The sequence below is a fragment of the Mauremys reevesii genome, linkage group 7 (assembly GCF_016161935.1).
Source record: "Mauremys reevesii isolate NIE-2019 linkage group 7, ASM1616193v1, whole genome shotgun sequence".
NCBI lineage: Eukaryota > Metazoa > Chordata > Testudines > Geoemydidae > Mauremys > Mauremys reevesii.
In genome coordinates, this window is record NC_052629.1 from 95,132,826 (window position 1) to 95,404,097 (window position 271,272).

At 45.8% G+C, this 271,272-nt stretch overlaps 5 protein-coding genes and 1 long non-coding RNA gene across 21 annotated transcripts; 4 read left to right on the plus strand and 2 right to left on the minus strand.

Annotated features, from left to right (window-relative positions):
• The first annotated feature begins 295 nt into the window (after positions 1-295).
• Positions 296-57,095, plus strand: CAPN1 (calpain 1). 3 transcript variants are annotated; one of them, XM_039482711.1, is made up of 22 exons: positions 296-757; positions 8,903-9,200; positions 10,442-10,511; positions 16,467-16,585; positions 28,692-28,825; positions 28,974-29,142; positions 31,928-32,011; positions 33,515-33,600; positions 34,858-34,932; positions 37,297-37,457; positions 39,891-40,066; positions 40,576-40,587; positions 41,595-41,806; positions 42,529-42,568; positions 43,382-43,447; positions 52,061-52,118; positions 52,563-52,627; positions 52,866-52,934; positions 53,213-53,291; positions 54,102-54,218; positions 54,988-55,046; positions 55,904-57,095. In XM_039482711.1, the coding sequence occupies exons 2-22, from the start codon at positions 8,934-8,936 to the stop codon at positions 55,928-55,930; spliced, it is 2,145 nt and encodes a 714-aa protein (XP_039338645.1). In that variant the 5' UTR covers positions 296-757; positions 8,903-8,933; the 3' UTR covers positions 55,931-57,095. The 3 variants fall into 3 exon arrangements, with proteins under 3 accessions (XP_039338645.1, XP_039338643.1, XP_039338646.1); XM_039482709.1 differs by having other exon boundaries at positions 297-720; XM_039482712.1 differs by lacking the exon at positions 296-757 and adding an exon at positions 8,743-8,762.
• LOC120369430 lies at positions 50,311-65,771 on the minus strand. Of its 4 annotated transcripts, none has more exons than XR_005583156.1 (5): positions 65,630-65,771; positions 63,771-63,899; positions 62,451-62,493; positions 55,055-55,163; positions 50,311-52,857 (listed from the first exon to the last, which is right to left on the minus strand). It is a non-coding gene; the product is annotated as an uncharacterized LOC120369430 (long non-coding RNA). The 4 variants fall into 4 exon arrangements; XR_005583158.1 differs by lacking the exon at positions 65,630-65,771 and adding an exon at positions 65,435-65,531 and having other exon boundaries at positions 63,771-63,895; XR_005583159.1 differs by lacking the exon at positions 65,630-65,771 and adding an exon at positions 65,435-65,512.
• A 38-nt stretch (positions 65,772-65,809) lies between these two features.
• POLA2 (DNA polymerase alpha 2, accessory subunit) lies at positions 65,810-116,724 on the plus strand. Of its 2 annotated transcripts, none has more exons than XM_039482714.1 (18): positions 65,810-65,828; positions 66,695-66,822; positions 67,773-67,858; positions 69,014-69,071; positions 70,495-70,601; positions 72,825-73,018; positions 74,857-74,945; positions 76,263-76,418; positions 77,062-77,124; positions 78,835-78,877; positions 80,448-80,572; positions 90,912-90,950; positions 91,506-91,579; positions 105,209-105,314; positions 107,774-107,880; positions 111,598-111,657; positions 112,387-112,513; positions 115,608-116,160. In XM_039482714.1, exons 2-18 carry the CDS (start codon positions 66,709-66,711, stop codon positions 115,752-115,754), a joined length of 1,695 nt encoding a protein of 564 aa, XP_039338648.1. In that variant the 5' UTR covers positions 65,810-65,828; positions 66,695-66,708; the 3' UTR covers positions 115,755-116,160. The 2 variants fall into 2 exon arrangements, with proteins under 2 accessions (XP_039338648.1, XP_039338647.1); XM_039482713.1 differs by lacking the exon at positions 65,810-65,828 and adding an exon at positions 65,870-66,002 and having other exon boundaries at positions 115,608-116,724.
• Positions 116,725-132,382: 15,658 nt separating this feature from the next.
• Positions 132,383-158,321, plus strand: CDC42EP2 (CDC42 effector protein 2). 3 transcript variants are annotated; one of them, XM_039482718.1, is made up of 2 exons: positions 132,383-132,535; positions 154,342-158,321. In XM_039482718.1, exon 2 carries the CDS (start codon positions 154,961-154,963, stop codon positions 155,678-155,680), a length of 720 nt encoding a protein of 239 aa, XP_039338652.1. In that variant the 5' UTR covers positions 132,383-132,535; positions 154,342-154,960; the 3' UTR covers positions 155,681-158,321. The 3 variants fall into 3 exon arrangements, with proteins under 3 accessions (XP_039338652.1, XP_039338655.1, XP_039338654.1); XM_039482721.1 differs by lacking the exon at positions 132,383-132,535 and adding an exon at positions 137,588-137,603; XM_039482720.1 differs by lacking the exon at positions 132,383-132,535 and adding an exon at positions 154,021-154,035.
• A 10,939-nt stretch (positions 158,322-169,260) lies between these two features.
• DPF2 (double PHD fingers 2) lies at positions 169,261-210,799 on the plus strand. Of its 6 annotated transcripts, none has more exons than XM_039481813.1 (12): positions 169,261-169,415; positions 179,051-179,211; positions 181,405-181,512; positions 182,771-182,934; positions 190,116-190,208; positions 192,969-193,047; positions 194,507-194,548; positions 199,848-199,985; positions 201,364-201,492; positions 202,330-202,442; positions 203,503-203,584; positions 207,049-210,799. In XM_039481813.1, the coding sequence occupies exons 1-12, from the start codon at positions 169,384-169,386 to the stop codon at positions 207,123-207,125; spliced, it is 1,218 nt and encodes a 405-aa protein (XP_039337747.1). In that variant the 5' UTR covers positions 169,261-169,383; the 3' UTR covers positions 207,126-210,799. The 6 variants fall into 6 exon arrangements, with proteins under 6 accessions (XP_039337747.1, XP_039337749.1, XP_039337748.1 ...); XM_039481815.1 differs by having other exon boundaries at positions 207,314-210,799; XM_039481814.1 differs by having other exon boundaries at positions 203,509-203,584.
• Positions 210,800-222,640: 11,841 nt separating this feature from the next.
• CHRM1 (cholinergic receptor muscarinic 1) lies at positions 222,641-270,030 on the minus strand. Of its 3 annotated transcripts, XM_039481810.1 has the most exons (4): positions 269,399-270,030; positions 228,076-228,189; positions 225,498-227,230; positions 222,641-223,906 (listed from the first exon to the last, which is right to left on the minus strand). In XM_039481810.1, the coding sequence occupies exon 3, from the start codon at positions 227,153-227,155 to the stop codon at positions 225,524-225,526; it is 1,632 nt and encodes a 543-aa protein (XP_039337744.1). In that variant the 5' UTR covers positions 227,156-227,230; positions 228,076-228,189; positions 269,399-270,030; the 3' UTR covers positions 222,641-223,906; positions 225,498-225,523. The 3 variants fall into 3 exon arrangements, 1 of the variants encoding a protein (XP_039337744.1); XR_005582876.1 differs by lacking the exons at positions 222,641-223,906; positions 225,498-227,230; positions 228,076-228,189 and adding exons at positions 246,137-246,380; positions 261,181-261,330; XR_005582875.1 differs by lacking the exons at positions 222,641-223,906; positions 225,498-227,230; positions 228,076-228,189 and adding an exon at positions 246,137-246,380.
• Between the last annotated feature and the right edge of the window lie 1,242 nt (positions 270,031-271,272).

Below are 271,272 nucleotides of genomic sequence, written 5' to 3' on the forward strand. Positions count from 1 at the left end.
TGGGGAGCAGGGATTAATGGCACTGGGATGCTCAGGTGTGGGTAGGAGCTTAGAAATGAGGGTTAGGGTACCAGGATTTGGGATGGCAGGAGGCTAAGCGTTCGTGTCTAGGAGCAGAGATCTAAGGGGACTGGAAGCTCAGGCGAGGAGGCTGAAAACCGTCTGTGACCATTTCCCCCTATTCCGTTTCCTCTGCTGTAGTTTTTTGAGAGCTACGCATTTAGTCGTTATTAAGGAGGCCCCTGTAGGGTCGGTTCACCTCTGCCCACCCCTGGGCTCTCCCTTCCTCCGGGGAGTGAGTTCTCACTGCAGCTCTGCAGGGAGGCTGTTGCAATGCGGAGAAGAAACGGAGGTGGGGAGAGCGTGACCGGAGCTGCGTTAGTGCAGCAACATCGGGGTTATAAACAAACTCTCCTCTGCCCCCGCCAACCTTCTCCCGCTCAAGCGCCGTTTGCCAAGCGCGCGGAGCTCCTGGGAGAAGGGGGCTAACGCTGGGAGCTGCCTGCACCAAAATGTCTCTTCTTTCCTGTTTTCGTTTTGCCCCAGGCCCTCGTATTCGCAAGCAGCGGTTTGTGTGTGTGGGCAGGGGCACGAAGGAGGAGCCTGCAAGGGAGGAGTCGCCGCGAAGAGGCAGGGGGTAAATTCACGATCTCGCTGCTTAGGAAAAATTTGTTTGGCTGAGTGTAAAGGGATCAGGACCTTGTCGGCGACTCCCGAGAGGTATGTTGCTTTTCTTCGGATGCGAGCTGCCTTCGAGGTGCGTGCGGGCGTCTGGAGGGGTTTACAAACCGCTGAATTGCGGTGGTGAAGGGCTGGGGAGGAATTTCCTTTTTGCCAAGTTTCAGTTTTGGCAGACACGGTCTCTTACACAACCCTACTGCCTGTTTTGCAGATTTCCCAGCACTGGAGGGTTTACAGATCAAAATTATTTGGGTTTATTTTTCTCTCCATCTTAATATTTCCTGCTTTAAACGCTAAGGGGGTGGGGACCTGTACTCCCCGTAGTTATTGATTTGATTGCCGAAAACTTGAGCATGATGCCAACCTATTGACCCTGCTCTAAACTGACAGTAAAATCTTCCATGGTTTGGGAAGAGAGATCTGAATTTTTGCTGGAAGTCCGAAGTTTCTCTGCTAGTCTTTACCCTGTTTCTTCTTGTGGGAGTGGGGTTTTCACTAGCCCCAATAGGCCTGCCCCAGGCCCCATCAGGGAAAGGTTAAGAAAGGGGTGGGAGGAAAGGGGTGGAGCTTTCTATTTTACAATTAACTTATTAATGCTGACAGCACCTTGGTGAGGTAGGTGCATTTATTTCCTTGCACGTAAAGTGGGATGAAGGCAGTAGAGAGGATAAGGCCTACATCCCCCCAGGGAGAGACAGCAATGCACAGTCTGGCCTGTCCTCTACTAGACCATCTCTCTTCAGATGTTGTTATCATAGACTGATCCCAATGGATCATTGGCATGCCAGTTATCATAGACTGATCCCAATGGAAAGCCATGGAGCTTTCATCCACTTCTTTGTTCTGGGATGTTGTTCTTAAATCCAGTCCCATCTATACATAATTGCAGCTGTGAAGTATATGTTCCTTGCAGTAGGATGTGCTTTGAGACTGTAATGTGGCTCAGCATGGGCTTGGTGTTTGGCAGCAATGTGCATGGCTGAAATAGTCAAACCTGCCTAAAGGAGTTGAGTGGTGAAATCAATGGGATTTGGGAACATAATTCCACTTGGCTCCTTTGAAAACCCCCAGAAGATGTTCTTTTCTCTCCCAACTGAGGACACTGTCTCTTTCATCCTTCAAAGCTAGTTGCCAATAATCTGCTCCAGACCTTTGGTGAGTTTTGGTCAGTCAGATAAGAAATGTAAAAGGAAAGAATTCTTGAGCAGTACTGTCATCTGGGTTGCATGGTGGTGAGACAGGCTTAGCTAATGGTGTCAAGTATCAGAGGGGTAGCCGTGTTAGTCTGGATCTGTAAAAGCAGCAAAGAATCCTGTGGCACCTTATAGACTAAAAGACGTTTTGCAGCATGAGCTTTCGTGGATGAATACCCACTTCGTCGGATGTGAGAGTGTGAATTGGTGAATTATGGTGAGGTCTCAGCCAAACCCTGGCAGGAGCAGGACTGAAGAGGCCTTTGCCTTACGGGCACTGAAAATGGCCACTCATCTCTTTTATGGTGCTGATGTCCTGATTTGATCACTGGTTATTCAGCTAGTATGCTATGCTGTCGAGCAGGATATTTGATATTCCTCCCTGCTCTGGGTTTGTTTTGTGTTTGCTCCAAGTCTCCCCACAGTCCCTGACTGAAGACCCACCACCAGCCATTGTTACCAGGGTCTGGATGGTGACTCCATCGTTTCTGTATTTGCTATTGAGCAGTTCAAGAGGCTCTCTCCTCTCAAGGCCCAGGTGTGAATCCTGCATTATTCTCTATGTTGGTGTTTCTAATAAGCCATCAGGGTACCAATGTAAAGAGCTGACATTTGAACCCAACTATATTAAAAGGATCAAGACCCTCTGAACTGGATTGTTCTTGCAATAAAGATGAAGGATGAGAGAACAGATTGTCTTCTAGTTAGCGGTCAGGAAATATGTGTTCAATCCCCAGATCATCCACAGATTCCCTGAATGACCTGGGGCAAATCACTTTACAGGTAAAGAAAAATTAAATGGGGATAATTCTGCCCTTTATCTGTCTTGCTTATTTAGCTTGTAAGCTCTCTTAGGAAGGGACTGCCTCTTGCTGTGTGTCTGGACAGTGCCTGGCACCATGGGGCTCTGATCTTGGTTGATATTACAGGAACAAATAATAACTCTAAAGGATAGAATATGTAAATTGTAAACGTTTTTAGGCTGTTGTGCAAATTCTCAGGGAGGATCTGGCATTGTTCTGCTCAACTCAGCTGGAGGCTCTCAAGGTTAATTTGTTTAACAAAGATCTCTTGCACAGCGGAAGTGGATTGTTCAGTCATTAATCCCTGCACCTTCCTAGCTCTTGTGGACTTCTGGCTTGGGTTAAAAATTCACCTTTTCAGTACTGAACCTGAGGGCTGGAAAGTTGCTTCTCATCCTCAAAAGGCAAAGAGTAATTTTGGGAGTTCCCAGACAATAAATCAGCAGATAGGAAATCAGTAGTTGTGCCAATTAAAAAAGACTAAATTTTACTGATAATCTGATGTTAATAACCTAGATCCACTGTACATGAGTGAAAACCTCTTTCCATTTAATGTATATGTTGTCTAAATTTCTATCTAGTCTATTTACTGTAAGGAGCAGGGAATATCTCTTGCTGTGTGTTTATATGAGCCCTAGCACAATGAGGCCCTAGTCTTGGTTGGGGCTTTGGGGCAGTATTGTAATAAAAATGCAACAGTAGAAAGCAACAATCAACCCCCACCATAAAATTAATATAAGCCAAGCAATCTTCTTTCTGGCTACCAGCTGAATGTAAATGCTTTCCAAGGCACCAGAGGGGAGATTGGTGCTCTGATTTTTTTTGTCACTTGCAATCAAACATACTTTAGGTGTGAATCAATCTCACCTGGGCCTGTAGAAGTTAAGTGAGCCTAAATATGCTCTTGGCTGAACTGAGGTCCATTGATTGGTTCCTCCTGATAAACACTTGCAAAGTTTGATCCTGAGTTATGCCAGCCTCCCCAGGGCCAAGGTGTGTCAGTCTATTTCAGAGAGCACAAATGTTTTGTGGTGACTCATGAGTTATCCCTCTTCCTTCAGGCACAGTATTACTTGAAAGACCTGTCCTAACGTTAATGCAAATACTTCAGAAGGCTGAGGGGGGGAGGTGGCGTGGTTTGTGTGGAATCAGGACACCTGGGATCAATTCCCACCTCTGCCTCTGTTGCAGTTTGTTTGTTGTTTGTATTGTGGTAGCACCTAAGAGCCCCAGTCGTGGTCCAGGACTCCACTGTGCTAGGTGCTGTGCAAACACAGAACAAAAAGATGGTCCCTGCCCCTTGCAATCTAAGTATAAGATAAGAAACAACAGCTGGATAGAGACATGCAGGAAACAATGAGACGCTGTTGGTCAGCAGGATAGGCAGCGGTCTGAGCACATAACTTGACAACACTAAGCAAGTGATCTGACTTGATGTGTGACCTTGGGCAAGACCCTTTCCCTCTCTGTGCCTGTTTTCCCTGCCAGCCTCGGTTTCTTTCTTTTTTTTTTTTGTATTTCAACTGTACAATCTGCAGCAGGGGCGGGTTTTTACTCTGCGTGTCTAGCACAGTAGGGCCCAGATGTCAGTTGGAACCTCTAGGTGCTACCATAATACAAATAATGTGTAATCAGAAAGGCCCCACTTTGCAGCTGTTTCACTGCATTAAGAGGAATAGCGTAGTTTAAAAATGGCTGACAGTGGGGTCCATCATGTGACTTTTATACCCTACGTTAAGGAAGAATGTTTGAACACTGGAACAGAGCTAGTCTAGATCCTGGCTCTGTTGAATGTGGTCAAGGCCTAACAAGAACATAGACCGGAGTTAGTACTTCTTCCCAGGCAGTTCCTCAATACACAGCATGACGTCAGGAACAGAAGTACTTGCAGAATGCTGCCTGCTTATTGTTTAGATTGCACTAGTGCCTAGAGCAGGGGTGGCCAACCTGTGGCTCCGGAGCCGCATGCGGCTCTTCAGAGGTTAATATGCAGCTCCTTACCTAGGCACTGATTCTGGGGCTGGAGCTATAGATGCTAACTTTCCAGTGTGCTGGGGGGTACTCACTGCCCAACCCCAAGCCCTGCCCTCACTCCACCCCTTTCCCTAAGGCCCCTTCCCCTAAGTCTGCCATGCCCTGGCTCCTCCCCCTCTCCCCATAGTCTCGTGCATACATTAAACAGCTGATTGTGGTGGGATGGGGGAGTAGGTGCTAATTGTTAGGGGCTGCCGGCAGGCGGGAGGTTCTGGGGGCTGGGGAGCAGATTGCGGGCTGCTGACATATGACTGTGGCTCTTTGGCAATGTACATTGGTAAATTCTGGCTCCTTCTCAGGCTCAGGTTTGCCACCCCTTCAACTAATGTCAGGGCCCTATTGAGCTGGGTGTGGTGTTTCCAACTCTCCAGGATTGTCCTGGAGTCTCCAGGAATTAAAGATCAATCTTTAATCAAAGTTTGTCATGTGATGAAACCTCCAGGAATATGTCCAACCAAAACTGGCAACCCTAGCTTGGTGCTTTACATATACTTACTGAGAGACAGTCCCTGCCCCGAAGAGCTTACAGTCTAAACCAGGGATCAGCAACTTTTGGCCCACGTCCCGCCAGGGAAAGCTGCTGGCGGGCTGGGACAGTTCGTTTACCTGCTGCGTCTGCAGGTTTGGCCGATCATGCCTCCCACTGGCTGCAGTTCGCTGTCCTAGGCCAACGGGGACTGTGGGAAGGGCGGCCAGCACATCCCTCGGCCTGCGCCGCTTCCAGCAGCCCCCATTGTCCTGGGACGGCGAACCGTGGCCAGTGGGAGCTGCGATTGGCCAAATGTGCAGACGCGACAGGTAAACAAACCAGCCCGGCCTGCCAGAGGCTTTTCCTGGCAGGGCGCGGGCCAAAGGTTGCCAATCCCTGGTCTAAACAGACGACAGCTGGGAGAAAGGAACTAGTAGTATCTCCAGGGTGTACACTGCTAAAAATAGTCTCTTTAAACAATAGTCCCTCGTCTTTTCCATTGCATTTGGCAAAGGTATTGATCCCTGTTGTGCCTTTGTCCACTAAACCAGGTTTGAAAACACCTTTGTCAGCAGCTTACTGCATCCATGTTACCTCTCTGGGAAACATGGTTACCAATGCAGGAGTTGCAAACAGTATTTAGGCCAAGTACAGTCAAACCTCGCAATAACGCGCCCCGCCATAACGCGAAATCGCATATAACGCGATCACAGGTTGGCTCCCCCCAACACCATGGCAGGGGAGAGAAGCTGCAGCCCCGCACCTGCTGGGGACAGAGATTTCTGAGGCTGCTGGCGCCGGTGCTCTCAGTCCCCAGCAGGCGCGGGGCCCCAGCTTTTCTCCGGTGCTCTCAGTCCCCAGCAGGCGCGGGGCCCCAGCTTTTCTCCGGTGCTCTCAGTCCCCAGCAGGCGCGGGGCCCAAGCTTTTCTCCGGTGCTCTCTGTCCACGGCAGGGGCGGGGCCGCGGCTTCTCTCCTGCTTCAAGACAGGGCCTCAGAGTTCTCTGTCCCCGGCAGACGGGGAGCCACGGCTCCTCTTGAAGCCGGAAAGAAGCTGCGGCCCCACACCTGCCGGGGACAGAGAGCACTGGCGCCTGCAGCCCAGGAGTTCTTTGTCCCCGGCAGGTGGGGGGCCTCAGCTCCTCTCCCCTGCTGGGCACTAGGCACCAGGGGCAGTAGGCGGTGCACCTCAATGCACCGCTTTGGAGGCCACTGAAAAACTGACTGGTTTCAAACCCCACTATACTGCGTCGCCGCATTTAGCGCGATGGAATTTTTGGACCCCAAAGGTCGCATTATAGCGGGGTTTCACTGTACCTCAGTGTGCAGAGGCTGACTGTGCTATCGTTTTCTAACATGGTTTAAAACTGGTAGTGAAGACCAGGCTGAAGACGTGTTGGGCCAGATCCTCAGCTGCTACTGTATGTTGTCATAAAAACAACGAGTCCGGTGGCACCTTAAAGACTATATACAGTATATAGTCATAACTCCATTGGCTTCAGTGGAGTTATACTGACTGACACCAGTTGAAGATCTGGTTAATTGTGTGATAGAAATACTCCACAGCCTGGAAGTGCTGGGTTCTGGAGAGACCTCCAGGAGTTCAGGTCCACGCTCTTGGTCTGAGTCCACAGGAGGTTGCCAGCTGTGGGGTTGTGGTTCCTGTTTGTTCCCTCCTTTTTCCTTGAATCTTCTTGAATCACATTCCTTTCACAGCCAGTAACCAGAAAAGGAGCTAATTGTGGGTGTGGGGATTGCTGTTTATCTGGGTGGCTTGCTAATGCTGCAGGTATGGTATTTTATCATGTAATTAGTTCTGCACCTGCAGGACTTGGTGGTGTTGGGCAGCATAACAGTCAATGATTTTATCCCCTGTGGAGTTTTTCTGCATGCTAGTTCTATGAACAACTCTATCACACTAATTGGAATTGTATGGACGGGTTATTCTGTGTGTGAACAAATTCTCAAGTACCTGAAGAATGTTCAGTCACTCCAGAGTGCTATGTTCCTCTTCTGTCTTTAAAGATCTTCCCAGGGTAAAGCTTTTTGTCTGCTAGAACCTTTTTGTCTCTTCTTGGGAAACTTTGGAAATTGCACTGCATTTGTTACCAGGCTGAAATAAAACAAACACACACGTGATAATAAATCAACTCATGAAATTCTGCCAATGCAATGGGCAGGCTCCATTGGTTTGTATAATCCAAAGGTTGTTACCTCATTTTACATTGTGTTCTAAATCCTGTTGGCCAGCCATTCAGTTGTTGGGGCTGTTCAGAATATTACTCCACAGTCTTGAGGCTCTCAAACTCCCATTGAAAGCCTCTGCTCCCTTTGGCCCCTTTGACTGTATCCCTTTGAAAATGCCAGCCTTACTTCTGGGGGAGTCAATTTAAAAACCACACTCCTGTCAACTGTTTGAAATGGGCCACCTAGGGTGACCAGATAGCAAGTGTGAAAATTCGGGACGGGGGTGGGGGGTAATAGGATCCTATATAAGAAAAAGACCCACAAATCAGGACTGTCCCTATAAAATCGGGACATCTGGTCACCCTAGGGCCACCCTGATTACCACTACAAAAGTAATTTTTTTTCCTCCTGCTGATAATAGCCCACTTTAATTGAATTGTCCCATTAGAATTGGTGAGGCAACCCCCATCTTTTCATGTACTCTGTGTGTATATATATATTCCTACTGTATTTTCCACTCCATGCATCTGATGAAGTAGGTTTTAGCCCACGAAAGCATATGCCCAAATACATTTATTAGTCTCCAAGGTGCCACAAGTACTCCATGTTGTTTTTGCTGATACAGACTAACATGGCTACCACTCTGAAATTTGACTCCTGTCTTGAGTCCATCACCCCACAATTTCCTGAGATGCATGGAGGCATCCTAGAATACGCAGCATCCACCGCACAATACACAGCATCAACTTCACACAAGGTAGTTTGCCTGAAAGTGGCATCGAGGACACTGGGATGCTTACCCACAGTACAACATTATTTTGCTGATACAACTTGATGCTGCATATACACAGGACACTGGCACAAATGGCCAGATGTGAACAAGCTCTGCCTAAATAGTTTTGTTAGGCCATGTCTACACTAGCACTTATGTCAGCAAAACTTGTCTCTCAGGAATGTAAAAAACCACACCCCTGAGCGATATAAGTTTTGTCAGCATAGTGCTGTGCATGTGAGCGTTTGTCGGTGGGAAACACTCTCTCCTGCTGATCATTGAGCTGGTTTTGTTATGTCGATGGGAGAGCTCTCTCCCATTGGCATAACACGGCTACACAAGTGATCTTACAGCAGCACAGCTGTATCGGTACAGCTGTGCTGCTGTAAGCTTGTAAAGTGTTCATATGGCCTTAGCCGCACTATGCAAACCGACCATTTCTTGGTACAGATCGCTAGCATAGATAAGGCCTTACTGTTGTTACAGATAGCGTAAGAGAACTGTCTCTGTTTTGGCTGGGTCCTTCACACAGCAGGGGAGAGAACACTTATAAAGTTAAGTGTTGTTGGAAGATATCTATGCAGGTGAGAACTACATGCAGCTGAGAGCAGGTCCATCTGGGGAGGTGAGGACTTAGTACAGCTATGTATGCTCAGCAGGTTACACGCTATGCTTTGCTATTCGGTCGTTTGGCTAAAGATATGTAAGGGGTTGTGAGGTTCAGTTCTCCACTTATGCTGTTTATTCTTGTCTTCTCTGTTCCAGTGGGGCTTGCCTAGACCAATAGTTGCCAAAGATGGCAGAAGAAATCATCACCCCAGTGTATTGCACAGGCGTCTCTGCTCAGGTCCAGAAGCAGAGGGCTAAGGATCTGGGCCTGGGGCAGCATGAAAATGCAGTGAAGTACTTGGGCCAGGACTTTGAGAAGCTTCGGAATGCATGCTTACAGAGTGGAGCCCTCTTCCGAGATGACTCCTTCCCTCCTGCAGCCGCCTCCTTGGGCTTCAAAGAATTGGGTCCAAACTCCTCCAAAACCTATGGAATCAAGTGGAAGAGACCCACGGTGAGGCAAGAATTAATTCCTCCCACGTACCACTTATGGGATGTATTTGTTTGTGTCCTATGTAGAGAATTGTTCCTAAATCTTTTTCTTTGGGCAATCAATGAAACAAGGAAAGTTGGTTTTGTTTTTGTTTTTTTTGTTTGCCTCCCTAAATTCTGTCATGGTGGAATTTTCAAACCCATACAGGCAGTATTGTCTGGTGATTAGAGCCAAAGAATTGGCAACTATTCCTGTTTCTGCCATTGATTTAGCTGATTTAACTGGCAATTCACCCTGATTCCAATGATTAATAAGCACAACTGCTTAATTAGAACCCAGGGTTTGCCATGTTGTTTCAGATCAATGCTACTAGCTTAGTAACCTGGCTCCTGCTGTTTCAAATCAGAGCAATCAGCCATCTACTTTGGTATCCAGCTTCTTGCTGTACTAGATTGGACCATTTGTAAGATAAGTCTGGAATCCCACTTGTAGCAGAGGCCGATATCTGGTGCTTCAGAGGAATACGCTTAGCGAATTGTGCAGGTTTTATTGCTGCATGCCTGTCTAGTCATTAAATCATCCAGCTCTCTTTAAAATCCATAAACAGCCTATCTGTTTATTTATATGGCCTTACCACTGTAGTATCTGAGTGCATATAGTGGCGAACTCTCTGACCTCCTGCAATGGGATTTTCCACTGACTGCATGCTTTGCGAAGATGTTTGTCTTTGTATTCCTTCTACATGTGGAGCACCTGTTATTAAATGTGAGTGACTCCCCTGTGCTTGTATTATGAGACACAGCATGGAGGAGGAGTTTTTGTTGTTTGTATTGTAGTACTGTCCAGAGGCCCCAGTGGGAATCAGGGCCCCATAGCACTAGGTATTGTACAACCATGTAACAAAAGGACTGCTCCAAAGAATTTACAATAAAAATATTGTATTACGCAGCACCTAAAGAGTCCTAGTCATAGGACAGGACCTCACTGTTGGGTGTTTGTACAGAGCCTAGCACAATAATTGTCTTTTGTCCTTCTTTCAAAAACTGTCTCTAACCAGGATGATTAAGAGTCTTTGGATACTTACCATGCACATAATCCTAAATGTTCACTGGGCTGCCATTGTGAAAAAGTGGCCACATACTTAAGGGTTAACAAATGTAGCTCAAAGGTGATGGCTTTGCCTAGCTGGGCTGTGCATAGCATTGTAAGAACTGATATCCCAGTCACTGAAACTTTAAAAACCAAACTATGTTTTATTGCAGGAAATGTGTTCCAACCCGCAGTTCATTGTTGATGGAGCAACCCGCACAGACATCTGCCAGGGAGCCCTCGGTAGGGATGCTGCTGGCTTCCCCTTGGGGGGGGTCTCACTTATTATTAGTGCTGGTGTTGAGAGACTGGGAAGAAGGGAATCTGGATTATTGCTGCTGGAGAAATGTTGCTCCTAAGTTCTTGCTTGCTTATGCTTAGTGGTTTCACATGAATGCTGGAATAGGTACATCTTTGAAGGACTCTTAAACATGATTAGCCTCTCCTGCTTCCTTCTTTTATAAAGCCTTTAGAGATTATATGCTTTAATCTGTATGTCCAACTCCTCCTCCCCCCAATTCCATGTTTGAGGAATGATGGCCCAGTGGTTAGGGTGTTAGCCTGTGATTCAAGAAACCAGTCTCCAATTCCATATTCTGTGATGAACTTCCTGTGCGACCGTAGCCATATCGCTTAGTTTCTGAGTGCCTCAGTTTTCACATCAGTAAAATGGGGATAATGGCATTTCCCTCCATCACAGGGCTGTTGGTAGGATAAATAAGCTAATGATGCACTCGGATACTACAAAAGTGGAAGCCTGAAAGTAACATAAGAATAAGATAGAGGGACAAATATAACATTCAAACATCACTGTTCTAGCAGAGAATCCTTGTCCTGTGTATTCTTAGGTTGGGTATTAGGTCCATACAAATTAATGAAATAATTAAATTGTATTGTGCAAGTACCTAGGAGCCCCAGTCACAGACCAGGATCCGCTTGTGATATGCACTGTATCAACCTAGAACAAAACAATGGTCCTTTCCCCCAAAAGCTTACAATGACATCTCCTTTATGCCCCAATCCTACAATGAGATCCTTCTGGGCAGACTCCTGTATGGAGCTCCCGATAACTTCATTGGGGCTCTCGGAAGGATCCATCCATGTGGAGCTTGATGCAGGACCTGGATCTTGGGCAGGGACTTGGCATATGAGTGCACAAAGGGGCTTGAATAGTCCATGATTTTCCCCTTCTCCCTCATTATAGGCTGCCATGAGGCCTGCTGTGCAAATCCCAGTAATTCCAAGCTTCCTTTGCAGCATATTCCTGCAGTTATTAGCTGTTCCCAGCCCTGCAAGACTGCATGTTCCCAATTCTTCTCTCCCCACAAGCTCTGGTTTCTAGTGGGCTAGTCCAAACCATCAGATCACCAGATATAACTTTAAATAGTACAGTAGATTGGATTTAATGTGACACACAGCATCTTTCTCCCTTCTGTGAAATATCACAGTTCCCTGAGCACAGAGAAATGTGGGGGGAATAAGAAGGGGAAACTGTACTTTTTTTCTTGCAACTACACAATGAATGGCCACTGCCCCAATACCATTTTTACAAAGAAATTCGATCTATTTGGGACTGACACTGACTTCTAACCCTCTGAATTTCCCCTGGATAAAAGGGCGTTAGTGATATGGTCAAGCTAAATTGCTTTCCAAGTGATTTTAAGCCTTCTCTGCAATTCGTCTAGCAAGAATGTGTCTGACTCAATAACAATCTCCCTTTTTGCAACTCAAGGCCAGGTCACTGTTGGCACATTACACATAATAGAGAAGGAAAAAATGCCACAGAGATATGATCCTCCCCCCCCCCCCGCCCCAATGAGATTTTTAAAACAGGAAGAAAGGAAAGACTGGTCCTGCTGTTTGCTGAGATGAAATGGTGATATTCGGTGTCTGGTTTCCTTTACTGTAGTTTCTATTTAGTTTTATCGTTGGGTGCGGTATGTGCTCTCTTCTCTCATGTTCTCTAAGTTCCTCAGCCTTAAATTACAAAAAATGGATTAGAGAGAAAGTTGCTGAGCTCGAGAAACCTAGGGCTGGAAATGTACAAATTATATTATAATTATTTAAGCTATACCTATCTCTTAGAACTGGAAGGGACCTCGAAAGGTCATTGAGTCCAGCCCCCTGCCTTCACTAGCAGGACCAAGTACTGATTTTTGCCCCAGATCCCTAAGTGGCCCCCTCAAGGATTGAACTCACAACCCTGGGTTTAGCAGGCCAATGCTCAAACCACTGAGCTATCCCTCCCCACCCAATCTGTGCCTTTGGCTGGATTATCCTGACTACTGCAGGTTGGAGGCTAAATTTGGATTAATTTAAACCAGAGGGGATAGTGCTCTGAGACAGATGGACTCACCTACACACACAAGCTGTACTGCTCAAACTATATCGGTATAGTTAAAGCTGTACAACCCCCTCTGCCTTCCCTCCTGCCCCCAATGTGGCGAGAGGTTGTACAGCTTTATACAGTTAGACTGGTGTAAAGGGGTTTAGATCAATATAGTTTATTCCTCTTCCATTCAGGAGTAGTTATATCCGTATAAGGCACCTTTATGCCAGTATAATTGCATTCACACTAGGGATAGTACTGCTCTAACTATATTGGTTTAAAATATATATGTACAAAACGTGTATGTAAATCAAGAGTGAAATTTTCTAAAGTGCCTAAGTGACATAGATCTTAAGAGCCCAAGTCTCTCTGTCAGTGGGATTTAGGATTCTAAGTGCCTAAATCCCATTTGAAGATGAATTTAGGGTTATGGGCTACTCCTGTAAGCGGCAACCCCTTCTGCAGAGTCCAGTCTATAGCCTGTTTGAATCACGCCTACTGCACGCCTACTCTATTGCTATTAAAGGCAAGATTAGGGCCATCAAAGCGGAGGATGGGAGGGGATGGGAGGGTGGAGGAATCATCTGTATAATAATAATTCTGTGCACTTATATGGCGCCTTCTATCTGAGGATCTCGGTGTGCTTTACGAGCACTAATGCTTAACTTTAGCTCTGAACTTTGGCCAGAAGAGGGGTGCCTTAAGATTAACATGCAATGTTCCTAACCCAGGCACAAACCTAGTTTAGTAGAGTTCCCACCCCAGGAGAATACTGCACTCTTTCCAGGTATTGGACGCTGCCTCTGCATTGCTCCCAGACCCATTAGTCACATTTTAAATCAATACACAATGCAAAGATGCAATCAGTTAAACACAAAGAAGACATTTTCCTCCCATGATGCACATTTTTTAAGTGTGTCTCAATGGGAGGAGAGTCTCTGAATTTGGAAGGGATAACAGCAGCTGCATTGGAGTGATGCAAACTTTGGAGTCATACCAGCTGGCTATTTAGTACGCTGCAATGAGCTGTGTTCACCAGTAAGTTTGGCAGCAGCAGTCCTTCTGCCTGTGTTTTTTCTAGCCTGGGATGAGTGCTGCCCTGGATGAGGGAAGCCCCCTGACAGCTGCAGTCCAGCTCCTCCCAGAGTCAGCATGGGGGCATGTATGTCGGGCTGTATGCCCCTCCCTACAGCATATTGGCAGTTGGAGCAGGAATGGAGTCTAGCTCTGTGCAAGTTCCATGAAACTTTAAATATCCCAGGAACACACTGGGGGGGGGGGGAGAGGCGTGTGGGGAATTAAACAATGCAGTTCTGATGTCCACTGGGGGTGTGTGTGGGAGGAAAATGGCATCAACAGCACCTGGCTGGTTGCCAGCTGCCACAGCTGTTTCTGAAAGTGGGTCCCAATACAGCATTCTTTGGACTTAAAAAGCCTCATCTGCTTGTCCACTCCTTCCCATCTGCTGCCAGCCTTCATCCATCTGCTCCTTTGCCACTGCACTGAAGCAGTCTTTAAACTGTCCCCCTGAGACTGTGCAGAAGCAGAAGAGGCAGCAAGTGTGGGCCAGCAGAGACCACTGAAAGAGCTTTGTAAGGAGCTGGCAGACAAGGTGGGCAGCCCCACATCTGGCTCTTTCTACTCTGGTACTAAGTAGTTTTCTGGTCCCCAGTAAAGGTGAACAGCAAAGCGACAAGTTAAGCCCAAATTGCTATGGGGGCCTTGGACTCGTCAAGGGGTGGGAACACAGAAATTGCCAAACTGGATTAGACTAAGGGTCCACCTAGCCCATTCTCTGACAGCAGCCAGCACCAGCTGCTTCAGAGGAAGGTGCAAGAAATCCCATAATGATCAGAGATCCTACCCCTCAGGAAACTGCCTTCCTAACCCTGTTTGAGATTGGCTGATGCTCTGATGCAGGAGGATTGATAATATCCCATCTTCATTTTTTTTAATTACTATTGTAACTTTGGAGAGTCTCATTATCCATATAGTGTCAGAGGAGTAGCTGCGTTAGTCTGGATCTGTAAAAGCAGCAGAGAGTCCTGTGGCACCTTATAGACTAACAGATATAAATATCCAATCCTTTTTTAAATTCTGCTAAGCTCTTAGCCTCATGGATATCTTGTGGCAGGGATTTTTTTTTTTTTTTGGCACAAAAATAAGTTGTAAGTTATCTTTAATATATATTTGTTCACACACCGTGTAAATATCTTCCCAAGCTTCACTTTGACCACGCTTTGTGGCACTGACACGCTGGGGTCTTGTTCTTTAGCTAAGGCAGTGCTCTAATGGTTAGAGCAAAGAGCAGCGAGATAGGACTCCTGGGTTCTGTTCCTGGCTTGGCTATTGATTTGCAGCTCAACCCTGGGGCAAGTTGTTTCACTGCTTCATGACGCTCTTTTTCCACGAGGACTGACTGCACGGACGTACAGGGATTTATTGATGTTTTCAAAAGCACTTTGAGATGAAGGGTGCTATGGACGTGCCAAGAGTCACTATTTTTATACCCTTTCCCTACAGTCTCCTTGGCTGTGCAGAGTGGCCTTGAGCTCTGTGGCCTGCTGATGGTACTAGTCATCTGATACTTTGTCTTCCACAGCAGGTCCTGAATAAGCGTAACCAATTGTAGTGGCATAGCTTAAAGTAAAACCTACCCTGGCTGAGATCTTCACCCCCATTCTGGCCCCTTTATGTTGCATAAAAGGGGCTCTAAAAGCTCCATATCTGGCCAGGGGAGGAACCTGCAAGCCCTGGCATGGGGGATTAAGACTGTGGGCACTGGGCAGGGTGTGTGTGTGGGGGGGCACTGGGCAGGGTGTGTGTGTGTTAGGTGTGGGGCTGCAGTACATAACGCTCCATAGATTCTGAGCTGAACTGCGGCCCATAGGGCACCCCCAGGAGGCTGCCATATGTTAGACTCTTGGGACTGTCTCAGTTATGCCAAGGGCTGCTCCAGCTTCTGGAGCAGCCTAGGATCACGAGGGTTTTTTAAAGCTCCCCTCTCCCTGGGCGGTGAGTTCTGGCCCAGCACAGGATCTCACCTCCCCCAACACCCAAGCAAAAACACTGCAAAGTGCACAGAGAACTGGATAAACTTGCTTGGGGACTGCAACTTATGAGGTACCTGGTCAAACTGTGAGGGGGCAGAAGCTTCAGTGGAAGGAAACTTCTCCTCTCATCTGCATTGAACTATGAGTTTTAGGCAACTTGTACATTTGAGGACCAAAATGGTGGTTTCCCTTATGCCCTTCACCTTGGATGTTCGTATCTCTGCTGAGTAACAGCCACAGTGCAAAAATCCAAGGGGGCTTCCATCACTTTTGATCTAAAAACCAAGTGGATATCAGACTTTTGTTGAGTCAGACTAAAGCCCAGAGTATTCCATTCATCATCAGCATTGCCATATTTTTGGTGCCACATAAATGAGAAGAGCAAATCAGCAGCAAAACTTAGAATGATCAGCCTTGGAAAACAAGGGTGAGGATGTGTGAGAACTTGCAGCAGGAGGCTTAGGAGAATGTCTACACGGGAGCCCCGGGCTGCTCTGACTCATGTGGGGAATTGTACAGCTAGTTTTGGTTAGCTGCAAGAACTGGTGTGTGGTTTATGCAAATATCTTTCTCCCCAGTGGGTGCCTGAGTTGCCAAATGGCTCCGGTAACTTACAAGCCTGAAATCTTGCACTCCATTATGTTTGCTGCTTGGCACCTTTTTATTTTTCTCCTGAGAATAAAATGTAACTGCCACATACCCTGCAGTTATTTGATCCAATGCAGCTAGGTTCTGCTGAATAAACGGTCATGTTATTTCCCATCCTTGGTGCAAATTGAACTTTCTTGACTAACTTTTCCTTCTGCCTTCATTCAGGTGACTGCTGGCTCCTAGCTGCAATTGCTTCTCTCACCTTGAATGAAACCATCCTCCATCGAGTGGTCCCCCATGGGCAGAGCTTCCAGACTGGATATGCCGGCATCTTCCACTTCCAGGTGAGATGCTGGGATGTAAGAAAGTCTCGCCTCATCTGGTGTTGGACCCTGCTGCTCCCTCAGTTTACCTCCTTCCCCAGTAAAACTGCCACAACTGGTGCTTTTGAATTACTCTCCCCTCCTGGAGTCTGGTTTATTGAATACAAAATAACCGTTTAACTCATAGCTAGACTCTCCCAGCCTTCTTCTCCAAACGCAGCAGTTAAATTCACCCTTCCTGAGCTCCCAGTTCCTTCTTAAGGGCTTTGCTACCTGCCATGGCAGCAGGCAACTCCCAGCAGGTTCTTTCCCTGTCCCACTTTGACCCCATACCCCCTGAAGGTCTCTCTCCCTCTTGATCTTTGCATCAGGGCCCAGATCTCTCTCCAGGCTTACTCTGGGCTTCTTCAGAAAGGTCTCCCTCTCTTTGAAGCAGGAAAATCTCTTAGAGGAAGCCCCAGCCCTTCGATTATCATCACATGATGCCTTGTCATGATGCCTGGGCAACCACTTGGCCAAACCCATCACAAATGCGGCAGATAACTAGGTACAGATAGAGCTGAGGCCAACTCCCTTTAAAGGGCCAGGCCACTCTATAACACTTGACTATTGGTATATTTCCCAAAGATGCCCAAGTGAAAAGTGTGTGTATGCGTGAAAATAATGTGTGGACCAAAAAAAGGTTCCTATCAGGCTGTGATATACCCATTTTGTATCATGTTCATTGGCACCTTTTAACAGTTGTAACCTTTAAAAAACATTGGATCATGTGTAGGACCATGGGCGCTCTAGACATTTCGCCGCCACAAGCACGGCGGCATGCTGCGGGGGGTGCTCTGCAGGTCGCCAGTGGTGCCGCGGGACCAGCGGACCCTCCACGGGCATGCTGCCGAAGGCTGCCTGCCTGCCGCCCTCCTGGCGACTGGCAGAGCGCCCCCCGCGGCATGCCACCCCAAGCAAGAGCTTGGCGTGCTGGGGCCTGGAGCCGCCCCTGTGTAGGACCAGCTTCCCCTGGGGTTTTGCAGGCAGGGGTGGAACATTAAACCTTGGTGGAAAGGTGTTGGCCTTATTTTGTTAAGAGATATTGGAAAGAGAGAAATCAGTAGCAACTTGTTACCTGCTAGAAACAGGGCGGTCTCTGGCAGCCTGAAGAGCTCAGTTACCGATGAGAAATGCATGTCTTGAAGCTGGTAGGAAGCAAGAAAGCATGTCACCATCAGTAAGCAAAGACCTTAGAACAACTTGTATAGGGCACTTGTATTAGGACTTTGTCTACACAGTTTTTGTACCACTTTTTCTGTATTAGTTTTAAACTGAGGCTATGGCTACATTAGCACTTCAAAGCGCTGCTGCGGCAGGCGCGGCAGCGCTTTGAAGCGCTAAGTGTAGTCAAAGCGCCAGCGCTGGGAGAGAGCTCTCCCAGCGCTGTCCGTACTCCACCTCCCTGTGGGGAATAACCGACAGCGCTGGGAGCCGCGCTCCCAGCGCTGGGGCTTTGACTACACTGGCGCTTTGTAGCGCCGCAATTTGCAGCGCTGGAGAGGGTGTTTTTTCACACCCTGCTGCAGCGCTGCAAATTTGCAAGTGTAGCCATACCCTGATATAGCTAAAGCAGACATGGATACGGTTATACAGGTATAAAGCTGCTTATACTGGTTTAGTTATTCTCTCTTTCTCACCTGTTAGATTGTTGGCTTTTTAAGAAGATACTTCTTTTTCTTTTCTTTTTTTTTCTTTGGCCTTTGTTCAGCACTGAGCACATTTTCAGTGCTAAACGCCACCCGTAATTGTACCTTGTTGGTGCAATGCCAGTGGCTGTTGGGACAATGGTCCTAGTGGTTACCTTTGTGCTGCAGTTCCAGCTCTCCACCCTCAGCAGGAATTCAAAGTTAACACTAATGTCATTATTTATTTATTTTTGCTTTACCTGCACTGTTGTTTATTTTGGGCGTAGTGCTGTGCATGTGTATTTAGCAGGAAGAAAATTGCTCTGATATCTATCTAAACCAAGAAAGATTTGTTTGGCTAGTAAACCAGTCGGTTTAATCACCATTGAGCAATGGCCGTGGGGTGAAGCCCAAGGCCTAGTGAATTTCACTGCCGTAGCAAAGCTGATTCATTATTCATCACGGTTACTCCCATTCTGGGCAGGGAGTGCCAGGCTGGGAAAGGAGGGAAGCCTGATGCTAGGGGCAAGATGGACCAAATAAAGAGAAATTACAAACATTAGCAGCATTTAGGTTTGGCCCATGTAGGCAGAAGCACAGTCTGAACACAGGTCCACAAGTGGCAGTGGGAATCACCGGGTAGGGCCCTGGACTGGGACTTTGAAACTTGGATTCTGTTCTTGGCTCTGCCTCTGACTTGCCATGTGACCTTGGGCAAGTCACTTCCTCTATATCTTTGTGTCTGTACAACATCTAGCACAATGGGTCCCTGTTCTCAGTTGAAGCCAGGAGCTGCTATTGTAATAATAAAGGACTGGGAGCCAGGAATGCTTTTACCAGTTCTGACAAGAATTTCAGTAAGAGATTTAAAGAGCTCAATCAATTTAGCTGATCAAAAAAAAAAAGATGAAGTGACTTGATCACAGTGTATAAGTATCTTCATGGGGGAAAAAGACTGGGTATTAAAAGGTGCTTTAATCTATCAGAGGAAGGCATAACAAGAACCAATGTCTTGTTAGAAGAAGAAGATCCTAAAGCCAGCCTAATTCCAGTTAGAAATAAGGCAATGCGTTTTCAACAGTAAGGATGATTCACCATTGGAACAAACACGCCAGGGAAATAGCAGATTCTCCATCTTTTGTGGTCTTCAGCTCAAGCTGGGAAAAGATGCTTTAGTCAGACATAAGTCACTGGGCTCAATACAGAGGTGAAGGGGGAAATACTCTGGCCTATCTTCTACAGGAGGTCAGACTAGATCTAATTGTCCCTTCTGGCCTTAAAATCCATTAATTTAAATTCCCTAATTCACTTAATTAACTAATTATGTAAAGTACTTTGCAGCTTTAAAATGCTGAATGTGTTGCTCTAGTTCTTTACCAGATCATCTAACCAGGCTACTTTATAAAATGGCCTATAGTTAATTTAGGTAGAAATTTGGCATGACAATTCTGTGTTGTCGCCTTGGCAAATATCAGCTGTATCGTGATGTGACCGTTACGTATTCTGTGGCATTTCTACTTGGAAAACTGGAATTTAAAACTCTTTATCAGCTATTTTAATATAAACTTTAATTGGAGGGTTAGCACCTTCTCTGCACCTTCATATTACCTAAGTGTTGAATGACGTCATTGGAGGCTGGAATTTAAGATACCATGTGTTAGGCAGCTTAGAAATCCCTAAACTTGACTGACTAATTTCAGGATCATGATATTTCCTGGGCACTTGAATAAAATAAAAAGCATAAAATCTTGATCTGAGGTCTTACTGCATAGGAGAGGAACTGCAAATGCACTGATGCCTTTCTAGGTACCTCCTAGTCTACTGATGCTCTTACCAATGAGGAATGATGTTATACCAATATAATAAAAACCAGCAGGATCTTATTAAGAGGGATAAGGCAAAGATACCACATTTATTGTAAATATAAAGCAAAAGATAAAAGCAAACAACGTTGTTTTACTACTTATTTCTATCACTACTTATTTCTTACACACACACACATACATTATATATATATATATATATATTCATTCACACAATCATTCATTCAGGTTCTGTATAGGTGTTATAGTTACCAGCCTAGACGTTGCTCATGCCAAGTTACTGGCCAGGTATCTTGGTCATGAGGATGGAGCCAAGTCTGTGTCAGATGCACCTGATGCTCCTGGAGGCTGGCAGCAGAACCATAGACTCAAAGTCCTTAGTCTTCAGAGTCCAGTTTTATAGGAATTTATTCCTATGTCAGTCCATGAGAGTTGCTTCATTCTGCTGTTGCTAAATCAATCAGCAGGTGGCTGGCTCCATGTTGTCAGATGTTTGTTTTTCCTTCCTTTGAGGTGGTGAGGTGGATTCCAGTTTGCCCTCCAGGGTTTATCTGGTTGATCCCACTTGACACCTTCTTTGGCCGACACTGAATTCTTCAGGCTGGTAACTCCCTAACCATTCATTCATTATTTAAAGTAGGCACTCATTCACATACATTCTTTATCTTAATCACATCAATTTCACGGTCTCTTTACCTTTTGGGGTGTTACCAATTTATGTGAGATTCCCTGTCTTTTAACAATCAAAAATAAAGTGAGATGAAAATTTACAGAGGGTGGGGGTCTCTATCTATATACTATAACAGCTACTGTTTTGGCTTACTTAGAGTTTAATTAATGTTTAACAAGTTTTATACAAAGTATTTCTTTGAGCAGGCTTCACACAGACACAGCTGGTGGCTTGCAGGTTAGAGGCTAAATCTTGGGAATCACATTTACTTCTAATGTAAACCTTCAGTTATAAAGTATTCATTCATCATTCATTCATGCCCGTCACCCCAACCGGGGTATGGGCCGCCAACCACAGATCTCCATAGTCTTCTATCCTGGGCCATTCGCTCTAGCTGGTTCCAGGTATAGCCCATTTTTTTTGCTATCAACCTGAAGGTCGCGTCGCCAGGTATTTCTTGGGCGGCCTCTTTTCCGCTTGCCTTGGGGGTTCCTAGTAGGGTCAGGTTGTTGCTCCTCATCTCTGCTGCAACCTGCGCCGTCTTTCCTGACTCGTACATGGTCCTCACATTCCATGTGCCGATGGTAATCCTCCTGGCTGCAAGAAGGGTGATCGGCTTAGTGGCTTCCTCGCGGCTTTCACCACCCAGCGTCATGCATCTTCGAGTTGAAGACCCTTCTTTTTCCAGGCTAAAAGTCTCTGTTAACTCTATTGTTGGCGTTTCTGTAGCAAGCTGATTTCTACAGGGTGGAGTTGCTAGCCCCACGCCCAACCCTCCTCCTTTACCCTGACTTGGGACAGGCAGATGGCCCCAAAGGACCTCTCTGGTGGAGTTTTATAAAGTATTAATTAACAATAAATTATTTTTAACAATAAATCATTTTTCATATAAACCATGTCTAATATAAACCTTCTTTAACATCCCTACAATGAAACCAGGCTGATTATCAAGAATTTGTGCTTGCTCTCTGGGCAGCCGTGAACTGAACTATCATGTTTTTGTCCTGACAGTTAAACTGATCTGGACAGAGGCCAGTTTCTGTGAGCTGAGTTGCTGCAATGACTAAGCAGTGTAGAAACCCTGAAGAGTGAAGTAGTTATTCCGAATTTCATTAAAACAAATTGAAAATTCAGTTTTTGACAATTGAAACACGTGAAGGGAGGAGGTGCTTCCCACAGAGGGAGACCAATAGTTCTGGTGAGAGCAATGCTCACTTGTACAGTGTACATTCCCTCCCTAGCTTTGCCAATGCACCTCAGTGCTGATCTGCACCAGTCTGTTCTATGCCAGCCAGCCGGCACCTCAGCTGCATTTCAGAATACAGGGCCATTGGCAATCTACCCTTGAACTACCATTTCTGGCTCTCTTCTGAGCACAGACTTGGGTGTGTTTTCTCATCTGGACAATATGTTGACTAGGGCCTAAGTTAAAACCAACAAATGCATTTAAACTTCCCCAGTCTCTCCTGGTTAAAGACTGGTGCATTAACACACAGGGTCACCCATTCCCTTCCCCTACCCCAAGCCTATTCTGTATTAGCCCATAGCTACAGAACCTGCCTTGTTAGCACAAACGCTAGAGACTCATGCTTTTAGTTGTGGTGGTCCCCAGTTCAATCACCCGTTGTTGGCCAAGATGAGGTCTTCACAACAGGACTGTGAGAGGAAGGATGGTCAGGTAGTTAGGGCATGAACACAGCATCTAGGAGATCTGGGTTCAAGACCATGTTCTGCCCTAGATTTTGTGTGATCTTGGGCAAGCCACTTAGCTTCTCTGTGCCTCAATTCTCCCTCTCTAAAATGAGGAGAATAGTTCTTGCCTACCTCAAGGGCTGAGGATAAATATATTGAGTGTGATGTGTGCAGACACCATCTAACCACCAAAAAAAAAAAAAAATGGGCCTGACTCTCCATCTTTTTCCTTACTCATGTGCAAAATGATACTAAATATGCTGTAAAATGCTGCTAAATAAGCGTAGGAGCTAAATAAGCGTGTTAATGATTGCACAATGTTCAAGGCATGTGGGTCTGATTCTCTACTGTTTTTTAAATTGTACCTTCCTTGTGCAGTGTGACCGAACCACACCCAGCTGTGTTAGTAATCACATGTCCAAAAGTAACTGGATATCTACAGAACCTTATTTCCCAGTCCCACGTGCTGTGTATTTAACACTTCATGCAGAGGATGACAGTGCAGTGTTTTGATTCAACCTGTACCTGCCGGCTGTGAGCAGATGTCACACTCCATTACATCAGATAATGGAAGATCTCATTATCACACCAGCCTCCATTCAAAGTTTGCTACAGTTCTAGCAGCAGAAACAAGCAGGAGATTTTTTTGGAAGCATGTATATCAAATACTGTTAAATCCTTCTACTCCAGTGAGGAGTGGCATTCCCATTGACTTTCAATGGGACTTATTCTAGTCACTTAGAAGAGTGACTCTGAAAAGGACTTAGGGGTAACAAAATAACATGAGCTCCCAGTGTGATGCTGTAGCTAAGATGATGAACATAATCCTTCAATGTATAAGATGGGGACTACAGAGTGGGAGTAGGTATTGTCACAATTCAGGGCAACTGCACCTGTATTCCCCATCTGTGATCCAGCAATGGCACCCACTTTAGGCTTATAGCTCCTTATCCATAGGGAGTGAAGAAATGTCTCTCTTCCTCCTCCCTCTGACCAGGATATTTCCATGCTGCATAGTCCCTTGACCATAGAATCATAGGGTTGGAAGGGACCTCAGAAGGTCATCTAGTCCAACCCCTTGTGCAAAGCACGACCAATCCCCAGATTTTTACCCCAGTTCTCCAAATGGCCCCCTCAAGGATTGAACTCACAAGCCTGGGTTCAGCAGGCCAATGCTCAAACCACTGAGCTATTCCCCCCCTTCTGTGATAGCCCCAGCAAAAGACAGGCTGCCTAAGCAGGTTTCTTCTTCCTTCTCTTCAGAGATGTTTAACAGTGTAGTTACCACAGTTAAGCTACCACACGCTTCTCCTAAGCAAGCACATTTTATCCTTAAGGTAAAAGCAATACAGAGAAAGCACAATAAAAGAAAACAATAAAAGAACCTATATACCTGCTAATAAGCTTACCAGAGATCGTCCCAACTGCAGCACCAACTCTAGGTGGAGCAATCCTTCAGCCTCCACCCAGCAGTTTTCCTGTGATTTTTCAAGTTCATCACACCCTTTGCTCTGAACAAGAACTCCCAAGAGACTCACTCATTTATCCAGTTTGGGTCTTTGAAAAGACTAATCAGTAATCAGCCAAACAATGGGTCTCGGCTCAAAATGTAGCTTAAAAAAAGTCAGATTTGAGATGGGTCATTTGCATTCCCTTCACCCCCATGTATTTCCTAGGAAATCCTCTGCATGCACATTGTCCTCAAAAGTCCTTTGATGTTCTTAGTATCTCCCAGAAATTGCATTAATCCTGCCTTCCTCCTAAAGAAGTTCTATGCAATTCCACCATCGTGCGCAAACATTTGCATTTTCAGTACAATGGACTCCAAAGGTATTAAAACTTTTTATTCCATAAGGTTTAACTTAGTTCAGTAAGGTTGAATTTAATTCCATAAGGTTTGTCCAGGATATTGCATATGTGTCACAGGCATTACTTCTGGATGAGACCATTACTGGATACTGTGTCCAGTTCTTGTGTCCATACTTCAAAAAGGATGTTGGAAAAATTGGAAAGGGTTCAGAGAAAAGCTACAAGAATTATTCAAAGTCTGGAAAACAGACCTTATACTGAGACTAAGGAAGTTACAAATATTTTGTTTATCTAAGATAGGGGTCTCAAAGTTCCAGCCCGCGGGCCATCTGCGGCCCGAGAACCTCCTCAATATGGCCTGCAGGGCTGCAGCAATTTTGGGGCCAGATCTCTCCCTTGGCCCTGCCTGCTGCCCCTGGATGCTCCACCCACCCCCACACGTCCCCTGGGAGATTTAAAATGGCCCTGGGCCCCACCCACCACCAGCAGCACCGTGGAGCAGAGCGGCTTTCTGCACACTCGCTCCATGTGGCTGCTGGCCCCTCCCTGCAGCCCTAGGGCAGGATGGGGCGGGGCTGTGCCTCTGCACACTGTCAGAACCCTGAGCACCCCTGTGGCCAATGGGAAGCTGCGGGGGTGGTGCCTGACGGCAGCAGCACATGGAGGCCCCCCAGCCCGCCCCACCTTGGAGCCCCAGGTAAGCGCCGCACCTTCTAACCCCCTCCCAGAACCTGCATTCTGTCCCCACACACCTCCAGCTCCCAAACTCTCTCCAAGAGCCTGCACCCAGTGATGAGCTGCCAAAATCTTAACAACTGGTTCCCTACCTGGTCTTTGGCAGCAGGTCCTTCATTCGCTCCGGGTCTTCAGCAGCACTTCGGCGGCGGGTCCTTCAGTGCCACCGAAGACTCAGAGCAAGTGAATGACCCGCCGCCAAAGTGCCGCTGAAGACTTGGAGCGCCGCCCGGTGAGTAAGCCCCACGTGTTTTTTTACGTGTGTTTTTTTTTAAGTTCATCCCTGCCGGGGCCCTGTCAAAACTGTTCAAATCGGGCCCCACACTTCCTAAAGCTGGCCCCGCACATCGGGGTTGCAAAATTGTATCAGGGGCCAGGTAGGGAAGGCTGTGCCCCCCAAAACAGCCTGTCCTCCCCATCAAACACCCCCCAACGTCCTGCCCCCGATTACCGCGCTCAGAGCCTGCAATCTATCAACCCCACCCTTGCTCCTTGTCCCCTGCCCACCGACTCCCAAGATCCCCCCACCCTAACTAGCCCCCCCCCCCAGGTCCCCACACCCTACCCAACTCGCTCCGCTCCCTGTCCCCTGACTGCCCCGACCCTCCACACCCCTGCCCCCTGACAGCCACCCCCCGAAACTCACTGTTGAATAATAGCCGACTGCATCTCCAAATATAATACGTATGTAGCCAATAAGTCAGATTTAATAGTTTTTATTGGATTCTGATATTTATTGCAAAATTGAACTAAGTGCTTTGATGAAGCAGTTTTTACAAGCACTAGTATGAATTGAAGCTAGCAGTTACATTAATTTTATCTCTGTTCTGTGGATATGATGAAAAGCTTGGCAAGAATTTAGACAGTAGCCATGGCAAATGTTACAGAACATCATTGTAGGGTAAGGGATTATATAGCTACTGCCAGTGGCTGTAAACAAAAGAAATGATGTTTTAACAGTTAGCCAGTGAGAAACTATAGTATTTCCATTATTATACAAACAGGTCTTAAAGTCATTGCCTTTCTTCCTGATGTGTTAAAAGCAATTACATTGGTTAATAAAATTCAAAGACAAGTTTTGTTTTTCCTAGTCACAAAGTGTAAAGGACAGAGCCTCTTTAGAATGCTGGGTGATATAGTCTTACCATTATCTCTCCAGCTATTTTTCTATGTAAAACAAGTTACATATTTAACCCTGTCTGAAACAAAGAGACAGAATAACGTGAATAGATAATATAGACTTTAAAAACAGAAATGTAGACTGGAGAAAGTGAGGGAAAAATAGAAAGGAAATGTAGAGGAGAGGATTTTGCTAGGGGAACATCTGCTATTATTTAGAACATACAGACAGGGAACTCACTGCCACCCTGGGATCCCATCCCTCTCCCCCACCAGCCTCGTCACCCCACAATTCCTCCCCCCACGAGCCTCGTCATCCCCCGATTCCTCCCCCCCCAGCCCCGTCACTGTCTGATTCCTCCCCTCCCCTTCTTACCTTGGGCTCCGCAGGCTGCCAGCTGCAGTCTGATTCCCGCTGCTGCGGGGAGACAAGACACCTCGGCTCTGTGCAGCTGAAGAGCCAAGAGTCCTTTGCTCGAGGGCTACCTTCCCCCGGTCTGCCTCGCAGCTCCCCGATTTCTCCCACCCCCGAGCCTCGTCACCCCCGGATTCCTCCCCTCCAAGTCTCCTCTTACCTTGGGCTCCCACAGAGTGATTGAATCAGCTCGGGCAGGAGAGCTGCAGTTTGATTCAATCAGCCTGCCTGAGCCCAAGGTAAGACGAGACTTGGAGGGGAGGAATCCGGGGGTGATGAGGCTCAGGGGGGAGAGGAATTGGGGGTGACGAGGTTCGGGGGGGAGGTGCGGGGCAAACAGGGGAAGGTAACGATCGGGCAAAAGATGCTCTAGCTGCACAGAGGGAGGTGTCTTGTCTCCCAGCAGCAGCGCTAACCGGCTTCTAAATTTAGCAACCGGTTCGTGGGAACTGGTGCGAACCGTCTCCAGCTCACCACTGCCTGCACCCCTAGCCTGCATCCTCTCCCTGCACACTCCCAGCCCCCAAACTCCCTCCCAGAGCCTGCACCCCTTCCCACACACCCTCAGCCCCCAAACTCCCTCCTAGAGCCTGCACCCCCTTCCCACATGCCCACTCCTGCCCCAAACTCCCTCCTGGAGCCTGCACCCCGCCCCCCTCCTCCTGCACCCCAATCCTCTTCCCCACCCAAACTCCCTCCCAGAGCCTTAGGCAGATGGGGAGTGGAGTTGGGGGGGCAGGTTCTGGTGCCATGAGTGACATTATTGGCCTGCTGGGAAGATTTGAGGACTGGCACTGGTCCTAAGGTAAATTGAGTTTGAGACCCCCTGCTCTAAGAGATGGTTTAGAGGTGACTATACTATGGTCTACATACAAGTATGTTTCTACATGGAAGAGATTTCTAATAGTAGACAGTTGTTTTATCTAGGAGAAAAAAGCATAATGAGATCCAATGTTTGGGAGTTGATTCTACATCCAAACAGAAATGCCATCAAGTGTAATGCCTCACGAGCTCGGCCAATTAATGAAACATTCATTTCTGGTTCACATTCACAGGGTATTTGGGCAATAATTCATCAAGATACTTAAGAACATGGCTAACTTTCAGTATGGGAGTAGTCCTGCTGAAGTCAGATACATTAGACACATGCTTAAAGTTAGGCACTTGCAAAAGTACTTTGCTGAAGTGAGGCTTCAGACAACTACGTGACCTTTTTGCCCATTAACTGTAAGGACTGAATGGAATCTTAGTGCCCCATCACTTGACTTGCAAAGTTTTGGGGGTTTAATTACCACACAGTTGTTTGGGCATCAGCAGTAACAAATAGCCTGGGCCCTTTGCCAGACCTCTGCAAAGAACATGACCTTCTCATTTTCATAGCCTTTGCATCCTGCAGTACCAGTGTGAGTAGCATGAGGTACAGCAAAATTAGCCATGCAAACATTTTTATCAGTTGATTAGTGTCCACGTTTACACACTGGTATTATAAAAATTAATTCGTCTCTCAAAATGGGTTTGTCTACACTAGAATTGAAACTGTGTTTGACAAGAACTGCTAAACACACACTAAACAACCTAGCTCATCAGACATTGACCACACAATTCTTTCTCTGGGCAGATGAGATAGAGAATGAACCACATGTACCAGATATTAACTATGCATTAATGCATTTCTGGAAGGCGTTTGGATAATATGGTGATGAGGGTGACGTTAGAACCTATAAAAGATCATTATGGGATTTCTTGCTGCAGGCCTTAGCAAAAAAACTTCAGGACCAGACTTCAAAGAAACTGCTGAGCTTCATTTCAACTGCAAATTTGACACCATCAGCTCAGGATTAAACAAAGACTGTGAATGGCTTGCCAACTACAAAAGCAGTTTCTCCTCCATTGGTTTTCACACCTCAACTGCTAGAAGAGGGCCTCATCCTCCCTGATTGAAGTAACCTCGTTATCTCTAGCCTGATTCTTGCTTGCATATATATACCTGCCTCTGGAAATTTCCACTATGTGCATCCGACGAAGTGGGTATTCACCCACAAAAGCTCATGCTCCAATATGCCTGATAGTCTGTTAGGTGCCACAGGACTCTTCGCTGCTTTTACAGATCCAGACTAACACGGCTACCCCTCTGATACTTAGAACCTATCGTTATTTTCACCATCAATTTGCATATATCTGTCTCTCCTCTGTGCAGATCTGGCAGTTTGGGGAGTGGGTGGACGTTGTAGTGGACGATCTTCTCCCGACAAAGGATGGGAAGCTGGCTTTTGTACACTCGGCACAAGGCAATGAGTTCTGGAGTGCCCTACTCGAGAAAGCTTATGCCAAGTAAGTGCCAGCGTCTGGGCTTGCCTAGCTCTGTGTTGGAAATGGCCATGATGTACCAAGCACTTGGCTGGTGGATATTTCCTGACTAATGTGGCCCAGAGTGTGTCAGCAAAAATTCTAACTATCTGCCTTCTTCATTCTCACTCAGGGTGAATGGCTGCTATGAAGCTCTCTCTGGAGGAAGCACCTCAGAGGGCTTTGAAGACTTCACTGGAGGGGTCACCGAATGGTACGAACTTCGGAAACCCCCCAGTGACCTTTATCAAATTATTCTGAAAGCTCTGGAAAGGGGATCTCTGCTTGGCTGCTCCATTGATGTGAGTTCTTGTTTTGTAGGGTATCCTGCACCTTTTTATTATTGGTTGTGGTGATGGGTGAGTGGGTCTTGGACCATTTTAATAGGCTGGGGATTTGGGGCTGCTCATTCTCAAAACAAGGCAGTGGCTCAAGGATCCCTTGGCTCCTGGTCATCTAGCTGGGCATGTTGAGTTCCTTTGGCAACCATTCAGTGTGGGCACTCACACAAAAGCAAACTCCTCTTGGTGTCTGCTGGACTCAAGCTAGCAATGCAGTAGGGATGCAGCAGCTTGATTTACAATAAACCAGATGCCAGTCCAATTTCACTCAGCTAATCCAGTCACTCTTTGTAGTTCAAGTGTTGTTTTGCAGTGTGGTTGCTCTCACTCGAGCTAACCTAGCTTGACTTGAGTGTACTCACCCAAGCTAACTGCTGCAGTGAAAATGAACCATCAGGCTCACATTGTAGCCCCCTCCCTAGGCAGGCTCTCAAGCCCAAATTCATTAACAAAAGCAGAGCTTTGTTCCAAAATGGATACGTTTTGGAGACAAATGGAGCACTCATCATGGCTGCTGAGATATGTGCATCTCCTATCAATATTTACAGCAAATCCCCAAGTCCTACGTTAGAAGAAATGTTTTATAATAGCAACAAAGCCTTCCAGTGTCCAATGATTCACTGACCATCAGGAGGTTAAAGTCACTTAACCTTTGGCTTCATGTACTGCCTGCAGTGTGCACATACACGCACTGCCATACATTGCAAAGCCCGTCTTTTCTCAAGGCTGAGATTCATGCACTGAGGGTTGGGACCATGGCTCTTTTCATCTCCATCTTGTTTTCTGGAAAATTGTTGTATTCCGTTTTGTTTGTTGTTTAGCCTGTATGGGTGCATAGAGCCCTGGGTACGTGTGCTTTTTCATTTTGCACCAATCCAATAAATGTGTGTGGTGGTGATGGTTGCATATATACTGTAGGAAACTGCACTTAATCTAAATTTGCTTCAGAAAGTAACTCCTCTGGAATTCCCTCAGGTGACTTCCTGGAGCTCACGGATGCATGTGCCAATCTCATGTTAACCTGTGTACCATCTCTTCTAACAGCAAGCTTCACTTCTTCCTTAGCTCAGATACACACACAAAGTGCAGAGAGTTCTTAACCATTGCCTGTTTGTTTGCTGTTTCCATACCCATGATAGCCATCCTGTGGTCCCCCCTCTCGCTGGGCCGCCAGTGGTCCTTTTCCTAGTGGAGTTATTGCCTGTATACCATGGGCCTGTTCAATAACACGGTGGTCTCTGCTATTTGTGATAGTAACATGATGGCAATGGGTTCTACATATTTGATGACAACTGGATGCGCTCCAGCACTATTGCTGAAATAACCTCTTTTGTTAATCTAGAATTCTCAATTCAAACAAAAAAGGCTGAGATGAAGTTGTTTTTTTTTCCCTTGACCTGATCTGTGTATGGGAATTAAATAGCAGGAAACACCTTCTTTTGCTCACAGCACCAAGAGCACTCATTAGCCTGCACTCCTAATTCAAAATGTTCCCCCCAGGGTCAGCCACCATGTTTTCAGCTGCTCCATTAGACAGAGAGAGGAAGACAGTCTTTCTTGTCTGTTGCACCTTCTCCCCCATACACCAAACGGCAAGTCTACCCTACAAAATTAAATTGATCTCCATTACATCAGCATACAGCCATTGCGGTAATTAAATAGCTTTTGCATATGCACACTACCCTCTGTGTGTCGGCGGTGTGCATCCTCACCAGGAGTGCTTGCACTGATTTAACTGTCAGTGTGGGGCACTGTAGGTCTGCTTCTGAAAGGCAGCAACAGTCGACGTAAGCAACACAGTGTCTACGCTGACTCTCTGTCAACCTAACTACAATGACTTAGTGCTACACCTCTCATGGACATGGAGTTGTTAAGGTGGTGTCGTGAGCAAGTTACGTTGGTGGGAGCTGCATTTTGGTGTAGATGCTGAGAGTTAGGTCAATGTAAGCTGCCTTACATCAATCTAACTCTGTAGTGTAGACCAGGGCTAAAATGGGGCTTATGTTTATAGTTGTTAATTGAAGGATGAGTTCAGCCTTAATCCCATAACAACACGTCACCCAGCTCATAACACTATAAAGTTTCAAGAGTATCTGCATTCATTTTAAAAGATTTTATAAATGACATAGAAAAGACTAGAGGAATGTTTCTCAACCAGTGGGTCACGACCCCCAAGGGTGTCATGAAAGGCAATCAAGGAGGATTGTGCAGTGTTGAACATTTTATTTCAATCTAAAGCAAAGAAAATCTTGCTCCCTCATTCTCTGCACACTCTTAACCTTCAAGGTCAGTTATTCTGTCAGCCCTGAAAACACACCCACGTCAACTACATGGGCTTCTAATTAATATTTTTTTTACTGTTTTATAGTAAGTATGGGGTGAGGGGAGGGGTTCACATTTTTTTTTATTTTGAATAAAGGGTCACCAGCCTAAAAAAGTTGAGACACACTGCCCTAGAGCAGCTGGGAGAGAGCAAGGCTCCACAGCCAAAAAAAATAAATAATAAAAAAAATGCTGTTGTTTAGGTACCACAGTGATGGTTTCATTGTAAAAACCCGAACAAAATAAAACAGTGGCATGCTGGCTCATTCGTACATGTTCAGCTGTGGTCCTCGCATGAACTGGGGTTTATTCTGTATGTGTGTGTAGAAGCTAAGTTTGAGTTAATATGTCTTTTCTTTTAGGGACAGAGGTGAAGCCAATGACAACTTTTAACATGTATTCTTGTGTACTTTTTTAAATGTAGATTACCAGTGCTTGTGACATGGAGGCTGTAACATTTAAAAAGCTGGTGAAGGGTCATGCCTATTCGGTCACAGGAGCCAAACAGGTACAGTCTTCATTCCCTTGAAGAGTTTGAAGAGAGGGAGTGTCGTACAGTAGTTAGAACAGGGAATCAGGTCTCCTGGTTCTATTCCAAACTCTGCCGCTGTGTGACCTTGCAAAAGTCACTTCACCTGAGCCTGCTCAGCTACACAATAGGAACAATAATATCTCAGACACCCATGTCCTGGGATTTAAATCATGAATGTTTGAGAGTCTCAGGTATAAAGCAGTTTAAAAAGACAAAATATGTTGTGTGTTGTCTGGAGAGATTTGCAAGACCTTTGGAAAGAATCAGAACTGCAGTGTTTATTGTGGGGTTATAGAGCTAGGATTAATAAATAGTAAGTCAAACAGAAGAGGAGTGGGTGCAGTACATTGGCAGATCCGTATTTCATTGCCCACCCCATCCCAAGTGGCTCTGGTATAGCAGGTCTTTGTGGCAGAACCACCTAGCATGTATCTTGTTACAAGTTTACGACTTTGCAGAAAATAAGTGGAGTTCATTTTTTTTTTCTGACTGAGGTAATAGGGTGACCATCAACTATTGCTTAAATCCCATGAGACATGCCAGGATTGGCACATTAACACACACTCTCAAGCTTTGTTTTACCCATGCCCTCTGCAGCAATTAGATGTCCTGGTAGTTTTAAGGGAATGTCAGGTTAAAAATCATAAAGCTGCAATAAAAACCTATACCTTTGAACCAGCAACTAACTTTTTGAAGCTACCACTTTAAAGTCTCTGCACGATTTAGTATTTTGTATTTGAGCATTAAAAATAAGGCAACATTTTTTGTTTGTTTGTTCATTTGTAATTTTGGGTTGTCACTTGTGACAGATTTCCCACAATGTACAAATCACTTTCTATGTGTTACTTAATAACACTTTTGGATTACTAAAGTTGAAAGAATTTTAAAATCTCATATACTTCTTGATGCCTATATGTGATTCACCAAGACTGTGAAACTAGACTGGTCAGTTTTAAAGCACAATGCTACCTGCTATGTATGGTTTCTAAACATCTGCAGAGAAATATATATATACCTGAGGATACCTGAAGATGCCCCTTTAAAACACTGCCTGCAATAGAATCAGAACCTTATTAGCTATAACTATGTTTAAATATGACTGTAGCTAGTAAGGTCCTGATACCATTGTGGCTAGAGCCTTAATTAGTGGAGCACAGAGACATGGATGTACACAGTTTTTGGTCATAAGAAATAATGTTCTCACTATCTGATCTGTTTTAGTTTTTTACTATAGCATTCATCCCGAGAGTATCCCAATTCTGCACAACAGTTTCTGCAGAGTAAAAAAGTTGTTTTCATTTAAAGCTAATCACAGTTTTTCTTCCTCATAGCACTCTCGCATTAAAAGCTAGTTATGTTTTTCTCCTCTCCATCGTAGTCTTTTGCATGACAGTTCTTTGTGCACCTGGCTGTAAGGCATAAATACTACAGAAAGCAAGTATTACTGTATCTCTAAGTGGATATCTGTGGTGATTACAGATTAACTACCGAGGACAGAGTGTTAATCTAATTCGAATGCGAAACCCATGGGGAGAGGTGGAATGGACTGGAGCCTGGAGTGATAAGTAAGGATTAACTCCTTTTTATACAGATTCTGAATATCATATAAGTGCTGGAACTAGGGGTGCTGCGGATGCTGCCACAGCCCCTAGTTTGAAGTGGTCTACAGTTTGGTTCAATGGCTCTCAGCACCCCCACTATACAAATTGTACCAGCCCCCCTGCTGAAGATTGGGGGGGGGAAATAATAAATAATTTTTTCTCTTGGCGGAAGGTGTCAGCTTGACAGGTCTAGACACTGAACTTCCACAGCACATAGGTTAGGTAGCAGTCGAGCTTCCGACACACAACCCTCGCTAGCATGTCTCCACTCTGACTTACAAAGGAGATCTGAAGTTGAGGATAGTTCCAGCCTTGTACACTGCTGCAGCTGGCAAAAAGGGGACCAAATAGTGCTAACTAGGATAATGATTGATGAGCTGTAGGTATCTGCCCACTAGGAATTGGACTGCAGATGTATCAATTCACTTCATATAGGCTCTCCTTGCTTAGATATCAAGGTGATAAGGACCTTGGATAAATGGCAAATAGCTGTCAGAAAGGAACTGCTGCTAGTCATTACCAGTCTGTATCAGAACTAGGGACCTCGAGGTAAAAGGCTCTATCTATTGCAAATTTGTTCAGTCCCCAACATGTACATTTAACAAATAAATAAAAATCCCAAGACAAATCATTCCAGCGCACACACAATTCTCCCCCTGTGGAGAGGACGAGAGACAGGATGAACCATGTGTGACAGATATTAGTCACATTGCTTAATGCACTGCAGAAGGCCCTCAGATATTATGGTGATGAGGATGATATACGAACCTATTACATACACCACACAATAATATTAATGATCAATGAGTTTTGAGTTTTCTAGTGATACATTACATGTCATCCTTTGGGTAAATATCCTAACAACAATGTGCCACCTGGCACTGGGGTGCTCTTAGGGTCACATCTTTATAAAACAGAAGTATTTTGGTTGAATCCTACACCCAGTTTGTGGAACTGGAAATAAACTGCTGAGCCACAGCACAGGAACAGATTGGAATACAGACCACACATGTCTACAGCCAGTAATGATAATATTTGTCTTACTAATGAGCAGTGTGGGATGATAATGTTTCCCACAATGGGCCAAATTCAGCCCTGTTGTAAACTGGCAGAGCTCCGATAAGTCAATGGAGTTGCGCCTCCTTCTTCCAGAATTTAATTTACTGTGAGTTGTTCAAGCTTTAGGACTCATGGCATGTTTGAACTGCTTCACCCCTGCAGCTCTTCTGAGTGGAACACGGTGGACCCATCTGTGGGACAGCAGCTAAGGATTAAAATGGAAGATGGGGAATTCTGGTAAGTGGAAAGTACAATTTGCACTAACCTTTATTTTACACTCGTGTGACCAAGTTAAAAGGGGTTTTAAATATGCACAAATAAACTGAGATGCTGTGTTTTTTTTAATTTGTCGTAAGTGGTGTTTTTACCAGTGAAAACCCATTTTACAGGAAGCAAATGTTTTTGCTGCAAATGGATCTCAGTGCTGCCTGGAGTCAGTTTTGTGCTTTTTTGGAGAGTGGCATTCAGCTGACCATAGAATATCAGGGTTGGAAGGGACCTCAGGAGGTCATCTAGTCCAACCCCCTGCTCAAAGTAGGACCAATCCCCAACTAAATCCCTAAATGGCCCCCTCAAGGATTGAACTCACAAGCCTGGGTTTAGCAGGCCAATGCTCAAACCACTGAGCCATCCCTCTCCCCTGTGAAGTCAGTGACCTGGGAAAAACACCAAAACAGATTGGTCTTTGCAGCTGAAAATAATATTCCCACCTACATGCTCCCCTACCAAAAAAAAAAAAAAAATCCACCATGAACTCAATAGGGTTGATCTTCACCTGGCATAAATCAGGGAAATTCAACTGAAGATAATGAAGTTAGACTGATTTATACCATCTGAGGATCTGGCCCTCTACATTTATTTTATAAATTGCTTAGATGTTATAGAGTATTATTATTTTTTACTTGTATATCCATAAAACCTAGGAGCCCTACTCATGGATCAGGACTCCATTGTACTAGGCACTGTACAAACAGAACAAAAAGATGAGAGTTTAGAATCTAAGTGTAGGACAAGAGACAACACATGGATATCCCACAGAGGTGGTCAAACTACGGCCCGCGGGTCACATCCAGCCTGCAGGACCATCCTACCTGGCCCTTGAGCTCCCAGCCGAGGAGACTACCCCTGGCCCATCCTCACCCTGCAGGAATGCTGCCGCGCGGGGAGCACTCTGGGCGGCAGGGTTGTGCGCTCCTGCTGAGCAGAGCAGCAGCATGTCTGGTTCTGGCTGGGTGGTGCAGCTGCCAGACATGCTGTTCTGAGCAGCATGGTAAGGGGGCCAGAGCTGGGGTGTTGGATAAGGGGCAGGGAGTCCCAGGGGGAAGTCAGGGGACAGGGATCAGGGGGCGGTTGGATGGGGTGGAGGTTCTGGGGGGTGGTCTGGGGTTGGGAGGGGTTGGATAAGTGTGGGAGCCCCGGGGGGCCTGTCAGGGGGCAGGAGTGTGGATAGGGGTCAGGGGAGGGAACAGGGCGGGTTGGATAGGCGTGGGGTCCTGAGGGGCCTGTCAGGGGGCGGGGGTGTGGATAGGGGTCAGAGCAGTCAGGGGACTGAGAGCAGGGGAGTTGGATAGGGGGTGGGGTCCTGGGGGTGGTTAGGGGCGGGGTCCTGGGAGGGGACAGTTGGGGACAAGGAGCAGGGGGGGTTGGATGGGGCAGAGGTTCTGAGGGGGGCAGTCAGGGGGCGGGAAGTGGGAGGGGTCGGATAGGGGATGGGGCCAGGCTGTTTGGGGAGGCAGAGCCTTCCCTACCCGGCCCTCCATACAGTTTTGCAACCCCAATGTGACCCTTGGGCCAAAAAGTTTGCCCACCCCATCAAAGTGGGGGAGGGAAGGTACAAGGAAACAGTGGGTAGTGCTGTTGGTTTTCACCAATCATTATAAAAAAGATTTTGAAAAGGCTTGGACTCCTTTGCTGTGGGGTTTTGAATAAGAAGTACATCAAAAATATAAGATCTTGGATTCACTATAGCCAGGAATTATTACCATACAAGCAAGGAATAAAAGGCATGAATTGGTGAAGGATCAGGGTAGAACAGAAAGATCTTTATTCTTTGTGAGGCTGTGGAAAGCTTTGATATCTACATAAAACATGATCATCAAATGCATCATGGGTCTTAAGGATAAAGCTGATTAGGAATTTTTCAATGAAATGTTTGTTCACCAAAAAATACAGATTTGTTGAAACCGAAGCTGTTTGTGAAACAGGGCAATTTATACAAATTTCCTGACTGTCGAGGAAAAAATTTTGAAATTGTGAAAATGAAACATTTCAACATTTTCAAAAGAAACATCTACTTTTCTGGCCTGAGATGATTTTATTTAGAAATCTAAGCTAATTAGATTTTTTAAAGTTCTAAATAAAAATGTTTTGGAATTATCAAAAAGAAATATTTTGATTGACCTGAGCTGAATTTTGGTTTTTGTTGTTCAGTTTGTGGAAATATGATTGAATTTTGTCCTGATTCAGGATGTAAAAAATTTTTCACTCTCAAAAATGTACATGGGCTAGGAAAACCACTTCACACCCAGCTTGACTTGAGAGAGACCTTTGCAGTAGTTTCTCTGACACCTGTATGAGCTCACTGGATTTCTTTCTTCTTAGGATGTCCTTCCAAGATTTTTTGAGAGAGTTCACACGGCTGGAGATCTGTAACCTTACTCCAGATGCACTGAAAGCGCGCACCTTCCGCAAGTGGAACACAACACTCTATGATGGCACCTGGAGACGGGGGAGCACGGCTGGAGGCTGCAGGAATTTTCCAGGTAAGGTATATGGTCCAGTGCCCTACTCTTAGGGCTTGTCTACACTACCAAATTTTGTTGACAAAACAAAAGTCGTCAAAACAAAAATCGTCAAAGGGTGTTCACACTTGCTCCCTCTGTTGACAGATCATGTCCACATTGGGGACACCATCTTGGGTTTCTCTCCCAAGTTCTCCCACAGCCCCCTCAGCATCATGAACAGCTCTGTGAGCTCTCCCTGCTGAGGAATGGCAAAGCAGCGCAGGAGTCTGTCTGTCCCCCTTCCCCTGCAGCAGCACTGCTGTGTTCCTAGAGCAGCACAGAATAGGAGCATTCCAATGGTTTTCTCTTTGTTTGTTTCCCAAACAGAGCAGCACACAGATACTTCCCAGAGCTTTGAAAGGGGAGGGGCACATGCCTGCAGGGCAGCAGAGATCAAAACACTAAGCAGAGCAATCAGGGCAGGCATTGTGGGATACTGAAGCCAGTTCTGTTGACAAAACAATCAGCAGTGTCTACACTGGCTCTTTGTTGACAATAAAGGGAGGGGAAAAGACAAAAGTCTCTCATAGGGGTGGAAGCTTTTTGTCGACAAAACGGAGTGTTTTTTGGGACAAAAGTCCCATTGTAGTGTGTACGCTCTTGCTGTTTTGTGCCAAAAGGCAGTTTTTGGTGACAAAACTTGCCAGTGTAGACAAGCCCTTAGTGCTAACCCACCCAGAACACCTGATTTTATCAAACTAGCCTGATGCTGGCTGTTTAAACAGTTTTATGCTGAGACGTACCAATTTCACTACTCCCTGAGGAAATGTTTGTAGTTTACTGGAAATACCCTCTGCAGAGACCCATGTTAATGAGGAAAGCTCATTTTGAGGGCTTGGCTACACTTGAGAGTTGCAGCGCTGGGAGTTACAGCGCTGGTCGTACAGCTGTGTAGGGAAAGCACTGGTGTATGGCCACACTCACAGCTACCAGTGCTGCAGTGTGGCCACATTTGCAGCGCTGTTGGGAGTGATGCATTATGGGCAGCTATCCCAGCGTTCAAGTGGCAGCAACGTGCTTTTCAAAAGAGCGGGGTGGGGTATAGTGTGACAGGGAGCGGGGGAGAGAGAGAGAGAGAGTGGATTTTTGGAGCCGACACTGTGTATTAGCTCCCTGCCTTGCAAAATCAGAAAATTTTCCCGACCCCTTACGCTTAACTGCAAACAGCCTGCAGACCAGATAAGCAGCTGCTCCAAGGGACTCCCTTTCTCTGCCCCGCCCCCGCTGTTTCTCTCATCAAGCAAACACTCACTCATCCCCCTGCCTGCCTCATTCACAGGGTTTATCTCATTTGATTGTTCTCTGAGTTACAGATTGATCACAGCAAACAGGAGCTGTGCAGCCCTGCGTTCACAACAAAACAAAGAGAGGCTGCATAACAAAACAAAGAGAGTAATTAGTTAAAAGCATTCTGGGATATCTCCTAATACCCTGGAGGCCAATAACAGCGCTGGTGTGTGGCCACACCCGACGAGCAGCTCTGCATCACCAGCGCTGCACTCGTTACACCCCAAGCAGACCAGGTGTTCAGCCAGCGCTGCAGCCAGGGAGTTGCAGCGCTGGATGGGCCTTGCAGGTGTGGACAGTTACTAAGTTGCAGCTCTGGAAAGCCTCCACCAGTGCTGCAACTATCAAGTGTAGCCAAGCCCTGAGATGTATATTTGATGAATTACCACTTTTGCAATCAATTTAAACTATGAATGAGTGAACACTTTTATAACTGTCTATCTATTCCCAGTGATTGTTTTGTACTGGGGTGGGCAGGTTTTCCTGGCATTCAGGCATTCGTAAGAGACTCTTGGCTCAAAGGGTAAATCTACAGTGCAATAACTGTGTGTGCCTGCAGCTTGTGTAGATAGACCCAACCTAGCTTGGGTACCAATGGTACTGAAGCTGCAGCATCGTGGACTTCAACAAGCTCACCCAGAACCCTAGGTTATTACTTGGGGAGCTAGCCCATGCTGCCATGGCTTATTGCTACCAGTGCCCAAGCTAGCTATGTTAAAGCTATCTAAGGGTGTGTCTACACTGGAAACTTCAAAGCGCTGAAGTGTGGTCGCGCGCGAGTGATGGGAGAGACTTCTCCCAGCGCTCCTGGTAATCCACCTCCACGAGGCGATTAGCTCCGAGGGCTGGGAGTGCGGCTCCCAGCGCTCAGAGCCTGTCTACACTAGCGCTTTAAAGCACTCAGACTTGCTGCGCTCAGGGGGGTGATTTTTCACCTCCCTGAGCCAGCAAGTTAGAGTGCTATAAAATGCAAGTGTAGACAAGCCTTTAGGTATGTCTGTCTACGTGATGATCCACAGTCATGCCCCGTAATTGCAGTGCAGACTTACCCTATACTTAAAACAACCAGGAATATGTAAGGATAGTGTATTGTTTAATTTATTCCTTTCTCTTCCTGCCATTCAGCTACATTCTGGATAAACCCTCAGTTTAAAATCCGACTGGAAGAGGTGGATGATAATGATGATGACTACAGCAGAGAGTCGGGCTGCAGCTTTCTCCTGGCACTCATGCAGAAGCACCGTCGCAAGGAAAGGAGATATGGGAAGGACATGGAGACCATTGGCTTTGCTGTCTATGAGGTAACTATGAGCTCTGTAACAATCCGTGCTCTCAGAGATTCCTAGCTTCTGATTAGCACAACCTCCTTGTCTCTCTCCCCTCTGAGAATAACAGTTCTTTATAAGATTAATAGGCTCACTTGGATATAATTAGCCTTCAAATGTTAGCTCATTGTTGAGCTGCCTCTGTACCTTGGATGAATTAACCTGTCACCCCAGCTTGTTGGGGCAGCAGGGCTTCTTTATAGGAACAGCGATTGCGGGGGTCGGGGACAACCTAGGGCTTCAAAGGTGAGTGCCCCTGAACAACATGTATACTTCATTGCAATGGCACAAGAGAAGTAAGGGATGTGAGGGGAAACCATTGCTTAAACACTGATCCAAGCATAAATACTTGAAATAGTGATTATAGGATTGCAGAAGATGACTGGCCAAGCAACTAACTAAATATAGATGTTATCTTTTTCCTGTTGGCTAACAGAACATTAGTTTCATTGTAACTTACTGACTTCTAATTTGTATCTCTACAGGTTCCTCGTGAGGTACGTATGGAAATTCTTTCATCAGATACCAACCATAGGTAATGCATATTTAAATCAATCCTTTTGGTAGGGATAACTTTGCATGATGATGCATAATGTGGCTTCACTTTGGATTCAGACACTTCTTCCTTTAGAAATGATCAAAGTGGCTCCAAGGCTTTTATTTTGTATCCATCCCAGACAACCTGAAAGTTCTTTGATATTCATCCAGATCAAGGTCTGAACAGCATGTCTTACTTTTATGGAATTTTTCATTCTTCTAATGGCACACCATTAACAGGAACTGATGTACTGTAATGACATTCTGTGTGTGTGTGAGTTTTCTGAGGTCCTATTTTTATTCTAAATATCTCTTAGGTACTTATATTGCCCCTTATCACTGTAATATATGAGCACCTCATAATACCGCTGTGAGGTAGGGAAGTATCCCTGTTTTACAAATGGAGAACTATGGCACAGAGAGTCTAAGTGACTTGCCCCAAGTCATACAGGAAGTCTGGTAGAGCAGGGACTTGAACCCAGGTCTTCTAGGTCCTTAGCTATTACCCTGACCACTGGACCATCCTTTCTCTCTAATGGCAGCCTTTCTGCTTCTCTGGGTTGGGCCATCCTATACTTGTTTTAAGAGGGATGGGTACAGTTCCCTTCAGAGCCCATCAACACTGCTCTTGAGTTAGCCAAAGGAATGTGATGTAGTTCTCAGACCCTGCAGGCTGGGAATATGGGAACCTGAGGTTTGATTCAATGTGTGGCAGCCATTACATTTATTTTCACTTGTTATTTGGGCAGGAAAACTTATGTGGCACAGAGGGAAAAATGCCAATGTCTTGACCACCGTGCTTCCAAAGGACCCTCTGCCCTTTTCCAAGGTTCTTCCTTCTTATCTTTTATTGTGGTACTGTTGAAACATCCTGGTTGGCTAGACCTTTGTACTGGGCCTTTAGCAGCCTGTGTGGAGCAGAAGATTTGCCAGCTCATGGCGGTGACTATATGTCTCTCTCTGGCAGTTTGTAGGCCAGTCTGCAGTTCACTTGAAACGAGAATTCTTCCTGGCGAATGCTTCACGAGCCCGCTCGGAGCAGTTCATAAACCTTCGTGAAGTCAGCACACGCTTCAAGTTGCCTCCAGGGGAGTATATTGTTGTGCCTTCCACCTTCGAACCTAACAAGGAAGGAGATTTTGTCCTCAGGGTCTTCTCAGAGAAAAAAGCTGGAACTGAGTAAGTAAGTTTCAGTCTTTGATTATGGCATGTGTTTTGTGTGAACTAGTAGCTGTTTTCCAGGAATTGGGTCCCAGAAGATAAAGGGATGAATCATATCCAGTACCACTACCACCTCTTGCATCCCCATGCTTTTTCTAACTGATGCTAGCCTATCAGGGCTTCCCAATCAAGGGCCATATAGGGAAAACTTTAATAATATCAAGGCCCTTTCACAGGGCTGCAGTTTGTACACGAGTGTGGGATTTTATTCATTTATCTCTATCATCATGTTTTTGCAATCTTTGGGAATCTTTGTTCCCAAGCATTGTATTGTTCTCTCTCTGGCTGACTGTGAAGAAGGAATGTGACACAAACTTACTTATTCTAGATCAGCCAAGGCCTTTAGTCCGTGTGGCTGTGGAAACCAATATGTAGGAGATGTGATGGTTGGGAAAAAGAGAGGGCTGATACAATGGATAGTATTGTGCCTTGCTATGCCAGAGATCCTGCATTAGAGCCTGTGATCTTTTTGCCTGGGCCCATAAGGGTTTGGGGCTGCCAAACATTACTGAAACATAGGTACCAGCCTCTCTTGCACCCAGAAACTTGTCCCTCTGAGAACTAATGTATAGCATTTATACACGCTCACACAATATTGTGACCACACAGTACCTCTTCTCTTGCCACAATGGTTTTGCTATTTTGATTCCTTCATGGACATTTTGTGTGTGTTTCTGCAGGGAGATGGATGATCCGATCCAGGCTAATCTTCCAGATGAGGTAAGAGCCCCTTATCCCCTAACCTCTGCAAGAGCAGAGACTAAGGATTCCTTTTTGAGGTTTAAGACCACTCAGAGTTCTAGCAGTCACTTGGTTTCAATTCACAGCCTGTGGCTATGTTCAGAGAGCCCTGTTTATGTAGTCATCATAAGAGGCTCCTCCTGTTTCCATACATTCTTCTGACAACTTTTTTAAATTTATTTTCTTTCCATGCTTGCCCTTTCCAGTAGAATAGGCAGCTAGAACTTGGTAGTTACTAAGTGTTGTTTCCTTGCATAAGAAGCCAAAGATCCATCTTTCAGTGCCATATTCCTAACTAGCTACTATGGCTCTATTCATGTAGTACAACTTCTGAGGCTGAGTCAGTCTAGTTGTCATGTAACCAGAGGCCTCAACAGCAGAAGATCTGGGTTGAACACAGATTTTTATCTACTATAGTTCCCCATCCCTATGCAAAATGTCTCTGCTCTCTGGGGAAACAGGACTTGTGTAAGAGTTCTGATTTAGTGGTGCGAAGGTATTGCTTGAGTGACCTAAACCTAACTCCCTCAGGAGCTAAATGCATTATTTTCACTGCACAACCCCTCCCCTACTAGTGAGAAGCTGAATGTGGGATTCAAATATTCAAATGTAGGATTCTACTACTTGGCTAGTGTTGCCATGATATCTTTACTACTTCTGTATTCTCCTGTCCAGCCATGGGCTCTCAACAAATTTCCTGGGATACATATTTCCTTGCTGCATGCCTTTCAGGGGCTGGGTACTTTGCTCTTCTGAGAAGTAGCCAATCAAAAGTTTGTTCTCTTTCCTCAGAAAGTGCTTTCTGAAAGTGAGATTGATGACAGTTTCAAGCAACTTTTCAAGCAGCTCGCTGGAGCGGTAAGTGTGCTGTTCTTACTGAGTTAAGATGAAGGGGCAAGTATATGGAGGAGGTGTGGCTGCAGCTCTTATTCCTTTGGCGGTGGGTGGAAAAGCAACGTCTATAAAGAAAAATGTATGTTCTATATATAGTGATCCCATTGAGGAGTCTCTACCTATTACAATATTACAATTTTGTGAGCAGTTGGAGCAAGTGTAACCTTGATTTATGTGTTCCCAAGTGTCGAAGAAAAACTCAGTTCTCACTTTTTGTTTGGATGCAGCAAAATCAAATACTTTATTATTTCTCCAGTAATTACCATGGAGGGAGAGAGTGCCATAGGACACAGGGTCCTGGACAGGTCTCTCAACTCTCAAACAATCACAGCAAGCCTTTATACCTTTTACAGACAATTTCTAGCAATAATACAGACAGTAAAAAACAACAAATACATATTGTTTATACATCTATCTCACTAGAAAAACAAGACTGCAAGACTGCACATTGCAAGGTCCTCTGTCTTACATTATCTTGCTTGGTCACAGTTAACCTAACTCATGCTAACTAACATTCATTAAGATCTCTTCAAAACCTTGTTAATTATTTACTGGCTTTTGTACTTCTAGTACAACAAACAATTTCAAATCTCAATTCGCATGAAACCATGGACTTCAGATTCTACAGCAAATATGTCAATCTTAGGGTTTTCATGGGATGTAATGACAATGCATGATCAGCACGAACATGAAAGGTATTGCTATTCTTACGTTATTTACAACAACAACAACAACAATATAATCCTAAATAACTAACAACACTACATATAATAACAATCCTATAGGAATAATATAATGGGGCTGTTGTACAATCGTGAACACAAAGCACAAAACATCATACCTAGTACATAAAGTAAACACTCTATAAGCTGTATGAAAGGCATTCCTTCCAGCTTGATATACATTCTAAAACATGGGAATTTGCCCTTGCAATTCAGAGATTCTTTGAACCTTTGGTAACAATGAAAGCAAATTTTGAAACTGATCAGGCATTATTCTAGTCCAATCAAAATATACCTAAAATCCAAGAGCCACTTACAATATTCTATCTGCATTCTATCTGCAGGCCAGTAAATGATATAATTGCCTGCAGCAGTGGTAAGATCAATATGTATATCTTGTAAAGTGGTGGCATTAACGCATACACAGCTATCATTAAAAATGGGTGTGTTCCTTGACCTCCACCCCCTCAACAAATATTGTCATAAACAGTGACAACTTCCCCTAGCTTCAGTTTATAGATACACTGAGCTGTGGTGGTTCTAACGGCCAAAATGTCCATTGACTCTCTATTCTCATCCAAAATGTCAGGTGTCATTCTAGGGGTACTGTCTAGAAATCAGTTGGAGATACCAGGTGGTCTAATTTCCCAGATGTCTCGGTAAACAATTACAGTCCCACAGGCATCCTCCCCATGGACCCAGCAGGATTCCCTAACCGGTCCATATGCTTGGAAGGAGCACTGTGAATGTCCACACTTCCATCCAGAAAGTGTCCAAGTATGTCTTCATGACCACAGATCAGATGGTACTCCTGTCTGTAAGGGCAGTGGGCCAAGTCTAGTCTAGATCCCACTGCAATGCCTTCCCAGCCTCAGTGATATTCAATAACATCTCTGTCAGTAACTTCTGGGTCATAGAACTCAACTCCAGCCTGTACTGAAGATAGCTGAGCTTCAAAAATAAGACTAGTGGCCTTCTTATCACGTTCTTGGCCTGGAAGAACAGTCCAAATGGCTACTACACTATTGGCCAGATGAAATAACCCAGCCCACAGGGATCTGGTCAATTTTTGTCCAGAGGAAATAACCCAGGCCTTTTGTTGTGCTAATCTAATGGTAGTGAGCAATCTGGGTATGTAGAAAACTGGATAAGGGCAATGTCAGGTAAAATCCAATTAATACATACTGAAGGATTTATCCAAAACACAGGGCACAGCCTGTAGAATAAACCCCAAAATCCAAATAATACCACAGTCCCAAGCATGGGTCCCACAAATTTCTTCCTGCCAGTATGTAATTCTTTGTTTCTTCACCAGGATCAGTTCTCAGTGTCCTTTTCAGTCAGGAATTCCTGGACTTTGGCAATGTCAGTGGAGTGAGTGTGTCTTCTTCTTTCCCAAAACAATCGAGGTTTAGCATCCTACAGGGGAGAGGTTTCCAGCACATATCACCCTGTAATAGCTGTGCTCTTTTCTAGAAAAGTCTAAAGGCACAGTTGGTCTGTCAGTGGTCAAGGGAGCTTTTTCCCTGCTGTCCAGAAGTACAGTAGAACTAGAAGAAAGAATAGGCTAATCATCAATAGGAAAATTCTTCTGATGTGGAGGGGTCTTTTGCAGTGAGAATCCTGGGTCCAAGCAGTCAGTTTGTGGCACTTCACAGCGGTGTCGGTAGTCAGCAGGACTGGGAAAGGGCCTTTCCAGCATGGAGCCAAGGCAGTCTTTCGCTGATGGATCTTTATGTAGACCCAGGCTCCTGGTTCCAACGAGTGCAAGGTTGCACAGGATCCTTTGGTAGTGCTTCCATCACCTGTGTATAAAAGACTTAACACATTTCATTAGTGCCTGACAATATTTAAGCATTATGTTATCCAGCAAATGAATGTCCATCTGAGCTTGCAGTTAGTAGTCAACATGGGGTGTCCTGTCAAATTTCATGAGGGCTGAGTCCAGTCGTTCGATTGGGAATGGTTCTCATACACCTCAGTGCCAAAAGAAGGGCATCTGGCCACCTTAAGTTCGTTTCAGCACAAATCTGGGCCAGTTTATTCTTTAAAATCCCGGTCTGGCGTTCCACTGTCCCAGCAGATTCTGGGTGGTGAGGGCAGTGAGTTGCACATAACTCCTGTACAATCTGTCCAGTAAAAATGAATTCCACGATCACTGTTGATCGTCACAGGGATGCCAAATGTCACAACAGTCCTGACACCTGCTTTCCTGCAGGGAAAAGCTTTAACCCAATTGGTAAATACATCAACTAAAACAAATACATATCCATAACCACAACATGTAGACATCGAAATAAAATCAATCTGAATATTTACAAAAGGTCCCCAAGGAGGAGAGTGGGCTGGCAATCTCGTGTAACTGCAACAACCAGTTTGCCATTCTCTACTTGGCTTTTTTTTCTCTTCATTTAACCTACAAAGGAAACTTTTACTCTTCAATTATACACCTTTTTCATACCATGAACACATAAACAGTACTGTTATACAGTACAGAAGTATTATCATTCAATGTATGCCACATATACCCTTTCACTAAAATAATCTTATTACAGAACTTTGGAAGAACAAGCCAGGACAAGCACACCCACTTTGAGAAGTTCACTTAATATAACTTCTAGTCCAATAGCTATCCACCATCCCCAGCCCTCTGGCTAAAAGTCTGAGGTAGCCAGAAGGATCCCGTGTACAATATGGGAGTGGGTTAACTTTTCATGTCCTTGCTTCCAAAGACTGTCAGTATGCAAATTTTAACAACAATTCTCAATTAAAAGATTTGGCCAATGTAGTTTCTTTCTCTTACTTAAGAAAATGTATTAGACTGTAGTATATCACATTTTTCTGATATAACTAAACACTTTGTACTCTAAGTTGAACAAAACAAGTATCTGCATTGCAATGCAACATTTTTGATGTCAAATCAGACCATCTCATGAAAATATTAAACACAACAATTCTTTGGCAAAACACCACAAAACAGAACACAGAACATAATTGTGACTGCCAGTAAATCATAGTATGTTGAATGCTGTGTAGCTGGCATTAATGTTCTTTGATTATCTGAAAGACAAAAACAGAGGTCCAGCAGTTAAATACTTAAAATATACAAATACTCTTGTTGATTCTAGGCAAAACAGAGGAATTACCCCATATTTTCTCGTATGTGCTTCTTAGACAGCCCTGGTTCAGCGGCCTCTACCTTATCAGTTAGTTAATTTGCATTAACACAGATGCTCTCCGGCTTGGTTTTTATTTCTTTTAACTCCTGCTTTTAAACACTGAAAGAAAACATCACCACTTATAGTGCCTGTAGGGCCTAATACAATGTCATTACATAGCACTGTATACATTCTTCAACTGATTTAACAAAATTGTTCATAGCCAAATGATTGCAATCTAATAAGTTCTTTGCCTGAATTCATTCACAAACATTTCATAGACACCAAAAACTGTTCTCTTAAAAATCACTTGCTTTTCCCTTCCAACAGCCACTTTTATCAACTTAAATCACCATTCCAAATATCCTTCTGAGTATGTGAAATCCTCATGCTTATATTCACTTACTCCTTCTTTCCACTACACCCTCAAAAGTTTCCAAATCTCTCTGTCTGTTGCCCTCCCGCTTGGGCCCGATCCTTTTTTCCCCACTGAATCGTCCCGTCCATGGACACGAGCTTGTTCCACAACCAGTTCTTAGCTAGGAGGGTGGGCTACGCAACTAGCCCCCACCCTTCTGGTCTTGTCCCCAAAACATTTCTACTCACAAGACTACCTGAGTCCTTCCTAGTAAGGCTTGCCACCTGGGCAAAAATACATGGCCATTCACTTAACACATAATCCAAACCCCTTTGGGGGCATACCCAGAGACCCACCCATTTGTGTGCTGACACTTAAACAGAAAAGAAAATTACAAAAAAAACAAAGAAAATTACAGTCTAAGCCAAATTTTTCTACTTCTATTATATTGTCTGCAAATTTCAGGACAACCCCAGAGCTTCATCGCACACATGGCTTCCACCCTGAGGAATTACGAGAAGTTCAGTTCCGCCACACACCTAACGCCCAAATGAACAGAGCAGAAAAACATCAGTAACCGGTTAAACAAAACAGAGCCAAAGCTAAATAGTGCACCAAAACCAAATAGTGTTTCCTTATTCTATTAGAGCTCACCTATAATCATGCTATTCTTAACACCTAACACCAACAGTACCAAACAAAGCAAACATAAACTAACAAGGGTAAAACAGATAGATGGTGTAAATTCTGCAATTGCTCACCAAACTGTGACAAATTCCTATTACTAATTTATCCCTCATGTCAGGCGATCAAACTGACAGAGCATATAATCAAATTTTAAAGCTTCATTAAAAATAATAAAACAACAATGGAGAGTGTTGGGAATGCTCCCACATCACTAAAATATGAATGCCCCAAGCCTTAAGCCACTTTAATACTTACACATATCCAGACTGGTATGTCTGTGTATAATGTTCAGAGAAGGGAAATAGGTGGACGGGAGATTATCCTGTATACAGCTTGTCCAGCATTTCCAACATGCTTCCACTCTTGGGATGGCTGTTCCTCTTTCAGTTCAGGTCAGCTGCCTGTCTGGCTTCAGGGTTGCAAAAACTGTTGGATCTCACTGAACCGTTAAGCTTTGCAAATGCAATCTCAGTTTTGTAACTTATACTGCTTTTTGGTTTGCCTTTTTTTTTTCCTCAACCAGTTGGAGCTGAAGCATTTTTACTTAGCACTTAGCATAGTCCACACTAATTCATGACCTTGAAGACAAAACAACTTCTCCCTTATCTCAGGGCTATTTCAAATTAACCCGTTCTAGACAAATTGCTCACACTGTAACAGAGGTTTTTCTTTGTGAATAAAGCTCCACTGAGATATATGATCTTATCTAGATTGAAGGTACCTTCTAATGGGCATTGTTTAAATGAATTTTCAATACAGATTCCAATCATTTAAATACCTGCAGGTTTTAGGACCATAATGTGTGGAATATTTAGACAGTCCCTTACCCATTTTCCACTCACACAGGAGAGACTCACAAGGAAAGGGGAGGGAAGATGGGTTCACACACTCCTAGACCCAGGCAGCTTACTATGCCAGGCTGAGTCAGGGATCTCCTAAAGATCCACTAATTACTCAGCCACTCACACTGGTGTACACACACACACCAAGGCCTCTTTTTCTTCCTTTTTCTTTTTCTTTCTTTTTTTAACCCTTTTTCAACCTTTTTATCTCTCTTTTTTTTTTTTTTTAAACCATGATGCATCTTTACCTGGTCCGACCAATACCATGAGTGCATTCTAATGCATTTACCTATGCATTACCTTATGCATTACCTTATGCATTACCTTATGCATTTCCTTGGCCAACTCAGCAGTCTTACTGCAATAAACTAAATCTGATCCTGCTGCACAGTCAATAAGTTCAGATGGCGTGAGCCCAACAGAGACAGACGTCCTCATGGAAAGTCCTAAATTGTCGAAGAAAACTCAGTTCTCACTTTTGTTTGGATGCAGCAAAATCAAATACTTTATTATTTCTCCAGTAATTACCATGGAGGGAGAGAGTGCCATAGGACACAGGGTCCTGGACAGGTCTCTCAACTCTCAAACAATCACAGCAAGCCTTTATACCTTTTACAGACAATTTCTAGCAATAATACAGACAGTAAAAAACAACAAATACATATTGTTTATACATAAGCTTTCCTCCTATCTCACTAGAAAAACAAGACTGCAAGACTGCACATTGCATACATTATCTTGCTTCAGGGTCACAGTTAACCTAACTCATGCTAACTAACATTCATTAAGATCTCTTCAAAACCTTGTTAATTATTTACTGGCTTCCACACAAGTAAGAGTTAAAACATCAGAAATAGAACCAAACTGCACTCGTTCAATTTGATCCTCCAGAGCAGTGACAGATAGTTTAATTTATTGAAGGACTGTAAGTAATAGAATTAAAGATTTTATTTAAAATAAAATAATTAGTTGAAGCAAACAGGCATTACAATATAACTGTACACTGCCTTTATGCGCACATTCCAAGATGAAATGGTGCATCCAGATATGATTAGTCCCTGGATGAGAAGAAGGGGAAATATAATCCTCTCTCTAATGGTATCCTAATGGTGAATGAGTGCACTAATACAAAATTAGCATACTACTATTTTTATAATCAATTGTAACAACACCCATTAATTAAGTCTACTTTTTACCATATCTATATTTCCACTACCATATTTAATCTTCTGGACACTCAAAGCGAATGTCTTTTACTTATTGCCTATAACTATCAAATATCATTCTAATTATCATTTGCATCAGTGCAATTTCGGCAGTTACCAATATTCCAAACCATCTAAAAATTTCCTTACAACACCTGCTAAAATCAGCTAAAACAAAAACATATTTACTGCTTGACCATAATTTCTCTCTAACTTGCCTCTGAATTGTCTCACTTTGCTTCACTTATATTTTACTAGGCTTTATTATCATCAAGCCCAATTTTAGACTCAAAAACCAGTCCTTTATTTACATTACAATCTAACATATACAAGCATCATCTCTATAGGTTACACAAGATAATATGCTTTCCAATTATTCAGCAAAATCAGCTGGCTGTATTGTTTGTCCTCTTTCGGGTTTAGGACACTTAAGGTGTGAATTGTCTAATTCTAAATCTTTTCTCCCCATACCATCCTTAGTCCAGCCGCTACACTAACATTTTGCTTCACGTGATGTAAGCAGATAAGTATGATTAGGCCTCAGTAGCTGAATGGATTACTTTCAAAGAAAAATGAGGTTCTACGTGAAACGGTGTTGACTATCTTTTTAGGTGGCACTTTTCCCACTGCATCATTACCGAATTAATGCCTCCATGTGGTAGTAGGAGGGAGCACTGCTGCTGAAGGTTTTGCCTTGACAGTTTATGGTAATTAAAGTTGAACATGAGCTCCCTGTGTGATGGTAATTAGCTAAGAGGGCAAACACAGTCTTTCGATGTATAAGCAAGGTAATATAAAGTAGGAGAAAGGAGGTGGTATTACCTCTGTACATGGCATTAGTGAGACCATTCTGGTGTCCACATTTCAGAAAGGTTGTTGAACAATTGGAAAAAAAGGTACAGAAAAGAGCTGCAAAAACGATTCAAGGTCTGGAAAACATACCTTAGTGTCAGAGACTTAAGAAGCTCAGTCTATGTAGTTTACTCAAGAGAAGAATGAAAAGTGACTTTATCCTGTTCCACAAGTAAATATATGGGGAAGAGATTTTTGAAAATAGACAGCTCTTTAATTTAGCACAAAAGACACAATGAGATCCAGTGATTGGAAGCAGAAGGTAGACAAATGGATTCTTCATCACCTGAAGTCTTCAGATCAAGACTGGATACCTTTCTAAAAGATTTGCTATAGCTCAAGTAGAAATTATGGGTTTGATGCAGAAATTATTGGGTGGGACTCTCCATCTTGTGCAATGCAGAAGATCAGACTAGGTCCCTCCTGGCCTTTAAATCTATGAATCTCAAGTCACCGACTTCTCACAGAAATATGGAGGGTTTGGTCCAAGTCATTTTAACCAAATTCAAATTTGAGTAATTACATTCTGCCTCTAAAATGTCTCCAGAAGTTTCGGTTGGATAGCATATTCTTCACTTCCCATCCTAAACTAATGTGTGGTGTTGCTTTGCACTGTTACTGCTGCCACAATTCATCTAATAAATGTGGCTGCATCTTAGCAATGGGTAGTTCTGTACATAATTTGTACATCAGTTTAATCACTTTGGGGTGAGAGACAATAGAAATGCAGTATTATTTCTTTGGTTCTTCTAGGATATGGAAATCAGTGTCTCAGAACTGCAGACTATCCTCAACAAAATCATAAGTAAACGTAAGTAATGGAAAAAACAGCATCACATAATTCAGCTGACCTATTAGTGTTATAGTCTGAATCTGGGTATTTCTTGGTCAGTCTCTGTAATCTAGTGTACCATGTGGTTCTCTTCTTGAAGTAGTACCAGCAGTCTGATGCACCCAGACTGGTAGCTGTAGCTTGGGCACTGGCACTCTTTTTTGAGTATCAGTATAGGAGACGGAATCAATATATTTCTCTCTTCCACTGGTTGGAAGCAGTCTCATTATCTACTAGCAGAGGATGGAAATGAAAATAGTTATTGCCTCACTCCTGCTTTAAGGTTGCATTCTTACATGAAATCTGAAAAGAACACAAAAAAGCTCACGTGTTTGTAATGAGGATGCTAGCTTTTCACACAGTGCATTATAAACAACTCTGCTACGTGCCTTAACTTTGCCCCCTCTTTGCTTTAAATTCCAGATAAAGACCTCCGGACTAAAGGGTTCAGTACTGAGTCATGCCGAAGTATGGTGAACCTCATGGATGTATCCTCCTTCTGCATCTTTGTTACATCCTGGCCCTTTGGGTTGTGTCATGCCTGTAAGATGTAGACCAGTCATGAGGGGATTTTTTTTTTAATTAAGTAAAAATGACATAGCTGCCAGGGTGCTAGTGTTTAGTGGAGACTTTGATTGGTTTCTTCTTGGGGTGTGATGGGAGAGGAAGTTCCTCTTCAGGAAGTCAGCTTGCAAACATTTCTCCTTAACAATTTTTCCTGAATAGAAAGATGGAAATGGGAAATTAGGACTGGTGGAATTCAACATCCTCTGGAACAAAATTAGGAGTTACCTGGTAGGTGAAGTTGCTATTGATCCCCTGCTTCTGCTTCCTTTAGCTTATCCATATCAATGACAGATAATTTCCAATGTCACTTGAAAATGCTCTGGTACCAGCACTGAAAATGTGGTGCTTTTTTTTAATCCAGTCTTTGTTGTTCGTGTACACAGCAATGTGGTATTTTTGCACATTTTCAGTACACTGTGTGACTCTATTACAGTCCATGAGATTTGCTTACCCAACTGCAGGAGTGTCCAGTACCCTCATGTGTCCTTTTTTGTTTTTTTGTTAAGACTGTCTTTAGGAAGTTTGATTTAGACAAGTCTGGATGCATGAGTGCCTATGAAATGCGAATGGCACTGGAGTCTGCAGGTGATGTATCACATACTTTGATGGAGTTAACTTATTACCTTGCATTTAATTAATTTGTCAGTTAATTCATAATCTCTTCCATCAGAAACCAAACTACTACCATTTGTACCCTTTATTCCAACCACGATGGAACCAAGGTTTTGATAGGTTTGTCCAGATAATCCATCTAGGCACTGTAGAAAAATGATCAAACGGTTGTACAATAGGTTAAAATTCTGAGCAAAGCTAAAGAAGAGAGCTCCAGTAAGATCTGTGCAACTTTATTTTAGATGTAGCTGACCTAAGTGCTACTGTGCTCTGCACAAGAAATGATGTGCCCTCTTGTGGTTGCACAGAAAACCTGAGTAGTTGCTTGTTACAATCCAAAATGACAAGATTTGATTGGTAGTAGCAAAGAATAATCATACTGGATCAGATCAGTGGTCCATCTAACAGTCTATCCCATTTCCAACAGTGCCCATACAAGCTGCTTCAGAAAGTTATGGAGTAACCTGCCTACAGAGAAAGTTTCTTCCTAACCCCTCTTGGCTAATGTCCTACAACATAAATATTTATATCCCGTCCAAAACTCTTGGGTTTTTTAATCCTTACTATAACTCAGAATATTCTGGTTATCCATATAAATGGCCAATCCTTTTCTGAATCATGCTAAATTCTTGGCCTCAGTGATGAATAAACAGATCTCTCTATACATACATGACTTTCCAAGACTGGTCTGCTGAGTCCACATAATACCTGTGTGGCCTGAAATCAAGTGATGTAATGCTGTTTTAAATTGCTTGACTTTTTAATATAGTAATGTCTTGACAGGCTTTAAACTGAACAAGAAACTGTATGAATTGATCATCACCCGTTATTCTGAGCCTGACTTGGCTGTTGACTTCGATAACTTTGTGTGCTGTTTAGTGCGACTTGAAACCATGTTCAGTGAGTACAAATTTCTGAGAGTATTTTTATGTTTCTAACTTGTTGTTTCTTACCATGTGGGTATGAATGTCCTGTTATGGTACTATACAGATATTGTTGTGCACAACCCAGCTGGAAATCAGACTCTAACCTACTCAGCTTTAAAATATTCTCTTGATCTGTGCCAGCTCATGAAGTTTGGGTACTAATGCCTATGGTACCAAGTAACCCATTTGGTGCTGACAGTGAGTATTTTCCTAACAGTCAGCATTTTGCATTGGCATTATTCAAACTCTTAACTGTGAGCCACTGGTTGATGGTGCTACTCACAGAATCTTTAATAATTGTTGTAAAGCTAGTTCTTGGGATTAGCAGACTATAAAAGATGGTAGATGGCAGAAGGCAGGGATAGCTCTTTGATGGAGAGATTACTAGTTGAAGTATCTGTTAGTAATTTTATTGCAAATATCCGCACTCCCATTTATTTTTTAACCCCATCTTTAGATTTGAAAGGGCTAGGTCCTACCTTTATTCTGTTGGTAGCAAGAATTGTACGTGTTTCATTCAATGGATTCTGATGCCATGTTGGATTAAAAAGCAGTAAAGGGAAGGTAAACGTTCTCCAGCAAGTTTTCTTGGTGAAGTGGTACCTTCTCCATTTGGAGAGAATTCAGAGGTATACTACTTTCTATAGGAGGTCTGAGAATTACCCATAGGCATAAACGTTTTTAAACGGTGCAATTAAAAAATAATAATTACAAAACATTCCCCTCTTCCCCCATCTCTATAGGGTTTTTTCAATCTCTGGACACAGATAAAGATGGAATTGTCACTTTCGACTTATTTAAGGTACATACTTTTTTTCCTTCCCTGGTTTGTGTGGGTCTCTTACTTCTCATAGCTGGTCCTCTGGAGTAGATATTAACACCTCCCATGTTAGTCTTGCTCCTCCCCTTGCTCATTATTCTAGGAGTCATAAGAACAATAATTACAATTCACTACACATTCAGCCACAAAAGAGGTAGTGATAGTGTTCTCCAGTATTTAGTGCAAATGATAGAGAATTAGGATTTCTTGGTTCTGTCCCAGCCCTCTCACCAATTTTGGGCATATTAGTGTGCCTCAGTTTGCCCATCTCTAGCAAGAATACCTACCTCATACAGATGTTATGAGGCTTTGAATTTATTAATACTTAACTACTGCAACTACTAATTTGTGGTCCTTGATGAAAGTGACTATGGATATGCAAAGAATTATAATTAATTACTAATCTGTAAATTTGTCACAAATACCAGTTTGCCCCCCAAATGTTCCCATAAACTTCCTCAGTTTTTAATACAAACTGGTAGATTTACCAAGTCGTTTTGATTTATTTTATCCCAGCAGAGTAATGATGTCAGCTAGTGGTCTCCTTATCTGGGGCCTGATCCAAAGACCACTTTTTCATAGAAGTCATTCCACTGCTTTCAATGGATTTTGGATCATGCCCTTAGGGTGGATATAAAGTAGAGTCTGAAAGGCTTGGAGCGAGAAGAGGGCATAGATGCACACTTTTATTGTACAAACAAACATGTTATGATATACATGCTTTGGAGTGTTCCTCCCTTTAGATGTAGTACAAAGAAATATACACCGATTCCTGGTTAATATGGTAATGGTTTCAGGTGGAAATGGAGATTCACATTCTCTTTCTTTCTCCTCTGCAGTGGTTACAGCTAACCATGTTTGCTTGAAGAAGACAAGGAGCCACTCCTACCCAGCCATTCAGCTTTCTTCCCCGTGTAATCTCATCTGCAAGTGCCTTTGCCTTGGGATAAGGGGGAGGGGGGTTGTCTCCTCCTCCTTGCTGCCTCTACCCACGCCTACAGAAGCCTCACTTTGGACAAGGGGACCCCACGCCAATGCATGGAGATACTCTTATCAGTTCCTACCCTTATGCCTGGTTGACTTGTCCTTGCAAGCCTTTCTGCACCTTCCCTCAGGCAGCTAAAACCATTCTGTTTTTAATTTTTAGTACAACATTTTGGTGAGAAACTGCAGGACACAATGCCAAAGCCACATATGGGCCTTCTCATTCAATTATGTGCTCATTTTTAAAAAATGGATAAGTACATCTGATGATGCTACCCGCTTGTAGAGCCCGCCATGCACAGTATCCTAGAAAATTTGCTGCTTTCCCAAGGTCACATTTTCTCCGCACTTTGCTTTTTGGATTTGTTCTTGATTGCTTTGTTAGTGAAGATTCTAACTAAAGTGCTAAATATTACAATTTGCCAAGGCAACCTCTTCTCCCCCTTCCTGCCTGTCCCTGTATTACTGGTCTTTACTCTCCCCTCGCCCACCCCCAGAACTTCCATTTCAGCCTCTGGCTTTTTGTTTTTAAATTTCCTGAGACAGACCCCAAAAGGATTAGGGCTGTAGTTGCAGGTCTCCTTCAGTGAGCCCTATCCCATGCTCTCTTTACACCTGAGAATATGCATGAGAGAGGAACAGTGAGAAAGGACCCAGCAAACTGGAATCTATGCATTTCATTCATGGTGCACTGTGAAAAGCCTTCATCTTGAGATGGCTGACCTGGGATTTCTTGTGCCTCAAGACTACAATAGCCAAACACCTTTCACCTATTTCACCTTTGCCTTTCCACACTTCTGGTGTATTTATCCAAGCTTAAAGTGGCATGAATGTTCTCCAAAGCTCTCTCTCCCTGAGGTCAAACTGTTCTTGTCATTTGCTATTTTTTATATTCCTGTATGTGATAAGGGGATTTTGAGGTGATTAGCATGCTTATTTAACATTGCCAGGAGTGTCAATATCAGGGATTAAGTTACACACACATACTGAGTAGTTTTATTTTGTATTGTAGAAACCGAATGTTTTAATTCCAAAAATAAATTTTAAAAGTACTATTAAAACTATTTTCTCTGTGTTTATTCCTTTCTGTTCCTTTTAAAAATGTAGCTATCCTGTCATTTTGGGTTGTTAGATTAGCGCATCTACAGAAAGCTCCAATAAAAAGCAAAACAAATTCTATATCCAAGTTTCTCTGGTTCAGACTGGCAGGGGCGGCTCTAGCTTTTTTGCCGCCCCAAGCACAGCAGGCGGCCTGCCTTCGGCGGCTTGCCTGTGGGAGGTCCCTGGTCCCGCGGCTTCGGCGTACCCGCCTCCGAATTGCTGCCAAGTCCACGGGGACGGCGGACCTCCTGCAGGGAAGCCGTCAAAGGCTGCCTGACTGCCGCCCTTGCGGGGACTGGCAGGGCACCCCCCTGCGGCTTGCCGCCCCAGGCACGCACTTGGAGCGCTGGTGCCTGGAGCTGCCGCTGCAGACTGGACTTAAGTGGTTATGTGCCAAGGTCTGGGCCACAATCAGTCTCCAGAGAGAAATACTAACTGGCACTCTGAATTGTGGAGTTAAAGTTAAGGTGTAAAATATACTGAATCTGAGAAGCCAAATAGTGTGCATTTAAAAAAAAAAAGTGTGCCTACTTACCACTCATGTTGAAAATATAATACTCTTTAAAATCAATTCTAGCATTCTGATTATACTATTGGAAACCCGGGGGCAGATAGTCATCAAGTATAAATTGTTTATAGCTCCAATGAGGTCATGAATTTGGAACTATGACAATTACGACCCTATAAAAAACATATCAGATGAAGCTCTGCCTCAAACAGATTAGTAATAGCATGGGAGACAGAAAATGGGATAATTTGGATTATTGACTACAATAATTTTACCAGTAAGCATCATAGATGAATCCATGTTTGAAGGGTTTAGGGATTTTGAATATTTTAATCAGACTGTTAATTTAGTTTAAATAATTTGTTTTATATGTTAGAAGCATAACTATCCTTGGCATTGGTCACTAAAACAATCATTCAGCAAACTTGGCTCTTTAGCTACAAAACTGTGCAAGTGAGAGAATGTTTGTAAAGTGCTTTGAGATCTTTAGGTAAAAAGTTCTAGGTATAAGAATGAAGCAAAATTCTTTTATATTCAAGATATTGCCTGGCCAGATTCCAAATTGATTAAGGATCAAAAATCCATACTGTTGGCTATTGGTATATAAAGTGAGAGCTGCATGTTACCAGTCTGAATACCTGTCCTCAATTAACCCATGGCTTTTTTTTTTCTTTTGGGCGCTTCGGCAGTTTGAGGGTTTTTTTTTTAATTCATCTGTCTCGCATAATTTTGTATTTTCCCGCATAAAAAACATTTTGCCTACGTCCCCCAGTTCCAACTTTCACACCAGAGGCCGCTGTGGCGCCAGAACAGCCAGCTGCATTCATGCAGCCACAGCGGCCTCTGGTGGGGAAAAGGGGGAACTGCAGAACTAGGCAAAATGTATTTTATGCAGGAAAATACAAAATTCTATGCCAGTGCTGCAGAATTCCCCCAGGAGTAGAAGTTCACATAGCACTCTGCCTGCGGAGCCAGGTTAAAAGAGAGTGGGGCACACAAGACTGGGGGAGTGTCACAGACTGGGGTTCAGAAGGGCTAGTTGGGGGGGGAGAGAGACTGGAGCATGGGCTCAGGAGCTAGTGGGGTTACTGGTTGAGCCTGGGGATGCGGGGATGCAGAGACCTGTGGGGATGAGGGGTGTGGGGACAGGGGCAGATGTGCCTGATTGAATGGGAGAGGTTTGGGGTCAGCCAAGGTCTGTATGGGGGAGGCATCCCAACACCCTAACAATTCCCCCCCGCCCCTCAAGAAAAATCTCCCACCCACACCCAACATCCTCCAGGTTCACTCCTAGGCTCCTTCCCTCTCCCTCAGCTCCTCTGTTACCCCTGACTTCCCCAAGCCTGTGCACTGCTTCTGCTAGGTGCAGAAAATACAGCTGTGTATTGTAATTTAAATGAATTGCACAACATTCTGTATTAACATACCTAGCAAGGAACCTATTTGTCAAAAAAAATCATTTTTTTATCTGTATTGTTAGACATGCTTGCTGACAAATATTTTGAAATACATTACCAAAATAATTGTAAGAGGCAAGATTATATTGTGTTGTTTTGACAAAATATGCAGCGTTTTGCAGAATTTTCAAATATGGGCAGAATTTAATTTTTTGGTGCAGAATTCCCCCAGCAGTACTGCAATGTAGATATTTGGGCTCAGTGAGGTTCCTAGAGTCAAAGCTCACGCTCAAACATCTACACTGCAGTTAAACAGCCCTTTCGCCTGAGCCCTCTAAGCCCGATTCAGCTGCCACAGGCCAGCTGCAGGTATTTAATTGCAGTGCAGACATATCTAAGAGCCAGTGTGACAGAGTGTGAGTAGCCTAAGGCTGACTCACCACTCTGTGCACTTGGTAAGTGTCCCCACATGAGCAAAAGTGACAAGATAATTTAATAAGTACCAACTGATTAACCAGTCAACAAGGGGATTCAGCTCATCAACTGAGGATGTCAGAGAGAGAGAGATGGACAGACAGAAAGCTAGAGGGAAAGGAACATGAGCCCAGCATCTCAGAGAGGTGTGATGTCTCTTCCCCTCCTGCCCTGTGCCTTGGCAGTAGGTAAAGGCTTGGTGAAAAGCCTTATGCTGCAAAGAACATTGTAAATAAAGCACATAGCATAGAACTTGCCAGTGGTGTGCATGAAGACTGTGTGCAGTAAGGAATCCAAGATGAGAGAACCCTGTCACAGACAGTCATGGACATTTTAAAGTGATACCTCACAGCTAGGGTTGCCAACTTTCTAATTCCAGAAAACTGAACACCCCTGCCCTGCCCCACCCCACCCTTTCTGAGGCCCCACCCCCACTCACTCCATCTCTCCTCGCTTGCTCTCCCCCACCCTCACATGCTTATTTTCACTACAAAGCCCAACAGGCACCAGGAAAAGACCAGGAGCTGCAACAGTTCTAATATGGGAGATGGACTATGATTCAGATACCCTTCACCTCACCACAGAGAGATTTTAAACACTACTAGAAAATTAAACTTTTAAAACTTCTTCTGAAGTGTAAAGAAGATACAAACAATATAACCCAAAAGCAGTTGTAAATGAGAGTGCCAATTGAAACTACTTCAATGTATACTTCTGTTTTTTTTTGCCCCATCATACATGTATTAAGTCCAATAACTTGTTAAATAGTTTGTTTGGCTAAAACAGAGGTCAGCAACCTTTCAGAAGTGGTGTGCCAAGTCTTCATTTATTCACTGTAATTTAAGGTTTCATGCACCAGTAATACATTTTACATTTACAGGGGCTGGCGGACGGAACCCCAGACTGGCAGTGGGCTGAGCAGGGCCAGCGGTGGGGACCCAGGCTGGCAGGGCCTGCAGATGGAACTCCAGACCGGCAGCGACCCGCTGCCAGTCTGGAGTTCCATCTAGGGGCCCCTGCCAGCCGAGGTCCCAGCCCCCCGCCCCGCTCAGCCCACTGCCAGTCTGGGGTTCCATCCGCTGGCCCCTGCCAGCCAGGGTCCCGGCCGCCGGCCCTGCTCAGCCTGCTGCTGGCCTGGGTTCCGGGCCGGCAGTGGGCTGAGCAGGACCGGCGGCCGGGACCCCAGGCTGGCAGCAGAGTGCCACTGAAAAATCAGCTCATGTGCTGCCTTTGGTATGCGTGCCATAGGTTGCTGACCCCTGGGCTAAAGCACTTCTGGAAGATATGCATCTAGTCTTGATTTAAAGACCTTATGAGATGGAGAACCCACCACTTCCCATTGTAATTTGTTCCAATTGTTAATCACTCTCACTGATAAAAATGTGTGCCTTATTTCTAATTTAATTTTTTTCTGGCTTCATCTTCCAGACTTTTTTTTATGCCTTTCTCTGCTCAATGAAGGAGCCCTGTAGTATCTGATATTATTTCCCCATGAAGATACTTCTACACCATAATCAAGTCACCTCTCAGTCTTCTTTCTGATAAACTAAACATATTGCACTCTTTAAGCCTCTCACAGTAAAGCATTTTCTCTAGTCCTCAAATTATCTTTGTGGCTCTATTCTACTCCCTTCCCAATTTTTCAACATCCTATTTAATGTAGACACCAGAAACAGATACAGCATTCCAGTATTTGTTTCAAAAATGCCATATACATATACTCCTACATGCTAATATTGCTTTCCAGAATGGATGAATAACAAAAGAGTGAATAGGTCAAAGTGAATTTAAGCTTCAAATGCAGGTGATTAGGACAACAAGGAAGAATATAACTTGTAAAACAGAAATTGGGGATCAATTTTACTTTCTCGGGGGTTAATGGGTAATCCAAAAGGGAAACTAAGAATCTGCTCCATCCTTAGCTCTATTTTCTTAATAACTTGTCAGAGATTGCTCTTGATATGTACAAAACCTGATTTGTTCATGTCACGTCATCTGTATAAATGTTTTCTATAGTTCAACATTGGTGCAACAATTCTGTTCCATCTATGAGAAAATGGACTACAGTTCACATTTGTTAGTGGTGGTAACTTGTGGAAATGATAAACCAATAAATATATTTTATTTCATAAATGCCTATATTGTAATTGTGAGTGGAATTAGGACCATGCATTATCACAGCTGCAATGGGCCCATTAGCAGGGGTGTGACAGATATGGGGGTGGCGGCTCTGGGAGGTGGAGAGGATGGGTGGGAGAACGCTGTAAGGGGTACAGAACTGGATGGGTAGGTGTGGGGGGCAGGATGGGATTGGACGGGGGAGGAATGAGGTTGCAGGGGAGTGGGACAGGGAGGGATGCAATGACAGGGGGATGGAGGTGCAGGGGGTTTGGGACAGGGAGAGATGCAGTGAGGAGGATGGGGGTGCAGCCCCATTCCCAGCACTTGGAGATAGGGATACACATACCTTCAACTCCTGGGTGTCACCACCAGGGCAACAGACTGCGGTTTGCTGCAGCTCAAGCCCAGCCACACTAGGGGAAGAGCGCTGGGCAACAGAGAGAGAGGTACGCGCCATGTGACCCCTCAACTGCCACCCGGTGAGTGCTCGCGAGTGGTACTAATTCCTCCCTGGCCCTGACCCAGCCAATGGGAAATATGTCTGAGGGCGGGGCAACATGCGGCCACCCCCTGGCAGCACCTAAGGCTAGGAGCCGGACATGCTGGCTGCTTCCTGACCTGGGAGCCACATGGTCCACAGCTTGGTGGCTAGCAGGGAGCCTGTCAGCCCCACTGCGGTGCTGCGCAAACCAGACACTCAACGGCCCAGTCAGCGGTGATGACCGGAGCCGCCAGGATCCCTTTGTGTGACCCGAGGGATCTAACATATATTTTTAAAAGTTTTAATTCTTTTATGCATACCGATGGCCCTCTTAGGGAGGTTCTTCAAGATCGTCAGTACCTACTGAGAAATCAAAGGGAAAAATTCGTTGCAAGTCACCTCTAAACTTTAAATTACAGATGTGATGAGTGGTCAGTTCTTATCCTGGTTATTTATTGTATTCACTATTGAATTCTACAAAATTGCTAATATTATTAGCCCAGAAAACCAATTATTACTATTAGTTGTATTGCAATGGTGCCTACCCTAGACCAGGGGTTTTCAAACTGGGGGTCACGACCCAGTACTGTAAGGCACTGGGTCATAGCGGTTCTGGTCAGCATTGCCAACCGTGCCATTAAAGTTCTGTTGTCGGTGCTGCCTGGCTAAGGCAGGCTAGTCCCTACCAGTTCTGACACCGCGCTGTGCCCTGGAAGCGGCCAGCAGCATATCCGGCTCTTAGGCGGGGAGGCCACGGGGCTCTGTGTGCTGCCCCTGCCCCAAGCAGTGCCTACGGGCAAGAGCCGCACAGAGCTGCTTGCGCGCCTCTGCCTAGGAGCCGGACCTGCTGCCAGCTGCTTCTGCGGCACAGTGTGAGCCGCGGTGCCAGGACAGGCAGGAAGCCAGTCTTGGCACCCTGCTGCACTGCTAACCAGGAGCCGCCCAAGGTAACCCCGTGCCCCAGCTCTGAGTCCCCCCCCGCAAACCCAGAGCCCCTTCCTGCACCCCAAACTCATCCCCAGCCCCACGTCAGAGCCTGCACTCCCAGCCCATAGCCCTGACCCCCTCCCACAGCCAAATCCCCTTCCCAGAGCCCCCTCCCACACCCTGAACCCCTCATTCCCAGCCCCACCCCACCACCCTCACCCCAACCCTCTGCCCCAGCTCTGAGCCCTTCCAACACACCAAACCCCTCATCCCCAGCACCATTGGGTCACGGGCATCAATTTTCTTCAACTGGGTCACCAGAAAAAAAGTTTGAAAACCATTGCCCTAGACACCCCACCTGCATTGTGCAAGCAAGTCTACACAACAAAGACAGACAGTCATTGGCCCAAAGGATTTACAATTTAAACGAAATCAGATAAAGATAATTCACACTTTATCTTTAGGAGTATGATCCTAAGAGACAGTGAGGAAAGCCTGACTTATGCACCAGAATTTCCATCTTTGCAAGATCAGGGCCTTAACTGTTGAAGCTAATGGGAATTAAAAGTGCAAAGCAATGCTTAAGATTGGGCCTGGTAACTCCACATACTAACACCACCCTGCTGTTCCCTTCTATGTGGAGCTGTGGGGCATGAGTCAGGGAAATACAATAAAATGTAGGGACATGAAGGAATAAAATAAAATTAACTGACTTTAAAAGTCTGTATTTTTTCTTGCTCTTTCTTCTCTGTTTTTCTTCTTCCACCTACAGCTTCCATTCTCACCCTTCTGTTCCCTGTGTTCATTGGGTATGATCTTGTTTCTATCATTTGTAGTTCTTTCTTTGAAAAAACAATTTTTCTCTTATTCCCGAAGTGCAGCCCTGCTCTCTAATGACTTATCTACACACACAAGTTGTAACAGTTTCACATAAATTGGTTTAAAAGCCAATTCAGTCAAATCAGCACAAACCCATGGGTGGGCACATTTACATTGGTTTAAAACTGGTGATACTGGATTAGCTTATAAGGTGCAAGCTAAACTGCTACAAGTAAAGTTTAAATCTGTTTAAGAGGAACCACATGAAAAGTTGCAGCAGTTTACCTCACTATGTTTAAGGTCCATCTAGCCTAGTTAGGGTGACCAGACAGCAAGCGTGAAAAATCAGGACATGGGGTGTGTGTGTGGGGGGGTGGGGTGGTAATAGGAGCCTATATAAGAAAAAGCCCCAAATATTGGGACTGTCCCTATAAAATTGGGACATCTGGTCACCCTAAGCCCAGCATCCTGTCTTCCAACAGTGGCCAGTGCCAGGTGCCCCAGAGGGAATGAACATAACAGGTAATCATCAAGTGATCCATACCCTGCTGCTCATTCCCAGCTTCTGGCACACAGAGGCTAGGGACACCATTCATTCCCATCCTGCCTAATAGCCATTGATGGACCTATCCTCCATGGATTCGTCTAGTTCTTTTCTTAACCCTGCTATGGTCTTGGCCTTCACAACATCCTCTAGCAAGGAGTTCCACAGGTTGACTGTGCGTTGTGTGAAGAAATACTTCCTTTTGTTTGTTTTAAACCTGCTGCCTATTAATTTCATTTGGTGACCCCTAGTTCTTGTGTTATGAGAAGTAGTAAACAACACTTCCTTATCTACTTTCTCTACACCAGTCATGATTTTATAGACCTCAATCATATCTCCCCTTAGCCATCTCTTTTCCAAGCTGAAAAGTTCCAGTTTTACTAATCTCTCCTCATATGGAAGCCATTCCATACCCCTGATCATTTTTGTTGCCCTTTTCTGAACCTTTTCCAATTCCAATATATCTTTTTTGAGATGCACACAGTATTCAAGATGCGGGCGTGCCTCTATATAAATCCATGGTAACATGATATTGTCAGTCCTATTATCTATCCCTTTCTTAATTATTCCCAGCATTTGGTTTGCTTTTTTGACTGCCACTGCACACTGAGTGAATGTTTTCAGAGAACTCTCCACAATGACTCCAAGATCTCTTTGTTGAGTGATAATTAATTTAGACCCCATCATTTTTTTTATAAACTATAGTTTATAGTTAGTTAGTTTATAGTTTAGTTAGTTAGTTAGGATTAACACCATGCAACACAACATTGTGTGCACACTAAGCCTTTAAGGGGGTTGTTTCTCCCCAATTTCTTCTCTGCTAATCAATGGACCCTTCCCTCCCCTTAAAATATTTCCCCTTCAGAGCTTCCCCAACCCATCCCTGGGGCCTCCTGATTTCTCCCCCTCAGGGAGAGGTTGTATCAGTTCCACCCTTGGGGGAGGAATTGGGAGGCTCAATTTATCTAATCCCGCTCAGGAGGCTCCTGCCCAGCTCGCTCACGCTCCCCTCACCAAGGCTCCTCGTCCTGCACCCTGACTGTCCCGTGCCCCCGCCCGCCTTCTGAGCGCTATCGACAGCGCGAGACCAACCAACGAACCAACCCTCCACCCCCTTCCCGTCTGGGGGGCTCCGCCAGCCTCCCCCTGACACCCCCCGTTCCCAACCTCCCACGCGAGCTGAAAGGGGAGAAACAGCCCCGCCCCTACCAGTCACCAGCCCCGCCTAGGGCTTCGCATAGGCGGCTCGGATGGGTAGCCACGCCCCTCAGCTATATGGTTTTGGTCACAACCGACGCGGTATTTCGGAGGGAGCTACCCCACCTTCTCCCTATTAGCCGCTCAGCGGTAGCTAGCTACGCCCAGTCGGAATAGGCCCCGCCCCTTTGGCTGCTGGAGGCAGGGGCAGGCAAGGCGACAGCGGCCGTAAAGCACGGAAGTGGCGTGAGGGTGGCGGGTTTTTCGCTTGTTTTCTGTCTCGGCAGCCGGGGGTGCCCAATGGGGTCGGTCTGTGTTGAGGAGCTGCTGGAGGATCTCAAGGTCTTCGGGGTGGGCTATGAAGAAGAGGCGGTGCCCGACAAACGTGAGGGAGGCGGCACGCGGCATCAGGGGAGGAGGCGGGCACAGGCGTGGTGTGGGGGGAGGTAGCAGGAACCGAAGCGGGGCTTGAGGGAGAAATTGGGACGGGGGGGGGCTCTGGGGCAGGTGCAGCAGGGGTTGTGGGGGCGCAGGGAGCGGACCAGTGGGGCGGTGTCCTGGGGCTTGTGAGGAGGGGTGGGTAACGCGGGCTGTGGGGTGGCGGCGCTGGCAGGTGTTGCGTGGTGGGAGTAAGGTGATGGGGTAAATTGAAATCCTGGCGGGGAGGGGGATTGCGGGGGGGTCTGGAGGAGGGGTTTGGGGGGTATGAGGCAGAAAAGTGATGAGCAGCAGAATTTGCTCTTTGGACGCTGCTTCCTTCTGCGCTTAATGTCACTTGTTGCTCCGTTTCCTGTGTTTAACATTGGGAAAACTAGTGTTTGGGACTAGATGCTGTTTGTATCAAGGATGCCAGTTGATAAAGTTGTGTTGCTCCCTCCCAGAGGCTGTGAGGGGGGAACAAAGTGCCTCTTTCGTTTGGCGCCGAAAATAGCGAGGGACAACTGTGATTTGACTCTAATCGATCCTCTGCAGTGCTAAACAACTGTAGTTGTGGTGTCTGCCTATTAAAGCAAGAGAGATGACATCTGCAAATTCATCAGTGATTCAGCTCTGTATAAAACATCTGTCCTCTTGCAGTGGTTGAACTATGCATGACGCACAGACTGGCACAGAGTGACTTGGCTAATGAATTAGTTGCCTTCACTACAACTAAAGAAGACGGGTCTCGTCTCACTGTAGAGTTCCTGAATGTCTTTGAATATGAAGTAAGAATGATGTTTAGTAAACAGCTAATAGAGGGTTGGGAGGAGGTGTAGTTTGCTTTGTGTAGACTGGGGGAAAAGGTCATGTTTTTAAGACTGTGTAGCTAGCACTAAATTCCTACACTCTGGTGTAGATGAGGCATGTGTCTATACCAGCAGGCACAGGTCTCAAGTACAACTTGTCTTGTACGTGGTGCAGTTTTAGAACGTGTTGACTAGAAATACTTTCTTTAATATCATTTTATCATAATTAAGACAAATCTACTGAGTGTGAAACAAACTCAAACCATCCCTAGCCCTAAATATAGGAATAATTGAGTATGGTGTTTTGGTTTCTTGCTGCTCTGAAGATTATTTCTTATTTTTTTGTATTATAGTAACACCTAGAGGTCCCCACTGAGAACAGTCCTATGTTGCTGTGTCCTATATATGCACAGTTAGCAAGTCCCTGCTCTGAAAAGCAAACAGTCTAAATAGACAAAACGTTCAAAGAGTGAGAGAAAGGAAAGCTTAATATTTTTGAGAAACTCCATCGCTTTTAAAGCAGAAAAAGAAACTGCTTTATAGGTTGATATTGGATCCCCCAATCTTATACAGGTCCCTATCTATGCCATATTTTTAGCGGCCACTAGACATCTGAGCACATTCTAAAATCCCAAATCGCTTTTGAAATTTTTTTAAACTTATTTTTCAACAGAAGACCGAGGGCTTGAGCACAGGGCTGGGAACTCTCAAGGTCTAATCCTAACTCTGATGCTGTTTCTCTCCGTGGCCTAGGGTGACACTTCATCTCTCTGTGCCTCAGTTTCTCCATCTGTGAAATGGTGGTGAAGATTAATACCCAGGGTGAATTAATTGGTTAACACCCGTAAAGATCTTTAGAGATGTGAAGTGCTATATAATCAGGTGATGTGTGCAGCTTGAAATAGTCATGGGCTTTCATTATTCCTCAGGTACTCAACAAAAGAGTTACTAAAGCTCATCAAAAAAAGGACAACAGATACTCTGGAATCAAGGATATCAACACCATTCAGGGACTGTATCCTTCTCTGCTGTTTGTTTAATATTAAGACTTCTAATTGAAAAGGCAAAAATAAGTCCCTTTTTAGCTGACTTTCTTGATTCAGCCTGTACTTTGGTGTTACTATATAGCATAGCTTACAAGGAGTTAATTACATGTAATCTGTTACTCAAGAGAGGAAGCATGGTTCAGTGATTAGGGTGCTAGCCTGGAATTCTGGACACCGGTTCAATTACCTGCTATGCTGCAGATTTTCTTTGTGACCATGGGCAAGTCACTTAGTTTCTCTGTGCCTCATTTCTCGATCTGTAAATTGAGTACAGTAGCACTGCCCTACCTTGCGGGTGGGTGTATGTTGCATTAAAGATTGTGAGAGTTTCAGATGGTATGATGATAGGAATCATATAAGTACCTAAGATAGGTGGTGAACTTTCTCTAGTAAAGATTTTTAATATTAAAGTTCTAGTCTTAGATCAAAGATAAGTAACAACTTACTCTGCAACACCAGGAGAAACTGCTAAAGAGTCAGTGCTTGTACTAGGCTCCTCAGTGCTTGATTCTGGTCAAAATTTAGGACGATACCCCAAAGAGCCTACAGTGTAATTTAATATAACTGATGTAGTTATGCTGGGACAAAAACTATGTAGACAACATCAGTTGGCAGTCTCCTGTGGTTGTTATGGCAGACTTGGATTTTGAGGAGGCTTCTCCATGCATAAAAGAGCAGGATGGGAGAAAGCTGTTAACTTTAAGGTTGGAAAATGCATTCCTTTTGTGTAATGTTTCTTGTCAATATCTTAAGTTGCTCCCAGAACTGCAAACTTTTGACATACCTTAGGCACCTTGGGATAGTTCCTATTGGAATAAATCAAGAATTAATTTTTAGTGCTTGGCAAAAATCTTGTGACCTCCATTTTACAAGAAGGTCAATGGCCCTCTAAAGAGAGTTTTACTTCTATAATGTCTTTGTTTTTAAGCACTTTAATTGGAATTTATGTACCAGATTCTCCATTGTACTAGTGTAAATGGCTGCACCTGTGTAGGGCAATACGCTTCCAAGACAGAACCATAGGATTTTGCAAATGACTGAGTAAAGGTGCAGGGCAACAAATGATCAAATCTTATATTTCAGTAGACAGTACTCTGTTCTCTTCCATGACTAATATTTTTTAGCATTGACGTAGAGGAGGAAGAGGAGAACCTCTTAGATGCCTACACAACACCGTCAAAAGTAAGTGTATCGTCTTCTGTATGTTTCTATTCCAAAAAGAGCTACCCAGCTCCATTCTCCTCTGAGATGTTGGAAGCTAGGTGGAATATGTGAAAGTGTTACTGTTTGTTTGCTATTTCATCTGTCTTAATGCAAGCAAAGATTTACTCTCTTATCAGGGGTGAGCACAATGTTCTTTCTTTGGATGTGTGATTAAATATTGTTTTCCTTTCATCAGGGTAAGGAAGGGAAGATAGATCTTGTGGCTGGGCTGGACAGTTTTCATGACTCTTGCAGGGCTATTCTTAAGGAATAAGGCCCCAGTCCATCAATGACTTCTGCATACTGCTTTGAATTTGGTGTGGGTGCAGGGGTCCATCTGTGCAAATGTTATTGCAGGATCGGGACCTGTGTCACTTTAAAAGTGATAGGCCTGATACTTTGTTGCCCTACTAATCTGGTTTGGGAGCATTTTACACCCATTTTACATGGTATTGATCTAAATGACTACACAAGGTGCATTGCAATGGAGAATAAGGCCCTCTCATGCGTCTCCTGAGGAGTAGTAGCTGACAGAGAATGGCGTATGTGTAAAACCCTCAATTGCATTTCAAAGTAGTCTAAGGGCTTGGCTACACTTGAAAGTTGCAGTGCTGGGAGTTACAGCGCTGGTCGTGCAGCTGTGTAGGGACAGCGCTGGTGTGTGGCCACACTCACAGCTACCAGCGCTGGTGTGTGGCCACATTTGCAGCGCTGTTGGGAGTGATGCATTATGGGCAGCTATCCTAGCATTCAAGTGGCAGCAACGTGCTTTTCCAAAGAGGGGGTGGGAGGTGGTGTAGTGTGACAGGGAGCGGGGGGAGAGAGAGAGAGAGTGGATTTTTGGAGCCAACACTGTGTGTTTAGCTTCCTGCCTTGAAAAATCAGAAAATGTTCGCGACCCCTTAGTCTTAACTCTTAATTGCAAACAGCCTGCATCCAAATGGACTCCCTGCTGTTTCTCTGTCAAGCAAACACTCACTCCCTGCCTGCCTCATTATCTCATTTGATTGTTCACAGCCAGGTACAGATTGATCAAAACAAACAGGAGCTGTGTTATAAGCAGCTCTGGGATCACAACAAAACAAAGAGAGGCTGCATAACAAAACAGAGTAATTTATAAAAGCATTCTGGGATATCTGCTAATACCCTGGAGGCCAATAACAGCGCTGGTGTGTGTCCACACTTGACGAGCAGCGCTGGATCACCAGCGCTGCAATCGTTACACCCCAACCAGACCAGGTGTACAGCCAGCGCTGCAGCCAGGGAGTTGCAGCGCTGGATGTGCCTTGCAGGTGTGGACGGTTACTAATTGCAGCGCTGGAAAGCCTCCACCAGTGCTGCAACTTTCAAGTGTAGCCAAGCCCTAAGAAAGACTGACACATCTGTTCTTCCTGTATTGTAGGGCTCTCGGAAACGGAACATAACTACACCAGAGAATCCACAGTCTAAAAGGACTTTATCCACCCGTAGCCCCCACCTAGTTTTCTCTCCAAACAGCTTCTCACCAAGGTATGGTACTATTGGTCTCCCACTTGAGTTGGCTCTTCTAGCAGCTCCCTGATTCCTCTTCACACTAACTTTGAATGTGGTTTAAATTGTGGCTGAATCTTGAAGCTAAAGCCTCAAGACATATGAAACTAGAAACTGAATTTCCTCTTGTATAAGCAGGGGAATATCGAGCAGGAGTAGGGAAGTGGTATTACCTCTGTGTATGGCATTATTGAAACCGTTATGGGATCATTACATCCAGTTCGGTGTTCATATTCAAAAAAGATCTTGAAAAATTGGGAAGGATTCAAAAAAAGAGCCACAGTTATTATCTGAGGTCTAGAAAACAGACCTTAAAGTGAGAAACTTAAGTTCAGTCTCTTTATTTTACCCCAAACTCTTGGTCACAGTCCTCAAGTATGTACATGGGGAAGAGATGTTTGTATAGTAGGCAGGTCTTTAATTTAGCAGAATGAGATCCACTTATTGAAAACTGAAGCTAGACAAATTCAGGCTAGAAAAAGGTGCAAATTTTCAACAGTGAGGGTAATTGTTGCAACAATTTAGCTATGGATGTGCTGGATTCTCCATCACTTGAAATCCTTAAATCAAAACTAGATATTTTTTCTAACAAATATGCTGTAGCTCAAGCAGAATTTATGGGTTTGATGCAAAAATTATTGGATGAGGTTCTCTGGCTTGTACTATACAGGAGGTCAGACTAGATGATCATAGTGGTCCCTTCAGGCCTTAAAATATATGAATATTTCCAACTTCTGTCTTCACAACCCTATTGATTATGGACACAGACGTAGGCGCCAACTCTGTGGGTGCTCCATCCCACTCCCCTGCCCCAGCTCACCTCCACCTCCTCCTTGAGCATGCCACGTGGCTGCTTTTTCCCCCTGGCTCCCAGCGCTTTCCCGGCACACAAGCACCCACCGGTGCTGGGAAAAGTTGGCGTCTATGGACACAGATTATTAACAACTATGCAGTAGCACTTAGAGGCTGTACCTGAGGTTGGGACCATATTGTGATAGGCACTCTACAAACATAGTGAGAGAATCCCTGCCCCAAAAAGCTAGTTAAACATGACAGATGATGGCTGAGAGAGAAACAGGCAAAGTGACTTGATCAAGCTCACAAAGTAGGTCAGTGGCAGAATTTGGGAATAAAACCCAGGTCTCCTGAGTCCTGGTTTGGTGCTCTAATCCACACTGCCTTCCCAGTCTCATGGTGTATGCTAATCTGATGACATGGGGGCAAAACTAGAGTAAGTCAGGGAGCAGATCTGTCTGTCTATCTTAACCATGTATTCAGTCCCTATCACTAGTGTCAAAGCACCTCACAACTCCCCTGTGAGGTAAGGCAGTGCTATTATCGCCTATTTAATGATGGGGAACTTAGGTTAAGTGATTTTTTTTTTTAATTATTATTTTTTTCCCCTCAAGATCACACAGGGAGTCTGTGGTGGGGCAGGAATTGAACCATGTCTCCCAAGTCCTAAACTGGTGCCCTACCCACTGGGCAATCCTTCTTCTGAAGTGACTGACCACTGTGGGACGTGATCTGACCAGAAATGTCTCTGCTTTCCTCTCCCAAAGACAGCCAACAGGGTAGAGACAAAGATCTACCACTACTGGGTTTGGGTGGGCAGAAACTACTGACCGGTTAGACTACTGCTACCTAAGAGACATACAGAGTATAGTGGGAAAGACTTCAACAAGCTGCTGGCCCAGAACCATTTCTGGGAGTCCTCTTCTTCTCCTGATACTTGCACGTGCCTTTGGATAGTAGGAAAGGCACAGGTGAAAAGAGAAACTTGCTACCAGTGCCTCAACACTTAGCCATTGAAGAGCCCACTGAGTTATGGTTTGTTTGTGTTGAGGCTTTTTTCTTTGTAAGCATTAGTGACAATAACCCCATCACCTGGTTAAATTTCAACTTGGGTACCTATATTCTTGCCTGCTTAAAACTCCCCCTGCAGTTTCATGTGGATACAGGATTATTCTTGTTCTAAACCATTGTATAGTATTGTTATACCGTGTTAAACAGCTGCCACATCCCACCCAAAAGGTGGCTCCATTTCTGTGGCAGAACAAGTGGTCTCTATGTCTAAGATATTAGATATCAGAATAAATCCATGTTACACAAGGCTTAGTCTAACTTGTACTGGATTTGTTGCTTTTAAAGTCAGATGAGATCAAGTTACTTTTCACAGTTTCATTTCTTCCCTCCATGCAGCGCTACTCCCTCTCAGAAGTATGGCTCCCGGAGCAACCGGGGTGAGGTGGTAACCTCATTCGGCTCTGTACAGGACACGTCCTGGAGTGGAAAAGGAGGCCATGGATCAAGTGTGAAGCTCTTTGGTCCACCAGAACAGTTGCTCACCAAGAGTTACAAATTCATGTTCCAAAAGCTTCGTGACATCCGGGAAGGTACCTTACTTTTTTGTATGTAAGAACCCCTAATGACTTATGGTATCTTACACTTTGGCTCTTAACATCTTTACTAACTAGGGAAGCCAGAAGCTTCTTCCCAATGAAAATTTTGTTCTAGTGAACATTTTGAAGGCTGCTGTGAGCACATCAGGCCTTTGTCCAAGTTCATCCACTGGCTCCCAGTTAACTTCCGATGCCAGTCTGATGCCTGGGTCCTAATTTTCAAAGCAATTAATGGATCAACCCCCAGTGAGATCAAAGAGCAAATTTTGATCTATGAACCACCATGATAGCTGCTCTCCTCTGGGACAATACAGACCACAAAGCACAGGCTGAAGCATGTGAGAACTGGGACAGTGCATTTTTGGATAAGGGGGCCAGCTATGGAGCAAACTTCTAGAGGGGATTAGGCGAGTCCAGGCCCTCGACCACATTTAGAAAATGCTGCAAAACCTTCTTTGAAAATCCTTTCCACCATAAGAACAGCGTGCACAAAACTGACACCCCTTTGTACCCAATAAACCCCAAGCAACCAACCAACAAACAAACAAAAAAAACCCCTACACACAGTTGAGACCTTGAAAAGGGAGCAATGCCGGAGACTCCATGAAGTCTGCTAGGAACTTCACTTTTCCGTTCGATGGTTTTTTGTGTGTGTGTGTGTGTGTGGAAGATGCTCTGATACTGCAGTGATTGACTGAAAATCAGGTCTTGTATTTGGAGGTGCTGGCCATCTACAGCTTCCACTGAATTCAGCATCACTGAAAGTCAAGCCAATAATTTAGTGAAAGGTGAGAGATTTGGTTTGCCCATATAAATAGGAATTCCCATACTGGTTCAGGGCAGCATTTTGTTTAGGAGACAAGATATTGGACAACAGTGGTTGGTGCTAGATACGTCTGTGGAAGCTGCAAGAAACTTGAGGTGGTCAGTTATGGAATAACCTGCCCATAGGAGAGATTGAAAGTTGACTCAAGCTTTGAAGCAAGTGGGTTTATTTTCTTTCTTCTCCCTCTCCCCCCCCCAACCCCCCACCCCAACCCTCTTTAATGGAACTGTGGATAGTCTTGTCCATATAAATGCTGAATCCTACTCAATTCTTGATACCATCTTGTAGCTGTATGTTCCACAGGCTAACTATTTATTTGGTGGGTGGCCAGCCAGTGAAGGAAGATTTTTTTACTTATCAGTTTTAAATTTGTTGCCTTCCAATTTCACTGACTGTCCCTTTGCTTTTGCCATGTGAGAGGGTAATTAGGAGCCCCTCGATTAACATTTTCTATACTGTTCAACATGTTCATCTGAAATGATCTAGGTACTTCATACTATTCAAAGATGGCATTTGACCTCCAGTTAAAGTAGGCAATTAAGTTTGCCTTTCTTGATCTCAAGAAGTCACTATCTATTGGTATAGCTGTTCCCTTACTGGTTAGGCAGAAGTACTTTCTTCTGCTTTAGAGTAGTATCAGACATTGGTGACTGCTGGGTATATGGAGATAGGGGAGTTATGGAATTTTGTTAAGGCAGTAGGATAAAGTGCGATCCTGGGACTTGGGAGACCTGGATTCAATTCCCTGCTCCGTCATTTAGTCTCCCTGTGCCTCAGTTCTGCATCTATAAAATGGAGATAACGGCACTTCCCTACCTTGCATGGGGTAATGTGAGGATAAATGTTAAAAATTTGTGAGACTCTTAGGTTCCCTGCGGGGTGGGGACAGATAAGTACCTTGGATCATGAAAGAGAAACTCTATTTTAAATTGGCTGCTGACTTCATGTTCTGTCTCCTTGTTTTTGCAGAAATCTTAAATGTTCTTACACTGTTTTATGATTTTAGTACTGTCCTGGAAGATAGAAGAACTTGGGGATGCACTGAAGAAACATTACAAGATTGAGGAGTTCATGTCTGTGTTAGTCCCTGCACAGGTAAGCACTGCATCTCAGGAGCTTTTTCATAAGTGTGCGTGTTTGCAAGTCTCTTCTGTTATGTCTTTGTCTGTCACTACATTGCATTGGCAGTGATTTTTCCATTAAATATTGCAGGATATATAGAAGTTGCATCTTTGAGACTGTTGGTCAATGGCATGTTGTGTAGTTACCCTCTGCTTCCTTATTCTCAAGGAAACTTATAAGAATAGAGGATTTGTCAGACTGGATCAGACCAGGGGTCTGTGTAGCCTGATATCCTATCTCTGACAGTGGCCAATACCAGATGCTTTAGAGGAAGGTATAAGAAACATCAAACAGGACAACAATGGAATTACTCCTATAGGGGACCTTCCACATGCCTATTGTTTACGCACCGGCATATGCCTTTAGGCAGGAGGGTTTAAATTCCTTCTAAACTTGTCTTATGTAATAGTGGATGTTAATGTTATCCATATAAATTAGGCTTAGGCAGACTCCAGCTTTTACATATAAGGAGAACCAATAGCCAGAAAGCAGCAAAGAGTCCTGTGGCACCTTATAGACTAACAGACGTTAGCCAGAAGGTCAGCAGTATGTTGGAACTGTCTGAAGAGCCAGAGCCAGAAGACCAGCTGGAGCATGTGAGGATGTCTGTAGGAGGTGGAGAGCAGCAGAGCAGACTTGCACAACCTGAACAGTGAGATAGTCCAAACCGGAGAGGACGGATGGTCTAGAGTTTAGGGCACTGGCCCGAGACCTGGGTTCAATTCCCTGCTTGGCCAACAGATTCCTGTATGACCTTGGGAAGTCACTTAATTTTTACATGCCTTAGTTCCCCATCTGTACAGTGGAATAATAGTGCTTTGTTCACCATACCAGGGTGTAATGAGGATAAATACCTTAAATATTGTGAGCTTCTCAGATACTACAGTATTGAGATACATGTAAGTACTTTAGATACAATTGTGACCATGGATCAATTTGATTGGTTTGCATTATCGCCTCCTTAAGTCAAGTTGGCCCAGCAGAAATGGGCCTGATTTGCAAACTACGGTAAAAATTTGTGTCTGCAAGGAGTTGCACCCACAACTGATTCATTGAGAGAGAGCTTTATTTCTCTCCCAGGAAGTCCATTGTTAGGCTCGTTTATTGCAGGTCAAAAATTGGGCCTGAAAATTAGGCCTGAGGTGTCTCTTCCTTGCCCTTAGTTTTTTAAGGCAAGATCCATACACTGGGAATTTGTGGAGCTTCGGAGACTGCTGTCTTGCATGGGATATGACTTTGTGCTATAGGATTCCTTTTGGCTAAGATCATTCTATGCTTTCTGTTCTGTAGGAACCGGTCACTGTGCTGGGACAGATTGGCTGTGACAGCAATGGAAAACTGAATGCCAAGTCGGTCATTCTAGAAGGGGATCGGGAACACTCTTCAGGAGGGCAAGTTCCTGTGGATTTATCAGAACTGAAAGAATACTCCCTCTTTCCAGGACAGGTGAGGTGTTGGATAGGGCATATTGCTGGGGGCAGAAGGGGCTAGGAAATCTGTCCATTACTTTGAGATGCAGGAATTATATAAGGTAGTTTTCAAGGTTTGAGTCCTGGTTTCTAGAATGCTGGGTGTGGAGGGTTAGAATTGTCAAAGGAGCCTAATCAGTTTCAGTGGAATCTGGGTAACTTTGAAAATCACTTAGTCTCTGTGACTCAGTTTATCCATCTTTAAAATGGGGCTGATGCTTACTTTGTTTTGTAAAGCACTTTGAGATCTGGATATGAAAAATAATAGCCACAGTCTTATTATTACTACTTGAGGGATAGGCAGAAGTAAATTACTTTACTTTGTAATAAAACCATTCTGGTGTAGTAGACACAACACTGGACTGGGGACTTGGATATTATGCCTGGCTCTGCCACTGGCCTATCAGGTGACCTTGGGCAAGTCATGACCCCTCTCAGTGCCTCAGTCTCCCCTCTGTAAAATGGAGCTAATGCTATTGACCTCTTTTGTAAAGTGTTTTGCAATCTACTGAAGAAAATACTAAATAAGAGCTAGGTATTATCAATAGCCTAGCCCTTTCCTGAGTCTGAACAAGCAGTCACCCTGGTGTCATGGTTTCTTCTATTTAATGGTTTTCCAGGTTGTGGTGATGGAGAGTATTAACAGTACGGGTGGAAAACTGGTTGCATCTAAGCTGTATGAGGTGAGTAAACTAAGCACAAATTCTTTTCTACTCTTCCCATGTCTTTGTGCTGTCAATGAAACATCAGGAGCAGGTCTAGAACTTTTCCCAGACACTGGCTTATCTGTTCTTACAAACATAGGTGCCGACTCCAGGGATGCTCCTGGGCTGGAGCACCACGGGGTGGAGGGGAAAAGGTGGGTGCTTAGCACCCACCGGCAGCCCCCCCCATCAGCGCCTCCCACTCCCATCTGCCACAATCAGCTGTTACGCAGTGTGCAGGAGGTGCTGAGGGGAGGAGCAAGGACTGGATGCGCTCAGGGGAGGGGGTGGAAAGGGATGGGGTGGGGATGGGGCCTGGGACAGAGCCAGGGGGAGCACCCCTGGGCACATTAGAAGCTCAGCGAATATGCTTACAAGTGATTTTAGAGTTGGATGATCAAAATAATGTAATTGTGACATAATTCTGAATAATTAACCCTTCTGGTAAAAAAGGAGTTAGTCTTGTCTATCTAAGTAACTTGTACTGTGTACAAGTTAATCTTACCTTTGTGAGGCACATCTGTTAAAACATGGGTCTAAGCTATCAAAAGTAGGTAATGATTTTGGGGTGCCTCTATTTTTGAGTTCCCAATGTGATACGTTTAAAGAAGCCTGGCTTTCAAAATGTGCTGAGCACCCACTTCCTGAAAACTGGGCCCCTTTAGTGTGTCTCAGGTTGGATCCCCCCCAAATTGTCAGGGACTTTTGAAAAATTTAGGCCAAGGTTTGTTTGTTTTTTTCAATGTACGTCTTTTGTGTTAGGTTTATTGCATCTGTGTATCACTAGGTGTTTGATATGGTGACACCCTAGAACATCAGAAAATACAACACTTATTAATGTGGCATCCAGAAATCAAACTGCTAGAGAAACTATATCCACAACTCACTGGGAGTCCCATCACCTTTGATAGTGCCTGAATAAATAGGCTTTGCAAAGTTAATAAAACTAAAGAGTGCAGAAAGGAATACTTTCTGTTGAGTTTCAATGCTGATTCTAATAGATCAATGATATTCCCCCAACTCCACATTCTGATTCGCAAACACCTCCTGTAGTGCTGATGTTCCTTGAAATCTACATACAAAAACCGGGCAATCTAACTTTTACTTCCTTAGCAAGCATCCCTCCGCCTGTTTTGTGCACATGCAGCTGGCGTGGTTACATTGCATCTTTATTCCACAACTTAGACATCTTGCAAAGACCTCTTAAGTAAATGCTTCTTACTAAGTATCACAGGGTTTGTCTGAGGCTATCCAAGTGCCCCTTTGGGGATATATAGTTTTTGGATGGCTGTTGCAGTGATGTCATATCTATCAGTAATGCATGAGGCTGACTTCCCCCCCACCCTCAATTTTTTAATCTCACTAAGCCCCTGTGGGCAGTAGATTTATAGAGCTTAATGCACATCACAGTTGAGGTCACTTGCCCTATGGTCTTGTGCTTCACAGTACCACAGAGGCATGTGTTAATTACCCAGGAATGTATTTGTCCCTATTAGCTGATCAAATCAGACTTTCTCCTCACTCCTTCAGAGGCTGTTACAGTGCAGAGATGGAGTAAATGTCTTTCAGGTAGAGGCTATGGACCAAATCCTACTGTGGGTTTATATTGGTGTTGCTGAGAGTAGAATTTGGCCATGCGCAATTATTCCCTTTGCTTGCAATGATTTTTCAAGTATCCTTTCTCTTCAGGGGGTGCCTCTTCCTTTCTACCAATCTACAGAGCAAGCTGATGGTGAGTTCAGTCTTTAAAAATGATTTTTCCCCCTGCCCCCCAGCTTAGAAAATCAAGGTTAGCTTTTCATACTGGTCCTGTAGAGAATTAGAGACACACACACATATGCGCGCGCGCTTTCTCTCTCTCTCTCTCGCTCTCTCTCCAGCACAAACTGCAGCTAGTGCAGTTTCTCAGATCTGGTGCATATGAAACTGTTTAAAAGCATCATTACTGGGCATAGCTTCTTATTTTTTTTTAATAGGTCCATTGTGGGATTGTTCTTGGATCTGATCCCAGTGATCTATTGTTTAAAGTAATCTCCTGTGCTCTGACTCTGCACTGAGAATGTAATGAAAAGCTGAATTAATTTCAGGGTCTGGCTTCAACCCAACCAAAGGCATTTAATTAGAATTTTTAAGACAGGCCTATATAGATACAGATATAGATAGACTGGAGAGATCAACAGTGACTTCTCAGCATGTGATGAACGGATCATTTTTCCTCTGTTTCCCTCCCGGATTGCCCTTCCGGTAGATGGAAAGCTGCTGAATTTTATTGCTACTGGAAGGGCAATCCGGGAGGGAAACAGAGGAAAAATGATCCGTTCATCACATGCTGAGAAGTCACTGTTGATCTCTCCAGTCTTTCTATATCAGAGTCTCAACCTCCCTTGAACCACGCCTTAGCACTGCCCCCCTTAGCACTTCAAGGCTCCCCCCACTACAAAAATACCCCCCCCCCAAGCACACTAAGTCACAACAGCACCCACTCAAATTTGGCCCAGTCTCTCCTCTATCAGATGGAGGGGTGGCTGAGCCAAACCTGAGAGGTGATGCCACATCTCCCCTCCTGCAGACCAGATGGCAACACCACTCCTTTAAATTTGAGCCATTCCCCTACCCCCTGGCCATGATGGAGGGGTGGATAAGCCAAACCTGAGTGGTGCTGTGACCTAACCACTGAACTGTAAGAAGGCTCATCAGGCCCCCTCAAAGTCTGATGTGCCCTTTCATTGAGAACTTCTGGCTTGATTTATTGTGCAACGAAGATATCAGTACATCTGGCTAAACTTGGAGGTGAGCTGAACAGGGCAGTATGAATCACTCATGATGCTGAATTGTCTCTCTTCCTTCTACTTCTCATCCTCCCCATGCAAATACTTAACACAAGCAATGTCTTGGCTGTAGTCTGGGTTTTTACCCTCCTTCCCTCCATCAGTGATGTGGCACTACATGATTGCCTGTCAGAAGAGAAGTGTTTTTTTAAATAAAATGATAAAGAGAAATATTTTAAGTGGCAGGGTGGGGAATGCTCTTTTGTATTGCACACCGCAGCCAGAAAAATCTTAACAGCTAAGAAATAGCTGTGTGTGTGTGTGTGTGTGTGATCTTAAAAGTCACACCACAGTTCCTCTCTTTCCATATGATGGATGCTTCTGTGTACAACATCTGACAGCAAGATCTTAGAGAGAGAAAACAGCACCCGGCAAAGGGAAATCCCCCACGTGTGTGATGGCAAGATAGAGGATGCCCTATGGGCAGAGGGGGAGCTTAGAAACTTGTGCTGACACTGCTGCAATACATTTTAGATTTGGAGCTGCAAATGGTCTTGGTTGCTTGTGGGCCCTACACAACTTCTGACAGCATCACCTATGACCCTATGTTGGATCTGATTGATATTATCAACAAAGACAAGCCAGATGTTTGCATCCTGGTAAGAGAGACTATTCCTTAATTTTAGATTATTCAGGAGAAGAGTTGCATGTTTGGGTACAAATCCTGCAATGAATTCTTTGCAGATGGACCCCTGCCCACCATGGAGCCCATTGACTTCAGTGGGGTTCCATGCAGGGGTCTTCCCACAGGGAGATCCTGGCAAAACTAGGGCTGCAGTCCCAACTAGGTGTCTCCTGAGAAATGGCTTTTGCCCTAGTAATTATCCTGAAATATTTCTTCTGTTTATGTAGGACCTGTTCTCCTCTACCTCCAACTCTTATTACATCTGGACATAAATTTATATTCTGATCTCTCAAAAAACTTAAGCATTTTTATTATTATTTGTATTACCATAGCATCTAGGAGCTCTAGTCATGGGCCAAGGCTCCCAATTGCACTAGGTGCTGTACAAACACAAACACGGTCCTTGCACTAAGCTGTAAGTATAAGACCAGAGACAACAGATGGAGACAGACAGACAGGACTACAATGAGACAATACTGGCTAGCATGCTAGACTGTGGTCTCAGCACACCAGCGGCCTAACTATTGTCAATTTTTTTTTTTTTTTGAAGGCATCACAGAACAGAAGTCTTGAGAGTTTTGAAGGAGGATAATGAGGTAGCTTTCTAGATGTTTTTGGGGAGCTCCTCTCAGTGTGAGGGGCAGCATGGGAGAAAGCACAAAGGTGCTTAACTCTAGGCATGTGAGTAGTGCCATTGATGTCAAGGGGACTGTTCATATGCTTTAAATTAAGCATGTGCATAACTTTTTGCAGGATTGGGGCTTTAGAATGTAAGCATTGTAGAGCAGTGTCTGTGTCGTTCTGTATGTTTGTACAGTTCTTAGCACAATGAGGTCCTGATTCCAGTTGTGGCCTTGGTCCATAATAATAGGATGCTAAAGCACAAATCCTTTAAGAATCATTGCAGCTGTTTGACTGCATAGTAACACAACTTAACTGTTTAGGACTAGAAAAGATGATGATTCCCATATCTAATTAAAATTGCAGGTGGGGAATTAAAGGAGGCAGAATGGAATTACTCAAAGCTGGAGTTTGGCCAGGCCACTGGGGTTAATGCTCTTACAAAAAGTTCTATGGGATAGTTAATGAACATGGGCTTTCAGGACCTTAGTTTTATTTCCTTTTTTTATGCAGTTGCTTTGTAACTAAATGGTATAACATAAAGCTGAAAACTGTTTCCATTCAAAAATACTAGGCTTAAAAAATGATGTGATTAATTAGGCTACAATCCAAAAAGCAAGATGACCCTTCTTAGTCAAAGCTTATTGCTGCAAGTCCGCTCACAAGGCCCATAATATATGAATGCTTTTTTTCATCTCCATGTGAAGTTTTGAATTCCCTGATGCAAATACCTACCTTGCTGTAATGTGCACATCTTCTTGGTTGACAGGAATAGCCCTAGAGTTAGTGCAACCTAGAGTTAGTACATGCCTTTCTCTGTGCCCGATCCATAAACGATGTGAATCTGTCTCTAGCTGAACTGTAACATGCTCGCATCTTCTCTGGAGTGGGCACGGAGGCAGAGACATTGATTAATGGATTACATACTTCCCTGGGACAGAGGAAGCTCATTCCAAAGTGTGTGAGGCGTACAACAGTTCAGATTCTAGGACCTCTCAAGCTGATCTGTCCAGAGGATGTCTGTGACCTACTGTAAATTGGGTGCAAGGGGCATGGGACACAACCACCCAGGCCAGGGGATTACGTTAGGATTTCTAGTGACTTGAGCATAGGACTGGAAGCCAGGGGCTCTCTCTGCCACTATCTTGTTCTGTGTCTTGGGAAAGTCTGTGTGTCTAAGGCTTCCCCATCTGAAAAAGAAATAACTCAGTAACTTACAGGAGTGAGTGTAAGTGCACAGTAGTATTAAGAGGAAGTTCTGGTATATAGTATAGCCTAGAGCCCCAACTGAGGTCGGGGCCTTGTTGTCCAAGGTGTTGCACAGATACAGTGAGACAGTCCCTGCTCTGAATAGGCAAGACAAATAAAGAGTGGGAGGTGAAACAGGCAGAGAGAGAGGAAGTGACTTGCCCACAGTAGCAGAGCTGGGAATAAACTTGGGTCTCCTGACTGCTAGGCCAGTGCTCTATCCATTAGCCCATGTTGCCTCTTTGTCTTTAAACTGAATTCTAAACAATACTAGCTGTAAACCAAAGAATTTTTAGATTATGTACCACATAAGGGATAGGGTTTATCAGCTAGCCCACTAGAGGTCGTAGTGTGACTTCAAAACCAAGCCGTGTCTGCCCAGAAGAGACTAGTTGCAGTAACATTTTTTTGTTAGATAATCTCATTTTATATATATATATTTTAAGAATGCACAATGAATTTAAACCAAAAATGAAGCCCAATGTCTGTATGTAACTACATAAAGCTACCCATAGCCTCACAATCCCTGTGAGAGTGTCCAACAAATACAGGCAGTTATTAAATACCCTTGGGAGACAGTGATTTACCCTTCTATTCAGAAAAGGTGAAAGGCACCTTGAAAAAAAGAGTTACAAGAAGGTAACTGTTGTTCTTCGAGATGTGGTGTTCATGTCCATTCCAATCAGGCATGTGCGCGCGCACAGTAGCAGGAAGATTTTTCTCCTAGCAGCAATCATAGGGTCAGCCTGGGTGCCCCCTGGAGTCTCACCTTCATGGCATCCAATATAGAGCACTGCTGACCCTACACCACCTCAGTTCCTTCTTGCCAGCTACTCCGACAGAGGGGTACAGGGTGGGTATTGGAATGGACATGAACACCACATCTCAACGAACAACAGTTACAAGAAGGTAAGTAACTGTTTTTAATTCTTCGAGTGCTTGTTCATGTGAATTCCAATCTGGGAGTCACCTAGCCCAAGTTCATGTGGCGGGGTCGGAGTCATCCACTGATTGGAGCGCCATTCTACCAAAGGCTGCATCATCTTAAGCCTGCTGCATAATCACATAGTGCATGGTGAAAGTGTGGGTGGAGGACCACGTTGCTGCTCTGCAGATTTCCTGAGTAGGGAGCAGAGTCAGGATCGCTGTTGTTGAAGCCTGCGCCCTGGTGGAGTGCACAGCGATCGGGGATGCGGGAACCCCTGCCAGGCTGAAGCACTCGCGGATGTAGGATGTGATCCACAACAAAATGTGTTGTGACGACATGGGTAGGCCTTTCATTCTGTCCTGCCACCACCACGAATAACTGGACCGATTTTTCTGAACGGCTTCGTTCTCTCGATGTAAAAGGTTAGCGCCCTGCAGACATCTAGTGAGTGGAGTCTGCTCCCTACCGCTAGAATGCAGCTTAGGGTAGAACACTGGGAGAAAGATGTTCTGTTTAATGTGAAACTGTGACACAACTTTTGGGAGGAAAGCAGGGTGAGGCCTGAGCTGCACCTTGTCCTTATAGAACACAGTATAAGGGGACTCTGAGGTTAGGGCCTTGAGTTCAGACACCCTCCTGGCCAAAGTTATTGCCACCAGGAATGCCATCTTGTAAGAGAGGTAGAGCAGGGAGCACATTGCCAAGGGCTCAAAAGGCGGTCCCATGAGTCTAGAAAGGACCAGGTTGAGGTCCCAGACGGGGACAGGCTGGCTGACATTGGGGTATAGCCAGTCGAGCCCTTTTAAGAACTGGCTGACCATCGGGTTAGCAAACACAGAGCAGCCTTCCTCGCCTGGGTGAAAGGCCGAGATGGCGGCTAAGTGCACCCTTATTGACGATAACGAAACCCTTGCTGCTTCAGATGGGGGAAGTAGTCCAGAATAAGCGGCACTGATGCTAGTGTCAAGGACGAATGGCGCTGCACCAACCAGATTGAAAATCTCTTCCATTTGGCAAGGTATGTGGCTCTCAGAGAGTTTTCTGCTGCCAAGAAGGACCTGTCTAACCTGGCCTGAACAGGAAAGCTCAATCTGGTTCAACCATGGAGCTTCCATACCATGAGGTGAAGCAACTCAAGGTTCGGATGTTGAAGACAACCGTGATCTTGTGTCAGAAGGTCCGGGAAGAGTGGCAGCTTCCACAGACATGTCTAGGAGAGATGTGTACCAGTGCTGACTGGGCCAGGCTGGTGCTATCAATATGACCTGAGCTTGTTCCATCCAGATCTTGAGGAGCACCTTGTGAATGAGCGGTATGGGTGGAAAGGCGTATAGGAGACAACCTCCCCAATGGAGGAGGAAAACATCTGCTGGAGCCCAGGCTGTGATTTTTTTTGGAAGGAGCAGAACTGCTGGCACTTCCTGTTGTATTGCATGGCGAATAGGTCTATCTGGGGAAAGCCCCACCTCTGGAAGATTGAAATCACGACGTCCAGGCGAAGGGACCACTCATGTTCATGAAACGACATGCTGAGGTGATCTGCCAGCTTGTTCTGTACCCCAGGGAGGTACGACACTTGCAGGTGTAGTGAATGTTCTACACAGAAGTCCCACAGCACGAGGGCTTCCTGGCACAGGGGAGAGGAGCGCACACACTCATTTGTTGATCTAGAACATTGTCGTGGTGGTGTCTGTCATGACACCACATTGTCCCGTTAAGTATGCCCGGAAGGTCTGGCATGCCAGGCGCATCGCTCTTAGATCTCTGACATTGATGTGAAGAGCCAGATCCGCCTGAGATCAGAGACCCTGAGTCCTGCGGTCTCCTAGATGTACTCCCCAGCCCAAGTCTGATGCATCCATCACTAGCAACAGAGATGGCTGCAGACTGGCGAAAGGGATCCCTGAGCATACCTCCTGAGGGTCGAGCCCCCTAGGAGGGAGTTGAGGACCAGGCGAGGCAGGGTCCCGATTCTCTCCAAGCTATCCCTGGCCAGGCGGTACACTGACGCGAGCCACGACTGAAGAGATCAAAGCCTTAATCTGGCATGCTGCACCACATAGGTACAGGCAGCCATGTGTCCAAGAAGCTTCAGGCAGTTTCTTGCTGTGGTGGTGGTGGGAAACTATCTGAGGCCTCAAATCATATCAATCAGGGCCTGAAACCTCACTTGTGGCAGGCATGCTCTGGCCTGGGTCGAGTCCAATATTTCCCCTATAAATTCTATCCTCTGGACTGGGGACAGAGTTGATTTTGCTTCATTTAGAAGGAGACTCAGGTTGTCAAAGGTGGTTCTGATGTATCTGACCTGATCTTCTACTTGGGTCTTGGAGTGACCCTTGATCAGCCAGTTGTCAAGGTAAGGAAACACCTGTACCTGATGCCTGCACAGAAATGCAGCTACGACTGCCATGCACTTGGTGAAAACATGAGGTGCTGCTGACAGGCTGAACAGGAGGACTGTAAATTGGTAGTGAGTGGTGTTCACCACAAACCTGAGGTACTTCCTGTGGGGCTGGGTGATCGCGATATGAAAGTGCACATCCTTCAAGTTGAGAGCGACATACCAGTCTGCTGGAGCCAATGATGGAGGCCAGAGAGACCATGCGGAACTTGAGTTTCTTTATAAAGTTGTTGAGTCCTCGCAGGTCCAGGATGGGCCTGAGGCTGCCTTTGGCCTTCGGTATTAGGAAATAGTGGGAATAAAAGCCCTCACCCCTGTGCTCCTAAGGAACCTCCTCCACTGCCCTAAAGATAGGAGCGACTGCATCTCCTGGATAAGGAGTTGCTCATGAAGCGGGACGGGGAGGGGTTTGGAAGGGCAGGAGGTCACAGAATTGGATGGAGTATCCCTAGTCTACCGTGAGGAGCACCCATCAGTCTGAGGTGATCAGGATCAGGCACGGTACAAAGGGGATAGTCAGGACGAGAAGGTAAGGTGGGGTGGATCCATTGTCGGATGTGGTACACCATCATTGACCTCAACGGCTTGGGTTGTCCCGAGCCCTGGCCAGAGGGTTGGTGTGACCTTCTCCTGCCATTCCGATTCCTCCTTCTGGACCCATCTTGGCAGTTCTGATGACCGAACCGCTGCTGGAGCTGCGGACAGAAGTGTTTCTGCTGCGTCGAAGGAGTATAGTGGCCTAGGGACCTGAGGGTGGCTCTGGAATCTTTAAGGCTGTTTAGCTTTTTGTCAATCTTCTCTGAGAAGAGAGTCTCGCCCTCAAAGAGCAGATCTTGGATGGTCTGCTGTACGTCATAGGGGAGGCCAGAAACCTGAAGCTATGAGTCCCTTCTCATGGCCACTCTAGTAGCCATAACTCTGGTTGCTGTATCTGCCCCGTCAAGTGCCACCTGAAGGGATGCTCTGGAGATCAGTTTCCCTTCCTCAACCAAAGCCGAAAATTCAGCACAGGAGTCTGAGGGCAGCAATCCGTAAATGTAGCCATCACTGAGCAGGCATTGTAGGAGTACCTGCTGACAATGGACGGCCTGCTGGTTGGATATGCGGAGTTGCAATCTCCCTGTGGAGTAAACCTTTTGCCTGAAAAGGTCCAATTTTTTGGCGTCCCTATTCATGGGCGAAGGGCCTTAAAATCCTTACATCTCCCGCTGGTTAGCGGCATCCACCACCAGTAAATCAGACTGAGGGTGGGAACAGAGGTGTTCATAGCCCTTGGAGGGCACAAAGTACTAGTGCTCATTGCACTTGGCCATATGTGGCAGTGAGGCTGGGGTCTGCCAAAGGGTCTTGGTCATGTCTGTGATTGTCTTTTTATCAGTGGCAAGGCGATACAGGCAGGGCTAGAGGGAGCCAGGATGTCCACCACAGGGTCCCCATCATCCACAACTTCCTTTACCTTAATGCCTAGACCCTGGGAAACCTAGCGCAGCAGCTGCTGCAACACCCTGGAGTCTTCTAGAGCTGGGGCTACTGAAGTGCCCTCTAGGGCCAGGGTGGGCAAACTATGGCCTGCAAGCTTATGCTGGGGAGTGAGGTCTGGGACTTGCCCTGCTCCGGTGCTCCAGCTGGGGTGCTGGATTGGGGGCTGCACCATGCGGCTTGGCCCCACTCCAATGCTCTAGCCAGGGCGCTGGGTTGGGGGCCGCACCACAAGGCTCCCAGAAACCGCAGCATATGGCCCAGCTCCAGCTGCTGTGTGCTCCAGTGGGAGCTGCAGGGGCAGTGCCTGCGGATGGGGCAGCGTGCAGAACCGCCTGTCTGTGCCTCCGCGTAGGAGCCAGAGGAGGGACATGCCACTGCTTCTGGGAGCTGCTCAAGGTAAGCTCCGCTCGGAGCCTGCACCCCAACCCCATGCCCCAGCCCTGATCTCCCTCCTGCCCTCCGAACCCCTTGGTCCCAGCCCAGCAGGAGCAGCGCCAAAGTTTCTGGCGCCCTAGGCAGAATTTGGGGGGCGGCATTTTGTGCGCTCCCTACGGGGTGTGTGGGAGCTTCCGGTTCCGCTCCTGTCGCGCTGCCGAAGAAGGACCCTCCACTGAAATGCCGCAGGTGACAGGTCCTTCGGCGGTGTGACGGGAGCAGAACCGGAAGCTCCCATGCACCCCGTGGGGAGCGCACAAAATGCCGCCCCCTGAATCCTGGCGCCCATGGCGACCGCCTAGGGTCGCCTAATGGAAGCGCCGGCCCTGCAGCCCAGAGCATCCTCCTGCACCCCAAACTTCTCATCCCCCATTCTCACCCCAGAGCCCTCACCCCCAACCAGAACCCTCACCCCCTTTCACACCCCAACCCCAATTTTGTGAGCATTCATGGCCCGCCATACAATTTCTATTCTCTGCTGAGGCCCTGAGGCCAAAAAGTTTGCCCATCTCTATGCTAGGGCCTCATCTGATGAGAAGGAGGAGACCACCAGGAGAGGTGGTTCCTCCCTTCCATTCTCGCCTGAGGGATCTCTTGACCCTGTGGGAACTGTGGGAGGTTGGCCTGGTCCTGGTGCTGTGAAAGGTGCGGGTGTCTGTGCTGACATCAGGCCCCATTCTGGTGCCAGCAGCTGGTGTAACATGTGTACTGGGGTTCCTGTAGCGTCAGTGCCAAGGGTGTGCCATAGCCGCATTCGGGGCTGCTGATGCCTCCGGTGCTGAAGGTAACTGTGTTAATGACTGAGGTACTGACTTCGGTCTCATGAGAGAATGAACGTCGCGGACACCACTGATGCTGCACCCAAGGGGGACCCCTGGCTCTGACTCAGGACTTGATGGAAAGCCCACAGAGTCCAAAAGGACCACTGCAGTGGATTTTGCCTTTGAGGGGCCAACTGCATCGGGTGGGACTGCCTATGGTGCTATGAGGATGATCTGCTCCTGCTATAGTTGAAGCGGTATGAATCTGACTCAGAGTAGGAGGACCAGAGTGTCACTGCTCTTCTTCAGGTAGAGTGTCGAAGCAGGGGACCAACTGTGCTCCCTGGGTGGTGGTGCTAGAGTAGAAAGGTGCCGAGGTGATGGGGATCAGCGTGCCATCATTGCCAGCTTTCCCTTAGACTGCACAGGGTGCTGGGATGGAAACTGCAGTGCCGGGACACTCTCCTGTCTCGGCAGTGAAAACGGCGCCATGAGCCTCAGTAGGTCCTGCGCCACCTCGAAAGCCTCTGGAGTGTACAAGAGCGGTAGATGCTCCACAGGTGTGGTGAGCAAAATGGGCCCAGTCTCAACTGCCTCACCTATGCAGGAGTCAACGTTGCCCCACACTGAGTCCCCGAGCCATGGCCCGATTGAGCTCTATTTCTTCTGCGCCGGTGATTGGGCCTGGTGCCGAAGGCTGGAATGTCCCCGAGAGGCTCCATGACTGTGCCAAGCTTCCTTGCCAGCATCTTTCTTAGACGCTGGATCCTGCAAAGATGGTGCAGGAGCACTTTGTGCCGAAGACAATGTGCTGGGAGCAGGATCAGCGGTGCCTGGGTCTGACTGAGGTCAGAGAGCTGCCTCCATAAGCAGAATATTGACATACTGCTCCCTCTCCTCAATGGTTCTTGGTTGGAATTCCCAACAGATCTTGCCGTGGTCTTCCTGGTGACCCTCGCCCAAGCACTGTAAGCAGTAAGTGTGGGGGATCGCTTTTTGGCATGCGCGTCACACAAATCTGGCAAGTCTTAAAGCCCAGGGATCACGGCATGTCCCAATAACAAATGTGGGGGGAACCCCCCGTAACTGAAACTTATAAAGACCTACTAAACTATAGTAACTACTGGAAACTAACTATGTACAGCATATAAAGCACTGCTAATCCACTTGCCGAAGCAAGAGAAGAGCAAGGGGAAGTTCCAGCTACTGTCATTGGTGGTAAAGAAGGAACTTGAGGGGGTGTAGGGTCAGCAGGGCTCTATATTGGGCGCCATGAAGGTGTGACTCTAGGGGGTGCCCAGGCCACAGTTGTTGCTAGGGCGGGGGTGCTCAAACTGGGGGTCGTGACCCCTCGGGGTCATGAGGTTCTTACATGGGGGGGGGGGTCACAAGCTGCCAGCCTCCACCCCAAACCCCGCTTTGCCTCGAGCATTTATAATGGCGTTAAATATATTAAAAAGTGGGGGGTGTGTTTTTTTTTTTTTTTTTTTTTTTGTTTTTAATTTATAAGGGGGGTCACACTCAGAGGCTTGCTGTGTGAAAGGGGTCACCAGTACAAAAGTTTGAGAATCACTGTGTTGGGAAAAATCTTCCAGCTACCGTACACATGTGCGTGCGCGCGCACACACACACCTGACTGGAATTGACATGAACAAGCACTTGAAGAACAAGGTGATCCCCATAATTGGCCTCCAAGGGGTCCTCTTTCTAAAGCATCTGGTAATGGCCAGTAGACTGAGCTAAATGGACCATTTGTATCCAATGTTGGGAAAACCTATGTTCAGTGATCACAAAGCACTTTCCCAGTGTATGATCAATCACACAGCTTCCCTTGCTCTGACAGCACTTTTTAGAGTGCTTTACAAAGGAGGCAAGTAACATAATACCCATTTTATAGATGGAGAAACTGAGGCACGGAGAGAGGAAAGTGACTTGCCTTACATCACTCAGAGGCCAGTAGCAGAGGTGGGACTAGAACCCAGGTCTCCAGCCCAGTGCTCTGCCCACTAATCCACATTACATCCCTCAAGTTAGATGTTAGCTCTTGGGTGGGGAAACTGAGGCACAGAGGGGCAAAGTGATGTAGTTGTTCTATGCCCACTTCTGCCCAGTAGACCTGACTCCCAGTCCCCCGCTATCATCCACTAAATTATGTTCCCTCCTTAACTCAGGAATCCTGGCTCTCCTTCCTCTGTTGTCCATTTGACCACACACTTTCCCTGAGCCAGGAGATGGAACCTAAGAGTATTGGCTCCCAGTCTCTGTTCTAGTCTCTAGAAAACTTTCTTTCCAGCTGTCTTGTATATTATCTATGTTTAATGCAGCCTGAGTCACAGTTCAGGGCTGGAGCACGAGTCAGTGAGCAGGCAGGATGCAAGGGATAGATTTTTCTCTCTTTGAATTCCTTTCTTAACTTCTTGTTTTCTTGTTCCAGTTTGGTCCTTTTCTCGATGCTAAACACGAGCAAGTTGAGGTAAGTTGCCCCCCAAGGGAGTTGAGAATCCACAAGCATTTCCCCTCTGTGGTCTAATAAATACCATGAGCTAAAATCTTGGGGCTGCTATGGATCAGGTCCTTAGAAGGCTCTCCTACCCCTCGCTGCATGTCCTTTCAGAGTGACAGCACATCAAAGGCAATGCCGGTGCAACAACCATGGAGAGAGATTCCTTGACTTTGCCCAAGAATTTAGATGAGTCTTGTCAGAAGTATTTACTGTCCATTAGAATCCTTTAATTGCCAGGCAACCCAAATATCCATGGCTTCTTTACACGGATGAATCCTGGCCTCCCTAGGAGGCTATCGCCATGTTACCAAATGAAACCAGGATTTATTAACTTTATGGGCAGCCTTTTAAAGAATGACCTTCAAACTTTAGTTGTCATTGCCTCACTGTTCCTTGTTCACTGTGTGCAGTGGCTACCAGAGTCTTTCACAGTCTGTTTGGCTGAACTCTGCTCTTGGCATGGTCTATGTGACTTTCGTCAGAGAAAACTTGTAACAAATCAAGTTGTTCTTTCTTTGTCTGTAGAACAGTCAGCTCATTGGATCATTTGAGGATATCTTTAAACGTTGTCTGAAGATGATAATTGAAGGGACAAGAAGGTATGTATTAAAGAGCCTTTGTGCTCTTTTGTCAGCTTCCATCCAAGGATTTGAAAGCATTGGGAAATGTGACTGAATTAAGATTTTCCATCCCTTGTGTGTGCTGTATCTCAGGGAGGTGCTGAGAGATGAGATGGTTCATCCATGTTCTCAGAGCGAGTGTATGACAATACTGGGATTAGAACACATGAATCCTGATTCCCAGTCCCTTCCTTAGGTTACTAGAAAATGACTCCTTTCACAATATGGAGCCTAAGCCAATCTGATTCTCTAGTCTGCCTTTGAGAGGAAGGATGGCCTTGTAGTTAGGGCATTAGACTGGGATTGTGGAGATAAGGGGGTCGATTTTGTTGTCTGTCAGAGACTTGCTGTGTGATCTCGAGCAAGTCACTGTGGCCTGTTCTACACTAAAAAGGTAGGTCAATTTAGCTATGTCACTTAGGGGTGTGAAAAATGCACAGCCTTGAGCAGCATAGTTAAGCCAACCTAACCTCCAGTGTTAACAACACTAAGTTGACTGGGAGAATTCTTCTGTCAACCTAGCTGCTGCTTCTCAGGGAGGTGGATTACCTAAAATGATAGGACAACCCTTCCTGTCAGCGTAGGTAGTGTCAGTGCTGCAGTGGTGCACCTGTGCTGCTGTAGAGTTTCAAGTGTAGACAAGCCCTCAATCTCTCTGTTCCTCAATTCCTTGTGTGAAATAAGTGTAATAATCCTTCCTTTCTTGTGTTCATTTAGATTATTTATCACTGTGATGCAGGTAGGTCCTACTACAGTCAGCCAGGTCATGTCTCATTGTACAATAAAATTTTCAAAAGCTCCTAAGTGACTTAAGAGCCTACGCTCCATTGATTTATTTTAATGGGACTTAGGCTTCTAAGGGTATGTCTACACTACCTGCCGGATCGGTGGGCAGCGATCGATCCAGCGGGAGTCGATTTATCGCATCTAGTATAGACGTGATAGATTGACCCCCTCGAGCGCTCTCCTGTCAACTCCCGTACTCCACTGCCGTGAGAGGTGCAGGCGGAGTCAATGGGGAAGCGGCAGCAGTTGACTCACCTCAGTGAAGACACCGCAGTGAGTAGGTCTAAGTATGTCGACTGAAGTTGCATAACTTAGATCAATTTTTTCCCGCACCCTCGCAGTGTAGAACAGGCCTCAGTAACTAAGCGCTTTTGAAAATTTCACCATTAGTTAAGATAAACTCTTTAGGGCAGAGACTCTCTCCCTGTGGGTATAACTTCACTGCAGAATTAGCTGAGGTTTTTACTTGGGTGTTGCCCCATTGCCCTCCCATCCACACATGCAAACTCCTCCCCTGAGTTGAATGGTACTTTCAGCTCAGGCTAGCTGGCTTGACTGGTGTGGGGTGACTTAGAGCCCAGGTTCCACTCCGTGGTGGTAACCCATCCACTGTGCACTGAGGATGTAGTGCTGATAGTCTTCCAATGCCTTCCCACAATTCCCCCCATGTGCCCAGAAGAACATGCAAGTTCTCCCACAAGTCACTGGGAAAGAATCCATAGAGCAGCTCACCTGACTGCAGCACAAAGAATGATAAGATATTCCCCCCCAGAAATCCAGCGAGCCACATCGGAAAATGCAACACTGGTGTGAAGAGAGTAACTCAAGTATGGCTTGCAGTGTGGCTGCTCAGACCTGGGCTAGGCTAACCTGCATGCTCAGACCTAGGTGCCAAACTCTGCTGTGAAACTCTGCTGCCAAACACAGCAAACTCTGCTGTGAAAACCTAGTTTGTGATTGTGCAACATCCAACACAAGGGGGGGCCTTCATCTTGGGGGCCTCTGGTTTCTACTGTGATACAAATAACTTTAATAACAGTCCCTTCACTGCTAGTGTGTGACTGTTGCCATCTTTGCTCACTCGCTCTCTTTTTCTCTCTCTCTTATAAGTCTGAGTAGCCTATCACTTGGAACATTTAAAACTAGACTGTAAAACTGATAAATTGGTGAACAATCCTGCATTGCCAGGGAGGTGAACTAGAGCTGTATTTCTTAACTGGTGGGTTGCAACTGCTGGGACAGGGTCACGAGGCATTGAAATTGTATTACGATCCAAAGACAAGAGAAGAAACTTTTCAGAATAACTCCAGGGCAGCCAAAACTTTTAAAGCTTGTGAGGTTAAATGTAATAGTAGTTTATCATTTAAACAATTTTTACTTTGCGAACCAGAAGAGGTTGAGAAATACTGAATAAAATGACATGATAGTTTTATTTATGTGCTTACAATTAGTCTTCCCAAGGGAAGTGGAAGACTGTTCTTAACACTCCCCTGATATCATACCTTTCCTAAAGTTTATCCTATTTCTCCCCCCACCCCAAAAACAGTTCTTTCCCCTTCCTTAAAGCTGCCAATGCTCAGATAGCTGCAGATCACAAGCACAAAGGATTAAGACCCAGAAATAGTGTTTGAGGAAGTGTAACATATGAGAGGAGTTCCTGACTCTCTTCCAAACAGAGCTGTGAACACAGCATGTCAGCTGTGTGCCTAAAGGACGGGCAGGTACTAATGAGAAAAGGGAGACTTGATTATTCTGGGAGAGCATAGAAGCTAAACATGGCAGAGGTGCTGGAGAGGGGCTGTCTTGATTGACATTTTGGGATTAAGGCCTTGTCTTGGTTTTAGCCACCTATGGCTATAACCTAGTGTACAAATCCCTAGTGTTACACAAGCAAAGCGCTTGTCTACACTTACAGCTCTGTAGCAACTGCGCCACTGTAGAGCTTAGTGAAGACTAGGGCTGTCAAGCAATTTAAAAAAAATTGCGATTAATCGCACTGTTAAATAATAGAATACCACTTATTAAATATTTTTGGGTATTTTCTACATTTTCAAATATATTGATTTCAATTACAACACAGAATACAAAGTGTACAGTGCTCACGTTATATTTATTTTTTATTACAAATAGTTGCACTGTAAAAAACCAAAAGAAATAGTATTTCAATTCACCTAATACAAGTACTGTAGTGCAATCTCTTTATCATGAAAGTTCAACTTACAAATGTAGAATTATGTACAAAAGAATAGCTGTTTTTTTTTTTTAATGCAATGTAAAACTTGAGAGCCTACAAGTCCACCCAGTCCTACTTCAGCCAATCGCTCAGACAGACAAGTTTGATTACAATTGCAGGAGATAATGCCACCTGCTTTTTGTTTACAATGTCACCCAAAAGTGAGAACAGGTGTTCGCATGGCACTTTCGTAGCTGGTGTTGCAACGTATTTTGTAGCCAGCGTTGCAAGGTGACAGATGCGCTAAAGATTCATATATCTCATCATGCTTCAACCACCATTCCAGAGGACATGTGTCCATGCTGATAACAGGTTCTGCTTGATAACCATCCAAAGCAGAGCGGACAGACACATTTTCATTTTAATCATCCGAGTCAGATACCACCAGCAGAAGTTGATTTTCTTTTTTGGTGGTTTGGGTTTTGTAGTTTCTGCATCAGTGTTGCTTTTTTAAGTTCTGAAAGCATGCTCCACACCTTGTCCCTCTCAGATTTTGGAAGGCACTTCAGATTCTTAAACCTTGGATTTCTATTTTTAGAAATCTCACATAGATACCTTCTTTGCGTTTCGTCAAATCAGCTGTGAGTGTTCATAAAATGAACATGTTCTGGGTTATCATCCAAGACTGCTATAACATGAAATATATAGCAGAATGCAGGTAAAACAGAACAGGAGACCTACAATTCTCCCCCAAGGAGTTCAGTCACAAATTTTATTAAGGCACTGTTTTTGTAACGAGCATCATCAGCATGGAAGCATGTCCTCCAGAATGGTGGTTGAAGCATGAAGGGCCATACGAATGTTTAGCATATCTGGCACGTAAATACCTTGCAATGCTGGCTAGAAAAGTGCCATGCGAATGCCTGTTCTCACTTTCAGGTGACACTGTAAATAAGAAGCAGGCAGCAGTATCTCCCGTAAATGTAAACAAACTTGTTTTTCTTAGCAATTGGCTGAACAAGAAGTAGGACTGAGTGAACTTTTTTGTTTTTAGTGCAGTTATGTAACAACAACACAAATCTACATTTGTAAGTCTCTTTCAAGATAGAGATTGCACTACTGTACTTGTATGAGGTGAATTGAAAAATACTATTATTTTTACAGTGCAAATATTTGTAATCAAAATAATATAAAGTGAGCACTATGCACTTTTTTGTATTCCGTGATGTAATAGAAGTTAATATATTTGAAAAATGTAGAAAAACATCCAAAAATGTTTAATAAATTTCAATTGGTATTCTGTTTAACAGTGTGATTAATCACAATTAATTTTTTTGAGTTAATCACGTGAGTTAACTGCAATTAATTGACAGCCCTAGTGAAAACGCTATCTACTGGGATGGAGGAGCTTCTCCTATCGGCATAGGTACTCCACCTCCCTGAGAGGTGGTAGCTATGTCAACAGAAGAAGCCCTTCCATCAACATTGCACTGTCTATAGATTGGTATAACTACGATTTTCCGCACCCCTGAGTAGTGTCGTTATACCAACATACGTTTGTAGTGTAGACTAAGGAAAAGCTGTGATTGGCACAGATACAATGTAGATTGTGGTTCACAACATAGACAGGCCCCATTGCATGTAAAGGCACCCCCAGTGTAGACTATTAGGCAATTTGTTTTGTCATAGTCTCTTTCATGGTAGACTTATAAAGAAATACACACACTGAAACTTCAGATCGAAGTTCGTGCTTCCAGCCTAAATTGTAGAGCGAATTTTGGAGGCATTTGCCTTCCCTGAACAATAGGGGAGAAGTTGTCCCCTACAACTTTAATTTACTCCCAATTAACCATCTGATAAATGCAAAAGGAGGCTGGTTTACCAGTGAGTCAGCATGGCAAGCCCCTCCCTTTGATCATCCCATGACAACAGCCATTTCCTGCCTGCAGTCTGATTTTTAATCAGCATTTGTATCTCATTGGTGCATCTTCAGCAGTGAGATGCTAATCAGTTCATTAAACAGCTGTACTCCAGACTAACACCAGTAAAGCTATACCTTCTGCTTGGAGGAGATGAGCTCGGCCTTTTGATCTCTCTTCAAATTTGAATAGAGGGGAAGCAGGAAGCATAATGTAAAGTAAACTGCTTGCTTTCTTAAATTCCGACCAGCAGCTAAATTATTGGCTAGTTCGACACACATCTGGCTGTTCCCATCTTGTCTGGAAACATAACTAATCTTAACACCAAACAAATTGAAGAACCAGCTAGCTAGTCTTCCAAGTGCCTTTGTACACAAGAGGGAATAGGGATACAGCCGTCCTCTGTCCTGACTCTAATACTGTCCCCCCATTTCATAGGGTGGGCTGCCCTGTTTCTGAAACTGTGTGTTTCAGAGTCAGCCTATGTAATTAGGTCCCTTGACTCAGTTGTGCTGTAACTTGACCTTCAGTTCCAGTCTGTCCCCAGGAGAGGGTGGTGAACTGGGAGTAAGGAAACCTGGGTCCTATTCCCAGCTCTGCCACTGAACTGCTGTATGACCATGGGCAAGTCACTTCACCTCTCTGCTTCTGTTTCCCCACCCACCCTCTGGGCTTGTTTTAACACACACGTTGTACTGCTTAACTGTATCAGTATAGTCAAAGTGGTACAACTCCCCTAGTGTGGATGCAGTTACACCAATATAAATGTATTTATATCTTACTCCTGTACAGGAAGGATAATAAGCTATACCAGTATAACTACACTCACATTGAGGGGAGGTGGGGGTTAGTATCTGCTTTTTTTTTTTTTTAATCACACCCCTAATGAAAACAGGTATAGCTGTATGAATTCTGGGTGTAGAGAAGGCGTCTGTCTGTCTGTCTTGTCCATTTAGATTGTAAGTTCTTTGGACCAGGGACGATCTTGCTGTGTGTCTGCCTAGTGAGGCCCTGATCGTAGTTAGGGCCTTTAGATGTTGCTGTAATAAATTTTAGTGCTGCCATCTCTTGATCTTTTTTTTTCCCTCCTACTTCCCAACCCAGAGACTTTCACATAAGCAGAGTTATACTGTAAGAGGCTGTAAACTGGAATCCCAAGGCCTAGTCTAAGGGTACGTCTACAGTACGAAATTAATTCGAACTTGTTTTGTTTGAATTTTCGGAAGCGATTTTATACATTTGGTGTTGTGTGTCCCCACTAAAGTGCATGAATTTGGCGGAGTGCGTCCACAGTACCGAGGCTAGCATCGAATGTCGCAGCAGTGCACTACGGAAAGCTATCCCACAGTTCCCGCAGTCTCTGCCGCCCATTGGAATTGTGGGTTAAGCTCCCAGTGCATGATGGGGCAAAAAGATTCTTGCGGGTGTTTTTTTGGATGTGTGCCGTCACTTGCTCCTCCGTCCGTGAAAGCTATGGCAGATGCCATACTGCCAGCAGATGGTGCAGTATGGTGCACCACCTGTCTCCTGGTACAATGAATCCACCTCGCATGTCCTCTCGTCTTTCTATCTACTCTTTCATCTAACCATTTCCTGCCATTTTTTGGCCATCATGAACAGAGCCGCACAGCTTCCGCTGCAAACTCTACTCACGTTTCCACCGCAAATTCTGCTCTCCCAGTCTTGCAGCTCTGAGCGTCCCGACTCCGTGAAAGCTACAGAAGACAACCATTTACCGCCTTTTAGCGGCCATCTTGAACTGAACAGCTCGTTTCGCGCCCTTTTTCCAGGATTATCCATGCAGGCGCCATAGCGCGGCAAGCATGGAGCCCGCTCAGATCTCCGATGCAGTTTTGACCATTGTAAATACCTTGCGCATTATCCAGCAGTATGTGCAGTACCTGCAAAACTGGGTGAGGAAGCAACGACCACGCAATTACTATACTGATGAGGACATGGACACAGACATTCTGAGAAGCATGTGGCGATTGGGAGATCATGGTAGCATTGGGCCACGTTCATGCTGTGGAACGCTGATTCTGGGCCTGGGAAACAAGCACAGACTGGTGGGACCACATAGCATTGCAGGTCTGGGATGATTCCCAGTGGCTGCGAAACTTTCATATGCATAAGGCCACTTTCATGGAACTTTGTGACTTGCTGTCCCCTGCCCTGAAGCACAAAGACACCAAAATGAGAGCAGCCCTCACAGTTGAGAAGTGAGTGGCCATAGCATTGTGGAAGCTTGCAATGCCCGACAGCTACCGGTCAGTCGGGAATCAGTTTGGAGTGGGCAAATCTACTGTGGGGGCTGCAGTGCTGCAAGTAGCCAATGCAATCATTGACCAGCTGCTATCAAGGATAGTAACTCTGGGAAATGTGCAGACCATTGTGGATGGCTTTAATGCGCTGGGGTTTCCTAACTGCAGCGGAGTGATAGACGGAACGCATATCCCTATCTTGGACCAGGCACACCAGGGCGGCCAGTACATAAACCGCAAGGGGTACTTTCCATGGTGCTGCAAGCACCGGTGAATCACAAGGGACATTTCACTGACATCAACTGAGATGGCTGGGAAAGGTGCATGACGCTCGCATCTTCAGGAACTCTGGTCTGTTTGAACAGCTGCAGGAAGGGACTTACTTCCCAGACCAGAAAATTACTATTGGAGATGTTGAAATGCCTATAGTTATCCTTGGGGACGCAGCCTACCCCATAATGCCATGGCTCATGACGCAATACACAGGCACCCTGGACAGTAGTAAGGAGCAGTTCAACCATAGGCTGAGCAAGTGCAGAATGGTGGTAGAATGTGCTTTTGGATGTTTGAAAACGCACTGGCGCAGTTTACTGATGTGGTTAGATCTTAGCACAACCAGTAGTCCAATTGTAATTGCTGCTTGTGTGCTCCACAAGATCTGTGAGAGTAAGGGGGAGATGTTTATGGAGGGCCGGGAGGTTGAGGCAACTCGCCTGGTGGCCAGTTTCGCACAGCCAGACAACAGGGCGATTAGAAGAGCGCAGCAGAGAAACTTTGAAAGCCAGTTTCATGACCGGCCAGGGTATGGTGTGACAGTTGTTTTGTTTCTCTTGAAGTTATCTGCCCCCTATACATACATGAAAGGATACAAAGTCAAAATTGCTTAAAAACTGTTCTTTATTTGTTGCACTACACATTGAGAGAAATCAGAAGGCAGACTGGGGGAGGTGGGGGTTGGGTTATGGGGTGGAGGAGGAGGAAAGGACAAGTCGAGAAACCAAATCAAAAGTTTGCATATGCCAACTTTCTGCTGCTTGGGCGATCCTCTGGGGTTGAGTGTGTGGGTCCCCGTAGCCTCCCCCCTCGTGTTCTTGGGCGTCTGGGTGAGGAGGCTGTGGAACTTGGGGAGGAGGGAGGGCGGTTATACAGGGTCTGCAGCAGCAGTCTGTGGTCTTGCTGCCTTTCCCGCATTAGATCCACCAGACAGCGGAGCATGTCAGTTTGCTCCCCCATGAGCTTGACCATAGCGTCCTGCCTGCTCTCATTGCGTGCGTGCGTCCCTCCTCCTCTCTTCGTGTTCCTGTAATGCTTTACGGGACTCCGCAATTGTTTGCCTCCACACATTCAGCTGAGCCCTATCAGTGTGGGAGGACTGCATGAGCTCGGCGAACATGTCGTCCTGAGTTCATTTTTTCCGCCTTCTAATCTGGACCAGCCTCTGGAACGGAGTAGATAGGGGCTGCGTTGAAACATTTGCACCTGCGGGAGGAGAAAAAGGGAGGGTAGTATTTTAAAATATACATTTCAGAGAACAAAGGGGACACTTTGGTATGAGTAAGCCATCACACACAGCCAGGCAACGGAATTAAGCTTGCAGGCAGCCTAGGGGCACGTGGGGTTCTGCTTCTTCTACATTCATTTCAGTATTTTCAAACTGCTGGGACCCCTTTCCCATAGCAAGCAGTGCCTGGTGGGTTTGCCATAAAGGAGGGCCTGCGGGCTCTCTGGGATGACCACGTCACACAACACTCTCTTCACACACCCCCCAAACCACGTGGTTCCGATGAGGCTTTGAGCAGGGATGAGCCCTTTAAACTGTACGTGAACAGCCCCTGTGGCTGAGTTTCCCCCCCCACCGCATGGCTCTGATCAGGCTCTCACTCACCAGAAGTACCTTCTCCAGGGTCATGGTCCGGGAGCCTGCCTTGGGAGAGGAGGGAGGCTATTGGCTCCAGCGTTAAGAATAGTTCCTGGCTAGGGGGGGAAACGGATTCCCCACTTGCCGCCTGTGCACTGTTCTCCTCCTCTTCGTCTTCCAGTGACTCTTCCTCCCCCTTGCAGGTGTCCACGGACAGTGGTGGCGTTGTGGTGGCGTCACCCTCCATAATTGCATGGAGCTCACAGTAGAAGCAGAATGTATGGGTCTGTGACCGAGAGTGCCCGTTTGCCTCCCTGGCTTCTTGGTATGCTTGCCTGAGCTCCTTGATATTTGTACGACACTGTTCTGTGTCCCTGGAGTAGCCTCTTTCCATCATGGCCCTGGAGACTTTAGTGTATGTATTTGCGTTCCTTTTTTCGGAACGTAGTTCTGCCATAAGACTTGTCTCCCCAACATGCGATGAGATCCAGGCCCTCCCGTTCGGACCATGTGGCTCATCTGCGAATCCGGGACTGCGTGATCTCTTGTGATGGTGGACTGTGCATGGTCGCCTCTGATGGTGGACTGTGCTGACCGTCACCTGTGCTGATGGTGACCAAACAGGAAATGAAATTCAGAAGTTCCCAAGGCTTTTCCTGCCCACCTGGCTAGTGCATCGGAGTTGAGAGTGTTTGTCCAGAGCGGACAAGGGAGCATTCTGGGATAGCTCCTGGAGGCCAATAACGTCGAATTGTGTCCACAATACCTTTAACCTGGGATTGCGATCTTGATTTAAGTGCTACTTCACTTGCCGAGGTGGAGTACAGAAATCGGATTAAAGAACCCTTTAAATTTAAAAAGCCGATTTAGTAATGTGGACTGAATTCCCCCCCCCCCCCCCCCGAATTAACTCTGCTAATTCCGAAATAACAGAGTAGTGTAGACCAGGCCTAAGCTAGAAAAGGTTTGCTGATAGCTATACTGGTAAATCCTACGAGAGTATACACAGCTTATGCGGGCAAAAGCGTGCTTTTACTGGTATAGCTTATACCAGTTCCCTGAAAAAAATAAGCTATATTGGCAAAAATACTTTTTTCAAACTAAAAAAAAAAAAAAGTTATTTAAAAATTACACCCCTAACTGACATTATTGTAACTACAAAAGTTTGTGTAGACTCACTTAAGGCTTTCTATAGCAGTGTAGATGTATGGTTAAAGATGACTTGTTGCTTGGCCAGTTTACCTCTAGTGATGGTACTGCCTTTCTTGTCTCTTCCCCAGCTTCCTCCACCCCAGCACCTGCATTAAACCCAGATGACTTGGGATAGGGGCCTCATAGTATCTGCTGTGGGCTTTCATCCTCTCTGATCTCCCTCTCTTGTGGTCCTGGGTGAGGGTGGGGGAAGGAGGAATGGAGAAAACAAAGAACAAACAAGACATTCTTTCCTTGGGGAGTGCTGCGCACCACCAGGTTCTTTCATCTGCTGCCAGAATCTGTCATACATTATCGGGTCAATACCTCTCCTTTTTAAAAAGCACAATACAAATTGTATTTGAATGTGGATTTTAAGAGAGGAATATTTAAGCAGCTACTGACCTGATTCTGTCTGTCAGCATTTACTACAAAAGCTGCTTGGTATATTGAGGTTAATTTAAAAAAAAAAAAAAAATTGCTCAGCTCTTTGCACCTGTGCATATCTTCCAACTGAGCATAGAAATGCCATACAGGAGTGTACCAGTGGCCTATCTAGTCCATTGTCCTCTGATAGCAGCTGTTGCAGATTGCTTCAGAGGAAGGTGTAATTCCACTCCCAGAATGCATCTACGTGTACCATGGAACAGGGGATGTTTTTCATCCTATGCTGGTGATCAGGTAATACACTGAAACATGAAGAGTTTGCTCTTGCTCTGAATGTTTTTTTGCGATTAACACAGAGAGTGGAATTTGTATAGGGGGTACTACAATAGCAATAGATGGTTCGGGGCATGGCCCAACCTCTGATGGGGTTAGGAAGAAACTTTCCCTGGGGGCAGATTATCCCACATCTACCTACTGCAGTGTTTTTGCACCTTTCTCTGAAACAGCTGGGCTCTATTGGAGATGGGATTCTATTCTATATAGGTTCTTATCTTACTTCCCTATCTCACAGGGCTGTTGTGCAGATAAATACATTCAAGACTGAAGTGCTTTGAGATTTAGCACTTTTCATTAGTAGATAAGAACTAGATGGTCTTCCACCCTCATAACTATAGTATCTGAATACATGCATTAAGTGACATGTCTGAATCTATCATATGTGGTTCTCTCCCATCCTTTCCCTAAGGGAAGTATTGTGTGCAGAACACTATTTTGTCTGGGTGGGGTTAGTTTCCATTTTTGGTGTGTGTGTGTGTGTGGTTTTTTTTTTTTAAATGTATTCCCTGGCCTGGGTGTGTTAGAGAAGGCATCTCAGAGCAGCATGCCATGCACTTAGAGCCAGAGATGAAAGTTCTGGATGGTCCTTAATTCCTGGGGTGAATCTGTTCCCAGTCTCAGAGTGGCCTCTGAGAAAGCTCTGTCTCCTGTGCAGATGAGCTCTACCCTAGATGTTAAAGGTTCTGAATACTGAGCTACCTGGATCTCTGACCTGTTCCAGCGTGACAATTCATGTGTTCCTGTGGTTGGGAAGGTAAACATCTGCCAGTGAGGCCCTGAAACCAATCAGTAGCCTCCTAAGAGTGTTGTGCGTCACTTCAGTACACCGTAAAGATATTATTTTTCCTCTTCTGTAGCAATGGCAATTAAACCAGTGCCACCAACAGAATTGCAGCTGGCTGTGCAGTGGCAACCCAAACACCCTGATTTTTAAAGTTCAGGCTTATAACGGGCCATTAAGAACATCAGAATGGCCATACTGAGTCAGACCAAAGGTCCATCTAGCCCAGTATCCTGTCCTCTGACAGTGGCCAATGCCAGGTGCCCCAGAGGGAATGAATAGAACATTCATCCAGAGATCATCCTCTGTTTCCCATTTCCCATTTGCTTCTATTGAGCTTTCTCGTATCCATCACGGAACTCTCTCGTGGCCTTGTTATTACAACAGATTGCTTTGAATGGATGTATCATCTGATGGTTAAAAAACTAACTATAGATCTGGTTCCAAGGTCAGGTTTGTGGCCGCATAGCTGTTTCCAGGAATCATAAGGCAATCTTAACTCTTCACTAGTGAACAGGAGTTTCTCCTTTGTTTACTTATTTCATCTCCTAATGAATGCACAGCAATTGGTGTGATCAGAACTGCTGGAACTTGAAGAGCTCCCTTGTACCTCAGGCTGCAATTTCAGCAGGGATAGCCTATTTACACTAGTTTGCTGGTTGTTTGTATTATGGACCCCAGTCAAGACTGAGCCCCCACTGATGAGCTCTACTTAAACATAGGATACGTTTTCACTGTAAAAAATGTAGCTAGCTAGCTTAGCTGGGGATTTGGGTAGAGCAGGGGTTCTCAAACTGGCAGTCGGGACCCCTCAGGGGGTCTCAAGGTTATTACATTGGGGTCGCGAGCTGTCAGCCTCCACCGCAAACCCCGCTTTGCCTCCAGCATTTATAATGGTGTTATAAAATTAAAAACACTTTTTATATATTTAAGAGGAGTCGCATTCAGAGGCTTGCTATGTGAAAGGGGTCACCAGTAAAAAAGTTTGAGAGCCACTGGGTTAGAGATCAGGTTCCACTCTCACTTGAACTAATGCATCCTCACTGCAAAGTGAGTAGGTTAAGCTAAATCACTGATGTGATTATGGGCCTCCCACAATTCTGCCTGTCTGGCAGACGGACAGACAAGTTCTCTCACAGTTCACTGAGAAAGAATCATAGAGCGGCTCATCTTACAGCAGTACAAAGAACCATGGGACATGCCCCCAGAAATCCTATCAACACTCTCACAAGGTAGTACAGGACCAGTGAGGAGAGAGTGACTTGGGTATGGCTTGCCATTTGACTGTTCACATCAGGCTCAGCTGACCCCCAAGCTAGGCTAACCCAGGTTCCAATCATTTGGGCTAACTGCAGTGAAGACATACGGTAATACAGTCTCTGATCCAAAGAGCTTACAGTCTACGCAAATGAAATGGAAAAAATAAAGACAACTATCCCCATTTTATAGATGGGTAACTGAGTCACCAATTTAAATTGAAGGCTTACAAGCAACTAGTGACTTTTTTTTTTGGGGGGTGCACAGCTGGACTCCTTAAGGGGCCTGGTTTTCAGAAAGTGCTGAACATCCTCTTACTGAAAAAATCAGGCCCCTTTTAAGGTGTTTCAGATTGGGGCAGCCAAAAATCATTAGTCACTTCTGAAAGTCTTGGCCTCGGAGACTTGCCCCAAGCTCACACAAGGAGCCTGTAACAGACTTAGGTATTGTACTCAGGAAACTTGGGTTCTTGTCCAGATCAACTTTTTGAAAGATCTGATCCATTATTGCAATTTCCTATGTAATGAATTTCAAAGGCTTTCCACAGTAAGAGGTGGAGGACTCTAAACTTGTTGTATTGATGTGCTTGGTTTGTCAATTATTGGGTTTTTAGGTTCCTGGTCTCTCTCTTAGAATGCTTCTCTTTCCTCTGCCAACAGTGCTGGTTCCCAGCTTGTGTTTGTACCATCGCTGAGAGACGTGCACCATGACTTCATATATCCTCAGCCGCCTTTCAGCTATGAGCTGTCTAAAGATGACAAACAGGTAACTTCCTATAGCTAACCACCTAATTCGTTTACATTTCCTTTGAGTAGCTCATGAGAGAGAAAGTGACTGGCAGGTCAGGAGCCTGAAAGAAAAGTCTCTCATATTTCAACCCAAACAGGAAAATGGCTAAGAGCAAAGTGGATTTGGTCAGTTGCTACACAGCCTGTTTAATCAAAGTTTAAAACTAGAAATCCTTTGGATTCCTTATAATGTATCCTTGGCACAAGCCAAGACTTCCAAAAGGAACTACGTGTCCAACCTGAAACATTTCCCCCCACTTCTGATGCATTGTCCCTCTGCTGAGCACTAGCAGATGTCGGGGGGCCTTGAAGTTTGCTTCCCAGTGGAGGAGAAATCAGTGACTTCTAGTCCAGGTATATTTATTTACACACGTCCCCCAATCCTGACATAAGATGGTTAAACAGCATGCATTGCAATTCCTCCTTTCAGGAAACTCAGCCCACCATCAATCCCTGGTTCCCAGGGAGCAACTACTTGACTCTTAAACAGAGTCCAAGGCAGAGAGCAAACTCTTGCAGCTCCCTTTCACCCAGAGCTGATGCTCTCAAAAAACCCAAACCTAAACAAAAACCACTTGTGTAACCCAAAACATAATGCTTCTATCCAAGTGCCAAAACTTCTTCACACTTGGAAGACTATGCAACAGCGCCACCTGGAAGTACAGTGCTCGCACACACTGAAAATCTAGTCACTTGGGAAAAATCTTGCTCAGTTTTATTTTTTCTCTTCTCTCAATAAAGTGTGATCACTCACAGTGCTGAGCCTTGGTGGGATATTCACCCTGGCCTGGGTGCTAAAAAGCTGTTTTTTTTTTCACTCATTCCATGGCCTGGTACAATCAATGTGCAACAAAATTGAAAGATTTAAGCCTGTTGGGGAAAGGTGCACAGAACAATTGAAAACCCAGAACAGAAATTCATAGACACTAGAAATGGGAAAAGCTTTATCAGATCATTTGTCCTCTTGTAAATGCAGAGCTGAAATTTTAGTCTGAGACCAAGCTGAAAACAGAACTCAGGCTATGCTGGCTCCTTGCCCTGTATCTAAGACCTTACACCATGTGGCTTTTTAAAACACTCAGATACCCCATGAGGAAATGAGTGGGAAATGAAATACAAGGTGGAAAAACTCTCTCTATGCCTGTTGCCAGGAAATCCACATCACTTAACTCTGCGTGACTGGGGAGGTGGGGAATTGTGACATCAAGCATACAGCTGTGAAGCTGCAATGAGCTGTATGTTAGTCATACTGCTCTACTGAGAATGTTTCCGCTTAAGGCTTGCCTATATGGGAAAATTATTGCAGAATAAGATAGGGTGTGAATTTAAACCACAGTAGCTATTGTAGGATAGCTCCCAGTATGGGCACTGCTATTCCAGGATACAAGTGCCTTTTTTTTATTTTAGTGCAATCCATTTTTAAAATTGGATTAAGCGAAATTGGAAAAAGGCACTCTTGTCTCGGAATAGGAGTGCCCATACAGGGAGCTCTTCTACAGGGGCTAGTCTGGTAATTTTTCCTGTGTAGACGAGACCATAAAGAGGTAAGACCCTCTGAGGTGTATCCATAGGCACAGTTATCACTTGATTAAGCTCTGTGACAATCACTAAAGATTTAGAAAAGTTTCCCAGTGGAAGAGGTTGTTGCTTTCATAAAATGAAACTACCATTCTTCCCCTTTGAATTCCCCAAACACCTCCATCTATTGAGAAAGAAGCAGTCTGCTAAGCTAAAAAGCATCTTAAATAGTGCCTTTCACAACCCGTCCTCACTAAACTTCTTTTGTAAGTTTAACATGGTCTTGCCTCATGTGGTGTCAGACCCCGCCACTGCCTCGGTTTTCCTCCTTCCCCAGGCAAACCAACTGTCACAACTGGTGCTTCTGAAGTACTCCTACCATTCTGGTTTATTAAAATCAAACAACAGTTCAACTCTAAGCCAGAATTTCCCAGTGTTCTCCTGTGGGGCTCCAATGTGCCCCTTCTCTGTTCCTAATCTCCTCTTAAGAAGTTTTCTCCGGCCCGTCATTGCAGGTAGCTCCAGCCAGGTCTCTCCCTCTGGCTGGTATGGAAAGCCTCTTCCTCAGTCCTCCCTGACCCTGGCTCTCCTTTGGCTCTCTTTATTCTTTGAGCAGAGGAGTTCTGCCAGACCCATTCCCCCAGACTCTGGAGAGACCTCCCATGGATCTTTCCTAGCCCTTGATCTCCCCCTCCCTGATGGACCATCCCCCTAACCAGCTACCATCATGTGATGCCTGGTCACCTGACCTAACCATGGGCCCAAACCCAAAATCATCACCTGGAACTGGATGACAGATGGGGCCCAACTCCCCTGAAAGGGCCAGCTCACCCTGTTCATACACCCATTCATCAAGCTGGAGGATGTTGGTAACAGCTGAATCCAAAGTGCACTTTGCCCTTTCTTTTCTCATTTCAGCGAGTACACTTTGTGTCTGACCCCTGCACTCTGGCAATAAATGGAGTCATTTTTGGCCTGACTTCCACAGACCTGCTCTTCCATATGGGTGCTGAAGAGATTAGCAGGTATGTGAGTTTAGAACAAGCTGTGAAACTTTAGGGTAAACAGTTCCTTGGAAAAGTTCTTCCTAGTTTAAACAGAGACCAGCTGTGGGGCCCAATGCTTATATAATTTGATTGAAAACATTTGGTTACCTCTAACAGGCCATAACACAGCGGAAGCTTGCAGAGAAAATGACGTACACTGGGTTAAAGGGATGTTGAGCTGAAAAAGTCAGGTCATCAGCAGCTGGTGACAGTTGGTGTAGCCCTATTGAAATCAATGCAGATTTACACTACCTGTGGGTCAGGGCCTATATCTGAAAGATGATGATTCACATTTAAGCCAAAAGAGTCTCTCTTAAAAAACAATTAGTTTGTTTTATTAACACTTATGCAGTTTGTTTAATCTCTAGCACCTTACTCAGCAGCCAGTTAAAATAGGGTTGCATTTTATTGTGTAGTCCCTTTGTTATTTGTTACACTTCTGGGTTCTCCTGCATAGTAATGCAGTAATTGCATGCAAGGGAATCAAGATCTGAGTAACACTCATCAATGTGCTAGTGATGCTGAACAGCTGCTTTGCCTGTCTGTGAAATAAGCCTCTCTGCAAGGTATAATCCTTAATTCCTGTTTGCAAAGCCCTTTGATCTTCAGTGGAAGATTGTCTGCTCTGGGTTTGAAGTGGTGCAGCTGCACCTGTGCTTAGGGCACTGGGACTTGGGAGACCTGGCTTCTGTTCCTAGCTCTGCCCCTGACCTGCTTTGTGACCTCAGGCAGGTCACTTCCTCTTTCTGTGCTTCTGTTTCTCCTCTCACCCTGTAGTTTTCAATTCTAAGCTCTTTGGGGCCTAGACCGACTATCCAGCACAACGAGGCCCTGGCCCCTTGGCTCTGCTGTACTACAATGACTAATAATATATCTGTGATTAAAATCCCAGGGTAGACAAAGCCTAAACTGATTTGTCTCCTTTTTATTCTGTGTCTGTGATGTTGCATGCAGTCCCATCTGTGTAGTCATGACTGACCAGAGAGCAAGATTCCAGTATTTTGCTGCAATACAATTGTTCTGGGGGGGAGCAAATGTTATTGGCTGTAGCAAGGCATTTTTGTTTGGACTTGATGGTTGAACTCCTGTGATACACAGTGGAGGGGAAGGAACATTTGAAGGGATTCACATGTTAAATTTGTGGTGTGCGCTTGCTGGCCAGGGCCATTCACATGCTGGGGTCATAGGAGCGAAGTGCTTGACTCAGTCCTCTGTGGAGTTCCAGTTTTCTTGCACAATTCAGTGTTTTTTCTTCCTCCCCTGTTAATCTCCCACAATATTGCTTATAGGGGTGTGTGGGTGTTGAAAAGAGACAGCCAGAAGGAATGTGTGTATAGGGGCCAATGTTTACTTCCCTCTGCAGGTAACAAGGAAGCTGGGAGTTTGGTGCCTTCTAGGATGACAGTAGGCATTCCATGCTGCTGCACTTTTAAATGGGACAATGGCTCTAGCAACTGTAGGGTATGCCTACACTGCAGCTGGGACTGCCAGCCCAGGTAGAAAGACACTCACGCTAGTGGAGCTAGAGCTAGTGTACTAAAAATAACAATGTGGATGTTTTGACTTGGGCTGTCGAGCCCACCCGGCCCCCTAGCTTCAGAGCCTGAGCCACTATGTCCGTATTGCTGTTTTTAGCACTCTAGCTTGAGCTCTGCTACTGGTAGTTCGAGCCTCGCTAGCGCAACTCTGCCTACCCAGGGAGGCTCACTCCTAGCTGCAGTGTAAACCTTCCTCAGAGGCCTTACCTATGCGCTGCCTGGTACCAGTTTAGTTAAGCTGGTGCAAACCATTGTTTGAATACTTATTTTAAAAGCAGCTTATTTTGCTATAGTAATTCCTGGCTCTTGTATGGTGCTTTGCATTAGCAGACCTCAAAGCACATTACAAAGTAGTAGTATCCCCGTTTTACAGATGGGAAAACTGAGGCAGAGAGAAGTGATTTACCCAGGGTCACCCAGCGGGCTCATGCCAAGTTAGGAATAAAGCTGAGGTCTTCTAAGCCCTAGTCCAGTGCTCTGTCCATTAGGCCACAGTGTCTCCCTAAACTAAGTGCTTTGCCTCCACTGTGTTTTTACAGCAGGATAGCTAACGCACCTTATTTATCCCATGCTAAAAACATACCTCGTTTTGTCAGTGAAAACATAGCTAAAACAAATTAAGCCTGACTTAAACTTAAGAGAAGTGTGTCCAAACAGTCTTTTGTATCAGTTTGACTAAATGGATTTAAAATAATTCCTTAAATTAAACTGGTGTGACTGAGCACATAGACAAGCTGAGGTACTGAATGCATCCTCTGTGTGTGCACCACACGCACGTACCTCACTGACCATCTTAAATAACTCCACGGTGTTTACAAATACTTGTCAGCATTTATCCTTATCTTCCCTACCCCTATAGCCATTGTCTAGTCAAGACCTGCATATTTTCTTCATGTGAATCATTCCTCATAAATCATTCCCTCCAGCCCTTTCAGCCCGTTGGTTGCTTCTCTCCAAATTCCTGCCAGTTAACTGTTGTCTCGTTGGCTTGGAAACCCAATACAGGACTCTGGGTTTGTGCAGTAACCAGTCCATACGGTGATGCCCCTGCAAATGCAGCCCCAAAGCATCTTGATCAAATCTAACCTTGAATAGATGACCCATCTCCATTGTCTTATCTCCCCTGGTTACAAAGTTGCTGAGTATCTTTGTTTTGGGGAGAGGATTTTTGAAAAACTCTATAGCAAGAGAACCTCTTGGCATAAAGAAGACTTGATCAGAGCTAGTGGGGCACTGGACAGGAGGAGGTCAAAAGACCAGTGTTTTAATCATGGCTCTACCAATGACCTTGAGAAAATCCCTTTCCCTCTCTGTGCCTCCATTTTCAGCTCCCACTCTTTGTCTATTTAGACTGTAAACTCTTTGGGGCAGAGGCTGTCTTTTATGCTTACAGGGTACAGTGCCTCATACGCTGGAACTCCAATCTCTGTTGGGGCTCCTAGGAATACAAATCTTAGCAGAACTTTAGAAATTAGGGGCTAGAATAAGCTACTGCAAAACTCCTGCATTGTCCTCAGGGTTATTTTAATTAAGCATGCACTCCTTGTTTCCTTGCAGACTTGGTTTCATTGGCGTCCTGCCTGCCAAATAAAACTTGGATGGCATTTTCTCTCAAGGCGTTTTTTCTCCTAGCTGCAGCATGTTAAGATGTGTTCACAAGTCAAGTGTCTGTTTTAAATTAGAGAATTTTATTTTAGTAAGAGTCTGAGGCTCTTAACAGAATGTAAAAACAAAGTCAAACTTGTTGTGTTACCTGGTTGAAGGACTATTATTATTTTGTACTAGGGTAACACCTGGAGGCCCCAGCAAAGATCAGGGCCCTGTTTTTTGGGCATTGCGCAGAATCCTACTATATGGTCCTGGCCTAGAATAATTTTACAGTCTAAGAAGACAAGACCGACAGAAGGGAAAATTTATTATCCCTATTTTAAAGATGGTGAACTGAGGCATAGAGAGGCCACGTGACTTGCCAAAGGTCACACCAGGAGTTTGTGGTAGAGCTGGGAACTGAACCCAGCTGTCCTGAGTTCTAGTCCAGTGCCTTAACCACAAGACCGTCCACTCATTAGAAAGTAAAGAAATTACCTTATTCTTAAGAGACATGGTTTTTTTCCCCCCATGGTTTTTGTAGCTAAATGTTGGATGTTTCTCTTAACAGCTCTTCCGGTGTCTCAGACCGGTTCACCCGAATCCTTAAGCATGTCCTGACACAGAGGAGGTGAGATCAATTTCTGTATTTAGAGTTCATCACAAAACATTTCCTTGTCTAAAGTGACAGTGCCTGCCACTGATATATTGGGCCTTATACTCTGTTGCCAGCACTTTGTGTAATCACTTACACATGTGGAGAGTGATATAAAAGTGCCACCATCCTGACTTCGTAGTGTTTTACACCTGCCCTGCACTGGTGTGGATGACCCCACGAGATTCATAGACATTACGGCCAGAATGAACTGTTATGATCATCTAGTCTGCCCTCCGGCTTACCACAGGCCAAAGAATCTCACCCAATAATTTTTGCTTTGATCCTGTAACTTTTGAGCTAAAGCATATCTTTTTAGAAAGACATCCAGTCTTGACTGAAAGACTATTCCAAGAGATAGAGAATGCTAAGTCCCTAGCTAAGTTATTTCAGTGGTTAATTTCTGTCATTACAAATATGGTACATATTTTCAGCAGTCTGAATTTGTCTAGCTTCAGTTTCCAGCCACTGGATTGTGTTCTGCCTGGTGCATGGTAACAGAGAACCAGGCCTTAGTTTCATTTTTGAACAATTTTCTGCTTCTGTAAACAGAGGCACCTGCTGATAGCACAGTCCACAAGCCTTAAGCTGCTGGAGGAGTGGAACTGATACCTGTTCACCTGGCTGACAGCAGGGTGTGTGGGGAGGACAGAGCAAAGGTGGCTGTATTTAAGTGTCATCAGTAATTAATATTGATCCATGCAGTTATTATCCACTCTACCCTCCCTCGGAAGAGATGAACGTTGATTATGAGAACTTCTATAATTACGTGCCTTTGCCAGTCACCCCGGATATCCTCATTGTTCCATCTGAGCTGAGATATTTTGTTAAGGTAAGCTGGGAGCATGTAAACACTTTGTCTGGGATTTTCAGTGGTGCCTAAGGAGTTAGGCACACACTGCTCGCTGGAATTCAGTGGGAAGTGGCTGCTTTTGAGAATCCTAGCCTCAGTATAGAACTCAGCCTGTGGGAAGAGCAAGATGAGTGGTAGGAATGGGGCTCTGCTCTGTTAATCCCATTTCTGTGCTCTCAATACCACAAACATTGGATACTATTTTCAACAGTGCCTAAGGTCCATTTTCAGAAGTGACATAGGTGCCGAAGTTGCATTGGTTTTCAGAAGTATCCAGGACACCGAAGTGTCTTAAGTCATTGAAAAATGGGTTTTAAGCTCCTAAATTACTTAATTGCTTTTGAAAATTTTACTCAACTAATCTGCATGACTGGACTTCCCCATGTTTCAGATAGTGAAGGCTGGGCCCACGCTGATCTTCCTCTTTCATTTGGCGAGCTAGTTTTTTCCCCATCCCTAGCTGAGAGAAACTATTTATTTATTTATTACTGTAACTCCCTCTCTCATTGTAGGCAAGGGGTTAGATGCCACAGCAGAATCCCTAATCTTCAGTGTAAATGTCTTTGAGGCTGTGGAGTAACTTTTAAGGAGTTACAGTGGGAGCAATGAGAGCCTTGTCTCCTTGCCACTGAAATTAACCTGTAGAGAGGTTAAAGAGCTTAACAGGATTCCAAAAGGATTAGGGCGTTTATGTGGATAATAGGAATCTCTAGAGTTACACTAGTAAGGATCAAAACATAACCAAGAGTTTTGGAAGGGATAGTAAACCTCCTTCAGCAGAACATAAAACAATCTCTAACTCCCCTTATGGGCAGCTTATGCTTTAACTACAGGGTTTCTTTCACCTTTCTCTGAAGCATTTGGTATTGGCACTGTCAGAGATTGGATACTGGGCTAGATGGATACACTGATCTTGATCCAGTCTGGCAACGTCTGTGTTTCTAGAGGAGATGTTAAAAGCACAAACTCAGCCTTGTGGTTTGCAGCTGCTATAGGGCTAAAATTGTCAAAATATAATTGGAATGCAGCCACCCAACTAGGAACCTGCTGTATTGTGAATTAGTATAGTTCAGGGGAAAGGACTTTGAATTAGGAGCCCTGGGTTCTATTCCTGGCTCTGCTACTGACTCACTGATCACAGGCAAGTCATTTCCCCCCTCTGTTTAATCTCCCATCTTTTATTTAGACTGTGAGCTCTTTGGGGCAGGGACTGTTTCTCGCTTCATGTCTTTGCAGCACTCGGAACAATGGGGCCCCACTCTCAGTTGGGAATTTTACTATTATAATTTATTTATATTACTGTAGCACCTGAAGAGGTGGAAACTAGGGCTGTTGATTAATCACAGTTAACTCACATGATTGACTCAAAAAAATTAATTGCAATTAAAAAAATTAATCACAGTTTTAATCACACTGTTAAACAATAAATACCAATTGAATTTTATTAAATATTTTGGATGTTTTTCTACATTTTCAAATATACTGATTTCAGTTACAACGCAATGTACAAAGTAGGCTGCTCAATTTATATTGGTTTTTTATTACAAATATTTGCACTGTAAAAATGGCAAACAAAAGAAATAGTATTTTTCAATTCACCTCATACAAATACTGTAGTGCAATCTCTTTATGGTGAAAGTGCAATTTACAAATGTAGATTTTTGTTGTTGTTGTATTTTGTTACATAACTGCACTCAAAAACAAATAAAACTAGCGCCTACAAGTCTACTCAGTCCTACTTCTTGTTGAGTCAATCGCTAAGACAAACAAGTTTGTTTACATTTACGGGAGATAATGCTGCCTGCTTTTTATTTACAATGTCACCTGAAAGTGAGAACAGGCATTCGCATGGGACTTTTGTAGCTGGCATTGCAAGGTATTTACGTGCCAGGTTTGCTAAACATTCATATGCCCCTTTGTGCTTCGGCCACCATTCCAGAGGACATGCTTCCATGCTGACGATGATCATTAAAAAAAATTTGTGGCTGAACTCCTTGGGGGAGAATTGTAGGTCTCCTACTCTTTTTTTTTTTTTTTTTTTTTTTTTTTTTTCCCACCCACATTCTGCTATATATTTCATGTTATAGCAGTCTTGGATGATGACCTAGCACATGTTGTTCGTTTTAAGAACACTTTCACTGCAGATTTGACAAAGCACAAAGGTACCAACGTGAGATTTCTAAAGATAGCTACAGCACTTGATCCAAGGTGTAAGAATCTGAAGTGCCTTCCAAAATCTGAGAGGGACGAGGTGTGGAGCATGCTTTCAGAACTCTTAAAAGATCAACACTGTGATGCAGAAACTACAGAACCTGAACCACCAAAAAAGAAAAGCAACCTTCTGCTGGTGGCATTTGACTCAAGTGATGAAAATGAACTTGCATCGGTCCACACTACTTTTGGATGGTTATCGAGCAGAACCCGCTGTCAGCGTGGACGCATGTCCTCTGGAATGCTGACTGAAGCATGAAGGGACATATGAATCTTTAGGGCATTTGGCACATAAATATCTTGCGATGCCAGCTACAACAGTGCCATGTGAATGCCTGTTCTTACTTTCAAGTCATATTGTGAACAAGAAGTGGGCAGCATTATTTTCCATAAATGTAAACAAACTTGTTTGTCTTAGCGATTGACTCAACAAGAAGTAGGACTGAGTAGACTTGTAGGCCCTAAAGTTTTACATTGCTTTTTGAATGCAGTTATTTTTTTTGTACACAATTCTACGTTTGTAAGTTAAACGTGGGTGAATTGAAAAATACTATTACTTTTGGTCTTTACAGTGGAAATATTTGTAATAAAAAATAAAGTGAGTACTGTACACTTTGTAGTTGAAATCAATATATTTGAAAATACAGAAAATATCCCAAACTATTTAAATGGTATACTATTATTGTTTAACAATGCAATGAATCGTGCAATTAATCATGATTAATTTGTTTTAATCCCTTGACAGCCCTAGTGGAAACCATTTCAAACAAATCAATAGCTTTGAAACCTGCTGTGATTGCTTGTGCCTGAATTCTTACTTGCTCTATAGTCATTTTAATATGCGCTCCCTATTTCTCCACAGGATGTCTTAGGCTGTGTGTGTGTGAACCCAGGACGGCTCACCAAAGGCCAGGTTGGGGGGACCTACAGCCGTCTGTACATACAGAGGCAGGATACAGAGGAAGAGCGAAAGAGTCCCTGCATTGCTGCCCAAGTTGTCAAAATTTAAACAGACTCTCTGCACCCTACCCTTAAAACAGAGATGCTGGCCTTGAGTTCAGTAGGGGTTCAAATCCAGCCTGGTTGGACATCTGTTAGATTTGGTCAAAAGATGCAAGGATGATCTGGCGAAGGGGTTCTGAGAGCCGTGTAATACCTTCCCTTCTCTCAGGAATGCTGTTTTCCAGAATCTTTTGCAGAGATTTTTTTTATCAAATCAGACATTGTATTAGAGGTTAAAGCTCTTCAGCCTTTTGCAATCCGGAATGCAAACCTTGTCAATGCAAATGTGTACCGGGAGCCCTGACTTGGATCAGCTTGTCTTCTATTGTAATTTGCCAAGGGGAAAGTTGTCAGCTCATCAGAGTGAACTGCAATTTAAAATACACTGAGTTTTCTAAAAGTTCATGCTTTCAGCTCTGTTTCCAGGCTGTCCCTTTAGTTTCGTCAGTATCAGCAGAGGCTTCTGCTCAAGGTGAGCTGGATGTTTTATTTTCAGATCCTACTGTTGGTCATGCTAGGTTTTTGTCTGTCTTATTAGATAATATGGCCCTCAGCACCAGAGTTCATCACAGTCATCTCCCCGTTTCACAGATCAGGAATTCAAACACAGGGTAGATTGTGATTTACCCAAGTTCACACAGCATGTAGCAGAGCCAGGAAGAGAACCCAGTTCTCCTGAACCTCATTCCATTCCCTTATCCATAATATCGCTCTGCCTCTCTTAGGTAATATCCACACTTCTTGGACCTCTGCCTGGAACCAAACAGGATGATCTGTTTCAATCTCTGGCATCATAAAATTACAGCAAACGAAAATTAAATTGATCCCCACTCAGCTGGGAAAGTAACCTTGCTTTTTCTACATTACACACAGTCTCTGTCTCCTTGGATAGCCCTGTGGGGTCCGTCATACTTTGTCTAATGTATGCATTGCAGCAGCATTGCTAGGCCTGTCTGACTTGGAAAGGCAGCTGTTACTTGTCCAAACCTGTGGATAATTCTCAGTTTAAAGCAAAGTGTATGAGGGTTTTTTAAAACATTTTTTGCAATTCTTCCACACAACTATCACCTGGAGGAATTTAAACTCTGATGGTTGCACTGGTTAATTCCAAAGGTCTTTGTTTGGACTTGGAGTGCTGTAAACTGGCTTGTGTGGGTGGTTAAGTGCCATATGATCTGCATTTCTATGATAGTTAATCAAAATACTGATATCCCATTGGACTGAGGCACTTGGATCATCACTAGGAGGCCTCTGACTATGTAATCTACTCTACGTGAATCATTTCAGTCCTACCTCCCATTTATTTTTATTATGTTGCAGAAGCAGCTAGAAGCCCTAGTTAAGTGGGAAACTCATTGTTGTGTTCGGACCCATAGTGAGAGAGAATCCCTGCCCCAAAGAGCTTCCCGTCTAAACAGACAAGACTAGCAAAGGCAGGGTTACTATTTTCAATGTATAAATGGAGAATCTGAGGCAGAGACCAGAGGGGGCTTGGCTAAGGTTACACAGGAATTTTCTGGCAGAATAAAGACCCAGATTTTCCTGAGTTTCAGCCGAATGCTTTAACCACATGCTATTCCTTTCTCTTGCTGAAATTATTTTTCCTTGATGCCAAGGTACTGGCACAAATACACATCTAGCTGTCTGTGCTTCCAAGTGTTGAACATGATGCAGTCACTGCTCCTAAATCTGGCCTGATTTGGGCCTCTTTCATATGGAAAAAACAGGACTCGACTGGTAATAGTGGGCCATATGGTCTATGTGTAACTTTAAAAATCCTGTTGATCAGTGTATGTATGTGCATGGAGCTCTCTCTAACACACACAAGCACCTATTTTACCTCCACTATTAGGAATCAAGTAGCAGCTCAGAGTGACTTATAGGCAGCCTCTAATCTTTCCTAATGCTTGGCTTCTGTGTAAACTGTCTCCCCATTCTTCCCCACCTCTTACCCTAGATTGGGTCCCCTCCCCCAACACTAGTACAACTCCCAGCTGCCCAGAGCAGCATGGTTTTTTCTCTACGAGGCTGGCAATCTGCTCACGCCGTAGCCCTGTTCTTTGTTGCTGGTGGCACTATGCTATTGGAAATGTTGGGCTGGCCAAGTGCAGATGCTGCAACGTGGAAGTTGCCTAAGTAAGGCCATTTGGGGTTCTGCAGAGTGGGCAGGCAGGGTCAATGCATTAGAATGTCCCTAAGCTGCAGAAGAGCTCTGTGTAACTCCAAAGCTTGTCTCCATCAACAGACGTTGGTCCATTAAAAAAGTTACCTCATCCACCTTGTGTCTCTAAGCTGAAATGATTCACTGCTTTTTAAGGGTTGTTGGGAGATCTTACCTGCAGCCGGAGTACTGATTTCTAACTCTAAGGTGAACTCAAGGCACATGTTCCTGTTTTTGGAAGACCCTTTTACAACTTTTTATTATTGTTTGTATCATAGTAGTGCCTGATGATGCACCAACACAGAGGAAGAAAGAGGCCCTGGCCTGAAGATATTCAGTCTAAGTAGACAAAGAAACTGGGTTATCCCCAATTTACAGATGGAGAACTGAGTCACAAAGAGATTAAGTGCCTTCCCCAAAGTCACACAGTGATGATAACAGCTCCTGAGTCCCCATCCCAGGCCTTAATCATAATTCTCAACAAAGAGAAGGTTGATTACAGGCTCTAAGTATGGACCTGGGGAACAAATATTTAATAATGGACTCCTCAATCTAGCAGACACAGATATAACCTAATCCAATGGCTGGAGGTTGAAGCAACACAAATTCAGACAGGAAATAAGGTGTAATTTTTTAACAGTGAGAGCAATCAACCATCGGAACAGCTTCCCCTTGGGGGATTTTCCATTGCTGACAATTTTTAAATCAAGATTGGATGTTCTTCTAAAAGATCTGCTCTAGGAATGACTGTGGGGAAGTTCTGTGGCCTGACCTCCCGCATATAATACATGATCGCAGTGGTCCATTCTGACCATGTACTCTAGGAAAAACACTTTGATATTCTATCTATCTTAGGTGCTTATGGCCCCCTTACCATAGTAGCTGAGCACCTCGCACTCTTCAGTGCATGTATTCTTACAACCCCCTTGTGAGGCAGGGCAAGGCTATTATTCCTGTGGCATAGAGGGGGACACTGAGCCATGGAGACATTAAGTGACTTGTCTATTTCATCTACTTTATAAATTGTACATGCTTTGGGGCAGGGACTCTCCCATTATATACGCACATCACCTAGCACAATGGGGCCCTGATCTCAGTTGGTACCTCTATGAATAATTAGTACACAAGCAGTCAGACCAGCATCTTATTTGCACAATGTTTGCATTTGCTGAAAGGCTATTAGCCTGAAGGGATCTTGAGAAGCCAGGCATGGTAGCCTTGGCATGCATAGTAAAGCAATTCATTGGCTGGATGAGGTTTGCATGCTACCCATGATGGTGTTCCTGATCCCTTGTCGGAGGGTCTGCAATCCATGATGACATTAATTCTGCTGTTCTAGGCCGTATTTTCTGCGGATAGCTCTTAGTAGAGGTGTGTGGCTATAAAGCCATTGTAATCCTTTCTCAGAGTGCTACAGTCTTTGGAGTAATGAGAGTTGAGGCCCGTTGCTTGGAGACAGTTTGAATGCAATTAGTGGGGGAACAAACAGGCGCTTAGAGAAGACTTCAAATTCAAACGGCTGCAGGAGCAAATGTGGCCCCCTCAGAACCAGTGAGCAAACTGAGCCCACACTGGGAAACTTCCACTCCGTCCTGCTTACCGCTGGAACTAATAGGTGGCAAATGTTGTATCTTCACAGTGTTTGCTTCACCTGCTTAATAGTCTCAGTCTAGTTCCTCAGCGCTTTGTGTTGTCCCAGCAGCCCAGCTATTTGGGGAGATAGTTTTGGTCCCTCTGAGCTGAAAGAGGCATAACAAAAATCTCAGGGCCAGATCCTCTGCTAATGTAAACATAGCTCCTTGAACATCAGTGGGCTAGCCTGATTGACACCAGCTGAGGATCTGGCCCTTAGTTATATTCTGCCCCCTCTTTTTGAAAGTCCATTGGGCATGGGAAAATCAGACTGTGGATTTCAGGACTCTCGGAGCCTGATCTCAGCTCTGCATCATGACCCTGGATGCTATATGGTGCCATGCCTCAGTTTCCCTCCTGTAAAAAGGGGATAATGATGCTTCCTCACAAAGGGGCTATAAAGAAGATGGAAAATGCCTAAAGAGCTGAGTTACTTGGGCCTGATCTATTCACAAATTTTGTCCATGTATAACTATGGTGGTTAGGGGGGTGATTGATTTTATTTTATTTTTAGTGCAATAGTTATACTGCTACAAACCCTAGTATGGATACAGATATATTAGTATAAAGGTGCCTTGTGCTGGTATAGCTTATTCCCCTTTCTATATGGGAATAAGTTATGCTGCTATAAGCACCTTTATACTGATACAACTGTCTCTATACTGGGGGGTGGGGGCAGGTTGTACAATTCTAAATATAGTGATAGCTAAAGTGGTCCAACTTTTGGTGCAGACTGGGACTAAATCTCTGAGTTTCAGCCCCCATCTGTAAAATGGGATTAATAATCCTTCCTTTATTTAGACTGAAGGATCTTTGGGACAGGGACCATCTCTTTCTCTGAGTATGTGCAGTGCCTAGCACAAATGGCAATAAGGTACTCATTTTTAATAGTGAGGACAATTAACCGTTGGGACAGTCACCTGAGGGAAGTGGTGGATTCTCCAACTGTTGAAGTCTCCAAACCAAGCCTTGGATGCCTTCCTGGACAATGTGCTTTAATCCAAAGTTTTCCATACTGTAGTACAGGAACTTGATGTTCCATCTCTTTACTTCACAACCGGTTTTTAAGATGTGAACCCACAAAGTTTGGCAGCATGGCTTAGCCAAACACAAGTAATTGGGCTCAATGCAGTTGTAACTGGAATGAAATCTTCTGGCCTGTATTATGCAGGAGGTGAGACTAGATGATCTAATGGTCCCTTCTGGCCTTAAATCTATGAATCTTTGGGGCTCTGACCTCATTTAGGGCCTCTAAGTCCTATTGCAATACAAACAATAATACCTTTTTAAAGTGCTTTGAATTCCCCCCCCCCCCGCCAATTAAACATGTAACATATGAATATGATTATAACTAAAACAGACTATCACTGTAGATTCAAGGATGGGTCGATCAAGCCTAGTTTGCAGAGCTGAGAGGAGTTTAGCTGCTTCAATGTCCTAGAAGAGAAGCAAAACAATCAAGAAGTTTCTATAAAATTTGCCATTCAGAATTCTTGAATGGGAGGGACAGCAATTAGGAAGAATAGGCCACCCCCCTCCCTATTGCCCCTGCCCCCACCCTCCAGATCACTCAGTCATTCAAGCAGAGTTTAGATGTAGCGCTCAGCAGACAGTGGTGGTCCCACACACTTTGAACTGAGTGTTGCTTTTGTTCCCGGGCTGTTAGCTGCTACGTGGGGAGAATTCCAATAGCCCGAAATCCAATCAAGGGCTGGGGTTCCTGTGTGATGGGATTTGAACAGCAAAGCTGGGAAAGGGGGCTGAGTTGAGGTGGCAGTTTGTACTCAGGAAAGGAATTATTTATGTGCAATGTATCGATCTGACCCCGGTCAAAACAACACAAGGAGTTTGTGGTAAAATTGTTTGTGTAGGAATTTGGTGACTTTGATTCTTCTGGATTGTTAGCATAGGAGTCCTAAATTGGTAGATACCCTGCGTAGACAGAAACCCCTAGCCTGTCATCCCAGCTTGGAACCTTTACTTAGCAAACCACCTCAAACTGAACATTGTCCCAAGTAACAAAGCACTGTGGTTCTGACTTGCAATTTGTTTGGAATGTCTGGCGGGTTTGCTAACGGACAGTGGTGGGGTGGACTGGCTGGCTTCCCTGGAGCATTTAGTCATTGCGCTTCTCCTCCCTGATTTCAGGTTTTACTCATGACCCCTTGAGATCTGCTGTCCTTTGAGTAGGCTGCCTTCGTGTAACTGGAGTTGGTGTTTTTAAGGGAGGAAATGGATCTGCCACTAGCTGCTGCCTTGGTGGCTGTCATTTAGCAGCCATGGCAGCTCTAATGTCAGTGTCTGTCTGTGTTACTCCATTCACTTATCACAGAGGATGCTAGCAGAAAGTTTGGACCAACACTAGGGCTATTTAGATGAATGTTATGAGCATAATATTAGGCTATTAATATACTACACCTTTGTAGCACATTCCATACTAGGATCTCAAAACACTTCATGCTAGCAGAAGGATGATCACATGGTTAAAGGACTGCACTGGGACCCTGGAGATCTGGCTCTGCCACAGACACCGTGTGTGACCTCAGGCAAGTCACTTCATCTTTGTTTGCCTCAGTTGCCTCATCTATCTGTATGGAGGACTGTGCTGCTTCCCTCCCTCAGGAGGGGTTGTGAGATGACTCCATGTCTCAGATGCTATAGTAGTGGGGGAACATGCAAATGCCTGAATTACCAACCTGCATATTCCTAAATCAGGCCCCACAAAAATATGAGACTGGCACAAAAACAATGAATTTTTATTTTTTCCATAATTGGTTATTTTTCTCTGAGCCATTAATGTGCAGTCAGGTCACATTTCCAGGCTTTTCTCCACAGCTATGAAGGCAAGAAACATACTTTTTTTGTAAATGAAAACTGAGATTCCCACATAAGATTTCATCTCCGCAAGCTGGGGCTGTAAGTAATATAATAATATGTAGCTCTTATTAGTAGATTGCAAAGCGCTTTACAAAGGAGGTCAGTATCCTGATTCCCATTTTTACAGGTGGGGAAACTGAGACACAGAAAGGTGAAATAACTTGCTCAAGGTCACCAGTTGGCTAATGGCAGGGCTGGGACTAGAGAACAAGTTTCCTGAATCAAAGGCCGGTGCTTTAGCCACTAAGCATCACTGCCTCCTCCTTAAGTCAAATACCATCAGACGCATGATAAAATCATGAGAGTTATTAAAACCTGAATTGGTAAACATGAATGACTGAAGCTCTTCACAACCTTCTTGTGAGGTTGATATTAGAACAGACGGCTCTTACAGCTGGCCTGCCCTTTGAAATAAATACACAGTTCAACAACGCAGAAAAATTCACCAACTAATTTTCTTTAAACAATAACTGGTGCCCCAAAAGACACTACAATTAAGGCAAAGCGATATAGGAGGCAGTGGGGCTGAGTGGCTAGAGTAATGACTCAGGAGACCTGGGTTCTATTCCTGACTCTGCTCTGTGACCTTAGACAATTCAATTCTCTGCCTCGGTTTCCCTTCCCACTCTTTGTCTTGTCTGTTTAGCCTAGATGCTCTCTGGGACACTGCCTCTTATGATAGGACCCTGATCTGTGTTGGAGCATACAAATCACAAAGAGAGAAATGTGAGAGCTTTAAAAAGGGTCCAGATTAGGACTACCTGCAGCTCATGGAAAGCAAGGGCAAAAAGCTAAAGCATAGTCTATTAGACTGTGAGCTTGTCCAGGCAGGGGCTGTCTACTGCAGTGCCTAGCACAATGGGGCCCCATTCTCAGTCGGTCCCTAGGGGCCACCATAATAAATGTGATGAATAGTAATAAGGGCACAGGGGAAGGAGAGGACTGAAAATTATCAATGGAGCCGGCAGCTTTCCTGTGGCCATGTCCAATTTAGTTTAATTAGTAAACATGGTTTTCTGAGAGCAGCCTTGGAGAGGATTTTAGAGCTATTTGCTGCCGCGGTTGGCGCCTGTGGTGCTGCCAGCAGTGATTAAAGCTTGTCCGCCTTTGAAGTGGGTTGGGTACTCGCAGAGCTGTCGCTAGCAGGGCTAGAAGTCCATGGCTTGGGCTGGAAGGGAACTGCTAGGTGTAAAGCTTTCTGGAAGCAGCCTCCCTTTCATCATCACTGAGTCAGAACTCTTCTCTCCATATAAATGAGCTTTTCATAGCTCCCCTCTGTGCCACTGTGGTCATAGCTTGGCAAAAGCTGGAGGGATGTACCTAGCTTCCATTTAACTTCAGGGAAGAAGGGGGGGTCTTGTGGTCAAGGCACTTGGCTGGGCTTCAGGAGATCTCCATTCATCTCTCACTTTGCCACAGCTTCTATGTGTGACCTTGGTCAAGTCACTTAATTCAGTGGGAGCTGTGTGGCTAACTCCCAAATGGGCCTTTTAAAACCCAAGAACGACTTTCTCTCTGGGCCTCACCTCCCCATCTGTGAAATGGGGATAATAATTCTGCCATGTCTATTTAGATTGTGAGCTTTTTGGCTCCGGGAGTGTGTCCCCCCTATGTTTCTGTACAGCACCTTGCAGAACGGAGCCCTGATCTCAATTGGGGCTTTTGCTCTGTCATAACACTACTTCTGCTGCATACACCAAGCATTGTCAGTAATGCAGCAGCTTGTAAGAGTCAGCAAGTCCCAGCTGCAGCATACAATAAGCTATCCACTACCTAACAAGTTGAGTCATATTTTTACTAGAACAACTCATTAGTAAGAAGCAAGCATTCAACTTCTCTCCTACTGCCAGGCGTGAACCCAGCGCTGCTTCCTCTTCTGCTGATTCTTCATTTTTCTGCATTTATAATGAGCCCAAGCAATGTCTCTAATCGCCAAGTCTCAGAGTGGAAATCTGATTCCCCTCCCTTATAGGGATTCTCCCTTCTGCCCCCGCTGAAAAGGATGGCTCCAGATTCCTTTCCATCCCAGTCATCCTTCCCTTTAAGCTTGCTCCGTGCCTGCATTTCCCTAGCTCTCTACATGGACTGTGGCTGGGTCTGCCCCAGGAAATCTCCCATCAGCTGCAATTTTTGGAGCACTAGTGTAGGCGAGGGGGTGGCATTTCAGCCACCAGGAAGTTTGACCTTGCTCAGAAGTAAGAGGGGTTAATCCAGCAGTATATCAACTGGGAGGAATGACAGCCTTGTGGGTAAGGCACCGGACTGGACTGGGACTCAGTGGCTCTAACCAAGATCAGGGCTTCTCTGGGGTAGGCACCATAAAGACATAGTAAGAGACAATTGCTGACTTAAAGAGCTTGCAATCCAAATAGACACAGGCAGGGTTGCTATCCCATTTTCAGGTGGGAACACTGAGGTTAAATTACTTAATCCAAGTCACCCGAGGAGTCCCTGGCAGAGCTGGGAATTGAACCCACATCTTCCAAGACCCACTTCAGGGCCATCTCCCCTTCTGTGTTTTTCTGTCTTGTGTCCGGTGTTGTATGTTTTATGGGGCTGTGCCTCATGAATAATAATGACATGATGCAAAAAGCTGCCAGCCAGCCACGCACATGGGAATCAGCTGTGAGACAACGCTTGGTAATGTAGGATTTTAGTATAAAACTTCTCCCCAGTGCATCCTGCTCCTTCAAGTGGTTGGTAACGATCACATACCTGGCCTGGCAGGACACAGGTGAGGTGACCTCATAGGACTCCTACTGGAACACAGTGGTCATAGATTTTGCTGCTTAAAGCTCCCAGCCCCAGGACTGGATTAAGGCAATGTGTCGTCCTGGGCATACCACAACATGTGACCCCCACGGTTCTGCCCTTAGGAGTAGCCGGAGCTGCAACAGGTGTTCCTCTCTCCCATGCCCCAGACATCGAGGGAGAGGTGGCATGGGCCTGTAGCTCTGTGCCTTGATCCAGCCCAGCCTGAAGATCAGATTTGATTTAATGCTTCCCATCTGGAGCCCAAAATAAAAACCTGCTCCACCCACTGCAGGCGTAGGGTCAGAAGTCAGTGATGGGAGGAAATGTTTGAGGTTTCCTCTGCCAGTGGTTTATTTAACTGTTTCCCCCCCCAGCAATCTGGGGCAGCATGTTCTTTGTTATTTGTGTTTGTTTAGATTTCATCTGGAATGCATTTCAGAACAGAAAGAGTCAGACTTTGGCCCCTGTCCAGCTGGCAGTGCTGATAAAGCCAGATAGAAAAATGGAGATGATATGAAGGAGGGTGGGTGCAGAGCAGGGCTTACTGGAGTTAAGGGGTCTGGGTTCCATTAATGCCTCTGGAAGAGGGTATATTTCTCAGTGGTTACAGCAAGGCACTACAGATCAAGGCTCCTGAGTTTCTCTTTCTAGCTTCGGAAGGGAATGAGATCTAGTGGTGGGACTCCTGGGTTCTGTTCCTAGTTCCAAAAGAGCATGTTGGTCTAGGGGTTAGAGTAGCAGGCTGGGAATCAGGATGCCTGGGTTATGTTTTTGGCTATGGGAGGAGAATATGGTCTAGAGAAGAGGTGAGCAAACTATGGCCCACGGGACCGTTCTGCCCGGCCCCTGAGCTCCTGCCCCGGGAGGCTAGCCCCCAGCCCCTCCCCCGCTGTCCCTCCTGCCCCACAGCCTCAGCTTACTGTGCTGCTGGCACAATGCTCTGGGTAACCAGCTCCTGGGGTAGCGCAGCTGCAGAGCCCGGCCTGGCCCGCTGTGCAGTGCAGTGCGTGGCTGGCTCCAGCCGGGTAGTATGGCTGCCTGTCCTGGTGCAGCCACGCCGCCAGCCACTAGTGCTCCACGCAGTCAGGAAGGGGGTGGGGGGTTGGATGGGGCAGTGGGGGGAAGTTAGGGATGGGGGGTCTGGGGGCAGTCAGGGGACAGGCAGAAGGGGTGGTTGGACGGAGCAGGGGTTCCGGGGGCAGTCAGGAAGGAGAGGGGGGGTTGGATGGGGCAGATGGGTGCAAGTTAGGGGTGGGGTCTGGGGAAGTCAGGGAAAAGGTGGTTGGATTGGGCAGGGGTCCCGGGGCAGTCAGGAATGAGGGGGTTGGATGAGGCAGAGGGGGGCAGTTGGGGTGGGGGGTCTGGGGGCAGTCGGGACAGACAGCAGGGGGTGTTGGGGTGAGAAGCAGGGGGGGTCCAATAGGGGGCCGGGGCCAGGCCATGTCTGGCTGTTTGGGGAGGCATAGCCCCCCATAATCAGCCCTCCATACAATTTCTGAAACCCAATGCAGCCCTTGGGCCAAAAAGGTTGCCCACCCCTGGTCTAGAGGGTGAAGCAGCAAGATGGGAGTCAGGTCACCTGGGCTCTGCATCTAGCTCTGTCACTGACTTGTGTGCGGCCTTGGGGACCAGCCACTTCCTTTCTTTGTGGCTTCCCTGTTGTGACATTAGGATAAGAATACTGAAGCACTTGAATCTACTTAGGTTCTTATGCCCCTATGACCATAGTATCTGAGTGATGGGAACGTCAACTGGATACGCACTAGAGCAGTGTCAAATATTATTATACACAGCCAGGCTGACATACTATTGATCTCTTTTCTTCCAGTGCCTGTGCAGGGCAATTCACATCTCCCCTTACCTCGCAGTGTGGTTTTCCTGTGCACCTGGTCTGAGGGTGCAGTCTTTCTCTAATCCAGTTGTTTTTTATGAGTCCATCAATCCTGGATTTGGACAATATTCAAAAAAAGGATCTAGTCCCCTTTTTCTACTTGGCTTATCCCTACCTTTGTGCATCCTCTTCCCTTGTTACTTTCCTCTCTTCAGCTGCCCATCCACCTTGCTAACCTGCTGGAGCTTTGTGTCTTTAGGACACCCTTGCTATAGCTTTGTGTATTATTCCTAGTGGGATTGGACATTCTTTAGGGCAGGGACTGTGTTTTTATTATGTGTATGTACAGCGCCTGGCACAGTGGGGCCCTGATCCCTGACGAGTCTCTAGGTGCTACTGTCATACAAATAAATAACAATTCTAGTAATTATGCTTTTAAAACCATTGCTAGACATACTAGAGAATGAAGTGCTAGTTCCAAGCAGCAACCTCAGGGAATCATGTTGCTTAACATTTGGTGAGCAAGCCCAGGTGCTGCAGGCAGTGATGGGAGTTACCACCAGGGGACGCTTTCCCCTCTGAGTCAGTGGGGACTCCAAAGACACAGTGCCATCCTAGGGGTTGATGTGCTTCCATGCAGTGGTGTGGGGACTCATTTAGGGGTGCTGTCCCTTCTGAATTACTGCTAAGCTCAATGGCTCCCCCGAAGTGCTAGGGGGCACTGCGCTTCAAGGAGCAGTGTGGGGATGCTCTCCCCTCAGTCAGTACTGACCCTGGTGCCTCAGTGAGTTGCTACTGCTCTCTGTGCTGCAGGGAGCAGGGTGGGTGACTGAGCAAGTGCCATTTGGAGTCAGTACTGACCCATACCTTAGCTGCTGGAGCAGCTGTAAAACAGATGTTCCTTGACCGCATGTGGCTATTAAAAAACACCCTGTATGTGGTAATTCAGGGGACCAATCCAAATTCTAACTCCAGTATTTACCACTCTCTAAAAGTCATGCACGGCATTCTCCTTCATGTCCTATCCTAAATTGTTGTATGCTGTAGCTGTACCATGTTCATCCCCAGAGGTGGCTGCATTTCCACAAGGGGTAGAGCAACGTGTACGTGTTCTACTCTGTGTGTGCATTCTCCTCCTCCGCCTTGTGCTTGCATTCACTGCTCTGCAGTCCTTGCTGATACAGACAAGTTTTCTCTCCTCTGTCACAAACACTTTTACTAAAGAATGGGATTGTTTGCCAGTTGTTCCGTTCCACAGAGCTCAGCTTTCCAGACTCTGGGCTGATAAAATCAGACACGCCCAGCTGCACATCTGTGGCAGATTACCCCTTACTTGTACTGAAGGAAAAATCTTCACCAAATGACTCAACTCTGGAACAATTTATTTTGCACTTTAAATTTGGTGCTGGGTTTAAGAGGCTAATTGTCTCCCAAGCCTGAGGAATTTCAAGCGGCCAGATTATTAAAAAACTGCTTTCAAAACTGAGGCAGCAGAGAAGGGATGAGTGCATGGACTTGGTTTAGATCAGTGGTTCTCAAACTTTTGTCCTGGTGACCCCTTTCACATAGCAAGCCTCTGAGTGCGACCCCCCATTATAAATTAAAAACACTTTTTTATATATTTAACACCATTATAAATGCTGGAGGCAAAGCGGGGTTCAGGGCAGAGGCTGACAGCTCGTGACTCCCCCATGTAATAACCTCGTGACCCCCTGAGGGGTCCTGACCCCCAGTTTGAGAACCCCGGGTTAGATTATTGTGTTCTCACTTCCTGCCTCCGATTCCTTTGAAATCCATTATGTGTTTATTTGTTCTCAAATTTATCACTACCATGTGAAGTGCTGGCAAAATAAATAAGACTCGTTGGCAAGGTGGATCCTACAGCAAGCAAGCTATGTGGCCAGGAGTGGTTAGAGCAGGGGATAAGGAGCCAGGACTCCTGGCTCTGTCACTGAGAGTATGTCTGCACTGCCATTAAACCCCCATAGCTAGCCTATGTAAGCTGACTTAGGCGCATGGGGCTCAGGGCATGGGGCTGTTTAATTGCAGTGCAGTAGACATTGAGGCTCAGGCTGTAGCCTGGGACCTGTGAGGAGGGAGAGTCCCAGAGCCTGGTTTCTGCCCAGACATCTACATTGTATTTAAACCGCCCCATGAGCCTTGGGAGCCTGAGTCAGCTGACCTGGGCCAGCTATGGTGGTTTAACTGCAGTGCAGACATAGTCTGGCGGACGTGGTGGGTTATGGTAAAGTGCCTCAATTTTCCCAGTGAGGACAATACCAAGTGAAATGCTTTGAGATCCTTGCATGACGGTGCTACAGGCAGACAAAGGATCATTATCTGCAACCAGGTTCTGCAGCAGCAGAAACTCTGGTCCCTGTCCCAGCAGCTATACTAAGCTTTGGCTTTGCTGCAGCTGTTGGCACCTACAGTCAATGTTTTGCAACAATATAAGCTTTGCAATGGGATAGGTACTTCTGCAACTTTCTTTGGCAGCGCTGTACACTCCTGGTTTGGATAGAGACACAAACTCATTCACAAATAATCTCGTTTACAGGCTTTTTAAAGATGACCTGGCACACAGGCAGCATTTGTAACAAATGTTTAATTGAGTGGAGTGGCTGATATCAACCTTGCAGAAACCTCAAAAGTGTTTTTTTTGTGCTGTGTGAATCTGAAGAGCTGTAGGAAATCCAGCAAGACACGGTACCTCGGGACTGTGTGGTGTGTGTGTCTGCCAACTTTCTGATGTCTTTATCTCTTCTGAAAAGTGTTATGTTTGCCACGGGGAAAACAAACAGCACCTTCTCCCTGGAGTGATTTGTGGCCCTGCGTAAATAAATGTGGTTTTGTGCTTATATAGGAGTAGTTCTCAAGGCGGTAACTACGAGGGTTAGAAACATACTTTTTAAAAAATGAAATGTGAGATTCTTGTGCAATCGCATGACTAGAGAAGCTGGGCTTTAAGGAAAACATCCAATGTATTGCAAAACTTGCAAAAATTATAAGAGTTGGCAACACTCGGCTATCCCAATTCTAGTGCCCACATTTTAAAAAGGAAGTTGGAAAATTGGAGAAGGTCCAGAAAAGTGACACAAAAATGATTTGAGGCTACAGAAAATTCCTAACAGTGAGAGACTGAAAGAGCTCAATGTGTTTAGTTTATCAAAAAGAGATTGAGAAGTGGCTTGATTACAGAGTTTCACAGGAAGAAAACACCAGGCTCCTTAGCCTAGCAGAAAAAGGCAGAACAAGAACCAATGGCTGGAAACTGAAGCCAAACAAATTCAAATTAGAAATTAGGAAATTCAATTTCCCAGCACGGGTGATTAACCATTGGAACAAACTCCCAGGGGAAATGGGGGATTCTCTCTCTCTTGCTGTCTGCAAATCCAGACTAGATGCCTTGCTGGAAGATGTCAAAGCTTAACACAAATTGTGTTTTGTCAAAAACAAATTACTGGGCTCAGTGCAGGGGTGAGTGAAATTGAATGGCCTGTGATGTTCAGGAGGTCAAATTTAAACTCTATTAACCTATTAAAATTCCAGTGTAGATGATACATGTTTATGTTTTCCTTCTGTTCAAGTTCTTATACTCCATCCATTTTGCGCACCTCTGCTTTCCTGTAATAACCTAAAGTGTTGTTGGCTAAGAACATGCTGCTTAAAATATATGGAGTCAGATCCTCAGCTATTGTAGATCAGACACCATGGGCCTGATTTATAATTTACATCAACTAAGGATATGGTCCAGAGAGTTTTAATCTCACCGAGTCCCTCTTAGGCCTAGTTCTACACACAAAGTTGCACCCATTTAACTAAATGGGTGTAACACCACACCTCTAATTAAATCAGTGCATCTTCTTTATTTAGATTAAACTCTTTAATACTAATGAAGATGGAGATACAATAAGAGTTTTTAATATCAATAAATACCCAGGTTATTTCCAGCAGGGGCTGGTGAAGGCTCAACTGAAACACAATTTTGTGAGCAGCTTGTCCAGTGAAAGTTGGCTGAGAAGTTACAGCGATGTCATGCCGCAGGCATACTGATTTATATGTTTTATTTAGATGGATGACTAATTGGCTTAGCTCTGTGCACTGGATCCCTAAAGAATCCATGCTCTTTGGGTCTGCTCCAAAGCCCATTGAAGTCAATGGAAAGACTCAGCAGGCGTGTTGGGTCAGGCACTTTATGCATAAACCATGCACTTTGTTTTCCGAGAATCAACGCCCTTTATGCTGAGGCAATCTGTGCATTTTGTTCACTGAGAGAGCATGCATGTTGCACTGTTGAGAAACTCTTGTGATTTGATCATGAGTCTTGTGATTTTGGTGTTTTCCCTAAAGCCACAGCTACTGGAATCAAGAGAATGCATGAATATCTCAGCTTCAATTAAAAAAAAAAAAAAGGTATGTTTCTAGTCCGAATGGCTGCAGAGAGAAGTTGAAAAACATGAAAATAGAGTATCCTAAAGATTCAGAACCCAGAAGGCAAATTAAAAGAAATGACAATTTAAAAAATAATCTCATAATTTTCAATACAATCTCATGATTTGAGGGTCCTGGCTCATAATTTCTGATCATCTAGGTGATTTAGGAGCAGAAGTTCTACTGAATGGCAATGGGACTGTGTTTCTAAATTACCTAAGGGCTTTTGAAAATTCCATCTTTTATGCACAATCCATGCATTTTATACACAGGGAATCCATAATTTTATGCACAGTTTAGGCACAAGGAAAATCTTTTCCCTTAATTCCCAGGGAATCTGCATTTTATGCATGTCATGCATTTTATGTGCAGAGAATCCATGTATTCTGGGTAGAATTTTCAAAAGCATCTAAATCACTTAGCAGCAAAGTCCTATTGAATGTCAAAATGATATGTGATTCTAGTCACTTAGGTGCTTTTGGAAATGTTATATTTTATCTAGGGATATTATGCACACAGTGCCCATGCATTTTATGCACAGACGCAGCCATGCGTTTTAGGCATAAGGAAAACTCTCTTTAAATCACAGGGAACCCATACATTTCATGTACCAAGCATTTATGAACAATCAGTCCCCCTTTTGCCCCGGGAGATCTGGCCATTTTATGCATGCAGCGAACACCTCCCTCTGAAGGTCAGTAAAGAGGATTGCAAGCTTCATAAATAAAAAAAAAAGTCTGACCCTGTTTGTAGCCCCTTCTGAAGAGGATGCCCAAGGCCTCCCCTAAAATGCCACCTCAGTCTAACTGCCAGCAGTGGAGTCGGGGAAATAGTGCGAAAGAGCAGGCTGGGGCTGGCTGGCTGGTGCACTTGGCCTGGGGAGGAGTTTGCATGCTATTTCTCTGGCTAGCTCCAGTGTAGCTTTAGCATTGGCTCGCTCGGGAGCAGCCCTCGCTGAATACATTGCAGGCAGCGCACCGTGTATTGGCTCAAGAAGACGCAGGGTGGGGAACAAGGGAAGGAAGAACCCGCTGCTGCTCACTCAGTTGCTGGCTGCACCTCGGAGCAGGAGCCTCACTGCCACCAGCATCCGGGGCTAAGGGTGAGTACCGGGGAGGTGGAGTGAGTGGCTGTCGGCTTTTTTTGGTAGCTCTCCCAAAACTTTGAAGGATGCGTGTGTGACGGTATTTGGCAGTGCCAGCTAATACACTGACTGCTGCAATTTCACTTGCCGCGGAGCCCGAGACTGGAGTTTCGGAAGAGCCCAAGAAGCTATGCTGGGAGTCAGGACTCCTGGGTTCTGTTCCCAGCTCTGAGAGGAGAGCGGGGGCCAGGACACTTGGGCTCTGGTCTCACTTATGTTAGGGGAGTGTGGTCGAATGGTTAGAGCAGAGTGGGGCTGGGAGTCAGCACTCCTGAGTTTTATTCATGGCTCTGCGGGGTGGGGGGGCTGTGATAGTGGAATATTTTCTTTGCCTCGGTTTCCCTCTTTGTAAAATGGGGATAATTTCTGCTGCCAGGATGTGTGCATGAGGCCAAGAATGTCTGAGTTGCTTTGAGGCCCCAGAAAGAGGGCAAAGTCTTAGCTTTCCGATCCAGGAGGGCAGTGTTTTCTTGCAATGTAAGTTGGTAGCTGCTGCCACTTTTCTTCCTTGTCGAGGGCAGTGGGCTTGGCACTGAAACGGGATCCCTCTCCTTCTGTCTCATTCCATCTGTTAACAACCAGGGCTGACTTTCCAGGGTATTTGTTTTAAGGGAGTGAAATCTGTAATCAGTAAAGCTTGTTAAATTCGCTCTTACTGCTTGCAACAAGAGGGGAGGGGGAAGAAATTAATTCTCTCACATTTTAAATTGAGCTGCGGGACTTAGTAACTGCCTTTTAAATTTAGAGCTGGACTTCAGGGTATCATTTACCCATCCTCTTCTATATAAAGCTCTGGTTGTCTCCTGTGAGGATTTTTTTTACACCTGTGTAACATGTCTACATCTAGCATGATCTACATACAGCAACCTGCCTTATATAATTTTAGAAGCCAGCTGTGAAGTTCATAACTATCTTTAGATTAAGTTTGGCAAACTGAGATGCTTGAAATAGATGTCATGTTCCGGATGATGGGATAAAGGACTGATGCTTACTTTTACACCTCTTGACACTGGCAGAGCAGTGTAAAGGGCCTTGGGGTAAATGAGAAGCAGGCCTTATGGATCTTAAATAAGTGACATAGTAGGGGATAGCTGGGGAACCATGCAGGTGTAAATCTGAAGTAATTCCAGGGGGCTCCGTTTGCTCTTGTGTTACCGAGAGTGGAATCCACCCTAATACAAGAATATTGAAATTACCATCCAGTCCAGGATCCTGCCTCCAACATTGCCCAGTACCAGCTGCTTCAGAGGAAGATGCAAGAAACCCATAGAAGGCAATTATGGGATTACTTGACCCAAGGGGAAACTTTCTTCTCACCCTAATGGTTAGAGGTTGGCTTATATCTCATTAATGATTGTCACTAGTAGGTGCCCAGTAAGACAGGGTGTTGCTAGTTTTAGGAGGACCCCTCTTCCAGAGTCATAGAATAGTAGGACTGGAAGGGACCTTGAGAGGTCATCTAGTCCAGTCCCCTGCACTTATGGCAGGACTAAGAATCTAGACCATCCCTGACAGGTGTTTGTCTAACCTGCTCTTAAAAATCTCCAATGATTTACATTGGATTCCACAACCTCCCTAGGCAATTTATTCCAGTGTTTAATTACTGTGGCAGGAAGTCTTTCCTAATGTCCAACCTAAACCACCCCTTCCTGCAATTGAAGCCCACTGTCTCTTGCCCTTCTTGAAGTATTTATTTGTTATATTATTATTTCATTGTTCTTTGTATTTCAGTAGCAACTTGAGACCCAAAAGAGGTTGGGGCCCTGCTGTGTCTGGCACTGTACAGATAGATTTTGAGAAATGGCCCCTGCCCCAAAGAGCATACCATGTAAATAGACAGGACAGACAAAAGGTGAAAGTGGAAACAGCCAAGTGGCAAAGAGAGGGGAAGAGCCTAGAACCCACCTCTCCAGATACTTAGCTCAGCATCGTAGCCACTAGACAGCATTACTTTGTTCAGTGTATCTTTCAGTTAGACACGTTTTACGGGTTTCTGACACCCAGTCTGAAGTTTGGGCCTAACTTCGCCCTCTTCATAGTTTCTCCCACATCCTTAGATGATTCTCCCCTCTCTAAGGAAGATGATCATTACAGTTGTCTTCATCCTCCAACTGGCCAAGGCAAAAATTCAGGTTCCAATGTCATTGGTGTTCTGTAACTTGGCCAGCAGGAGGTGCTTGCAATGGGAATAGCTGCCAGTCCCCAGAGTCCTGATCTTGCATTGCCTGGCTGCTCGATAGCTGAGGTGGCTGGCATACTATGTTACTGGCTACCAACTCACCTAATGTCTTGGGCGTCCTGGAATAAATAACTTCTTAGGATTGGCTTTGCTCCCAAAGCCTGCCTGCCTTGCTATACCAATCCCTCCCCAACTCCCTGGTGGGCTAATATGGTGTCTCATGGCATCTTTCTGACTAGTGATCTGCCAGGAGAAGGGTAGTTCTGAGTGCTTCATCTCCCTTGTGGGACTTGCACATACATTTCACTGTCCAATTCCTTTGTGGGCTAGACTAGCTTGGAGTCAACAGCAGGGCAAGGCAGTGAAGGGAGGAGACACAGAACAAGAGAAGAGAGATTCCAGGGCAGGTTGGCAACTTGAAGGCTCAGAGGTCCCTTGAAGAGAATCTTCTTTTCAAATTGTTTTGCCACAGAGCTTTGCTTTGTTTTACATTGACAGAATAATTTTGGTAGGGTGGGCTCAAAGGTTCGGTTTTATTTTTTTGGGGGGAGGGAGGGCTTTTACTGGAGGATGGGATTGTGTGGGCTGTATCCACTCTACAGATAAATCTATTGTGGGTATTTTTAAAACATTCCTCTTTAGGGCAAAAGTTTTCCCTGGAGCACTAAACAAATAGTGTTCTGTGAGCGGTGTGAGGGAAATGACCCTCCATGTAACTCAGAGACCTTTGTGGGGCTGGAAAGATGAAACTTCTTTTAAGATGATCCCTGACAGATACAGCCATCTAGTGGATGTATGGGAGAACCAGGTGGATTCTCTGCTAAGGAATGTCAGTCCCTTAGCATGCTTCCAAACTCTGTGCTTACATGTATAAGAAAACCAGCCAGCACAAGACTTCCTATTCCTTCAGGGGGGGAAATGGAGTCTTTTAATCTAAGGCCTTGTTTATATTGGGGTGTTAGCCATTGGTGCAAGCCCCTGTGTAGATGTGTTTTCATGATTTCCACCAGTGCAGTTTACCCTGAGGATAAGCTGCACTGGTGTAAATAGTGTCTACACAAGGAGTCAGTCTCCTTGTTGCCTTTCACCTTGTGTGGTCATTTATAGCGGTGCAAATCATTCACTGCTCTGACTTAGTAACATTTTAAACACACCTTTGCTGCCTTCACTTTGACTGATGTAAATGACTTCCCCAGCTGCAGGCCAGTGGAGAATCTGACCCTAGGAGTTTAGACTGGTGCTAAGATCCCAGATTCTGATCTTGCTTTTACACTAGTATATCAGGAGCAGCTCCACTGAATTAATTGGTGTAACACTGTGGCTTTTCACTAGTGTAAGTAAGTTCAGTATGTAGACAAGGCCTTAGTCTCAGAAGTTGAAGGATGTGAGTGTGTGTGCGTGCAGGGAGGGAGGGGGAGCTGATTCTCCCTTGGATGCACATCATGGAGTCATTTAACACCTGTGCAGAGTAGGTGCAAAACTCTACTGCTAGCTGCCATGGTTCACCACTGTGTTACTCCTGTTCTTTTTCAGTGTAATTTAACTGAAAATGGAGTGTCACTGGCATAAACCTGGGGTAATGCTGTGGCTAATCAGCCTTAGTGTGAATGAGTGGAAAACTCTGATCTGGGTAGTGGCTTATATCCACTCTCCACAGGTATTAATAACTATACAAACCACCAGGTGGGGAGAGGGCTGGAGGTAAAAGAGACTCAGGTAGGCCTAGTGGCTTGAGCACTAGACTGGGATTTAGGAGAACTGGGTTCTGTTCCTGGCTTTGCCCTGGCCTGCTGGGTGATCTTGAGGGAGTCCCTTTCCCCTCTCTGTGCCTCAGTTTCCCCATCTGTAAGATGAGGATAATGATCCTGAGCTCCTTTGTAAAGTGCCTTGAGATCTACAGGTGATAAGAGTTAGGGATGAGCATTCTTTTATTTAAGATTTTGCAAAATCAAGCTACTTGAATAACCAAATATGGTCCCATGACTTTTTTTGTTTGTTTGTTTAATTCCCATGCTAATAAGCATTCCCTCGCCAACACTGGAGCATGTACCAAGGAATCAATCTCTTGCTATTACTCTGATCCCCCTACTGCTGAAGGCCCTGATTGTGCGGTAGGATGGGATGAAGAATATGGCAGACAATACTGTAAGCTCTTTGGGGCAGGGCTGTCTCATTGTTCTATGTTTGATCAGCACTTAGCACAATGGGGTCCTGCTCCATGACTAGGGCTCCAAGGTGCTGCTGCAATACAAATACTAATCCCTAGCACATACCCAGTGCTTTTTATAAGTAGATAAGTGCTTTACAAAAGAGGGCAGAATCATTATCACCATTTTGCAGATGGGAGAAACTAAGGCACAGAGAGGGGAAGTGACATGCTCAATGTCACCCAGCAAAGCAGTGGCAAAACCAGGAGTTGAATCCAGGACTCCTGGGTCCTAGTCCAATGCTCTATCCACTAGGCCACATTGCCTCTCCCTTACTAAATGGCAAGACTCCTGGGAGGTAGGTAAAGGGAGTGCCTTATCCAAGGCCATCTGCTGAGTTGGTGGTATAGCTGGGAGCAGAATCCAGCTGAATCCCAGCTCACACAGCAGTATTACACACTGACTTCAGTGGTGTTAACTCTTGATTTATCCTGATGTGAGATCACAACTGGGCCCCCAGTACTTTAGCTGCAGGAGCATCCTTCCTATCCTACAGGCTTGTATTAAGACCCCTGCCTCTTTATTTTTATGTTGAGGAGAACCAAGTGTCTGGATAGCTGGAATTGCACCAAACCTGGTCCCCACCCAATTCCAGATGGTCCATCTCACCTTCTTACTGACCGTGAGGCACATTTTCCAGGTTGTACTTTACTCCATCTCTCTCCTGGCATATACACCTGAATCTCATTTCATAGGTTTGGGGAGGGAACTCCTGGAGTGTGATCAAGATGATCTGGGTTCTCTTCCCAGCTCTGCACTGACTTGCTTTGGCATTTTCCCCTCCTACTCTTTGTCTATCTTGCCTGTTTAGATTATAAACTCTTTGGAATAGGGACTCTCTCTTACTATGGCCAGGTCTGTGCTAGAAACTTTTGCCAGTACAATAATGTCAGTTAGGGGCGTAATATCCCCTCTCCCCAGCTTATTTAGTTAATTGGTGTAAATTATACCAGCAAAAGCACGCTTGCCAGTATAAGCTGCATCTACATTAGGAAGGTTTGCTGGCATAACTGAATTTGTATCGCTATCCTGGCAAACCTTTTCAAGTGTAGACTAGGCCTCTGTATCTGTGCAGTGCCTAGTACAATTATTATTTATTATTTGTATTACCAGAGTGCCCAGGAATCACGGTCATGGACCCAGGTCCCCATTGTGCTAGGTGCTGTACAAACACAGAACAGAAAGTTGGTCTCTCCCCCGAGGTGCTTAGATCTAATACAAGAGACAACAGATGGGTACAGGCAGATCGGGGAATACAAGGAAACAATGGCACAATGTTGGTGAGCGTGATAGAGGGGCTGTGATCTCAGCATAATAGCGGTCTGATTGTTGTCAAGTTGTTTGTAGGCCTCACAGCAAAGGAGAGATTTGAGGAGGGATTTGAAGTTGACAGTGAGGTGGCTTTGTGGATGTTTATGGGGAGCTCCTCCCAAACATGAGAGGCAACATGGGAGAAAGCACAAAGGGGATTGTTTGAAAATGTAACAATTGGATAATGCAGGCGTGCACCATGGTCCAATCAGATGTGAGCATTGACAGCTCAACAGCAGATGAGACATGATAAATAGGGTGGGTTGGGGATTGACCGGGAAGGGCCATGAAAGTGAATAGAAGCAGCTCATGCTTTATGCAGTGGAGAGGTATTCAAAGGGAGGGGTGAACCGTTAAAGTGACAGGCTAGGAAAATGATCTTTGCAGTTGTATTCTTTGCAGCCATGGGGCCCTGTTTCCAGTTGGGGTCTCTTGGCAGTACAGTCATAAGAATAGTTAATAACCATCTGTGATGTAACCTTTGGTTTTATCTAGCCGAGTAGGGTCTGATTCTCATTTGCACCAAAGTCCCTTTACACCACTCTGATAAAGTGAAGGGGCCCTGAAGTGAATGCGAAGGACCCTTTTACACTGCCAGAGCCTTATTAGTGTAAATGAGAATTGGCTTGATCTTGCACATTACGTCATTGGGAGCTTTACCAACTATTTCAATGGGCACCGCATCACAATACTAACCACTGCCCCTTGAATAGCCAAAGTGCCGTGTGCGTCAGCGCTCGGGGGGGGCTCGATCACAGGATGCCTTTGTTTTGGGGGTGGGTACTGAGGCCATTGAATCTCTGATGGGAGGGGTTTCTATTAGCCTGTCAGAGCAGGTGCTACAAGGAGCCGTTAAACTGAACCTCTCAGGCTGCCCCAGGAAGGAAAGACACAAAAGGGAAACGGTTTGCCAGTAACAGGCACAAACAGGGCTAGGCTGCTATTTTTATAAAGAAAAGGGTGTGGTGCACAGTACAGAAAGGAATATGATGTCATTCCCTGTGGGAGTTAGGAGGGGGGTACAAAGATGTTCTCTGTTTTGTTACAATAGCCATTGAAATACAGAGGGCTAAGCTGATCATGTTAATGTTTCAGGGTAGAATCTTTAAAGGAGTTCAAAGAAGTTTGGTTCCTTAGCCTCCTTTAAGAATCCCAGTCTAAATGATTGCCAAACAGTTATATGGCTCTCCTATGTGCAGCCATGTTGGGTTGGAGGTTTCCTTTCTGATATCCAGTAATAAAACACTGCAGTTTTATACATACCTTTCCCTCTCCTTACTAAAACTAAAAACTCTAGGACTGGTGACCCTAGAATAATAATAATAATAATTAATTAATACCTAGCTCTTATAGAGCTCTTCATCCAGATGTCTCAAAGTGCATCAATGTCATTCTCATTTTACAGATAGGCTTGGGAGGTCACTTGTCTAAGGTTACCCAGCGGGCCACTGGCAGAGCCAGGAATTGAACTCAGGTTCCATCAGTCCCATATAACATATCTATAACTGTACAGTCCTGCCAGTGACAACCATAGTAGCAGCAGGAGGTGATAATATTGTGTTGCATGTTATATTTCTTCTTCCCTTTCACTTGGGAGTCTGAGCTCAGTGAGCAATCACCATTTTTGCTTAGCAAGTCGAGTTCTGCAAAGCTTGTATGTTTCTGTTGTTGCTGTTCCTTTCTCAACTAGTGTTGCTAGACTGGGCAGCATGCAGCTACACGGACTGTATTGTGCAGAGAATGGGGCAGAAAGGAAATTAGATCATTATTGAGTGACAGCAGGTTCATTTGTTGGGGGCTTATTCTGGTCATTTGACTGACTGGAGATTTTTGGTTATTTTTTTAGGAATGAGATTTTCAAAAGCAGCTCCCCTCCAATCCACCCCCACCTCTGCCTAGCTAGAGCTTAGAAAGATCTTCGTATGTAAATCATTCCCGAGATCAGGCTTATCTAATACTAAAAATTAGCACTCACTAGGCCTGACTATGATGTCACTTGTGGTCATGTAAATCAGGAATAACACCACTGAAGTCAATGAAGTTGCTTTGGTGTAAAACTAATGTGAGATCAGAATCAGGCCCCATATGTAACTCCACTGACTTCAATGGAGCCACTCCTTATTTACATCAATGTAACTTAGGTCAAAAGCAGGGCAATAATGAGTCTTATTTTACAGAAAGGGAAACTGAGGCACACACAAACAATTTGTTCTTCTCACAGCCTCAGGCTCTCAGCGCTGTGCTTGGACAGTGCCTCTACCACTAGTCCAGAATAAGAGCTATGCCTAACGGGTGGACAAGAACTACAGCTGGTGTAAATTGACATAGCTCCATTAAAGTTAATGCAGCTATACTGATTGAGGATCTGCCCCTATGCTTTTAAGGTACGTAAGTGAAGTCTTGGGGCAAAAACTGCACACAAATCCAACTCCTGGAATAGCCATGCACACTGCTCCAATAGCACTGTTGCTCCTTTTTGATCTAAACAGCTAGTCAAAATTTTAGGGGCCGGGGGATGTTCCAGCTGGAAGCAGAAATTGATGGAGTCTGGTATTTTCTTTGATATAGTTTTGTTTATTTACAAAGAATGGACAAAGTCCCATCCAGAAGGAATCAAATAGCAGGGAACAGCTTCCTTTGCTCACAGCACCAAGAACATGCTTTTCAGCCTGCTCCCCGACCCAAAAACTTCTCCCCAGGTTTCTTCCAGGGACAGCCACACACATTTTCAGCTGCTCCTTTCGTGTCTCTCTCTCTCTGTGGGTATGTCTACACCGCAAGCGCTATAGTAGCACAACTGCAACACTCCAGCTACAGTGCTGTGTGGTGATGTACTGTAGACAGACACTTGGTAGAGCAATGGAAGGGGTTTTTCCGTGGCTGCAGTAGCAGTAAATCCACCCCCTGGAGAAGCAGTAGCAAGGTTGACAGAAGAATTCTTTCATGGACCTAGTGGGGCTTCAGTCGTGTTAACTGTGTTCCTCAGAGATGTGTCAATTTTTCACACCCCTGGGCAACATAGGTAGGTCGACCTAAGTTTTAGGTGTCAACCAGGCCTCTGTCTTTCCCAGTTTTTGTATTCGGCCTCCCTCACAACCCCGTATACCAAAATAATACTCAGCCAAAAGCCTCTGGGCAGGTTCACAATTCACACATTTCTTTTGTCGTAGGTGGGGGTTTTAACTCAACCCATAACAAGGTTCCACCCTGTCCATAACAATACCCTCCCCCAGGTTTGGTTCTTGTCCCAGTGAAGCCTTTAATGGTGGCACTTAAGAGCCCATCCCAAACAGAAAATTTTAAAAGTAAATTTAAAATGATACAAGCTTAACTGTTTACACATATACAGTGTCTTTTTGTTGAGGTGGTTTCATCTCACCAGCCCAAAACAATTTTATTCCCACTCAAATCCCTTTGGGGCTTTTCTCTCCCTGGATTGCCTTTCAGTGTTCTTCTGAGGTTGTTTCTGTGGAATTTGATGGCTTAGGCAGAGCCTGGCCATTTTGTTCTAATGGGGAATTCATCTCTGTAACAACTTGTCCAGTTTCAATTGCCACAGCTAGGGCTTGTCTACACCACACAGCTTTTAGTGACACAGCCTTGTCGCTAAAAGTCAGCGTGTGAAAACGCTCTTTGTTGGCACTTTTGCCAACAAAATACTTCCAGCCCCGCGAGCAGCGTTAGCTTTGTTGGCAGGAGAGTGTGCGGACAAAGCCACGTTCACACTGCCACTTGGGTCGGCAAAAGTTTTGTCTTTCATGGGGGGGGGGCGGCAGCTTTTTTAAGTACCCGTGAAAAACAAAAATTTTGTCGACAATTCTGCAGTGTAGACATACCCCTACTTTCTCAGATTCAGGGGGTCGCTAAGCTGAAATTCTGTCATTCTGTTCCTGATATCTTCTCAGATGGTCCTGATGGATAACTTCTGGGCTTACTCCTGGGATCTAACCGTATCATGGACACCACTTCATTATTTGTGTCAAGACTATGTATGGTCCCTCGCAAAATTCATCCAGTTTAGGGCTTCTGTCCTTCCTTCGAGGATTGTGCAGCCAGACCATGTCTTCTCTTTAAAAAGTTTCTACATATGCCTTTTTATCATAGAGCCTTTTCATTTTGCCAGAGGCCTCAAATTTTCCCTAGCAAAGATGTGAACTTTTTCAGTTTTGGGTTGTAGGGTTTGCACACAGTCCAAATGGTTCAAATCCCTTTGTTCCACTTCAGAAACTCCATACAAGAGGTTGCTTTAGCTCCTGCCCAAATGTGAAGCATGCTGGGATACACTTTGTACTCTCATTGACTGCTGTTCTATAAGGGCTTGTCTACACTTGAAATGCTACATAGGCGCAGCTGCAGCGGGTAGGATTTCAAGTGTAGACACTTATGCTGATGGGAGGGTTTCTTGTGTTTGGTGTAGGTGGTAGCTAGGTTGACGGAAGAATTTTTCTGTTGGCCTACTGCTGTCTATGGTTTTCAAACTTTTTTTCTGGTGACCCAGTTGAAGAAAATTGTTGATGCCCACGACCCAATGGAGCTGGAGATGAGGGGTTAGGGATGTGGGAGGGGCTTAGGGCTGGGGCAGAGGGTTGGAGTGCAGGGCTGAGGGGTGGGGCTGGAAATGAGGGGTTCAGGGTGTGGGAGGGGGCCCTGGGGTGGGGGTTGGGCTGTGGGAGGGGGTCAGGGCTCTGGGTTGGGGGTGCAGGATCTTGCTGGGGCTCGGAATGAGGGGTTTGGGGTGCAGAAGGGGGCTCTGGGTTTAGGGGGGCTCAGGACTGGGGCAGGGGTTGGGTGTGGAAGGGTCCGGGCTCGGGGCTGGGGGTGCAGGCTCTGATCTGGGGCCAGGGATGAGGAGTTTGGGGTGCAGGAGGGGGCCCTGGGTTTGGGGGGGGGCTCAGGGATGGGGCAGGGGGTTGGGATGTAGGCTTACCTCAGGAGACTCCCAGACAGCAGCGCAGTCGGGGTGCAGAGGCAGGCTTCCCGCCTGTCCTGGCACTGCGGTCCGCGCTGTGCCCCGGAAGCGGCCAGCAGCCGGTCCAGTTTCTAGATGGAGGCACGCAAGTGGCTCCGCGCAGCTCTCGCTCACAGGCACTGCCCCCCCCAGCTGGCCAATGGGAGTGTGGAGCTGGTGCTCGGAGTCCTGTGGCTCCTCCTGCCCAGGAGCTGGACGTGCTGCTGGCTGCGTTGCGCCCTGGAAGCAGTGTCAGAACAGGTAGGGACCAGCCTGCCTTAGCTAGGCAGCACCGCTGACAGGACTTTTAACGACCCAGTCAGCAGTGCTGACTAGAGCTGCCACGACCCAGTGGCTTACATTCTGTGACCCAGTACTGGGTCACGACCCACAGTTTGAAAACCACTGGTCTATGCTGTGGGTTAGGTTGGCTTAACTACATTTCTTGGGGTGGTGGATTTTTCACACCCCTGAGCCATCAAAAGAAATGGGATATGCTGGTTCCTGTCCCTTTGGTGCTGTTTTGCAAAGTTAGCCAACTGACACCCCCGCAACCCTCCCGGCCAAGCCCTACTGAAGCTTTCCACCATCCCATCAGATTGTAAGTGTGAGTTTTGTGGACATTTAGAATCTCAGAAACCTATTGAAACGCTTTGGATTCAAAGTCTCTCCCTTGATCTGTGTGTAACTCACCCAAGACTGCAGATCTGGTGAATTCATTCATTCATTTGGACCCCTGCAATTTTCACAGCCTCTTGATTTTTTTATTGGGTAAGCCATAGACCACTTTGTGAAGTAGTTCATTAGCTAATAGCTACCAGCAGGTATTGATTGTCAGCCTCTGTCTCAGGCCAGGGTCCCAAGAACATCAATGGTAATGCACTCCGTTGGTGTCCCCTCAAGAGTTTATTAGAGAATATTTGAAAATAAACGATACAAAGAGTTTGAAGCGTCAGTTATTGTGTCATCGGGGGTAACATACAGACTATAGGGGGATATTAGTATTTTGGTATTGGACAGCATATACCATATACAGTCTGTCATGTCCCCAATGCAGGCTGTATGGTGGGTGAGATCAAGATAGTCAGGCTGCAAAGGGGCTCTCCCTGTTTCAGGGGGACCATGTTCGCAATGCAAACAGCATATGTCTTGTACCAACTGTCTTGGCTGCTTTTTACCCAGTAGAACTTGTCTAAGGTTTTTGCAACCCCAAAATGTCCTGCAGTTATAAGATCATGACATAACCTTAAGACCTCCTTTTTCAGTGTACCAGTACCCATCATCTTCTGGTTTCTCTCATCACCTCTAAAATATTTCATTTTTAAATTCCAAGCTTTCCCACTGTGACCAGAAAGATTTCACTGTGAGGAGACACTACATTCCAGGGTGGATACATTTTCCAGTTGATTTTCCAATATGCCCTATCCTGTATCCAGGGGAAGTTTTTAGTTGCGCTGGAGTCCATTTCTTCTACCTCTTTCCCCAGTCTTTTTGGTGGATGAACCAGGCACAGAGGCATTTCTGCGAATTAGACTAGAGGAAAGGAGTAGAGGCACTCCCATTCCCTTGAGCAGCTAATTCCTTGCTCTCCTGCTTGGGGCAGTGTTTGCAATTAGCCTCGCAAGAGACCTGTCTGGACAAGGGCATCAGCATTACCATGCTTACGGCCATGCCTCTGTGTGATTGCAAAATTGTAACATTGCAGTTTCCCCAACCCCCTGGCAAGCTGTCCCTCAAGATTCCTGAATCTAAAGAGCCATTGCAGGTCTGCCTGAGTCACCATAATCTTCCTCGCACACAAAGAGTGATGAAAATGTTCATTGGATTTAACCACAGCTAGGAGTTCTTTTTTGGGTGGTGTCATAATTTCTCTCAGAACTGCCCCCAATCTGTAAGCACTAGCGCCTGTGTCCAATCTGAAAAGGGTTTTGAATCATGGGTGGGCCAAGACGGGAGTGGTCAGAAGAGCCTTTGTCGACTCTGAAAGTACTACATCATACTCTGCTGACCAGTGACGTGGTTTCCCTTTCTCACCCAACCTGGGCAGTGGTTTTGCAATATTGGCAAATCCACAAATAAACCTTCGGTAACAGGAGCAGAGCCCTGTAAAACACTGCACAGCTGAGAGTGTCTGGGGAATTGGCCAGCTCTGTACAGCCACAGTTTTCTTCTGGTCAGTGGAAATTCCCCCCTTGCTAATTGTGTGCTCACTGCACAGTTGCCAACTTTCACACGATACGTACACACCCCGACTTTCACAATAAGCCAAAAATCATTTCAAAACAAGCCAATCTCTAAGAACCCCAACATACTATGTAACTAGATCCCTCCGGCGTGCAGTCTGGGTCTGTGGTGGGCCCGCTGTGCACCCCTGAATCTCCCCCCACCCTTGCCCCTGCTTGCCCCCCCCCCTTGCCAGCAGAACAGTCTAAGGGCTGGTCTACACTAATGCAGTAAGTCGATCTAAGTTACACTTATAATATAGATATAACTTAGGTCAATACAGCAGTGTCTACACTGCGCAATGTCGACAGGAGATGCTCTCCTGCTTGCTGGGAGCCAATCAGAAAAAAGAAGCTACAAGCTAAACAAGCAACAAGCCAAAAATTAGCCAACAAGCAACTCACAGGCCAATTAAGCCAAAAACAAGCCCAATTTCTGTTTTTTCCGCAGGTTTGGCATGTCTGGCCCACTGCAGATTACCTCTTTTTGGAACCAGTCACATTTCTTTGGGTTCAGTTTCAAACTGGCCACCTTCAACTTATCACAGACCATTTGTAAATGTTTTAGTTCCTGCTCAACTCTTTATGCATGCACCAGAATATCATCTAGGTATAATAGACAGGCTGAGAGGGCATCCCACATAATAACCTCTCCATTAGCCTCTCAGTGCACAAACCGAAAGCCACCACTTTAAATTGCCACAAGCCTTGTCCTGCTGTGAAAAGTTTTTCCCTCTCTATTTTGGATCCACTTCCACTTGCCATACCCACTTTTTACAGCATCAAGGTTATCAGTTAATTTTCTACAGTCCACACAGAATCTGGTGCTGCCATTCTTTTTCTTAACCAGAACTATGGGTGAGCCCCAACGACTGGTTGAAGGCTTGATATGCCTTCCATTCCTGATACCTTTTCTCAATGGCCTGTAGAGCCTCTTCCCTTTTAGCTTCTGGTAACCGGTGAGATGGCTGTTTAATGGGTTGGTTTCCCCCAGTATCAATCTTGTGTTGGACCAATTGAGTAGAACCTATATCTTTGTTGGATAAGGAGAACAATGCTTAATTTCTAACCAGAAAGTCTTAAGACATGTCTATATGCTACTGGCTAAACTGGCACTGGTGTGATGGATGCAGCGGTGCCGGTTTAGAGGGTCTGGTGAAGACACGCTAAGTCAATCGGAGAGTGCGCTCCCCTCCACATTTGTACTCTACCTCCCTGACAGTATGTCCAGACTACCCGCCGTATCGGCGGGTAGTGATCGATTTTTCGGGGATCGATATATCGCGTCTCAACTAGACGTGATATATCCATTTCCCCGAACGCGCTCCCGTCGACTCCGGAACGCCACCGGAGCGAGTGGCGGTAGTGGAGTCGACACGGGGAGCCGCGGACGTCGATCCCGCGCCGTGAGGACCTGAGGTAAATTGATCTAAGATACTTCGACTTCAGCTACACTATTCACGTAGCTGAAGTTGCGTATCTTAGATCGATTCCCAGTGTAGACCAGCTCTGAGAGGAGGAAGCTATGGTGACGGGAGAGCATCTCCAGTCAACATTGCGCAGTGTAGACACCGCTGTAAATTGACCTAAGTTGTATCGACTTCAGTTACGTAACTTGCGTAACTGAACTAGTGTAACTTAGATCGACTTACAGCATTAGTGTAGACCAACCCTTAGACTGTTCTGCTGTTCCCTGGGTAAGTGTACAGCACTGTGCTGGAACAAGTCCGACTCTGGGAGCTCACTTTCCCAATTGTCGTTTTCTTCTATAACAGTATTTACCAGATACCCAGCTCACATTTCGCAACTGCAGTGCCTTTTCTCACTATTTGCTGTTTGTCAGAGTCATTCAGCAAAGGAAATGGGATCAGTTCTTGTTTCAGAACTACAAGAACGTTAGGAGCTAAGATTCCCCTAAGAATACACATCACAGATCCTATACACACTCAGTAGCCAAACTCCCATTATTACTGTTTAGCTGCCCAGATCTAAACAAAAACTGGAGCTGATCCTTGTATCCCCAAGCTTTTCTTCTTCAGCTTAATGTCCCCCTATTTCTCAAACTAGAAGAGGAGCTTTCACTAGACACTTGTGATATTCTGTCTTGGCCTTCCTTAAATGTATAACACTCCTTTTTGTGGCTAGTTTTGTCACAGTAACAGCATTTAACTGAATTGTTTTCCTTTAATTTTCTTTAATTATTGCCAATTTCCTTTGTACAAATAATATTTATCATTTGTTCCAATCATTTAATTTGTTGTGATCCAGATTAGAATCCTCCTTTCCATCATATATATTAGAAACAGAATTGTAGTTGCAGGGATCAAGGTAATCAGCTTCCATCTTCCTCACTAATAGCTGCTTCCTCTTCAAGATTCAAGTTCTGTAGCAAAATCCACAGCCTCTCAGAATGACTTTGACCTCCTTTCCTTGATACTGATCTGCAAGTCAGGGTCCAGCTGAGCATCTACACATTGATCCATTGCCCATCTATCCTGGATGGCCTTTGTGATATGCGGATATGCCAGGCACATAAGTCTTTGAGGTCCTCTGCTAGTTCAAGTGGGGTTTCTTCTTTCCCTTTTTTTCTAGATCTTAGCTGTGCCCTGGCTAGCTCAGATTGATGGCTGACTCCAGACTGCATGTCAAGGGCTTGTACCAGGTCTGGATAATTCCATCTCTTTTCTGGGGTTAAGTTCTGCAGCACTATCAGAGCTGGGCCACTCAAGTTAGACAAAAAGGGGGGTTACTACTAGTGTCCATCTCACAGCACTGATTTGAGCTAGAATATTGAATTGAGCCAAATAAGCCTCCCAGCGAGTTTTCCCCTCAAAGATTGTAGGTTTTTGCATCACTGGAGCTGGCTCCTCAGGGACTTTGTGGGTTACAAACAGGGTAGACAACTGTTGTAAATGTCTGGTCTTACCAGAGTCCTCTGGCTGGCTCAATTTCTTATCCAGGCAGCTGTCTTCCACTGTGATCTGTGATTTTCTTTTGGAACTGAATTTTCAGCTCCTAGTCCTTACTGCTGCCTATAGAATCATAGAATATCAGGGTTGGAAGGGACCTCAGGAGGTCATCTAGTCCAACCCCCTGCTCAAAGCAGGACCAATCCCCAGACAGATTTTTACCTCAGTTCCCTAAATGGGCTCCTCACGGATTGAACTAACAACCCTGGATTTAGCAGGCCAATGCTCAAACCACTGAGCTATCCCTCTCTGTTAGCAAGTTTCAAGTTGGCTAAAGCTTTCCTGGTCTCCACTATTTAATAGACAAAACCTCTGGTCTATGGCACTCAGGTGCTGGTCACCTCTTTGACCCGTCTTGTCATTCCAGCCTGGAGCTTTGTAGCTGGGCTTCCCAACCTGTCTGAACATAAGGAGTTGTTGCTCCCACACCGATTTGACCTCTGCCTGAAAATCAACCCTCTGCCCTTTCTGGAACCTTCCAGATGCTGCTTTACTTTCTGTTGTGAAGCTTCAAGGTCCTATTTCAGTTCCTTCTTTGATTGCTCCATCTTGGTTCAACAGGAATACCAGCCCACAATTTTTCTCCTTGGAGACTGGATCCCACTCTTGACCTCAGTGTTGCCCCTTTTTGACCTGAGCAGCTAGCCAAAGTTTTAGGACCCTGGGGATGTTCCAGTTGGAAGTAGAAATTGATGGAGTCTAGTATTTTCTTTGATGCAGTTTTGTTTATTTACAAAGAATGGACAAAGTCCTGAAACTCTGAACCCAGAAGCAATCAAATAGCAGGAAACAGCTTCCTTTGCTCACAGCCTGCTCCCCTGACCAAAAACCTCTTCCCGGGTCTCTTTCAGCTGCTCCCTTAGACTCTCTCTGACTTCCTCAGTTTTTCTGTTCTGCCTTCCTCCCTCACTCTCCCACCCCCCTGAAAAGAATAATCAGCAAAAAGGCCTGGGGTGAGTTCATACACTTTTTGTCTTAGGTGGAAGTTTTAACTCAATCTATAACAAAGTTCCACCCAGCTTATAACAATCATAGAATCATTTAATATCAGGGTTGGAAGGGACCTCAGGAGGTCATCTAGTCCAACCCCCTGCTCAAAGTAGGACCAATCCCCAACTAAATCATCCCAGCCAGGGCTTTGTCAAGCCAGGCCTTAAAAACCTCTAAGGAAGGAGATTCCACCACTTCCCTAGGTAACCCATTCCAGTGCTTCACCAGCCTCCTAGTGAAAATGTTTTTCCTAATAGCCAACCTAAACCTCCCCCACTGCAACTTGAGACCATTGCTCCTTGTTCTGTCATCACTGAGAACAGTCTAGATCCATCCTCTTTGGAACCCCCTTTCAGTTAGTTGAAAGCAGCTATCAAATCCCCCCTCATTCTTCTCTTCTGCAGACTAAACAATCCCAGTTCCTTCAGCCTCTCCTCATAAGTCATGTGCTCCAGCCCTCTAATCATTTTTGTTGCCCTCTGCTGGACTCTTTCCAATTTTTCCACATCCTTCTTCTAGTGTGGGGCCCAAAACTGGACACAGTACTCCAAATGAGGCCTCACCAATGCCGAATAGAGGGGAATGATCACGTCCCTCGATCTGCTGGCAATGTCCCTACTTATACAGCCCAAAATGCCGTTAGCCTTCTTGGCAACAAGGGCACACTGTTGACACAGCTTCTCGTCCACTGTAACTCCTAGGTCCTGTTCTGCAGAACTGCTGCCTAGCCATTCGGTCCCTAGTCTGTAGCAGTGCATTGGATTCTTCCGTCCTAAGTGCAGGACTTTGCACTTGTCCTTGTTAACTTGCTGGCAAGAATACTGTGGGAGACCATATCAAAAGCTTTGCTAAAGTCAAGAAATAACACATCCACTGCTTTCCCCTCATCCACAGAGCCAGTTGTCTCGTCATAGAAGGCAATTAGGTTAGTCAGGCATGACTTGCCCTTGGTGAATCCATGCTGACTGTTCCTGATCACTTTCTTCTCCTCTAAGTGCTTCAGAATTGATTCCTTGAGGATCTGCTCCATGATTTTTCCAGGAACTGAGGGGAGGCTGACTGGCCTGTAGTTCCCCAGATCCTCCTCCTTCCCTTTTTTAAAGATGGGCCCTACATTACCCTTTTTCCAGTCATCCGTGACCTCCCCCGGGATCGCCATGAGTTTTAAAAAATAATGGGCAATGGCTCTGCAATCACATCCGCCAATTCCTTTAGCGCCCTTGGATGCAGTGCGTCCAGCCCCATGGACTTATGCTCGTCCAGCTTTTCTAAATAGTCCTGAACCACTTCTTTCTCCACAGAGGGCTGGTCACCTCTTGCCCATGTTGTGCTGCCCAGTGGAGTAGTTTGGGAACTGACCTTGTTCGTGAAGAGAGGCAAAAAAACATTGAGTACATTAGCTTTTTCCACATCCTCTGTCACTAGGTTGCCTCCCTCATTCAGTAAGTGGCCCACACTTTGCTTGACTCTTTTCTTGTTGCTAACATACCTGAAGAAACCCTTCTTGTTATTCTTAACATCTCTTGCTAGCTGCAGCTCCAAGTGTGATTTGGCCTTCCTGATTTCACTCCTGCATGCCTGAGCAATATTTTTATACTCCTCCCTGGTCATTTGCCCTAACTTCCACTTCTTGTAAGCTTCTTTTTTGTGTTTAAGATCAGCAAGGATTTCACTGTTAAGCCAAGCTGGTTGCCTGCTATATTTACTATTCTTTCTACACATTGGAATGGTTTGTTCCTGCAACCTCAATAAGGATTCTTTAAAATACAGTCAGCTCTCCTGGACTCCTTTCCCTCTCATGTTATTCTCACAGGGGACCCTGCCCATCAGTTCCCTGAGGGAGTCAGTCTGCTTTTCTGAAGTCCAGGGTCTGTATTCTGCTGCTCTCCTTTCTTCCTTGTGTCAGGATCCTGAACTCAACCATTTCATGGTTACTGCCTCCCAGGTTCCCATCCACTTTTGCTTCCCCTACTAATTCTTCCCTATTCATGAGCAGCAGGTCAAGAAGAGCTCTGCCCCTAGTTGGTTCCTCCAGCATTTGCACCAGGAAATTATCCCCTACATTTTCCAAAAAACTTCCTGGATTGTCTGTGCACCGCTGTATTGCTCTCCCAGCAGATATTGGGGTGATTGGAGTCCCCCATGAGAACCAGGGCCTGTGATCTAGTAACTTCTGTTAGTTGCCGGAAGAAAGCCTCGTCCACCTCATCCCCCTGGTCTAGTGGTCTATAGCAGACTCCCACCACGACATCACCCTTGTTGCTCACACTTCTAAACTTAATCCAGAGACTCTCAGTTTTTTCTGCAGTTTCATACTGGCGCTCTGAGCAGTCATACTATTCTCTTACATACAATGCAACTCCCTGACCTTTTCTGCCCTGCCTGTCCTTCCTGAACAGTTTATATCCATCCATGACAGTACTCCAGTCATGTGAGTTATCCCACCAAGTCTGTTATTCCAATCACATCATAATTCCTTGACTGTGCCAGGACTTCCAGTTCTCCCTGCTTGTTTCCCAGGCTTCTTCCATTTGTGTGTAGGCACTTAAGATAATTCACCAATCGTCCTGCATTCTCAGTATGAGGAAGTCCTCCCCTCTTGTGCTCTCGTGCTTCCTCCCAGTATCCCACTTCTCCACTTACCTCAGGGCTTTGGTCTCCTTCCCCCGTAAACCTAGTTTAAAGCCCTCCTCATGAGTCAGCCAGCCTGCTTGCAAAGATGCTCTTCCCTCTCTTTGTTAAGTGGAGCCCGTCTCTGCCTAACACTCCTTCTTCTTGGAACACCATCCCATGGTCAAAGAATCCAAAGCCTTCTCTCCAACACCATCTGCATAGCTATTTGTTGACTTCCACGATTCAACAGTCTCTACCTGGGCCTTTTCCTTCCACAGGGAGGATGGATGAGAACACCACTTGTGCCTCAAATTCATTTATCCTTCTTCCCAGAGCCATGTAGTCTGCAGTGATCCGCTCAGGGTCATTCTTGGTAGTATCATTGGTGCACACATGGAGAAGCAGGAAGCGGTAGTGATCTGAGAGCTTGATGAGTCTCGGCAGTCTCTCCGTCACATTGTGAATCCTAGCTCCTGGCAAGAAGCACACGTCTCGGTTTTTCTGGTTGGGATGGCAGATAAATGACTCAATCCCCTGAGGAGGGAGTCCCCAACCACCACCACCCACCTTCTTCTCTTGGGAGCGGTGGCTGTGGAACTCCCATCCCTAGGACAGTGCATCTCATGCCTTCCAATCAGTGCTAATACTTGAAATGTTACTGTGAGAAGAGCTGCCCCAAAGGGAATCCTGCTTAATTCATTTGGCACAGACTGACATTTAAAAACCATCCTGAATTTCAAAAAGCTCTTGAGTTTTTAACAACATTGATATGTGCTGGCGACTCCCCCTCTCATTACTGCAGGGTGTGCACATCACATAGCTTCCCCTCTACCTTTGGCACAAAGTTGTTTCTTTTTAAATGTGGTTTTGCGGAGCTCTTTTGTTTGGGCTTTAAAATAGAAGGTAAAACAAACTCCCAGAGTCCAAACAGAGCTTTCAGCTGGTTGTCTTGCATTTGTTTTTAAGTGGCTGCGAATGAAACATTGCAAATGTGGTTCACTTTGGAATGTTGAGTGACTCTCTTGCAAAATTCATCATGGCTTGGGATTGTCTGGAGGAGGAAGAACTGGCCTACAGTGTCTCAGCTGCTTGGCAGACACTCTTCTTTTCTTTCCAGAAGTGCTGAGTATACTGAGCAAAGAGGTCTGCTTGCTCTGAATAGTTGGGTATTTGACTGGAGTGTAAACAGGCCTGTGGTCAATAGTATTTTATGTTTCTTCAGTTGTTTGCATCATGGTAGTGCCTAAGGCCTCAACTGAGAGCAGAGGATTATTGTGCAATGTGCTGTAGATATGTAGCAATAAGCAGTCCCTTCCTTGAAGAGATCATAATATTTGTCTTCAAAGAGCTTTACATGCATGAACTATTTAACCTGCCCAATACCCCTGTGACTTAGGGCAGTGTTATGGTTCCTATTTTATAGTTTAGGGAAGCTGAGGCACAGAGCGGTGAAGAGATTTGTCCAAGGTTATGCACGGGGAGTCAGTAGCAGAGCCAAGAATCCAGGAATTCCTGTCTCCCTGTCCTGTAGTTGTATTGTATCTTTATTTCAAGTGGTATCAGTAACTGGTTAGTTGTCATTCATCCATCTGAAAGATGAATGAGGAGATGGGAAGCTTTTTGAAACTTAGAAACATAAAAATTGTCATACTAGATCAGTCCAATGAATCCATCCAACTCAGTATTCCCACACTTCATGCTTTATCAGACCAGTGGACCTACGTAGTCCAGTATCCTGGCCTCCTTCCATCAGATTAAGAGTCCCTTTAGCATAGTACTCCCACCACTGAGCTATGTCAGCTCAGATCAATGACTGACCAGTGTCCAGTACCAGATGCATCAGAGAAAGGTGTAAATTCCACGTAAGAGGCAATTCTTCAGGAGCATAATTATGGGGGAAGGGCGAGATGTTAAAAAGCACCTATGTGGAAGCTCCTAAACCACTTAGGCACTTTGGAAAGTCTCACTTGATGTTTCTTCCCAACCCCAGGCACTTAGTGCTTGGTTTAAGACATGAAGGTTGGTCTAATTTACAATTATTTATCCTCACTAGCATAACTATGGATTATATTCTTGTTTGCATAAATGTCTATTTTTGTGTATCCTCCTGATCTCTGTGACTCATGCATACACATTGACTTGTGGAACTCAGTGCCAATCATGGAAAAGCAGAATTCATTTCAAAAGCAATGATAATTTTAAAGGTTACTAGTGCTCCTTGAAATACATACTGAACTTCTCCAGCATAACTAAAAATGACTGATCTTGACTAAGATTAAAAACAAACTAACTTTTTTTTTTTTTTTATTAATCTGTTTTATACAGTGTTTGACTGGAAGTGTGGTAAAACCTGGATTATGAATAGCAGAGTCAGGGAATGGAAGTTCATACTCCTTTGCTGAGTTGACAAGTTTCATCTTCAAGAAAATTTAGAACAGAACAAATTGACTGGTGAAGCTGTGTGTTCCTAATCTCAGCCTCCACTGGAAACATGTCACTTGTCCAACTTCTTAGCACGTCTCCATTCAGCCTCATCAAATATGAATCACCCTGGATTTAATACATTTTGTTGATTCCAACTTTAAGAGTTTAAGCTGATTTTTCTGAGGCAACAGATTTACTGATGAACTCTCAAAAGACATCACAAGTGCCTGGAATGAATTACTTGGGTCATTTTATCATCTGTGACATATCCAACAAAGTTTAGAAAGAGAAACTGTGAGTGGCTGGAATTAATTCCCTGAAGCATTTTGACAGTGAGAACTTTTCTCCTACATGTTACTACTCCATTTCCAAACATCTCTTTATAAAAAATGGCAGAAAACATTTAGATTATTTTTAAACCTGTTTTTTAGGATCCAAAAAGATACCCTCATCTGAGGGATTATTTTGATGGACTTTGCCAGGCCAGCTCTGAATAGTAAAGGCTTTAGTAATTGGCAAGATGTCCACCAAGGTTCCAATCTACCTGAAAAGAGGCAGTAGGAAGGGCAAGAAGGAAAAACTCCGAGATATCCTTTCTTCTGATATGATCAGCCCCCCCTTGGGAGACTTCAGACACACTATTCACATAGGGAGTGGTGGGGAGAATGATATGTTTGGGGATATTTCTTTCTTGCAAGGGAAATTCCACCTTCTACCAAGGACTGAAGGTAGCCTAGATTCTGACAGGGGCAGCCACTGTGGAGTGCCATTTGAGTTCTCAAGGACTGCTACTATCTCTGGTCATGAGCAACCATTTTCTGAAGCCCCCTCGCCACTCTTAAAGAATGCCATCTCACTGCCTGTCATTGGGGGTCCACAGGCTCTAATGTTGCCCTCTACCCAGGCCCCACCAAAGCCACCAAGGCTGCACCTTGATGATAAAGTTCAACCAGCTCTGCAAGGCAAGGAAGCTGTGGCAGAACTGACTTCATCCAAGGACAGCAGGACTTCTGAACCTATCTCTCACCTCTGCAGCCCCAATGAGCTGTTTGCCATCCCTCAGAATGGGTTTGTTGAAGAGAAAAATAAGGATGAGTCCTTTATGACCCATGCTGGTTCCCTGCTCTCCCTCCATGTGGATCTGGGGCCTTCTATTTTGGACGATGTCCTTCAGGTCATGGATAAACACCAAGCTGGGAAAGTGATACAAGATTCTGGCAGGCAAGAAATCCTGACATGAAAACTAAAGGGACTTCCGTGGGGAAAGACTTTAAAATGTTGAGTTTTGTAGATAAGAATTTTTCCCCCAATATGGAATATGGTTAACTGGGCCAGCTTGAATTGGTGAATTTTATCCTGTTTGGAATCCCAATTGTGCATCTTATAGTAATAGGGTATTAAGCTTTTAGGAGTGTGTTGCTTACTTTTCACCAATGCACATCATACCGATGGGTTTTTTTTATGTTGCTTTCTGCAGGCCTTTGAATGTTGCTCAGTACTGAAAAATGTATGAAACTAAGATAAGTTCAGTATCAGCAATAAATTGCCGCTTAGCAATAAGACCTCTAACTTTACTGATATGAATAAATTTTAAGGGATATGACTTTTTTTTAAAAGGACTGTGTCATTTTAAACTATTTGTAGTGGGTGTGGTGTGAATGATGCTGTGGAATATCAAGAGTTTAATTCAAAAGGATCCTGGTTCAGATTGAGAGACTATTTTACACAGAACTCTGTTAAAGTAGAGCCCGTGAGAGATGCCATATCACTGAGGTCCTTGTTAAAGGAAAAAAAGATGTAGATGGGAATATAACCACATATATTAAGGGGATTTCTCATTAGCATTGTAATCAAGATTCACTGTCCACATTAGTCATGTAACTCACCCACAGATATAGTACAACTCAATCAAGTTGATCCATGCTGTTCTGAATCAAACTGTCTTCCTATCTGTATTTACTGTTTGAAAACCTGAACACTTGCTGTTTGCCAAATAACTTGAATTGTCAAATGGAGTGTAAGCAATTTTTTTTAACCTCTTAATTGAATTTTTAAAATAATCTGCCACTTTACCAGTAAAGCAACTAGGAAAAAAATCCATTTGGCTTTGATGATGATCCTTCTTTATAAAAAAGCTAGGAGTAAAAATTAGCAGACTGTATATTTTAGCAGATGTAGGCATAACTAGAGTCAATGGTTGGAAGTTGAAGTCATCATACTTCAAGCTGGAAATAAGATGAAACTTTTCAAAAGCAAGGATAATTAACCACTGGAACAGATTACCAAGGGATGTGGTAAATTCTCCATCACTTAGAGTGTCTCTCAGTTTGTAGACTCCAATTCAACCACAAATTGTTGAGTCTGATGCAGGAATTTGTGGGGACATTTTTTAGCCGGTGTTATGCAGGATGTTGATGGTCCCTTCTGGCCTTAAAACTGATGGAAATCTAAAATCTGCTGGCATTAGAACTGCAGAAATAACCAAGACAACAGATGGTTCCATTTGCTCAAGTGGGTCATATTTTCAAAGTTGCCTAAAAGATTTGGACTCCCAATTCCCATTAAAATTCCCTAGATGGTTTTTAAATGTCAGCCCTTGCTCTTTATTTATTTATTTATAATCCTTTAGTACCTAGGTAGGAACTCCAGTCTATCTCAGTACTTGTGTGTCACTCATCATTAATGGACCATATACTTGTAACACTCCTGTGATGCATTGTCCCCATTTTATAGCTGGAAGAACTGAGGCAAAGGATAGATCAATGGGCAGATTTTTAAAGGCGTTTAAGTTCCTTGCCAAGGTCACACAGGGAATCCAGGAATTGAACCTAACACTCCAGAGTCTCAGTCTAGTAGCCATTCTTCCACCCAGTCAAATATCAAGGCACCATGGTGCTAGGTATTATACAGACATTTTAATACAGAAGACCACTTCTGCCTCCACAATTTTACTATGTAAGTTCTGGATAGGACACACAACTGACTGGGTAGAGAGGATGAGGGAATAATAAAAGAAACAGCATGTAGCAGAGAAATAGTAGTCTCCACTTGTCACTAACCTAACCAGTGTCAGACAAGAATGATTTTTAGGTGGCATGGCAGAGGTAGGATATAAGGAGGGACTTAAAAGACTGCTCAACTAATCTCTGGGGGATGCCTTGTTGGAACAATATGGAATAATTCAGACTTGCATAGTTTTTTGGGCTACGAATGGAAAAAGAGCCTGCTGGAGTTGGACACCCAAATCCATCTGAAATTTAATAGGAACTGGGTGCCTGACCTTAAAATCCTTCCAAACGCCCAGACTTGGGGTATGAGAGAGGACATAGTATAAGCACCTATCAGTTCCCTTTGACTCCAGGGTTCTAGTCCCATCTCTGGGAGGGGAATGTAGTTTAATGCTTAGGGTAAGGGACCTGGGAGTCAGGACTCTTGGGTTCTATTCCTAGCTCTGGGAGGAGGGTGTTGTCTTGTGCTTAGAAGCAGTGAGGACCCAGGACTCAGTGCTGTTCCTAACTCTGCCACTGATTTACCGTGTCATCTTGGGCAAGTCACAACTCTCTCTTCCTCAGTTTCTCCATCTATAAAATAGGGATTTTAAAAAAATGCCTTCCCTTCGCCACACAGATATCAAGGTTTGATGTATGTAAGAACCCACTGCATTAAAGGCAGTAATTAAGTTCAAAGCATCATTATTCATGGATATTTCTGGCAGCCTCAATTCACAGTTTAAGATGTGTACCCGCAAGGAATTAAGGTGCACTGACCTTCTGTTCCTCCCTCTGCATCAGAATATGTTTTTCCTACAACATCTCAATGTCACTGATTTGCTGTTTTGTACAGAGTGTATCATTTTGTTTAATCTTTTCTAGAGGGGAATAAATAATGACTCATTAAACTAACAAGCTCTCATCTTGTCACTGCACAACTGTCTCAGCTCTTGTTTATGCTGCCCATCTGTTTCTGTTGGGAGGCTTCACAAAGGAGACAAATGTGTATGTGATTAAGGTGCCTTATAAGGCAATGCTGCCTGAGAGAAGCAGCAATTTTGGTTTAAATAAGTGTTTTGACAACTTTTCTAGCCTTCAGGCCGCAAAACAGATAAACTGGACCAAATTCAGCCTGGAGTATGTGGGAACATTCCCATGGCAGTCTCTGGATTTCATTCTGGTCTGACTTTACAACAGTTTTAAATCCAGGGGGCCAGATTCTGAACTGGTGAAGTCAACAGAGTTCCACTGATTTACCAGTGGAGAATCTAGCCCTCTGTCTGCAGTGGAGTTACTCCTGATTTACAGTGGTGTAATGGAGACCAGAAGCAGGTCTTCTGTGACTAATTACATGGGGATAAAAGCTGGGTTTTTTTCCTGGCAGTGCTTAAGGGTCACCAGTTAAGGATCTGGGCCCCAAGGTGCTGTACAACTATCTAACAAAAAGATTGTCCCTGCCCAAAAGAGCTTGCAATCTCAGTGGGTGTAAAGAACTACACAAAGTGCAGGGCCCTGGAGAGGCTGGCCACTGGGGTGTAAATCTGTCAGAAGTCTTAAGAGTTGGAATTCCATGGGATGGAAAACAAGTATGACTTACACATCCAGGGGTCAGAAAGGGGTGTAATTGCACTGCTGTTTTCAGGATACCTTATATGCCATGTCAAATCCATAGCTGGTATAAAGTGGCATGGATCCATTAAAGACAATGGAACGACACTGGCTTACACTTGTCAGGGATCTGGCCCTATGTGCGATTTATACCACTGTTGAATTTGGCTCCCTGTTCTCCAGGCAGCATACTGTCTATCCTTTCCTGTGTTGGTACATAGATGGCCCACATCTCCAGGGTATCTGAGCACCTCACAGTCATCAATGAATGTTTATCCTCATATCCTGTGAGATAAATATTATCCCCATTTTATAGTGGGGGAACTGAGACACAAAGTACATTAAGTGACTTGGCCAGGGTCATGTCTGTGGCTGAGTCAAGAATTGAACCCAGGTCTTCTGCATTCCAGTCTATGGCCCTATTCAAGTGATTAGACCATCCTTCCTACCCTACAACCATCCTTCTGTTTATTTTCAAATGGCAAAACATCTCAGCAAGCTGCCTACTACATTCTGACCTCTTTTGGCTGGCCAGCAGTTTCCAGGGTCACATTGAGGCTTTAGGGTAGGTGCTCACTACAAATGCTGCGGCCAGAAGGAAAACAGGTCCCCTGACACACTTGCAGAGTTCATCCTTCACGTTAACCCACATCTGGGTATATTAGGGTATGGTCTGTCTGTCTCAGTATGGGGCCACCCCACTTTTTCTGATATTGTCCTACATAAAAGTGAGTACAAATTGTTAGTGCTCTGGGGAAGTATTTTATACTTGCTTTGCATTGGTGCAAATGACTACACAAGTTGCAGGCAATGCAGAATCCTGTTTGGTATGCCTAATGTGCCTATCACCATGGTATCCAGACTCCATCTCTTCTGTTTAGATTATCCTTCTTACACAGAATACTCCTTCAGGCATCGCTCCAGGAATTTCCAGGCACTAGAGAGTATCGATGCCAATTAACACTGTTGAGATTTTGGAGGAGGCAGGGGGGATGAATTCAGATTTAGAATGCAGACCTCTACAATTTTACCTTTGCAGTAACTTGCTTTATCCAAGATCAATCTCTGTCCGTCAGTCTCTCTCTCCTCCCTCTCTCACGAGGTTAACTTTATTTTCTAACATACTAAAGCTGTTGTTCAGCCAAACAATTCCAAGAAAAATTCTGGAACGGACCATGTTTTTGAGTGCAGAGCAGATCTGCTAATGGGCAGCTCTGCTTTTCTATTGCTGCCCATAATCCTCGTGGGGGCTTTGTGTCCATGGCGACAGCACAGTGGCATTTGTTTCCATGGATTTCACCTTAGCTGGCACATCACAGTGAATGCACAAATAGATTTCAGTCTGAAACTAAAGTGTTTGGAATCCACCTCCCCCACCACACCCCATCCTTGGAAGCATCAGAAATCTGCACTGACTGGTACAAAATAACCCTTACCAAGAAGGACATACTAGCACACAGGATCAGACTCTAGGCATCAGTCTTGCCAGCTGTCAGAATTGTCTGTCCCATGTTAAAACTTCTTGAACAGATACAATTTAAAATTCCAAATAGCATATGACTTTTTGCAATTGGTCTTAAAAGTCGCTTCACTGTTAAAATTAATTCCTTCCACTGTTAGTGATGAGTTAGGAATATAGGATTCATAGCGTTAATATATCAAGTCTGGTATCCAACCTCCTGTTATACTGTGTCAAATCAATGATCCATCTAGCTTAATAGCCCCATCACTCCCTGCTGCACTGGATCAGACCAAGGGGCCAAAGTATCCTGGTATCCCCATCTCAGGTCAGACCAATGGGTCCATCTAGTCTGGTCTCCTTGCCTCCTTGTTACCCTGGACCAGACCATTGGTCCATCTAGTTTCGTATCCTGCTGCCAAAAGAGCCCATTAGCTGATGTTTGTGAAGAAGGGAAACCCAGCCTGCCCCTTGTATAATGTTCTATTAGGTGTGGAGGATGGAAGGCATGGAATCCCTTCTGACTCCTGCTGTGATTATTTCATTAGAAACTTCCATTTTCAGAGATTTATGTCTTAGCTATAGAAAACATGTTTAATCATTTTAAGATTATCCATCTGTAAAAATAATGACCAGCTTAAAGGAATCCCACTAATAACTGAGGTCAAAAAACTTGGCTCGTTATAAACAGGTATGATTGGTACTTTGCACTGTAAATATTAATTTTTGTTAACCATACAGCCACACTTTGATAACTATTAAAAACAAGAAATGTCAGCCATGATTTGCATAAGGCCTACATTAAAACAAGACAAGTTCATTCCTGGTGTAAAGCAAATGAAGTCAGGTCCTGTGGTTAAGACGCTGGCCTGGGATTCTTTAGTCTGGTTTTGATTCCTACTCTGGCACAGACTTCCTGTGTGACCTTGGACAAGTCACATAAGGTAAAATTTTCAAATGCACCTATGTGGTTAAATCCCATTTTAAAAAGTGACTTTAGTGCTTTCAAAAATGTTATCCATAATTTTCTGTGCCTCAGTTCCTCATCTGTAAAATGGGGACAATAAGCCAGAAACTCAGCTGGTGTAAACAGAGCTCCAATAATTCTTCCTTTCTCCCAACCTTTGTCTATCTATTTAAATTATAAACGCTTTGGAGCAGGGACAGTCTCTTCCTATGTGTACGTGCAGCACCCAACACAAAGGGCCCCATTCTCAATTGAAGCCTCTCTATGTTACCACAATACAAATAAAAAATAGCCACACAAGACACCACAATTTAAAACAAGAAATGCCAGCTACAATTTGTGTAGGACCGACATAAAAAATCAGTGGGCCAAATTCATTGTTGGTGTAACGATACTGAAGTCAGTGGGTGAATTTATCCATCTTGTGCTCCCAAGGGCTGAATGGTGTTACTGAACAGCTGCTAATCAGGTCACTTAATGCACTACTGGAAAGTTCTCAGATATTGCAGTTTTGAGGGCAGTGGAAGAACCTACAGTTGTCCCTCTGGCCCAGGCAGTTTGCCAATATTTGTGACCTTGCAGTTTCTGTTAGGAGATGAAACTGAGGATACCAGTCTGATATATTCTTTAGTGCCATCTAGTTTATTAACAAAGAATGTCCACAAAGACCTGTTTCCTTGAACATAGGTGAAAATGAAAAACAGGCAGTTTCCTGGCTCACTATTTCCCAGGCAGTTCTGTGCACAAGGGGCTCTGTCCATCTGCTCCCTCTCAGGGCTACGCTCATGTAGGGCATGGCTACCCTTGCGAGTTAGAGCACATTAAAGCAGCCCAGTGTGCTCTAACTCATGACCCGTCCACACTGACACGTAGAGCGCTCTGACTCTACGGCTAGAGTGCTCCTGGTACTCCACCTTGGCGAGTGGAGTAACATTTGATGTGCCCCCACTGGAGTGCCACGGCGCCAGTGTGGACACCCTGGTCTGTTAATGCGCTCTGATTGGCCTCCAGAAGTGTCCCACAATGCCTGTTCTAGCCACTCTGGTCATCAGTTTGAACTCTACTGCCCTGCCCTCAGGTGACCAACCATCAGACCCGCCCTTTAAATTCTCTGGGAATTTTGAAAATCCCCTTCCAGTTTGCTCAGCCAGGCATGGAGTGCCCTCAGCGAATCTTTCCAGGTGACCATGCCTCCACGCGCCAAGCGATCCCCAGCATGGAGCAATGGCGAGGTGCTGGACCTCATCAGTATTTGGGGGAGGAAGAAGCTGTCCAGTCCCAGCTGCACTCCAGCCGTAGGAATGACGATACCTTCGAGCAGATATCAAAGGACATGATGGAAAGGGGCCATGACCAGGACGCTCTGCAGTGCAGGGTTAAAGTGAAGGAGCTGCAGAATGCCTACTGCAAAGCCCGCAAGGCAAACAGCTGCTCTGGTGCTGCCCCCGCAAACTGCTGTTTTTACAAAGAGCTGGACACGATACTTGGGGGTGACCCCACCTCCACTCCGAGTACCACCATGGACACTTCAGAGCCCAGTCCAACAAGGCAGGAGGAGGAGGAGGAGCAGCAGCTGCAAAGCAGGAGTGAGTGTGCTGAGGAGGAGGATGACATCCCGGCATCCCTATATGCATGCAGCCAGTTGTTTTCAAGCCAGGAGGAAGGTAGCCAGTTGCGGCAGCCAGTGCTTGGGGAAGGACAAACACCAGAGGAGGTTCCTGGTATGCGGCTTTTATTTTGGGAAGGAAGTTATTTGGTGTGGGCTCTTGGGGCAAGGAGGGTTAGGGCTGCATGCATGCCTAGATGTGGAATAAGGCATTGATATGCTCTCTCACATTGCGGTAATCGACCTCAGTGATCTCTTCAAAGGTCTCAGCCAGAACTTGGGCAATGCGCTTGCGCAGGTTTCGTGGAAGAGCCACTGTGGTCCTTGTCCCAGTCAGGCTAACCAGCCCTGAAAACACGACCCTTACCCACTGCACTCAACCCCATCACCATGCAGTATAGCCATCCTGAAGTGCAGCACTCATTGCACAGCACTCCAAACAGGAAGGCTGAGTATGATAACAGGACATATACAAATCTCTGATTTGTACCATGCCTTACCCCATCCCCTTGCCCTTTGTGTTTCCCAAGCAGTTGAGTTTCTTTTCAATAAATGGATTTTTTTTGCTTTGAAAACATTCTTCATTATTGCATAAAGTAAAAGATACCTTAGCCCAGGAAAGCAACAGGAACTGCAAGTCAGTGTATCATACGTAGCGCAAACAGATTCCTACTAACACTGGAACCACTGCACTTCACTCCCGTGCAGGGCACCAGACATTACTGGTGGCTTTCAGCCTCAAATTGCTCCCTCAAGGCATCCCTAATCCTTGCAGCCCTGCGCTGGGCCCCTCTAATAGCCCTGCTCTCTGGCTGTTCAAATTCAGCCTCCAGGTGTTGAAACTCCAAGTTCCATGCCTGAGTGAATCTTTCACCCTTATCTTCACAAATGTTAAGGAGGTACAGCACGTGGATATAACCACGGGGATGCTGTTATCGGCCATGTCCAGCTTTCTATACAGAGAGCGCCAGCGGCCTTTTAAACGGCCAAAAGCACACTCCACAGTCATTCTGCACCAGCTCAGCCTGTTGTTGAACCACTCCTTGCTGCTGTCAAGGCTCCCTGTGTAGGGTTTCATGACACGGTATTAAAGGGTAAGCGGGGTCTCCAAGGATCACAATGGGCATTTTGACTTCCCCTACGATGATCTTCTGGTCTGGGAAAAAAAGTCCCAGCTTGCAGCTTCCTGAACAGAGCAGTGTTCCGAAAGATGCGTGCATCATGCACCCTTCTGAGCCAGCCTGCATTAATGCCAATGAAATGCCCACGGTGATCCACAAGCGCCTGGAGAACCATAGAGAAATAGCCCTTCACATTAACGTACTTGGAGGTTGGGTGGGCTGGTGCCAGAATTGGAATATGCATCCCATCTATCGCCCCTCTGCATTTAGGGAAACCCATTTGTGCAAAGCCAGCCACAATGTCATGCACGTTACCCAGAGTCACGGTTCTTCTGAGCAGGATGTGATTAATGGCCACTCCAAACTGGTTAGTGACCGATTGGTAGCTGTCTGGAGTTCCCAGCTTCCAGATTGCAAGAGCCACCCGCTTCTCCACCATCAGGGCAGCTCTCAGTCTCGTGTCCTTGTGCCGCAGGGTGGGGGCGAGCTCATCACACAATCACATGAAAGTGGCTTTTCTCATCCAAAAGTTCTGCAGCCACTGCTTGTCATCCCAGACTTGCATGACGATGTGATCCCACCACTCAGTGCATGTTTCCTGAGTCCAAAAGCACCGTTCCACGGTGGTGAGCATGTCTGTGAATGCCACAAGCAATCTTGTGTCATATTCATTACTCAAGTCGATATCGTCGGAGTCCTCACTGTCACTTTGGATCTTAAGGAATAACTCGACTGCCAAACGTGATGTGCTGGCGAGATTTGTCAGCATATTCCTCAGCAGTTCGGGCTCCATTCCCGCAGACTGAAAGGCAAGACAGAGCGCGCAGTACAAAAAATGTTGAAAGATGGTGCCAATTGTGGACGGAAGCAGAGGGATTGCTGGGATGCGAACTGATGCATCACGGGCGTTGGGACAGGACCCAAAATGCCCCACCCCCTTCCTACAAGCCACAGCGCCAGAATGGGAAGAGGTGCTCTGTGGGATAGCTGCCCACAATGCACTGCTCCCAATGCCGCTGCAAGTGCTGCAAATGTGGACATGCCAGTGCACTTGCAGCTGTCAGTGTTGACAGACTGCAGCGCCTTCCCTAGTGCGCTCTACGAAGGCTGGTTTAACTCAAAGCGCTCTACATCTGCAAATGTAGCCATGCCCAAGCTGTTTCTTTTGCTAAGCTATCTGCTGACTTTTTCTGTCCTACATCTGCCAAACCATCTTTTACCCTCTGTATTTGAAATCAGGGAACCTCTTAGCCCATTTGGCTCAGCTTCAGATCAGACCTTGCCACATGGCCCATTGTTTTGGGGGGTGACTTTTACTCTTTCCAGCTCAAGAGGCTTAACTGCTCCTTTCATTTAGAGTGAAAGAAGTGTGCTGTATTCATCCATCAGCTCTAAGCAGGTCTTTGATTATCTACAGATAAAAGATCCATTTCATGGCAGCCATTAACACATTCCAACATAATACTGTATTATATAGAATAGAATAGTTTAGATCATGGTGACAACTTGCTTCTCACTTTCTCACAGCGAGTTGGCCTGCTTTCTCATCTTCTGTTTGTAAATTCCTCTTCTTGTCAAGCTGACAGTGTCTTTGATGGAAGCTGTATTCAGAGTACACTTAGCCAAGCTATCAAACATTTCTTCCTGAGTTTTCTCCCTGGCTTCCTGCCCATTTAAAATGTTGCAATAAGTATTGCTTTATTCCTCTCTTACAAAGCCAGTAAAAACCACTGAATAAATCTGGCCCACTTCAGAGATTTCCCACAGCGCTGCTGCTGACAACTTCCTTTTCTTCCTTGACCCTTTTTAATCTGTTTAGTTCTGTATCAGAGGGGTAGCTGTGTTAGTCTGGATCTGTAAAAGCAGCAAAGAATCCTGTGGCACCTTATAGACTAACAGACGTTTTGAAGCAGGAGCTTTGCATCCGACGAAGTGGGTATTCACCCACGAAAGCTCATGCTCCAAAACATCTGTTAGTCTATAAGGTGCCACAGGATTCTTTGCTGCTGTTTAGTTCTGTTTTGTTTAATTTTTAACTAGCTTTTCTTGATTGTTCACTTCTCAAATCAGAGAATAACCTAAATGATTGTTCCAAAGCTCCACACATACGACTTTTTACCTTAGTTTTAAAATGTACGGGTCATTCTGCCAGGAAAATTACTAGTTCCAACCTATCCAATATTGTGTCTGAGCCCATGATGGCAGAATTAAACCGAGTCCCTTTTGGTTTTCTGTCTTTCTGGGATGAAGAGTTTTCTACCTCACTGGGAGGGAGCATAATCTGGAGGTTTGAGAGAGGGGACCTGAGTGAAGACTCCTGGGTTCTATTCTAGCTCTAGGATGGTGGCTTAAAGGTTAGAGCAAGCAACAAAATTGAGACCCCTGAATTCTGTTCCTGGATCTAGTGGGTAGATTACATAGGGATCTCCTGCATTCTAATACTAGCTGTGCTTTTGACTCTCCATATGATCTTGGAGATAGGATGCAAGCTACCTATGAGACAAATTACTAGAAATGGGAAGTGAGAGCTGGGAAGAGGCCAGGAGGAAGAGAGAGGCAAAAAAGAATGCAGAAATTGTGCAGATGGAAGAAGGAAAGAAATTGGGGAATGCACTTTGTTGGTTGGGCATCCAAGATTGCCTAGAGTTGGTATAAAGAACAGGAGTACTTGTGGCACCACAAGTACTCCTGTTCTTTTTGCGGATACAGACTAACACGGCTGCTACTCTGAAACCTAGAGCTGGTATGGAAATGATGTCTTGTTCTTCTTACTTTGTCCCAACAGGAAACATCATCCCATTCAGGCTGGCCAGTGGGGAGATCTGACATCAGTGCACCAGTTTCTGAAATGTTGATTTCCTTACAGATCACACAGAGAATTACAAAATAGGCCTTGTCTACAGTGGATACTTGCTTGGGTTACCAGTGCAAAATGCTAGTGTTGACAGGCAAAGCCGCTATTTGCATCACTGATGTTTACTTTGGTTTCAACAACCAAACAGCAAGGGAAGAGCTAAACTGCATAGGTGGTGCACATCATCCTTAGAGTGATTTGGGCTGGGATTTGCATAGGCACAGCCACAGCCCTCACCCATCATTTGCCACCAATGTCTACTGTGGGAATTTCAGCAAACATTCTTTTTGGTATCACTTGGAAATCTGCTGGGCATGTTACTTGCAGGGAATTTATATCTGCCTGGAGAAAGAGGGAATTATTCAGACAACTTATTTTAAAGGGCCAAATGGCTTATACAACTCCTGGATAAGAGTTTGGTGCTTTCAGATCCCCGATAAACCCTATTGTGCAAAAATAATGAGCAGCCAATGTGTTTCAGGGAAACAAAGAGAGTTCAGTGGAAACATTTTAGCCCTCCTGGCCAGCACTGGGAAATCTGAGAAACTCTATCTAGCCAAACTGGCACCTCAGCAAGGGGAATTCTTCTGGGGTTGGCAAGGGCACCTCCTTCTGAACAAAAGTTGAAATGTGTGTCGTGCAGACCCTTCCGTTAGACTCCAACTGCAAAACTAATTACTGGGGAGCTGGGAAGGGGAAGCTTTAAACAAAGAGATAAATTGTGTCTTGGAAAGGCTGCAGGGGGGAAGGAACCTACAATTTGTAATGGAAGAGAGAAAAAGGCAGAGCAAAAATGTTGCTGCTCTCATCTTTCCTAGTTAACAAGCCAAGAAAGTGTCAGGAAGATGCTGGGTGCATCTGAGCTGCAAAAAACACACAGTGCAAGAACAGACTCAAAATAAAGCAATACACTTTCACCCACAATTTTTTTTTACCCCATACATCGAGAGGGAGAATTTAGACCCAAATCTATCCCTGTAGGTATTTATTCTGTTCCCACAGTATCTGAGCAACTCAGATTTTATTTTCACAACACCCCTGTGAGGTAGGAAAGCATTACACCTTTTTTTATTTTATTTTTTTTTACAAATGCCAGACAGAACCACAGTGATTTACCCATGGAAGCTGTGGCTGAAGAAGGAATTAAACCCAGATTTCTTGAATCCTAGCCCAATGCCCTATCCATTAGATGATTTGTCTTATCCTAAAATACACACATTTGAGTACTCTCTCCCACTCCCCCCACTTCCATTTGTGCTCATGTGATGTCTCCCAAGCCATAAACATCCGAAGAAGCAGCAGTCCTGCAGTCTTACTCCAGCGCACGAGGGGCAACTGGAGACAGGGCACTACCCAGCAGACAGTGATGAGCAGAACAAGAGTCTTGTCCGTTGCGGGCACAACCTGTCTCTCTCCTATTTGACAGAGATTCCTCATAATGTCTCTCCTTGATCTAAAGCTCAACACGCTGGTTCCCCTCAGACGTATTCTGTACGGATGGGGGACTGCGTGCACATGGCATTTGTAGTGCCCAGTCCCCTGGGGCCATGGTTTACATTAGGGAATTATATAGTTTTTGAGTTTTATAAGGCAAAAATTTAACAACCTACCTCACTCTATCCCCCCTCCCAGTCACTGACACCTCCTCCCCCATGTTTACACAGAGCAGCTGGGGAGCCTTTCTGCCCAACAAACACCCCACGCCAGCATGGTCCAGAGGTCAGAAAAAAAGATCAGCCTCTCGGCCACTCTGGTGAGGCACGACAGCCCGACGACAGCACCGGTCAGCGCCGCGCGCAGCAGCAGTAGCTGGTGCAGTGAAGGAGCTGGGCCGGCCTCTTGGGGACTTCATAGCGACACCTCCCTCCCCTCACCCCCACTCCCACTCCCGCTCTTACCTCCCTCCACCCCGCCTTCATTTCTTCCTACTTTCCTCCCCTCTCCTCAACTTTCCCGCTATTTTGTGCTCCCGCGCATGCGCCCCAACCCACCTCTGGGGGGGGGGGGGTCTCTTTTTACGCATGCGTATTATGGTCGCGACAAGGTCGGGCGTTCTCTCTCTCTCTCTCTCTCTCTCTCTCTGCCGTATGGGTATTGCGGGGGTGTACGCCTCTGCGGTAGCGCATGCGCATTGGTGACACAGAGAAGGGGAAGGCGCGTATTTTCCCCTCAACGCATGCGTAATTATTGTCAAGCGGCGGAGGGGAGGGGTGGAAGGAGAGGGGTGGGCAAGCGGTCCTTGGCGCTTGCGCAACCTGGGGTAGGCGGGGTGAGCCGGTAGCAGCCGCTCGGCGCGTGCGCACTGGACGGCCACACGGGCCCAGGCGACGGAGGGAAGATGGCGGCGGTGGTACAGAATGTGGTGAAGCTGTGAGTGGTTCCCCCCTCCCCCGTTTTCCTGCCCCCCCCCGCCCCCGAGCGCTCCGCGGGGCAGCCCGGGCCGCGGCTGGGCTCCCTCCCCTCGGGAGAATCTAAGCGACCCGGAACGGCGGTGGCGCGGAGGGCTCCTGCTCTGGGGCTTTCATTGTTAGGCGCAAAGTTTCTCAGTCCGGCTCCTCAGGCGGTGTGGGGATCCCGGCGCACGGCGGGCCCGGGAGTGGGGAGAGCAGGGACCCCTTGCGGCCCCTGGGGGTGGGAATGGGGGGAGGAGGCCACCCTCACAGGATGGCCTCATGGGATCCCTGGGGGGTGGGAATGGGGGGAGCAAAGCCCCCATTTACAGCACGAGGGAGGATTATCATCCTCCACAGGGCGCCACCAAGAATAGCAGGGAGACATTTCTCCCCCCCCCCATCCCCGTGGAACTGGGAAGAAGACAGCTCCATTTATAGATCTGCCGTGGGGAACAGGGTCCTCCACAAGGCTCAGGCTAGAATAGGGGTTGCAGCTTCTCTTTCCAGGGATCTATATGGGAGCACAAGCTATTGCTCCCTACCCAGGTGCTGAGAGCTGGAAAGGCTACAGTTCCTTTGACCTTCTAAACCAGCAGCCCCGCCCCCCCTTTCCTAAATTTTAGGAATAAGATAAGGTATGAGAGGGGTGGCTGCAAGACTGCCCTAAGGGTAAGGACTACATCTTCCTAACGCCCCCAAGATATGAAAAGGGCCAGCTCCCCTCATATTCTTGATAAACCTAGTGTGAAGGAGCAAAAGTGTTGTTTTTAAAACTGTACTTGAAAAATCACGGTGATTCAGCCAGCCAGCATGCAGGGTTTAAATTGAAGAGGGTTTTGTGGTAGGTAGGATAAAGATGGTACGCCTTGAGGTTGTGTGTAATTGTGATGACATTGCTTATAACCTCTTGAGGTTGTAAGCTTACAATCTGCTTTGATGCTCCAGTACATCATAATAATGGCTGTCATGTGGCAGACTGTGGTCAGGAAGCAGTATTTGGGGTTAAGTCCAGGTGTGTGGTATGATTTCCATGCTTCTGATTGAGTTCCTCTTTCTTCCCCCTCTGGACATTGTCAAATCTTTGCTATCTCTAAAGAAACTTGAGAAGAGCAAAAAAAAGTTATCTGGAACACACTAAACAGCGGGTATTCTTAAAAATTCTTTGGGGAAAGGACAGTCTTAGCAACAAGGGCATCATTTTCTTTCTGCAAATCACACCATTTGAGCCTTGGGCAGAGGGAGAGAAGGGTGGTCTTGGAGTCAAGGCAGTGCAATGGACCTCAGGTACCCTAGGGTGAATTCTTGTCTCAGTCATGCATTTCTCACGGATCCCTGGGTAGGTTACTTAATATGCCTTGTGCTTCAGTTCCCCATCTGTAAAAAGCAGATTGCCCTTCCCTGTCTCTTATGGGGGTTGTGAGAATAAAATCCATTAATGATTGTGAGGTGCACAGGTACACAGTAATTAGGGGCTGTATAGGTCCCCAGATATCAATAAAGATACGTTATCAGGTGTACGGGTATTGTAGAGTAGTAGTCCAAAATATAGAATATCTTTTATATAGTGTTTTTCATCACTAGATCTCAAAGCACTTTACAAAGGAGGTTAGTATCATTATCCCCAGCACCAAAAGCTACACTGCACCAAAATGTTACTACAGTGTAACTGGATTATTACTGTAGAGTATTGTAGGAACATGCTTTTAAATGAGTGATAACTGAGCCAAACATCCTCATAACCCTCCCCGTTCTTCTGATCTGTTTGAGACTTTGTACATTTTCTGGTCTTAGTTCAGTCTAAAACCAAGCAAAATATAAGTATCAATTTATCCACTTGTCACATGAGCATGGAATTTAATTATTTTTAATGAAAAGGGCAGTTGTTGGGGGTTTTTGATTTTTGTAACATAAAATGTAAATGAACAGCTGTTTTTAAAAACTAATGGTGGATGTTTAATTACCACTGTGTGTGTTGGCAAAAGCTGCTTTAAAAATAGATATTTTTAATCATGGTTGGTATAGATTAGGTAAAATCTGAGAATGTGGACCCAGTGTGCTAGGCAGTGTATGTAGTCCCTGCCCTGGACACTTTATGATCCAATTAGATGAGACAAAGGGTGGGACAGGAAACAGAAGGGGGAACTAGGTTGCTAAAGGTCACGGAGCTAGGAAAAGAACTTGGGTCTCCCGCGTCCCAGTTCAGTTCCTTATTCACTGGACCATACTGCCTCTCCAGTAGCATTTTAATACCATTTTAGAAAACGGGTTTATAGACTTGAGGTCAGATCCCATTTGTCAGTCATGCCAGGGTAAATCTCGAGTAACTCTCAAAGTCTGCAGTGTTGTATTTACTTGTGTATAACTGAAAGCAGAATATGTTCCTATATCCTGTAGAAAAATGGTTTATCTCAATGATTCCTGAATTCTTTCATGTTGTGACCACCTTTGGGCTCACATCTGTTAACATGGCCCCCAGGGGCAATGGTGCCAATTCAGATATTACTTTTGGGGCTGGAGCAGATTTTTCAGCCCTGCTCCCCATTCTTACATCCAGCCCTGGTCCACCCCCTGGTCTCAGGGGAGAGTTGCCATTGCAGGCCAGAGTGCATGGATTGGGCATGCCTGCCTCAGCAGGGGTGGCAGCTCAGGCTCCTCCCCGTCCCTCCCTCCTCTGCACCACAGCTCCCTGTCAGGCTGGGGGTGGTGGTGTCTCATTTCAGCACTGCTAGCCTTTGGATTTTGCTGCCAATGGCAGGGACCAGCCTCTACATAGCCAGCTCTGTGCACCTCTGCTCTCTGCCTTGCAATGGGACCATGAACAGTCTCCCTGTCTCCCCCTGCCCTACTTAAATGGCAGCCCTGTTTCCCTCTCCTTGTTGACTTGAGGATTCCAATGGCACTAGGAGGAGCTGCCATGGGGTCCAGCAGGAGGGCCCAGCAGGCAGTGCAGGACCCAGGACCAGCTAAGCTCCCTTCAGATCTCCTGCCTTCCCTCACCCTCCTATTTACCCTCCTCCCTGCTGGCTTGATGTTTCAAGACACCCCTTCCTCTCCCCCCCCTTGGGGGTCATGATTCACAGTTTGGAAAACGAGTCTACATTGAGCAGGGAAATCATGTTGAACCTGTGTTAGCTCATTGTTAAAAGTGGATGCAGCCAATAGGCTTTTATTTTTCTCTAGTATGGACTGAACCACTGGGAAGGGATTAGGTTGGATATTGGCTGCAGAGTAAATTTCTGGTCTGCTTTTTCAGAATAGAAGCAAAGACACAGAATCTGTTCTTTTTTCCCTCCTTGGATCAAGATATTTTTGCATATGCAGGATTTAGCCAGAAATCCATTACATTTTAAAAAATATTTTGCTTTATTTGATATTTTGAGTCTATTTAAGCTGTGTTTGAATGCACAGCAATGGCGTATCAATACAGTCAGCTTGTGCATTAAGCTCGTACATCTAGGTTTTAATTGTATCTTAGAAATGTGCATTATTAGATTGAACTGTATAAAAGTATTGATATGACTTCAATAAAAAAACTAGGTTATGTATTTTAAAAAGAGAATATCCAGCCATTTGTCTGTGGAAAAGTTTTCACTCTTCCATTAATATGTGTTTCTCTCCTGGTTTTGATTCCTCCATCTCCTGATCCTTGGCCCACTCTACAGTCCAAACAATGTTATCTGCTAAGGGGAATCCTATTCTGTTTCTGGACACCTTTAGGAAAATTTTCCATCCTGAAAACTGCTATAATATTTAATGCTTATGTAGTGCCTTTAACCCAAGAGACTAGGGGCATGTCTACATTTGCCATTTAAAGTGGAAAAATTCCCTTTTTTGCTCAAAAACTGTGGGAGCGTCTACACTTGCCAATGAGTTTTTTGCAGTGAAACTCAGAAGTTTCACCGCAAAAGGAAAACCACCTCCACGAGCGGTGTACAGCTCTTACTGGTGATGCTTTTGGGTGTGATGTGCAAGTGAAGACATGTTCTTCCTGTTTACAGAGCTTTTAGCCTCCGGAGCATATCCCACAGTGCCTAGGTGACCACTCTGGCCAGCATCTCTGCTGCTCTGATGCCAGGAAAACAGACATCCACCCCTGAGCCTGTAAAGCCCCGAGAACTTTGAAACTTTCCTTCCTGTTTTCTTGGCAAATGCTCACTTATCATCTGGCCAGGTGACAATGGCTGCTCTAGGGACCAAAGATCCCCTGCTTGGAGCAATGCTGAGCTACTGGAGCTGGTCAGTGTTTGGGGAGAGGAGGCTGTGAAGATACCCGAGATGTCCTGCAATCACCCCCCCCGCTCCCCCCTCAGACCTATCTGTCAAAATGGAGAGAGCTGCACTGCAGGATAGCTGCCCTCAGTGTGCTACTCTCATGGGGGAAGTGCTGCAAATGTAAACACTCTCTGACATTTGTGGAAGTAAGTACACAAACTAGGGCTTTTCTTTCACCTGTGAAACTGACAGCGCAAAAACTCTGCAAGTGTAGACATAGCCTAACAGTGTTTTACAAGGGAGGGTAGTTGGTGGAATTATCCCTGTTTCGAACATGGGGGGTGGGGAAATGAGGCACAGAGCTGTTAAGAGCACTCTGTGTGAGTAGCAGAACTGGGAATAGAGTCCAGGTCTTTTAACTCGGAGTCCAGGAGGGCTCTCTCCAGTGGACTCGATTGCTTCTAGAGACTGAAGTGGAGAAGAGACTTGTCAAATTTTGAAGCCCTGTGATGTTGAAAACATCTGGGCAGTAGTCAAGGTCACTGTACACACAGAACACAACATTTAACACGGGCAGCATATTATATCCACTATCTCCAGACATTGTTACACTGTGGGCATGGTTACCTGTAACCTGTAACTGATTAACTGATTGCACTCCACACCTGGCTGCACAAACACAGGAGGAGCTTGTTTTGTCAATGGCATCAATTACTGATCAGTTATCAGGGCAAAAGATTGCTACATGCACTGATCGGGGGAACTGTCCTAGCAAGCAGTTGAGCGTTTCATCTGTAGCATGGATATAGCTTAAACTCCTGTCTATGCTACAAATTTAGCTGTAAATGAAGATATGTCCAAATCTATAGCATAGTTGGGGACATGGCTAAAGCATAATGAAATTCAGTTTGCTGCAACCCAGAACTATGCTTTAACTGTGTTGGTTGACAACAGTACTGTAACCAGGACCTCCCTACTTCACTGAATTTTTAAAAAAGGTGTGACTTTTGCCACATACTACTTTGTGGTGTTGAACTTCCTAAGATTAGTGCTAACCTGACAATCAGAAACTCATAGGGACAGTGGCTCTCTTAGTTGGTTCTGTGGACCATTTTATCCCTCACATAATCTTGTTTGGCTGTCAAATCTTTCCGTGCTGTGCATAAACAGAGAGGATGGTGGATGAAACAGAATCTTTGTTGTGCAGGTGTGGAGCTAGGGAGGTTTTATTTCCATCTGAAATGGATATTAATATCTTCTTATTTTTGGAAAGTTTTTCCCCCCAGTTAATGGGATTGGTTCTCCTTTAGCTTACATGTTTTCCTCCATATAACTCCACTGACTTCAGTGAGTTAATCTTGTTCTTCACTGGTGTTGGATCAAAACCAGGATTGAGATATTTAAATCTCAGATCCCCCATCCCAAGCGTGTGCCTTTGTTCTGCGTTATGTCCAGCAAGATATTTTGCATGAAACATTATGTGCAAATTCTTGTGTTGCCTGAAAGACACAAGCTCCCATGTGTCATGTCTTGTTGTTCATCCCGTTAAACTAGCAGCTTCCTTGCTGTGTGTGTAATTACTGAGTTGTGTTATGGAGCCAGCCTGAGTGCCTTTCCTCTCTGACTCATGTTTTCTGGTTTGATGCGGTCATTTCAGCCAGTATTTAAGTGTGTGTGTAAACAAAGGGGTGTTGTGCTTATGTATTAATTTTTTTTTTCTTTCTTTCCTCTCCTGGCATCAGAGACATAAAATTCTCACTTCTTTAGCAAGCTGAAGCCACCAGATTCTCTGCTTTCCCTCTCCCTGCTACTTTGTGGCAAGATTTTAACATTGAAATTACTATAATTATAGCTCATTCAATTAAGTGAGTCTTTAGTGCTGCTGTAGCGCAAAAAAAAAAAAATCCTTGAGGGGGGATTTAGATTTAATCTGAGTCTTGTATTCTTCCTGTCAGTTCCTGACTCCCCCCTCATGTTTTTGCTAACCTGATTACTAAGCAGAATTGGATTTTTTGTTCTCTCTAGGATCTATATATTGAAAATGTGCTTCAGAATAGCATAACAATATAAAAAGACTCTAAGTAGAGGGACCATCAAATCAATGTTTTACTCAGAGGGTAAGGACATGAACATAGCATGTAGGTAGGTCACCTGAATTTTGAGTGTGGGGATGGAAATACAGCTCTTGGCATCACTCCAAAATGCTACTCCATATTTTTGTGGCAAATCTATGTCCATAATACTTTTATTGTTGTCTTTGTGTGGCAAACTTGAGATCATTCTGCCTTCACAGTAGCAGAAAGGGAGAACTCAAAGCCTCCTTCCAAGATACATGCCTCCAACTCTTGATCTAAATGAGAATCTCTGTTAGCACTGCAGGGTTTTTGCCATATTTAAGGACTTCTGAATCTGTTCAGAGGTTCGCATGCATTACAAATTTCTTACTCTGGAAGGCACTGCATAAAAGAATATCCCAAAAATGCAAGGATCACTCCACTCATCAAAGTCCAGCTACTTCTTGGTTGGGTAATGACAGCCCCACTGCACAATTTAGGGCAGAAAGTGAAGGAGTCCTATATCCAATTCAAACAGCACAATATACCAGAGTTATAATTTGCTTAAGGCCTTTGGGCATGAAAAGGACTGTGGGATTTTTAATGACTGCGAGTGACTTACATTTCACCTGTTAATGGAAGGCGAGAGTTTAATTACCTTATTGGTATTTCCAGATGGTAAAAATTGATTGGTGAAAAGGAGAGATGTGAGAATATTTTGAGGATAATGCTCCCCCCGCCCCCCAAGAAATACATGCTATGTTTTTGTGTGTATAGGATATGTCAAGCAGAGGATATGTGTCATTTTTCATATGCTGGATGATATCTTTCGGGTTCTTGTTCTGTGCAACTGTTAAAATGTTCTCTATAGTAATATAGTAATTTTACTACCATTAACATTACTGTTAGCACATGATACAGAACCTTTCAATAACAAGCAATGTCTCTTGGTTTCTTGCTGGCTACAACAAAGTTTTTTAAACTGGGGGGTATATCCGCTGGGGTAAAATAGAGGCGAGGGAAAAGTCATAGAAGTCAGAGCAGGATAAGAATTACTAAGTGCTGATTGGTTCCTTTACTCAGTTCCACTTAGGATACCCACCTTTTTAACACTTAGAAACCAGAAATTTGGTACAAAATTTAGTTGAAAACCAAAATATAAATCAAGGTAATGGTCTTGTATGAAATAGTGAATTATTTATGGAGAATTGTAGCTTGGAACCCATCTGTTTTAAGACCTCTGTACATAGTGCATCATTCTGTGATATTTCATGAAATGATATTTAGGATGAAAGATTGGTTGCTCAGGGAGTTGGCAGTTGGGTAATAGAGTCTTTCATCTCTGCCATTTGACTCCAGCCAGGGTTAGCAATGCCTTAAAATAAATACATAAATAAATAAAAATAAAAAATAAAAAAAAATCCGCTATGATGGCTGTCTGATAGACCTCCTAGCCAGTTCTCAGCAGGACAGATATCATTGATTGGCTCCCTTGCTAGTACTCTTGGCAGAAATGCCAAGGATTGAAAGAGCCATGGAGACTTATCTCCCTCCCTAGAGTTGAGCAGCGGTGATTGGCTCTGAGTAGCTTCCATTGCTCATACTCTTGGTTAACAGGGCTTCAGATTCAAGGGGTGTCAGTGTGGTCCTTTGTTCTCTGCTCTGTGTCCCCATCTGGTTCACTCATTATGTACCTTTTGACCTTTATCTCCATTCCTGTTTTTTCACTTGTCCTGTATTCAATCAATTTCTAGGTCCCATGGGACTTCCCTTGTCTAGAGGATGGGTCTTTTGTTCTTGGTGGGTTCTGTCCACCATTCCTGAGGATTCAAATAGGCTAGTCTGGGGTTCTTTGCTCAGCATCCCTCTAGACCCTCCATTTTGACCCTGTGTCTTGCCTTTCTTACTTTGTACCCTGTAATCAAGTAAGTGCTGAGCTCTGCAGCATGTTCCTCATCTGAGGGGGTGGGTCTTTTACTTAATCATGTTTATTATGGTAGTGCCTAAGGACCAACCAAGAATGGAGCTCTGTTGTGCTAGGCACTGCACAAACACAGAGTACTATTTGCGGGTACTGGGACAAATGAGTCTAGACCTGCCCAAAATTAAAAGCCCCCTCCCCATCCCCCCAAGGGGGAGGAATCACTAGGCCAAAGCCACAGGTGAGTGCATGCGAAGGAGACAACAGGAATGGAAGTGAGGTCAATGGTTAAAAATCAGGGAACCAGAGGGGGACACCAAGCAGAGAACCCCAAACAGTGCCTGCTGCTCCTCAAAGGTGTGTAAGAAGGTAGCGGACACTCCCTAGAGGAATTGCACCCAGAGACAATACAGAATAGCAGACAGTTCCTGACTCAAAGAGCTTACAATCTAAATAGATCAAACATGTGAGGATGGGAAAGGGGGTATCACACGCTCACAAGCAGAGGAATCAGTGTGATGTCAGCAGATAGCATGTTCCACAATTTTTGGTAGTTGAGTTGGATTTGGGGGAGGGTCATCTAAATGAAAAGTGAATGGACTGTTGGGTACAGGGCAGGTGTGGAGTGAAGCTGAGAGAAAGAGAGTGGGCAGGGAAGGAGAGGGTTGGAGCCAACAGTGGCTCTGCCTACCATCCTGGGATTTAAATAGGCTGGTTACTTGCACCAGCATTAAATCCACTCTCGTGAGATTTAGAATGCTATGTAACTTGACAACTAATAACATTAAATAAAATAAAACATCACTAAAAATTGCTTTCCTAAAAATTAATAGGAAGCCTCTGTGGTTCATGCAGAACATTATTCAGTGTAAACAGCTTTGACAAAAAATATGCCAAAAGCTTTCAGAGAACTGTCTGAAATCCTTACTTTGGAGGGATTGGTGTGTATCACACTTGGAGTAATTCCAGATACCTTCTAGGAAGCTGGGTTCTTGTAGGAATCTGATCTGTATGGGTCATTGGTCTGCTTCCTAATGTTAATTCTAACTAAAAGTCTGATTGGGCATGTCTATGTGGTGGTGATGGAATGTCAGAGGGTGCAAAGTCTCGAGGTAGGTGTTTCTAAATAGTTTTCTGGGAAGTCCTGCACTAGGGATATAAATCCCCAAGAGCAAAATATATCACAATGGTTTATGTCAGTGGTCCCTAGTGCTTGGCTCCAGCCGTTCTGTTGTCTTCAGAGTTGGCTACAGATCTTTACAGAGGTCTAGCTGCAATATTTATGTTGGTATATCCAATCCTGCCAGAGCGTCAGGAGAGTGTTAAAAACAGGTGTTAGAATGTGCCTGGAAAGGCAAGCAGCAATGGCAGCTAGCCAGGGAATCCTAATAACTAATACACGGTGTCTGTTTCCTCAACCCACAGCCTTGGAGAGCAATATTACAAAGACGCAATGGAGCAGTGCCACAACTACAACGCCAGGCTGTGCGCTGAGAGGAGTGTCCGGCTGCCTTTCCTAGACTCGCAGACTGGAGTGGCACAGAGCAACTGCTACATATGGATGGAGAAGCGTCACAGAGGCCCAGGTAGGGCCTTTTCTGCTGTTATGGTACAATAGCGTATGCCCAAGCCCAGCATCAGACTTCCCCTCTGCTCCAGCTTACCCACTCTTGTATAAACTAGCAGGCCAGCTCACCAACCAGTGTGTCAGTGAAGCTCCCTCCAGTGTCTCAGTATTTAATTTCCTTTTCCCAGGGATGCATTAATTTTTCAAACAGAGTTCAACATCAGTCAAGATAGGCCTGGCCCCTCCTAAGGTATCTGCTGCTGCCTGCACAGGAGGTATCTGAAAAGTCACAGGTGGGGGCTAAGATAAAATCCCTTACAGGGCCAATTCACCCCGTGGTACATGGACATAACTCTTGCTGCACTTTATAAGTGTTTAGGTGAGGAAGGAACGGGGAGGCTATTTGGTTTTGGTTAATGATGGAGAAGCTGTTTGCCTCAAAGCAACAGGTGTACATTTGTTTTACAGTTCACTTATCATTCCTCAGCTGCTTTTGCACCTATCTTTCATCATGCACAGTGCTGAAGACATACCTGTTTATTGTCTTGCATAAATAAGTTCAGCAGCCTTCTGTATTCAATGGAGTGTAGTGGTTAGAGCAGGGAAACTGGTAGTCAGGACTCCTGGATTCTAGTCACAACTCTGGAAGGCAGTTGGGTCTAGTTATTATAGCAAAGTGAGTGGGAATTAGGATCTCTGGGTTCCCTTCCTGTCTCTGAGTAGAGAGTGTGACTTAATAAACCATGGCAACTGAAAATAGGGGCTACTGGTTTCTGCCTGACTCTGGCACTAACCTGCTATGAACTTGAGAAAATATTCAGGTTCTCTGTGTCCTGGGATCAGAACTGTTACTTACGAGCTTATCAATACATGTGGGATCAGTGTGGCCTAGTGGCTAGAACACTGGATTGGAACTCGGGAGACCTGGGTTCTGTTTCTGGCTCAGCCACTGGCTTGTTGGTGATCTTGGGTAAGTCATGTCCCTTCTGTGCCCATCTGTAAAACGGGAATAGTAATACTGACCACCTTTATAAATTTATTTTATACAGCTCTTTGACAATTTGTCAATTTGTTTAAGTCATGAGGAATATGATGTTGGAACAGTTAGTCTTAAAACCTAACTCTGTATTAGGAAATGCAGAGAAAGCCCTGACATCCCCTAACCTGGAAAAGGAAATGTGTGATGGTGTTTATATGATGATACTACCTGTGGACCACAAGCAAGAATCAAGGCCCCATTGTGCTATTCCCTGCGTGGACAAGCTGCAAAGATAGCTCCCGCTCCAGAGAGCATACCCAGATCGTATCACAGGACAAAACAGACAAAATGGGGTGACAATTGATTGGAAAGATGGGATAAAAAAATACTTCAACTGGAAGCTTTTTGGGGCAGGAACCGTTTTTTGTTCTATTGTGTACAGCACCTAGCACCATGGGGTCCTGGTCCATGACTGGTGCTCCTAGATGCTACTGCAATTTCAATAATAATGTGAACAGAGGTAGTAGAAATCTTAGCTGGACTAAGCAGTGCTAGACAGCAGTGTTTTGTAGGCATCTCACAGCCTTTTTCAGTGTGTGTGGGAGGAACGTGTGGGATTGCAGCTTTGAAGGTTCCTCTGACCATAGCTTTAAGAAACAAAATTTTGGTTGCAAACATGCAGCTGCTGGTAGAAGCTTCCCCTCAGACCTTTCATTCAGGAGTTCATCTTACCACACTCTGTATGTTGTTATGCATTGATATAGACTGAACCTCTCATACAGTGTGGAGTGGAATGCTGGCTCTTAGCAGCTAAGTTTTGCTCCCAGCATTTATCTCATTTTACAGAGAGGCAGTGTGATCCAGGGGATAGGGCACTAGACTGGGAATCAGGAGACATGAGGTCTATTCCTGGCTTTGCCAGTGACCTGCTGGGTGACCATGAGCAAGTTACTTTGCCTCTCTGTACCTCAGTTTCCTCCTTCTACCATGTATCGTTTGATTGTAAACTCTGTGGTGGTAAGATCTCTTTTGCTATATGATTGTGCCAAACACAATGGGGTCTTGATCTTGGTGCTACTGTAATACTAATAACAACTTGGGGTCTTATCCTGAGGGGAGCGTGGGTTACCCACAATCCCCATTGATTTCCAAAGGCAATACCTATACTGATTGCTTTGTGGCATCAATTTGTCAGAGAATATCAGGTTTCAGGCTTTCTTTTGTGTTTTAAAGGTTTAGCCTCTGGCCAGCTCTACTCCTACCCAGCTCGCCGTTGGCGGAAAAAACGCCGTGCTCACCCTCCTGAGGATCCGAGGCTTTCCTTCCCTTCCATCAAACCAGGTGACACTGCCCCTCCCTCTGATCTCTGCTCGCAATGCAGTTATTAGGCTCTTCTCGTGAGCTGTTTCTCCTGAGGTTATTTCCTGTGATATTAGCGGAGTGGTCTCAATGACCCAGGAGGAGGTGCCTTCCAGTTCTGTGTTCATATATTCCTCTCTCGGGTTGACAATGCAGCCTCACCCATGTCACATCCATACTCTGCATAGAGCATGGTCAGAAATAACCTCTTGGCACTACTGAGCTCCATAAATCCCACAGTTACACCAGCTGGGGTAGAAATCATTCATTGTTGGCACTGTATGGGTTGTGGCATTTGTGGCTGAACTCTACGTAGCGAGAACTTGAGCAGTCTCTGCTTGCCTGAGCCTCTCTTGTGGGCAGCTGATTTGGTACCATTGCAGGAGCAGGGAAGGAATGTATGTTTGAAGAAGCTGCCTGTGGCTTTACCCCACATGGATACCTTTTCAGTGGGGAATTGGAGTAGATCAGTGTTCTGCAGCTTGCCCCAGTTTTTTACGCCATGGCTCTCTAGACCAGTGAGGTATCCCCCAGGTTTGGGAAGCGCCAAGGTAGGATGAACATAGAGATCCACTGTCCTTTGGGATGTAAGCCAACTACTAAGCATCTGGTCTTGGGGAAAATACCTCCCCCGCCCCCCATAAATGTTGGTGCAGAATTGCGTATTTTGGAGGGAGTACATCTTCCTTAGGAACACCTGTTGATGTCCAGTATTGGAGAGATGATACTAGTCTAGATGGGCTCATTGGTTTTGTCTAGCATTGTGGGATAGGGGGTGGGGTACCAGGCTAGATGGGCCTATTGGTTTGATTCAGCATTACAGGGAGTAGAAGAGTAGCAGGCTAGACTGATCCATTGTTCTGATCCAGTGCAGTTGGATGGTGGAGATACCAGAGTAAACGGTTCTGGGCATGGCAGGTAGATTGTGATATTGGACTAGAAGAACTGTAATGATACTTTCAGACTGCAGTGCAGTTCAAGGTCTCATCTGTGCTACAGAATCTATTATATTGCAGGACCCAGTTGCAACATTCCTGATACCTGACATGATAACTCTGTCCCACAATGTAGACAGGTCCTAACTACATCTCCAAATTGTGCTAATGCCTTGGGTGTGATTTCTCCCTTGCATGTAATTTAGTTGATTTGGTGGTGTAGCTGTGACCTAGTAGCACAGAGAACCCACTTGACTTCTGCTTTTTTTAGCTCTTGGCTATAGTTTTCTTTCTCGTTTCTACAGACACTGATCAGACTTTAAAGAAAGAGGGGCTGATCTCCCAGGATGGCAGCAGCCTGGAGGCCCTCCTAAGGACTGACCCCCTGGAGAAACGCAGCCTGCCAGACCCACGCAACGATGACGACAGCCTCAGCGAGTTCCCTGTCACCAACAGCCGTGCGCGGAAGGTATGGCAGAGAGAGGGCATTCTCCCCTATGTTGCAAGAGGGAGCTTCATGGTAAAACACAAATGGCTCACTTTTAAAGACAAACACAACACACTCCCCTCCCCCCCCCCCTCGCCCCGTTTCTCTCTTGTTAGGCCCCTCCTCTCCAGCTGCTGCTTTTTTGGTTGGGGGTGGGTGTGTGTGTGTGTGTGTGTCCTTTTGGCAGAGGATGAAGGCCTGGATCTAGGCGGGAACCACTGAGCACTCAAAATTTTGAACCCCTGGTGGGAGCCTGCCATTGGGTGTGGGGAGCAGGAGGTAGCAGTGGCAGACCAGGAAGCCAGGAGTGCAGTGAACTATTGGATTTGCTTTCTGATGGTAGAAAAAGAAAACTGTTTCATTTTATCTGGGCCCCATTTTGGCTTAATAGAGAGGCCATATAGGTAGGGCACTGGATGGGGACTTGGGAGACATGGGTTCTGTTCCTGACTCTGAAACTGGCCTGCTGGACAGCCTTGGACAAGTCACTTCAGTGCTCCGTGCCTCAGTTTCCCCACCTATAAAATGGAGGTGGTGATACTGACCTTCTTTGTAAAGTGCTTTGAGATCTGCTGATGAAAAGCACTATAGAAGCACGTGGTGGTGGTGGTAATAATTCAGCTGTGTTATTTTGCATTGGCCCAAAGTTTTAGCTTGCAGGTTCTCAGCCCCTAGCAGCTTAAAAGAAAAGCGGAGTAAGGAAGGAGCTGACATCAATTAAAGCACACTATCATGATCAATATCATGGACCGTACCATGCTATGACTCCCCCCACTGGCCCCACTGCCTTTTGCCTCCTAAACAACAAAGTTTCAGTACAGGGAACCCTGCAGTGATTTTTTGCTCTGTTTCAGGATGTCTGCAGAGAAATAGATGTTCCCATTTCCTGGGAACAAGCAAGGAAATTACAAAGCACCCTCTAAAAAATCTGTTAAAAAAATTTGTTGTTACCAATCAGGGCATTTGTGTAATCTGCAGTAAGAGTGGAGTTGTAATTTTAAGAGATCTGCAAAAGGAGAATAAGAACTGTACTCATGTGGCTTATGTGTTTTTTGTTTTTGTTTGTTTGGGTTTTTTTTGGTTGTGTTATAATGGAAAAAGATCCCTGAAAGGGATTATTTTTTACATTACAAATTTGGGTGTGTGTATGTACTTACAGAGCCCTCATCATCATCAGTATCGGTTTGCCCCAGAGAGCTTCATACTTAGGTAAACAGCAGCTCTGCTCTTCCTTGTCAGATACAAATAATCCAGCTGACAGTCTAAATTCCCGTGCGGCTGCACAGCTGCCTATTAAGCCCCGTGCAGGGGCTCAGGGCCACGGTGGGGAGAGGTGCCCCTCCCCGCCAGCCCCAGCATGGAGCTGCTGCAGCGGGGAGAAGGCTGGGGGGAGTCCCCTCCCCTCACCGTAACCCCTGGGCAGCCTGCACCACAAACCCCTCATCCCTGGTCCCACCCCAGAGCCTGCACCCCCAGCCAGAGCCCTCAGACCCCGTCACCAACCCTCTGCCTCAGCTCTGAGCCCCCTTCTGTACCCTGAACCCCTCGTCCCTGGCCCCACCACATGAATTTTGTTATGTGCACCAATATGAAGGTGATATGTCACACATCACCTCCATATTGGTGCACATAATTCATTCTGCACATGGATGTAAAAAATTAGAGGGAACACTGTTGACAGGGCTACTGCCTACTTCATGATGTTACCATTTTTTATAACTGATAAAGAGCATGCTAAAAAGTAATTAGGGCTTTTAGTCATGCATTGCCCAGGATGAAGTAATTAGAAACCACTTTCCATTCCACCCCTGTTCTCCCTTTTATTCCTTTTGGAGCCCAGGTTGGTGATTTGTTGTTGTGTGTGTTGTCTCAAGCAGAAGCCCTGTGACTGTAGTCACTACTTGACTTCCCACCTGTGGGCACAAGTTCAATCTGCAGCTTATTGCCGCAGTCCTGACTAACATGGCTGTGGTGCAACAGCAATTAATCCCACCTTTGTGGTAGCATGAGGATGTTCACTCGGTGCTTAAGTTGTTTCATTCTTGCAGCCTTATTTTATGGGGAGCCATGTGTACTCGGTTTTATATTTATAGATACTTGTGCAGCCAGACTTGTTCATTTCTTTTGAAGTGAGTTTTTTGGCTTGGAGCTGGTGCACCTTGTGTGAATTCTTCAGCGGATAATACTTGATCCAAGTTTATGGAAGCCCTTTATGAGAACAAGCCCTCACTATACCCATGTAAGGATAGGCAAGAGGTGGCTGTGTTATTATAATAATAATATCTAGCTCTTACATAGCACTGTGTTCACTCCTGGTCTCATGACAGCTCACTGCTGTGTCTTTGGTCGGGTGCAGAAGACACAAAGGTTTTATTTAACAATCGCCCCCTTCAGGCAGGGCATTATTTGTACTAGTCTTACTTAGTACCCAGATGCAAGACAGGTAGCAAATCAAAACTGTAGTCCTGTGTCAAGCCTACCTTTCCTCAGGGAGGCTCTGGCAGGCAGCCATCTCTAGTCAGTTCCTGGTCCGAGCCAGACTTCTCTTACAGAGTGAGAGCTTGGAGGTCTGCTCTCCTTCCTATCCAGCTCCCAACAGAGCTGGGCTTTTCTCTTTTAACTCCCCCCTCTGAGACTGACACCTATTGCAGATATAGCAGAGGGGGCTGACTGAGCTATAGCAGCTCATTAACCTTTTCCTGGCAATGTGGGATTTGTGTGCCTCATTGCAAGCACCTGTCGTCAGTAGATCACCAAATGGGGTACTTTCATCCACCCCTCACATGCAGCCATCACTGGCATGGAATGCAGTGGCTGTTTACAAAAGTTTAGAGCGGGAGCAAAGAACACTGTATCCAAATGAAACTGCAAGGGGATTAAGGGAGGCAGAATGGAATTACCCGAGTTGGGATTTAGCCAGGATATCACCTTTATTGTTATACAAAGTTCCATGGGACCTGTAATGCCCCATAAGCAATGGGAATTTTATTTTCCTTGTCATCTGAAAAATGGTAACTCTATGCCTCCTTCTCGGGGGTTTGGGGTCAATAGCACTAATGTGGAGGAATACCCTCTGCTGAGTCGCCCACACTGTTCCTTTCACACAGCACTGCCCTGGTATCTTACTGAGGCACTGGGTCAGCACTGACTTGGAGGAGGGCCCTCTACTGAGTTGCCCTCACTACTCATTGTAGCACTTTGTGCTCACTGATGTGTCCCTCACTGTTGTATCAGATATGGTGTTTCTATGCTTTGGAGCGCTACTGTTCAGGTATTACCCTTGCTGATGTGATCTGATGCGCATTCGTTCACAGCGCAAGATGGCTAGCTTACAAGAACCTTGGGGTTGGTCCTTCTGTTTGCCTTTGCAAAAAGGAGGTATGGGGTTCAAACCTTCCATCATAGTCTGGGTTGATTCCACAGCTGTGGTGTGATGCTGGGGTGTATGAGCTGGTGCCATGCTTTGAATTACATTACACCAAAGTTCTTTTCTTCCTAATCTCTGCATCATCCCTCACCTCTTCGAGATGAGGATACTAAGCCTGTGTCCTAGCCTATGCTCCCACTTGCTGTATAACATGTTAAAAATAACAAAAGTAATACCTAGCTCTTATATAGCATGTTTCATCAGTATTACTTTACAGAGGAGGTAAGTATCATTATTCCCATTTTACAGGTAGGGAAACTGAGGCACAGAGTTGAAGGGACTTGCCCAAGATCACCCAGCAGATTGGGGCAGAGCTGAGAATAGAACCCTGAGTCTTAGTCCAGTGCTCTATCTACTAGGTGGCTCTGACCAGAGTCCAGGGCTGCCTGTGAGCTGTGGCAGCATGTGTAAGGCTCCTCTGTTAACTTGTGCAATCACTGCAATGCTGTGTTTAATGCTGCTGACTTGTGAAGTTAAGATTGTGGGAATCCTAGAGTCTCCTTTGTAAAACATCAAATATTATTCTTTTTTGTTAAAGATTTCTCCCCTTCCCCACTCCAATTGCAAATTAACTTTGGCTTCTAGGAACTTTTTTCCCATAAGGGACGTGGAATTTTCTGTGAAATGTAAATGAGGCCCTCAAAACCACAGGGGGCTCTGCTCTTCGTCATCTCCTATTGAACTGCTGAATCCATATTAAATGCATTGGCCGACCTCCAGGAACGTCTCACATACCAGGGCCCTACAAGCCTAGTAAGGATTGGAGCTGAATGGAGAAAATGTCTTCAGCATGCATTTTGTTCTTATCCTTTACCCCATTGTTAGACTAATTTTTCTGGAAGGAGGGTTCAGGGTGAGAATTTTCCAGCTGAAAACTTTGCAGATTTACATGTGTAAAACTGCTTCCACCTCTGCTTGGTATTTTCTTTTGCATAATTGTCTTGGGCATTCCTTTGTGGTCCAGTGAGAGGGGATGGTTTAGTGGATTGAATATCAGGTTGGCAATAACTTCCTTGGTTCAGTACAGATGCAATACATTGCTGTAAATGTTCCAGTTTCATGGGTCTTGGTTACCAGAGCAAATTATAGTGATTACTACTAGTTATTATTTTTCGGTTGCTGTAGGCCAACTAAAAGCTTGGCCCCACTGCTATGCACTGAACAAACATACAGAAAGAGTCAGTTCCTGCACTGAAGAGCTTAAACAGAGCATCAAGAGGGGATGAGGCTTGTCCAAAGTCACACAGTGGGTCAGTGGAATAAGATCACGGGTCTCCTGATTCCGGTGCTCTATCTGCTAGGCTCCACTGCAGAGCAACTATGTTAAACAGCCTTAGAGGAAGACTTGCTGGAAGTACATGTTAAAATCCCAGGAGGGTTGGCTCTGTTCTTTATCCTTCTTGGGCAGATAAATTGAGTTGTATACAGTTGATTGTGTGTAGGACCTTAAGTTCCAAAATATTTTCTGGTCACAAAATATCCCATGGCTCTTTCCATAAGAGTTGAAGTCTTTGGTCAAAATCCAATTCTCCCTCCTGCATTCCCAATACATTTTCAGGCAGATGCATTCTTACTCTTGTCCTAAACTGTTGGGGTTGGTTAGTATAAATTAGGAGTAACTCCAGATGAAATTGGCGGGCTGGTGTGAAACCGATATCACAGTAACCAAGGCAACTGCACTTCTGACTCCTTTGTGGCCTGGCCTAGGACATCTCCACTCAGGTCCTGACCCATTACCTTTCTTGGGGCAGGAACCTGCAGTCCTCTCCCTTTCTGGAAATTTTAAGCTGCAATTTCCTCCTGAAACTCACTCTGATCACCATAGCAAGTTGAAGTTTAGTTCAGCTCTTGCTGTCCTGCACTACAGAGAAAACATATCTTGAAAACCCTAAATACCTTGTACCCATGCTGTTTTACCAGGTGTTATCCGTCTTCCACATGGAGACCCTGGTATGTTTCAAGGTCTCTCAAACCTTTCATCAGAGTTTGTTCCTCTTGGGTCCAAGAGCTGATGTGTCACTCTTACTGATTATAGTTTCACAACACCCCCACCCCCAAAAAAAGCAGGTTGTCTGTCCATTCTGTACATTTCTCAGTTCTTTGTCTGCTGGTTCTCAGGAACCTGTCAAAGCCAGTCTCTGCAGTTTCCCTCCATGCTATGGGGATCTTTAGAGAATGGCAGTAATTATCCCTTAATGTTGTTAGTTTCTGATAGTTCATTTATGCTTAGTGACTTCCCCTCAGTCACTGTACTGCTTGTCTTTTTTCAAGAGAAAAGTTTAACCCCTTCAAACCTGGTAGGCAACAATATAAGGTGAGAGGGGAAATTGAGTCATACATTCTTTGATAAAAATAAATCAGAAGTTTCCCAGTTCTCCACAATCAGTCTGCGTTCCATTCCGCAACTTAGTGTTGTGTGAAGCAATCCCCCTCTGTGCACCATATAGGGACAAAAGGTGCTAGAGAAATATATTATCACGGGAACTTCAGTGTAAACAATGTTTTTCTTTTTAGGCTTTTATACGGCACTCTTTACTATGGTGTCTGTGTTAAATAAATCTCATGCAAAGGATATATATATATTTATTTATTTTTTCCCCTCGTATCACAGCAGCATCTGGAGGCCTCATCAGGGCCCCATTCTCTCAGGTGTTGTGCACATATTGTGTTAGGTAATGGGACAATCTCTGTTTTAAAAGTTCTATATAGACAAGACAGGCAAAGGGTTGGGTCGAAAGTGAGAAAGTATTATCCCCATTTTACTGGTAGGGAACTGAGGCACCAAGAGATCAAGGGCCCAATCTAACAAGTGCCTAACTTTAAGACCGTGAGTAGTCTCATTTAATTTGTCATGTAAATAGTGCCTAGGAGCCCGTTGTGCCTGGGCCCTGTACAAATATAGAGCAAAGAAATGTCCCCTGCCCCAAAGAACTTAACGTCTCAGTGTAAGGCCAGAGAAAACAGGTGGACACAACAAACAGACTAGGGGAACACAAGCAAACAATGAGACCATGATGGGTGGTGGTCACAGTAATCCGTAATTAGCCACCATTACTTATACTCTGTTTGCCAGCATTAAGTACTTTGGGGATAGCAAAATCTGCTACACATTGTATCATCACTACTTCCTCCATCCAAACATTCATTAAAGGAGAAGGCATCACTTCTGTGTCTCTTCCTCTAATGGTGAGAATGGAGAATCTGCTCCATAATAATTAATTTTTTCTCTTCTACTGTCCTACCAGGACCTTTTTTATGACCTTTCCCAGTAGCTCCCAGTTTGGGATGAGCAGTGTTGCTTGGCATTGCAGTTCTCTCATCAGCGAGTCTGTTCTGCAATAAGCTTCTTGGCCCCTGGATTAAATTCTTGCACCTTTTAAAAAATAAATAACTACTCGGTACTTAGTTAGCCACACATTAAAAGTTTCATGTGGAATTGGGTACTGAGAGACTCACCCAAGGTCTGTAGTGGATCCAGGAGCTTAGGGCCAGGTCTCCTAAATCACAGCCTGGTTCTGTAAATCACAAGACCAGCCTTCTCTTTGGTGTGGCTGGGAGTAAAACGTATCTGAAAATTCCCAGCCTCTCATATGCCACATACTCCTCCATATGTATTTGTAGCTTCTGGTGGACATCCCTCAGCTAATTTCTAACATCACTATCCATTCTCCATTTTTCTTTCCCCAAACCATGCCAAGTTTTTTTCCCCCTATAATAAACCCTCTCCCCTTTACAGCGGATCCTTGAACCCGATGACTTCCTGGATGATCTGGATGATGAAGACTATGAAGAGGATACACCAAAGCGACGAGGCAAGGGCAAAGCCAAGGTAATGCCAGCTGGATGAGAGTTATGGTGCTGTGGGTTGTCCTGGTTCTGTCTCACTGGCCCCAGCCTAGTGACTGTGCTGAGTCTGCCTATGAATTTCTCCTGAAGACTGATACACCAATGCTCGCTGTAAAGGCCTGTCACCATTAATGCTTGTGATCATGTTTTAAACCATATTCAATACTAAATATATCAACAGGCAACACGGTTACAGAACATGTTGCCCCAGTGTTAAGAAATAGGGGCTGGGATTTCCAAAGAAGCCTAGGGTAACTCAGTTGAATTTCAGTGGGACTTGGGTACCTGGCTACCTGCTTTGAAAACCCTAGCCTGGTTGCCCAACCCTTCCCAAACCACCCTCTCCCCCCACTGTCTCACTGCCACTGGTGTTAACAATGCCAAGAGCCTGGAGTAGACAGCATCATGTGCATTTTTGCCATCATTCATCATCTAGACCCTATCTGATGACAGCAGCTGAAATGTCCCCTGGAGTTGCATTGACGTAGGCAGGGCACACTTCCTACAGTCTCACAGTAGACTAGTCAGGAGAGCCCTGAAGCAGTTGCTCAAATGCTGCTGCAGTGTTGCCTGGAAATAATTTAATGAGAACCCAGCTGTGAGTTAGATCTTCTGGGTGATTACTACTGCTGGTTCACTTCTTTTTCAGTTCCATAGACTTTAAGGCCAGAAGGAACCATTAGATCATCTAGTCTGTCCTCCTATATAGCACAGGCTATTAAATTTCAGCCAGTCACCCCTGCAATGGCCGCATTGACTTCAGTTAAACCAAAGCATTTTAGTCCTCAGGAAACTAAACTGTTGTGTGTTCCAAGAGAGAGGGAGGTGCCACCAATGCTTAATGATAGGGAATTAATTAGGTGAGACATGTCAGATGATCCTGGTAGATGATCCATACCGCATGCTGCAGAGGAAGATGAAAACCTGAAGTCCCTACCTGTCTGTCCTGGGGGAAGATGCCTTCCCAACCCCAAATCTGATGATCAGTTAGACCCTGAACATTTGGGCAAGACATCAGCCCAGGTTCAGGATCCTCTGAACCATCTCAGAGTGCCAGTCCACCTCAATGGGTGCCCTCCAGGGGCTGATCTCGGAGAAAGATGGAAGAAAACCAAAATAGATAATTGTGTATCGGGGGGGAAAAATTCCTTCCTAACCCATGCAGGGCTGAAGCATGAGATTAGAGAATAGTCATTATTATATTATCACAGTCTGTCTCCCGTGTTCTGAAAATGGGAGAAATTTCTCAAGGGATAGTCAGTCTCTTGTAGCTGGGCTGGGTCAGCTGGGTAAATAACCACATCTTAGTTCACTTCAATGTAGTTGTTTGAATTTCCTGAGAAAATCTCTGATTGTTTTAATCTGAGAACCACTTTGTGTTGGTCTCCAAGGCCAGTTCTTGCCTGGCATGTGATCTACTTGGATGTATAAATAGGGGAGTATTGTGTAGGAGGGAGGTGATTTTTACCTCTCTGTATGGCATTGGTGAGACCAATACTGGAATACTGTGTCTAGTTCTACACTTCTAAAGTGTCTACACTTTTAAAAGGATGTTGAAAAATTGGAGAGGGTGCAGAAAAGAGCCCAAAAATGACTTGAGAGCTGGAGAACATGCATGGAGAGACTTAGGGTATGTCTATGCTACAATTAAACACCTGTGGCTGGTCCAAGTCAGCTGACTCAGACTTGCTGGGCTTGAGCAGTGGGGCTGTAAAATTCCAGTGTAGACCTTCAGTGGGGCTGGAGCCCTGGTTCTGGGACATACTCTTAAGACGGTAGGCATACCCAGTGTAGATGTGCCCTAAAGGGTCTGTGTAGCTTATCAAAAAGAAGATTTGAGAAGTGAATTGATTAGGGCAGGGGTAGGTAACCTATGGCACGTGTGCCAAAGGCGGCACATGAGCTGATTTTCAGTGGCACTCACACTGCCCGGGTCCTGGCCACCAGTCCAGGGGGCTCTGCATTTTAATTTAATTTTAAATGAAGCTTCTTAAACATTTTAAAAACCTTGTTTACTTTACATACAACAATAGTTTAGTTATATATTATAGACTTATAGAAAGAGACCTTCTAAAAACGTTAATGTATTGCTGGCACGCAAAACCTTAAATTAGAGTGAATAATGAAGACTCGGCACACCACTTCTGAAAGGTTGCCGACCCCCGGTTTAGGGTGTATACATCCTTTACAGGGAGAAAATCCCAGTTTACTAATTGGGTCTATAACCTAGTGGAGAAAGGTAGAACAAGAACCAATGGCTGGATGTTAAAGCCAGACAAATTCATATTAGAAATAAGGCACACATTTTTCACAGAGAGAGTGGTTAACCGTTGAACAAACTCTCAGGGGACGTGGGGGATTCTCCATCTCTTGGTGTCTGCAAATCCAGACTGGATACCTTTCTGGAAGAAGCTTTAACAAAACCTATGGATTGAGCCCAATAAGTTGTGTAATTGGCCAGAATTCTCCAGCCTGAGTTACACAGGTCAGACTAGATGACCTAATGGTCCATTCTGGCCTTAAAATCTATAAATTATCTCAGGCAAAGGCCACTAAGGGGCGCTATTTGATTGACTTTATTCAAGCAGATTGGTTATTTTGTTAGCTTAACTACAGGCATGCGGGAGCCCCTTTGACTAGTCCCTTATGGACTGTCGGCTAGTTTGGTGGCATAAGAATTACTAAATTCTAGAAGCAAATGTCTTGGCTACAGCACTTTACCGATATGATTTCTGGTTCCCAGGGCAAAGGCGTCAGTGGTGCTCGGAAGAAGCTGGATGCAGCCATATTAGAAGATAGAGATAAACCTTATGCCTGCGACAGTGAGTATGAAAAGCACTTGTCTCCCTGTAGTCTGTACTCTGGGACCAAGCTGTCTCCAATGTATTTGCTTTTGGAGAGAGCGGTGAAGGGAAAAGTGTTCCAGGATCCATTGGGGGCAAGATGGGATTTTTGCAGGGGTGTGATAGTTATTCAAAATAAAGGTGGATTTGAGAATATTTAGAGGACTTGTAAGTTTCCCCCTTTCTTTGTTTTTACTGGAGCCGTGGCCCTAATCCAGATCTGTCATTTTTGCTGGGTGCGCAGAACCCAGGTTTTGTTTTTTTTTGTTTTTTTCCTGGAAGGACACATGGGATATCTGGTATTGGGGGCAGGTTCTCCCACTCCAGCAGAATCTTCACTAAGCAAGGAGGCCATTGCAGATGTCTGGACTGCATGAAACGGCTGGTCACTCCATTTGCATTCTCGCAACACTTTAGCCTGCACCACAGGTGTGAGCGGCATTTCTTGCAGCAGTGCCAACATATTACTTTTTTGTTCAGCTGCAAGGAGCTGTCAGAGCTCCATATTAATGTCCAGCCAGGGTCTCTGAATCCAATGGTGAGAATTGCCTCTTGACTGTATGGGTATGGGTAGTGGGGAGAATGAACATGGAGGTCTCATTCCCACTAACCAGGGTTCCTGTCTTTGATTTCTAGGTTCAGTCTGTTTTATGGGCCTGGAAAAGCCCAACCCACCCTTCCCTATGCTATGCAATACATGACTCAGCTATCTGTTTGCTGCAGGGTTTGTGGAATCCAATTACTTTGTCCTCTCCCTCTTCTCAGACCTCATAGTTCAACTGGAGGGCAGGGATCAATTCTGTCCTACTGGAGATATAGTCGCTGCTTTGCTGATTGTTGTCTTAAAGACCTTTTGGTCCATGCTCTGGCCACGAAACATGGGTTTCATGCTACACTTGTGGTGTGGGAGAGCTAATTTATCTCTAATGGGATTCAATTTCAGTAATTTTACTGGCAACAGAAAGGCATACTAGCCCTGCTGGGAATGAATACATCAAGCGCGTGTCTAGGGCAAGTAAATGGGATTTCTATGATGTCTCTATTGTGCGTTACTCTGTTTCTGATTTGGTAGCAGCCACTACGTCCCCCAAGAACTCATCCCATGTTGCCCCTTGCAGAGTTCTGTGCTGCTGTTTCCTTCCTTGCTGTCAGTGGGAATGCCACTGGAAAAGCTTAAGCAGCCCAAGGGAGTGGCTATTCCTGTGATTCTGAACTTTAAATTGGCAAAAGAATGTACAAAATCCTGAGTTTTTTTTTCAGTTACTTCTCTCTCCTTCCTACTGTCCTGGTAGAATTGTCACTAGTGTTTTTAAGAAAACTAAGCAGTATTTTTTTCTATTTTCTCCTTTTTAAAATCACTCTGCTCTCTGTTGCTTGCCATGTGTGTGACCTATGGTGTGTTCACCTTTTTTCTCATTATTCTCTTTCTGTATTTCAGATAGTTACAAACAAAAGCATACCTTGAAACCTCCCGACCGAGGTAGTCCATTCTCTCTGTCTGCTTTTTTTATTTCCTCCTGACTTTGTTCTCCTGGAATGTTGGTTTTAAAGACTCTTTGGAGTGGGGTCGTGATCCAGAGCACCAAGAAAAATCAAACCAAACCGCCACCACAGTTGGCACTGATTGGCTCTCCTGCTGCCTGAGAGGCCATGGAGACTGAGCTTCTCCTTTCACTTTGGCCATGGTTTTCAAACGTGACTGTTAATCTTGGGTTGCCCATCCTGAGAGCCCTTATTAAAGGGACCTGATTTGCAGAATATTACACTAAACAGGGACTGGACTCAATGAACCAAGAGGTCCTTCTATCTCAGGCAGCCCTGTCATGTTAGCCTGATCATAGACTTATCAAGTTCCCTCGTCAGACTAGTTGTTTTTCAGAAGGTGGGCCCATGTACTTGCTGAAAATCTGGCCCCTCAGAGATGTCTCAAACACGGCACCCAAAATTGCAAGTTGCTTTTGAAAATCTTCCCTCTTGCCCACAGTGCAGGGAGAAATTTGCCCAGCTGTTCCTGGTGCTGTGGATGCAAAGAGGCCTCACTGTCTTGAGATGTCAATCTGGCCCTTTTCGCCAGCAGTAAATTCACGTGACAAATTCAGACCCACTCTGGAATGGCCGAGGCATGACTTTTTTCCTTCAAGGAATGCCAAAGTGTATTGCTACTGGAATAGGCTTTGTGCTTTTACTGTCAGAACCCGGCCATGTCAGACTCTTTATGAGGGTCAAAGGTTATCAGCTGCCATTGAAATTTTGGCTTAAATATATGTACTTAAAAAAGCATGATTTCTCTCCTTCTGTGATGATGCTGGTTAGGCCTCCTCTGAAACATAAGGACCATCTTTATTCTATGGGGTCTGGGTTATCACAGGGGATGCCTTTTGGGAAATGGAGATTTTATGGGTCCATTAAAACTGCAAGATGTTTGAATGAATGACATCATGGGGGATTGGGGGTTTTGACCATTGTTCTCAGCATTCCAAAGGGGGTGGGACGGCTTGAACCAGTCCCTGTTGGCTGCTGTAGCAATGCTTCCTGGCCTGGCAAGGACACCAGTGACACATGCCCAGCTGGTAAATGATGGTGTAATAAGAGTCAGATTGGTTTTTCCTTATGCTGCCATTCCGCCTCTTAGCTCAGACTTAAGGTGGCTTTTTCGACTCACTGGGCTCCTGTGCCTCCTAGCTAATATGCTACCCCATCTCGCTTAAGCTGCACCTGCACGGCTCTGCCAAATGCTTCCCTTTTCTTCCACAGCCGGGATTAGATATTAATGCAACACCAGGTCCAAAAAGCTCTTGAGCAAGCCAGTGCATTGGCTGGGGCTCTGGAATTTGCAGGCTCTGTTAAATATTTGATGGGCAAAGTTATGGGTCTGCAATTTTCTGCAACAGTGCATACTTCAGTGACCTCATTAAACTCCTCACATGGGGCCTAATCACCCATCATTTGTTACATGGCATCTGTAGTGAAGAGAAATTCAGCGTATGGGCTCTCCTACCCATCCCCAGCCACCTTGTTGCTAGTCCTCTGCTGCCTCTGTTCTCTGTGGTGCAAAAGTATTGTCTGACTCTCAGGTCCTGGCTGTAACCAGAACCCTTAAGGCTCTAGTCCTACCTCCAGGAGGGGTGAGTGGTGGTCTAGTGGGTTGGAGTGGGGAGGGGAGGAGGAGTCAGGCTTCCTAGCTCCAGGAGGGGAGTGGTATATAGTGGTTAGAACAAGGGGGGGTGGGTGGAAGTAAGGACTCCTGGGTTCTGCTTCAGACTCTGCCTTGGAGATTCTGCTTGATCTTGGCAAGAGTCTTAATTTCTGTTATCTATAAAGTGGTGGATAAATATCCCCCTTTGTCAAGTGCTTTGGGGTCTTTGAATGAAATACGCAGAATAAGAACAGACATTTTAATTCTCATTGACATGACTATTAAATACCTAAAATGTGGTATCGCCTAGAGTAGAGGCAAGCCATCAAGAAGCTAACCATAACCCTGGCTTTCCCAATGACTGCTCAGAATCCAATTCCATTCCATTCAAGCCAGTATGTGCAAGATCCCTGCCACAGCAGAAGTATCCAGAGAACAGTGCTGCTGGAGGAGCTAGCCAGGCCTGGCTTGTACTTGTGTTTACACAGAGCTAAGAGAGTGATAATTCCCTTTGGCAAATGGGCTTTTCATTCGCTATGTAAATTGACTGTGACTTAAAGTGGTTTTAGAGGGATTTGTCTTTTTTTCCCCTTTCTTTGCTAGATCCAAGTCTTCAGTTAAATAACCAAGAGGCTTGGGATTTCGCTTTGCTTTTCTGGGCAAATCTTGGCAAGCCCGAATTAATCCATCCCTCTCCAAGACCCAGGTTAAGCTTCATCGCTTTCCCTCCCTGCCTCTCTCCTCCTTGTTATCCAGCCAGGACTCCATTCCCACCCACTAGCAAGCTTGGGTGATAGGGATTTTGAGTAAAGTTATCCAAAGCAACTAAGTGACTTAGGAGCCTAAGGCCTGCACTGAAAAGTATTTCTGGCATAGCTGTGTCCATTAGAAGTGTGACCCCCTAACCGACAAGCTGAGCCAATAAATCCTTAGTGTAGACACACTGTACCAGCAAAAAATTCTAGCTTATTTCATTTGAGGGCTTAGTATAAGTTATACTGTCAAAAATTTTTTATTTTTTTTTTTTTTGGGTGTGGTGGTGGTGGTATAAGGTGCATCTCCACTAAAGCCCATGTCTACGCTGGGAGTGCTTTGCTGGTATTCTTCCACCTCCCCAGTTTTGTTTCAAGCAGAATGTAATGGATATAATTCACACCAGCTGTCTCAGAGTGGGGCTAGGATACCGAACCCCTTACCACCAGTTTGAATCCAGTCTGGGTCATTGTGACTGAAAACAGTCCTCATCTGACTGTGGTTGGGAGGCCAACGTATGAAACAAGTTGGGTGGTTTTCAGTCCATATACTACACTGACAAATCGCTCCTAGCGTGGACAGCACTATCCCAGCACAGTAAAACCAACACGCACACCCAGATTCCCCCTGAACTGAACAAAAGCTGTATCAGTAAAAGTGCGGCTTTGCTGGTTTGATGACACTAGGGACTTCTGCCAGCACAACTTTGTCAGTCAGTGATCTCTGCTGTTTGTGTCGCTGACTGGCATAGCTATTATGCAGGTCAAAATCCTTAGTGTAGACCTGGCCTAGGGAGAGGTTGCTGATGTAGCTCTACTGATAGAGCTGCTCTGACGAATTGTTTATAGTGGGGACAGTGCCTAAGCCCTGGTTCGAAAGTGACTTAGGGAAGCCAAGTTTCATTGAAGCTCAGTGGGATTTAGGCTCTTCTCAGAACTCTTCTGAACATTTTGCTTACTGCCCTTCTGCCTCAGCTGTATGGTGGCATTAATAAATGGGATTTGGGGTTTTAGTCTCACTGGGTTAAGTGGAACAAAGCATGACGGCAAAGTTAGGGATCTTTGCATGCAAGGGAGATCCTCTAGTGTGGCCCAGCTTCCACCTCCAATGCAAATGAGAGCAGGCTAGGGGGAATGCTTTAATTTGCACTAGCTTGGCATGATCCCTGAGTAACCATGTGCCAGCTGGGGTTGGCAGCAGCACATCATGCTTCAGCCACTCCTCAGACAGACCCCTGTGCTGGGAACTGCAAAGAGGGAGGCATAAGAGCCAGCACTGGCTACTGGGGGTTTCCCTGGCTGTAGACTTGTAGGAGGTTCCCACTCCAGTGGCACAAAGGGAGTGGATTGCAACAGAAAACCTGTTGTTTGTCCCTGCCCCCACCCCCAGTTCTGTTTAAGCAAGATGTAATTGCTATAATGGGTATCGGGTGGCTCCGGGTGGGGGGTAGAAAACAAGCCCCTCACTGCCAGCTCAGCAGTTCGAATACAGCCTTGGTTGTTGGTGATGACAAAAGCAGCTACCATCTAACTGCTGATTGTTCGCTAGTACATGAAATGAGTCAGGTTGGTCTCAGACCAGTTCCCAGTAGTGCCCACCTCTCAGAAGCCCTTTGTTGACACTGAGAGGCCAGTGGCTATGCCATGAAGACTGACATCTCAGTTTGCCACCCCACAGCGGTGGGGAAGTCCCGCCACAGTAGGACTTGTCCTGGCTGTCTTGTGGCCAGAGGGTGTGGGAGAAACTTGCGCTGATGCTGTCTGCGCTGTGCCTGTTCTGTGGGCTTTGGTCTCTGAGGCTGCCATTCTGTTAACAAACAATTTCAGGGGTAAATGGTAAGAAAGGAACGCAGACTGGGGAGGTGGCTTCTGATTCCAGGGGCTTCATGCTCTCTTCTGCCAGCCCTGCAAGGGAGGTTGGTTTATTGCATGGAAAACAGGCCTTTTCTCTACCCCCTGTGGCTGTAAAGCAGCTGCCTTTTAGGGACAGCAAAGCAAGCAGAGGCAACAGAAGTGTGTGCGGGAGGGTGGTGATTCCTTTCTGGGAGTCTGTGTGGGATGCCTTCAGCTTGGTTCCAGTGTCTCTTGATCCAAGAAACCATGCATCCAAGGAGACACCACCTTTAGGGGGCTCAGAATTTCTTAGTTAGGCAGGTTTAAACCCAAGAGAAGATGAGAATTTCCTTCTGTTTCATGGCTTGGATTGTTCTGGACAAAGCTTTCCCATCCCCATGAAGTTCTGCTGGGCAAGCAGGAGATGTAGGGGAAAAGTAGAAGGATTTATGGCCAGGGGCGGCTCTATGAATTCTGCCGCCCCAAGCAGGGCGGCGCACCGCGCTGCCGGGCGCCGGTCCCGCGCCTCCACGGGACCTCCCGCAGACGTGCCGCTGGTCCCACGCCTACGGTGGAGCTTCCGCAGTCATGCCTGCGGGAGGTCCACACGAGCCGCGGGACCAGCGCACCCGCCGCAGTCATGCCTGCGGGAGGTCCGGTCGTCCCGCGGCTCCGTTGGACCTCCCGCAGGCATGACTGCGGAAGGTCCGCCGGAGCTGCCTGCCGCCCTCCTGTTAAAATGCCACCCCACGCGGGCGCTTGGCGCGCTGGGGTCTGGAGCCGGCCCTGTTTATGGCTTACGGTCAGCAAGGGTAGAAACGCCCATGGCTTCTCAGGGTCTGGCCAAGCCATGAGTCTGCTGGCTCATAAAGCAGCCTCCGGAAGCCATGTTGGCTGTTGTACACTGTTAACTGCTGTGTCTTCGGGAGGCGCACAGGTTGGGAAGGGCTGTCGCAGGGAGCTGGGGGTTGCACATGAGCAGTGATGTGTGTGTGTGTGTGTGTGTGTGGCTCAGGTGCCTGCCAGGAGCTCAGACCCATCCCCACTTTCTTTTGCAGTCTGTGGGAAGCGTTACAAGAACCGCCCTGGGCTCAGTTACCACTATGCTCACTCCCATCTGGCTGAAGAGGAGGGGGAGGATAAGGAAGATTCGCAGCCCCCAACGCCTGTCTCTCAGAGATCCGAGGAGCAGAAGTGTAAGACCTTTAGCCACTGTCTTGACCCTGTCTCCTGCGTGTCCTGGCTCTTCTGTAGCCTTTGTTAGAAATGTAGACATAGGGCTCTGCAGAGTGTAGCGGTGAGGGAACCAAGACTACAACTGGGACTCCTGTGGTCTTTCCCCACCTCTAGGAGGGAAGTGGAGGGGGTGGGGGTCTAGAGGGCTAGAACAAGAGGGGCTCAGAGTTGGGACTACTTGGTTCTGTCCCTGGCTCTAAGAGCCTAGTGACTTAGAGAAGGGAGCTGAGACATCTGGGATCCATGGGAACCAATGTAATCTAGGTTGGGAGAATTAGCAGAGCAGTTAGATTAGCCAGCCCACAACTCAGGATTCCTGGATTCTTTTTCTACCTCTGCCCCAACTAGCTGTGTGTCAGGCAAAACGCTTCCACTCTCTGTATCTGTTTACCTTTGTGTAACACAGGTAAAAGAACAGTTACCTTTGTCACATGCAGAGTTGAGGCGTTGTGTTTCTCAAGTGCTTTGAGATCCGCAAATGAAAGGCACTGCAGAAATGGATAGAGCCCTGTGCAGATACAAAATTTATATCCGCTTTTTACCTGTGGATATCTGCGGAGTTGCAGGGCTCTAACAACAACAAGCGAAACCAGCAGTGAAAACTAATACACCTCTACCCCGATATAACACTGTCCTCGGGAGCCAAAAAATCTTACCGTGTTGTAGGTGAAACCACGTTATATTGGACTTGCTTTGATCCATTAGAGTGCTCAGCCCCCTCCCCGCCCCCAGCACTGCTTTACTGCGTTATATCCGAATTAGTGTTTTGTTGGGTTGCGTTATATTGGGGTAGAGGTGTATGTGAAAGTGGCTTGCACGCTCTTGGACAGGAGATGCACACTGCTGCATGGAAGGGACTTCTGTCCAGGAGTGTGCAAGCCGTTTGCACACACTAGCATGACCAGGGACAGCTGTTGGTGAACTTTATGCCCGCCCCAGTGGTCAGGGCTGGGCGCAGTACAGCCATGCTGGAGGAGCTGCCAGGCTGCGCGCTGACTCCTGTGAGTGGCAGCCCCACATGCTGCTGCTTTCGCTGCTGCCGTTCCTGGCCTGGGTCGCTGGCCATGGCCCTGTTGGTCTCGCTCATTGTCTCTAGAGCCCTTCATCTCCGCGGATATCCACTTTATATCCCTGGATATAAATTTTGTATCCACGCAGGGATCTAGAAGTGGATACATTGGCTACAGCGTGATCTCCTCTCTGCTGCATCTGGAAACTTTTATGTGGGCCAAAGTCCCTGCAGGCATCTTGTTGAATGTTCTCCTTCTAGGTGTCATTGCTCACTCTAAATAACCTTTTCCCTGTTTGGTGGGGTGGGGTTGGCTCCTCTTCAAACAGCCAAGAAAGGTCCTGATGGCTTGGCTTTGCCCAACAATTACTGTGACTTCTGCCTGGGAGACTCAAAAATCAACAAGAAGACTGGGCACCCGGAGGAGCTGGTGTCATGTTCAGACTGCGGGCGATCAGGTACTTTGATTTGCAATAGCTGCATTCAAGAGGCTGGATGCCCGTGATCCAGCATGAGGTGTTGCTGCTGCTTCATTTCACTGAGTTGGGGTTGTTCTTTATGCTGGCTGCCCTCTTATTTGTCCCATGGGTGGCTGCAGTGATGCATGATGGGAAGCTGATGTGTCTCTTGCCCAGAGCCAGGAGCATTTCTGCTCTTTTATTTAAGGCCAATGCAAGCTTTTGGCTCCCTGGTTTCTTTTGTAGTCAGCTGAAGGAGGAGCCAGGGGACTATGAGTCAGTGCTTCTAGGTTATGTTCTCAGCTTTTGAAGGGGAGAGAGGTCTAATGGGTTAGAGCAAGGGGAGGCCTGGGATTCAGGACCTCTAGATTCCATATCCAGCTGTAGAATGAGAAAGGTCTTTAATGGTTAGAGCAGCGGGAGACTGGAAGTCAGGACTCCTGGGTTCAACCCTTGGCTCTGCCACTGACTGGCTGTGTGACCATGAGCATGTCACTTCCCTCTCTCCATGCTTCAGCATCCCCATCTGTCTGTCTCTTTACCCCGCTCTCCTGTTAGCTGGAGAGCCTTCTCCTCTGCTGCTGTCCGGAGCAGCCTCTCTGTATGTTTCTACTTCCTTCCTTGTCTGGCACTGCTCCTTCTCTATTTTCCCCCTCTCTGAGGTCAAGAGCAGTCACCATTGCAGTTGCTGCTATTGGAAACAACCTCTGTGTATCTTCCTGCCTCCCTATGTTTCATGTTTCATTTCCATTTCCCTTGCTTCTCTGAACTCTTGCCACTTGTCCAGGCCTGACGTGTCTAACATCCATGTGTGGCTTTGTTTCACCCACTTGGCAGGGCACCCTTCTTGCCTCCAGTTCACCCCGGTTATGATGGCAGCAGTGAAGACGTACCGTTGGCAGTGCATCGAGTGTAAATGCTGCAACATCTGTGGCACCTCGGAGAACGATGTGAGTACCTTTTGGTGCTGGCAGGATCGACCATGGCAGAGCAAGCTTGACACTTTGGGCATCCCCAGCTGCAAATGGGGACCAGCAAGCCCCGAGGGGTACATGTCATTTGTGTCCAGAAATTATCTCCCCAAGTATTATCTGCCTACATCTTGCCATGCTGCACAACAAGAGCAGCAGCTTGCACAGTTTTGGCAGAGACAGGAGAATAATCTTTGGAATGGAGTTTACTGTGGGAGTTTAAATTCTGAATGGAGACTAGCTGGGAGGTAGGATTATGGATAATGTCCAAGGTAGGCTCTCAAGGAGTGTGTGTTCCAGGCTGGAGTAATGCAGCTTGAGACCTCAGGTGTATCATCACATTGCCCTCTCCCCCATGTCAGGGGACCTGTTCTATTCCAGTTGGGCAATGTGGCTTCCTCACTGGTTCTGATAGTTGCTTCTCCCATTACCTAAGGATCTCTGCAGATACAGGGAGGCTGTATTGGTTACACATGTGGCAGCTCCATTCTCAGAGCAATTAATTGGCTCTCTGCAGACTCAGGCAGGCATCACTACATTAGGCACTTATGGAGAAGCTCCATCCTAGACAGAGCTAATGTCTCAGGCTCTCTGCAGACTCAGGCAGACATCTCTGCATCACACTCAGGTCACGCTATCAGAATTTGTTTTGCAGTACCAACGGGTAGAAAATTGAAACCTGAAATCCTGACCTTTTAACATGAATCTAAGAGCCAGGACCCTAGGCATGTGAGTGTGCCTTGATCAGCCCTGCAGGTGTTACATGGACTTCTTCAGTGGCTGTTCCACATAGGAATCTACTACTGCTATCAGCTAATGGAGTTGCTTCTGTGGCTGGAGTGGTAGAGGCTTATGCTTTTAGTGTCAAATGTGGCAGATCTAATCCTGAGGAGTTGGTTAGACTCACATGTCACTAAAGCTCCCTCTGTTGTTCTTTGTGGGATGGCAGAATCGTGCAGTGATTTGTAAATAGAGCCCCTTTGTGAAGCTGTGTTGAATCATCCGAATTTTCCTTTATTTTCCTCCCCCCTCTGCTTAGGACCAGCTGCTCTTCTGTGACGATTGTGATCGTGGGTATCACATGTACTGTCTAACTCCACCCATGTCAGAGCCACCTGAAGGTAAATGTAGCACTCTTTGGATCATTCTTCGTCTGTCTCTTTAGAATTCTGATAACTTATATGATTTTGGTCCTACGCACTAGTACCGTATTTTCCAGCGTATAGGACGACTTTTTATACTAAAAAACAACCCCCAAAAATCGGGGGTCGTCTTATACGCCGGGTATAAACAGCGGGCAGCCCAGAGCCCTCTGACTCCCCGCCGCGGCTGGGATTTAAAAGGCTCTGGGCTCCCCGCCGCAGCGGGCAGCCCAGAGCCCTCTGACTCCCGGCCGCGGCTGGGATTTAAAAGGCTCTGGGCTCCCCGCCGCAGCGGGCAGCCCAGAGCCCTCTGATTCCCGGCCGCGGCTGGGATTTAAAAGGCTCTGGGCTCCCCCTCTCGGAAGGGGGGGTAGTCTTATACGGCGAGTATAGGCCAAAACCTATGTTTTAACTGTAAAATTAGGGGGTCGTCTTATATGCCCAGTCGCCTTATACGCCGGAAAATACGGTAATTGATAGCATTGGGCCACGGCATGGCATGATGCAAGCAGGAAATGTGCAACTTTCTCCCACACATCTCTGAATCCCGTATAACATCCCGTACTATTCTGGGCCTGGCTTCCCTCCCCACCCAGAGCTCTTCCAAGATCCCTCAAACTTGCTGCACAGCCTCGCTTGCTATTTCAGCTCTGAGCTCCCTAACACGTGCAGCTCTACTGATCCCCTATGATCCTAACCCACAGATCCCTCTGCTGCCCAAGTCCTTCCCTCCCCCACCCAGTGCCCCGCAGTTCTAATTTGCAGCAGCACCCCCTCTCACTTATTCCAGTCCTGGGTGCCACTTAAACTGAGAAATGTGCTAAGTGGTGTGTGTAGGATCTTGTGGTGAAGGGAACACGGTGCTAAGTGTAGGGTTAGGTTGGGCCTCTACTTATTCGTATTGTGGATATCCCCTAGGAGGCCCAGTCATGAGACAGAACCCCATTATGCTAGGTGCAGCACAAATACTCCAAGTTCCCCATAACTTTCCTTGGTTTTCTTAGAGTCAGATTCCAAGACCAGAAGGGACCACTGTGATCCAACTAGTCTGACCGTGTGTATATCACAGACCATGGGACTATTCTGAATTAGTTGATGTTTGAGCTGGAGCAGATCTGTTAGAAAAACAGCCAATATTGATTTTTAAAAGGGAGGATTTGGATACAAGGGCCAACAAATTCAGCCTTGGAGGAAACAAGTGCAGCTCCCATTGAAATTGATCAGAGATGTTTCTGCTTACATCAGAACCTGTGAAATTCTTCTCTCTGTGTCATGCATGAGGTCAGATTAGATGAGGTCTGTGGACCTCCCTCCCTAGCCTGCTGTCGAAATAGTCAGATACACTTTCTCCGGGCAGTGCCCTCTCCAGTAAGAGCCTCCTGGTACTAAATCATCACTTTCGCTATGCCAGCTGGAATATGGTAGGAATGTCATTAGGCATCCTGAGGAAGGAAGTATTGGGACAGCATCCTGCCAAGCGTGGAAACATTTCTGCGTTGGTAGCAAAATCAAGAGTACAGTGGCAGAGTCCAGATTTTCCATCAGCACCACCTTTCCTTGCACAATGTGCTGATTCATGGTTTCAAAGCAAACTAGTTACAGTTGAGCAGCCAGAAGCAATCTCTGGTCTAGATTCACCCATGTTAATTTTAAATCACATTTTAATTATCTCACTTAACATTACCTAGATGGAAGAATATCTGAAGATCTTGGGAGCTTTGTTTCCTAGTGTACCGGGAGCACATAGTCCTGGATTAACACCTGCTGGGATATTTTTAGGGCCCTACCAAATTCATGAAGAATGCATCACAGACTGTGAAATCTGGTATCCCCCCATGAAATCTGGTCTTTTGTGTGCTTTTACCCTATACAATACTGATTTTATGAGGGAGACCAGTGTTTCTCAAATTGGGGGTCCTGACCCAAAAAGGAGTTGCAGGAGAGTCACAAGGTTATTTTAGGGGAGTCGTGGTATTGCCACCCTCACTTCTGCACTGCCTTCAGAGCTGGGTGGCCAGAGAGAGGTGGCTGTTAGCCGGGAGCCCAGTTCTGAAGGCACTGCCCTGCCAGCAGCAGCACAGAAGTAAGGGTAGCAACACCATACTGTGCCACCCTCATTTCTGCCTTGCCTTCAGAGCTGGATAGCTGGAGAGTGGCGGCTGCTGACTGAGAGCCAAGCTCTGCAGGCAGCAGTGCAGAAGGAAGGTGGCAATACCATACCATGCCATCCCTACCTCTGTGCTCTTGCTGGCAGCAGCTCTGCCTTCAGAGCTGTGCTCTCGGCCAGCAGCTGCTGCTCTCCAGCTGCCTAGCTCTGAAGGCAGCCGCTGCCGCCAGCAGCAGAACAGAAGTAAGGGTAGCAATACCATAACCCACCCCCACCCCTCCACTGGAACTCCTTTTTGGGTCAGGACTCCTACAATTAAAACATGGTGAAATTTCAGATTTAAATAGCTGAAATCATGAAATTTACCATTTTAAAAATCCTATGACCATGAAATTGACAAAAACGGACTGTAAATTTGGTAGGGCCTTAGATATGTTCCAGGGACAAGAGCATGAGGCTTGTGGACATAATTGGGAATTGAGCAAAGACTGTAAGAGAAGACCAGTACTGCCTAGTAGGCTGTACAACTTTCATCCTGTTTTGCTTCTAAAGAAGCCACTGGAGAGCGGGAGGGCTTAAAGGGTTAATGCCTCTTTCATATTTACTGCCAGTTGGAAAGGGACTGAATCTGTGATCTCTATGTAGCCAGTTCACTTTCTCCTAAGTCATTTATTAATATGACCGTATTCCCTATGATACCCCTACCAAGATCTGGGCCTTGTTACTGTATGTGCACTATTGGTAATATTATGGTAGCACCTTGGAGGCTCAGCCAAGATTGTTAATAGTATGGTGGTAGTGGTTGAGGGCCCAAAAGAGATTGGGACTTGTTATCGCATATGCATTATTATTAGTAGTATGTTAATATCTAGAGGCCCCAACCAAGAGTCTGGAATAAACTACTGGCATGAGGCACCAGTATAACTGGGGGTTGTGCCACTTTAGCTATATCATTTTCAAACTGGTATAGTTTAAAGCAGTATGAACACTGTGTGAACAAACCCATAGTGAGGCAGTTCCTGACCCAAAGCGCTTACATTCTAAATAAACAAAGGCTGTAAGAGGAAATAATGGTACATAGAGGGGAAGTGACTTGCCCAAGGTCACACAGTAGGTCAGTGGCAGAGCTGGAAATAGATCCCAGTTTGGGACCCTAGATAGCATTGCCTGTTAATCTGTTGTTCTAACATTGCTCTATTGTCCTGTTAAACAGCTGCTGTGTTCTACCCCGAAGTTGGCCACATTTCAGCAGCAGGCAGATCGCCCCCTCACACATATGCAGTTCACTAAGCATTCTGGGAAAGCCTAGTTACTGAGTGTTCACCTCTTCTTGCAGGGAGCTGGAGCTGTCACTTGTGTCTGGATTTGCTGAAGGAGAAAGCCTCAATCTATCAGAACCAGAACTCCTCTTGATCCGGTTTTGGGTTGGAGGGCAAAGTGTGGCTCAGTAGAGTAACCTCCAGTCATTACATACAGGGCTCTGTTACTTTTTCTGCCCCTGCCCCCCCTTTTTTCTTTTCTTTTCTTTTTTTTTAATGGTTTAACCTTTCCCGTGTTTCTTTGGGTTCCTTTTTGTTCAATTTCTCTCCTTCCCAAAGCAGATTGGACTCCGCCTGTTACCAGAAGATCCATCCTGGCCTGGGGTTAGAAGTGGATCCACTTCCCCCACCATATCAGGTGAAGTCTTGTACTCAAGGCTCTCCCTTGGTTGTTGCTGTGTTTCAGCCTCTGTCTAGGCACTGTTCCAAACATGCATAGCATGAACCAATGCTTGACCCTCACTGAAGGCAAAACCAATCCTAGCACGCAGATGAGACGCAACAAACAGGAATCTCCTCTCTGTATAGGAGGGAGAATCGCCTTATTCATCCTGGTGAAAGGTGTCTCTTGGACTCTCCAGTGCAGGAACTGCAGAAAGAAGCGCCGTAGGAGAAAAGGGTCTTACATCCTTGCTTAAATGACTCCTATTCTTGAGTCTGCTTTGCCATTCAGCATTACCGAGTTAGCAGCCACCTCCAGGGCTCCTGTCATCCACGTTCTTATGCTACAAGTCTGTCTGAGCAAAATCAACCTGTCAGGTAAAGGGAAATGGCTCCAGACATTCTGCATGTCCCAAATCCTCCTCCTCCTCCACTTACTCTAATTAGTGGGTTTAAGTCCACACACTTCTCCTAGTATAGACAGGAAGCAGTGCTTGTCCCTGGTTGATAGTAGGGTATCAATCACTGATCGCCCCTTCCTTCCACAAGTTGAAAGTGGTTTGACTGGTATAGGTGACAAGACCACACTATTTTCAACATCGCCTGCTAGAGAATTGATTCCAGCACTGGTCAAAAGGGATCCAGGGTGTGGGTGAGGTTGTGGTATCCCTTGTTTGTCAGCCAGTGTCAACCATGGATCAATATCCCAGTGTAGAGAAGGCCTTTGATTTCCACCTGAGTCAAACCAGTTTAAATATGAAGCGACTCCATTGTCTCTTGGTGTATGCTGGTCTGACTGAGATCAGAGTCAAACCCATAGACCCTGCAGTACCTCAGCTTGATGGTGTGTTTACACCTGTCCTGTAAAACTGCACTCAGCATTCCATAGTTCCAGGTTCTAATGGACACACAGGGTTTAAAATTTCACCAGGTTATTTTGGAAAAGGTCTGCCCCGGCCTCCTTTACAGACTCCATTCTTGAGAGGAGAAAGGGATGGTCCTTAGGATTTTTCACTGCTGCCTTAACATAGTCCAAATGCGTAAGTTGGCCCTGCCCACGTACATCCCCTGCTCTCAAGCATTTTAATGGAGTTTTGCTTATTATATTTTTAACCTACAACGTCTGTTGTCCTGCCTTTGGTAATGGTGTAGATTTTCATATCATTAGGATAATGAAACTACAGTTGGGGCTTTCATCCCGGACTCTTGAGTCCCATACAGAAGCTGGTTGATCGCCATCCCTGCAAGCGGCTTGAGTCCTCCCGTGCTGTAGCAATGGCAGCACCATGCCTCCTCATAGGAGGAGGATGGTTTGGGACAAAGGGTTTAGAACAAGGAGAGAACTCTGGTGTTTCCATGGAACAAGGTGTGGATGGACTAGTCTTTTGATTTGCAGATCCCTTTGCCGCTCCAGTTAATGTGCCTATCCAAGGGAGCTGCATGCCCAAGACTTGGGAGTGCCTGTTCCAGCCAGTCAATGGGTATGAATGCATGCCAGCAGGGACCCATCTCCCCATGCCATGGTGTGTTATTAAAGGCTGAGCTGGCTCGTTTCAGGACCTTGTGCTGCTCGACGATGGAGGAAAAGAAGCCAGTTAAGCCAGTTGTTATTTCTCCTCCCAGCTCGCTGGTGGACGCTCCCTCTCTCGGAAAATAAGGATCCCTCTCCCTCCCTCCTCGCTATTTTTGTTTCTGCTCTGCAGGAATCTCATAGAATCATGTGACTTGGAACCCACTGGTGACCTTTTGAAGCCCTCCTTGCATCACTGTTTTCAGTAGCAGGGGTCAAGGTGCATGGGACGATTTTTGTTGTACAGCCCTGGTATAGGATGAAGCATCTTTCAAAGGGTGACACACAAGGGTTCTGTTGAATAATGTGCCTGTTTTTTCTAAATCGACTTCAGACCTACCTCCAAAATCCCTTTTTATGTTCTTCCTCACTCACTAGAAATGCATTTAAAAAAAACCACTTCACCTGTACAGAAGGGGCTGGATGGCTCAGGGGATGGTGAATGGGGACACTCTCGTTCACCACTAGGTCACTGGTTCAAATCTAGTCCAAGCTGATAGCAATCAGAAGCCATTGTATGAAATGAGTTTTGTGGGTCTCAATCCACAAAAATGCCAGGATCAAGGAGGCCATGGAGACTGGACATGGTGGTGCCATGGAGACTGGACATGGTGGCACAATGAAGATGCTTGCCATGCTGTCCCTTATGTGGCTAAAAGTAGACTGTCAGTCCAGACCCATTCTGAGCACTACTTCAGATGGAAATCATGAAATAAAAGACCCTACTCCCTCCACACTTGCACAACAGTGACATGTCTGCATTTGTTTGAAATCCTATATCCACTCAGCAGTGGCTGTGGTTGGAAGCCATCTGAAAAGGGAAGCATAGCTTTGCCCACTTCATTACCTTATCCACTCTTATGAATGACTGTCCAAGCTGAAATGGGTGAGGATTCAATGCAGGGAGAGGCAGAAACCCTTTTTGCCTCTGATTCCATCCAGAGCCTCTTAATAAATGGGGCTCAGTCACTGAGCAAATCTTGCTTGCTTGGGTAACTGGGGAGCTGTTGCCTGAACTGAAATTGTCCGTTCCCCAGCAGCTCTCGCCAGCACTGCAGGGCCCTGTGTGTCTTGTCTTGGACGGACCACAATCCTCTGCAAAGTATCACATGTGTGTCTTATCCCACCTACCCCCAAAAAAAACACCAAAATGGCTTGTTAAACCTCTCTGTTGTCACTTTGGGGTGGGTTACTTTTCTTAAATTTCTGTGTAGCTCTCCTTGTAGTGGGAATTCAACGCTCAGGTCAGATGTGTCCCCAGATACATTGGTTTCCCATAAGGAGGCTCTTTAGGGTTGGGTTGGGGAATATTATATAGCTCATTTCTGTGCTTTCACCTTGTAATGTTTTTCAGGGTGTGTGGTGGGGGGGATCAGCTTGATTTCCTCTACTCTTCTTTATGATGCTGCTTCTTCCCCTGCCCCTTCTTGGAGGAGGAATGTCAAACAGTTCTGAGAAGGGAAAGCCGCCTGCTGCTGAGTTAGTTTTCTTCTTTGACTGACTTTCACAGCTTTTCCCTCCGACTGAGCAAGCTGCCTCCCTCACTCCCACACACATGCATTAACAGCCAACTATGTGTTGAGAATAGTGGACTTGTGTTTTTCCATTTCAATAATCTAATTAAATCACAACGTTTCAGAAGCATATTTTGGGTTTGTTTTTTTTAACTTACAGAGTAAAAAACAAATGAGAATTTTTTGCTGCTGTTCAGATTCCTTTTTTCCCCTTTCCTTCCCACTTTAATTGGAGCCAAGGTGTGTAATTTTTTTAAGGTACTGTATTAAAAAAACATTAGTAAATAAACATTTTTACACGGATCTAATTTTAAGCTGCCTTGTTTGTTACTGATACAGATTCTGTGAGATTAGATGCTGGAGGTGCTTCTGAGTTTACTATGCAGTTCTCCAGGGAAAGCTGTTCAGGTAAAGGTGTGTATTTCATCTTTCTACTTTCCACTTCCCTCTGTTAGGTCCTGATTCAGCAAGTTTCTTAAGCTTGTGTCTAACTTCTAGGCAGGAGAGTGGTCAAAGGAAATCACTCTCCTAGATTTTAAGGCCAGAAGGTCCTATTACATCACCTACTTTAACCTGCATAACACAAGCCAGAGAACTTCATCCAGTGACTCCTGTGATCCCCGTGACTTGTGCTTGGCTAAAGTATCTTCCAGAAAGGCCTCCAATCTTTGTTTAAAGATGTCGAGACAGAGAATCCACAACTTCCTTTGAGAGTTTGTTCCAATGGATAATCACCCTTGATAGTGCTTTATTTCTAAGTCCGGTTTAACATTATAAGGCCAGAAGGGAGCATTGTGATCATCTAGTCTGACTTCCTGTATAACACAGGCCAAAGGACTGCCCTGCATTAACTCCTCTCTTAACTAGAACCTGGCTTTAATTTCTAGTGTTTGGTTCTAGTGTTTAACACTGTGCCTTGCTCTGCTAGTTTAAAGAGCCCTTCAGTACCTGGTATTTTCTCCACATGAAGGTACTTAATCAAGTCACCTGTCTCCTTTTTGAGAAGCGAAGCTAACCAGAGTGATCACTTTAACTCTCCCGGCATAAGACATTTTTTTCCCATCCCTCAAATCATTTTGGGGCCCTTCTCTGCAACCTCTCCAATTTCCCATCATACTTAGATATCTACCTTGCTGAATCTGGGCCATCCAGAGTATTAGAAAAAGCTTTCTTCCCCTTTAAAAATAATGAATGGTCTAGAATGGCATCTGAAGCTATTATTTGTATTGCAGTATCACACTGAAGCCTTAGTTACAGACCAGGGGCAGCTTGTGCTAGGTGCTATACAAATGCAGAACAAAGAGATGGTATCTGCCCCCAAAGAGTTCGCATTCTAAATAAGGTGAAGGAAGGATTATCATTTCCCATTTTACGCATGGGGAACTGAGGCCCAGAGAGAAGTATTTTCCCAAGGTGTCACCAGTCAGTCGCAAGAGCTAGGACTTGAATCCAAATGTTCTGAGTGCCAGGCCAGTATCTCAATTCAGCTCCAGTGCTGGAGCACAATTGATGCAGAAGGGAGAGGCATGTTTCAGGGTTCCCTCCCCACTCTGAACTTGGGTACAGATGTGGAGACCCACATGAAAAGCCCCATAGGCTTATTTCTACCATCTTAGGTTAAAAACTTCCCCAAGGCACAAATTCCTTTCCTTGTCCTTGGATGGTATTGCTGCCACCACCAGGTGATTTAAACAAAAATTCAGGGACAAAAATTCTAGGGAATCCCTAGTTCCCAAAAATATCCCCCAAGCTCCTTCACCCCCTTTCTTGGGGAGGCTTGAGAATAATATACCAACCAATCGCCTTTAATGTAAGTACAGACCAGACCCTTTATCTTTAGGACACTAAAATCAATCAGGTTCTTAAAAGAAGAACTTTATAATAAAAGAGAAAAGTAAAAGAATCACACCTGCAAAATCAGGATGTAAGGTAACTTTACAGGGTAATAAAAAGATTTAAAACACAGAGGACTACCCTCTGGACTCAGCTTCACAGTTACAAAAACTGGACTAAAACTACTTAGTATAGGGAAAATTCACAAGCTAAAATAAGATAATCTTAACGCATTTCCTTCCCTTCCTTACAATTTTTGTTTTCTTAATGAATCATTTCAGGTTTGTTTTCAGGAGATGTTGTTCCTGCCTGGTGTCTCTCTCAGTCCGGGAGGGAACAAACAAAAAGAGCACAAACAAAACCTCCCCCTGTCCCCCAGATTTGAAAGTATCTTCTTTCCTTATTGGTCCTTTTGGTCAGTGCCAACCACGTTATTTGAGCTTCTTAACCCCTTACAGGGAAAGATTCAGTACAGCTGCTCAGGAGAGATTTTATGCTACCCTTATCTGTATGTTTATGGAAACCCCCCCCCCCCCCCCCAATCACAGACGGTGCTGGACCGCTGGTTCCACCCTGGTTTTTTTCCCCCCCCCCCCCCCCCCCCCGAGCTCTAGGAGAAAACAAGAGTTAATAAGACACATGCACCTCTAGACATACTACTGATTGTATAAAACTAACAATATTTTCCACGTTAAGGACGATTTTAACCAGTTGATTCTGGGAAACTTTCATGGGAGAGTGCATCAGCCACTTTGTTAGAAGCCATTGAAATGTGTTGTATTTCAAAATAAAAATCTTGGAGAGCTAAACTCCATTGAAGAAGTTTTTTGTTATTTTCCTTGACGGTATGAAGCCACTTCAGTGCAGCATGGTCGGTTTGCTGATGGAAACACTCCCCAAACGTATGTGCGTAGCTTTTCCAGAGCGTATACAATGGCGTAACATTCCTTTTCCGTGATTGATCAGTGGCTTTCCCTCCCAGTTTTTTGCTGAGAAACACAAAGGATGGAATTCTTGATCCGGTCCTTCCTGCATTAAAATTGCTCCCACACCGCGCTTGGATACGTCTGTGGTTACTAGGAAAGGTTTTTCAAAGTCGGGGGCCCTTAGCGCAGGGTCAGACATGAGTATCGCTTTAAGCTGGTTAAAGGCCTTCTGACACTCTTCAGTCTACTGAACTGTATTTGGCTGTTTCTTTTTGGTCAGGTCTGTCAGTGGGGCAGCAATTTGGCTGTAGTGTGGTACAAATCACCTGTAATATCCGGCCAAGCCTAAGAAGGATTGGACCTGTTCGTTTGACTTTGGGACAGACCACATTTGGATAGCATTCACTTTGGCCTGTAGGGAGTTGATAGTTCCTTGACCCACCTGGTGTCCAAGGTACGTCACTCTGTTTAGGCCTATTTGACGCTTTTTAGCCTTAACAGTTAGTCCTGTCTCCCTTATGCGCTCGAAGACTTTTCATAGATGCTCCAGGTGTTCTGCCCATGAATCAGAAAATATGGCCACATCGTCAAGATAGGTGACTGCAGATTCTCCCAATCCTGCTAGGAGACTATCTACACGTTTCTGGAAGGTGGCGGGTGCATTTTGCAGCCTGAAAGAGAGCACATTAAATTCATACAGCCCCTTATGGGTGATGAAGGCTGACCTTTCCTTGGCGGATTCATCTAGTGGTACTTACCGGTACCCCTTGGTTAAGTCTAAGGTAGAGATGAACTGGGCACATCCCAGTTTTTCCAATAGCTCATCTGTGCGTGGCATTGGATAGTTCTCGGTGAGTTACAGCATTTAGCTTACGGCAGTCCATGCAAAAGTGAATGTCCCCATCTGGTTTGGGAACTAGAACCACTGGAGATGCCCATGTGCTTTTAGAGGGGCGGATTACACCCATCTGTAGCATGTCCTGGATCTCCCGTTCTAAAGCAGTTTTGGCTTGAGGAGCCACCTGGTAAGGTAAGGTTGGGCTCTAACTGGGTGAGCATTACCTGTGTCAGTGGAGTGGTATGCCCATTTGGTTCATCTTGGGGTGGCTGAGAACATTGGCATGAAGCTGGTGCCCAGCTCCTTGATCTGCTGTCGCTGCATACGTCCAAGGGTCATGGAGAGGTTCACCTCTTCCATGCCACCGTCACTTTTTCCTTCATAGTAGACACCTTCAGGCCACTCAGCGTCCTCTCCTCCCTGGGCTGTAAACTGACTTTATTCTCTGGAATAAAAGGGCTTTAGAGAATTAACATGGTATACTTTAGGGTTGAGGTGGGGGATGCTATGAGATAGTTAACAGCTCCCAGGTGCTCTTGGACCATAAATAGCCCTTCCCACGATGCTTCCATCTTACGGGCCTGGAGCACCTTCACCACCATGACCTGGTCCCCTGCTTTGAAGGAACGCTCTCTGGCATGTTTATCATACCAGGCTTTTTGCTCTTCCTGAGCATCTTTTAGGTTTTCTTGAGCAAGGACTAAAGAGTCCCGGAGGGTGTTTTGTAGGTTGTTTACAAAGTCCAGAATGTTAGTTCCTGGAGAAGGCGTAAACCCTTCTGATTGCTGCTTCACCAACTGTAATGGCCCCTTAACCTTGCGGCCATACACAAGTTCAAAGGGTGAAAACCCCAAACTGGGATGTGGTGCAGCCCTATAGGCAAAGAGCAACTGCTGCAACACCAGGTCCCAATCATTGGAGTGCTCATTTACGAATTTATGTATCGTGGCCCCAAAGTTCCACTAAACTCCACCAGGCAATTTGTTTAATGGTGGTAAGGGGTGGCAACCAAGTGGTTCACCCCATGAGCTTCCCAAAGGCTTTTCATGGTCCATGCCAGGAAATTCCCGAATCCATAAGGATATTGGAGGGCCATCCTACCCTGGCAAAAATGTCTGTTAATGCCTGGCGCACGCTTTTATCCCTGGTATTGCTTAGAGCTACTGCTTCTGGCCATCGAGTGGCAAAATCCATGAAAGTCTGTATGTACTGCTTCCTCTGGGTGTCTTTTTCGGGGAAAGGACCCAGAATATCCACAGTTGCTTGCTGAAAGGGAACCTCAATTATGGGGAGTGGCTGGAGAGGGGCTTTGACCTGATCTTGGGGTTTTCCCACTCTTTGGCACACCTCACAAGACCGGATATAGGTAGAAACATCCTTGCCCATTCCCTCCCAGTGGAATAACCTTCCCAAACGGTCTTTGGTCCTGTTCACCCCAGCATGGCCACTAGGATGATCATGGGCTAAGCTTAAGAGCTTTACCTGGTACTTTGTTGGAACTACCAACTGTCTTTGAGGATGCCAGTCTTCCTGGTGCCCACCAGGAAGAGTTTCTTTGTACAAAAGTCCTCTTCTACAACAAACCGGGATTGATTAGAAGGGCTGTGGGTTGCTCCATGCCGCCGTCCAAGCTCCCTAGAGGCTTTCATCTGCTTCCTGCTTGGCCTGGAACTGTTCCCTTGATGCTGGAGATCATCAGTTCTTCACTGGATTGTGGACTTGGGCTTGGTCCCTCTGGAAGCGATGTAGGTGATGGGGTTTTTTTCGTTGACTGTGAACCGCTCTCTGCTGGTGCACTAGATTGTGTTTCAGGCTCCAGCTGAGCTGCTTGTGCAGGTTTAGCTGTGCTGCCAGTGCAGGCTTGGTGGTGCCCTCTGGCGTTGGAGTTGCAGACGGGGTTGCAAGCGCTGGATTCAGTGCTGGCAGTGGTTCTGGTGCTGGTTGCTCTGCCAGTTCTGGGACTGGTTCTGGTTGGGTCTCTGGGACTGGATCCACTACTGCTGTTGCAGACGTTGGCATGGGGTCCAGTTCCACCACCTCAGCCTGGGTCTCTGATAACACAAATGGGGCCCTGGTAGAAGGCTCAGGAACAGGGATAGGCGTGAAGGCTTGTGTAGCCTGGCTGCGGGTGACCATTCCCACCCTCTTGGCTAGCTTCACATGGTTGGCCAAGTCTCCCCAGCAGCATGAGAATGGGATAATCATCATAGACTGCAAAAGTCCACGTTCCTGACCAGCCCTCGTACTGGACAGGCAACTTGACCATAGGCAAGTTTAAAGAGTTTGACCTGAAGGGTTGAATCGTCACTTGGGCCTCTGGGTTGATGAATTTGGGGTCCACTAAGGATTGATGGATAGCTGACACGTGCTCCAGTGTCTCTCCACGTGATAACACCTTTCAACCCACACTCTGTTTTCCTTTGCTCTGAGGGTATCCGGGAAGCATCTGGGCCTGAGGACCTTTGGTGTGATTCCAGGGGGGGAGGAGGAGGAACAGCTTGTGAATTCCTTTGCTATAGCTTAACTACTCTGCCCTCAGGCAAAGAGGGGAAAAAAACTCCAGCTGCTCTCAGCTTAAAAAAAAAGGTGCCCTTTTAAAATCCTGATTCAAAATGATCCCACCACGCTGTCACCATGTCGGGGTTCCTTCCCCACTCTGAGGTACAGATATGGGGACCTGCATGAAAGACCCTCTAAGCTTATATTCTACCAGCTTAGGTTAAAAACTTTCTCAAGGCACAAATTCCTTTCCTTGTCCTTGGACAGTATTGCTGCCACCAAGTGATTTACACAAAAATCCAGAGACAAGTCACTTGGAATCCCTATTCCCCCAAAATATCCCCCCCCAAGCCCCTTCACCCCCTTCCCTGGGAAGGCTTGAGAATATACCAACCAATTGCCTTTAATGTAAGTACAGACCAGACCCTTTATCTTTAGGACACTAAATCAGGTTCTTAAAAGAAGAACTTTATTATAAAGAGAAAAGTAAAAGAATCACACCTGCAAAATCAGAATGGAAGGTAACTTTACAGGGTAATAAGATTTAAAACAGAGGATTCCACCCCTGGGCTCAGCTTCACAATTACAAAAACAGGACTAAAACTACCTCTTGGCATAGGGAAAATTCACAAGCTAAAACAAAAGATAATCTAACACATTTCCTTGCCTTCCTTACAATTTTTGTAATCTTAGATGAATAATTTCAAGAATGTTTTTCAGGAGATGTTCCTGCCTGGTCTCTCTCTCAGTCTGGAGAGGGAACAAACAAAAAGAGCACAAACAAAACCTCTTCTCTTCCCCCCTCCCATCTGTACCCCCAGAGTTCAGAGTGGGGAGGGAACCCTGACATGGTGGCAGCGCGGTGGGATCATTTTGAACCAGAAGCACAGACCTCAGGATTTTAACAGGCCACTTTCCTTTCAGAAGGAAAGTATCTTCTTTCCTTTTGATCAGGTGCCAACCAAGTTATTTGAGGTTCTTAACCCCTTACAGGTAAAGATTCGGTACAGCTGCCCAGGAGAGATTTTTATGCTACCCATATCTGTATGTTTATGACACATGTACAGGCTGTGCAAGCTTCCTACTTTCAGCTCTCCAGCGCTATTTTATAATCCATTGGTCCCACATGAGATATGGGGACATCAGCGCATCCATCAAACACACCCAGAAGACACTGATAGCACTAAATCGGATGCAGCATTGGGATGAATTGTCATTAGGCTGCAGATCCTTAAACATGTGCCTATTGTACTTCATGAAGTTCTGGTTACAGCATAATATCATATGGACACTAAGGGACAGTGAAAGGCTTTAAGGTGGCTCTGAACCACTGGGTACAATATGCTGTGATTCATCTGTGGTGTGCCTCAGATGCCCAGGAAGGCATTATCAGGGGAAAGAAGTTTTTATCATAGGTGCTTGTGCAACCTTATTGATGGAAGTCCTCTGGGTGTTTACTGCAGAGATAGTGCATGTGCACCCCGTACCCTATGCCTAACCACTAGACCCCCCACTCCTTTCCCAGAGCTAGACCTAGAACCGCAGAGTCCTGGCTCTCAGCCCTTCTGCTCTAACCACTAGACCCCATTCCCAGAATCAGCTTGGGGGCACCATTGAGCAGGGTGCCATAGACACATGGTGAAAGACAATCCCTGCCTTAAGAAGTTTACAATCCAGGGCCTGAGGCAGGCAAGACTGTTGCAAACAGGGCCGGCTCCAGACCCCAGCGCGCCAAGCAGGCACGTGGGGCGGCATTGTTCTGGCAGGGCGGCATTTGGCTCCGGTGGACCTTCCGCAGTCATGCCTGCGGGAGGTCCACCGGAGCCCCGGGACAAGCGGACCTGCCGCAGGCATGACTGCGGAGGGTCCCCTCTTCCCGCGGCTCCGCTTGAGCTCCCGCAGGCATGACTGCGGCGGGTGCGCTGGTCCTGCGGCTCAGACGGAGCTCCGGCAGGCATGCCTGCGGATGCTCCACCGGAGCCGCGGGACCATCCGCAGGCGCTTCTGCCCTGGCCGCGGGACCGGGGAAGGGCGGCGCGAGCGGCGCAGTGAGCCGCCCTGCTTGGGGCGGCGGAATTTCTAGAGCCGCCCCTGGTTGTAAATGCTTCACTTTATGCACTGTCAGCATTCCAAATCCGTGGCATTTACTTGCAGTGTGTAAAGTTAATATACATAAGTCTTTGCAAGGTTGGGTCCTAAATAGAAAAGACAGATATGAAGTGGGAGGAGGAGAGGATTATTTTCCCCATTTTACATGTGCAGAGAGATTAGTCACACATGGAGTCTGTAGCAGAGCTAGGAATTAAACCCAAGTTTCTTGAGATGAGAGCGAGTTGGGTATTTTGCATTGAAACAGCTTTTTGTCAGAGAATTTTAAACAGCCAAAACAGAAACTTTTTTGCGGGAATGTGTCTGCTTCAATTAAACTTTCATTGACAGAGGTTTCTCCAGTCCGGGGTGGAAATGTGACAGAGCTCGGAATAACCAATAGCCCTGTCTAAATGCAGAACAGGGACCTGAAGCTGGGTCCCCCTTATCCCTGCTCACTACTGGGCTATTGACTGTTCTGGAACGAGGGGTCTGTCTTGTGCTCTTGCTCTCTTGGGCTGGTTTTTACAAAAATGCCTTGGTTTTGTCCCAGTACAGAATGGGAAACTTTTTTTTAAATGTTCATGAACCAGGAAAACAGTTTCCTTCCCCACTCTATTTCAGACCTAATGTAGTGCCACGAGCTCATTCTTTCTCGATGGGGAAACATGCTGCCTCTTTTTTAATGATGTTTCCCCTATAATAATGTTATACACAACTGGCTGGAGTCAGATGATCAGATTCTTATCCTATGTTTGCAGGTGTAAATCTGCAGCAAGGTTCCATTGAACTCAAGGGAGTTAGCCTGCTTTTACCCAGCTCCGGGTGAGATCAGAATATAGCCCTCTTGATTTTAAATAACCAACCATTCACTACTTTAAATTAGGGGCACAAATCAAATGATGGCAACATGCTGTATTGGGATGAGTTCCAGTCATCTACTGCAGCCATGGAGATATGTTACAGGGAATTCTGAGAAAACAACAAAAGATGATTAAAGATCTGAGATTTTCTTAGTGCCATAACAGTGCAGAGCAGGGGAGGATTGCAGGAGAAGATGCCCTGCTCTAGCACAATGGGGCCTTGATTACAGTCAGGGCCTCTTGGTGCAACCATATCTTAAAACAAAAACCACTATTGTAAAGCAATTTTGTTTTCCTTTTTATTTTTTCAACCAAATAAATATGAAGAACATTGACATAAACACCAGCCCAACTGGACCCTGCATGAGGAAATGTCAATATGTACAGTCCTGTGTGATCAGGGTTTTGCAGCTTTGCCAATTCTCATGCTAAATGGAGTTTTCTTTCAGCTCACAGCCCCTGAAGTTATGATTACGTGAGACTCTGTTTACATAACTTTTAAAAAAGTTTCTAGTGAAAAGCTTGAAAATGTGACCTCTAAAGGCTCAGAAACCCGAAGGAAAATATGAATCTTTCCCTCCTCGCTCCCCCCAGGTTACTGTTTGGCTTAAAATCATGAGATTTTTTTTTTAATCTTGTGATTTTGGAGCCTGACTTGTGATTTTTGCATGCTTGGGGTTGGTAATGCTGGGTTTGTAACTCTCATAAACATGTCTTGGTCAATGATTTATTCATATTAAACATTCAAGAGTCACCAGGCTAAAAAAAGGTTGGAATCATGGCACAAAGAGGAAGTGGATTGGAGGACTACCCCGACTTCCTGCTGGGACATCTTTTCTCCGCTGCTGGGACATCTTCAGGAAATAGCACTTAGACCGATGTATCTTTTCTCCACTGCCTGCTGGCATGTTGCTCCCAGGAGTGTTGGTGTGAGTTCGGAATGTGGAGACCGCTTATGATCATAGTACAGAATAATTCATTCTTCCTATCCAGGGAGCATCTGAATCCTCCTTGCTGTCTCTCCCCCAGGGGAGAATGGATCAGAGGATCTCTGGGGGAAGGACAGGCTGGGTAGCTCAAATATATCCATCCATGTGAGGCATAAAACTGTTGGAGCTATACTGCTGCTTGAAGACTTTGTGGCAAAAGCTGTGTGTACACAGGATGGAGCAAGGAGTAATGGCCTCTGCAGCAGATGGCTAGCTCAGGACTTTGTATGGTAGCCTGGGACTTGGGAGACCTAAGTTCAATTCCCCGCTTTGTTGCATGACTGGGAGCAAGTCACTCTGGCCTAGATCCTCAAAGGTATTTAGGTGCTTAGCTTGCATTGATTTCAGTGGCTAAGTATCTTTGAGACTGGTCTGTAGTCTCTCATTGCCTCAGTTTCCCCTTTGTAAAATGGAAAAATGCATTCCTACTGCACAGCGTGAAGGGAAATGTATTAAAATTAGGGCTGTCAATTAATCACAGCTAACTCAAAATTAATCATGATTTAAAAAATTAATCTTGATTAACTGCAGCTTTAATCGCATTGTTAAAATGATAGAATACCAATTGAAATTTATTAAATATTTTTGGATATTTTTCTACATTTTCAAATATATTGATTTCAAATAGAACACAGAATACAAAGTGTACACTGCTCACTTTATATTATTTTTTATTACAAATATTTGCACTGTAAAAATTATAAACAGAAGAAATAGTATTTTTCAATTCACCTCATACAAGTACTGTAGTGCAATCTCTTTATTGTGAAAGCAATTTACAAATGTAGATTTATTTTTTGTTACATAACTGCACTGAAAAACAAAACAATGCAAAGCTTTAGAGCCTACAAGTCCACTCAGTCCTACTTCTCGTTCAGCCAATCGCTAAGACAAACAAGTTTGTTTACACTTACAGGAGATAATGCTGCCCACTTCTTATTTACAATGTCACCAGAAAGTGAGAACAGGCATTCACATGGGACTTTTGTAACTGGCATTGTAAGGTATTTACGTGCCAGATATGCTAAACATTTGTATGCCCCTTCATGCTTTGGCCACCATTCCAGAGGACGTGCTTCTATGCTGATGAAGCTCATTAAAAAAATAATGCATTAGTTAAATTTGTGACTGAACTCCTTGAAGGAGAATTGTATGTTTCCGGCTCTATTTTACCTGCATTCTGCCATATATTTCATGTTATAGTAGCCTCGGATGATGACTCAGCACATGTCCATTTTAAGAACACTTTCGCTGCAGATTTCACAGAGCGTAAAGAAGGTATCAATGTGACATTTTAAAGATAGCTACAGCACTCAACCTAAGGTTTAAGAATCTGAAGTGCCATCCAAAATCTTAGAAGGACGAGGTGTGGAGCATGCTCCACACAACTCTTAAAAGAGCAACACTCTGATGTGAAAACTATAGAACCCAAACCACCAAAAAAGAAAATCGACCTTCTGCTGGTGGCATCTGACTCAGATGATGAAAATGAACATGCATTGGTCTGCACTGCTTTGGATTATTATTTAGCAAAACTGTCATCAGCATGGACGTATGTCCTCTGGAATGGTGGTTGAAGCATGAAGGGACATATGAATCTTTAGCACATCTGGCATGTAAATATCTTGCAATGTCAGCAACAACAGTGCCATGACAACACCAGTTCTCACTTTCAGGTGATGTTTTGAACAAGATACGGGCAGCATTATCTCCTGCAAATGTAAACAAATTTGTCTGAGCGATTGGCTGAACAAGAAATAGGACTGAGTGGACTTGTAGGCTCCAAAAATAAAACAATATAAAACTTTAAACACAGTTTTTTGTATATAATTCTACATTTGTAAGTTCAACTTTCATGATACACATACTGTAGTGCAATCTGTTTATTAGGTGAATTGAAAAATACTATTTCTTTTGTTTTTTACAGTGAAATATTTGTAATAAAAAATAAAGTGAGCACTGTACACTTTATATTCTGTGTTGCAAATGAAATCAATATATTTGAAAATGTAGAAAACATCCAAAAATATTTAAATGGTATTCTATTATTGTTTAACAGTGCAATTAATCACAAATAATTTTTTAATTGCTTGACAGCCCTAATTAAAATATTGTGAGGTGGCCAGATATTATGGTAATTGGGCCTATATAACCCTGTTAGAGAGATGCTCATCCATGCCCCTCTATACCACTCCACCAGGGACTAGGGAAGAATTTCTGTACACTAATCCTTGTGAGCAGGCCAGGGACAGAGTGGGTTATTAATAGTATCCTGTGTCCATGTGGTTGAATGGGACACTTTAAGACCCTGATGGGAAGAATGGAGGTGCAACTATGCTTACTGTCTTTCCCCACTCCAGATGTCATCTTTCCCCATGTTATCTTCAGTTTTCATCTTTCTTAGTGCAGTGCAACGATACTCTGCACCTCACTGGCACCAGATTACAAAGTGTTTTCTAAAACTCAGCCAATGCAGCTTTACCACCCACGATTGCCCAAGGTCACAAGCTCTGAGAATGGAACTCCAGAGCCCAGACACCCTCACCTTTAATCACTAGACACCACTCCCCTCCCAGAGCTGGAAATAGAATCCAAGAGTCCTGGCTCCCAGTGCCACCCTATTCTACCCCATTAGACCTCCCTGCCCCCTAGATCTGATTCACAGTCTCTGACTCTGAGCTGGGAAATAGAAGAACTCGGGAGTCCTGTCTACCATTCTCCTCTGCCCTAGTCACTAGACACCACTGGCCTCGCAGAACTGGAGCTGGAATGCCAGAGTCTTCCCCTGGTCCTTGCTCTAAGCATTAGACACCCTCTGTCCTCCCAGCCCAGTCTCTAACCACTAGACACACTCCTCATGAAGAGCCAGGAGTCCTAACTCCCATTTTCCTGGTCTAAGCAGTAGGATGGCTAGACTGCACTCATCTCTGTGGCTGAATGGGTGGAAGGTCAAGTGTCCTCTTAGTCAAAGCATAAAGCCTGGAAAGAGCTGAAAATCCCAAGAGGTCATGTCACAACCACGAATCGCTGGTTTCAATGGCCCAGTGGCTTAGATTTTAAAGCAGGTTTTTAAATCAGTTTATCTCAACCACAGAGCACTAAATGAGCCAGCTTTGTCCATTTGTTTTCCTTTTGATACATCCGCATTCATCAAGGTTTTAAGGAAGGTCACTATCTGACAATGAGTTTAAGATTACAATAATAAACGGTGGCATGGTGTTCCGGAACCTGCCAGCTGTATCCTCACTCAGACCCCAAAGCCTGGGTTCATGATCGTCTCGGAGGAATTCCCCTTCTGGCATCACAGCCAGGTCCCATTCTTCCACTGCAGTGCAGTTTGCCTGACATTCTTCGTCCCAGACCAGGGATTTAATCTAGGGGGGAAAGGCAAGGAACAGCAAATTGAGACACTTGTAATATATTTGCTTGTTATATCTTGATAAGAGCTGCTGGCACCTCAGCTTCCAGCAGCAACACAGCCCTCCCTGAGCTGGGAATAGAATTCAAGAGTCCTGGCCCCTAGTACTGACTGTTATAACCACTAGGTCCCACTCGGTTCCCAGAGCTGGGAACAGAACCCACAAATCTTTGACTCCCACTTTCCTCCTGCTCTAACCCGCCAGATCCCACTCCTAGAGCTGGCATAGAGCCCTTTTAGGAAAGATTTGGTCTAGTGTATTAATTGTTTTCACATGATGAGTTCCTAGGGCCAAATTCCACTCAGCAGTGTCCAGGATCTGCATTGTCCCACCCACCATCCATGCTACTTCCACCAAGTCCATTCATCCTTCAGCAGGAGGCAGTGGAGTCCCCACTCTTATATTCATAGATTGAGGCAAGAAGGGACCACTGTGATCATCTAACCTGACCGGCTGTATAACGCAGGCCAAAGGACTTCCCTGAATTCCTGTTTGAACTAGAACAGATGTTTTAGAAAACTGTCCAATCTTGATTTAAAAATTGCCATCAATGGAAAATCCACCACAGCCTTTGGTAAGTTCTTCCAATGGTTAATTCCTCTCCCTGTTAAAAACAGGCACTTTATTTCTTGTCTGAATTCATTGGTTCTTGTTAGACCTTTGCTAGTTCGATAAGCCCTCCATTATCAAATTTCTCTTCCCCATGTAGAGAGACAAGAGTGGAGAGGTAACATCTTTTATTGGACCAAGTTCTGTTGGTGAGAGAGACAAGCTTTCAAGCTTACACAGAGCTCTTCTTCCCCAGGTAGATACTTATAGACCCCTCTCTTAGATAAGCTAAATAGACTGAGTTCCCTGAATCTTCTACTATAAGGCATGTTTTTTACTAGGATCCTAATTGTCTGCTAGACTGAAGAGCCCTCTATTATCAAATTTCTGTTCCCCTTGTAGGCACTTAAACTGATGCAATTTACTGCAAGGTGCATGCATGTTTGCAAGAGCGGAATTGTACCCCTCCATGCTCTTTAACAGTGCTGGCCTTAGCCACAACTGATGACGCAGGGATACCCTACAGCAGTGGCCCCCAAACTTTTCAGGCTCATGCCTCCCCCTTACTCCTGTGCACGCTCCCCGTCCCGGGGCTGGGCCGGGGTGGGGAGAGATGCAGACCAGGGTGAGGGAGTTGAGGCTGGGGCACGAGGCTGGGAATGGGGCTGGGAATGGAGCTGCGTCCAGGCCAGTCGGGGGCTGAGACTGGGAGTGTCTCGGAGCCGGGAGCCAGGGCTCCAGCTGGGGGCAGGGCTGGAGCAGAGCAAGGCTGGGTGGCACTCCTTCCCCACCTTCTGTGGGGGCTGCTCCCCCAATCATTTTTCTGTATCCTCCTGGGGAACACACCCCACAGTTTGAGATCTCTGCCATACAGTCTCACCAATTCATGGTCTGATTCACCCTCCACTTCCCACCTTAGATGCTAATTCGCATTCTCCTCCCCCCCTCCCCTGCCGCCGCCGCATTTGGCTCCCAACACTGGCTGCACCTGGCTCACCATTCTGGAATTCACCCCACGCCTGCTCAGTGTGCTGGAGCCCTGTGGAAGGCCACCACGTGCTTGGGTATCTTCCCCCACCTCCTCTTGTCCCAGCGGCACAGCAGCAGCATCTTAAACGTATTGCGAAAAGACTTATTGCACAGGGCATAGCACATGGGATTGACAGTGCTGTTGACATAGCAAAGCCAGTAGCCCAGCTTCCAGAGGCTGTTAGGAACACAGTCCTGGCAGAAGGTGGACACCAGCACCATGATGTTATAGGGTGTCCAGGTGAGGATGAAGGCCAGCAGGATGGCACTCAGTGTTCGGGCTGCTTTCTTCTCCTTGATCAGGGAGAGGGTCTTCCGCTGGGAGAGCTGTTTGCTCCTCTTCCGCAGATGGCTTTTGGCAGTCAACACCCCCTTCTCCTTCACTTGTGATATCTTTTTGTTTGACGGCTTCTTGGCCATGTTGGGGGACTCAGTGGCAGCAGGAGACTGGGCTAGGATCCTGCACAAGCCATTCCCCCCTGCCCATGGCCCTCCAGCCACCTTCTCCCTGTCCCGGGTTGACTTCTGTGTTGGCAGAGGTGGCTGCGCTACACTGCCAATCATAGGCAGCCGGATCACCACCGAGCAGACACTCTGAACCTCAAAGGGCTGCTCCTCTCCCTCAGACGATGTCAAAGAATCAGGGGAGCCGTCCTCCTCTTCCTCCTCCTCTGTATTGATCCAGTTCCCATTGCTGCTCGGCTCCACATATAGCCTGGTCTTCTTCCAACTGGGGAAGCAGCAGGCTTGTGTGTGGGCTGTTGCCACAGCAGAAGAAACCTTGATGGGTTGGAACTGCTCGGAGCTGCTGTTGCTGCCTATGCCACCTCCTTTAGGCCCGTTGTTGGGGATTGGTCTGACAATGCTTTTGCTCTCTGAGCCTTGCAGGCAAGCCAGTTCCCTGGCCCTGTTCTCAGTCTCCCGGTAGATCCTCCAGTAGAGAATAATCATGATGGTGACAGGCAGGTAGAAGGCTGCAATGGCCGTGCCAAAAGTAATGATAGGCTGAGAGAGGAACTGGAGATGGCAGTTTCCTGAGGGCACTGTCCGCTCCCCAACAAAGTACTGCCAGAACAAGATGGCGGGTGCCCAAAGGATGAAGGAGATGGCCCAAGCTAGGCCGATCATGATGGCCGCCCTCTTGGGAGTTCTCTTGGCCCGGTAGGTCAAGGGCCGTGTGACAGAGAAGTAGCGGTCAAAGCTGATGATCAGGAGGTTCATGACTGAAGCATTGCTGGCTACATAGTCAAGGGCCAGCCAGAGGTCGCAGGCCACGTTGCCGAGAGCCCAGTGGCCCATGATGATGTAGGTGGTGTAGAGGTTCATAGACACTGCCCCAATGATTAGGTCAGCACAGGCCAGGCTGAGTAGGAAGTAGTTGTTGACTGTCTTCAATTCGCTGTTGACTTTGAAGGAGACCATCACAAGCAGGTTGCCCACCACTGTGACCAGTGAGAGGATCCCAGTCATCAGCACAATCAACACCACCTGCCACAAAGAATGGCCCCCATACAGGGTAGGCCCGGGGCCTCCCTGGGATCCATTGAGGGCTGGTGGGACATTAGAAAGGTTCATGGTGCTGGGGTGGGGTCTCACCTCTCCCAGAATAGCGTATTGGGATGACATTGGGGTCCCACCACTCCAAAGCCCCTTGGCTGGAAGAAGAAAGGTGAGCAGGGGTCTTCAGTCTGAGGACGCCTCCTGGAATGAGGAAAGAGACTTTGTTGAGCTGGGAGAAGGGTCAGATTTAGAGCTGGATGAAATTTTTCAGACTTATTTTTCCTTGAAAAATTTAGATTCGGCAACACTGAGATGTTTTGTGAATTCATGTTGGTTTTGCTGAATTGTTCATTTCATAAAACCCTCAGCCCCCACCCTCCCAATCATAATGTTACATTTTCTAAATGAAACATTTCAATTTTTTGGTTTGAAACAATTTTTATTCAGAAATTTCCTTCCATTATTTAAAAAAAAATAAAAAATGTTAAATGATTCAAATTGAAACAAAACAGTGACCCAAAATATTTTTTTTTAAAGTTTTTGGTTTGCCAAAAATGTTGAAAAGATTTCAGTTTTAGTTCAACTTGACATGAAATTTCCCCCCAAGTGCTGGGTAGTGAGGGCACTGAGGTAGGAGATCTGGGTTAATTCTTGGCTTGGTTGATCTGTGATCTTGGGTAAGTCACAGTCTGTGCAGAAAAGCAGTTTTGTTTAATGGATAGGGCACTGGGCTGGGGCTTGGGACAGCTGGGTTCAATTCCTGACTCTGCCATTAATCTTGGTCTAGTCATTTCCCCTTCCTGTGCCTGTTTCACTTCTCACCTTTGTCTATTTAGATGGTCTCTGCTCCAAGGAGCTCACTATCTCTTACTTTGTGTCTGTGCAGCGCTTGGCGTGATGGGGGGCCCTGATCTTGGTCGGGGTCTAGGCAGTGCCCTACACACTACCATGCAAATGATAAGAAGAGGGAGCCAATGGGAAGGTTGGATCTCGGGGACCCTGGAGCCCGTTGCCTGGAGTGGCAAAGGAGATCAAAAGATACTCACCTTGCTATCAAGATTGTTTCTTTGAAATTTCATGTCCCTTCTCCAGTCCAGTGATGTTGCCATGGTAGTAGGGCACTGACAGACCTATCTAAGATGTCACATTTTGGAGGCCACCTGTATCAATGAAAAGCAGTTACTTTTTCACAGCTCTCTGACACTGCTAGGTAACCCTCAAATAGCTACATTTAGACCATGACCCTGTTTTCACTCAAGATCATATCACAACTCCTGTTTATTTCAGTGATGCAGGTTTGTGTCCTTAACCTTATAGGGCCCCTAGTGTACAGCTGTTCTATCTCTAGTCTAGAAGGGACAGGTTCAATTTTTGCTCCAAGCAAACTTTGACAGGCGCTTAATGTAGCGGAGCTCCACAGAGGGTAGGGGGAGGAATCTACCCTAATCTACCAGTGTGCAACCTCATGCAACAACCTCTGTCCTTATTGCATCCAACCTTTGTCTTTTGTGGTCCAGTCCATATGGTTGCAGCTTCACATCCTCTGAGCTAGGTAATCTGTTGGCTTGTTGCATACAATTCCAAGCTGCCTCCACCTAACTGCAATTAACAAGGCTATTAGGAGGTACTTTTGCCTCATTGCAGTTGACAAGGATGTAGCTAGGTGCTTTCCCAGCGGCACAGAAGGAGCCCCCAGAAAACTTGGCAGCAGTAGAATTTCAACGATAGCAAATCAAGCTCTCCTGCTACCCTGGTAGGAGAAAATGCCCGTTTCCCTGATCACTAGCGTCTAGAACTGTCAAGAGCCCAGGACAAACACAGTCCAAAAGTTTTGAAATTGACTAATGATTTTGAATGCATTGTTTTTTCAATGTGTGTAACAGGGAGGTCTACCCCTTTATAGGCTGGGGGGTTGGGATCATCCATCTCTGTTCTAAGGCAGAGTGCCTTTAAAACCTCGTGTTTGGGTTGATCAGATCCAGCTGGCAAGGTGTCAGATGACTATAAAAGCCAGCAAATTACTCAGGTTTGGCAAGAGCTGGCAGAAGCAGAGAGAATCTGGCAGGAAACTGCTGGGTCAAGATGGAGGGGAAGAGCGATAGGGAGCAGGGTTATTTTCAGGTAAGTGGCCGGTAGAATAGGAGCCTGTGACGTATAGGCCTTTGCAGAAAACCCTGGATCAAGGGAAAAGAGGTGATTTCTATGCTGAACTGCTTTATTTTGAGATTTGCTAAAAGTGACTGCAATTAATAAATGGTGGCTTGATGAAAGACCCCAGGGCCGCCCGGAGCATTCAGGGGGGCTGGGGCAAAACAATTTCAGGGGCCCCTTCCATAAAAAAATTGCAATACTATACAATACTATATTCTCGTGGGGGCCCCTGCGGGGCCTGGGGCAAATTGCCCCCCACCCCCACCCCACAGGTGGCCCTGGGAAAAATAAACCTTCCTCAACTCGGCACAAACCCAGTTTTGAGAAAACTTCTTTACAAGGTATCACTGGTTCTCAGCATCAGCTAGTGCTAAAAGGCACTAAAGCTCATTAAAAGGGTTGGACAAATATTTTCTGTCAAAACTTTTTTTGGATCGAAAACTAGGGTTTTTTTAAAAAGCAGAAAAAAATCACGGCCAATGTCTGTTTTCCTTCAAAATTTGTTGAGCTTTTTTAATTAAAAAGCTGAAATTAGTCTGCCAAAACCTGAATATGGTTTGGGGTTTCAGAAGTGTGTGGCCAGATATTTGCTGCTTGCTGTGTTTGATGGTTTAAAGAAACAATAAAAAAACTCTGCTCAAAAATATCCAAAACTTTTGAACCACCTCAGCTTGTGACCAAACACCTGAGCCCATCCAGTTAGAGATTTTTCCAGGTTTCTGATACTCTGCTGGCTTCCTTGGCTCATATCTGTCTCCATAACTTTGGGTTCATTTAGCTTAGAACATAAGAACAGCCATACTGGGTCAAACCAAAGGTCCATCCAGCCCAGTATCCTGTCTACCGGCAATGGCCAATGCCAAGTGCCCCAGAGGGAGTGAACCTAACAGGTAATGATCAAATGATCTCTCTCCTGCCATCCATCTCCACCCTCTGACAAACAGAGGCTAGGGACACCATTCCTTACCCATCCTGGCTAATAGCCATTAATGAACTTAACCTCCATGCATTTATCTGTTTCCTAGAGACTGGCTCCATGGGGTCCCTCACAAACCAGAGACCGTTACTGTGGGTTTGTCTTTAGTATAGCTTATGTACATACTCCACGAACTGAGCATTTGAGCTTGTTCCAGAATCTGGGATGAGCCTATGTTGTGAAAACTGAAATGCTCAAAATAGCACATGCATGTGAATGGACACAGGTGCTAAAATTAAATTAACCCAGGGGTTCTCAAACTGGGGGTCAGGACCCCTTAGGGGGTTATGAAGTTATTACTGGGGGTTGTGAGCTGTCAGCCTCCACCTCAAACCCCGCTTTGCCTCCAGCATTTATAACAGTGTTAAATATATAAAACAGTGGTTTTAATTTATAAGGGGGGGGGGTTTGCACTCAGAGGCTTGCTATGTGAAAGGGGTCACCAGTACAAAAGTTTGAGAACCACTGAATTAACCCCTCTGAAGCCTCAGGGAATGCAGGGGAGGGGGGGTCTCCCTTAGTAGGGTTGGGAAGGAGGTAGGTGGTGTAGGATATTGCTCTTCTCATGTGATCCCTCCCCCAGTGGCTAATTTTAAATGAAGCTACCCTCCCCTGACATGAATCTCCCTATGGCACTGAAATTAAATACAGACTATAACTTGGCATTTGAGAAGTGAAAGGGATGGGAGCCCTAATGGAAAAGCTAACAGCTTGGCTCTTCTGCAAGCCTCAAACTGCTGAATGAGCTTTAGGGTAGGGAAGGCTGTGCCTCCCAAACAGCCTGGCCCTGCCCCCTATCCAACCCCCACCCACTTCCTGCCCCGCGACTGCCCGCCCCCCTCAGAATCCCTGACCCATCCTGCTCCTTGCTCCCTCACCATCCCCCAGAGACCCCCCACCACCACTACCCTGGGACCCCCCCCCTGCTCCCTGTCCCCTGACTGCCCTGACCCCGATCCACCTCCCTGCTGAGTCCTGACAGACCCCAGGAACATCCACGATCCAACCCCCCCATTCCCGGTCCCCTGACCATCCCCCACACCTCTGCCCCCGGGACTCCCTGCCCCTTATCCCACCCCCCTTACCTGGAGCCTCAGTACGCCCCACATCCAGGAGCGTCCCTGCTCAGAGCCGTGTGGTAAGGGGGCGGGGCTCCCACTGCTCGGCCTGGAGCTTGCAGCCCCGGCCCCTTACCATGCGGCTCTGAGTGGGGAGGAGCTCAGGCCACGCCGGAGCTATGCTGCACCGCTGTCCGGGGACGCTCCTGGATGTGCTGAGGGTCCGGGCGGAGGCGGGGTCAGGCCGGGGAGGGAGCCTCAGCCATTCTCGTGGGGGCCCCTGCAGAGCCCGGGGCCTGGGGCAAATTGCCCCACTTGCCCCCCCCCTTTGGGCAGCCCTGAAAGGCCCTGAACAGATCCTAGGCATGGCATTAATCCTGGGCTGGGGAGACAGGCCAGCCACCTGTAAGGTACAGTTTGAGACACCTTCAGAGCATCAGCTGCCTGCCCTTTGAAAATCAGGCCCATTTGAGGTATCTGAAGTTGGACAGTTCCCCTGCCTCCTCCTACCCAAATGGCACCTGAAATCAACTGTCACTTTTTAAAACCATCTTGGCCAAAATACCAGAAGGAAGAGAGTAAAATGAACTGTTAATGGCTGGCCAACTAAGATTCTGGTCTGGAATAAAACAAAAATCCTTGGGAAGAATCTGACTTAACATGGTCCAGCTTTTGAAGGACACAAGTGAAATATACTTAGACCCTTTTGCCACTGCTCCTCCTTGTTATATGTGCTATGGTAGCAACTGGGAGGTCCTACCAAAATCAGGGCCCAGTACAGCCACATAGCAAGAGCTCTTGTATTCTGGACAGACAAAGGGTTATTAGCCCTGTTATACAGAGGCGGGAAACTGAGGCACACAGCACTGACTTGCCCTAGGTCACACAATGAGTCTGAAGCAGAGCTGGCAATTGAACCCAGACCTACTGAATCACAGTCCAGAGTTTACCACCACAAATCCCTCCACCCAGTGCCCATTGTTTCTCTAAGATCTGCCAGTGGCTCAGAGTTTATTGCATAGTAGCAGCAGCAGGAGCAAAATATACTCACCGGAGCTGATCTGTGAAGTTGTTTAGCTTCTGTGTGAGTAATGCCCAATTCAGGCTGGGAAATGGGACCAATGCATATATGCATGTGCACGTGCACACGGAGGTGGAGTTGTGCAAACAGGGGGAAACGCAAATATTCTCATGGGGAGACACACCCCTCCATGCAACCAAACACCAGATGCCTGGAAATAACTGATGAATTCTTGGCACGTTTAATAACCGGGATTCCTAAGAAAGAGAGAAACCTGTTTCTTGTCTTTGTTTCTGATTCTGAGTGTCGGTTAACAGAAGAGACAGCTGTGGAATAAGGAAGGAGGCAAGATAGTGAAAAGGTTTTCACTTTGCAAAGGAAACCACAGCCCAGTCCTAGGAAGGTATTAAAGCGAAGCACATGTAACCCTTGAAAAGTCTGGCCAGGGGTCAATAGTAGACTTAAAATGGCTATGTATGGCATACACCACTTGGGAAAGACAAAGCCAACCCAACAGGGCACTGAGTTGGGACTTAGGAGACCCAGGTTCAATTGCTAGTTCTGCCACGGGGCTGCTGGGTGACCTTGGACAAGTCTCTTCCCTACTCTGTGCCTCAGTTTCCCCATCTATAAAATGCAGATAATGATATTGACCTCCTTTGTAAAGTGCTTTGAGATCTATGGATGGAACATGCTATGGAAGAACTAGATATTTTTATTAACACGTGTTGTGCCCCAGGGCTGGCTGAAAAATACTAATTTTTCACCAGAAATTTAAAAAAAGATCACTTTCCCCCTTCAGAAGTTTGCAGAAAGTTATTTTTTTTCTTTCTCCAATTAAATATTGGAAACCAAATGTTTTTGTTCTTCCTTACAAAATTTTCATTTGTAGAAAACTAACATTTTAATGAAAACATTTCTATTCTCATGTTGTTTTGTTGTTGTTAGGGGGGCGGGAGACAGGATAATTTCGATCAAACCAAAAATGAGAATATCTGTTTTTTATTTAAAAAGTAATTTTTGGTTGGGGGGAAAAAGGTGGTTGACTCCCTCTATTTCACCCACTTCCAGGAACAGAAAGAGAACCAGACCTTCCAATACAAAAAATAACTCAAATATTTTTCTATTTTGTTTGCTGTGTTGCAGCCATGTTGGTCTCAGGATATGAAAGACAAGGTGGGCAATGAGTGAGATAATATCTTTTATTGAACCAACATCTGTTGGTGAGAGAGACAGGTTTTCGAGCTTTCAGGTGAATAAAGATCTCTGTGAAGCTCGAAAGCTTGTCTCTTTCACCAACAAAAGTTGGTCCAATAATAGATATTACCTCACCCACGTTGTCTCTCCACCATTTTTCTAGTCTTATTTAGTGTATGTAAGTTTAATAATAATGAATCTAGCTAAATTCTCATTATCTAATCTAGTCTTATTTGTTTTATCTAATTTTATAATCAATTTAAAAAAACCCTAATTTTATTTTAACCTAATCTTATTTTTGAAAATTGGACGGCATCCCTCTCCACATAATATTTACTGTATCACAGTAGCTCCTACTAGCCCCACGTGATCAGGACCCTGTTGTGCTAGTTGTTGCTCAGGCACACAGTGAGAGACAGACCCTGTATATAAAGGTTGGGAGGGGAAGGGACTTGCTGAGGGTCATACAGCTGGTCAGTGAAAGAGCGGGGTATAGAACCCAGGTCTAGTGAAACCTAGCGCTAGCTGCTGGGCCATTGCTAGGGGTACGTCCAGACTACCCACCGAATCGGTGGGTAGCGATCGATTTTGCGGGGATCGATATATTGCGTCTCATCTAGACGCGATATATCGATCCCCGAACGTGCTCCCGTCGACTCCGGAACTCCACCAGAGTGAGTGGCGGTAGCGGAGTCGACGGGGGAGCCGCGGACGTCGATCCCAAGCAGTGAGGACAGGAGGTAAGTCGGGATAAGATACTTCGACTTCAGCTATGGTATTCCCATAGCTGAAGTTGCGTATCTTACCTCAACACTGCCCCCCCAGTGTGGACCAGGCCTAAGTATTCTAATGAACTACCTTATGTGTGCAGTATAAATGGATGGAATCAGAGCAGTGTAACTGCATGTGTGTGTAATTTTATTATCTGTACTGGGATAGTGCCAAGGATAGACCAGGGCCCCACTGCTTTAGGTGCTATACAAACACAGAACAAAGAGATGGCAGCTCCCTGCCTCAAAGAGCTTCCAGTCCCAGTAAATCTACTATGATGTTTAGCGTTGTCTTATGCCCTATACTGCTGCTGGTTTATGGAGTGTCTTAGCTCAAGGGCTCTAGTTTTGGAAAAGATGTAGAAGGCCATGCTGCTTTTCAAAACAAGTTTAAACAAGCAACCTGTTTACCCTGGGCTGTTTCTTGAATCTTGGAGCATGCTCTGGTGAAGGTTTTCAGTATCTCCAGCTCCCTCAGTGGCAGCAGGCAGTACTACACCATGCAGCACTTCAGCCACATGACTCATGTTCCTGGAGCGTTGCCCACTTCTAGATTTCTTTATCAAGAGACATGATTTTGGCTGGGGCTGGAGCCCATCATGCCATGAAGTGAGAAGCACCAGCTTTCTAGTGAACTTGAGTCCTCCAATTGGCGATCTGCCCAACTTGTCTGCCTCCTGGGGCAGACGAACCAAATAGAGCTACTGCAGGCAGAATTCTCTTCCCCTCTCCCTCTGCCTCCTGCTCCCCAAGACCCCATAGCAACCCAAAGCCATACCCACGGGACGGGAGGAGGGAGCTAAAGAGCCCAGCAGCTCGGGACAGCTCTGCCTCCCCCCACTCCAGCAATTCAGACAGGATGGTGATTCTTCTCCTTGCCCCCTCCTGCCGCCAGCCTGCAGCACTCAGCCTGGGAAGGGGCAGAGGGGGTTAAAGAGCCCCTGGAGCTGCCCCCCAGCCAGGAAGGGGTAGGGAGGACCCCACTGAGCTCCCCAGCTAGGAGAGGGGAGGTGAAGAGTCTCAGGAGGAACAGAGGTGAGGCTGCCTGGGGGGCTGAACTGAGCAGGGCTGGACTGGACTGAGAGGGGCTGGGGGGCTCAGCTGTTGGGTTAGGGGGCAGAATTAATTGCTGGACAGAGGATGGGTGGATGAAGGGGTGAGAGCTCCTGCAGCAGGGGCCAACGTGACCTTACCCAATAAATTCTGGGGAGTGGGCAGCACTAATTGTCGATAGGGTTGCCAACCCACCAGGATTGGCCTGGAGTCTCCCAGAACCTCTCCCAGAACCGGCATCGATCTCCTGGTGACTACTGAAAGCAATCCAGGATATTTTAAGAAAATGACATTACGTCATGTTGAGGAGGAAAATTTCCCAGAATAGCTTCAGTCAGAGTTGGCAACCCTCATGGTCATCATTCTTCCCCCCCCCCCCCGATTCCTCCCCGGTGGGTATAGGCAGGGGAGTTCAAACAACAAAAGACAGACCAACATGTACAATAGTCTTTAAATATCTCATTTTCTAGGCTGATCTTGATTTTTCTGGGTCTGAATCATTATTTTTGATCTGTTGAGGTTGGTGATACTGCTAGTAGCAAGGCTGTTGGTATGGCTGAGCCTCAGTAAATCTTAAGGACCAGGCAGCCCTAGGTGATATTCACTCCTGTGTAGAGGGGCCAGCACAAAGCCTTTGCACCATTTAAGGTAAGAGAGTCTTTGTTGGGTCTTTGTACAGGGGTGAGTTTCACACATTAATACACTACATACATCTTCTGTGCACCAAGTGGGGATAAAACAAGGTTTTAGGGTCAGACCCTCAGCTCTTTCAATCCGCATCACATTATGGAAGCCAATGTAGTGATTTGCACCAGCTGAGGACTTACACTAGCTGGGGATCTGTCCCATTTTGTACACAGGGGTGGGTAAAAGTTAAAGTGTGTGTGTTTTTCCCCTGAGGAGTAGACAGCTGTCTAGTGCTCTTCCAATCAGTCCCACCGATCTAGACTGCAGTTTCAAGACGCTGGGGGGCGGGGGGCAGGAGACAAAACCCCCAGATGACAGATCAATCAATCATTTCCTAACCTTGTGGAGGTTTTTGTATTATTAGATGAGGTTTTAGCTAAATGAAATCTGGGCTGATGACTGGGAATCCATAGCTGTCTCATGCTATTTCAGTCTCTGTTTCATGCACAGCCTGGCTCCATGAGAGGATGGGGATAGCGATAACACAGTAATCAGACTGTTTTTTCTGGGCCAGGCCTCAGTGTAGGAGTCACTGGATGGAATTCTTAGGGCAGTGTTATGCTAGATCATCACACTGGTCCCTTCTGACCTAAACTCATTGGTCATCCTCATCTCAGAAATGATACAGCAGAAATGGTCCCCTTTGGCCTTAAGATCTATGTCTCTCTGGCCACCCAAAAGATATAGTGGAAATAGTGGGAGGGCTTCAGGGATGAGGAATGAGAAGAGACTTGGAGAAATTGGTTTTAGCGTGGGAGGGGAGAAACCTATTTTCTCTCACTATTCCCCTCCTCCTCTTTTTTCAGTGGAGAATTATTTTTAAAGTGAGTGGTTGGCCCCCCCTGCCCCCTACCATTGAAACAAAACAAAAATTAGAAATGTTTGCTTTTTGCAATGTTTTCGTTCTAAATAAAAAGGAAAAATTCCAGCACAATGAAAATGTATTTGTTTAAAAAGCCACAACACCTGGATGATGATTTTTTTGACCAGCTCTATTCATCCCATTAGTTACTGCTATTAATTTTTATTATTTGTATTAGGAACATAGGTCTGTAGGGCACCTCCTGGATCACTGAGTCCAGTCCCTGTAGGCAACCCTGTCATAGAATCCCAGAAACAAGGTTGTTTGCTTCCCAGTCCTCTTACTGGGAGGCTGTTCCTAAACCTCACTGCTCTGTGGAATTGTAGTAGCACTTAGGAGCCCCAGTCATGGGCCAGGAGTCAGACCTTATTGTGCTAGGCACTGTACAAAGACAGAACAAAAACATAGTCCCTGCCCCAGGATGGAGCCTGGTTGAGCAGCGGCTCCGGGCATGAATTTTGCTACACACTAATGTCCCACTGATTCCATCTTGTCCCCAGCATCCCCCCAGCCCCTGCCAAAGACTTCCTACTTCTGGTTGGTTTGAAAGGGAAGAGAGGGTTTCTTTTCTTTACCTGTTACAGCTCACGAGTGACTCCTGGGTTCTGGCAACCCAGGCAGCAGTGATGGAAAGTGAATGGTACATGAATAATTGAAGGGGGAGGTTGGGTCTGCATGGTGCTGTGGAAGCAAAAAGCAAGATGCAAAGCCCCAGAGACCTCTCCTTTCCCAAGCACCAGGAACTGCGTTTCCCCTCCCCTTGCTCCTCTTTGGCATCCTTTAAAGGGTTCAGAATGCTTTGTCTACACACTCAGGCATGATCCTTTAATTATACTGTTTTTTTTTAAATCTCACAACACCCCCTGCCCCAGTTAGAGTGGTAAAATTGTGGGTGAGATTTGGGCTAATGATACTGAAATACCTGCCTTGAGATCCACAGACTGGGGGGGCCACATTATCAGCTGGCTGCCCCTGGAGTCTAGGGAGAACTTGGGCAAGTCATTTAGCTGATCTGTGCCTCAGTTTCCCCCTCTGTAAATTGGGGATAATAGCACTGCCCTGTCTCTGAGGGGTTTTGTCAGATTAAAGATAGTGACGGGCTCATATACTATGGTGGTGGGAGCCATATAAGCACCTCAGATCCAGTTGCTACATGCTTTTGTGTCAGCAATTTAATCCCCTCGGGCTTTGCGAGTGAAGATCCCGATTCCTCCCTTGCACAGATCCCTGCTAGTGCCAGTTCATCGGCATTTGATTTTCCTCAGCCCCTTGTTTCCCTGGCTCAATTACTGCCCTGTAATTCAAGAGATGGGGTTGATCAGGTGTGTTTTTTCACAGCTCAGGACAACTTCTGATTGGAAGGGTGCAGAGGAGACCATTGGAGAAGTGTCAGAACTTTTCTCCTTCCTGGAGGATGCCCTGCAAGTCATGTCCCTTTAAAATGGGATCAGATGGTGGCACGGTAAGAGAATTGAATGTAGGCACTACACACGGGTTCTACTTGTTAAATCTGCCTGTGTTTAGAGGCACTTTGCTTTTAAGGCTCCCAGTAAAAATCTGCCACCCCTGTTGTTGTTATTGCTTCCTCATCGTTTGAAATTGGGTGTGATTCTGTTTGGAAGAAAATAAGTCCTTAGTGTCATCTGTTTATTTACAGAAATATAAACAAAGGTTCATTTCCTTGGCAGCATGTGGAACATACATGCCATGTGCAATTTCCTTCCTCAGAAATCCCCCCCTGAGCTCCTCCAGCCAGCACTGCTCCCAAGAAGAGGTGACCTCTATCCCTGGCTTTCTTTAAGGCTATGGCTACACGGTAAACTAGGGTTGTGCTTTCCCCTGTTCGTGTACATGTACTTGTGCTAGCTCTCATCAAGGAAGCAGGAGTATAAATAGCAGTGTAGTCGCAGGAGAGGCATGGCTTAGCTGGGCTGAGTACAAACCTGCCTGGCATCGGTGGGTTTGTACTTGGCACAGCTAAGCCATGCCTCCGCTGCTGCTACCCATGCTGCCTTGGCCACGCTGCTATTTATACTCGCACTAGCGCAAGTCTGTGTACATGAGAAGGGGAATCACTCCCCTTAGCTTGTAGCCTAAGAGCCATTGCTTCCCTGAGCTTCGTCACCTAGAACCAAGCCTGCAACCCCAGTGTTTAAAATCTTTAGGGACTAGAACCCAGGAGCCCTGACTCCCAACCCCTGTGTTCTAACCCTTAGACCCTTTCAGCGCTGGGACGAGACCCCCGGAGTCCTGACGTACAACCCCCCTGCTTTAACCTCTGGCTCTTCCAGAACCTCTTACTGACGCTCTGGCTGCACTTGCCCCCTCACTTACTGACCTTGCACACCCTAGCTGTGGCCCCATGAAGTCATGAGACCTGCTTGTCAACCTCCTCCTGGTGGCCATCCACCACACCAGGAGGAGGAAGCTTGACCGGGGAGGGTTTTTGTGGGGGGAGTGCACTCTGCCAGTCATGGGACTATTTCCTGTCCCTCGTCTGATCATTCTCTGGGCAGAGTTCCCCGAGGTGGTGTCCATTAACTCTTTAGACAGCTTTGAGGAGTGGTGGGTGCTGCCAGGGGTTCTTTGCTTGGTGTCCACTTGGGGATCCCTGATTTTCAACTTTGGCCTTCCCTCCTGCCCTATTTTTTTCATTTTTTGTCCCTCATATTCACTTGCCGGCTGGATTCAATTGAGGGGGCGGGCCTTTAGATTTTGGATCCCCCTTCCTGCAATAGGTACGCTCCCTTCCTCTCCCAGAACTACGGGTAGAACCCAGCAGTCCTGACTCCCAGCCCTCCCTGGGCTTGGCTCCTAACTTTTCTCACTGTCTAGTTTGTAATGTTGCATGACTCCCATACTCTCTGAAAGCAGAGGCCCCGCCCTAAATGACCAGGCCAAGCTATGGCAGGCAGCAGACTGCTCCCATCATTACCTCAAGGCCAGAAAGCATCATTCTAATTACCAACTGGCAAACCAGCCAGCTGGGAGGTAGGAATACAAGGATCATGTGAACAACGGTGACCCACAATGAGGCCTCTGAGGTCTGTCATCTGGAGAGCATCAGCCATATGGACAAACTCCTTTGCTATCACAACGCAAGGCCCCATTGCTTCTAATTGGCTCAAATATGCCTCTAATTGACAACGATTATTTACTTAGCTGTGCAGTTAGGTTTTGGTTTCAGTGCTGTGCTTGCTGGTGGCCTGGGCTGTAGGCTGGATTTGTAGCTGTTGTAAATCAGCGTAGCTCCACCAAAGTTACGTTTATGACATTAACCCAGATTAAGGCCATGACAAGCTGGGAACTACACAAACGCTGACCATGATTGAGGCCGGTATCGCGCTCTGTGCGTCACAGACCCTTACTCAGATTGCGACTCTGCTGGGCTGGGTACTGCACAAATACATAATGGCAGACAGTCTGCCCCAAAGGGCTCGCAATCGAAATAGACAAAGGGTGGGAGTGGAAACAGGCACAGAGCAGGATAGGGACTTGCCCAAGGCCACACAGCAGGTCAGTGGCAGAGCTGGGAATTGAACCGAGCTCTGCTGCGTTCACATTAGTGCCTGAGCCATTTGACCATGCAACTTATTTATTTAGAAAACTCAAAGTCACTGGCAAATTCTGCAGGACATGTGCTGTGTCCTTCAGCAGTGAATGGATCTGGAGAGTAAAATGACTCATTCTTTTGTAAATCACACCACATTTTAAATGCTTCAAGCCACATTTGATGGTGTTTAGCACAGGGAGGATATCTGGGGAGGAAAACAACCCAGTACGCCTACGTTTTCCTCCCGATACAGACACCCCCTTCTTCATACACACAGTTTGGGAGAGAGTCTCTGTCCTGAGGAGATTACAAGCTACTTGCACAATGCAGGACCGTACATGTGGGGAAGCTGAGACAATAACCCACAGCTCTTGTACATCCCTTTTCAGCCACATAGCTCAAAGCACGCCACAAGTTTACATTTCACAGACAGGGAAACTGAGGCACAGGGCAGTGATGTGACTTGCTCAAACTCACCAACAGGCCATGGCTGAGCTGGGAATAGAATCTCCACTTGCAGCAGTTACAGAACTATACAGGGAGTGTGTCCGGATGAACGTAGGTTACAAGGTAACATGGAGATGGGCCAGTACTCCATCCACTAGGCCAGTGGGTCTCAACCAGGGGTATGCATACCCCTGGGGGTGCCTAGAGGTCTTCCAGGGGCTATGTCAGCTCATCTAGTTAGTTGCCTAGTTTTACAACAGGCTACATAAAAAGCACTAGCAAAGTCAGTGCAAACTAACATTTCATACAGACACTGACTTGTTTATACTGCTCTGTATACTACACGCTGAAAGGTAAGTACAATATTTATATTCCAATGGATTTATTTTATAACTGTATGGTAAAAATGAGAGTGAGCAATTTCTGGGACACTTTTGTATTTTTAGGTCTGATTTTGTAAGCAAGTAGTTTTTAAGGGAGGTGCAACTTGGGGCACGCAAGACAAACCAGACTCCTGAAAGGGGATACAGTAGTTTGGAAAGGTTGAGAGCGACTGCACTAAGCCACACTGTCTCCAAGGTCACAGAGGGAGTTGGTGACAGAGCTGGGAAGCGAATAAAGCTCTCCAATGACCCAGTTTAGCCTAGCACCTTACCCATAAGCCCACCCTTCTTTCCAAAGTGCTGCATTAATAAAACCTCACCAGCGCCTAACGCATGCCTGGAAAGTGGGCAGCAGCTACTGTACCTCAGTGAGTTCCATATGGAGAATAACTTGCATTGTCCTTCTCCCAAGACTAGCGTAACTTTACAGCCCTTCTGCGCTCCATCCCCGGGAGGTTTTGCTTCTCTCGTCTTTAATCCAATTTTTGCCCAGGCAGGAGGAAAGCAGGTAAAAATGCAGAAGTTTTCCGGCAGCTTAAGTTATTGTCCCTGTATTTCTTGTCTGTCTGTGGAACCTTGTGTAAATATCACGTCACACGTCAAACAAACCCTCCCACTAACTTGATGGCATGTGAGCCTTTATTAGAAAAAGGTGCTACAGGAGCCACTCTTAGAGCTGCAGCTCGCAGCAATGATGATGTGGGGTTTGGGGCTATTGCTATAGGGACATCAGAATTGCCAAACCAGATCAGACCAGTGTGCTCATCTGGCATCATATCCCCCCCTCTGACACTGGCCAGTGCCCCAGTGATCGTTTCCTCCTGAACCCCAGTTGCATTATGGCCAGAAGCCAGAAGATTTACAGCCCTACTTATCTCTACTCCTGTAGCTCAAATGATGATAGTTTGTACTGGCAGTCTTTAAAGTCTAGGGTTCAACTGCCGCTGCTGATTTATGGAATGTTATTGCTGCATGTAATGGGACCAATGCTTAGGGTTCTAGCTGAGGACTTTGAAGACCAGGGTTCTATTCCTTTCTTGGACATAGACCTTTAAGGATCTAGGCCTTAGTTTCCCCATGCCTCAGTTTCCCCTTTTGTAAAAAGAGGGCTGTTAATGTAATGGGGACTGTATAAATACCTTACAGTGATAGGTCCCCACAATGAAATTTGACTCCTTTCTTTCTGCACTCACAGACTGACTCTAATACAGGGTCAGTCTGCATCCGAAGAAGTGGGTATTCACCCACGAAAGCTCATGCTGCAAAACGTCTGTTAGTCTATAAGGTGCCACAGGATTCTTTGTTTCTAATACAGGGCTTGAATGTGGAAACTCAGATCTCAGTCTGTTTTCAGATCTGCTCTTTCCATTTCATAGACTGGAACAGACCATTCTGATCATCTAGTCTGACTCTCTGCATTACCCAAGCCAGCACTGGCTTCAAGGAGCATGTGCATACTGCCTTACAATCTGAGCTGCAATGGCCCCACCGAAGCCTGCCTCTCTTACTCTATGCCTCTCCCCTCTGCTCTCTGCAATCCACGTGCTCAAGGATCAGAACTCCCCTGGTGCCAGCCAGGTGTACTACAGTCCTAAGAGCAGCTCCTCCAGTGGGAGCAGGTGGTATTGCATCCTGCTGAACACAGCCCACATGACATTAGAGTTGGTTGGGAATTTCTCAACAAATCTTTTTTTCATCAAAAAATGCCTATTCGTTGATGCTGAAAGAAGGTCCGTTTTAACACATTTCCTGACTCAAAAAAATGTAGAGAACATTTTTTTTAATTGTTGACATTTTCCGTTCCGACATTTTTCTAAATGAAAATTTCGGGTGGTTTGATTGGAAACAACATTTGTTTAGAAATTTATGCTAATTAGGCCTAAAACCTCTTAAGAAAGAGAAAAGGTTGAAATCCAAAGAAAACATTTCCACAGACCCAGTGGTTTGGTTGTTCGGTTTGTGAATGTTTTCAGGATTTTTGATCTTTTTGTCCTGATTTGAGATGAGAAAAAAATGTGAACTCTCAAAAATATTAGCAGGACCAGAAAACCATTTGCCACCCACCTCTCCAGGACACAGCAATGGCATTACTTGTGGGGCTGATCACCATTAAGCCCCTAAAATTTAGTTGTCCCATGTCTCAGTGTTTCCTACAATGGGAGGAATTCTTCTCTGGTATGGAATCTGGGCTCATCTTTCCTTCCATACCCAATGTCCTAGTTAATAACCATCACACTCTCTGCACTCCTTGAAGAAGATGATTTAAAGAAGAATCTCTCTGAGGATTAAAGGGAGTGAGTGTGAATGAGTCTAAGAGATGCTGGACAGAAGCTGCTTATCATTGGCTGCATGGTTTGAATAGATTGGAAAAGCATGGAACCGTCTCATTCAGAGCCTCTCGTGTGTGCTGTTTGTGTGGTCTGGACATTGATGCCTGCAATGGGGGCTGTATGACAACATTATGGTTAAAACAGAAAGGGACTGGGACGCTTGGGTTCTATCCCCCTCTCTGGGAGGGCTATGTTGTTTAGTGGTTAGAGCCAGGGGACTGGGAGATAAAATTCCTCGGATGCTCTACTACTGACCTCCTGTGTTACCTTGGATAAATCATTTTGCCTCTATGTCCCCTTACCACCCTTCGTCTGTCTGTTTATTTAGGTTTCAAGTGCGTGTAGGGGAGAGACTGTGTTTTAAAATGTGTTTATGCAGCTCCCAGCACAATGGGGTCCAGTCTGGGGTCAGGATCTGTGCAGCTCCCAGCACAGCAGGGTTCTAATCACTGTCGGGGTCGGTGCAGCGCCCAGCAGGACGGAGGGCCCCGGTCGGAGTCAGTGCAGTGCCTAGTGGGACTAGGGTGACCAGACAGCAAGTGTGAAAAATTGGGATGGGTTGAGGGGGTAATAGGAGCCTATATAAGAAAAATCCAAAAATCGGGACTGTCCCTATAAAATTGGGACATCTGGTCACCCTAAGTGGGACAAAGAGGGTCCCAGTCAGGGTCGGTGCTGTGGGATGGAGAGCTCTCGATCTTAGTAAGGTCTTCTAGATGTAATACTGTCATAAATATAAAGGGAAGGGTAACAACCTTTATGTATGCAGCAATATAAAATCCCTCTTGGCCAGAGGTACAGAATCACTTACCTGTAAGGGGTTCATCAGTTCAGTTAACCTCGTTGGCACCTGACCAGAAGGACCAATGGGGAAAGAAGATACTTTCCAATCGGGGAGGGTGGGGAGGCTTTGTTTGTTCTCTTGTTTGTGTGTTCCTTTTTGAGACAGAGAGAGGACCAGGGCAGGAAAAAACATCTCTTAAAAAGATCCTGAATGATTTAAAACCCAAAGGATTCCCCTCTGACTTTGCTTCCCAGTTACAAAACAGGAATAAAATTACCTCTCAGCATAGGGAAAATTTACAAGCTAAAACAAAAGATAATCTAATGCATTTCCTTGCTATTACTTACAATTTCTGTAATTTTAGATATGTCATTCAGGATCTTTTTAAGAGATGTTTTTTTCCTGCCCTGGTATCTTCTTTCCCCATTGGTCCTTCTGGTCAGTTGCCAACTAGGTTAATTGAACTGACGAACCCCTTACAGGTAAGTGATTCTGTACCTCTGGCCAAGAGGCATTTTATATTACTGCATACATAAAGGTTGTTACCCTTCCCTTGATATTTATGACAAATACAATTTACAATCTTAATGTAAAGCACTTTGAACTGATCAGATAAAAGCTGCTAGAGGAAATTCAAAGGAAGGATTAAAATCGTATTCTGTCACTCTGCAAAGAGCACCTTTATTGCAGCAGTATTAGGACAGGAGGGTTAGCAATAATGCAAGGTTGTGTTCTATGAGTACATTTTTAATTGTGACCCTGGGTGATATGAAATCAGTTGACTCTTGAGGTGACTCCATGACCCTGCATTATCTGCTTTTGTGGCTTGTTTTTTAGAACAGCCTCCCTAGCACTTTTACACAGCCTTTGCTGATATTCTGTGCTCGACATACGAGCTGACTAACTCTAGGCAAAACGGCTCTTTTCTGGGATAATTAAGGGAGGAGAAAATGCCTTTTGCTCCCAGCAGGAAATGGAAGTGTCATGTTTACAATGGACACATTTAAAAAAAAAATCGAGAGCAAGATTTTTCTAATTATTGTGGATTAGTGGGGAGGCCACTGGATTGCGAGTCAGCACTCCTGGGTTCTGTTCCCAGCTCTGAGCAGGATCTAGGAGGATGACAGTGGGGTTGGGAGTCAAGACTCCATGATTCTATTCCCTGCTCTGAGCGGGGGGCTGAGATCCAGTGGTTTGAGCAGTGATGGGGTTGGTAGTCAGAACCCAGAGTCATGAATTATTGGGTTAATGCTTACAGATTTAGTCAAACACAAGTGAGTGGGCTCAATATAGGGGTAACTGGGTGAAATTCTCTGGCTTGTGCTATGCAAGAGGTCAGATGAAATGATTTAATGGTCCCTTCTGGCCTTAAAATCTATAAATCGATGATTCCTGGGTTCTGTTGCCAGCCGTGGGAGGGGAGTCTAGTGGTTAGATCATGGGGGTACTGGGATACAGGACTCCTAGTTGAATTGCCAGCTCTGGAAGGGAAGTGGGTTTAATCAACTAGACAGTTGGGGTCAGGACTTCTGAGTTCTTTGCTCCTTGCTCTGTCACCAGCTTTCTGTGTGATCTAAAGCAAGGTACTTTATCAATCTATACCTCAGTTTCCCCATCTTTCAAATGCGTCCCTTGTCTAGTTAGATTGTAAGCTGTTTGGGGCAGGGACTGTCTTTTAGCCTAGCACAGTGGAGTCCTGCCCTACAGAGGAGAAAGGGAGCATGAGGCACAAGAACTACCACTCCCACGATTCACGATGGTGACATTATTTTGTTTTTTTATTTTTCTCTAAAGACTTAAAATTGAAACAAACAAACAAAAAAATCCAGCCAGCTTTACCCAGGCCAGAAAAACACCTTCAGTGCTCCCAGCCCAAACGTGTGTGGTTTAAGTAGAGTGTATCTTTTAGAAAGACATCCTTTGATTTAAAGCCTTCCAGTGATGGAGAATTTATCTCATCCTCAAGGAATCTGCTTCCGTCGTTAATCACCTTCCTTGTTTAAAATGTCCCTCTTATTGACCGTTGGAATGCTGCTGACTTCAGCCTCCAGCTGTTGGGTCTTGCAACACCTCAGTCTGCTAGATTCAAAAGCATTATTTTTATTACTGTGCCGTAGTAATCATACTTATCTGGAGCCACCTCAAAGTAGTCAATAGAGCTGTCAATTCCTGCTGTAGCTGAAAAGGACACAGCACATGCTCATGCCATGGAGGTTCCAAGCCCCTTTGTCTCTTGCTTGGGCAGCAAGGATAGTATTCTGCTGAAACGTACAGTCAATAGGCAAAGGCTTCCCTTCCACCACCTGTTAGTTTGCCTGTAGTAGCAATCTTTGCAGAAGAGGCCATTGCTTTTCAGGTAGAAGGATTGTTTTGTGGTTAAGCCGTTGGACCAGGACTCAGAATAACTTGGTTCAGTTTCCAGCGGTGCCACAAACTCCCTGTGTGACTATGGACAAGTCACGTCATTGCTCTATGCCTCAGTTTCCCCAACTGCAAAATGGGGATAAAAACCTGTCCTTTGTCTCTCACTATGTGTCTTTGCAGGGCCTGTCCAAATGAGGCCCTGATCTCAGTCAGGGTCTATGCAGCACCTGGCACTGTGAGGTCTTAATCTCGGTTGTGGCCTCTATGCTACTAGTGCAATTCAAATTAGCAATAGGGCACGGGACTTTCAAAAGTGGCTACATGGGACTTTCAAAAGGGACTACAAATTTGATGTACGCCTTGCGGCCTGAAGCCCTAGTGAGTAGGGAGTTCGCTATTGACGCCTGTTGGCAAACAGGGAGAAGAGCATCCCAGAGCTGCTCGAGAATGCCAGATGGACAGGGACTCCAAACCAGAAGGAGCTCTCTGCAGCCATCTGTGGGAGAGGAAAGGGAAACTATTGAATGGGCCAGTCCCCATTTGCATTTCAGTTTTGTGATAGTTCGGGGCATTTGGGTAAAATTCTGAGTACGTTTTTTGAGTTGGAGGGTGATGAAACTTCCATATCCCTCTTGGGAAATGAAAGGACAAGAGAACTGCACCAAATGTGCCTGGGAGGAGGGGTCACCCTGACCACAAGCTCAGTGTGGGGCAGTTGGATGAGAGACCCTGGCTGAAGTGGGTTTCTGCTTTGTGCTGTAAGTGCTTTCTGAGTAGAATGAAGTGTGTGAAGGGTCCTTTATGCTATTGGGTTGTTTTTCAAGGCTCAGAATGGAACAAAGTCAGGGATGCTGCTAAGACAGCTTGGACTGAAGCCATAGAGAGCAGCAGCACCTTAAGTGAGGGTCTCTGGTGTGGGTAGTGCTGGGTTCACAATGGTGCCAGTGGCACCATGGAGCCAGGCCCATGCTCAGAAGGGGCCCCAGCCTGCTCTGCTTGCACTGTGCCCTGAGACCCTGGCCCCCGTGCTCACCACTTGCTCCTCTCGGCCTGCTCGCTAGCCGACCAAGGGCTCCTCTCCCCGCCCTGGTCCCACCCACCAGCTTCTCTCAGCCTCCTGGCTGGACCGCAGTGCACCTCCGGCTCCGGGCAGTCTCTGCTTCCCACCACCTGTGGGGCCCCACCTGTCTCCCTGGAGCTGAGCCGCCTGGGACTGATGCAGAAGCCTGGCCAGTCTTGGCCAGTTGTGGGGGGGACACAGTGTGCCCTCGCACTGGGCTGGGCGGAGCGGGGCCGCCCCTGCCATGCCATGCCCCTGGCCGGCCCCTTGCTCCAGGGACCAACCCCCCAACCATGCTCCATTGCCCCCATGGGGCCCCACAAAAGGTTAATATGGCCCTGGGTGTGGGCCTCTCTACCTGGCAACAAAGCTGTAATCATCTCAGCTGTGATAGTTGGTAGAGCCCCCCCGAGTAACTCTGGCAGCCCTTCACTTAGCAGCTGGAGATGAACCTGCCTGAAATTGGGCTCCACAAACTCTGGCCAACAAACGGTAAGTGGGGAGGAGGGAAGCGCCTAATGCTAGAATGGATTGTCTCATTAGCCATTCACAACTGTGGAGGTTCAGACTATTTCTAAGACACCTGGGGGTGGGGGAAAATGGAGTCTTACTTAATAGATATAGTTGATTTATTAATTGCTGGCTTTCCCACGTTTATTCTTTGTCCCCTAGTAAAATAATTTTTGTTTTAAGCCCCTGCACTCAGTGCTTGCTTAGAGGAGGTATTGTCTATCAAGGGCACTCGGAGGAGTTGATTTAGCGTTCCCTGGTTTCTGGGTAGGGGCTTGAGGCAGTGCTGTTGAAGTTTTGAGAAGAAACCCTGAACAAATGGAACTTGGACCTTTTTGCTGCCAAGAACACCTGGCAGAAGGGCTGCATTTAAGTGCCTCAAATATCTGCCTGTGTAACATCTTGAAGGGCTTAGTTTTCACAGGTGCTGATGTAACCCACTGGTCAGTGTGTGTTAGATGCCTTCGCAATTCCCATTGACTTGCACAGTAAATTGTAGCTGCTCAGCACCTCTACAGATCAGGCAAAAGGAGTCTCACTTTGGGCACCCAGAAACCTAGCCATCATTAGAGGCCCCTATTGTGAGGGTGCTGCGTGGACCCTGACTGAGATTGGGACCCTGCTGTGCTGGGTGCTGCACAGACCCCCATCAAGGTGAAGACCTTGTTCTGCCATATGCTGCACAGACCCTGACCACAATTGGGGCCCTGTTGTGCTGGGCATGGCACAGACCTCAACCAACATCAGAACCCTGTTGTGCCAGGTGCTGCACAAATACATAATGGCAGACAGTCTGTCCCAAAGAGCTCGCAATTGAAATAGACAAAGGGTGGGAGTGGAAACAGGCACAGAGAAGGACAAGGACTTGCCCAAGGCCACACAGCAGGTCAGTGGCAGAGCTGGGAATTGAACCGAGCTCTGCTGCGTTCACATTAGTGCCTGAGCCATTTGACCATGCAACTTATTTCTTTAGAAAACACAAAGTCACTTGCAAATTCTGCAGGACATGTGCTGTGTCCTTCAGCAGTGAATGGATCTGGAGGGAAAATGACTCATTCTTTTGTAAATCACACCACATTTTAAATGCTTCAAGCCGCATTTGATGGTGTTTAGCACAGGGAGGATATCTGGGGAGGAAAACAACCCAGCACGCCTACGTTTTCCTCCCAATACAGACACCCCCTTCTTCATACACACAGTTTGGGAGGGAGTCTCTGTCCCGAGGAGATTACAAGCTACTTGCACAATGCAGGACCGTACATGTGGGGAAGCTGAGATAACCCACAGCTCTTGTACATCCCTTTTCAGCCACATAGCTCAAAGCACGCCACAAGTTTACCTTTCACAGACAGGGAAACTGAGGCACAGGGGGGTGATGTGATTTGCTCAAACTCACCAGCAGGCCATAGCTGAGCTGGGAATAGAATTGCCACTTCCAGCAGCTACAGAACTATACAGTGAGTGTGTCCGGATGAACGTAGGTTACAAGGTAACATGGAGCACTGCTCTGTCCAGTGGGCAGCACTGTCTCCAAGGTCACAGAGGGAGTTGGTGACAGAGCTGGGAAGCGAATAAAGCTCTCCAATGACCCAGTTTAGCCTAGCACCTTACCCATAAGCCCACCCTTCTTTCCAAAGTGCTGCATTAATAAAACCTCACCAGCGCCTAACGCATGCCTGGAAAGTGGGCAGCAGCTACTGTACCTCAGTGAGTTCCATATGGAGAATAACCTGCATTGTCCTTCTCCCAAGACTAGCGTAACTTTACAGCCCTTCTGCGCTCCATCCCCGGGAGGTTTTGCTTCTCTTGTCTTTAATCCAATTTTTGCCCAGGCAGGAGGGAAGCAGGTAAAAATGCAGAAGTTTTCTGGCAGCTTAAGTTATTGTCCCTGTATTTCTTGTCTGTCTGTGGAACCTTGTGTAAATATCACGTCACACGTCAAACAAACCCTCCCACTAACTTGATGGCATGTGAGCCCTTATTAGAAAAAGGGGCTGCAGGAGCCACTCTTAGAGCTGCAGCTCGCAGCAATGATGATGTGGGGTTTGGGGCTATTGCTATAGGGACATCAGAATTGCCAAACCAGATCAGACCAGTGTGCCCATCTGGCATCATATCCCCCCCTCTGACACTGGCCAGTGCCCCAGTGACCGTTTCCTCCTGAACCCCAGTTGCATTATGGCCAGAAGCCAGAAGATTTACAGCCCTACTTATCTCTACTCCTGTAGCTCAAATGATATCAGTTTGTATTGGCAGTCTTTAAAGTCTAGGGTTCAACTATAGCTGCTAATGTATGGAGCCTTATTGCTGCATGTAAGTTGTTGGTCCCTCTATCACAACAACAATGGTTAGGTTGCTAACTCAGAACTTTGGAGGCCAGGGTTCTATTGCTGGGAGGTAGGTGCCTAAAAACCTTTGAGGATCTGGGCCTTAATTTTTCTGTGCCTCAGTTTCCCCATTGGTAAAAAAGAAGGGTGTTGTGAAGCAAAGTATGTTCAGATTTCAAAGTGCTTGGATATTAATATAATGGAGGATGTATTAGTACTTTACAGAGATAGGTCCCCACAATGGAATTTGACTCCCTTTGTTCTGTACCCACCGACTGACTCTGGTACCGGAATTGAATCAGGTAACCCAAATCCCAGGCTGTTTTCAGACCTGCTCTTCTAGTTTCATAGACTGGCAGGGACCACTCTCATCATCTGGTCCAGTGGTTTTAAAATTGCGGTTCACGACCCAGTACTGGGTCACGGAATGTCAGGCACCGGGTTGTGGTGGCTCTGGTCAGCACCACTGACCAGGATGTTAAAAGTCCTGTTGGTGGTGCTGCCCAGCTAAGGCAGGTTAGTCCCTACCTGTTCTGACACCGTGCTGTGCCCCAGAAGCGGCCAGCAGCAGGTCCGGCTCCTAGGCGTGGGGGCCACGGGGCTCTGCGCACTGCCCCCACACCGAGCACTGGTTCCCGGCCAAAGGGAGCAGGGGGGTGGTGGTGCCTGCGGGTGAGAGCTACGCGGAGCTGCTTGCTTGCCTCCACCTAGGAGATGGATCTGCTGCTGGCCGCTTCTGGGGCACAGCACAGTCCGTGGTGCCAGGACAGGCAGGAAGCCTGCCTTAGCACCCCCGTTGTGCCACTGACCAGAAGCCACCTGAGGTAAGCCCGTCCTCCAATCCCCTGCCCCAGCACTGAGCCCCCCAAACCCAGAGCCCCTTCCTGCACCCCAAACCCCTCATCCCTGGTCCCACTCCAGAGCCTACGCTCCCAGCCCATAGCCCTGACCCCCTCCCGCACCCCAACTCCCTGCCCTAGCCCGGAGCCCCCTCCCACACCCTGACCTCCTCATTCCCAGCCCCACTGCACAGCCCTCACCCCCACACCCCAACCCTCTGCCCCAGCCCTGAGCTCCTCCCGCACTCCATACCCCTCATCCCCAGCTCCGTTGGGTTGTGGGCATCAACAATTTTCTTCAACTGGGTGGCCAGAAAAAAAAGTTTGAAAACCGCTGATCTAGTCTGACTCTCCGCGTAACCCAAGCCAGCAGTGGTTGGTACCCAAACTGTTGGGGGGGGGGGCGGGGGGGAGACTAAAGGGAGCATGTGCAGACAGTCCTACAATCTGAATTGCAATGGTCCCATTGTAGCCTGCACCTCTTGCTCTGTGCCTCTCCCCTCTGCTCCCTGCAACTGCCACCCATGTTCTGCAGGACCAGCCCACTGGTGCCAGCCAGGTGTACGACAACCCTAAGAGCAGCTCCCCCAGTGGGGGCAGACGGTACTGCATCCTGCTGTATGTCGCCCACATGACATTAAAGCTAGTCAGGAATTTCTTGGACCCTTTTGCTTCCAGAAACACGTGGCAGAAAGGCTACATGTAAATGCCTCCGATATCTGCATCTGTATCTCGACATATTGCTGCGGGTCTTTAGTTTTCACAAGTGCTGATGTAAACTCATGGGTCAGTGTGTGGTATGCGCCCCCCTGGTTCCCATTGACTGCTCAGCACCTCTGCTAATCAGGTAAAAGGACTCTCACGTTGGGCACCCAGAAATCTAATTATCATTAGAGGCCCCCCATTGCGCAGATGCTGCGCAGATCCGGACTGAGATCGGGGCCCTCGTTGCGGTAGGTGCTGCACAGACACGTATGCTGGAGTTTTCCAAACAGCTCAGGGCTGGATTTCCAAACGGCTCAGCTCCCAGCAGCTCCCACTGTGACACTTCCTATGCCCTGTTTTTCAAAATAGCTCACAGCTCAAACTTATTTAGGTGGGTAAATGGCTAAGCTCTTTGGAAAACCTGTCGGTGATCGTGGGTGCTGTGCTCGTCCGAAAATTTCAGCCAGAGTGTGAGGCAGTACAGGCCTCGGGGAGCAGAAAACAGCCAGCGTGCAGAGCTTGCTGGCTATGCCCCTGATCTGTCCCCATAAGCTGTGGACTAGGAGCCCCAGGACCCTAACCCCAGGGAGACTCCTTGCTTGGGTGGGTTTGAAGCTACCAGAGTGGCGTAAAGGGGCCTTATTTCAACTGGGGATTGGGGCCACAGGTCCATGGCAGAGCCTGTGCATTTTGAACTTCTCAGCACCTAATGCTATCTCCTATGTCTTTGCACTGGCCACGAGAGTTCACTTATTAGGGTTCTGTTCTTCGGAAGGAAATATTTATATTAGCTTTGATAAATGGAAGTGCCGGAGTCTGGTTGTCATCAGTGAGGCTGATTGGGGCTGAAATGGGCTCTGTGCAGCACACACACAATTAAAGGCATCACCAGCTAAAAGGGTCAGGGGAAGGTTGCATGCATTTGTCCTAGCAGCTGGGACAGGCAGAACCAAATGAGACTGGGCCACATCCTGCCCTCAAAGTTTATCTTAGGACCTGATCCTGCAACCATCTGTCTTACGTACCCTATAATTTTAGCATCTGAGCTGCTCACAATGTATTGTGCTCCTGTCTAGGAACCCTGGTCAGGACCTCCTAACACTAGGTGCTGGACAAACACAGAACCACCTTTAACATATTTATTCTCACAAAAGCCCCTGGAGGCAGGGGAGTGCTGTTATCCCCATATCACATGTGAGGAAACAGAGGCACAGAGCAAGTAAGGCCCAGATCCTCAAAGGTCTTTGAGCTTCACTGATTTCAGTCCTGTTCATTATGTGACCTGCCCAAGGTTGCACGTGGACTCTGTGGCAGAGCAGGCAATTGAACCTGGCCTCCCATATCCTAGGCTTGTGTCTTAGTCTCTGCACGATCCTCCCTCACGTGCCTGTGAGTCCAATGAGGACTACTCATGTGCTGAAAGCTAAGCATATCTGGGGCCAGGGCTTTTGCCTGTAACTTCTGCATCTTACTCTCTGGGATACATCTTTACTCCTTACTCCAGGTCTGGGGTGGAGTCATAATACTTTGCACCCAGAATGTGCACTGAAGCGCATGGGTGTGAATGGAGGGAGAACGCCATCATCTCCAGCTCTCAAAGCACTTCATGAAATAGGGAAACTGAGACAGAGAGGGGGAGTAGGGACATCCCTGATCCCTGGCCCCACAAATTCACCCAGCCAGTCAATGAAAGAACTGGGAAGAGACTCCCGATTCCCACGACTGTGCTCAAAGTATCAGACCACACTCCCTTGCAAGAGCTGGGGATAGAATCCAGGAGTCTTGACTCCCACCCCTCTTCCTTCCCCCTCTAGCCAGGAGGAGAAACAAATCCTGACTTGTAGTTTGCTGCTCTGACTACCGGACTATTCTCTCCTCTCCTCGAGCTGGTGGTAGAACCCCAGGGAGTGCCAGCTCCTCCTGCTCTAACCCACTAGACCTCACTCCCCTCCTACTGCTGGGATAAGAATCCAGCAGTCCTGATTTACAGTTTCCCTCCACTGCACTAACCACTACCTCCATGAGTCCAGAATAGAACCCTGGAGTTGTGACCCCCATGAGCTCCCCCAGACAGGCATGGGCTGGGGGTAGAGCAGTCAGGAGGTGTTCTCAGTCACCCATCTGTCCATCCCTAGTCCTCTACAGAATGAGATTGGTGTGACTGGTGCAACCCAAGAGTGGAGCTGTATCCCAGCAACCCACCCACTGTGCAATCTGGCAGAGGGCTAGCATTGCTAGGCTGAGGTCTGTGTCTAGCCCGGAGTGGAGCTGTGCTGTCGCATGGCATGACAGCTGGGGAGCAGTGAATGATTTGGAATGATCATGAACACGTATCTGAAATCCCTGTGTTCTCTGGCTGGATTGGGCTGCCCCCTACACAGCTGGAAGTCATACAGCTTTCTCTGTGTAGGGGACTTTGTTTGAGAATCATGCAAACCACACAGGATATCCTCTCTCTGCTGCAAGTTGTTATGTGAGTGCTCTGTCAATGAGAGATGCCTGTATGTATGTAAACAAAATACTCAGAATAGCCCCTGGGATCAGTAAAACACATGGTTGTACGCTGCAAAAGGCTCCTTTGGTGCAGCTCTTTAAATGAAGCTGTTAACACAGCTCACTAACACCAGGGTAGACTAGGCTGGGCGAGATTTCTTCACCTAAACTTTTATGGCAAAAAATGCAGATTCAGTGACTCAGAAACATTGTGCGAATTTGTATCGCTGTCACTGAATTGTGCCGGTAAGTAAAAAAAAAACCAACAAAAAAACCCAGAAAAAATCATTTTGTCGTTTTTGAATTGACACACTTCAATTTTTTATTTAATTTTATTTTTAAAAATGTAAATGTAAGAATAGGCTCACAGTCAAAATAAAACATTTCCTTCTGGGTTGAACAAAATATTTTGTTTGACTTGAAATTAAATTTTTTTCTTTTTGATTTGCCAAAATTTTCAAAAATTTTCATTTTTGGTTCAACCAAAACAATTCTTTTCTATTTTTGTTTTAATTTTTTTGAATTGCCAGTAAATCAAAACATCCATTATTTGCTCAGCTCCTGTCTACACTAGAGTTCGACCTATTGCTGTTGCACTGCTTCGAATCCCTTGCGTACACATGATTTGCACTGGCAAACTGCACTAGTGCAAATTAGTTTTATACTAATGCACCAGTGCTGATACCCTGGGGGTCAAAATCCCAGTGCTTGATTCTCCAAAGTCTTCCACCTTGTGCACCAATTTACACTAGTGTGAAAGGGGCATGAAACACTACCACCTTGTCTGATTCTCTTGGCAAGGCCCGTTCTCTAGAGCTGTGTGAATAACAGATTTTCTCCTTTGCTGGCAATTTTGAAAAAAAAAATCATTTGGTGTTTTTCACAATTTTTGGCAAATTGAAAAGTTGAAAAAAAATTCATTTTGTCTCAAAGGAAACATTTCGCTGGCTACAAAATGAAATGTTTTGTTTTGAGTTTGAGTTTTTAATTTAAAAAAAATAAAATTGAAGGAAATTTCAAAATGAAAAGTAATTCGGAATAAAAAAATTGTTTCAACTTATTTGGAATTTTTTTTCATTCATTTCTTCCAGCTAAAAAATTTGGTGAAACGGACATGAATTAATGAAATGATTCAGTGTTGCTAAACCTGAATTACTATTTTTTTTTCTGAAAAAAATTTTTAGCCAAAATTTTTCATCCAGCTCCACTCTTTACACCATTCTGGCAGCATAAAAGGATTTTAAATGTAATTTGCACCCATTGTAAGGCCCCTTGATGCTTCTGTAAACGGATGCTAGTGTAGATGAGATTCAGGCTCATAATGGTTTTGCATCTCCATTGTACGTGCAATTCATTGCAAGTATGTGCTAAACTGATGATGCAAATTCTCTGATACGATCAGATGTGCTGAAGATAAATTCTCTTGGTTTGCCTCCTGCTGCACAGTGTTGTCCATGTAAACGTTCCAATGGAAGACCAATCAGAAATTGGACCACACTTTTACAAATCAGTTCAGATTTTCCCTCCCCTGATTCCTGGAACTTCTCAGATGTTGCAAGGGCCTCTCCTTTCTTGAGGCACAGACTGTTTCATTTCCTGAGATCAAAACAGCCCCTGGTGTGGCTTTGAGGGCTGGCCACACCCCTTTTTGTGGTTGTGTTGTTTTAACATCAAAGTTCTGTTTAACTTTTGTGCATTAGCTCTGTGTAGATGCTTTAGCCCCTGTGTGCGGGGGAGTTAATGGATGAGCTAGAGAGGCTGGTTATTGTTGGGGACGAATGGAAAGAGCTTGCACCTGCTGATGAAGGACTCTGTAATGAAACCCAGAGATGTTTTGAGTGGGGGATCAAAGCAAGGGGGTGTCAGTTACAGTGGGGATTTAAAACAACCTTCTGCAGCACTGACTTTGCTAAAGAAGGTTGTCTGATCTAATGGATAATGCACTGCATTATATCAGGAGGGCCTGCGTTCTGTTCCCCCATCTGGCTGTGGCCAAGTCACTTCCCTTTCTGCCCCCTGTGATGTTTCTATTTAAAGCTCTTCCAAGGCTGCTATGTTCTGTGTGTCTATGCAGCACTGAATTGAGACCAGGGCAGTCCCCACCCCAGTGAGCTGACAATCATACAAGTGGTGGAGGGGAAACAGAGGCACAGAAAAGTGACTCGCCCGAGGTCACATAGTCGGAACTTAGGCAGAGAGAAATTAAGTGACTTATCCAAGGTCTGTGCTGGATCTCCTGATTCCCAGTCCAATGCGTTCACCACAAGGCACTCGTTTCATTGTTGCATGGCACCTTGACTGCTCATTTGCACCGATGAAGACAGCGGGTAGTGCTTTGCACTAGGGCAACTGATGACACAAAGAGGTCACTACAATGATGAAAATTCTAAAATGTATTAGAGATGGGATGAGTGCAGTTGGTAGTAGTGGAAGGAGTAAGCCAGTGGGAGCAACAGACCTCTGCACAGGTTGTATGCCGGGGTAGGTGACTTCTAATCAGGAAATAGGTAGATAACAAGGATAGGCCCTGGGGTGGGGCTTCTTAGGGGATCATAGGAAGGCACTGGAGGACCAGACCCCTTGTATTGTTGCACTGCAGCTCTAGTCTGCATCCACACAACAGATACACTTGAATCTGCGCTTTACCCCCAGCCCCAGCCATCCCATATTACCCCCACCACACATGGTGATGGGGTTTTGTGTGTGGATGGTGTGGAGTTAATGGAGACCCTCAAGCTGTAGCTTGTGTTGAAGACAAGCCCAGAGTCTGCAAGCACTTTGTGAAATCTGTGCTCTGGCGTCTTGGGATGTCTCAAACTGTTCTTCCGAGATCTGCTTTGATTTGGGTGCTCAGCACACCAGCCTGGGCTGTGCGTGGCACTGAAGGTAATGTGCAGCCTGTTGTTGGAAGCACAGATCGCTCCCAGGAATCCGTCAGAGCATGTTCTTTATCAAGGAGTGTTTATGGAATAAAATCTCCCAGTGACACGTTCTTCTCCTGCCTTTGCTCTGCCTCGCCTCTCCCCATGGCACATTCTGCAGCAAAGAGAAGATCTTTCTATTTTTGGGTTTCTCGCCTGGGAGGACTAATGTGTCCGCAAGAATCAGGGTAGTTAATAGATTCCTAGATTTTAGGGCCAGAAGGGACCATGTAACACAGGCTGGAGATCCATAGATACAGAGGAATAAAAATAGAAGCCTATTTCTGTGCTCAGTGGCAGTGGAGCAATGTGATTTAGTAGTTCAGGATATTGGAGTTGGCTCACCTGGGTTCTAGTCCTGATGCTGAGCTGCTGTGTGACAGAGAGATATAGGTTGGGAAGGGACCCTGAGTTCAGTCCCCTGCTAGCCTTGGCCAAGTCACTTATTGTCTCTCTGCCCTAGCTTTCCCATCTGTACAATGAGAATAATAGCACTTCTCTGCATCGTGGGAGTGCAGTGAGAATAAATGCATTAAAAAGGTTATGAGGTGCCAGAGGCTACAGTGACAGAGTCCATCTTAGATAGAAGTGTGGGTGATTCTTGTGATATTTGGTGTTTTTATTAAATCCTCTGCACCTGGAGTCACATGATTACATGAGACTCTCAGCTTTCATTTAAAAAGAAATTAGTTTCTAGTCTTGGTTGTAGTGGAAAAAGGAGTCAACTGAAGTCAATAGTGTCCCTGAGATTGGAGCTGCATGGTGCAAAGTCCTCTACATGCACACAGTGAGAGGCTCAGGGCAGGAGATTGAGGTGCAGGAGGGGTGAGGCAGGGGGTTGGGGTGCAGGGTGAAGGAGGAGTTTGGGGTGCAGGCTCTGGCCCCAGTTACCTTGAGCGGCTCTGGGGTGACACAGACCTCAGCCTAGCAATGCTAGCCCTCTGCCAGACTGCATTGTGGGCTCCGGGGTGGCAGCAGTGCGCAGTGGGGCTAAGGCAGGCTCCCTACCTGCCCTGGCCCCGTGCCACTCTCGGAAGTGGTTGGCACCTCGTCTCTGCAGCCCCTGGGGGGGGGGGCTCCACACACTGCCCTCGCCTGCGGGTACCTCCCCTGAAGCTACCATTGGCCGCAGTTCCCCATTCCCGGCCAATGGGAGCTGCATGGGGAGTACCCGCAGGCAAGGGCAGCGCGTGGAGCCCTCTGCCCCTGCCCCCAGGGGCCACAGGGACGTGGTGCTGGCCACTTCCAGGAGCGGTGCAGGGCCCGTGGTGCCACAGGGGTGGCAAGCCTGCGGCCTGGATCTAAAGCCCTGACAGGCCAGATCCAGCCCGCGGGCTGTAGTTTGCTCACTCTTTAATAGACAGACAAAGCCAGGATTATCATCCCCACTTTACATATGAGAAAACAGGCACAGAGTGGTTAGAGTGCCTTGCCCAAGGTCATGCAAGGAAACAATGGTAGAGGTGGGATTTGAATCCAACTCTCCAGAGTCCCAATCCGATGCTGTAACCACAAAATTATCCTTCCTCTGCGTTAGCCTCACTTTGCAGATGGGGGAAAATGGCTCCAGAAGTAGAGCTGGGCAACATTTTTCACCCAAAACATTTTCAATGTAAAAATGCAGATTCAGCACCAATGAAATGTTCCACCCATTTGTGTCGGTTTTGCCAAATTGTTTGTCAGAAAAAAACATACACAAAATTCTGAAAAAGTTGAAACATTTTAATGTTTCGATTCAAAAATGTGTTTTTTTAAAAATTTCCTTCCATTTTATTTTTTAAAAAAAGCTAAAAAAATGCTTAAAATCAAAATGTTTCATTTGAGCTGAAACTATTTTTTTTAAACTTTTTGATTTTTTGAAAAATTTGAAAACGATATTTTTCATGTTGTCTCTGCATTTTTTTTTCAATTTGTTTTTTTTTCAGAATAACTCTTGAACCAAAAAAAATCTGTTATTTGCCCAGCTGTATTTATAGAAGCTCTTATTAATTATAGGCTCTGGAAACAGTCATTGAGTTAGATGCCTTGGAAACATTTAAACTCATTAGGTGAGGTTTTCAAAGCCACCAAGCAGATTTGGATATTCAGTTCTCATTAATGACGCTCTCCACATATCTCATCCACATTCTTTGTAATGTTACTTGTTCTGCACAATGCATACTTAGGCAGGGGCGGCTCTAGCCATTTTGCCGCCCCGCGGCTCCGATGGACCTCCCGCAGACGTGCCTGCAGATGCTCTACTGAAGCCGCGGGACCAGCGGACCCTCCGCAGGGACGCCTGCAGGAGGTCCACCGGAGCCGCCTGCCACCCTCTCGGCGACCAGCAGAGCGCCCCCCGCGGCATGCCGCCCCAAGCACGCACTTGGCGTGCTCGGGCCTGGAGCCACCCCTGTACTTAGGGCAAGTCTACACTACAGTGCTACATCAGTGCAGCTGTGCCACCGTAGCATGTCTGGTGAAGACCCGCTATGCCGACAGGAGAGTGCTCTCCCATCAGCATACTGACTCCACCTCGGTGAGAAGCTATGTCGGCGGGAAAGCATCTCCCGCTAACATAGCACTGGTGTGAACCGCAGGAAACTTGTGTCGCTGGGGTGTGGGTGTCCTTTTTCATACGCCTGAGTGACATGTTAGATCGACTTAACCGGTAGTGTAGACCTGCATTTAGCCAGCGGAATTCATTGTCACATGAAGCTGTTTAAGCCAAGAGTCAAATAAGGGACCGGAGATTTAAATGCATAATAGAGATATTCTGAGCCTCCTTCATGCTGGAAGGATTAGACTCAGAAGAAAAACATGCTGCTTTTCCACAGAGCTGATCCACCAGCGAATGATTCATGACCAGAATATGTCGCTCACTGGAGTGTGTGTGATTGATCAGTCTTCCAAATTGCAGCTTAATCTCTAAGAAAAGATTTGCTTCCAGACAGCATTAAAATGATCCATGCACATGTTCTCTTGGACTGCATTACCCAGCCGTACACTGGAAATTCATTAGACCAGATCCACTGAAATCAATGGAGTTACTCTGACTAATACCATCTAATACCACCCCCACATGAGATTTGAGAGTGCCTGGTGATTATGGTCCGGTCCAGTGGATAGGGTGCTAGCTGAGGACGTGGAAGAGCTGCATTCACATCCCTGATTCGCCACACACAGCTTTCCCTGTGATCTTATGCGGGTCACTTGGGATAAGATTCACAATGGGGACTTGGGCTGTGTTGCAGCGCTTAAACTTTTAGGCCCAAAGCTCCACCCCTTAAAGGGATTTAGGTGCCTAAATCTGGGCTGGAGGGAGGTGCCTAGCTCTGCTTGGGATTCACAGCTTTGAAGGCTCTCCTGGAGTGAGGTGCCCCCTAAGCCCTTTCTCACACAAAAGAGACAGCAGGGTTTAGAGCACTCAGCTAGGATGTGGGAGACCCAGCTCTGCCTGATGTGGAGCAAGAACTTGAACCCACAGCTCCCAGGTGAGTGCCCTGATCACTGGGCTGAGTCTCAGTCTCTCCTGGTGAAGCTGTTCCACTTTGTGTTAAATAGTCAACGGCGCAAGGACTTGAACTTGGGCCTCTCACATCTTTATGGAGTGCAGTAATCCCCTGGCTCTAGAGTCAATTTCGCACTCAGGTTGTGGCTCAGTGACTACATGACAGCCAGTACCTTAGCTTGATAGCTTAGCCTTGGGTCCATCTTTCTGTTGCTCGTCACGCTTCAGTGCCTCCTCAGTCAGCTGAATGGGCAATCCATGGCACCTGCTTCTTATCAGGGCCTGCCCTGGAGCCAGCAGCACAAACTGAATGTCAAGGAAGGCTATAATATATAAACAGTCTAATAAACAGAGGAATCTGAAGTAGGGACAGGGTGGGGGGACTGTCTCTGGTATACAGTTGGTGAGAGCATTACTAGAACACGAGGCCTGATTCACCATTAAAGTGAACTTTTGCAGCAGTACAAACAGGGTATGCAACATTTCTGATCTTTCCTAAGTATGATGTGATTTCTCCCCCTTCCCAATGCCCACTCTCATCCTAATGCAAGCTGTATCTATGAGCCGGGCCAGTGCAACCATTTAGGCAACCTTTAGGGAGAAGTGAAGCAGCCACGGCGTGCTCGGGGAGGAGGTGGGGCAGGGATGAGCTCTTTCACTTCTCCCGCCTCCCAGGCTTGTAGCGCCAATCAGCTTAGGCGCCGCAAGCCTGGGAGGCGGGAGAAGTGAAGCAGCCACGGCGTGCTCGGGGTGCTCGTGCTCGGAGCAGGGGTGAGCTGGGGCGGGGGGGTGCCTCAGGGCGGAGGGGGGAGCTGCTGCACGGGGAGGGGGCAAGGGGGGGCGCACAAGGTGGAAGTTTCGCCTAGGGCACGAAACATCCTTGCACTGGCCTTGTCTATGAGGGAGGATGGTGCAATGGTTAACGCCCTACCGCAGGCCCCTGTGAGTTCTCTGTTCAATTCCTGCCTGTTCCCCAGACTGGCTGTGTGACGGTGGGTAATTCACTTAATCTCCCTGGGAAATGGGGCCTGTTATAATGTAATCCAGTGTAATGCTTTTGCAATTGGATTGCAGTTTTTACAAGTACCTCACTAAATACGATTGCCATTGCTAATGTTTCTAAGTCAAATGATGACTCATTTACACATGAGCAAATTTTGTTCTCACATTGGAGTAAATCTGGGGTGACTGCACTGTGTTCAGCGGCGTTAAGGCCAGATTCTAGCCTCATGTCTGTGTAAATCTGGAATGATTGACACTGAATTCAGTGGAGTTGTGGGCAGATTCTGATCTAACATTGGTGTAAATGTGGAGTGGATGTACTGAATTCAATGGAGTTGCTCCAGATTTAGCCTGGAGTAGCTGAGATCTGAATCTTGCCCTATGCTGGCGTTTTATCCAGCCACAATAGCTTGCGCACCTATATGCTGACATCATCTGGATTTAAGTGGAGGGTAGTTCGCTTTGGCTCCTATCTTGCAAGGTGCCTGCTGCCCTCAACCTCTCATTTCTGCTGATCTCAGTGATGCGATTGCAACGTGAGCAGAAAGCTGCAGCCAGAAGGTCCAAATTTAGCAACCACCCAGTGTGCTAAATTCTAGCTCTAGCTCCCTTGGCTACTCTGGGCTGTTAGTTATTAAATATCCCAACTTTGGCATATTCATGCCCCCATGAGAGGCCATTATGGGTGTATTTTTAGGTCAAGATTTAAGGTTGTTGTTCCTTTAGAAAAACACAACCTGGCACTGTTTTTATGTTTAACTCTTTGATATCCAACAGTCACGAGGCCAAGAATTCCCCTAGGCCCTGTCAACACACAAACTCTGTACTGATATAACTAAATCTGGTAGGGGTGTGAGTTCTTACTCATATAATGATTGTACCTATAACACTGCGCTTCTGGGTGGGTCACTGTCAGAGGGAATCGAAGCTCCACACTCTGGTTCTTAAAAGCATGAGCATCCACTGCCTAAGCTGACAGACCCAGGTCTGTTAGCTCTGGCTGCAGCACACTCATTGACTGCTATCTGTGGTGCCCCACCGAGCAGACCTCCACTGTGGGTACAATGATACAGGTATAAAGGTGCCTACTTCTCAAAGCAGGGCAGCATCATTATCTCCTTTTTACAGATGGGGAAACTGAGGCACAGAGCGTGGCATATGACTTGCCTAACTAAGTTCACCTAGCAGGCCAGCGACATAGGCAGGAACTGAATCCAGGTCTCCTGAGTTCAAGTCTAGTGTGTTGTCCACACACACGCCTACTGTAGATGTATATTTATCTTGCTATAACTGTGTCCTTACTGGGTGGTTTTATACAGAGTTAGCTATACAGGTGTAGTGAAAGTGGTACAGCATTAGTGTGCAGACAAAGCTGTAGGCTGTTCCCAATAGTGACACTTATTGGAAACTCACAGCTGCTGTAAAGCAGTGTAGCTCTCCTGGCTTCAACAGTGCTGTTTTACACCAGCTGAGTATCTGGCCCCCTTATCTCAGGGAACGTGGGTCAGCATCACTGGCCCAAATTTTGCAGGGAGGTAAACCGAGGCACAATGAGACAAAGGCCAGAACTGGATTCCTTTAGGCACCAGCTTGGTTGCTTAGCTCTTGGGAAAACCCATCTGCAAGTCACACAATAGGAGTTGAAAATCTGGGCCCTTATTTTGGAAAACCTACACCCAGGTAATTTGCCCAAGATCAGTAGCAGAGCCAGGTCTCTGATTGCGTAGCTAGTGCCTGACTCACACTGCCTCCCAAACGAAGAGGAGCCTCTTTGCACAAGCCGATTACGTCCCCTGCAGCGCTGCTCAGGTCTTGCTTGCAGCCAGTGCACTGGGCTTCATATCCCAGTTAGTCGCAGCGAGTTTGGCTGGACATCACAGCCAGCTTTGAGGGGTTTAACGTGCCCGAAAGGGGACAGGGCCCCCTGTTCTTGACATGTTTGCCTAATACAAAGGAGTCCTGACAGTTCTATGGCTGAGACTTAATCTGACTGATTAGCCAAGCCTTTACTTGCTGAGAAGGTCAACACTTTTTTCCACAGGATTTGCTGTGGTTCTTTAAAATCAGCCTCTTTAGTATCACCTGCTGCTGATAGCCAGTGATTTCTAACCCCCCTTGTGCACTGACATTGAGGCACCATGGTCCCAATCCTCAAAGGTATTTAGGTGTCTAACTCATTGATTTCAAAGGCACCTAAATTGCTTGGAGGACCTTGGCTGTAGAGATGACAGTCAGGATATTGTTGTTAATACCATGACAGGGCTCTGAGATCATGGCCCTGTGGGTCATGGTGCTGGGCACTGCCCAGATATATGGTCCCTGGGGGTTTCACACCACAAAGGGTTTATAATCTCAGTAGAGGAACTTTCATTACCTAATAATACCCCCTTCTTATCATCAGTGGATCTCTAAAGCACTTTACACAGGAGGACACTACTGGCATCATCCCCATTTTACAGATGGGGAAACTGAGTAGGCCCAAGGTCACCTAGCAGGCCAATGGCAGAACAAGGAATAGAACCCAGGTTTTCTCAGTCCCAGTTCAGTGCTCTGTACCCTAGACCACAATGCCTCACTCCGTCCACTACCACTTTACAAGCAGGGAAACTAAGGCAGAGAGCGATCAAGTGACTTGCCTAGTGTCACACACAGTCTCTGGCAGAACCAGGAATTGAATGTGTCTGTTGAGACATAGTCTAGTGCCTTAGTCACAAGACCATTCTCCCTCCATGGGGAAATGAGCTGCCTCTTTTTTTTTTTTTTAATGATTTCCCCTCTTCTCCCTACTCCCCCCGCCCCCAATGTTATACACAACTGGCTGGAGTCTTTTGGTCAGATTCTGATCTTATTTACACTGCTGTAAATCTAGAGAGAGGTTCAATTCAACTCAATGAAGTTAGTCCAGGTTTTACTGAGATGTAAGTGATGTTGGCCACCTGCTGCTTACATTAAGATTGAGTTCCAGTCCTGTTAGTAGCAAACAGATGGACATACGCTGGATGGAACTGAGAGAAAAAGCAATAGACAAATGTTGAAACAGAGCAGTGTGGCCTTGTGCATACATCACTACAGTAGGTCTTAGGGGACCTGGATTCAGTTCCTGGCTCTATCACTGGTCTGACTTTGGGCAAGTCACTTCCCTCCCTTTGCCTCAGTTTCCCCATCTGTAAAATGGAGAAAATGCTACTGCCTTCCTTTGGAAAGTGCTTTAAGACCTGAAGATGAAAAGAGCTAGGTGGTGTTGTTAAATCATTGGAGGGACTGACTCACAAAAAAGGTTCAGAAAACTAAACATGTCTACCTGGGTTGTGAGCTCACTAAGGGTGCAAAGGGATCAGAGGAAGGATGGCCCGGGGGTTAGTGTTGGTTGCCAGAGATGTGGGTTTGATTCCTTACTCTGATAGTAATGATTCTGGACAAGTTACTAGGCCCAGAATATCACAAATGGTAAATTTAATTTTTTGAGTTAGGTGCCTAAATGCCTTTGAGCATCTGGGCCTTAGTCTTTCTGTGCCTCAGTTTCCCCATATATCAAATGGGGCTAATATTACTTCACAGAAGTGCTGTGAGTCTAAATACATTGAAGATTATAAGGCACTCAGATATTATGCAGTTGTGCCTTGTCTAGGAAGCTGCTGAGTTAAGACAGGGTGGACACTTGAGAGAACTGGATTCTAATCCTGCCTCTGCTATTGATGTACTGCGTGAATCACTTCTCCTCTGACCAGTTAGGTTGCTTGCTCGGAATGGTGGTTTCTGACAGCTGTTTGTACAGTGGAGACTGGGATAATGATGGTGGCTCTGAGGGTGAGAAAATGAAGGGGAGAGCTATTTAGTCTGGTGTTCGTGGTGTGAGACCCTCAGACATTTGGCATTTGCCTTCAGCACCTGCACCCCAGTTCAAAAATTGCTTGTCACCTGCTTACCCCAAAACACATGAGTAATCCCAGCCTTGTTCAGGCTTACTTACATCCCATTGAACTCTCTGGGATTTCACTGCTTTGCTCAATAGAGAGAAGGTTAAACAAGTGTTGTGCCTAATTGGGGCCCAGTTTAAATTTTGCTGGTCCCACCCTCACACAGCAAACCTAGCCTGGGGGTTGCTGTGGCCTTTGGCTTCTCTGAGCATCCCAGTTTTGCAGGGTGGGGAGAAAACCCCATTTTATCCCCTCTGCCCAGTGGGCAAATTGTCCTAGCCCCTGAGCAGGGGATGATTTAGCCCTGTATTAGTACATGCTGGGGACAATGAAAGCCAATAGAAATGAATGGAGGATTCTAAGGTCAGTAATAGGAAAGAGAGTCTCACTGCTACATCTGTCTGTCTGTCCATCCCCATACGTGCCCATCTGTCTCTCTGTCCACATACACACTCATTTATCTTTGTCTGTCTCCATACACATCCCTCTATCCGTCTTTCTGTCCCCATAGGCCCCCCTTATCTGTCTATTCGTCCCCCTATCCATCCTCTGTCTATCTATTGTGCTCTTAGATAGGTGCCCTCAAGCCCCAAATCCTCCCTTTGTTTTTTCTTTTCCCACCTCCCGATGCTGCGAATTTGATCCTTTCATAAACTGTTATGAAAAGTGGCAGCTTTCTCTCCTATCCCTCCCCCACCCCACCTCAGCCGTCGTATCCTGCTATTTCACAGCACTGGATTATACACAGCTGTTTTCAGACCGTTTTCCATTAGTAATATTTGTAACACTGGATTTGTCTGGCTAAGTGCCTTAAAAGATTATTCGGCAAGAGCTCACAATTTTAGGGCTTTCAAAACAAACATTTCCATAAGTGAAAAAGATTTGCAAGCAACAGGTTAATACATCAAAGGGGACAACTTTATAGCACTTTAATATAGCCCAGTCTCTTGGGATTTAACTGCTTGTCTGTTGCAGGCAAATTATTTTCTATAGTCTTTCTTGACCTACAAGTATTAGGAGTAGGGCTTTGAGTAGACAGTATTGTTTTTTAAATATAATGTATTATTATTTATATTAAAGACCCGCCCCACCGAGAGCGAGGGGAGGCCCATTGTGTTGAGCACCGCACAAGCACAGTAAAAGATGGTGTCATACTTGAAGAGTGAATTCTGAAGAGATAAGACAGACAAAGGGAGGATAATGTCCATAATAGCAGACGTTCACCGCAGAGCATCGTAGATTTGACCTGATTGAACTTTAGAATAAAGCCTTTAAATATGCTTAGCATTGAAAAAGCATTAACGTACTTCGTTCTCCCACGCCGTGTCTCATTGGGGTTAATTTATTAGCCCTTGTAAGATCTATTAGAATCATCTGCTGTTTTTTCTTCCGTATGATTTAGATTCATTAGATGCTACAATTATTTTACCTCTCTCTTCCTTTGTGGCTGGTCTGCTGTTGCTTTTTTCTTGTGCTAAGTAACTAAGCACCGGCTCTATTTTTCAGAAGTTGTTTCTGATAGAATGTCAAGGAGTGAGAGCCAAATTTTGCTTTTCCTTACCCCAACTAACTCCGAGGGCTTCAGTAATGTTATTCTAGGTGTTGAGCAAAATTTTGCCAGACCAGCCAAGAAATGGAGGCAGTGTAGTCTAGTGGATAGGGCACTAGACTGGGCATCAGAGGAGCCAGGTTTTAATCCTAGCTCTGTTGCTAAGCTGCTGCGTGATCTTGGGCAAGCCCCTTCTGCTCTCCCTGCCTCAGTTTCCCCTTCCATCCTTTGACTTTCTTTATGAGATGATAAGATCTTTAGGGCAGAGATGGACTCTTACTGTATGTTATCTCCTGTGTCTGGCACAGGGGGCCCCTGATGTCACTTGGGGTCTGTGTAGTGCCTAGCACAACTGGGGACTCTGATTTCAGTTGGGGTCTGTGCAGCACCTGGCACAATTAGAGTGCTGATCTTGGTTGGAGTCCCTGCAGGATTTCACGCAATGGGGAATCTCAGCTGAGGGCTCTATAAATTACAGTAATTATAAATAACAACATTGTAGGAAACACAAGTTACACGCTCATATATTTAAAAAAAAAAAGCAGAGGGAAAGAGAAAAATGAGTGTGGGTGTATCTGATGACAGGTGGTTAATGTTACTGCCTGAGAGAAATGGGGAAAACAGACTCTCACAATTAGCTGTAAAGTTTGCTTTTTAAACTCTGCTCTGGCACTGGGTTCTATGTATTTTTCATCTGCAAACATTGGAAGAAAAATGTAAGCCATGTGCAATGAATTCATCTAGATCTACTCCTAAGTGAAGAGCTTTGAAACTGACTAAAGATTTTGGTTTATTTCTTCGACTGTAAAACTTTTAACAAGCTTTATAATGCCTTGTTACAGTACATAAATGTAATACATATGTAACTGGGAGGAGAACACAGGAGTCCTGAGCCCCTGTTCTAATCTAGACGCCCCTCCCCTCCCAGAACTGGGAAAAGAACCCACACATCCTGACTCCCAGTCTGTTGCTGTGACCACTAGAATATATTTCTTTACACCATCCAGAGCTGGAACCAGAAGTCCTGATCCCTCATTCTCATCACCTGGACCATGCTCCCTTCCAAACCTAGGACAGAATTAAGGAGGCCTGACTCCTAGCTCACCCCACCACCTGCTCTGACCACTACTCACCCACAGTTGGGAATCAAATCCAAGAGTCTTGACTCTCAGCCCCCTCCTCTAACCATTAGCTCTGACTCAACTCCCAGAAGCAGGAGCTCTAACACCTATCTGTGCATTCAGATGACGCTTCTCTGCACAGCAATAACAATTAATGCTTATCATGTACAAATCCAGGAGCTAGTAATTTGCATTTTGTCTCACACGTGCCGTTCCCTGTTCATTTACTGCTATGTGTTAGAAAGAGGCTTAGACTTTAAATGCAAGATGTTGCATCAATTTCTCATCCAGTCTTAAGCACATTTTTGCCTTCCGATCAAACCACTGCCTGATGGATTGCGTTCCTACTCACCACATCTTTCTCTGAAGAAAGCAAGGGCTAGGTCCTCAGCTCTGGTACAAATCGGTTTAACTCCATCAAAATTGATGGAGCGATGCTGATTTTCACCATCAGAAGATCTGCCATTAAAGTCAGAATGTAACCACAGCACTGAAAGTGCAAGAATCAGCTGCTGAACCATCCCATGGCAGGCTGCTTTTCTCCAGATATTGCTTGCCCTGGAAAGTTATCCACAAAAATAAAATTGCCCCATCTTTTCTGCCTCCGACACCTCCCATATGAGCTAAATTTTCTCCCGCACACAAGCATCAGCACACCCTGGTCCTCCATCTCTCTGCAGTGGCTTCAACTCACTTGCAAGATTGCCTTTTACAGCCCTTTCCTCCTGCACTCAGTAGGTCAAAAGAGGAATGAAAATGTAGCATCTTCCCAACGATTTAAATGAAATAGAGGCTCACTTACGTGGGTTGTGTCCTAGCTCGATTCAACTCTTCTGAGCAGCACCAGAACTGGGAGCTTAGATCTACTTCTGTGTTTCTGGGCTCTTGTCCTGAGCACTTGCTTTGAACTGGCAAATCTCTCCCAGTGCTTGGTGATTATGGCGTAGTTTGCGAGGGTTAAATTCACAAACTCTTAATAAAGGCATCTCCACCACTCCCTCTGCTGGATATGATGCTCAGAGTTGCTGGCTGTCTTAGAATGTGCCTGGCTGTTTAGAGTTGGCAGTTGGTTTATGTATGTAATTGCCAATATGAGTGTGATTATTCATACAGCATAGACTACATTAGCCTCGCTAGTATCTTTGCAAGTGATTGTGGCCGAAAGGCCCATGTGATGAGTGCTTATTTATTTGTGCAACAGCATAGGCTGGAGGGTAGAGTACAAATCAGGAGGACCTGGGTTCTGTTCCTGCATCTGCTAATTGACACTGATCGGCTGTGTGGCCTTGGGCAAGTCATTTGCCTCTGGTTCACCTTTTGTCTTCCCTATTCAGACTGTAAACAGATTGGGGCAGGGAATGGCTGCACAGCACCCAGTACAGTGGTCTAGTGTGCGGCCTCTAGATACTACCGTAGTACTACTACTAATTCACACACCATAATGCAGCCCTGCTCTAGTGTATGGCCCTCTAGATACTACCATAGTACTACTAATAATGCACACACTATAATGGGCCATGATCTCAGTTAGGGCTTTTGGATACTACCATAATGCTACTAATAATGCACACACCATAATGAGACCCCAATCTTGACTGAGGCCTATAGATGCTACCGTAATGCTAATAATAATGCACACTCACCATAATAGCCCCCGGATCTCAGTTAGGGCTTCTGGGCACTACTGTAGGGTTAATAATGCGCACATCATGAGGCTCTGATCTAGGCGCTACTGTAACACAAATAATCTGTAGACCAGATCTCACAGCACTTTAGTTGTGGCCCAGGTAAATTATGTGTTTATTTTTTTCAATACCTGGTTCAGATACTTACAAGGGGTCTGTTCTAGAGATTAAAAAATAGCATTAGTGTAATAATTTGTAGCACTTTTATAGTAATCCCTTTTATATAAGGATTTCAAAGCTCGATTTTATAAGGGGAGAATTTGAGGCCCAGAGACGGCAAGTGAAACACTAACCAAACTGGGAACAGAACCCCAGAGTTCCAGCTCCCATTTTGAAGGCCATTACTAGACCACATTGGCCTCTGGCAGTAGAACCCAGGAATCTGATTCCTGGTTGCAGTCCCTTGCTTGATTATTAGACCACGTTCTGTCCCAGAGCAGGGAACAGAACCCAGGAGCCTTGACTCCCAGTCCCAGGCTTTCCTGCCATAAACACTAAGACCAGACTCTCCCTCCTGGAGCTTGGAGTAGAACCCCAAAATCCAGATTTTCAGCCCCTGTTCCAACTGCGAGATCCTACTCCCTTTCCAAAGTTGGAAATAGACACCAGAAATCCTGAATCCCAGCTCTGCCTACTCTAACCATTAGGTGACAGTGCCTCCCTGAATAACTCTGCAGTCCAAACAGAAAGGCCTTTGGGATGTTTATTTGAAGCACTGAAATTTGAAATAATATTCCAATGAAAATGCTTCATGAAATAACAGGGATAGTTGAGTTTGGCCAGGTTAGGAATCCTCCTTCCTCTCAGTGTTGTTTTAATATGGAACTGCCTGGTGCTTAAAATGGAATGATCTCAGCTCATTTCATTCCACTGCACAGGGCACCCTCTATACACAGAATGATATAGGATAAGACATGTTCATCCAGCCCAGAGAACAGAGTGGATGAACTGTCCCCTGAGTGCTTTATAATTTATTGCACTTGGGTCCCAA

Bases quoted from the DNA above. Each gene is read 5' to 3' on its own strand.
- POLA2 (XM_039482713.1), top strand. From the start codon at position 65,918: ATGGGGTCGGTCTGTGTTGAGGAGCTGCTGGAGGATCTCAAGGTCTTC. The intron at 70,602-72,824 runs GTATGGTACTAT...CCCTCCATGCAG, and splicing joins CCAAACAGCTTCTCACCAAG to CGCTACTCCCTCTCAGAAGT. The intron at 105,315-107,773 runs GTAACTTCCTAT...TTCTCATTTCAG, and splicing joins TGTCTAAAGATGACAAACAG to CGAGTACACTTTGTGTCTGA.
- DPF2 (XM_039481813.1), top strand. From the start codon at position 169,384: ATGGCGGCGGTGGTACAGAATGTGGTGAAGCT. The intron at 169,416-179,050 runs GTGAGTGGTTCC...CTCAACCCACAG, and splicing joins GTACAGAATGTGGTGAAGCT to CCTTGGAGAGCAATATTACA. The intron at 203,585-207,048 runs GTAAATGTAGCA...CTCTTCTTGCAG, and splicing joins CATGTCAGAGCCACCTGAAG to GGAGCTGGAGCTGTCACTTG.
- CDC42EP2 (XM_039482718.1), top strand. From the start codon at position 154,961: ATGTCCACCAAGGTTCCAATCTACCTGAAAAGAGGCAGTAGGAAGGGC.
- CAPN1 (XM_039482711.1), top strand. From the start codon at position 8,934: ATGGCAGAAGAAATCATCACCCCAGTGTATTGCACAGGCGTCTCTGCT. The intron at 33,601-34,857 runs GTAAGGATTAAC...TCACCCCTGCAG, and splicing joins ACTGGAGCCTGGAGTGATAA to CTCTTCTGAGTGGAACACGG. The intron at 52,628-52,865 runs GTATCCTCCTTC...TTTCCTGAATAG, and splicing joins GTATGGTGAACCTCATGGAT to AAAGATGGAAATGGGAAATT.
- CHRM1 (XM_039481810.1), bottom strand. From the start codon at position 227,155: ATGTCATCCCAATACGCTATTCTGGGAGAGGTGAGACCCCACCCCAGC.